This window comes from Dreissena polymorpha, chromosome 2 (genome assembly GCF_020536995.1).
Source record: "Dreissena polymorpha isolate Duluth1 chromosome 2, UMN_Dpol_1.0, whole genome shotgun sequence".
Taxonomy (NCBI): Eukaryota; Metazoa; Mollusca; class Bivalvia; order Myida; family Dreissenidae; genus Dreissena; species Dreissena polymorpha.
The window spans coordinates 37,883,923-38,172,280 of record NC_068356.1 but is presented as its reverse complement, the minus strand read 5'-3'; the positions used below and the strand labels follow the sequence as shown (position 1 = coordinate 38,172,280).

The 288,358-nt window shown below is 35.4% G+C and overlaps 6 protein-coding genes and 1 long non-coding RNA gene across 12 annotated transcripts; 3 read left to right on the top strand and 4 right to left on the bottom strand.

The window, feature by feature from the left end:
* Positions 1-60,302: 60,302 nt before the first annotated feature.
* Positions 60,303-64,337, bottom strand: LOC127866689 (E3 ubiquitin-protein ligase RNF181-like). 2 transcript variants are annotated; one of them, XM_052407435.1, is made up of 6 exons: positions 64,171-64,337; positions 62,899-62,949; positions 62,484-62,569; positions 61,756-61,871; positions 61,250-61,324; positions 60,303-60,665 (listed from the first exon to the last, which is right to left on the bottom strand). In XM_052407435.1, exons 1-6 carry the CDS (start codon positions 64,248-64,250, stop codon positions 60,606-60,608), a joined length of 468 nt encoding a protein of 155 aa, XP_052263395.1. In that variant the 5' UTR covers positions 64,251-64,337; the 3' UTR covers positions 60,303-60,605. The 2 variants fall into 2 exon arrangements, with proteins under 2 accessions (XP_052263395.1, XP_052263396.1); XM_052407436.1 differs by having other exon boundaries at positions 62,908-62,949.
* Positions 64,338-64,347: 10 nt separating this feature from the next.
* Positions 64,348-74,110, top strand: LOC127866690 (biogenesis of lysosome-related organelles complex 1 subunit 2-like). Its single transcript, XM_052407437.1, has 5 exons — positions 64,348-64,457; positions 66,479-66,589; positions 68,787-68,906; positions 69,277-69,381; positions 72,461-74,110. The coding sequence occupies exons 1-5, from the start codon at positions 64,412-64,414 to the stop codon at positions 72,490-72,492; spliced, it is 414 nt and encodes a 137-aa protein (XP_052263397.1). The 5' UTR covers positions 64,348-64,411; the 3' UTR covers positions 72,493-74,110.
* A 2,379-nt stretch (positions 74,111-76,489) lies between these two features.
* Positions 76,490-82,647, bottom strand: LOC127866683 (core histone macro-H2A.1-like). Its single transcript, XM_052407423.1, has 8 exons — positions 82,280-82,647; positions 80,383-80,489; positions 79,812-80,021; positions 79,574-79,678; positions 79,106-79,196; positions 78,910-78,999; positions 78,354-78,528; positions 76,490-76,803 (listed from the first exon to the last, which is right to left on the bottom strand). The coding sequence occupies exons 1-8, from the start codon at positions 82,449-82,451 to the stop codon at positions 76,641-76,643; spliced, it is 1,113 nt and encodes a 370-aa protein (XP_052263383.1). The 5' UTR covers positions 82,452-82,647; the 3' UTR covers positions 76,490-76,640.
* Positions 82,648-114,517: 31,870 nt separating this feature from the next.
* Positions 114,518-169,987, bottom strand: LOC127866658 (putative pyridoxal-dependent decarboxylase domain-containing protein 2). 3 transcript variants are annotated; one of them, XR_008043062.1, is made up of 28 exons: positions 169,683-169,987; positions 161,869-161,945; positions 161,336-161,410; positions 157,237-157,324; positions 156,915-157,033; positions 156,115-156,270; positions 155,227-155,416; positions 151,832-151,900; positions 147,832-147,855; positions 144,266-144,344; positions 143,343-143,427; positions 142,679-142,799; positions 140,579-140,734; positions 139,381-139,431; positions 138,949-139,026; positions 138,069-138,135; positions 137,461-137,567; positions 134,024-134,129; positions 133,212-133,270; positions 132,856-132,968; positions 132,157-132,281; positions 128,257-128,375; positions 125,188-125,280; positions 124,314-124,413; positions 122,833-122,937; positions 118,771-118,990; positions 116,335-116,957; positions 114,518-116,169 (listed from the first exon to the last, which is right to left on the bottom strand). XR_008043062.1 is itself a non-coding variant. In XM_052407372.1 (27 exons), the coding sequence occupies exons 1-27, from the start codon at positions 169,821-169,823 to the stop codon at positions 116,939-116,941; spliced, it is 2,742 nt and encodes a 913-aa protein (XP_052263332.1). In that variant the 5' UTR covers positions 169,824-169,987; the 3' UTR covers positions 114,518-116,938. The 3 variants fall into 3 exon arrangements, 2 of the variants coding, with proteins under 2 accessions (XP_052263332.1, XP_052263333.1); XM_052407372.1 differs by having other exon boundaries at positions 114,518-116,957; XM_052407373.1 differs by lacking the exon at positions 147,832-147,855 and having other exon boundaries at positions 114,518-116,957; positions 169,683-169,985.
* A 3,442-nt stretch (positions 169,988-173,429) lies between these two features.
* LOC127866656 (cytochrome b-c1 complex subunit 2, mitochondrial-like) lies at positions 173,430-204,656 on the bottom strand. Its single transcript, XM_052407370.1, has 14 exons — positions 204,526-204,656; positions 196,393-196,461; positions 194,862-195,014; positions 194,481-194,545; positions 194,045-194,101; positions 186,205-186,338; positions 182,851-182,948; positions 182,369-182,540; positions 177,243-177,309; positions 176,645-176,786; positions 176,274-176,354; positions 175,854-175,930; positions 174,610-174,763; positions 173,430-173,901 (listed from the first exon to the last, which is right to left on the bottom strand). The coding sequence occupies exons 1-14, from the start codon at positions 204,565-204,567 to the stop codon at positions 173,800-173,802; spliced, it is 1,413 nt and encodes a 470-aa protein (XP_052263330.1). The 5' UTR covers positions 204,568-204,656; the 3' UTR covers positions 173,430-173,799.
* On the top strand, positions 189,786-191,563 carry LOC127866657 (uncharacterized). The gene is made up of 3 exons (XR_008043061.1): positions 189,786-189,869; positions 190,603-190,718; positions 190,976-191,563. It is a non-coding gene; the product is annotated as an uncharacterized LOC127866657 (long non-coding RNA).
* Positions 204,657-205,613: 957 nt separating the features above from the next.
* On the top strand, positions 205,614-281,005 carry LOC127866655 (nuclear factor NF-kappa-B p105 subunit-like). Of its 3 annotated transcripts, none has more exons than XM_052407369.1 (21): positions 205,614-205,876; positions 206,090-206,227; positions 207,217-207,359; positions 207,655-207,800; positions 208,173-208,306; positions 226,444-226,596; positions 229,482-229,586; positions 239,095-239,189; positions 254,252-254,390; positions 257,922-258,095; positions 262,227-262,283; positions 262,670-263,917; positions 268,291-268,432; positions 270,180-270,297; positions 270,522-270,744; positions 271,268-271,437; positions 271,706-272,062; positions 272,933-273,080; positions 274,703-274,869; positions 275,397-275,502; positions 276,809-281,005. In XM_052407369.1, exons 2-21 carry the CDS (start codon positions 206,110-206,112, stop codon positions 276,907-276,909), a joined length of 4,044 nt encoding a protein of 1,347 aa, XP_052263329.1. In that variant the 5' UTR covers positions 205,614-205,876; positions 206,090-206,109; the 3' UTR covers positions 276,910-281,005. The 3 variants fall into 3 exon arrangements, with proteins under 3 accessions (XP_052263329.1, XP_052263327.1, XP_052263328.1); XM_052407367.1 differs by having other exon boundaries at positions 205,614-205,899; XM_052407368.1 differs by having other exon boundaries at positions 205,614-206,227.
* Positions 281,006-288,358: the final 7,353 nt, after the last annotated feature.

Sequence of the window (288,358 nt, the reverse complement as noted above, 5' to 3'; positions counted from 1 at the left end):
CAAAAGTGACGCCTAATATCAAAATTGCATGAATAAGTACATTGAATTTCCTGGAACGGGCAATGTGGATACGAGCTTTCTTACAGCGATATTTAGATACTTTATGACATAAAACATTCTTAAAGCGAGATCATACGATTTTGTCAAATATTTATTAATTTATATAAAATGTGTGAAAAAAACTTATTAAACATATATTTTAATATAAATTAAAATAAAATTTAAGATGAACATGTATCGAAAAATGCGAAATAAGAGAGATATTTAATTCTGAAATCGAAAAAAGCTGTACAGTCGAATTCGCCAGCATGTAAATCATGCATGTAAGATGTAAATCTAAATTTAGTTTAACGGTTCATTTTAAATTCCTGCAATGATATCTATTCATTCGACACACGAACACTCACTAAACAGACGAATGCTGCGGTTATTGTAGGAAAATATGTACGAAATATCTTCGTCACAATCGGCTCGGGGCGCTAGTTTGTCTTTGCTGTATTTATGAAATTCGTCTTCTATGTACAATTTTTCTTGCCTGTTTTCTGTTATTGTAACATATTTTATCAATATATTACAATTTAACACATATACAAAATCGTATAATATCGCTTTAAGCGTGTATTGTAGTATATCGACAGCGAAACATAACTATTTCTAATTTGTGTTTACCTCTTATTTTCTTATTTTGTGATACACGGCATGCTAATATTATAAAGTAACTGAACACCAATTAATAAATAGTAAATGTCGATAACATTATATTGCCATATAATAATATGACGAAAATTCGCATGTGTTCAAAACATTTAAAATATTAATCATATCGCAACGCTCATTGATTGAATACAAATTTCTCTAGACGTGTTTGTTTTTCATTGGATATCAAACGCATAAAAACAACATTAACCTGTTGCTGTATAAAAGGTTCCAGTTTTAAAAGGAAGTTGCCGTCAGTCACAGCGGAAAAATATATAAATATTAAATGTAGTTGATTTTAACATATGTGTTGCCGTGTTCCTTCCTTTTTGTATCAAATCCTTTCATTGTTGAAAAAGAAACTTTGTGTGTTATACTTCAACGCCATTAATGGACTAGAAGCTACTTTTCGACGAAAAAACATTTCTTTAAGTTAGTCGTTTACCATTATATCTCTGTCCATACGCAAGAAACATGTGACACTTAAACTCTGTAAATAATGAACGTTTCGGCGATAATCACATTAGGAATTGTGTTTTACTGTTGCAAACGTGATATTTAGACGTACACTACCAGAAACTACTGATGGACATTGAATTCGCTGGAGAAAAAAAACGTTATTGGTAATAAATACGTCAGAGAGGCGACGTAATTGCCAAAAGACGAGAATAAAATGAAAATCGTAGAAAGACCAAATAAACAGGATCAAAACGGTTAGCCTTTCTCATAGCCGTGATATGCTTTATTGGCAAAGACCAAAGGAAATACATGCGATAAACATATGATCAATTTAACAAATTAATTGCCTAATCGCGTTTGCATATTAATTATATTGGGGTCATTGTAGTACAAATTGGTAATACATGTATTGTCGTCAACGTGAATTGTTTGGATGGTTACAGTTTTCAGTAAGGCAATGGTCACATGCAGCAGTGCATGGCGTCTGCAGATGCATCGAGAGGTTTTACTTTCTACATAACCTTTACCATGGATGATTGGCAATTATTCTTCAGGTACAGCTGTGTTTGGGTCATAATTGGTCGTTTCTCTGTTTCCATCCCCATATAGTGGTTGTCATATTAAATATATTTGACGAATGCTTCGGCAGTACCAACTTTCTTTGTAATAATGTTACGGCGCATTGATTCTAAGGAATCATGGGACTTGCCACCTTAAAAAATTAGCCAAGATTTGATATGTCCTCTTGAAACTTGTTTGGAAGGGGGGAACGGACTAGAATGACTTTATGATAGTAATAGGGTTTACTAACTTCCGTATGACTGACTTTTTTTCCGATGCCGAAAATCCTTTAATTAAAATTACAGCCTCAGTAATCATGAACAAAGAGCAACTTATTGAAAATAACTTTATTTCAAAAATTAAATATTATACGCTGTAGGTCCCTCTGACTTTTTGTTTACGAAAAAAGATGGTCGTATTTTTCCTTTCGGAGTAATGCAGGAGCAAGATGAGCAAATCTCTATCCTCACCAAACAACGGTATGACGGGATCGTTCCACTGTTGCTTTTACAATATCAACGTTTTGATCTCCAGTTGAAGGAACGAATTAACATCCTCTTATAGTCAGAGCATTGTTTTTGCCAGGAAATATAAAGTTCTCCTTTATGCAGGAGCATATTGAAATCTTTGTCTGCATTTTCACGAAATAAGAAGCATTTCTTTCCATGCGCGCCACGAGTGAGTTTTTGTGTTGTGGGCTTTTGGTATAGGTAAGGTCTGTGAAATCCTGCATTGCACTGTTGTACTCAGATGTTACAGTTGCAGATAGGGTCCAAAGGTTTTGATTTCCTTGGTCATTTCATTGCCGCGAGTTAGACCATCTGTGTTCTTCAGATACCTTATCAATGTTTGCTAAATGACAACATTAATGCTAATGCCAGCCCAGCAGTGATGTATCATACGAACAACGTGAAAACCGTCAACAAATTTTCGAATCACGTCTGGGTGCGTTTCCTCTAGGTTGTTCATTTGCTGAAGATAGGAATAAGCAGATCTCAGGATATTGAAGTCCCGAGCTGCAGCAACGACGGATAGACAGTCGGGCACTGCTTGAAAATGCATCAACTTTCGTGCCATGGTAACCATAAGCTGATAATTTAGCCATAATTTACGGCTTGTATTTGAGATCTTGGCAAGTTAATGTTTCTTCTTCTCGAGTTTGATCAAAATAGTCCCCAGATATTATTGATCATATTGATATTATTGAACATATTGATCATATTCACGAATTTGACTTACAGGTGCCGAGAGTTCTGGCTTGTCTGATGCATAGATATGCATGAAATCTCTTCAAATTCATTGTTGCCTGTATTATGCTGAACAAAAAATCTCTCAAAATGTCAATGTTCTTTTCATAATCAAGAAACCGCGGTAGATACAAACTTTTTGACATAACACTCATCACGTTAAAGTGAAATTTGTGAATTGTGGTCGTTCATATTGTGGCCACTATTACACGCTATGTTGGATTTCTGTGTAAAACAACAACAACAACGTATACTATGTCTGATGATCTTAATGTGTTCTGTTTCCGAGACCTAGGTTTAGACAACAAAATCATCCATTTTGAATCGATAGTTACGCAGTTATAATCATCAATAGGTTTTTGCTGCCATCTTGGTGGCCATCTTGAAAAAAAAACACTCTTTTCGGAGGGTCGATTTTGTAATGTTTTGATATGCGATAAAGGAATTTCTACCCTACCGAAATCAGTTACAATATATTATGTAGCAATGTTTGTATTTGTCATTAAACGACCCGAATAATGAATAAAAATACAGTTTGAGTACATAATAATAATTGTCATGTAAAAAACGTTGAAAGACACACAATTAAACATTTGTATTATATTGTGATACATGCTGTAGTGTTTGATTGATTTGTTTCTCTTTTCCATATTTTAGTCATATTATATAGGTTTGTAATCTGATTCAAGACTTTACTTGGCAATTGCATATACTTATGCCAGTACATGCGGCAACATCACATATGGTGAGTCAAATATAAATTCTGTCAAATAACTTGTTGGGTATCTTAATGCGATACTCATATACATCAGTCAGATATGCATTGCTCAACCTCATCAATGATAATACAACCATCAGATATGACATAACGACTTTCCCGAAAAGTCTTTCAAAAATAAATCCTGGACTTTTTGGCTTTGTCAATGCCATATAAGTAATTCCAAATTTGCTTTCTATTTATGTTATATGTGAGTTTCATTTTTTGTACTGAATTTATAAATTTACTATAATACCTATAGAATATATTAGTCGCAAGAACAATATTTATCCTCTTAACAAATTAAACAGTGGATAGTAAGTCTTCTCGTTAAGATTCTGGTATTTCATCCTTAGAAAAAAAGAACAGTCCAGTATGCATGAACAATTAAGACCTGGATGAAGAAACAGTAACCATGTCAACAAACAATTCACATGGACTGCATTGTATTATATTCTCATGACTCAGAAAGGATCATTATCTTTAAGTTTTTGAAGTGTGTAAGTATTTTGATGAACTCATGTTTAATTGAACTCATTTTTGTGTTACAAAGAAAATAACAAAAGGAAAGGAATTGAACTGATAAATGCCTTTTAATATTGAGGCTAAGCCCTATGTTAAACCAATGATCGACCCCACCAACATGTGAACTGAGTTATTACTTACCTGCTTAGAAAATCGTCCATTGTCAAAAACTCTTATAATAAAAAGAAATTCAATCTTTAATTAACTCTATAAATGTTCAGGAGAATCGGCGCCATGCAAACTCTTGGGGAAGTACAATTTCTTCCACTTAAGAATACTAAACGCTAGCACGTAAATTGAAGTACTGTATACATAAAGAAGATCAATATACTTTAATACTTCTATACATTATCCTTATAGATGTTTACATGAACCATCTAAGTAGATATTAAATACCAACATATGTTGAGGATTATAAACACTTTAAAAAACACGAGGTTTATATTAAAGTACATTTATTGTAAAAATCATTTTAAGTAATTTATAACGTTCAGTTTTATTGATCATGCTCTGTTTTCGAAGCCGAGATATGAGTATTTGAAAAACCCAACGGAGATAAATTCAGAAGGCTTAAATGGAAGGATTGATAAAAACATACTTGTGGCTGAATAGAGTAAGGAAATTCATAACATGTTGGTACCAGAACAGCACAAGTTGATACTAAATAGCATGTCATTGACTCAATTAACTGTTTGAAAAAAACAACAGATGAAACTATTTCGATTTCTAGACATGCTAAGTTTCTTGCTATTGTAGGTATCACTGTTGCATCTGTGCCGAGAACTTAGTAAAATATGAACCATCTGGGTACACAACCATTCCGAAAAAAACAACAACACTAATTATTATTATTGATTTATTGCCCCCTTTACCAACCACATATTATTTTGTAAGTTCATCTGAGCTCTAAGTGCTCAAGATTAGCTTTAATTGTCTGTCTACATAAGGCGTTATTCCCCTTTCAGTTTGCAGTGTCTATACCTTAAGCCAATGTAAGATCGCATTTATCACGTGTATCAAAAAACTACGTCACCAGGTCGAATCTTAGAAGAAAATGTTTGACCAAATATTGATGAAATTTGACAAGAATTTCAATAATAACGTTATCTATGTATAATTCGAATAAGGTCGGGTGTGCCCGAAAACTAAGAAAACAGTTCAAATCTTAGAAAACCCTTGTTACTACTTCAGAAGCCACATTTACGAATCAATCTTGATGAAGCCTTGTCAGGATTCTTCCAAAACGTTCATTACCGCCTTTAAGTGCTCAAGAGAACAGCAACATTCGTGTAGCCACGTCCCACATGTATTTAACATAAAGATGTTAAGGTAGCGCACCTCTAATGATTTCCCGCGATTTCTTCGAAGGTTGAAGAGCCTACTATTAGGTGCCGTATCCTAGTGGTTAAGGCGATAGACTAGAAATCTTTTGGGATATTCCCGCGCAGGTTCGAATCCTGCCGACGACGTATACTTTTTTGCGACGCGTTTTATTTTTTTTCTAACGTAATTTGATTTAATATGGCATATAAGCTATATTTATTGTTAAATATGTTGCAATTTTTATGCACATTCTTCAATTATTAAAATTAAAACAACGTTATGGCGAAATTGGGTGATTTACTGTTGAAAATACGAACCATGCATGTTGCATTTTTATTTTTATTTCAAAAAGTAAACGGTAAATCTGTCTAGTTCTTGGTATTTTTGCTGTATATAGTGTTTCTATAAAAACTAAGTTTAAAATATGACTTAAATGATACTATTTTGAATTTTATGACACTTTGTTTTTAACCGACCCAATTTTTACTTGGCTGAAATCACTTACATTTCATGGCGCTCTTCCATAGATAAAAATTTGTAAAAAATAAATGTCTGTAAAAGAATACTTATTTCATCTTGTTTAAACTTTAAACACCTTTACAGCATCTGTACACACCAACTGCATGCCCATATTTGGAAATTTGAATGAATTATGGAACTTTTATATACCCCAGGGGTGAAAATAAACTGGACAAAAGCCGAGCGTGGGGGTGGTTTTGAAAAAATCGGTATATTTTTTTAAAAAGCATGGAAAGCCTACCTACAAATTTGCATGTAGTTCAGTGAAATTATGCTGATTACTAAAATAATTAATTAGATTATATTTGGATATGTGCCCATTAGAGATGCGCTACCTTAATATGAATATGCGCATATGCATATACTTTCAGTCTACGTAATGGAGCAAGATTTTCAGTCTAAGTTTATTGTTACAAAACAATCCAATATGGTGTCCAAAGTAGCCACCGACACAATACGATGGACCTAAATTCGATAACTTTTGACTCAAGCGTTATGATTGTTATGACAAACGCCATTGTTTAGAAGACACATTACACTTTAATTGATTTGTTGATATCATTAAACAGTTGAATAATCATGAAATCAGATTTTTGACATTCAGCTGTTCACTACCACCTGTTACGCAACATGTCAAAACAGTTATCGCAGAGCGTTAAATATTCGGTTTCGTGCTCCTCAGTACCAACCTGAATTTATACTATGAACTTTACTGGAATATGCGTTCAAATATGGTATATTTCGGTTGCTTGTTTGTAGTCATACATCAACGAACGCAAAAGTATGTTACTTGACATTATATTTAAGACCAGGCTTTCTTTGATTTGGATTGAGCGTTGCAAATTCTCATGATATGACCGGATGTTGTACTGAATAGATCCTCAAGTAACACTGGGGTTATAGAAAAGTTGAGTATGTCTTTGCAACGAAGGTGCCATATATGTGTATAATTAAAACGATAGATAACATTTACTACGCAGCGAATGATTCGCAAATTAACGTACTTTTTTACTTCCTGTTTATATCTGATGTTCGTTGTTACAAAACAGTGCTACGTTATATGAAATTGTATTATACGAAAATAACGTAATTCAAAAAAATCCAATACGGGTAGACTCTAATACGTGTTCCATGCAGGGTCTGCTTATGTTTCAAATATAAAAAAACCTGCGAGTATCTTTTTAATTAAAATTGTGCCACAACATCTAATCTCTGACAATGTTATCATTATTGCATTTAATTAATGTTTAAATGTGTAGAAACATTCACATAGATTTATATATATGAATAGGAACATAACTGTAAATGTTTGTTAGGAATTATATAAGAATATATTTGTGTTGAGCCCAAACTAGTTTTTGTAAAAGTGTGTGAAAGTACAGACATATTTTTCCAAATAGACTAGTTTTTCCAATACAGATAGTACTCTTATTGTCCACCATTAAAACTTAACACAAAGTTTCTCCCGCTTTTTACTTTTTCTGTTCTTGACATTTATAATTGTCGTAACATTCAAAGAAATATAAGGCGTCCCGTTCCAGAGAATGGCTTATTGAAATGGTACGATGATATTGATCCCCTGGAGATATACAGAGTAACATAAATTACAGCAATATTGGATTAATGTCGTTAACAGGTTTTCCACTATCTTGTTCACATAAAAATTTACCTTAAATTAATTATTTCTGTTTGAATATTTGTTTATACTTTGATTATAAATTATATTTATTTCGACGTTTATAAAATAATTTAATGAATCTTCAATGAAGTTAAATAACATATTTGGCTTTTCGCACATTAAGTTGTATAAATATACAAAAAAACGCATGTTTACAACAGCAACTTTGGTCGACAACCAATCAACGAAATTACAATGTTTTATTACAATCCCGTTTGTTTCATTTTACATTACATTTTAAACTTTAAGTGACTTACTCCTGAAAAAAAAAAATTTATTTTCAGGGCGCTTTGGGAGATATCAATGTTCACAAACGGCTAACATTGTTTTCCATAGCAATGATACGGAATACAAATGACATGTTTAACAGCAACTGAATTGTTCATACATTTTACAGGGCAAAGCCTTTATCGTTTATCACGAATGTCACGTTAGTACAAATATGTGATTCAGTAAAGATGACAGTGATTGAAATGATATAAGCCTTATTCAAAGTCTTCGATACAAAATAAAATTAAAACTTGCTTACTTTTAAAAAGTATATAATAAGTAGAGCGAGCGCATGCAGAAGACTATAACTACTTATACATTGTATGCAAATGTATTAATAATTGCTAAACAACTCCTCGCTGACTTTCTCTTATATTTCCTTGTGAAAGATTCGTCCCTATGGTATTTTCGGAATGCTGTTTCTTGGAAAACAATGCACAAACAAAAATGTGTCAATTTCATCACGTGCTATCAATTTGAAACACTGACTTACTAGGTAATTATCTTAAAGCAAGCAGACGTTGTGTTTTGTGATTTATGTTTAGGCATAGCAATGACCTGGTTTCTTGATACAAAAATAAACTTTTTCTTGCAAACAATTTTCTAAATGTCAATTTGATATTAATATGTGTAGTGTTCATTTTATCAATATAAAACTCAGTTGATTTTTTACATACAATTACTGACATATAAATAATAAAAACTAGAGAAAACATGATTATGTAATGAGTTATGTTTTTTAAGTCAATGCTGGCTGAGATAAATATGTAATGTTTAATAAAGGTATTGCTCGTTCTCGTCGTTATCACGCTTGTATTTAAACGATATAATTGTATTTCTAACAGCCATAGTTTACCATGAACCTTTGACAAAGCATGCTGTTGCCTTCGGTTAAAGTGCTGCCGTAAGTCCTATCTGAGTAAAACGTCGTAATACGTGAGGTCGATCCGTCTGTCAAGTTATTTATTTTCCAAACATGTTTGTTGTTTATTGTTATCCAAATAATTTTGTGTTATATGTATTATTTTATTGAACGCACAATTATATCGCTGTATTGCAATTCATAATAATAAGGAAATATGTTTCGTCGACATACACAATTTAATTAAGAAAAAACGCAAATAAGTGAGTATATTATTATGCTTTGATGTTGTTGTTGTTTTGGATATTATATCGGATGGTGCAGGTGCGTCACACTTTAGTGCCTGGATGCCAGGAAGCATCCGATAGTTATCAATCACAACAATATTGAAAAAGTGTACCTAATGAAGTGTGTTGGTTTATGTGGTAAACAATACTTACCAACCTGTCTTAGGAGATATACTGAAATTGGGCGGCTGCAAAGAATGCCTTTAATTTCGACGCAGGCGACATTTGTGTTGCCTGTTGTTAACTTCACTTGCTTCAGGGACAGGCAGCTGTTTCCAATTTCCTGTACCTACATTTGGCTGTTCATGCACAAATTTGCGAATCACTTCTGACAAGTGAACGTCTTACCAGGCTGGTTGCCAAATTCGTTCTGACAAATGTCCTTATAAATATGTCCATTTCAATTTCCAATCGTGATTGTTTTAAATCATATCTTAACTCGTTTTAACACGTTTTGAAAGGGATAGAAGAAATATATGTTTTCTAAATCATCTGCTTTTGTAAAATGTAAAAAGGTATTTGCGGTGAATCACCGGAAACATGTATTTCGCACATCCTGTAAATGTAGGTTAGGATTAAGTTGAATATGTGTTTTTAAAAATATACGTAGATGTTAGCAATGCAAGCATATTTTTATACTTATTTACAAACAAAAAGTCGGTGACGTCTGATATAGAAGTGTACAATACCTCTTTATGTACGTCTTATAATTCTGTTTTACATCTAGATATGTTGTCAATAGTTTTTTTCTAAATTGTCCACATTTAAATAAATACATGCATAATTTGTATTATCTAAGTTGTACTATTCCAACTAGATCAGTTCATAGCTAGTGTGATTAATGCACTATCCATGCATTTATTTTATATCAACTGTTATAGTAATTGCCAGGTGGTTTTACATCATGTGATGAATAGATTTCGTATACCACACAGATTTGTACGCAAAATTATTTGGGTAGAAACCAACACTATGGAAAAATGCAATTTAAAAAGAAATCATAATTGCCTCGTCCGTTTGTCTTCTTAATGTACACAAGGCAATACAAATATAGACACAGTGTATACACATGGTACTTCAGCAATCAGGATATTAGTTAAAATTGCTAACATATTATAATCCCAAAAGGTTACAGATTTTGGTATTTCGCTTTAATAAATATTGGTACATGTTTTACATTTGTTAAATGTTTTGAACATATATTGTACGCAAAACTTCTAATAATATGTTACTACTATACCTTTTAGTTACAGTTACAGGTTAGTGCCATATAATTGACGAAACTGTTACACAAACGAGTCGACCTTATTCGGCACTGACACAATAATACTAAAACATTAATAGCACCCCAGTTCGAATTATGAATATTGGTAGAAGCCATTAGCATTGATCTGCAAGGCAAAGTTTTGAAGTCTAAGGCATGAGTAATTGGAAGAATAATTTCTTCTGTCGTCAATGTGTAACCCTTTAAAAACGATAATACATGAAATCCTTTAGAGTAAACAGATTCTTACAAATATTTGTTTGGTATTCGTGTTTTGAGATTGGATTGTAAATTGTTTAAAAAAATGCGGGTTATATATTAACAACATGATCAATTAACACGTGGACATTGTTATTGTGGCCAAGTCGGTTGTCTCAATATTGTATTGTGTTTTGTAACATTTGTTACTTGTATAAGTATCTCATGTTTCGGTGTTTTACACCTGACTGATCTTTTGGATGGAACGAAAGATGCCATATCAGTTTATGAGCAATCTTGTAAGTGTTAAACATAAAAGAAACAGTACTTAAACAACGAATTAATCATCGCCTCAAAGTGTAAGCACATGTTTGTACATGAACGATTACGAATAAGTGTTATGTGGTTCAGTATAGACAAATACTTTGGTGTTCACAATGTGCTGTGGATTTGTCTTTTGTCATGTATTTTGAAAATTAGTTAATGATTTTTATCACAATTCGTGTGATTGCTTAAAATAAAAATACGTATTTATAAATATGGTATTGTTTTAGAATTTATTTGCAAGTAGGTTTTATTAATTATTTTTCGACTTCGTTAATGAATAGACATTTTGATCAGATTTATCCCTCAAAAGCCTTTTTTGTACTTTTTACAAATGGAAAATAAACATTAATGAAAAGTCTTTTTTTATTAATTAAATTACTAGCAAACAAATATAAAACGTAAATATGTTCACAAAATTAAAGGAAAAGACTGGTTACAAAAAGTTACAATAAACTTTTCGACAAACTTATTACGATTCTTTGACATTCACTTTTCTTGCAATCTCTGGTCACGGCCAAGTTTTCGATTAAATATCTCAAACACGTTTATGGAACATTTAAGTATAATCTCTCACAATATCGGTCATATTTTGTTTGTGGTTTTTATATGTAATCTAATTATATTTATAACGTCCGCCACTGAGCGTCCAATTCATCACGCGATTTTTCAGAGCTGATGCGAACACTACTAAAGCCACGTATCGTTATTTAATTAAGGCTGAATAATTTAAATTTCCTGGTTAGATCAATTTTTATATGGGCATCTTTATGGCTACATTCAAATACTTTATGAAATTCAAACATTATTTTGTGTATAGTTCTGTGTATGCATTATATTGGAAGAAGCAAATCGGCAGTGTAACACTATCAGTTCCAATTGGTTTTTACTTAGTATTCATCAACTTGGGGATAAAGGGTCTGATACAACTATACAGTAAATTAACACCAATTATGTATTATGCCTTTAACAGAGAAATTTTAAAGAGGACGATTTTCGACCAGTAAACAATTAAATCAATGTCGTGAAAACGTACTTCAGCTTTCTCTCCAATAAATCCGAATTCAAAATTACATATGTTGACTGTAGTGGATTAATATGATTCCCGCGATCCTAAAAGTCCTTCGGCATGTAGACTAAATATAAATGAAGCGTGTTGTTATTACCTGGGTTTCACAACGAATATGAACATAGAAAAGTTACACATGTTCCTATAGGTGAATATCATAGTTATATTAAACTTTTGATGCAGTGTTTAATAAGATACCATACACAACAACATGCAAATCGTGGAGGCGCAGGATACACTGGGAATTCCAATAACTTCGATGACCAAAAATATTTGCGGCATTTTACCAGTTGGATAAGCAATTACCAAATCGGCATGTAAATTGCTGACAGAATTCTCGTTTAATGACGCGAAAGGCACAATTGAAAAGTGGTAGAAGTTGCTAATGAAGATACTTAACAGACAACTGTATGGCTCATAAACGAAAAAGAACGGACATGTGTGGAATGGCCAATTTGAGAGCCATGGATTGTTCTTTCTCTTTATCGAGAATTGAACACTTGCAAATACCATTGAGTAGAAATGCAGTATGCATATGAGAGATTGATAAAACAAACGAGTTGCCAAACTGCGTTAGAAAATTGATAATACATTTGTGTCGATACAGTACAAGTTGATAATAAATGCCTTGTTAATCAAATGTTTGACAGATTTATTGCAACACTAAATAGAGGGATTGATAAAACAACTGTCCGAACAACGATCGAAAAATAATTAGATATTGATGTCAATACAGAACAAGTTGATAATAAATAACATGTTAATCAACTGTTCGACAAACTTATTACAACTAATCTGATTTATTGACATGATAAGTAGCATGCTATAGTATATCACTGTCATATCGTTCATTGATAAATGAAACATGTAATTAACACACTTCAGATCATCCCTTCACAATCTTGTTGAATTGTTTTGTCATCCAGTTTGCGGAAACGTTCATATACAATGCGGGCACTACGACCAAAAGTCGCACTAACAAACGTGCGGTATTAGAATAAGCAGTTAACACACAATTGCTTAGTCAGTGATAGTTTCTTGAATGTAAACCGTATATCATGGTTTATTTCGCTCTTCATTTTAACAACTGGACCAGCTTAGTTCTCTATGCATTTCCGTGTTGTCGATTCTTGTCGATTCCAGTTGGTTATGAACTGATTTGAGAAAACGATTGGATTATTCAAAACGTGTTTTTATTTATCACCGCATTATCACCTCCTATTGTTTAGACACCAATCTGCATTGTTTACTTCAACCCAGCCACCCAGCCACATAAACCCAAAAAAACAACTGTAGTGGTCGGTATAAATATTAACGTATAACGTTTTTAACTGATAATAATTGTGTATCGGTATTACGTAACTATTGGACATGTTGTTAAAGAAAGTCGCAAAGAGACCATCCAAAAAACATTGTCAGGGATTTAAAAAAACATGTACTTGCTCAATATCCCCCTCAGACGTTTTTCTTCCTGTTCACATGTAATCCATTAAAACAAGTGCCATAACCATAAAAATACAACAGAAACGTCTTAAATTTAAGAAGTTTCATTAAAAATATATATATTCCAACTAAAATATGTTTTATAATACAGAAAAACACTGGGTTGAAAACAAATGCTTTTGTTTAAAAATACTTTTCGAAACACACTTAACACATGGTCTTATATCGGTTTATACTGTTTTCTCCTGGTGACATTAATAGTTCTCGTTATCTTCAAAATAATGATTGGCATTACCGTTTCAGAGACGGCAATGGCCTAAAGAAATGGTACGATGATATTGATTTCTTGAGGATATAACATGTTTCATACGCAAATGAACAATTGAGGTAAAGTTGTGAACGCTGTTGCAAACGCTATAACGCAATCCACATCACTTTGTCAAAAATATACATCGGATACAAACTTTCGTTCATATGTCAATAAAGATAACAGTAAGAAGTCGTTAACAAGGAAATCTGTTTTATGTTTTATGGCAACACAAAACAAATATTGTTTAAATGTTTTGTTTAATATTTATTTGAACGCATCTACGAATCATGCAAAAGACTTTGTGCTTAAGTGTATCAAGACTTATACGTTTGGATAATATAAAGGCCATAACAGTTTGTTGTTCGTTATAAGTACGAAAGGGCTGTATTTTATAAGTTGAATGTGTTTGGCAGACATGTTCTAACAATATCTACACAATAAATTCTTATTTGTCCTATGTTCTCTGATCAAATCTACATGTGCTAAAGGGCGGTTGACATGGTATAATAAAGCGTATGCACAAACGTTCACCGTGCGTGTTATTCGTGCATAAAGACAAATCATGTCACAACCGTCATGTCATCGGCAATACTATAGATGAATACCATGTACAAGACATGTTCGTGTTTAGCAATATTTAAAAAAATTAGTCCATTGCATATTAAGCCGATTACAACTATATATTCTCGTTCTTGATGACTACTCACGAGTAACCATCACACAAAAATACAAATGGCATGTTAAAACGCACTTTCTTCAGATTAAACAGATCATAGCCTGTCTTTCAGAAACGGTAATACTGAACATATTCCATGCTCTAAAATATCCAATATATGCATCTTCTGACGATTTAAAAACCTGGAAGTTATAAAACGTGACAAACGCGAACTAATTTGGAGAGTTCTTTTGTTATCGTTATATGTATGTATAAGCACACTGTTTCAAGAGTTTGAAAGTAGTACAATATTAACGGTATAATTTTAAAACAGAACTTTTTGTAAAATGCAATACATTAAGCTTGTTTAGAAATAATTTCGTTCTTTCGATGACAATGGTGTTGTAGTCTTTTTTTGTAAAAGCACAGCTCTCAAGGTATTCTGACGAATAAACATATAGATCCGATGATGGCATTTACATCACATAGTCAAAAAAGGGCTTTAAGCTCAATTCCTGACAGGTCATCCATTGCAAAAGTTGAAATCTGTAGAACCATGCCTAATTAAGGCATTATATAAATAATAAATGCAAACAAGAACAACATAATGCGAGTTATTTTTTTAAATTTCAGGTTAAGTGTTCCATCAGTTTGCAAGATTGGATCATGTTCGCAAAAAAGAAAACTTAAATAAAATAAAAAAAAATGTTTCACAGAGATTCGAGAGCTTCCTGCCATTTAATATTCTAATTGAATCGGAAAATAACGTGTGTTTTGAAACAATGTAAACGATAAAGAAAAAAAACATTCAGCCGACTTATTTATATACACTCGTAGTGAAAACAAACAACATTATGTATACCCTTTATATTGTATGATATATATGATAAAATCAATTGTTTGCGAAGTTAATTGGACATGAATGTATAATGTTGTTAACATCAATATGAAATGGCGTATACCGTAATCGCACTGATGTATTCTAAATATACTGTTTGTATAAGACAAATAACGTTGGATATAAATAAAACATGGTGTACATATTTTATATAAAACATTCAACAGTTTTAATACTTGTCAAATGCGTGTGTCGGTTTGGAATAATAAATGCTAACCAACTTCTCTGTTGGTTTTAATTGTGAAATAGAAAAATGAAACAGTGGGCGTTGCATGAGCGCCTGTGTAGGGGAAAAAAATGAATTCATTATTGTGTCAATGCATGGAACTGTCACTTCGAGGAAATTATTTTCTTTTTTAACAACGGTTGCCTTTTCTATATTTATGATCAGGAATTACCGGAAGATCTGCGAGTTTTTGGAAATCATTATAAAATTTATAAAACAGATTTATATTTTGAAAAAGTGCAGGCTTCCTGAGCTAAGAATAAGTGTATATTTTTGCGATTTTTGCCTGTTACATTTTTCCGACATAATTATGATTATTTGCAATATCCTGGACTTTTTGCTCCGCTTGATACAGATCTTGGTATGAGTTCTGACTATTGTCGTATGTGTGCAATAATTCGGAACCCATTATGTCGATCAATGTGACCCAAACTTGTAAGATTTTTCGTTTATTAGTTTATTTAGATATCTGAGTGTGTTATATATTATGTATGTTTCATTTCATGCACGTGCTTGGTTAAGCAAGTGTCTCAACTGTTGAAAATCTATATGTCTGAAGTACATTCATTAGTTACTAGATCGAATTTATGTTCTTGTAAATTTCTATTAAATGCTTTTGCGATGAGTTTAATGTTGCGGACACATTTTTTGTTTTGTGATTCATTATTTGCTCAACGTAAAGTAAGGCTAACCATCCCAGCGGTTTAAACTTCCAACATTGACAGTTCTAAGGCAAAAAAAATCTCACTGTTTATGTATAATTGTAGATCATTATTAACATGAACAACACAAATATATGTGTATTGTGTATAGTAATGCGAAAATTTCATGGATACTAATATTATTTTGGGCAATATATTTATTTATGTATTCACCTGAAGATACTCTGAACAGAGGTCGGTATTTAAAGCTGCCCACTATTAACTGTGACATACACTATAGTGCACTGAAAGAGAGCAATTTATACTTTCTCTGCAAAAGAAGGTTTTACGTCTCTGAATTAACAACAATCCTCAATTAAATTGTATTGATAATAATTTTATGCACATGTAAATATCTTAAATTATTAATGTTTTTAAAATTATTAATAGATTAATAGAACACAGTCGGTGACAATTAATAGTTATCCTTACTTTCTTTGAAATTAATCTTTATCCACTATTTAACTAAAAAAATCGCAATTTATTTTGTTTCCAATATATTTGCGGAGGTGATCTTATAATTAATTGTATGTTTATTGATACATACGAGCTTATTCTTACTGCCTTTGATAGTTGTGTTCTACGTAAAGTCAATAAGGTTTTCGCCCAGTATTATGCTTCTAAACATTAAAAGAGCTCTGAACTTCCATTCATACCAAAAAAAACAACAAATGTAGTCATGGTTTGATTATTATTATACCATTGCATAAAAAAGGCCCTGAGGATGATGTAAATAATTATAGATGGACAACCTTTGTTAGTTGTTATTCTACGCTATTTACAACAATTTTAAACAAGCGCATCGAATCATTTTGTGAAAATAATGCTAAAATTTCCGATGCACAATTCGGATTTAGAAAAGGGTGTTCAACCGTTGATGCCATATATATTCTTATGTCAGTTGTACAACATTATTTAAATGAAAATAACCGTCTGTATGTTGTTTATGTTGATTTGCTTAAATGTTTTGATAGTATATATCGCAATGCATTATGGGCAAAAATGTACATATCCGGCATACAAGGCAAAATATTATGAATAATAAAAAATATATATGAAAGTTTCAAATCATGTGTGAAAGCATGTGCGACATACTCTGATTACTTTAGCTACGCCGTTAGGCTACGTCAAGGGGAGGTAATGTCTCCGATTCTTTTTTCATTGTTTGTTGAGGATTTGGAACTTTTTTTACAAGACAGCGTTCATTCTGGTTTAAATATAGAAGACATAATTTTAATTTCATTGTTATTTGCAGACGAAATGGCCATTTGGGTAAATCACCAGAAGAAACATAATTAGACAATATTTACCTTTATTATAACTCATGGAGACTTACTGTTAATACTAGCAAAACAAAAAGAATGGTTTTCCGCAAAGGGGTATAATTCTTCAAGATGAGAAATGGACATATAATGGAGAATCTATAGAAGTAGTCGAACATTTTTACTATCTGGGCACTATTATAATTATATTGGTAGTTTTATATTAAATCAGGAACATTTAGTAGGAAAAGCTCTTAAGGTTATGAATACTTTGCTTTTTAAATGCAAAGAGTACGATCTTAAACCTAGATTTTTTGTCAATTAATTGATGCCTTTGTTGGTTCGATTTCAAATTATTCATCAGGGATATGGGGTTTTAATAAATTTAAAGATATTGAACGCATTCACTTAAAATTTTGCAAAAAGTTGTTAAATGTTAAAAGCAGTACATGCAATGCACTGGTGTATGGTGAATTAGGTAGACACCCACTTTATGTAAATAGATATGTTCGTATTGTAAAATATTGGCTTAAAGTTGTAAATAGTGAAAATATTATTATACAAACTGTGTATAAACAAGCGATAAATGATTGTGATAAAGAGTATACAAATTGGGTATCGAATGTAAAAAAGTTGTTAAATTATTATGGATATTCATATTTATTTGAACATGCAAATATGATAAATACAAAGTCGTTTCTGTGTGAATTAAAATGTAGAATTATAGATACATTTAAACAAGAATGGTTTGGCAATATGAATAATGGTTCTGTTTAGATATGTACAGGATATTCAACAACTTTTGAATACGAAACGTATTTAGATTTACTGCAAAAAAGTTTTCGTACATACCTTGTAAAACTAAGGGCTTCTGTCCACCCTTTGAGAATTCAAACTGGAAGATACGCACGTAACCATATTCCTCGTAATGAACGATACTGTCAATATTGTGATCAAAGGGACATAGAAGATGAATTCCACTTTATATGTAATGTCCATGTTTCCGTCAAATAAGGCAAAAATATATAAAACCTGTTTACTATGTGAATCCATCAGTTTTTAAGTTCCATTCTTTATTGAACTCAACTTTTAAAATTGAAATTATAAATTTGTGTAAATATATGAAGGAAGCTCTTACCGTTAGATATTCTATCACAAATAATATTGTCAACGAAAACTAGTTTTTCCTTACTGCCCGTGAAATGATATTAAACTATGTAATATAAATTCGTATTACTTTGTTAATTATACTTTGTTTCAAACAGTAAGATTACATTTTGTTATAACCCATACGTTGTTATATAAATATATATAGACACATGACAATATTTTGTATTATATTTCATGTACTAAGACGATGTACATTTGTATAAGTCTTAATAAACTGTCTATTCTGTTCTGTTTGATTTGTATTTCATATGGCAATTCATTAAAATTGTGTGTTCGGCATATTTAAATTATTTTTATCGAAAACAGATTTTAATTGTACAAACATTTATACTGGAAAGCACATATTTGCCAAAAAATATCACGTTGTACATTATTCCCGCAAAAAATGTTTTTGGTCAAACAAAGAAAGTGGATGGAGTAATTAAAACTCGCTTTCAAACATAATTGTAGAATAAAATTATCTCTGCGCTATGTCATATTCACGACTATATATGTTATTTAAAGTAGCATCTCTGTAAACATGTAAGTCGCACAACGTCGTCTTAAAACAGTTACATGTAATTGTTAAACTTATTCATGGTTTTAACAAACATGCGTGGCTGTAATCAATGAATGCTTATATTTTTAATTTGTTATGATTGATTAGTTTAGATGCAATCGATTCGTTTTGAAAGCATAAGTACAAAATAAATTGGTAAAAGTTCATTCCATTATTTTGTCAAATTCTTGCATTATCGGAAATATTCCAAAAGGAGAAACCTTGCCTTGAATATAATAACTTAAAATTTGACATGAATGATGGACCGGATGATTTGCTTAGACAATAATGTTAGCTCCGAAAACATCGGAAGGAGATAGCAATGTAGAAAATAGTATTTTCGTGTTTTTGCAGGGATCAGTTTGCAAAAATAATTGTTTTCTTTACAAATTTGGATTCGTTGTAACGTATATATAATTGTAGCAAACATCAGAAAGGATGTTTTGAACACGGTCAGCACAAATAATTTTTTTTAAAATCATGGATCGTCATACACGTTATTGTATTATGTATAAGTGAGAAATATTACAGAGGACAGGCCTACTAGTATGTTATGCATTTTTTTCGCTTATGGGAGGAGAAGTTATTTTACGGATCGATGTATATATTTTTGTTTTAAGAATATCTTGCATAGTGGTGAGTTTTTGTGTAAATTAGTGTAAATAAGTACTGCATTTGTGCCTATTACATTTATTACAACATTTATTGCAAATAATACAAAGCTAATTGTTTTAATTAATAACTGATCCAAAACTGATCACAAGGGAAAAATCACAGGGACTGGGCAAATACGCGAAACTTTCTGGTTTTGTATAAAAACAAAAAATAATCAAAATATATTTATTTTGTGGTTTTTCTTATTTGCTTATTTAGTGGATAATCAATGTAGTACAATATTTGACGACCAATCGCGCAAGCAAGTTTATTGGAAGGCGTAGTGGTACGAAAACGTACAATGTTTTAGTTTATTAATAGATATATAATAACGATCGCTATACACAACTTTACCAAATAGCAGTACATAAATGATGTCAGCCGGAATAGCTCAGTAGGGAGAGCGTCAGACTGAAGTTGTTTACGCAACAATCATCTAAAGGCCCCCCGGTTCAAACCGCACGAACGGAACAGTTCGGCGGCTGACATTTTTTTTCAGTCAGGTTAATAAAAATAATAAAGCTTTATTTTATGTAGACATTTTAAAATCCATTTTACTACAATTGGACATTTTTATTAAAATTAATGTATGCCGCGTGGTGACCACGTTAATTAAAATTTCTTACATCACTTAAAAATCTTATAAAAAAAATACACGTGCTTTTATATTAACAAATAAATGCAAACAACACATCTATTATCCATGTATTTTTATGGTTGTCATTCATATGCCCTAAGTACTATCCCTACCACATATAGAGCGCGAAGTGCGACCCGTATTATTGATTGTAACAATGAGTTGCGATAAAGGAAGCAGCCGCTTATCAAGGAGGAGCTGTGTCCCTGCAACCCGTGTCCCTAGAGTAAAGCACTCCTCGGAGTTTTTTTTAATAACCACATATAGAGCGCTAAGCGCGACACGTATTACTATCCAGGTGGTATGGGCCCTTTAGCATTATCCGACCATAACGTCCATAGTTATCTTCCTTAGAATTTGAGAAATTTTGAAATCGTTGTTCGAAGTCCAAAATTTTCATCCGATTGTTCCCAAACTTGCACAGGTTTTTTTATCAATGAGGACCCAACCCAAACTCTCTATATGAGCAATATCCGACCATAAGTCCAGAATTATGTCTCTTTAAATTTAAAATTACAGTGAAAAACTGCTTGGTTAGGTGATTATGTCAACATTTTTCATCAGATTCTTTCCAAACTTACAGTGTCTTCATATCAATGAGCATTTTATTGTATCAGTACGAGTGCGTCAAGTGTCGACTGCAAAAATTTAGCTCTGATAAAACGTTGGATTTAAGTGATTATTTGGACTTATAGAATCTGGATTTTCGTCACACTGTTACATGAACACATAGCTTAGTACTTTTTGCTTATTTGTAGTTAGTTTTTCATTTTAATTAGTAAAATAAATAGATACATATAGTCTTATAAATATTGTGTATATAACTTTATACAAGATCCTGTCTCTCAACGATTGTATATCAACTAATGAGTTTGATCTTGTAGCCATAACAGAAACCTGGCTTGGCACATCGACAGATAAAACCTGCTTTACCGAGCTCTTATCTGAAGGCTACCAAATAAAACATGTACAACGTCCCAGTGGTCGCCGTGGGGGCGGAGTTGCTCTAATACACAAGACTAGTATTGAAATAAAAGTCTTGAATTCAACTAAAGACAAACAATTCACTACCTTTGAACACATAGACTGTAGTGAACAGATTAAAGACTACTCTCTACGATTGCCTGTAATCTACAGACCACTTCATCAAACGACAATGGCTTGAAATCAAGTACTTTCTTAGAGGAAGAATGGTCCCAGTTTTTATCAAAATATGCAACAACAGATAAAAACATCATTTTGACCGGCGATCTGAACTTCCACCTTGACGATCCGTCTGATAACGATACTCTAAAATTCAATAACATACTCCATTATTTTGGTATGATGCAGCATGTAAAAGAGCCTACACACGTACGAGGACACACTCTGGACGTTGTGATCACCAGGGACACTGTGGATACGGTATCCAACGTAGTTGTTACCGATCCTGGACTTTCAGTCGGCTCAGGAAACATTTCTAAAGACCATTATGCCGTCATCTTTAATGCAAGAGCATCAAAACCAGCTCCGGTAAGAAAAGCTGTAACCTTTCGGAAACTACGAGAGATCAATATTGAAACATTTAAACAGGATATCACAGAGTCAGAAATACAATTTGAAAATATGCATGACCCTGAACCCCTTGTCCAAACTTATGATACTAAACTTTTATCTTTGGTAGACAAACATGCTCCACTAAAAACAAAATCTATAACCCTGCGGCCGTGGTACACAGATGAGCTTCATGACGCTAAACATTTCAAACGAAATTGGAAAGAAAATGGCTAAAATCGAGACTCATTATTGATCATGAAATTTATAGAAACCACTGCACCAAAATGAACAAATGTTGAAAAAAGCACGCGTAGATTTTTATTCAGATAAAGTAACATCCTGTGGCCGTGATCAAAAGAGCATGCACAAAATCACAAAACACTTACTAGATGGCCCATCTGAAATAGCTCTCCCGTCTGGCAAAACATCCAATTAGTTTTCAATATTTTTTTCATAAATAAAGTTGAAGGTATCAGAAAAGATATTTCTGAACATGCCCTATCTCAAGCAAATTCAAAACAGAGTAATGATAAAAACCCAACTGCAGAAACATGCACTTTGACACATTTCCGTCCGATAACTGAGGAAGAAGTTGAAAAAATCATTATGCAATCCCCAAATAAATCTTGCGAGCTTGACCCTATTCCAACTTGGCTCCTGAAAGAATGCAAAACTGAACTGCTACCAATACTGACAAAAATAATCAATCTTTCGATGAAAACAGCAAGTGTGCCAAGATCCTTTAAAACATCACGTATAAGAACTTTATTAAAACAGCCCACCTTAGATAAAGAAACACTACAAAACTTTCGCCCGGTTTCGAATCTGCCATATGTTTCAAAATTATATGAGAAAGTTGTCAGCAAAAGAATAGATGAACATTTGACAGAAAACAATTTAAATGAAGAAAACCACTCTGCATACAGGAAGGTTCACTCAACAGAAACAGCTTTATTAAAAGTTCAAAACGATGTCATACAATCATTAGATAAGAAAAAGGTCACTGTCTTTGTTATGCTGGATCTCTCTGTCGCTTTCGACACCGTCGACCACATAACCCTTTTAAACCGCCTCGAACAACAGTTTGGCTTTGCTGAAAAACCACTACAATGGGTAGCTTCCTACCTATCTGACCGCTTCGAAACGGTGAGCATTGACGGCAAGGTATCAGAACCAGTGCTGCTGACCTTAAGCGTACCCCAGGGATCTGTGTTAGGCCCACAATTTTATACCGTGTATACTAAACCTGTTGTGGAAATTTGCAAAAAACATAAACTCGGGCATCACTTCTACGCCGATGACTCGCAGCTCTACCTTTCCTTTGAACCCACCGATGGAGCAGCCCAAGACGAAACACTTAATCGAGTTGAAAAGTGCCTCCACGATATCATCTCGTGGATGAATACAAATATGCTCAAATTTAACACCGTAAAAACCGAGGTCATAGTATTTTCAAGTCAAAACAACGCCAAGTACGTAGATGGGTTAACTATTAAAGTAGGGGACTTGACGATTAAACCGTCGCAATACGTTCGAAATATCGGTGCTTGGTTTGATTCAAGAATGAACATGGAAAACCATATTAATGCTATAAGTAGATCATGTTTCGGTCAGATTAGGCAAATAGGTCACATCAGGCAATATCTTACACCAAATGCTATAAATTCCTTGGTAAACTCACTTGTCACGTCTCGGATAGACTATTGCAATGCACTGCTGTATGGAACACAAAACATCAGCTATCAAGAAACTACAAAATGTTCAAAACACTGCGGCGCGTGTTATCACAAGAACATCCCGCTATAGTCACATAACATCGATCCTAAAAGAATTAAACTGGCTCCCAGTAGAAAAAAAGAATCCACTTCAAAACACTTACCAATGCGTTTAAAGCCTTAAATGGACAATCGCCTGTATATCTGAAAAACCTAATTGAAGTCTACGAACCAAGGCGAAACTTAAGATCAAAGAACGAAGCGACTTCATAAGTGATTCCAACGAAGATTAATCCGTATCATACGGGGAGCGAAGTTTCATGTACGCTGCTCCCAAACTCTGGAACTCACTTCCATCAAACATTCGAGGTTCTTTAACACTGAATTAATTCAAAAAGGCACTGAAAACTCACCTCTTCCTCCAATCTTATGCAATATAAGCAGTGGTGTATTCAATTCATTATATAAAATCTCAATCATTATGAACTAGAATTAACCCTTTTAAAGGAAGCATAACTATTCCTTTGAGGGTTTGTGGACTCGTGGTAATGGTATCCTGACGTTACCCTTGTCTCAATCAGCATGAACTTGAATTTACCCTTTTAAAGGAAGCATAATTATTCCTTTGGGGGCTTGTGGACTCGTGGTAATGGTATCCTGACGTTACCCTCGTCTCTGTCTCTGTTTTGTCTCTGGTTTGTCTTGCCGATCTTTCAAATCTATGTTTACTGTGCATGTTTTTTTTTTGTTTTACGTAGTACTTATTGTTTAAGTTTTAGATTTTATTGTTTCATTAATTGTCTTATAGCTATACACATAGGGTAGTTTTATAGTGTCTTGTTGATCTTTCTAATCTAGGGTTACTGTGCATGTTTTAACGTAGTACTTATAGTATAATAGAGTAGTTTTATAGTATAATTGATTAGTTTTGATCGATTTCTTTTAAAACAGTGTTGCAAAATGTACTCGTATCTGCGATACGTCAAATGTTCTTACGTAAAGCGCCTTTAAACGTGCACTCTTGCATGAAAAGTGCGCTATATAAATCCGGTATAATAATAATTATAATAATAATAATAATAACAATAATAATAATAATAACAATAATAATAATTAATAATAATAATAATAATAATAATAATAATAATAATAATAATAATAATAATAATAGTGATAATAATAATAATAATGTGTACCTCATTTAAAATGAGAAACATCGGGACAATAAGTCCAGAATTTTTTTCTATTAAATTTGACAAAATAAACAATTTCCACTTGTTTAAAAGATTTCACAACTTTCATCTGAATCTTTCCAAACTTGTTAAGTGTTTTTATTACAGTATTACCCTATTGATAATGATGAATATCGGAGCAATAATTCTATTATGATCTTTTACTGAATTTCAAAGTATTGTGAAATGCAGCTTCTTTATGCAATTTACAGTTTTCATTCAATTGTTTTCAAACTTTTACAGTGTTTTCATATCAATGAGTACTCAACCCCTATCGTAAATGAGCAACGTAAGAATAAGTTCAGAATCATCTCCCCTTGAAGTTGAGAAAAATATGAAATAACGCTTACAAGATGAAGCAGATTTTTTAAAACCTACACAGTTTTGTTCCATTAATGAAAACTGCGCACGGATGCCTGTAAAAAAAGGAAACCAATGTAAATAAAACAAACTATGAAATATTTGGGGGTTACAACACAAAATCATAGATAATGGTTATTTGGGGGTTATAACACAAGATCATAAATAATGGTTATTTGGGAGTTATAACACAAAATTATAGATAATGGTTATACCAGTATCTTTTTCTATTTTGTTTAAAATAATCGGCCAATATATTAATATTTACAGTAGAAAAAAAATCGTTCCATGTAACTTCTTTGAGTGCCTTTTACACTGAAATTCCCGACGCCCTTTGATGCTTTGCATCAATTCTTATCATGTACTCCTTTCATGCAGATAATGGTCACAAACAATAGTATCAAAAATGAAAGCAGACCTTGACATGTGCTTTGTTGTTTTTGAAAATTTGGACTATGGTTAAATATTACCATAAAGCTTTCAAAAATATACACCCGGAATACAATACTCACTAAATTTTGTTTAATAATTTATTGATTATATTTTTGTTTGGGCTTAATATTATATACATATATTATATATATATTAGTTATATATATTAGTTTTTTAATAACTTTTCGTGGTTCGGGAAATCAACATAGCTATATTTTTAACACTTGTTTAGTGGTCAAAGACTTATATTTCCGCCTCGATCTGAGGTACTCGGAGGCCACATTTGTAATATCACATGCTCGCGCATACTCGAATATCAAGAATCGCAGAAGCAATTATTTTTGTGAACGTGTCCGCTGTTCGATTAACGATTTGTGTTGATTATAAAAGTTAGAATTGATATCTTAGAGCATCTATCGACAACATTTAGAATCGGAGCATACAATGTATACCTTATACAATTCTCTTATCTTGGTAATTATACACACATTTGAAAAAAAAAATCAACTAATCACAAATGTTTCCAGCTAAACTATATTCTTATTTAAGATCAAACTATATTAGATAATTTGCTATTATAATAAAATTACTTTCCACTGATTGGCTTCTTGTAATCAAATGTTTTTATGTTGAAGCTATACATTGTTATTTCGTAAAAAAATAATTGTGGTATAACCTTCGTCTTTTAATTGCACAAACCTTCCGCAAATAAATATGGCGAACCTCTAGGCAAGGCAAAGAATATTCTACCACAAGCTATTAAAACGACGGCCAGCTGTTCATCATGTAATCGTAAAGATTTTGCAGTACGGTTATTGCGATTCAAGCCTTCAGCAACCGGGATACTGGTTTTTATTATTAAGAATATCCAATGCGCGTGTGTCTGACAAGTCAACTTACATGGATTTAATTTTCAAAATCGGGATTCTGAAGCGTATAGAGTATAAAACATCTGCATAGTAAAATGGTAGTCTCCATTATGCTTGCTTACGACACACTGTAACATATAACATTCTGCTATTTATTAATATGTATTTTTTAATATCTGGATTGTGAAACGTATAGAGTATAAAACGTCTGCATAGTAAAATGGTAGTCTCCATTATGCGTGCTACAACACACTGTGATACATGACATTCTGATATGTATTAATGTGTAGTATGTATATGCATTCATGTATTCTCTGTGTTCATGCATGTTATGTTTTAATAAATACACCATTGTCGAAATAAAAATTAAATAATAAAAATTTCCCGCATATAACGTTTTAAACGTATTATGGTTGATATAGGAAGCTTGACAAAATACTAGAACAAGGTCGTCGTCTAATGCGACTGACAAAATGACTTGCAAACACTCGGAGCGATTCGCACTTGTTGTGTTCATTGAGTTGTTAAGATTTGTACAGTATATAACCGAATGCAGTACAAGCGATGTTATGCTGCAAACATGCATGCATGCAAAGAATTACGTTTTTGCAGAAGGACATATACATAATGTTTTTATTAAATAAAATGCTGAAAATCAAAACATTTATTAACTCCAAATATATTCTAATAAATACCATTGACAAAAACATGTTATTATTGCAGCTGAAACCGCATGCCCGTGATGTACAAAACCAAATAAGCATTTATAACAAATCGTTTTTGTTCTTCTAGCAATCATTTTTATTCCGATAATAATTGCTATAAACTTACGTAAGCGAAAGACCTAACGAATTTTCAAATTATTGTTGTAACATGGCGCGTGCCATGTATCTAGCAATCAAATTGCTTGTTTCGCAAGTTGTGCTTTGTACTTTCCTTTTATTTGCTGAGTCCACACATACTAGCCTTATATATATTCTAACAACATATATAAACCACTTGGCAGATTTTTATGACACTTCACAGGAATTATCGTTGTGTGACCCTCTATCAAAATTGATAAAATCTTTCCTTCAGCTCTCTATTAAGTTTCCTATCAAAATTATAACTGAAGCCTAAACAATATACTAAAACATCGTAATAAGATCCCCTACACAGTTTGTTCAAATTATAACCATGGAGGCAAAACTTACCACGCGACGTGATTTTTATACACATATGTATCATGATAACTTTTAAGAGACCACATCTTAGTATGTTACATCAGATATAAGTCCTGTACAAAAGATTGTTCAAATAAAGCACTGGTGGTCAAAGTTTACCAAGCCACGGAGTTACATAATTTATACAAAATTATATAGAGAAATGATTTTAAATTAAGATGTACCTGAACTTAACGTGAGGTTGAGGTTTAATTTAAGTTTATGGGTCAGACAACGACATTTAACAAAAAGTACACGCTGGTCATCCGGAAACGGCCATTTACATATGTATATTCGATAACAGAGACAGACAAAAGCTGCGAGAGGTGTTTTCCTAAGAGTTGTTGAATTTATTTTCTTAATATAATTTTTTGAGACACCAAACACCCTGAGATGATAAATGGTATATCCGTTCGTATTGTAATGAGATAATTTCACGGAATAATGGAATATGTTTTCCCTAACATGAGAAGACTCCGTCGGAAAATAGCATGGACTGGATGATCAGCGCACATAATTCAAATAAACACCTAGAGATAGTTTTGCTGTGAACCTTAATGATTTCAACCGACCATATTGTGTTTTGGTATAACATAAATAACGGAACTAACCAGACATTGTAATTTAGCAAAAAAAAAATTCTCAGTACAATTATGGTTTATGGTTACAATGAAGATAATGCTATTAAAGATGCCTGATAAATGATAGGCAAGAAAGAAATTAGGAAACTTACAGAATGCACTAATTGAGGGTCTCAAACCTGTTAGTGTTTTTGATTGATGCGATATCTATATTTGCAAATCCAATCTAACAAAAATAAGATATGAAATTTTAGATTAATTAAATACAATTAAAGAAGTATAGCGTAAGTAAATACCATTATACATGCGTTCTTATATAGCACAAGCAGACAATAAATGTATTAACGGTTCAGCAACCTGCTTACACTTCTTTGGATTCTTGGGCAGACAATTTCGTGTAATCGCGTGTCAACTTCAGGTTGTCTATTGATATCTGGAACGCGTGAATCAAACACTTGAGATGTTTTTGCTCTGTTCGTTGCCTTATTGTATTTATCACGTCAGTAACTATCTTAATTAAGCGTCGCATTCATCGCGCGATATGTTAGAGACAGTATGTACGCTGGTGGAGAGGTCATGTATAATCATGCTATGAATGCAATTGAATATATAGTACAAAGTATTTCCTAAAATGCAATGCAAATATGGATATGAGATTGTAATTATTTGTGATTTGTTTTAATTTGTTAGAAGCAAATTGACAGTGAAACACATTTGTTCTTGGTTTGTTAATGAGTTTTAGTACTAAATAAACAAATTATTATGAAATAATGTGAAATATTGTACTTTTATGTTGTTAGTAGTAATCATTTCATAGAACACAATTCGTCCGATCCCTTCCTTGTTCAAAGTGAACTAAATAGTATGTCCTTTGCTTTTAAGGTTGCCCAAAGCTTTTACAGCAACATGAAAAATGCTTTATTATTATTAAAAAATATCTACCAATCGCAATGAAAAAGCATCTTGATTTGAAAAATAACTACCAATCGCAATGGTAAAGCATCTTGATTTGAAACATTGAGGTGCAAAACGTGATCGGAATGTGTTCGAACTTCGAGATCAACTTGACTGACTGTTTTCCCTACGTTCGCACTGCTGTAAACTTCAATAACAGTGACGTAGTTTTTTAACCATTTCATTTTTAAATGTTTATGAATTTACGTTTAATGAATGTTGTGCAAGTTTATACGTTAACCTGGTAATGTACAAAAATAAAACGAAAATTCAAAGAAAACACTTTTGCCTAAAAACTTAATTTGTACGCCATTATCAAATGTAAGATCTGTGATTTACATTTCCAATACTTGTATAAGTAAGCAAAATTCTTTGAAAATTGGCTTGAAAATGCATAATTTTTATTTGTTAACAACTAAAATTTTACGATATTTAAAAATACATCTAGCCATTGCCCTTCGTATTCCATACGTGATCGGAGTAACAATAATGTTGTTGTTTTTTTTCAATATAGTTTTAACAAGTAAAAGCTGTGGCATGAGTTAAATAATGACAATGACATTTTCAAACATTGGTATTCATTGGAAAAATGTTTCGCCTAACAGATTCATCGGCATCTCATTTCCGGATTGCGATCAGCAGAATACTGCATTCTTTTAAAAACGCATGTATGTCAAAATATCTGAGATATTGTAGCTACCGATCAGCATTGAAATGGGGAAATGTCAACCTTGAATGGACAGGCGAATCATGCTTTTTGGTCATGAATGTCAACAGATCAATGAAACGATTAATAAAACAAACCTGGTCTAATGCAAAATGTTGATTTTAAAATAATACACCAAGACTGGATAGAAGCTAGTAGAAGAATGTTAACAGATAGCTGATAACATTAATACTATTTACTCTCATAGTATTACTTTTGTACTTGTGTTACCGTATTATGTACACATTCTTGATCACACATTAGAACAGTAAAGTTAGAAGTATGGAAAAACATAAAATCGGTACGTCAACTGAAAGATCAAAACGTGTTTTCCTGTCGGTTATCAACAGTTAAAGCATGCAGCTGTTTACGACCCTTCCCGTAACATAAACAAGTGTTCCAGCGTGTCAAATAGTACACCCGTTTAAAGCTCTGGGTAACATTAGCATGTGAAGGATGAATTAATTTGTTGTAAATGTTATGACAAATAATATAATGGCGAAACAATAAACATTGCAATGCCATTAAACCTGATCTTTTCCGTTTATAACATCCTTTCAGTTTTTTTAATAATTGTGCAATCTACAGTAAGATCAGCAGGTGTGAAACCAAAACAAAAATGACAGCGTTATCCCTAAACCTAATAAATGTTTAAATATGTTTAAACATTTAAATAAATTCACTATATTTACCTATATAAACTTTATTTAATAATGAAATTTTAGGTCGGCCTTCCCACCAGTTTGGGCAAGGTAATCAGGTTGATCCTGATTAATTGACTAATGTACTTATAGTACCCTTTTTCTAATTTCAGCAACAATTACCTTGCCCTTTATCAGACTGTGCCATATGCATCCTCAAGCAATATTTCACGTGTTTTGACAGGTTTGCTTAACGAAATTTTCGCAGGACGGTTTAAATGTCATCATATGCCTAACTGTATTGAAACAAACAATAAACACAAAATTGTAAGTTTTGTTTAGATAACAAAATTGTGAAGTGAGTAGACTGCTTACAGACCTAATAATGAAGTTAAATCTATAACATCATTAACGATAAACAAATTAATATGTTATACATGGTTAGATTGAGTCACGTATAAACAGAGATAGGCTTGTCCTGTGCGGAAAACATAATAAAGTCAAACGTCGATTTTTAAATCACCATTAACGGTTTGTTTAAATATACACTATGACTGTTATTTCTACTAAACTTTGCTAAGTTAAAATTAACACACAAATAAATTAAGGGTCAATATTATTTCTTAACTCAACTTTAAGATTTACACTTTTGAGAACACATTTAATACGAGATCTTAAAACCTATCATGATGAAGTTCTTTGTTTTATGAATTTTGTGAAACTTTTTCTAGAGACAGTGGTGTTTTTGTTTCTTTGCTGATATTTATTATGACATTTTAAACTGAGCTTCTAACATTCACATTGAAAATAAGAGTAATAGTTGTACTGACGATTTAAAAACGAGTAACACGTACACTTGTATTTGAAGTAAACAACAAGAAATGTGTTTGTCGGAAACACGATGTCCCCTTCTGCGCCGCTTTGAATATATTTTTTTTACCTTTGACCTTGAAGGATGACCTTGACCTTGACCTTTCGCCACTCAAAATGTGCAGCTCCATGAGATAAACATGCATGCCAAATATGAAGTTGCTATCTGAAATATTGCAAAAGTTATGGCAAAATGTTAAAGTTGGAGCAAACAAATCAACAGACAGACAGGGCAAAAACAATATGTCCCCCACTATAGTGGTGGGGACATAAAAATCTCATTTATATGGAAAAGTGGTAACTTAAAACGATTGTAACATAAGCGATGTGATTATACAGGCTGTCTGACGAGGGCCATATATGGAATCACATCGTGTATTTCTGTTACTAACGCACAATCCAGTTGTGAAATATCATGTATTGCCAATTGACATTTAATTCGCTGAATTACCTTTGTTTAATGGCTCGAAATTCTTCAAGAAAACCCGGAAGATATTGCAAATAAATGTCAGAAAGACGTTATAATTGCACATAGGCGGGAAAGAAATTACACGTGTTGAGTGACCAAATTGAGAGCTTCGGAAATGTTTGCCTTTTTCGATAGATAGATAGATGATTTTTGCCAAGAACGATGGAACTAAATGCGATAGGCTTATTTCAAGATAAATAAACGGTTGATATTTCAATATTATATTGACGTCATAACAGAACAAGTCAGTGCTAAATGCATTGTCAATTAAAGGTTCGACAAACATGTTCGATAACTGGACATACCATGTTCTTGCTATCGTTGGTCACTGTAAAAAAGGCTACTTGTGACTTATAGACGGACATGAAAGGTAAAAATAAACTTTAAAGTAAATGTGTGTTCAAACTAAATTCTAAAACATTAACATCAGATGATTAAATATATTCATTTGAATATATGGCGTTATTTCCCGCGTCGCACTTGCATTATGCAGTTCCAACACATTCCGGCATCTATTACTAATGAGAAGCACTATGAGAAATAGTTAGATAGCAATATTGTAAACGGTTTTTCAAATAACAGTTAAAAAACATGCACCATATAACATTTCAATTACATTATGTTGAAAATAATCAGAGCACTGTGTGTGAATTTTACAGATTGAAGCGGACTTCGATCTATCGAACCGGGAACTTCCAGCAATTACCATAATGACATGGTCGATAAAAATCGGTGCGTGATGCTTCATGGAAACGTAGAAGAGATGCTTATTAACACGTTAGTGCAGTATCAGTCGGTAATAAACGCCATGTCAATCAAAATGTTATTACAACTTTGTCGATTTCTCAAATGATTCTTGCCATAGTGTGGCCCTGTCAAGACGTTCATCGGTAAATAGCACACGTAAATGAAGTATTTTAAATCATCTTTTCTCAATCTCTCTGATACATAATGGATCTAGATTGCGTGCGTCCTTCACACGTCATGGCCGTCACTTCATACAAACGTCGTTTTACAAACAAGCGGCATTAGTCAATCATACTTTGTTGCAGGCAATGTCAGAATGCCATGGGGTATTGTTTTATCGGAACAAATTTATTCGGAAATGCACGTATTATTGCGCTTTTTTCTAGCAAGGAGTGTTTCAGGCGATCTGCACATGAAGGCTTCAATCTAAATTATTTAAAACTATAACAGACCAACTTAGATCGCCCCGAATTCCTATGTTGTCCAAAGTAAGTTGCCAACATATTTTTGTTTAGTTTATTATTCAGTCAGAGCGTGTGTCTACTACTTTTCATCGACTGACATTTTTTCATAATTTGTCGATTAAATATTAAACGGAAAAGTAAATGTTGATAAGTTGGAACATTCGACTATAACACCGACAACAATCAGCATATTGTACAATGAATTACTGTACTAATCGGTTTAGAATGAATACCGTGAAAATAGGTTATTGATATCGACGATAAAACCCGGCAACCACTTTATGGACCTATGCCTGTATTATATGGTGGACGGTCTCGTTCTGTAGTATAGGGTACCATAACAAGGCGCCATAACGATCAATATGCGCGTTGATACGCACGTGTGTCGTTGTTTCGTGGTGTGAACAAATTTAATTGTCATATCGGCGCTCTAGTTTGTCGTTCTGGCGAATCAGCATGTTGACGCCCTTCAAACTCGTCATCACGAAGGAAGGAAATGTCATAATAGTCGTATCGGCGCGATTGTTTGTCGCTCTTGTGTGTTATCGTTTAGACGAACTTCAAATCCACCGACACGAATGAAGATACATGAACGAATTTTCGTAAGTGCGAGTAATTTTGTATCCTGACGTATTTAAAGGGCTCAAAATAAGATTTATTAGTCGTTTCGGCTGTAACAAACGTGTCGTAATCTGGTGTGTAGGCGGATGGGAAAATAGCGAACACGCGTTTCAACAGTTATATTTGTCGTGCCTCGGGGGCTTTCACACCCGCCAACACGCAAGATCAATAAGGTAGAAATCAGCAACCATAAAGTATTATATACCGCGATGCTCTCTTTGAAATAATTCATTGGATAGAACACGTACAGAAGTTCCCTTATTATATGATTTCATCTTAAATACTTGTAGATTTTGCACAGCTACTATGGCTTTAACCAATCGGATTCGCGGGTCCGAGACAAAGCTTTTGCAAACGATACCGGGTCGGGTCGTTAATTAATCTTTTGAAATTATTGATCTAGCTATGCCAAAAAGAGTTTTTACTACTGACAGTTTGTGTTCATTCGGATGGTGGGAGTTGAAATCTAGTTATTGGTCTGTATGTTTCAGTTTTCTGTAGATAGTGATTTTTAAACTGCCGTCCGGTTTTCTGATCGTATTGGTGTCAAGGAAAGCTAGTGAGCCGTTCTCTTCTTTTTCCATCCTGAACTTTATGTCAGGGTCAATGGAGTTGATGTGCTCTGTGAACTCCTCGACATTTTCAACCTTCTGTTTTGTGTGGGTGTTATCGACGTAGCGGAACCACCAGCCTGATGGGTGTGGGACTGTGCGGAGAGCTAACTATCCGGAATGGGCACTGAAGAAAGGAAGGGAACAGGCCAGCAAACCCAAGTCCGGTACGGAGAGCAAGAGAGTACCAGTTCAAGCCAAGTCTAAGGGCAACGTCGTCCTTCAATATGTCCAAGGTACCTTGGAACAGTTGAAGCGGGCCTTTCGTAAACACAACATCAGCGTATCCTTTAAGCAACAAATAAGACAACTGCTAGTTCACCCTAATGACAAACCAGACAAAAAAAACATCTTCGGACTTATCTACCATATCAAATGTAATTGTCACCCAAATGAACAGTGTTCAATGGACTCTATTGGTGATACTGAAAGAAATCTGAAAGCACGATTCATGGAACACAGGCGACCGAGTTCAACATCATTTGAGGTCTCAATGCATATAAATGACTGTAAACCGGACCACACAATCACAATGGAGAACGTTAGGATTCTGGACCTTGAGTCATCTTGGTTCGAGACTCGAGAGAGGGGTCAACGAGGCTATTTACATCCGTGCACTAAGACGTGCACTAAGACCGGCGTATGTATAGCTTTCAATACTTAGTGTGTGTAATTTGATAGTCTAAATCTTATTGGATAATAATGGAAACCACACAGGCAAACTTTCATCGAAGTATATTCTTATTTAAGATCAAACTATATTAGATAATTTGCTATTATAGTAAAATTACTTTCCACTTATTTGCTTCTTTTAATCAAGAATTTTTATGTTGAAGCTTTATATTGTTATTTCGTATTAAAGAAAATAATTGTGGTGTATAACTTTCGTCTTTTAATTGCACAAACCTTCCGCAAATAGATATGGCGAACTTCTAGGCATGGTAAATAATATTTTACCACAAGCTATTAAAAAGAGAGCAAAAACGCTGCCAGCCGTTCGTCATGTTATTGTAAGGATTCTGCAGTACGGTTATTGCGATTCATGTCTTCAGCAACCAGGACACTGGTTTTAATTATTAGGAATATCCAATGCGTTTGTGTCTGACAAGTCAACGTACATGGATGTAATTTTTAATATCGGGATTGTGAAGCGTATAGAGAATAAAACGTCTGCATACTTAAATTGTAGTCTCAATTATGCTTGCTTACAACACACTGTTACATATGACATTTTGCTATTTATTAATGTGTAGTATGTATATGCATTGATGTATAATCTTAGTTCATGCATGTTATGTTTTTATACATACACCATTGTCGAAATGAAAATTAAATAATAAAAATTCCCCACATATAACGTGTTTAAACGTATTATGATTGATATAGCAAGCTTAACAAAATACTAGAACAAGGTCGTCATAATGCGGCAGACAAAATGACTTGAAAGCAATCGGAGCGATTCGCATATTCATTGAGTTGTTTAGATTTGTACAGTATACAACCGAATACTGTACAAACGATGTTATTCTGCAAACATGCATCACGTATCACGTATTTGCAGAATGACATATACATAAGGTTTTATTAAATAAAACGCTAAAATTCAAAACATTTATTAACTCCAAATATATTTTCATAAATGCCATTGACACAAATAGGTTATTTTGCACTTGAAACAGCATGCCCGTGAAGTACAGAACCAAATCAGCATTTATAACAAATCGTTTATGTTCTTCTAACAATCATTTTTATTCCGATTATAATTGCTATAAACTTACATAAGTGAAAGACCTAATGAATTTTCATTTATTGTTGTAACATGGCGCGTGCAATGTATCTACCAATCGAATTGCTTGTTTCGCAAATTGTGCTTTGTATTTTCCTTTTATTTGCCGAATCCACACATACCAGCTTTATATATAACAGCATAAATGAAACCACTTGGCAGATTTTTATGAAACTTCACAGGAATTATCGTTGTGTTACCCTTTATCAAAATTGTTAAAATAGTTCCTTTAGCTGCCTATAAGTTTCCTATCAAAATCATCACTGAATCTAAACAATATACTAAAACATCGTATATTGGTCCCCTACACAGTTTGTTCAAATTATAACCCTGGACAGTAAACATACCACGCGACGTGATTTTTATACACATATGTATCATGATAACTTTTAAGAGGCCACATTCTAGTGTGTTTCATCAGAGGTAAGTCATGTACAAAGATTGTTTAAATAAACCACTGGTGGTCAAATTTTACCAAGCCACGGAGTCACATAATTTATACAAACTTATATAGACAAATATTTTTAATTTAAAATGTATATGAACTTAACGTGAGGCTGAGGTTTAATTTAAGTTTATTGGTCAAACAACGACATTTAACAAAACGTACACGCCGGAAACTTCCATTTACAGATGTAACTTCGATAACAGAGACAGACAAAAGCTGCGAGAGGCATTTTCCTACGAGTTGTTCAATTTATTTTCTAAACATAATTTTTGAGACACCAGACAACCTGGAATCACAAATGGTATATCCGTTCGTATTGTACTGAAATAATTTCACGGAATAATGGTCAATTTCTGCCCTTACATGAGAGACTCCATCGGAAAACAGCATGGACTGAATGATAAGCGCACATAATTAAAATAAACACCTAGAGACGTTTTTGTTGTGAACCTTAATGATTTCAACAGACCATCTTGTGTTTGGTTTAGCATAAATAACGGAACTAACCAGACATTGTAATTTAGAAAAAATATCTCAGTTAAATTATGGCTTATGGTTACAAAGAATATAATGCTATTAAAGATGTCCCATAAACGAATTCCTAATAGGCAAGAAGGAAATTAGGAAACTTACAGAATGCACTAATTGAGGGTCTCAAACCTGTGTTTCTCATTGATGCAATATCTATATTTGCAAACCCAATCTAACAAAAATACGATATGAAATTTAAGATAAATTAAATACAATTATAGCAGTATAAAGTAAGTAATTACCATTAAACATACGTTCTTATATAGCACAAGTAGACAATAAATAAATCAAAGGTACAAAAACCTGCCTACACTACTTTGGATTCTTGGGCAAACAATTTCGTGTGTAATCGCGTGTCAACTACAGGCTGTCTATTGATATCTGGAACGCGTGAATGAAACACTTGATATGTTTCTGCTCTGTTCGTTGCCTTATTGTATTTATCACGTCAGTAAGCATGTTAACCCATTTATGCCTAGCGTCTAGAAAAAAGGCCTGGCAAACAGCGTAGACCCAGATGAGACGCCGCATAATGCGGCGTCTCATTAGGGTCTGCGTTGTTTGCTTTAAGGAATTTCTGTAAAACATATTCTGAATATAGAAATAAGTATACAAGACATCCCTAATTTTAGAAATAAATTGATCCAATTTAGAAGCATGAGAGAGTCCACTAGGCATAAATGGGTAAAGCGTCGTATTCATCGCGCGATATGTTAGAGACAGCACGGACGATAAAGAGGTCATGAATAATCATGCAATGAATATATAGTACAAAGTATTTCCTAAAATGCTATGTAACTATGGATATGAGATTGTAATTATTTGTGATTTCTTTTAATTTGTTAGAAGCAAATTGACGGTGAAACACAGTTTTTCTTGGTTTGTTAATGAATTTTGAGTACAAAGTAAACAAATAATTAAGAAATTATTGTACTTGTATGTTGTTAACAAACATTTCATAAAACCACATTCGTCCAATTCCGTCCTTGTTCAAAGTGAACGTTACAAATTCAACAATACATGAGCAAGCATTATGTATCTTACGGTTGTAACACTGAAACGGTCTAATCTAAATATTATGTCCTATGCTTTTAAGGTTGTCCAAAGCTTTTACAACAACATGAAAAAATTCTTCATTATTATTAAAATATATCTACCAATCGCAATGGAAAAGCATCTTGATTTGAAAAATATCTACCAATCGCAATGGTAAAGCATCTCGATTTGAAACATTGCGGTGCAAAACGTGATCGGAATGCGTTCGAACTTCGAGATCAAGTTGACTCGGTGTTTTTTCCCACGTTCGCACTGCTGTAAAATCCGATAACAATGACGTAGGTTTTTAACCATGTCATTTTTAAATGTTTGAAAATAACGTTTAATGACTGTAGTGCACGTATGTACCTTAACATGATAATGTACAAAAAAAAAAAAATTCAAACAAAAATGTTTTGCCTGACAACTTAATTTGTACGCAATTATCAAATGTAAGATCTGTGATATATATTTTTAATACATTTGTACTTGTATAAGAAAGGACATTTCTTTGAAAATTGGCTTGAAAATGCATACTTTTTATTTGTTAGCACCTAAATTTTCATGATATTAAAAAATACCTCGAGCCGATTCCCATCGTATTCCATATGGGACCGGAGTAACAATAATTTTTTTTCAATATAGTTTTAAAAAGTAAATGCTGTGGCATGAGTTAAATAATGACATTGACATTTTCAAACAATGGTATTCATTGGGAAAATGTTTCGACAACAAATTCATCGGCATCTCATTTCCGGATGGCGATCAGCAGAATTCTGAATTCTTTTAAAAACGCATTTATGTCAGAATACATGTATCTGAGAGATTGTAGCTGCCGATCAGCATTTAAATGGGTAAATTTCAACCTTGAATGGACGGGTGAATAATGCGTTTTGGTCAGGAATGTCAACAGATCAATAAAAAGATCAATAAAACAAACCTTTTTTTTCTTATTTATTTTTCACATTTCTTTACAATGTAGTTTACATCCATAATTACTAGAAAACGGAAAACATAAGAAAGTGTATGAAAATAATGTACATTTTGAACTGTAACATATCAAATATTTAGCGTATGCGTGATTATATTTTAAAAATTGTTTACATTGCCAATGTTATATAAAGAGCTTTGTGATTTATAGCAAAAACATAAAACTAATAATTTATATTGACTAAATATAGAGGTTTTATATCTAGAAAATGTAAAGAAAATATTTTACAACAAAATTTGTTTCAATGGAATTGTTGTAAGTATTTGTTTTTGTTTTTATAAGGATTTTTTTCAATTGTTTTGCCATAAAATTTGTCTGGGTAGCATTATTGATGGTTTGTAGAATGTATGATTCACCTAAATTGAATCCATTTTTTTTGGTGTTGTTCATATTTATTTTTTACGAGGGCAATCTCAGATTCAATTTTTATTCTCGTATTTAGGTATTCAGTAAATTGAGGAAAGGTTAGTATGCATTTTTTTGTATTTCATTTTAAATATAAAAGATTTTAATAGTATCACAATAAAGTTAAATACATCAGAGTGTAGTTTTTTCTCAGTGCATCCAAAGAAAGCATGAGTTTTATTTATTTCAATTAATATGTTTTTACTGGCAAGAAACGTTTCCATCTTTTTCCTTATTATTTGAATGTGTTGGCACTCCCAAAATTAGTGGTCTATTGTTTCAATATGTGATTGACAGAAATCACATAATGTGCTGTTGCTAAGTTTGCATTTAAAAAGATATGTGTTCGGGGGACAATTCGCATGATAAATTTATATTGAAAGCTGCGTAAAGACATTTCGATGGTTGAAATGTGGGGAAAAATATGGATTTTTTTCCAAGTGGTTGAGTCTATATCGGTAAAATTCGTGTTTCATTTGTTTTCAAGAATGTCATTGTCCTCGTTTTGTAACTGAATATTGTATATGAATTTATTAGGGTATTTTGTTTTGAGTATTGCTTTTGTCAAAGTTTCGTCTGGTTGATTGATATCGAGGTCATGAATGCTTTCTTCAGTTTTATATTCTGTTGGGATAGATCTGATTAGGGTATTGAATTTCATTAAGTCGTTGTTATTGATGTCGTAGAGGTATTTAATATTTTCAAAATTAAACATCGTTTTATTTCTGAAGTCAAAAAGTTGATATATGTATTTTATCCCTCTGTCATACCAATCGCGATAAAATAATGTTTTTCCGTTGGCTGTTATTGACTTGTTATTCCATATTATTTCCTTTTTGATGCGTTTTTGTGAATGCTGTGACTTGTATATTGTAGTTACTGCAGACCACGATGTAATGACGTCGTGAAAAAAAGTTACCTCCGCTTATTTCTGTTATAGTTTTTTCACTAAGTTCGCTTTCAAAAATTAGTTCGTTTCTATAATTATTTAATATCACGTCCCATAAAAGTTTCCATTTACCACAGTTTTCTGAGTCTAAATATCTTTTTATCCAGCTACTTTTTATTGAAGTTAAGAATTTATTAATGTTTGTAAGGTTTAAACCACCACTTTCATACTTTTTATATAAAGTTTTTCTTTTAATTTTGTCCGGCTTGTTGTCCCATATAAAGTTAAATATACAGTTTGTTATACTATTCAGTATTAAGCTAGATGGGTTCGGTAAAACTGAAAATGGGTAGATTAATTTTGGCAACGCAAAAGTTTTAATGACAGTAATTGTGCCCGTTAAGATAAGTTTCCGCTGTTGCCATTGTTTTAAACATGTGTTAAACTCATTCAGCTTTGGGATTAGATTATTTTGTACATTCAACTCACTTTTGTTACAAAAAGTAATTCCTAAAGTTTTTGCTTCTTGAGATGTCCAAATAAAAGGTCTTTCATTGCAGAATTTGATGTTGGTTTTGTTCAAAGATCCAATTCGTAATATCGTTGATATCGCGGTATTAAGGTTTAGGCCTGATATCTTTTTGAATTCATTTAGGGTTTCCACTAATGCTCTAAATGATTGCTCGCATCCATTGATGAAAAAAATTGCGTCATCGGCGAAGAAGGTTTGTTTGATTTCTTTTCCCAATACATTTATGCCTTTAATTTTGCTATTTTGCTCAATATAGTTTGACAATAGTTGCAAGCATATAATAAATAATGTGGATGATAATGGGCAGCCTTGTCTGACTCCTTTTTTTATTTCAAAACTGTCTGAAAGATGCCCATTGTTTATGATTAGACTTTTTATGTAAGTGTAAAATACTTTGACCCAGTTAATCAGGCTTGACCCAAAATTCAATTGCTTAAGACATTTTAGTATAAATGTATGGTTAAGGCTATCAAAAGCTTTTTCAAAATCTGCAAAAAATAACAGTCCAGGTTTTTGTTTTACATTTAAGTGTTCTATTACATCAAATATCAAACGGACATTTTCTCCAATGTATCGATTTTTCATAAATCCGGTTTGGTCAAGGGATATAATTTCGGGTAAGCATTTTTTAATTCGGTTCGCGATGGTTTTTGTAGCAATTTTATAGTCTGTATTTAATAAACTTATAGGTCTTCAGTTTGCGAGATAATCTAAATCTTTTCCTGGTTTAGGTAGAAGTGTGATAATACTTTGTTTTTGCAACTCAGTAAGTTCGCCTTTACCAAACGAATAATTTATTGAATTTATATAAAAGGGCTTGAGCGTGTTCCAAAACATTTTATAAAACTCGACTGTTAGGCCATCTGAACCTGGGCTTTTGTTGTTACTCATTTCTAACAGTGCAATTCCGCATTCATATTCGTTAAGTTTTCCTTCACACAATTTTTTCCTTTCGTTGGTTAGTGTTTTGATTTCAGTGCTGAAAAAAATGTTGTTATCATCTATTTCTTCTGGTAAATCATTTTTGAACAGGTTTTTATAGTATCTTACTTCGGCTTCCATGATTTAATCTTTTGTTTTTAGTGTTTTACCATTTTCGAGAAGTGTATTAATTGCTTTTCTTTCGGCATTTCTCTTCTCTAGGTTTGCAAAATAGGCTGTATTATGTTCATTGTTTTCTATTTTGATAGCTTTAGCTTTAAGTATTGAACGATTTATTTTTGTTTCATAAATTTGTTCTAGTTTCAGTTGTTTTTGTTTGATTAATTCTGAAAGCTCGTCGTTATTGTTATTTATATTATTATTATAATTATTATTATTATTATTATTATTATTATTATTATTATTATTGTAAACCATTTGTTTTTCGATCAGGCGAATCTCCCCTTCCAATGTGTTTTCTTCTATTTGGGTTTGTTTCTTTTTGTAGGACGTGTATCTAATAGTTTCATTTCGTACGGTACCTTTTATAATTTCCCAAATTGTATTTGGATTTGAGTCTGGGTTAGCATTTACCACATCGTGTAGACTTAACTTAATCTTTTCTTGATATTCAATATTTAATAAAATAGAGTTGTTTAATTTGAAATAACCTGGACCTTTTCCTAAAAGAGATTCGTTGATTAATAAATATACTAGAGAATGGTCGGTTTTATATCCAGGTTTTATGCTACATATATTGATTAAGTAACATAAATTTTCAGATATCAGGAAATAATCTAGTCTACAATGTATTGGTGGTTTTGTATTTGAATGCCAGGTATATTGTAATTTTTCTGGGTGTTTTGTTCTCCAAATATCTGTTAGTTCTCATGTTGATATTATATTTAGAAGATTATTTCTGCATTTTGAGTGTGCTTTATTACTTCTTCTTATCTATATTTGTGTTCAAGACAGTATTTAAGTCTCCACCTACGATGTATGAGTTTTCATTATGCTTGAGCAGGTAATTTTGTAGTGTATTAGAAAGTGTTATGTCGTCAGAATTTGGTCCGTAAACGTTAATTAATGTGATGATTTTATTTTGAATTTTAATATCGGCAGAAAGTAATCGACCCACTATAATTTCTGTACTTTGGATAATTTCTATATTGCTTTTAGGATGAATAGAAATCCCAACCCCTTCGCTGTTTGTTTTATTTCCACTATAAACGAATTTCCCGGGCCAATCCTGTTTCCATCTTTCAAAATTATCTTTCGATAAGTGGGTCTCCTGTAGCATGTATATTGAGTGATTTAAAATTTTTAGCCATTCAAAAATGTGTAACTTTTGTTTTTATTGCTTAAACCGCGAACATTAACTGTTTATATTAAGGATTCCATCGATGTTTGTTTATATAGTGTGCATAGTTTTATGGCAAAACAATTGTTGTGTGAACGGATATTGCGTTTTTATATTGAGATAGAAAGAAATCATTTTGTATTGTGGTCGTAAAAACGTAGATCGTTTTATTGTGTAAATACATTATTTACTAGTGCAAAATGTCATGTTTAAAATTACACATGAACTGTTTGCAAATTATTTGAGGTAGTTCAATATTAATGTGAGATGGATGTAGAAATGTTTTGTATCAAAAAAATAAAAAAAATAAAAATAAATGATAACGTAGAAAAGGAACGTGAGTAAACAAAATAAACACGATAAATGTGAAAAATAGAACAACAATAGAAAACGACTATGCATATTCGTTTTAAGTATCCCTTTGTCCATGACAAAATGCGAAAAACAAAAGTGGACAAAGAGATCATAACGTGTTCTGCTAAAATGCATGCCTATCTTTACCTATTTTCACACCATTTTCTTGGTAGGGATTTTTGTAACAGTTGTTTGCTCCAATTGTATTTTATTCCAAGAAAAAAAATGTATAGGTAGTTAAAGTTTCATGATAGTTTATAATTAAGGCATGTAAATTTTATATTTTATAATGCTCATTTAACGCTATGCAATGTTTTAACTTACATAACGTAAATTACATATGTTGTTGCACTAATAATCATGTAAAAAGAAAGGTAGTTAATTTGAATGTTCGTATAAGTAAACAATTTATTTATATTTAAATCTAGATTTCAAATTAAATTTAAATAATATAAAAATATGAAAGTACTTTGAATATTTGCTGTTACAGACATATTATAAACATACAACATCAGGTTTTTTAACATCGTTGTTCTTGATAAATTTTATCATATATTATAGTGCATTTTATTACAATGGTATATTAGTGCGCACTTTTATAGAGCGCTTGATGTTTTTAATACATAACATAAGTTTCTAACAATAAATGTTACATTATGGCTACGCCGCATGTAAAGTATCACCTTATTTATAGAGATAAAATAGCTGTACCAGCTGTGTAATAATAATTTAGGCATGTACCTGTTATATTTTATAGTGCTCATTTTACTTTATGCTTTTGATTTAAATTAATTATTGTGTTGCATTAGTATCAATGTAATTGAAGGGTAGTTAATTTGAGTTTTTCGTAAAAGTAAACAATTTATTTATATTTAAGCCTAATTACATTTAAAATTAAAGTATACAAAATATTAAACATTTTTAGTTTCTTATTGTAGCATTTTGAATATTTACTGTTACAGAAATATTATAAAACATACAACAGCATGCATTTTTTTATATCCTTAAAAAATTACAACAAAAAACAACAACAACAGCAGTATATCTGTATCCTCTTACAAATTTCAAAAAAAGTAGATTCATTTACAATACTACGTGGATGTCGCAAACAAGTTGTAAAAATTCAAAACAACATCGAACGACAATTCTAAATATGCTTAAGAGTAAAACAATACAAAAACACAAAATAACAGATGCGCTGTGAAAAAAAGTGTTACCTTATCAAAGTGCCACATCATACTTTTATATCCTCGCTTCTTTTTTAAAACAATTAAGTGTATACAGCAAGCACTTTTTTAAAGCGTTTTTCGATAATTTTCAAGTAATTTCAAACTCTCAGTTCGTGTTATTTGTATTCGTATAATATACTTGCATGATCAATTTAAACATGTTCGATACAGCGTGCTTCAATTTGGATCAGACAATAACTTACAACCAGATTATAAACATTGATGATAGTTCTCACGTACTGTTAACTTTCTACGTGAGAGGTTTAGCCGATGACAGTTAAATATGTTTTACTACACAATATGTGTTTATATGGACCGAGTATATACACATTTGTATATAACTTTATCTACTCGTTTACAACTATACATTTATATATACCTTTACGCCCATACTACATGTAAATATATATAGTCTTACCTACTTTTTTTACAACTATTCATGTATATATATCTTAACACCCATACACATTTTACACGCATGCGTTTAAATTAATTTACAATAAAATGTTTCATATATTAATTTTAATTTATTAATAAAATTATAATTATTGGAACTAGAACTTAATATATAGCCATGCCCACTTGTTTTACACTAAGCATGTCTGTACACATTAACGCACATACACGTTTATACACGATTTTTGAGCTACATTTTATATTTGTTTCAATTTTGATTTTAATTTATCAATACCATTCTAATGCTATTGTTTACAATATTATTATAACGTTATGGGATATGTCATACTTTGAAAAAGTTTTATTATCGATTATATTCACTAATTTGTTAATGTATATACATGATTATGATATTTTTACAAACTGGCATTCGTTTGAACTGGGGTTACAAAAGATGTGTATGAGCTATATGCTGGATATAATCAGCCAAAGTGCAGCGGATATTTTCTACGCTTGACTTGTGTGTCTGTTCAACGCTCTGCAATGTCATCTCGGTTCATCTGTATACTTCAGCACAACGATAAGGTTATGTTTACATGTTCATATCTATGTGGTTTCTGTACTCGGCAAACTGGATCACTCGTATGTCCCCACTTGCACTTTTATGGTGTACTTTTCCGTCCCACGACCAGACTACTTCTTGGTCAGATTTGGTCCTCCTTATTGCCATGAGATCTTTCTGGTTGATTTGAGTCAAATCCTCATTTAAGAAGATGTCAGTCCCTTTAAATTCTCGTCTGTTTGACATGATGGTATTTCTTTTCAGCCTAGATACGAATTTTACTATATTAGGACGTGAATGACCGTCTTTGGGTTTTCTTTATCTGTGGGCGATATCAATGTCTGATTCTTGTAAGTTTATCTTTGGGAATTTTTCTTTCAATATATGTACAATCTTATTGGTGGTTGTTTCAGCAGATTCATTTGTGTTTTTCTCTAAACTTTCAGAGATACCAGAGATGCGTATGTTGTTTCTACGCCCGTATTGTTCAAGATTGTTTAACTGACCAGTTTTATCATGCAGGATTTTCTTTAAGTTTGTGATGTTTTGGGCTTTATCTTCATTAGTTGTCACTAATTGTTTTTCTAGCTGGTTTATTTTACTTTTGAGGTTGTCATTCTCTTTCTCCATATCGAAAAGTTTGCCTTCAAGAATATCAAGCTTGTGCTCTACAGATTTTAAAGTATCGTCTTTCATGAGGGTAATTGTATCCACAATGACTTGTTTAAGGGCTGAGTTTGTTCCTGAATAAAGGTTTGTAATCTTTTCGTTTATTGCTGCTTATTCCTTTTTATGTCTGTTTCTGCCATGGTCATTTAAATTTCTTCTGTAATGATTTCTTGTGTTTTACCTTTCTTTTTCTTTTGTTTAATTGTTTGTTTGTCTTTTTGTTGTTGTATACTGGTGTCTAATTCACTACCACTGGAATCACTATGCTTTCTTTTGGATATATCAGACATCTCTCTACATGTGTTTACATTTTAATTTTGCTCAGTATAGCTGAAAATTTATTGTGCGTGGATTGAGCGTCATAGAGTACTAGAGCATGAATATCTCGTGCACTTCGAGTTTTCACTGAGCAATGCTGTTTACAAAAATTACAAATGGCAATCCGTATACAACCTACGTTTTCCGACCATCGTTTGTTTATGCTGACTTTAATGTCATTTTCATGTTTTCTGTAATGTATAAGATGAGTAAAGTGTTGCCATTCTATAAATCACTAAATTTCGTAGATTTTATAAGCTTAAAAACGCGACTTATCACTTCCACGCATACGCCTGGTACTCCAATAAAACAAACCTAGTCTAATGCAAAATGTTGATTTTAAAATAATACACCAAGACTGGATAGATACTAATAGAAAAATATTAACTGATAGCTGATAACATTGATACGTGTTACAATTATAGTATTACTTTTGTACTGTTGTCACTGTATTATGTACAAATTATTGATCAAACATTAGAACAGTAAAGTTAAAAGTTTGGAAAAACATAAAATCGGTAAGTCAACTGAAAGATCAAAACGTGTTTTCCTGTCAATTATAAACAATTAAAGCATGCAGCTGTTTACGACCCTTCCCGTAACAAAAACAAGTGTTCTAGCGTATCAAATAGTACGCCCGTTTAAAGCTCTGGGTAAAATTGGCTTATAAAGGATGAATTAATTTGTTGTAAATAAGATGACAAATAAAATAATGGCGAAAACAATAAACATGACAATGCCATGAAACCTTATCTTTCCCGTTTATAACATCCTTTTAGTTGTTTTGTTTCAAAATTGTGCAATCTACAGTAAGATCTGCAGGTGTGAAACCAATACAAAAATGACAGCGTTATCTCTAAACCTAATAAATGTTTAAATATGTTTAAACATTTAAATAAATTTAATATATTTACTTATATAAACTTTATTTGATAATGTTATTTTAGGTCGACCTTCCCACCAGTTTGGGCGAGGTAATCAGGTTTATCCTGATTACTAGTCTAATGTAGTAATAGTACATACATATTTCAGGTATAAATACTCTGATATTATTTAGTACAGACCTAAAACATAAAATGAATGAGTTAAAACGACCGTTCGCATTTTATTGTTTATTACAACCTTCTTCAAGGTGAATAATAACGGAGCCCGGGCACGAAACGATCCTATCACATAAGCTTAAGATATTTAGCATAAACCCGTTTTTCTAATTTCAGCAACAATTACCTTGCCCTTTATCCGACTGTTCCATATGCATCCTCAAGCAATTAATACGTACATGTATGCGACCTATCCAATTTTTCAGTTCAATACCTACATCTAAACTCAAGTTAGTGGTTGAAACTGTTGTTTGAAACTGTTGTTTGAAACTGTTGTTTTGCTACTTTATAGTCCTCGTCTTGACCTGACTTGCCCAAATAAACTTTCAGAATCTAGGTCTGCAGAAAAGCTACATTAACACGTTACGTGTAATTCCAAACTCAAGTGATTGAGCTTTACCCGTTTTTCTAAATTTCACATGTTTTTTGACAGGATTTCTTTACAAAATTATCGCAGGACGGTTCAAATGCCATCATATTCCTAACTGTATTGAAACAAACAATAAACGCAAAATTGTACTTTCTGTTTAGATTACAATATTGTGCAGTGAGTAGACTGCTTACAAACCTAATAATGAAGTTAAATCAATAACAGTATTGCTCATTGACGATAAAGAAATTAATATGTTATACATGGTTAGATTGAGTAACGACGTTAAAAAAGAGAAAACATAATAACGTGTTGTTTAAATATACAATATAACTGTTATTTCTACTAAACTTTGCTAAGTTAAAATTAACACAAATAATGGTCAATATTATTTCTTAACTCTAGTTTAAGATTTACACTTTTTAGAACACATTTTATACGAGATCATAAAAACTATCACGATGAAGTACTTTGTTTTTTGTATTTTGTGAATGCTTTTATAGAGACAGTTGTTGCATTGTTTCTTCGCTGATATAAAATTTATTTTAAACTGAGCAACAAAAATTCACATGGAAAAAAAGACTTATAGTTGTGCTTACGGTTTAAAAACAAGTAAAACTTACACGTGTATTAGAACTTAACAAAAATCTCAATTATATGGAAAAATGGTAACTAAAAACGATCGTAACATAAGCGATGTGATTATTCAGGCTGTCTGACGAAGGCCATATATGGAATCACATTAGGCATCGTGTTTTTCTGTTACAAACGCACAATCCAGTTGTGGAATATCAGATTTTGCCAAGTGACATTTATTTAGCAGAATTATCTTTGTCTAATGCCTCGGAATGCTTCAAGAAAACCTGGAAGATATTGCAAAAAAAAGTCAGAAGAACGTTATAATTGCACATAGGCGGGAAAGAAATTTAAAAGTGTTCAGTGACCAATTTGAGAGCTTCGGAAATGTTTGCTTTTCTCGTCACATAGATATGTGTTTGCTAAAAACGATGGAAATAAATGCGATAGGCTTATTTCAAGATTTACAAGCAAATTCGTTGAATTGATATCCCCCGCCAATATGCTTCTGGACACAAAAGTGTTATATTTGACACTCAAAAAAGCATTTTTTCAAGATACAAAGGGCCATAAGTCCGTTATTAACAGATGGTGTACAATTGCGTGCATCATCCTCTTATCCATATATATACTCACACCAAGTTTCAATGAAATCCGCCAAAGAATTTTCAAGATATGGCTCCGGACGGACGGAAAGACGGACGGAAAGACGGACAGACAACGCCAAAACAATATCCCTCCGCCGATGGCGGGGGATAATAAACGATTGGTATTTCAATCTTATATTGATGTCATAACAGAACAAGTCGGTGCTAGATGCATTTTCAATTAAAGGTTCGACAAATATGTTCGATAACTGGACATGCCATTTTTTTGCTATCGTTTGTCGCTGTCAAAAAACTGTTTGTGACTAAACGACGGACCTGAAAGGTTAAAATAAACCTTTAAAAGCTCGTCTACAACTCTACATGTATAGTTTAGGTTTCGGTTTCATTCAAGTCGAATGAATGTTTGTTCAAACTCAATTTCAAACCATTAACATCAAATGATTTAATATATATTTATTTGAATATATGGCGTTATTTCCCGCTTCGCACTTGCATTATGCAGTTCCAACACATTCGGCATCTATCACTAATGAGAAGCTCTAGGAGAAGTAGTTAGATAGCAATATTGTACAACGCTTTTTAAAATAACAATTAAAAATCAGGCATAATATAACATTTCAATTACATAATGTTAAAAAATAGTCAGAGCACTGTGTGTGAATTTTACACATGGGAGCGGACTTTGATCTATCGAATCGGGTACTACCAGCAATTACTATAATGGCATGGTCAATAAAAATCGGCGCGTGATGCTTTATGGAAACGTAGAAGAGATTGCTTATAAACACGTCTATGCAGTATCAGTCGGTAGTAAACGCCATGTCGATCAAAAATATTTCCACGAAGTTATTACAACTCTGTCGATTTCTCGAATGGTTCTTGCCATCGTGTGTCACTGACAAGTTGTTCATCGGTAAAAAGGCCCACGTAATTGAAGCAATTTATATCATCCTTTCACAATCGCTTTGATACATCATAGATCTAGTTTGCGTGAGTCCTTCATACATCACGGCCGTCACTTCATACAAAAGTCGGTTTTTAAACAAGCGGCATTAGTCAATCATACTTGGTTGCAGGCCGTGTCAAAATGTCATGGGGTATTGTTTAATCGGTGTGTTAATAAGTTTATTCGGAAATGCACGTATGATTGCGCTTTTCTAGCAATGAGTCTTTCAGGCGATCCGCACATGAAGGCTTCAAACTATATTATTTTAAACTAAAACAGACCAACTTAGGTTGCCTTGAATTTCGTTGTCCAAAGTAAGTTGCCAACATATTTTTTCAAGTTTATTATTCAGTCTACCACTTCATCATCGACTGACTTTTTTTTCATAATTTGTCGATTAAATATTTAGCAGACAGGTAAATATTGTTGAGTTGGAACATACGACTACACCGACAATAATCAGCATATTGTACACGGAATTACTGTACTAGTCAATTTAAAATGAATACCGTCTAAACAAGTTATTGATATCGTCGGCAACCACCTCATGGACCTATGCCTGTATTATATGGTGGCTAGTCTTGTTCTGGAGTATAGGGTACTATAACAAGGCGCCATAACGATCAATATGCGCGTCGATAAGACAATACGCATGTATGTCGTTCTTTTGTAGTGTGATATTATCATATCGGCGCGCTAGTTTGTCGTTCTGGCGAATTCGCATGTTAAAACCCTTCGAACTCGCCATCACGAAGGAAGGAAATGTCATAATTGTCGTATCGGCGCGATCATGTGTCGCTCTGGTGTTGTCGTTTTGACGAACTTCAAACCGACCGACACGAATGAAGATCCATAACTGAATGTTCGTAACTGCGATAAATTTGACGCATTTAAAGGGCTAAAGAATTATAAGCTGAATTTGTCGTTTTGGCGGTTACTTTTCTGGTGTGTTGTCGGATGGCAAAATAGCGAACACGCAGATGCGAACAACCAACAAGTACATTAAACTGCCGTTTCAACGGGTGTATTTGTATTGCCTCGGGGGCCTATCCAATATATTTGCGTCATAGAGCTTTTAATTAATATTGTGTTTATTGAAATATCACAGATTATTCTTACTGCCTTGATATAAGATTACCACGTAAAATCAATAAGGTTTTCGGCCAGTATTATGCTTCTAACAATCTTCTTAACTTATGTCAGGTTTAAAAAATATATATTGCATTTTACAGTACAATACTAACGACTTAACATTAAACGAGCTCTTTACGTCCATTCATTCGCAAGAAAATGTAGGCATTATTCGATTTGTATTTCGAAGGGATGTGCATTAAGATGTGTGTTATGGATAATTACATTATTTTAATCGCAAAACGGATGTTAACTGTAAATTGTTTTACAAACATTTCTACTGAAAAGCACAGATTTGCCAAAACAAAATCAAAATACCACGTTGTGTTGTACATTATTTATCCGCAAAAAATAATAATGTTTGGCAAAACAAACAAAGTGGATGGAGTTATTAAAACTCGCTACAAAACATAATGTAGAATAAAATTCTCTCAGCGATATTTCATATACAAGACTTTATATGTTATTTAATGTAGAATCTCTGTAAACATATAATTCGAACAACGTCTTAAAATAGTTAATGATTAAACGTATTATTGTTATTAACAAACATGCGTGGTTGTAATCAATGAATGCGTATATTTTAAATTTATAATTATGTTTTAGTTTAGATGCAGTCGATCCGTTTTAAAAGGATAAATACAGTTGGTAAAAGTACATTCCAACCTTTTTGTCAAATGCTTGAATTATTGGAAAAATTCGATAAGGAGCAACATTGCCTTGAAATGTAATAACTTAAAATTTTAGACATGATTGATGCACCAGATGATTTGCTAAGACAATTATGCCAGCTCCGAGCAAATCAGAAGGAGAAAAGTCTTTCAATGTAGAAAACATTCTTTTAGTTTTTTCGCAGGGATCAGTTTGAAAAACTAATTGATTTCTTAACAGATTTGGATTCTTCGCAATCTATAAATAATTGTAGCAAACCTCAGAAACGACGTTTTGAACACGGTCAACACAATATGAATAAAAAAATTATGGATCGTCATACACGCTATTGTGTTATGTATAAGCTAGAAATCGTTCAGAGGACAGGCCTTCGAGATGATTTTTGTATTAAAAAACTCACATTATTAACTTGGTAAAATGCGTTTCTATTTGACTTGTACTCCTTTCATGCAGGTCATGATCACAAACATAAGTATCAAAAATGAAAGCAGACCTTGACATGTGCTTTGTTGTTTTTTGTAAAGATTTCAAAAATATACACCCGTAATACAATACTCACTAATTTTTGTTTAATAATTTATGTATTATATTTTTGTTAGATCTTACTATTATATATGTTTATATATGTTTAAACATTTACATAAATTTAATATATTTAATCACATAAACTTTATTTAATAATGTAATTTTAGGTCGGCCTTCCCACCTGTTTGGGCAAGGTAATCAGGCTGATTCTGATGACTAGTCTAATGTACTAATAGTACATACATATTTCAGTGATAAATACTCTGATATTATTTAGTACAGACATATGACATAAAATAAATGAGTTAAAACGATGAATAGTAACGGAGCCCGGGCACGAAACCATCCTATCACATAAGCTCAAGTTATTTAGCACAAACCCTTTTTTTCTAATTTCAGCATCAATTACTTTGCCCTTTATCCGACTGTTCCGTATGCATTCTCAAGCAATATTTCACGTGTTTTTGACAGGTTTCCTTTACAAAATTATCGCAGGACGGTTCAAATGCCATCATATTCCTAACAGTATTGAAACAAATAATAAACGCAAAATCGTACTTTCTGTTTAGATTACAATATTATGCAGTGAGTAGACTGCTTACAGACCTAAAACTGAAGTTACATCGATAGCATAATTGCTCATTAACGATAAAGAAATTAATATGTTATACATGGTTAGGTTGAGGCACGACGTTAAAACAAGAGGGCCATGATGGCCCTGTATCGCTCCACTGTTTTTTCTTTGCGAAAAAAACGTGTAATGCGCATGGGTTGAAATGTACTCAAGCATGTGACTTTCTCTTTCTATCCCTCGTCCCACTGGGCGCTTAAAGTTGGAAGGGTGAGCATTTTTATATATGGAAAAAGTTACTACCGTGTTAACTAAACAGACAAAAAAGCCTCGGAATTGTTGCACAGGTCCTTTGCTTATAACGTAGGTACATTTATCTCTCCAAAAGATATTGTCGTTCTTTCTATTTTACATATTTTTAGATGCTGAAGATCAAATCTACGCATTTGATTTGAAACAGATTCACAAGACCCATAGGAATCAAAATGCCTTAACCCTTTACCAAACAACACATTTTGGACTTTCCCAATTTGAAAGAGGTTGCAGACGTCAATTGAATTAAAATGGAATATGAAGGAAATGATCAGGTAGGGAAGAAATAATTGTGATAAAAGTAGAAATTGCTCATCAACCCACACATCCCTAAGACCAACAGGCCTGAGAATATTTTGATAAACTAAAGATTATTTCTTTATATTTATAAATGTATTTAATTAAGTAATACATTTGACTTCTAAGATCAATTCATAACTTATATTAAGAAAATTATAAAATGGTCAGAAATATATATGGATTGTTGAGCAATTGACAGTCATTTCAACAATTCATGATCAGTCACGATTCACAAATGGAACAATGAATCATTAGTTATTAAAAAGCAGCATATACGATAGTTAAGAACACTGCACTTCATTAATTTCAACACCTTCTCTTGGATACAAAGTTTGAGTTTACCGTGCAGTATCATATATTGACTTTCCTTGAAATAATTATATCATGTTCATGGAAGTTGTGTTTTTAAAATCAATAATATATTATTAAACTGGTTTTAACACTACAAAAAAGACATGAAATTAACAAGTCATCCAAAATATTTTCATCCGGATATATGGTCACTTTTGACATATTTAAATAAAACCCGACTTTTTTTAGTTTATAAGAAAAACATTCATAACACATGTTCTTACTTCAATGCCTTTGTAAGCAGTCACCATCTGACCTAAAATGGCACTAAATGACAGGGTTTTATCTCATGTTTACAAGATGTTGATGTTGTTGTTGGTCACAGCCAAACGGCCGCAGTAATCTCCACTGGTAAATGTCATATGTTCAGTTTTGTGACCCCCGGGGCCGGGTCAAATTTGAGCCCAGGGGAATAATTTGAACAAATTTGGTAGAGGACTATTAGATATCACTACATACCAAATTTAGTAGCCCTAGGCTCTATAATTAAGGACAAGAAGATTTTTAAAGTTTGCACAAAATAGGCCTTATTTAAGCATATGTTCATTTTTGTGACCCCTGGGGCAAGGTCAAATTTGTTCCTAGGGGCATAATTTGAACAAACTAAGTAGAGAACTATTAGATGTCACTACCTTACGAATTTGGTAGAAATAGGCCCAATGGTTATGGACAAGAAGATTTTTATAGTTTGCACAATATGGGCCCAATATAAGCATATGTTCAATTTTGTGACCCCTGGGGAACGGTCAAGTTTGATCCCAGGGGCTTAATTTGAACAAACTTGGTACAGGACTATAAGATGTCATTACATACCAAATTTGGTAGCCCTATGCCATACGGTTATGGACAAGAAGATTTTTAAAGTTTGCACAAAATAGGCCTTATATAAGCAAATTTTCGATTTTTTGACCCCCCAGGGCAGGGTCAAATTTGACCCCAGGGGCATAATTTGAACAAACTTGGTAGAGGACTATAAGATGTCACTACATAGCAAATTTGGTAGCCCTAGGCCCAATGGTTATGGACGAGAAGATTTTTTAAGTTTTCACAAATAGGCCTTATATTAGCAAATTTTCAATTTTTTGACCCCCCGGAGCAGGGTCAAATTTGACCCCAGGGGCATAATTTGAACAAACTTGGTAGAGGACAATAAGATGTCACTACATACCAAATTTGGTAGCCCTTGGCCCATTGGTTATGGACAAGAAGATTTTTAAAGTTTTCACAAAATAGGCCTAATATAAGCAAATTTTCAATTTTTTAACCCCCGGGGCAGGGTCAAATTTGACCCCAGGGGCTTAATTTGAACAAACTCAATAGAGGACTATAAGATGTCACTACATAGCAAATTTGGTAGCCCTAGGCCCAATGGTTATGGAAAAAAAGATTTTTAAAGTTTGCACAAAATAGGCCTTATATAAGCAACTTTTCAATTTTTTAACCCCCGGGGCAGGGTCAAATTTGACCCCAGGGGCATAATTTGAACAAACTTGGTAGAGGACTATAAGATGTCATTACATAGCAAATTTGGTAGCCCTAGGCCCAATGGTTATGGACAAGAAGATTTTTAAAGTTTGCACAAAATAGGCCTTATATAAGCAAATTTTCAATTTTTTAACCCCCCGGGGCAGGATCAAATTTGACCCCAGGGGCATAATTTGAACAAACTTGGTAGAGGACTATAAGATGTCACTACATAGCAAATTTGGTAGCCCTAGGCCCAATGGTTATGGACAAGAAGATTTTTAAAGTTTGCACAAAAGAGGCCTTATATAAGCAAATTTTCAATTTTTTAACCCCCCCCCCCTCCCCCGTGGCAGTGTCAAATTTGACCCCAGGGGCATAATGTGAACAAACTTGGTAGAGGACTATAAGATGTCACTACATGGCAAATTTGGTAGCCCTAGGCCCAATGGTTATGGACAAGAATATTTTTAAAGTTTGCACAAAATAAGCCTTATATAAGCAAATTTTCAATTTTTAACCTCCCGGGGCATGGTCAAATTTGACCCCAGGGGCATAATTTGAACAAACTTGGTAGAGGACAATAAGATGTCACTACATACCAAATTTGGTAGCCCTATGCCATACGGTTATGGACAAGAAGATTTTTAAAGTTTGCACAAATAGGCCTTATATAAGCAAATTTTCAATGTTTTGACCCCCCCCCCCCCCGGGGCAGGGTAAAATTTAACCCCAGGGGCATAATTTGAACAAACTTGGTAGAGGACTATAAGATGTCACTACATACCAAATTTGGTAGCCCTAGGCCCAATGGTTACGGACAAGAAGATTTTTAAAGTTTGCACAAAATAGGCCTTATATAAGCAAATTTTCAATTTTTTGACCCCCCGGGGCAGGGTCAAATTTGACCCCAGGGGCATAATTTGAACAAACTTGGTAGAGGACTATAAGATGTCAATACATACCAAATTTGGTAGCCCTAGGCCTTATGGTTATGGACAAGAAGATTGATAAAGTTTGCACAAAATAGGCCTTATATAAGCAAATTTTCAATTTTTTGACCCCCCGGGGCAGGGTCAAATTTGACCCCAGGGGCATAATTTGAACAAATTTGAAAGAGGTTCACCACAGATACATTCCTGAGAAATTTCATCAGATTTGGACCAGTAGTTTAGGAGAAGAAGATGTTTAAAGAAAAAGTTAACGCACGCACGCACGGACGCACGCACGCACGCACACACGACGGACACAGGACCATGACATAAGCCCCGCTGGCCTTTGGCCAGTGGAGCTAAAAAGAGATAGGCTTGTCCTGTGCGGAAAACATACTGAAGTCAAACGTTGATTTTTAAATCACCATTAACGGTTTGTTTAAATATACAATATGACTGTTATTTCTACTAAACTTTGCTAAGTTAAAATTAACACACAAATAATGGTCAATATTATTTCTTAACTCAAGCTTAAGATTTACACTTTTTAGAACACATTTTATACGAGATCATAAAATCTATCATGATGAAGTACTTTGTTATATGTATTTTGTGAAACTTTTTCTAGAGACAGTCGTGTATTTGTTTATTCGCTGATATTTATTTGGCATTTTAAACTTAGCAACTAAAATTCACATGGAAAAAAGAGTAATAGTTGTACTGACGATTTAAAAACGAGTAACACTTACACTTGTATTTTAAGTAAACAAAATCTCAGTTATATGGAAAAAATGGTAACTAAAAACGATCGTAACATAAGCGATGTGATTATTCAGGTTGTCTGACGAGGGCCAAATATGGAATCACATTAGACATCGTGTATTTCTGTAACAAACGCCCAATCTAGTTGTCGATCATATATTGCCAATTGACATTTAATTCGCTGAATTATCTTTGTCTAATGCCTCGGAATGCTTCAAGAAAACCTGGAAGATATTGCAAATAAATGTCACAGAGACGTTGTAATTGCGCATAAGCGGAAAAGAAATTAAAAGTGTTGAGTGACCAAATTGAGGGCTTCGGAAATGTTTGCCTTTTTCGTTAGATATATTTATTTATTATTATGTGTTTGCCAAGAACGATAGAAATAAATGCGATAGGCTTATTTTAAGATAAAGAAACGGTTGGTATTTCAATATTAAATTGACGACATAACAGAACAAGTCGGTACTATATGCATTGTCAATTGATGGTTCGACAAACATGTTCGATAACTGGACATACCATGTTCTTGCTATCGTTGGTCGCTGTAAAAAAAATCTGTGACTAAAAGACGGACATGAAAGGTTAAAATAAACCTTTAAGCAGCTCGTCTACAACTCTAAATGCATGTATAGTTTAGGTTTCGGTTTAATTTTAGTCGAGTAAATGTGTGTTTAAACTAAATTCTAAAACATTAACATCAAATGATCTACCGGTAATATATTCATTTGAATATATGACGTTATTTCCCGTGTCGCACTTGCATTATGCAGTAAAACAGTTTCAACACATTCGGCATATATTACTAATGAGAAGCTTTAGGAGAAATTGTTAGATATCAATAGTGTAAAACGCTTTTTCAAAAAACAATTAAAAAACATGCACCATATAACATTGCAATAACATAATGTTGAAAATAATCAGAGCACTTTGTGTAAATTTTACACATGGGAGCAGACTTTGATCTATCGAATCGGGTACTACCAGCAATTACCATAATGGCATGGTCGATAAAAATCAGTGCGTGCTGCTTCATGGAAACGTAGAAGAGATTGCTTATTAACACGTCAGTGCAGTATCAGTCGGTAATAAACGCCATGTCAATCAAAAATGTTTCCACGAAGTTATTACAACTGTGTCGATTTCTCGAATGGTTCGTGTGTCACTGTCAAGTTGTTCATCGGTAAAAACCCACGTAAATGAAGCAATTTATATCATCCTTTCACAATCGCTTTGATACATCATGGCTCTAGATTGCGTTAGTCCTTCATTCATCATGGCCGTCACTTCATACAAGTCGTTTTACAAACAAGCGGCATTAGTCAATCATACTTGGTTGCAGGCAATGTCAGAATTTAACGGGGTATTGTTTAATCGGTGTTTTAACAAGTTTATTCGGAAATGCACAAGTTTATTCGGAAATGCACGTATTATTGCGCTTTTCTAGCAATTAGTGTTTCAGGCGATCCGAACATGAAGGCTTCAATCTATATTATTTTAAACTAACAGACCAAGTTTGATCGCCCCGAATTTCTATGTTGTTCAAAGTAAGTTGCCAACATATTTTTGTTTAGTTTATTATTCAGTCAGAGCGTGTGCCTACCACTTCATCATCGACTGACATTTTTTCATAATGTGTCGATTATATATATAACGGAAAAGTAAATATTGATAAGTTGGAACATGCGACTATAAACACCGAAAACAATCAGCATATTGTACACGGAATTAATGTACTAGTCAGTTTAAAATTAATACCGCGTAAATAACTTATTGATATCGAAGATAAAACTCGGCATCCACCTCATGGACCTATGCCTGTATTATATGGTGGATAGTCTAGTTCTTAGTATAGGGTACCATAACATGGCGCCATAACGATGAATATGCGCGTCGATAAGACAATACGCACGTTCGTGTTGTGAACATTTTTAATTGTCATATCGGCGCGCTAGTTTGTCGTTCTGGCGAATGCGGCGCTCTTCAAACTCGCCATCACGAACAAAGGAAATGTCATAATTGTCGTATCGGCGTGATATGTCGCTCTTGTGTGTTGTCGTTTTGACGAACTTCAAACCCACACGAATGAAGATACATAACCGAATTTTCGTAACTGCGAGTAATTTTGCGTCCTGACGTATTCAAAGGGCTAAAAAAATAAAAGATTTATTAGTCGTTTCGGCTGTAACAAACGTGTCGTAATACGTACGTTTCTAATGTGTTAGCGGATGGGAAAATAGTGAACATGCGGATGCGAAAAACCAACAAGTACCTTAAACTGCCGTTTCAACGGGTGTATTTGTCGTGCCTCGGGGGCCTTCACACCCGCAAACACGCAAAATCAATATGGCAGAAATCAGCAACCATATAGTATATGGACCACGATGCTCTCTTTGAAATAGTTCAACAGATAAAACACGTACAAAAGTTCACTTATATGTTTTCAGCTAATACTTGTAGATTTAGCACGGCTACTATGGCTTTAACAGGTATACGAAACCAATCGGATTGGCAGGTCCGAGACCAAGCTTCTGCAAACGATACCGGGTCGGGCCGTTAATTAATCAAAGGGAAGATGCAGCTATTCTATAAATTCAACAAAAATGTAAGTGGATATTACATCCGAAGTGAGATTAATAATGGACCTGTACTACGAAAGGTATGAAATAAATCAATTTGATAATCAGTTTTAGTGACGATCGAACATATCAAATATCATATGATTATTTATTTTCTTTAAAACATATAGACATGTAAATGATTTGATATGGATACAAATAAACGCCCGTGAATTTCCTAGTTATCAACATCATAAAGATCAATGCGGCATCCACTATTAGAAACTGCAGCAAATAGGTGAATAAAACATATAAATATAAACTTAACATCATAAAAAGACGCTAACAATTGAAATGAAGAGACTTACATAAACAAAAGAATAAACGATATAAATTTATTGTGGAAATGTAGGCCTAAAATTTAGTAGTAAAACTCTGTAAATGGACCAGTGGGTGCGTTATCCAAACATTGAGTTGTGTAGATTCTCCAGTTCATATTCACGTTGCTTTGCTCTTGCCTGAAAAAAGGACAAATCACATGATTTACTCAAAATCTAATACCTAACCATTGAATTGTATGTATATATATCGACATGTTTCTTTAAGTTTACATAATGGACGCGACTCTTTCCTAGAGTGGCACATATAAAATTTAGAGGTCACAGTCCTGTGGCCGTACGTTTATTGACATTTAACAAAAGTAACCTTCATGTGGTAAGGTTTCTCATTTTCAATAATACACTTCAAAAAGTACAGCTGGCAAGAATTGTTTTTACATGTACACATAAGCATCTTATGATTGTAATACCGAATGCCGCAGAAGAAGACTAATGTCGAAAACAATGTAAAAACTTTTTTAATACATCAATATTTCAGCCTCATGCTATATGTGGGAAGACACTTATGCAGTTTTCTGACAACATAATTTCATAATCAAAGCTTAATGTAGGTCAACATTCATAGCAGGCAATATAATAATAGCGGCTGCTGAAAGAAGACATTAAATGCTTTGTTTCAATCTATTTAATAAACTTGCTGAATAGGCTTACTTTACACACATTTACACACAAGTTCAAGACAAATGTTTGTTATAAAAACATACTTTGTGTTTCTTGAAGTTTTCGTAATCCTCATCATCTGTGGGGAGCTCATATCTGCATAGAGGGCACGAGTTCACCTATGTTATAATATACAATATAATAGATGACAATTATAATTCACATATGTTGATTACATTTTAAAATTGTATACAGCAAGTTAAATTCATGTTAACTATAATGCAATTGATTCTTGATGATTTTGAGTGTCTATTCATTTTTTATTTTTCCACTATAGTGTGCTGGTTTTAGACCAAGGGACACTATCAACTGATAAATAAATCAAATGAGGATTTAAAAGTTATACTTATTTAGAGTTTATAAATGTGAATGGTCTATTCCATGCTTGCTAAATTGAGTTAACTGAGAGTTTACAATTATTGTTAATATACATATATATCCAGATGATATTCATTCTATTTGTTTTATTGACATGTACTTAGAAACAATGCTTGTATTTTCTTTATCAAATCTAAAATCACATGCATGTACTGTAATATATGGAAGGAACCTTTGCAAGCCATGGAAGTATACAGTCAGTGTGGAATTTGTGTTGACATGGCAACTGTTTTACTTCTTCATCCAGGTCGAAATTGGCTATGCATACTGGACACTTCCTTTCTAAGGCTAAAATTATAATATATGAACATGAAAACAATGATTTTAAACCAATTACAAACTTTGATGACAAACAATTTGATATTCTTTAAGCAGATAAACATATTGATTGTGACTACAAACAAGAGGCTCATATGGCCCTTAAGAGCTGACCTGACTAGGAATATAAGTTGTTGCGGTTTGGGACATGTTCAAGCTATTTAAACCAATTTAAATGCTGTGAATCATGATACATGGCAAGTTTTTTCCCTTTGGCTATAATATTATTATTTTTTGCAGAGGACCAGTCTACATTATTTCATGCCAAATGTAAAACCATTTGATTAGTTTTGGATGGGATATACAAAAACTCACATACCATGTAAGGAAATGTCTTGTGAAATTATATGAACCCTGTGTTCCACTAACTTTTACCACATGGGCAAACTTTAAAAATTCTTAATAGATCATAAACAATCATAAAAGGTTGCATACCAAATAAAAAACTGTGTAAAATGGTTAACAAAAAGGAGATATTTAATTTTTGTTATAGAGTATGTTTACAGCAACTATTTCTCCCCCCTGGCTATGGGAAATTTTCACCACATGATATGCATAATCAACTCCATAAAGAAAACAAACCTGCTTCTGAATTTGATATCACACTTGTGGGGAGATTTTCAACAACCTTCTTTGATGCTGGTGGTACATTATCTCTACCAAACACTCTGCAACATGGGCACAAAAACTATGTGAAGAAAAGCACATTATGGGTGTCAATAAATGTATCGGAAACCAGAAGCTTTTGGTTTGATTACAGAAATAAATTAATTACAAAAGCTATTCTATATGCTTGTTTAACATCGCTAATATACAAAGCTCTAACAATTTTCTCTAGACTAGTATGGTCAAATATACAATATCATTAAAATATCATTAAACTAAACAGGCCAACATAATTTAAAATAATTGTCATCACAAAGAATATGACATCACCAGTCATTTAGTCATGTTTGTACAATACAATACAAGAAGAAAACTATTAGAAGAGGGCTACCTTCCATACTCAATATCCCACTCTGCAGCCAGTCCACTGTCCAATAGCAGTCTGAATGTAAAAACAAGTCATAAGCCTACATGATCAAGCCCAAAGTATTTTTGTATTTGTTTATATATATATATATATATATATATATATATATATATATATATATATATATATATATATATATATATATATATATATATATATATATATATATATATATATATATTTATATGCTATAATAGCATATATAACAAAATAATGTTATGGGCATCTCTCCTGTGGTAATATGTGGGCTTGATAAATATCAGTAATACATAGAATTGGTTGTCAGTTGTGGTACAAATATGTGGGGAATGGGGATAAAACATCATCATAATTTGTAATATTATAAACAAGTACATTAACTGAATATTAAAGGGACCTTGTGAGTTGTCATGTTTTGGTAAATTGACAAAATTAAAAAATGTTTCAGATTTGCAAATTTTCGTTGTTGTTATGATATTTGTGAGAAAACAGTAATACTGAACATTTACCATTCACCAACATATCCATTATATCATTATGCATCTTTTGACGATTTAAAAATCTGAAAATTATAAAGCATTGCAACGCAAAACAATTGAATAATTTGGAGAGTTCTGTTGTTTTCGTAATATTTTGTGACACTACGAGGATTGCTTATATAAGTTATATTAAGTATAAAATACATTATTCATTGTATGAGCACGGATGGCCGAGTGGTCTAAGCGTTAGACTTTTACTCCAGGGGTCAGTGGTTCGAGCCCAGTTGAGGGTTTAACCGTTACTTTATTTCTGTCTGTAAGTTTATTCTTGTTGTTTTTTTACTGCAGGTTTTTAAAAAATTAAATCTAATGTGTACATTTATCAATATACAGCATTTAATGAAACTTAAACCAGGGTGGAAATAAGCATTAGCCGAGTAACCAATAATGTAGCCTTTTAACTTTGTGTAGGGCTTGAACCTTCTAGAATATCTGACGAAATTTTTGATACAAAGTACAAGAACTTGAAATTGAAAGATTACAGAAAATGACGGGACACCATTTATAACCCTACTAAAATTTAAAAGCTTACTGTTACCCAGTAAATCATTTATGATTTTAAATTAATGACTTTTAAGTTTAATGTCACTTAATTTCAATGTTGATCTAAGAAAAAACCTTTAATACTTCGGAGAGACATGTCCTGAGTATAAAACGACTATCCGAAATACTAGGTGAATTTTTATAAAAACAATTATTATATGTAATTTTTATTTACCTGGCCATATGCAACAAGTGGTTTGGCTGTTCCCCGTCATTCAGAGGTTCGCAGTCGTGTTCATCAAAATAAGAAGCCATTATTCAATAAAATATTATTGATAAATAAACAGGAAAGATGACAATTGTTTTTCTTTATTCGTGGCATGTCGGTTCCTCACGGAATAACTCGCCGAAACTTGTTCTGATAGGATCCGGATTTTTACGATCGCAAACGAGAATTCCCGATTTCAAATGTAAACATGGCAGATCAGGGAGGCGAAGTTGATACCAACCAAATTTTAGAACGTAAATTGGGTTTTGTTGCATAAATTAATTCACTTGTTTAGAAAAATAAATTCTTGTTTCTGGTATTGTGGAATACTAAGCACACAAAACTTTATAATATAGAAAGTTAAATTTGTTATACATTTTCGCGATCTGTCAAACATCAATTTTACTTTTTTCAGCAATAGGAAATGGAATTTATTATATTTACCAAATTACCTATACTTTTAGCTGTTATCATCAAAAACACTCAATGAATTTTGTATTGACATAAGTTAGATATGTTCAACTTGTGCAGAATATTGTTTCCGCTGTGGGGTAAAACCTACGACAGCCTTACCTGTAGCACAGCTCTACCATGGTTTACCAACTGGCTGTTGGCTTAATCGCCCCATGCTCTTTAAGCCCATTGACATGGGCCTTTTTTCCCAATAGCGGCTTCACGAATAACCTATTCGATCCCATTTTAACCCTTTTTCCCATAAGAAGTCAAGTAAAAATGGCTTTTGCAACCAGCATAAATCCAGAACAGCCTGAGAGTAACTTTATGCCAATAGTGGGGCCCTAACACATCACCATAGACAGCAATTTTTTCCCTTCTTTATAATGTACCCTTAAAGTTTGTAAACGGTACTTTCCCAATTAAAGAAGAATAACCAGATTCCCAATTGCTGTCTGAAAAATTCCCAAAAGTAAGCAAAGTTACTCCAATTTCGTTCCAAAAGCGCATTTTCTTCAGGTAAACAAATAAAATGAGCACTGAAATTGAACATTTAAAGCCAAAGAAAATTGTTAAACAACACTGTTCGCTTTTATGATATTTTCTGTTTAAAGAAAGTCTGTTCTTAGCAAAAATCTAGTTGAGGTGGAAAGTGTCGTTCCTGATTAGCCTGTACGGACTGCTCAGGCTAATCTGGGACAACACTTTACGCAAATGCATTAAACCCCTTTTTCACAGAGCACGCCTCCTGATGTGGGTTTGTGCAATTGAGTACCAAGCAATTGAAAAACCCATAATTCCCAATCTTAAGATTTTATCACGCAAATATCTGTGTTTTTCGCACCCATACCCAAATTTGCAGATTACAGTATGTTTTCCAATTGGGTAAAAAGAATCTCTGATAGGAATACTTGCATGACATTCTACCAACTGAGCTGATGTGACATTTGATTCTTACCTGCACACCACATTTCTGAATTGGGAAGTGTGCTGGTAGGAACAACGAATAATGTGTGCTGGTCATTACAATTTAAACGATATCACTTATTTATTATGCCCCCCTTCCAAGAAGAGGGGGTATATTGTTTTACACATGTCGGTTGGTCCTTCCACCAGATGGTTTACAGATGATAACTCAAGAACGCTTACGTCTAGGATCATGAAACTTCATAGGAACATTGATCAAGAACAGCAGATGACCCCTATTGATTTTCAGGTCACTAGGTCAAAGCTCAAGGTCACAGTAACTCGAAACAGTTAAATGGTTTCCGGATGATAACTCAAGAATGCTTACGCCTAGATTTCATGAAACTTCATAGGTTCATTGATCATGACAGGCAAATGACCCCTATTGATTTTCAGGTCACTATGTCAAAGGTCAAGGTCACAGTGACTGTCACTTGAAACAGTAAAATGGTTTCCGGATGATAACTCAAGAATGCATATGACCCCTATTTATTTTCAGGTCACTAGGTCAAAGGTCAAGTTCACAGTGACTTGAAACAGTAAAATGGTTTCCTGATGATAACTCAAGAATAATTAGGCCTAGGATCATGAAACTTCATAGGTACATTGATCATAACTGGCAGATGACCCCTATTGATTTTCAGATCACTAGGTCAAAGGTCAAGGTCACAGTGACAAAAAACGTATTCACACAATGGCTGCCTCTACAACTGACAGCCGTTATGGGGGGCATGCATGTTTTACAAACAGCCCTTGTTGTGTTTGAGTTTTTACGATAATGATAATGATATTGAGAACAAATTTGGTACATTTAATTACATAATATTTTTTAAATACAGCATGATATCTATTTTAGGACCACCACAAAAGCAGTCTGATGCAAAGAATGAACCTGCCTCAGATATAGTAGATTTGTGCTCAGAGGCATTTAAGAAAACTGCAGAGTACATAATGGAAGAACTTTCAGGTATTCCATATTAAACATATGACTGGTTTATGTCTTAAGCAACCCCAAATGGCTCAATCAGCCCCACATAATACAATCTTCATTTAAGCAATGTGACTTATTCAAAGAGAACTCAATCAACAAATAAACACATTAGTAGACATCATTTGTTTAATTTATGTATATCTTTACAGAGAAATTTGAGTACATTAAAAAATAAAGAAAAACAATCAATTGTCAATGGTTTATAAATGGTCTGTTGAAAACTCTTAAAATTGTTATTTGGAATATTTTGATAGCATGTTAATTCTCTAAATACATATTTAAATATTCACTAAATATCATTTTAAAAACATTAAAATAACATTAAAATATAGTATTGAAATTGATCCCTCTTCAAAATGTGTTAATACATGTCAGTATGTTAAAAGCATGCAATTACAAAAACACAGACAAAAGTACTGTGAGCCAAATGACACCAAAACCACAATGTCAAACATTTTATTTCCTCATTACAATTAATACATAGCCTTCATGAATGCACCTATTAAGCCCTCAATTCATCTTTAAACACAGATACAATATTTAATTTAATTAAATAAACAACACTTGCATTTTTTTATTTTAATTATGTACTAACATTTAATGACAAACAAAGTTTAAGAAATATTGTTGGGATTGTTTTGCACTGTATCTGGATTTGCCTGAAATGGGAGATGTTTTGTCTTTTTGAGGTCGCTTTCAATTAACCTGATCTGGTTTTCTTCTACAGGCCATTTTGCCCCTGATGCCTGTATAATTTAATATAAACTCATTTAACGTAAGTGCTAGTAAGCTGTTTAAAAATAGGTGATTACCACATTTAAATCAAACATTTTCTAAATAGTACTTTTTTTATAAATCGCCCTAAATTCTTACAGTTTTTAGCTTACCTGAGCACAATGTGCACATGGTGAGCTTTTGTGATCGCCTTTTGTCCGTCGTGCGTTCGTCAACATTTTGCCTTATGATCACTCCAGAGGCCACATTTATTGTCCGATCTTCATGAAACTTATTCAGAAGATTTGTCCAATTGATACCTCAACTGAGTTCGAAACTGGGTCATGCTGGGTAAAAAACTAGGTCATTAGGTCAAAAAAAAGAAAAAACTTGTGAACACTGTAGAAGTCACATTTGATGCCCAATCTTCATGTAACTTTGTTAAAATGTTTGTCTAAATGATATATTGGTTGAGTTCAAAAATGGTTCCGGTCCATTGAAAAACATGGCCGCCAGGGGGCGGGGCAGTATTCCTTATATGGCTATAGAGAAACCTTGTGAACACTCTTGAAGTCACAAATTTTGCCCAATCATCATGAAACTTGGTCAAAAGATTGGTTTCATTGATATCTCGGACAAGTTCGAAAATGGTCCAGATTGGTGAAAAAACATGGCCGCCAGGGGGCGGGGCAGTTTTCTCTAAATGTATATAGTGAAAACATGTGAACAGTCTAATGTTTAAGAAAGATAACCTGTTAGTAAAACCTTATTAGCACTCTAGAGGCCACATTTATTGTCCGATCATCATGACACTTGGTCAGAAAATTTGTCCCAATGATATCTTGAATGAGTTCTAAAATGGTTTTGTTTGGTGGAAAAATATGGCAGCCAAGGGGGCGTGGCATTTTTCCTTATATAGCTATAGTAAAACCCTGTTAATAATCTAGAAGCCATATTTATTGTACGGTAATCATGAAACTTTGTCAGAAGATTTGTCCCAATGATATCTTGGAAAATGGTTTCAATTGCTTGAAAAACATGGCCACCAATGGGCGGGGCATTTTTCCTTATATGGACTTATGAATCTTCATAAAACTTTTCAGTATATTTGTTTAAATGATATCTTGGATGTGTATGAAAATGGTTCTGGTCTGTTGAAAAACGTGGCTGCCAGGTTGTTCACTAGTCATGAAAGTTGGAAAGAACATTTTGTTCTAATGACATCTTGGGCTACACAGAACAGGTCAGTTTCTTTGAATCTCAGGTGAGCGACTTTGGGCTTTTCAGGCCCTCTTGTTTTTTAACTTTACTTTCGTAGAAATCAGAGAGCTTGTTTGCAGTTTTTAATCAATAGACTACATTTGGCATTGGCTGTTTTTGTAAATAATACAGGTAAATTTCCTTAACCTTTTTAAATATTTTTATTTCACATTTATTAACTTTTTTTGCCTCTGTACAGGTACTGTAGAAGACTATAAGCTATTGGAGACAATGAACAAAGTTACCGTGTCCAAGTACGCAGAGATGAAAGGTTCTGCTCATGATATTGGATGTGCTTTACAAGAATTAAATGAAAAATGTGAGTAGCATGTCAATTTTATTTGTAAATACCACTAAATGTTGACATTTTATAATCTTGTGTTTCTAGTGGGTTCCTTCATGGATGTGATACATTATGCAGTACTACACAAGAACAATAAATATAGTTGCCTTTTAGTTGTCATTGTAGTCAGACTTGGCATATTGAAGATGAATAATCTTAATGTGTGCTTGTTAAATGCTGAGTAATTCACAGTAGTTACTCTCTGTGCAATACATGTACACCTGACTATACTCTCTGACAGCTCACTTCTCATTCAATCACCCATCACAAATCTATTAATAATCAAATTTGTTGTGTTTAAGCAGTGCTATATACACACACTTGACTGTATAATTGCTAATTTCAGATACAAACCTTCAGCCATTCCTCGAACAAATAGATTCCATTGAAGAAAGTGTGAATACCTTAGAAAAGGCAGCCTACAGACTTGATGCATACTCTAAACGTCTCGGTAAGCCAATGTAACACTAAAAGCAGCAGGATTTTCATAAGCACACTCATTATTTTACACACACCCTTTCAGAAAATAATGATGTAGGGGGGTGCGGGGATTTATACTGGTTTCAGTTTGACTAAATATGTATCCTGAGCATATGAAGTTGTCCACATGTCATTTGTCCGGCTCCGGCCTTGTGATTATGTGTCTGGAGCATATCTTAAAAGCTGTTAGAGGTCATATTGTGAAAACTATTGGAGGTATCAACTTCAAATTTCACAATAAGAAATATCTCATTGAGGAAAAGTCTAATGCACATGAGACATACAGTTTTTAATTTTGTCTGAGGAATTTCTTAAAAACTAAAAGAGGCATTTACTTGAAACTTCATAATTTGATAGATCTGATTTAGGTGAAATGCAGAACACAAAACATAAATCTTGCTCCCCTATTTTTAGAACTATTATTATTGTTAAATTTTGAATTTTGTCAGAATCTAAGCTCTAAATTGAAAGAGGTTTCAACTTAAAACTTGATAGGAAGATAGATGTCATTGAGGGGATGTGAATTACACAAGAACCGCAACTCTTTCTCACCTAGTTACAGAGTTATTGACATTGATATTTTTAGTCCCCTACAGGTGTAACTGAAGGGGGCTATAATTTTACCTGTCTGTATCATGCAATAATTAAAAAAATATGCAAGCTAGATGGATGAAACTTGAAATTTGTAAAGAGAGCCATATGTGAAATATAAATGCTATTTGAATTTTAAATCTGACTAAAATAGTGGTTTATGCAGTTATGGAAATAATTTAAACTTAAATCTGTAGCCTGCAGTAACTTAAGAAGATTTCAAGATAAGTTGATGAAACTTGACATATGAAGAGAGGGCCATATGAGGATTATGCATATTACTTCAGTTTTTGTATGTGCGCAAAATTTTCTCTGGTTACAGATGCTATGGTTATAGAAATAATATTAAAATACAGTCTGGAGCCCGCAACAACTCAAAACATATCTAAGCTGATATGCATACCATTATGCATGTTTTTTTTTCAGTTTGTGTGTGCCCGACTGTTCCAGTGTCAGTCTTAAAACTGTTGATCCTGCCTTAATATTAAAAAGTACTTAAGCTAGATTAATGAAACTCAGTATGTGGATAGAGGGCCAAATGGGTAATTATGCATGTCATTTCAGTTTTCTGTTGTACAAAATGTGTGGTTGCTATTGTAACAGATATAATTGAAAACCTAATAGTGCCATAACTTCAAAACACTTGAGTTTAGTTAATGAAACTTCTGGAAATCCTGTTCTTATTCCAACATTAATTGCTGTAAGAGAAGACTGCTGTTTTTTTGCGACCAAGCTCTTGTTGTAAATGTACTAAAAGTTTATCTTCAAAATATTAAAACAAGTCAACTTAAAACTGTATATGTAGATAATTTAATTGAGAGCATGTGTTTTGCATAGAGCTACATATGTGTTACTATTGCTTCCATTTCTAAGAGTTACACCCCAATTGTAAAGAACTACAGGTCAAAAATGGGGTACCACCAACGCAAGTTTTATGTCAACACAATCATTTTATCCACACTTATCAGCCCCATGTGCTGAATTTTAATACATTGGCGTTCGTCCCCTGCTTCTGTTTTTTAGCTCACCTGAGCACAATGTGCTCATGGTGATTTTTTGTTATCGCTTTTTGTCCGTCATGCGGCATCAACATTTGCCTTGTTTACACTCTAGAGGCCACATTTATTGTCCGATCTTCATTAAACTTGGTCAAAAGATTTGTCCCAATGATATCTATAATGAGTTGGAAAATGGTTCCGTTAGGTTGAAAAAAAAGGCTGCCAGGGGGCGCTGCATTTTTCTTTATATGGCTATAGTGAAACTTTGTCAACACTCAAGAGCCCACATTTATTGTCCGATCTTCATCAAACTTGGTTAGAACATTTGTCCCAATGATATCTTGGATGAGTTTGAAAATTGTTCCAGTAGGTTGAAAATATGGCTAACAGGGGACAGGGCCTTTTTTCCTTACATGGCTACAGCAAAACCTTGATAACACTTAAGTCACATTTATGGTCCGATGTTCATGAAATTTGGTCAGAAGATTTGTCCCAATATCTTGAACGAGTTTGAAAATGGTTCTGGTTGGTCGAAAAACATGGCCACTAGGGGGGGGGGGGGCGGGGAATTTTTCCTTATAAGGCTATAGTAAAACCTTGTTAACACTCTAGTTTCATGAAAAAGCTCAAATTTTTTACATTTAGTTGTGTGTTGATATCTTGCAAATTATTCAAGGTATTAATTTGAAATTTCATTTGTAGATAAAATGTAGATTTTAATTAGTGGAAGTGGAGTGCACAAGAAACATAATGCCTGTTTTCATAATTTTACATGTATTGTCCTTGTGAATATGCATACAGAATCTGTTTTGGAGGACATAGCTGGACTTTATCATGAGGTATTATTAAGATGAAATTTTAAAGTAGGAAGCTTTCACTTTGGGGGAACCAGTGCTTAGGAGTTGACTGCTTATGCCCTCTGACATAGCAGTATGCAGGGGTATTTTAGGCATGACCTGACACTTCAAGTTGATAAAGAAATGTCCATTTAGCTACAACCCCACCAAACAGCTTAAATATGAAGAATTGTTCTACAGTAAATTTGGCTATAGAAAGTCTTGGGCAAAGGGGAGCCCTGCAGCCTCAGTCTTACTCAAGATTTGCTGGGACAGTCCGGTCATATGAATATTTTTGTAATGTTTAACCAGCAGTTAAAATGTTATAATCTCTTCTTAGCTAAATTAAAAATAGCTTATGTAATGTCGCAGCACAGTGTACTTATTGAGCTAGTTTTCTCGAACGAGTAGGCCGTGGGAATAAAACAATCTAAATCAAGTCGTCTAATTAGTAGTCTATGTTCAATTGGAAAATAAGTACGTCAATTCTCAATATTCTTTCTTCAGATATAAAGCTTTTTAATCTATTTATATTTCAAGTGATAAGTTTGTCAAGAAGTAACTTTGTACATATGCCAAATGTTTCCTTTTTTCCCATTCACATGTTCTCTTGCCTCTTTTTCAGAAGCCAAATTTAAATCTTTAGAGAAGAGATGAATGCAGTTGCTACAAGACAAGTGTGCGTGAACAATTGCTGTCTATAATCCAAGTAGCAAATGATGAGCCGCTATCTGATTGTTTGCTTTAAGTCAAGTGACAATTTAACTTTGTGCAATGCAAGAATATGTTGTTATACTTTGAACCTGCTTTATTCAAATGGGAAATTAATCTATTAATGAAATACTAATTCCATTATGTTCAATAGTTTATTTATGTTGCCTACATCCACTATGTTGTGTTATTGTTCATTTCTCATATTATTTGGTGTTCATTATTTCAACAACCTTTAAAATACACATGTGAAGACCTTTTATCCACAGCGTTCTTTCTTCCAATTCAAATAGTTTGTTATAAATTTATATATTTAAACTTATAAGTGTAAATGTGAATTTAAATATGCAAAATTCAGTGTACTTCTATTTACAATAAAAATGTAGAAAATTATATCTTCCGTTTACTCAGAATATAATCATTTTCAAAATACCTCATACCTGCCATGTTGAACATTATGACATGTTATGTTGTTCACAATTAATACCATTTACAGTACATGCTGACAAATATTTCAATTAAATGTGTACTATGATTATGAAATCTTCACAGGGTCCTACAGACACTCCTTTCAGAATAAATTACAAAATGTTAATCAAAATGTGGAAGTCAGCTAACCAGTTATTCTTGCAGTGAAAGCAAAACACCACAACTACAATCATTTGTGAACAGTTATTTTTATTTTGAGTTCAGTTCCTTATATAAATCAAGCAGTGAAACATTTTAAAAAGAAGGTAAAACAATGTAAATCTACACACATGAGATACAAAAAAATTACTTGTGATATAAAATTCAGTTAAACAGTCTACACAATAAAGTACTGATAACAATGACACAGTCAAACACAGTAAAATAATATCATTTGATATTAATTTTGTATAATTTTATTATGAATTAACAGCAACTTATTTGTCCTTCAAAGACATTTGTTTTACCACAACAGTTATCCATATGAATTCTAGATGAAAATATGAAAAGTATAAACTGTTCTGGCATTTGCGATATTTATGAAGAGTTTATTGGACAGAAATATACGCCTGTCATAAATAAATGGACCCCATTAATGGAAAGTTTATTGAAGTTTCTGTGAAAAGTGAACAAGTGAAGAGGGCTGAAACTGCATTTGGATTGTTTGTGACTGGTGTGAATTCTAACTAAGTCTCCATCTAAATTTTAAATAAGAGCTGTCTCCATAGGATGACATATGCCCCCGTTAAAAACGCTTTGATAGAAGTTATGAGCATTTCTCAAAACCTAAACACAGATTTCGAAACCTTAACGTGGACCCATAGGTCAAGGTCAAAGGGGTAAACATTTGTGTGCGTATGGAAAGGCCTTGTCCATATACACATACATACCAAATATGAAAGTTACATCTGAAGCGACATATAAGTTATGAGCATTTTTCGAAACCTAAAAGCAGATTTCGAAACCTAAACGCGGACCCTAAGGTGACAGTCAAAGGGGTCAATATTTGTGTGCATATGCAAAGGCTTTGTACATATACACATGCATACCAAACATGAATGTTACATGTACATCTGAAGCGACATAGAAGTTATGAGCATTTTCAAAAAAGTATAACAGACGGATGGACTGTGCGATCACTATGCCCTCCTTCGGGGGCATATAAAAATGCCAGAAAGTTTGGCAAAGATATAATGAAAACTGTAGAAGCGAGAGAGGAAACTGGGAATGTATAGCATTTTTGTAAAACTAAAAGGTAATTACACCAAAGTGTCTGGTGAGCATAGGCTGTTAATGAAACTTGGCCGCCATTTTATGTCAACAATTATAGTGAATATTTGATGGTAAGTGTACAAATTAGAGCGCGGAAAACAACGAAAACGGCCAATTATGCAAATGTATGTAGGGCAAATACTCTGAATTGCCTTGTGCAAATTAGTTGGGTATCAAACTTGCCCTCCATTTTACAACAACATTTTCAGACAGTTTGGTAAAGGTTCCATGAAAATTATGTGACTTGGATAGCCGCTGCATTCTTCCGCCAAAGATTTTCCAAAATACATCCAGTCATAAGACGGTTGTATAAAAAAATAATGGAATTCTTGGTTGCCTCAAATTTAGGAATTTGAATACATCTACTTATCTTTATTTGCACAAGTATTTACAAACTATAAATGGTGTAATGATGCTGAAGTTACCGGTACATCAAATGTTGAACTGTTCAATGAAGTTGTGAATACATGTATGTATTGATGTTGCTATCATGGATATGGGCTCATTTTACAATGCAAACCTAGATTATTATGACTTTATGTATATCAATGGCGATTTTAAATTATAATTTTGATAGCAAAATATGGTATGAACTTTGTGGTAGACAATGATACAAAACAAATCACTTTCAAAACGTCTCAAACCAGTGCTGAAGCAAATACACGAGCATAAAAACAACAAATTAAAAGGGAAGATATGTACATGTATTTAAGAAAGACTAAAAAAACAAGTGCTGACAGCCAGTAAATAATAACACTGCTAGTTGTTCCTATATGAGTGCTATAAACATACTATATAATTATTCCTGAACAAGAGCTAACACTGCTTCTACTGTTCAATATATTAGAACAATAAACTTTAAGGAAAATCACAAATAAAGATAACAGACTCATTAACAAGAAAAAAGAAGTATCTATAAAATAAAGAAAATATATTCATATTTAAATATTAATAAATGTAAAAACAGAAACATATGTTCAGGTATAAAAACATAACAAGCCAAAATATCACCAGTTTAGAACCTAACAATTAAATATGTAAAAACTATCAATATGCTAAAATATTCAACAGATACTTTATATCAGTACATAAAACACTTTGACAGAACATAAAAAGCAGAAGAGGTGCTATATTAATATTTTCACACTAGAAATGTGTCCAAAGAATACTTCTATATGCCACTGGACACAGAAATGCATGTTGTGTGCCACACATTATGTGAACAGTGCCACACATTATGTGAACAGTTAACAAAGTATGCGTGTACCAGTCCTTTTAGACTGTTTGTACACATTAAGCCTATTTTACAATAGTGACATTGACCTTTAAGTGGGCACAATTTTATCTTGAAATGATAAAACATTTTGCAAACTCGTTATAGAAAAAAAACTGACCGTAACATTTGTAATATGAAAATAACATGATTGAAATCATTCTAAATTTGATAACTAACATACTCAAATAAAATGGTAAATATTTAAATATTATACTTTACACACAAACTTCATAAAACTCTCATAACAAGATTGCCATTTTTAAGATGGTATAACGTTGCCATGTAAATGCATCATGTATGAAAAAATGCAAATGATGTCACAAAAACTGTGACAATGAATGGGAACATGCGTATTTTGTTCTTTGTGATCAAATGTTAGCAATGTTGATCAATGCTGGAGAGAACAGAATGGTCCAGAATACTTTACACCAAAGCAGTCAGCAACATTAGCAGTTAGGTAAGACATTCCTTAATTGTATTACTTGAGAGCAGTAAATTGCTGCTGTATAAAAATATATCTTAGCAAATGCTGTTTGAAATTTACCAGTGCTGGGCTTATCAGATATTCTACAAAAGACCCGTTGACAATTTACCAAATCAGGGCTTATGGGCTCATGTTTATTTTGATAACTGCACGAATCGTGGAAATAAAAGAGTTAGACTGTAAGAAAAACTGTGCAAGCACTTTTAAAAAATTAACAAATGCGGCTTATGTGATTGTACTAATTTCTATCACTGCCCCCAAAAATGATGAAAATATGAACCTTATTCTGAGAAAATTGTTCTTAGTACATGTGTGTAAAGTGTCATCCCACATCAGCCTGTTCAGTCTTGGTTAGTAGAACATGTGTGTAAAGTGTCATCCCACATTAGCCTGTTCAGTCTTGGTTAATAGTACATGTGTGTAAAGTGTCATCCCACATTAGCCTGTTCAGTCTTGGTTAGAAGATACTTCCTTTAATTGATTATCCATAAAAGTGCAGTGTCGCCCCTGATCTAATCAGGGACAACACTTTTCACACATGCACTTATTCCAGTTTTTGTCACGAATGAGGCTTATATATGAGTGGATGAGAGATCAAGCGTCGAGTCTCTGCAGTTCAGTGGTGTAGACAGTGACACTTTCAACATCGTACAGAACAAAGTACACCTGCTTGATGCTGCTGGTCGTGCTGCCTGAAAAGTAATCGCTGATTGCCCGGAGTATCAACTGAGCTGCCGTCTGTTTGGGGAAACCCGCACTGGAAAGCAAAAGTAATTAATACTCTCAGTCTGATTGTCCCCATTGTGTAACATTTTATTTCAGTTAAGAATACTTTGAAGATGGTCCAATTCTTCATGGCAAGCATTTAAGCAAGTACACTTCTTATAACCAATGTTCTCAAACTAAAAGTGGTAACCGTAAATGTTGAAACCTTTCAATCATTAATGTATTTTTTTCTGAAGGGAGCTTATCTCTTTTGGTAATAAACTTGGTACATGTATTACAAAATTTTACTTCCATAAAATGAAAATGTATATATTATAAAAGAAATACCAATTGTAAAACCAATTTGAATAAATATTTCCTCATGTGTCTAAAGATATGTAAAAATAAGCAGTGGTATAATGTAGTAAAATTTCATCATCATTCCCATTTGGTACCACATATTATATTTAACACAAAAGAGGCTGTGATAAAGTTTGTAATATTTTTGTAAAGCTCTCTTAATTGATCAATTAATTTACAATTACTTAAGAAGAGATTAAAAGATTGGCTTTTTAATCCCATGCCACAAAACGGTATGGGAAATATAGGCATTTCCTTTGTCAGCCTTTCCCTCCCACAGTCAGTCGGTCTGTAACACTTTGTTGCCAGAAACATATCTGCTATACCCTAAACCTGATTTGAATGAAAAATACTTCAAATACTGAGGGAAATGTGCAGAAGGCATAAGCCATAAGTCAGTCAGCTGGCTCAAGATCAAGGTTGTACTTTAAGGTCAAAGGTTTGAGCCTCTATTATACTGTCCACTCTATAGCCCCTCTATCATTTGTAGAATTTTTATGAAACTTGGCCAAAAACTTTTGAGGTCATTGAGACGATGTGCGTGCAAAAGGCATGAGTCAGTCATGCAAGCTCAAGATAAAGGTCATTTTTTTTAATGTTAAAAGTGTGAGCCTCAAAATTTGCTTCACATCTCTTATATCTTTCAAAAAAAAATTCAAGAAACCTGCCTGAAATGTTTTGGGCATTTAGGCAATGTGCTGAATGAGTCAAGCTGGCTCAAGGTAAAACTTAAAGGTCCGCTCCATATCTCTGTTACCAATGGAAGGATTTCATCAAACTTGGCAAAAAATGTTTTTTCATTAGGACTCTTGTATGGAAGACATGACTCGGTCGCACTTGCTCAAAATCAAGGTCAAACAATTTCTGCGGGCAATAAAGCTGTCTCTTGGGCAGTTTTATTAGCTCACCTGAGCACAATGTGCTCATGGTGAGCTTTTGTGATCACCTTTTGTCTGTCATGTGTCGTCCGTCGTGCCACGTAAACATTTGACTTGTTAACACACTAGAGGCCACATTTGTTGTCCGATCTTCATGAAATTTGGTCAGAAGATTTGTCTCCATGATATCTTGGACGAGTTCAAAAGTGGTCGGTTGCTGCCAAGGGGCGGGGCATTTTTCCTTATATGGCTATAGTAAAACCTTGTTAACACTCTAGTTAATAAATAAGCATATTTTCCATTCAGTCAATAAAACTACAACATGCAGAAAAACACTATAAAAATATTAGTATATAATTCTTACTTTCCACTGCTGATGTTGGGCAGTGCTATTGATTTGAGATTCTTCTCATCAGCCACTTTCAGCACATTCTTCACTGCTGTGTCGAGCATTTGCTGGCAGTTGGGGGAGTTCCAGCCAGGGCTGTTCACGTGAATCACGTACTTTGCTGGGAAGTTCTTACCAGGAGACACAGCCGCTAAAAGAATGCGAACAGATATATTAAATTTATAATCACAGAAACATTTATATAAACATTTATAGGGAGATAATCACTTTTTGAAACAGATTATAGATTTGAAAAAGATAAGTCAATAAGCTGTTTTGAAAATGTGTTTCCAATCTTTGTTCACCAAAAGATCTCAAGTTAAAATATAAATATATGAGTGTGCTTATTTTATTTACATTAACCAAGGTTATATAAAACACATGACATTCAATACTTGCCTAAAAATGCCTGTTAACAGCTTTTCATAAACAAATGTCTATATACATAAGTTAGACAATGAATGGACCGTATGTTTAATTAAGATATGCAATCAAATATTGAGTTGTAAATTGTAATGTTAAATAAGAATACCATTTGCCACATCCAAAGACCCGTGTGTTTTCTGGAGGGACTTAACTTCATCCACAAATTCATTGCCACCTGCTTTCTTGATTGCTGAACCTACATAAAACAAAGTATGAAAACATGACAACAACAATGTAGATAATGTACTGGTATCTTAAGTCTAACAAGTCATGCAAAACACTTGCTGTCAATGAAATCTTACCAACTTCACCACCCATATAGAAGTTGCTGCCAGTTGGATGAACAATAGCATCTGCTGTAACCTTGGTTATGTCTCCTTGTAGAACAGTCAACTGAAATTATTTGCAAAGTTAATTGGCATTTAATCCTGAATCACTGTACATAATTACACCATCACTTTTTATTGAAAATCTGAATTTTATGATACAAAAATTATCTTATATTGATATGCAGATATTGACTTTTTAAAGACAAAGAAAGAGATCTTACAGACATATGATAATACATTAGAAAGTCCATCTTAACAGCTACTACAAGTATCTCAAACTATGCCTGAATTATAATATTCAGCAACTGATACATAAAGAATACTTATCAAGGGTTAAGGATGTGTTGTTTTATCCTTGAACATTTCTGCATCAAATATTGCTGAAACAATAGTTTCAACCCTTTTAGGACATACAGCTTGCAATTCTCTATATCATATCACCTTCTGTCCAAGGAAGAGTTTTCTTTCAGAGAGAATTGTGAACCCTCCGGCAGTGGTTCCTTTTCCTGTCCCTGCTGGTGATGGGGCATCAGCAACATCAACTGTCTGTAGAAATGTATGTTGAATTGTAGCATTGAATCCAAATCAAAGATAAGTGATTACCAAATAAAAATCTGTTGATAGCTTTGTCGCTGGAAAAAATTAATCCTTATACCATAGAATACTAAAGAACACTTACAGCTTTTGCTTGTGGACCTTTCCTTCCACCTGTTTTTGTAGTAGCTTTTTTAGCAGCTGATGCTGCTTTTGCCTTATGTGCCGGTGATGAGGCTGCTGTTACAGGGGGCTTGATTAGAGGTATCACCTTCCCACCTTTCTTTCTGACTAGAAGCTCGGGGTGAATCCTTGGGATAACACCACCAGAAGCTATAGTTACATGCTTTAGTAACTGAAACAAGAAAAATTAACCCATTTAAACATGTTTCTAATCCTTTACATAAAATGCAAATGAAATAAAGGTTTATTTTTGTTAATACACTTCCTAAAACAACACGGTCATTACCAAAAATTACTTATCTGGTGCATGGGCTCCAAATTCCTCATCCCCCACCTCTCATCAAAGTATATTAATATCACAATTTAAGCTCAAAAAGGCCAGATTCATTAGTAAGAACAAATACTTTGCAAAGATCTTCCAGAGAGGGTATTGAAATCAAAAATCTACAAAACACTGTGTGCTCAATAAGCATTTACTAGTGTGAATTTGCTTGGTACCTTTATATAATGGTTTATGAATGCAAGTTTTTTACCTGATGCAGTTCTTCGTCATTTGCTACTGCCAAAAGAATGTGTCTAGGTGTTACTCTCCCTTTCTTGTTATCACGGGCTGCATTTCCGGCTAGTTCAAGAATTTCAGCTGAAAGTGAAATAATTGATTTTATCACAAGTCAATTGTTAATGTTGATAAATTTAGTACTTTATTGACCCTTAAAGTCATGTTTGAAAATAACAATTTTTATCTTTTAATGGTCAACAAAGATACAAATGGAACTAAGACATGCTGCCAACAAGTTAACATACCGTCAATACTAAAAGAGAAAACACATGTTAAATAATATGGTTGTTGTAAAATAGATGACACATTGTGTTTTTTTATTTAATTAATGCTGACACAGCAATCACATAAATAAGGGACCATATGGACATTGGACTATACGGCCCAAATTAGCGGACTATACAGTCCAGATTTGTGGACTATACGGCCCAGATTTGCGGACCATACAGATTGAGAACATTATTGAATTAATATTCATTTTGAGTTCCACTCCTTCAATATTGTATTAATATATTAATAAAATATTAAAGTTGATGTAATGACATTAATGACAACATACTTGTTTAAATTTGAACAGTTGCAGACCATACGGCCCGGATTTGCAGACCATGTCTAAATTAATATTCATTTCGTGTTCCACTTCCTTCAATATTGTATCAATAAATTAATTAAAATATTAAATTTAAAAGTTGCTGTAATAACATTTATGACAACATACTTGTTTAAATTCTTTAAATTAAATTTCTTGTTCCACTTCTTTCAATATTGTATCAATTATTAATTAAAATATTAAAGTGGCTGTAATGACATTAATGACAACATATATGTTTAACTTTGAACATTTGCGGACCGTACGGATTCATGTTCATTAAAGATTGTGAGAAAATATTACAGGGCTTTTCATCAGGAAATTGGGAAGAGGCCCTAGCCTTTCAAATTGGGAATTTCATGCGCGATAACTGCTCATTTTGGGAAGACCGTGTTTTTAAAAGTTTTTGAAACAGGGTCTTTTTCATTGTGCAGAAGTATTAAAAGACACATCGTGGTGCATACTTAATCATATTAGAGCTCATTGCTTTCAATTTGTGAGATGCCCAATATGTCTAAGTAAAATAAATATCTATATATTTATTTTTTTACAATTTGGGAAATTCCTCTATCAATTTTGGGGAAAAAATGACCTTATTTTCGATTGGGAAGTGTTATATAAGGTGAAAAGCCCTGTATTAAATATAAAAATGAAGTTGCAAGGACGTTATCCATGAAAGTTCATGTTTGCGTGAAACCTTTTGTTTAAATGAATAATTAATGACACAATTAAAATGAGTTACAAATCTGAGAAAATGAATACTTTTTATTGATATGTACTTTTGAAATAATCATGAACACAAACGTTTCATTACCAGTTTATTATTTTTAACAGATGCATAGTATTATAGTATGCAAAGCATACCAAGTATTTAGTTCTTCTTGAATGCTCTGAACTTTTATGAGCACATACCATACGTCCCAGCGACCAGAAGGGTCAATAGCTGGGAGTTAGATTATTGCAACTAAGTATTGTAGTATTTCGTGTATTAAAATAATCTACATGGCGTAAAGACATGTGGTCCGTATGGTTCGCAAATCTGGGTCATATAGTAAGCAAACCTGGGCCGTATAGTCTGCAAATCTGGGCAGTATAACGGTAGTCTGAGCTGTATCATATGGTCCATGGTCCATATTGTCTCTATACCCTTTGACTCTAGTCACCAGTACATTTGTACGAAAAAGATTAATCTGCAAATGAACAAATTTAGTAGATCTTCTTTTCACTGTTCAATTGATATACGCTTTTTTCTTGGTGGTCATAACATCATTAGAAAGCTTACCAGTGAGGTACTCGATGACTGCTGCCATGTACACTGGCGCACCTCCCCCTATTCGGAAATGATGTGTATCCCTTTTCAGATATCTTTGCATTCTAGCAACCGGGAAAAGCACACCTGACCGGGCAGATTTTGACAAAACCTTTGCCTTTCTCTTGCCACCTCTCGCTGACATTTTGTTTCACCGGTTGCTGCACAGGAACATATATCAACAAACTTGCACTCCACAATCCAGTCAGGATTTGACAAGTAGGAGGAAGTGACGTAAAAGTTTACATGCTACCTTTTTATAGGCTACATTCCATCAAGGTGCCTGTACCACGTGACTTTTTCGGCTATGTCATTGATTCTACGATAAATGCACTAATTAGGTGGTCACAAATGGTAAAAAATCAAAAAATGATTTTATTCATGTGTTTGTCATTATTGAATAGCATGAAGTATTGGTTTCAAGATTCAAACACCAGGGAACCCAAACCTACCTCGATTTTTCCAAAAACCGACATGCTGTAGTATCACTTAAAATTTATACGTCAGAAACGTTAAATACGACTGCCTGTTGTAAAAAGCAGTAAGCAGCCTTTTTCGTGGTATAAGAACCTTGCGATGGACGTATTTCTAACATGTGAACCTTCCCCAAAGAAATAAACAAAGTGTAAAACAAATTAAGGGTGAACAATAACAAATGCGCAATTCTTACATAACACTAATATGATAATAGGTGCTACCTAATTTACGGGCAAAAGCTTATTTGATGTTTGTTAAAGATAACACGGGTAATATATGTCTGCACATTATCATGCAACAAAACATTCAATTTCTTTACAAAACAATATGTAATTTAGCAAAGCAATAAAATAAAAAATAAAAAATCTTAAACAAGTTTATGAAGTTATGCTTTTTGTATAGTAACCCCTTGTTCTGTTTTCAAACTCTTAAACATTTATTTCATTTTTTGTTTCCATTTTTCAAAACAATGTTAGAATTTTAAAAAAAATCTCGCGAAACTGTGTTTTATTGATGTTTTCCATATGCAGGGATGCCATTTATGTTTTAGGGCGAGATTATTTCTAAAACGATTTTATTTAACTTAAGAATAAAAAAGAAAGGTGCCGTACTTCATTATTTTGGTCCCATGTCTAAATCATCGACATCGTAAATGTATCCCCTGCATATGTAAATGAAAAACTTTTTGTACTTAATTAATGTTAAAAAACATATAAATGCAACAATGCTTGCGGGAGTGTTTGTGTCTATCTTGAAATAAGTGCATAGACCTCATTCACTGCGCAAAATTACACAGACCAGAAATATCACCTTTGGCTTTGGACACAATACTCTTTGCATATCTTCCGCACTGTTAGAGCTTATGTCATGAAATGTGGTAAACTTATTGTATTTTTCTGAATCCTCAGGAATTAACAGTTGGTAAAAACTATCGCCTATGGCATACACAGATTGAACATTACTAGGTTGGTGCTAAGGAGAAAATACTTGTAGCAAAAATTTAGGTTTATGATGAAGACCCACATCATAAGCTTAACGCTAAATATATGAGTGTACCTGTCACTTTATGTGTGAGACAAAAAATAAACAACAACATACTTATTATCACGAATTACTGTTATCAACAAGAATTGTTTTACCAGTAAATAATTTACCAAACCATAAATAAATATAACACATACATGTAGTATTAGACACACTGTTATGAGTTTGCATATTATATATTCGGTAAGTTCCTACCACGCGTTTGTTAGTTAAAAAACACGCTCAGTCATGGCACTAAATGTCAATGAGTTGACTTCATCAAAGATGTAGAACCAAAAAAAAAATACTCCACTCATCCAGTATGCCTTCTATGAAGAAATAATAACAAGCAGTCATCAAATAAAATGAATACCGTATCCTACACTTTCGCTTCTTATATGGTCTTCAAAAAATTAATCAGAGACAGTTGACAAGACTAAACTTCTGCTTTTCGCTTATTTGCAATTTTTCAAAGTGTCAGCATATAAATGTGCAAAATAATAATGGTAATACACAACATGGTTTCAGGTGTGTCAAATGAATTTTTAGGCAAGGATTATTAATTATAGGTATAAGTTCAAGTGTACAACACACTCTTTTGTAATAAAAATATTGCAAAGTGTGCTACTGGCACTGCATTATGCACATTTATATTTAAATAAAAATTAACATTCATTTATATAATAAACAAGAAATCTGATACTTAAAAACAACTTAGTAGATATTGTTTATTGTACAATGTATTACTCAAAGTCATCATCACACAATGAGACAACACAATGGTCTCTAAACAGAGTGTGCTTTTTATTTGTGGCATACATTTTATGAATTAATACTAATAATAGAAATACAGAAAAAAATGTCTAGAGCTGCCTGGGAACTATCATTTTTAATATCAACAATTCATTTGACATGCCTGATTGCAAATTGTTAATTTCACTATTCTTTCACATTGTTTTCACACCTGATATTTGTTATGCTGTATATTCTTTTTGCTTACAGACATACAGAGTCTCTTCACAATAATTGCAGTTTCTTTACAGTCCACTAACGTTGAACATTACAGAGTCACAATTGCTAATGTTTCAGTCCCGGTCAAGCTTTATAGGTCCAGAATTGCTTCGTTGTTGAGAACAAAGCACGCAGTCAGTTTTTCTCAGCAGAATGCTGTATGGAATGTGTGAAGACCAGCATTTGACAGAGCAGCTTCTAAAAGAAAATCAAAAAGAATCCATAAAATGTACATATAAATTAGTCTATTTCCAATGTGTATGTAAGCACAGTTTGATTTTTTACAGTTTGAAACAGTTTGGTACGAAAATGATCGAGTATGAGTCGGAGATGCAATATTGTTTACAATCGCAGCGTTACTTAATACATCACAAAAGAAAGGGTCTTTAGAATAATCACGTAGAATATACTCAAGAAATAACTCCAAAACCACAAAAGAAAGGGTCTTTAGAATAATCACGTAGAATATACTCAAGAAATAACTCCAAAACTTAATAAAATGATAACTTTTATGTTCCATTAGTTTGACTGAAAAATAATGACCTTAAATTTAAAATCGGCGAAATTTTGTATGTGCCGAAAACAGTTCCCATGTTATCAAAGGTAATCTTTAGCAATATTATATAGATTGATGTTTTATGTAACCAAACGCAATATTTTAATTGAATAATGACTTACCAATCGAGTGCATTCCATTAATTTATTAAATTTCAACAATGTAAACATCCACCAGAGTATGTCAGTTTCAATTTTTACTTCTTAATGACGTATTGACGAAAGCAGTGACGTCACACAGACAAGTAAAGTAGTCGACGAAAGAAACGCGGCCGTTCATGTTGTGAACAAATTAAACTTTTAAACAATTGTTTATTTATGTAAAGGGATAATATTAACTATAGAACATTGGGTTGATTGAAGAAGTTAATTCGCAACTAATCTTATTCGGTATTGTAAACCGGAAGTACGCAAATAATTTAGACGGGTTATCTTTTTTAAGATTTTGTTAACAACGTCTAGAGCAATTTTCAATTTCCAATGCATTATGGGAAACAGGAAGTATCACACAGGGAGGCAAACAGACGTATTTTGATCGTAGAAAATCATAATACAATAACATAGAGTACGATACGCTACTTAATAATTACTGCCATGCCGTATTATTTCACGAGGAATGCATCTACGTGTCATATAGCGTTTGTCGAAGTGTCTATGTGCTCCAGCGCTCTATGATTTTCCATCGCGAAAATAGGTGACGGCAGAAATTATTTAACTTCTATCCCTATAAGGTAATGTCTCTTTGTATTTCAGAAAAGTGATACAAATAAACGGTCAACGCCCGCTTCGCGGGCTTTTGCCCGTATAACTGCCGTATTTTATTTTGTAAACTAAACACACTTTGTTTTTAAGGTTAACACTGTTATTGGTTCAAACATTTGTTTGTGAAAACGTTTGTAGAATAGTTCAGTGTTTTCACGTTTTCGCAAATTAGTGTTTGTGCATATGCTTGAACAAAGGTATTATTATACGAGACAGTGTTTATCATTTAACGTAACGTAACTTTAATTTTTATTGAAAATGGTAATCGTTTATAAATGCAACATTTGCCTAAAGAAACGGTATACTTTCGATAAAGTATAAACTTAATTAACTTTGAACGGTTATATGAACGTGGAACATGGATTTTAACAACGCGACACTTTTAACGTATCTGATGCCGTTAAGTTATTTCATCTGAAATATCTGGCAAATTAGTTCGTGATCGTCTTCTCCTAATTTGAATTCTCTTCCGGACTTTCCAATAGGCTCTGGTTCATTGACGTTACAAAGAATCTGGTTGAATTTGATCCATATCTTATCTTGAGGCTGCGGCCATTTGAATTTTTCAACGGATGTGCTTCCACGGGTTTTTTTCATAAAGGAGATTTTAGCATCGCCATCCGATTCGTCAACCTTAAGAACTTTTCCAACGTACCAGACCCCTTCATAGACGGCAGCCACAAAGTCACCTTTCTCGGGGACCACGTCTAGTTCTGCAGGTACAGCCATTGGTATAGCTGCAGGGGTGGGTTCCATTTCATGATTAACATCATCTATTAATTCGGCTACCTTCCTTGCCATACCATGCCATATCCAGCCATTGCATAGAGTGTCACCAATGATACAAGGTTGGCAATAGCAGGATACCTCTCTGCAGGACCCAGTTGTTCGTAAACTAGGTTATTTTAACCCCTTGGTTAGCGCTAACCGCGAGTTAAAGTTATCCAAGCTGGGTAACTAACCAGGCTGGATAAATGCGTTGCTGGAAATATTTACCCAGGCTGGATAACTATCCATGTTGGGTAAATTTATCCACTGGTTAACTTTTACACATATCCCATAATCCATTGTAAAAGCAAAATGGCCGACATGTCGTCAAGCTATAAATAGGACAGCATATTCTGGGAAAAAGATTTAAGGTAGCGCACCTCTAATGGGCACATATCCAAATATAATCTAAGTAATTATTTTCTTAATCAGCATCATTTCACTGAACTACATGCAAATTTGTAGGTAGGCTTTCCATGCTTTAAAAAAAAATATACCGATTTTTTCAAAACCACCCCCACGCTCGGCTTTTGTCCAGTTTATTTTCACCCCTGGGGTATATAAAAGTTCCATAATTCATTCAAATTTCCAAATATGGGCATGCAGTTGGTGTGTAGAGAGGCTGTAAAGGTGTTTAAAGTTTAAACAAGATGAAATAAGTATTCTTTTACAGACATTTATTTTATACAAATTTTTATCTATGTAAGAGCGCCATGAAATGTAAGTGATTTCAGCCAAGTAAAAATTGGGTCGGTTAAAAACAAAGTGTCATAAAATTCAAAATAGTATCATTGAAGTCATATTTTAAACTTAGTTTTTATAGAAACACTATATACAGCAAAAATACCAAGAAATAGACAGATTAACCGTTTACTTTTTGAAATAAAAATAAAAATGCAACATGCATGGTTCGTATTTTCAACAGTAAATCACCCAATTTCGCCATATAAACGTTGTTTTAATTTTAATAATTGAAGAATGTGCATAAAAATTGCAACATATTTAACAATAAATATAGCTTATATGCCATATTATTTCAAATTACATTAGAAAATAAATAAAACGCGTCGCAAAAAAGTATACGTCGTCGGCAGGATTCGAACATGCGCGGGAATATCCCAAAAGATTTCTAGTCTATCGCCTTAACCACTAGGCTACGGCACCTTATAGTAGGCTCTTCAACCTTCGAAGAAATCGCGGGAAATCATTAGAGGTGCGCTACCTTAATAACATTATAACATCGTAAATTTTAAATCAGTTATATTCAATCCATTAAATGTTTAAAGATCATTGAAACAAGTATGTATTTTATGTATTGTATTTGGCATTTTCGTGATTCTGTAAATAAATTGCGAATGAAAACGTGTATAATTAACCTTTAACGCGATCATGAGTGTAAAGAAAGCGAATTATTTTGAACCTGCCATTTGTTAACGTTATAGAAATGGTATATAAGCATGGAATGTTTTGTTAATGTTTCGATATTTTCGCCATTTAAATTACAAATTCTTTTAACATTTTCATTTGAACCGATATCGATTCCGTATTTCATCGTCATATAACACAACATTCAAAGAATTTTGGCGATTCTTACGTGAATTACGATACAAATAAAATTCGGCTATTTTGTTTGTTTACGTGGATATTTTAACCAACCTTTAGACCAGGGTTAAATTTATCCAGACAAAACGCTGGATAAATTTAACCAACATGATGCAACAACACTTAACCAAAAAATTAACCCTTGGTTAAATTCATCCGACATTTATCCCAGGGTTAAACTTTACCCAGGTTTCGAACAACTGGGTCCAGCTGGAGAACAAGCCACCGTCTTTAGGAAACACAGCGTGTGCTTTTATTGTACCTTGCATTGGAAGCGGATTCGTGTTCTGGATTTCAGCAGCAGTTGTGTCAACGTCATCTGTGGTGTAGAAACGGTACTTGATGTTAACAGAACTTCCCTTTGCCCAATTGAAAAAGTCAAAAGCATCCTGGATACAGGCTTTTCCCTGCTTTATAGCATCACTTGCCTTTCTCTTAGCAACCCCACCGATGCCGTCACAAGGGCCCTTACCATGGCCGGATTCAAAGTAATTCCAACGTGCCGAAAATCCACTGAATCGTTCGGCAAAGTGCATGATAGCATCAAACACGAATCGATTACGATACTGGGAGGAAGGGCTGTCCGTCCAGTAATGATTTTTCGAGCGTCAGGGAATATCTCTCTTAATTCTTTGCATAGCTTTTTCATTATCGTAATCACGGCTGAAGAGTTGTGTTGCAGAGCATACGACACAAAGACAAAGTTCAAGTGCTCTAGACTATTATCCGTGCCTCTGAAATATACAACCACCGGATGTAATGTGACTGAACTGGCATTCCAATATGCGCTCTGGATTTCGTCAGATGTCCCACACGTAAAGTTTTCAGCAAAGTCCATTTGCACTACCATGTCATTGCTCGGTAGGTTTTCTTTTAACGATTTCAGTGCTGTATTTTGGGCTGTAACTCTGCTCACGTGATTCAGGAATGCTTCATATTCTTTCTTCATCAGGATTATGAAGTCGTCTTTACTACACTTAACCGATACTATTTTCATCTTTCTCTTACCATCTACTTCTACCCGGCGCCATGTTTCATATTCTACTTCCGCGTTAGAAATGCCACCAAGAAGCATTTCATTTGCTCTTGCGTCGTGTTCTTACAAACAGTCTTTGGTTTTTTGGAAATGTCAACGCCCTGTAAACGAATACAGTTCAGTTTCATCGCAAAACTCTGATGTCTTGAACATAGACAGATATTTCTTGACATTGAAGAAGTAAGTTTGATCTACGCAGGGCGTAGTTTACAAAAAAGAGCCAGCGAAATTTTCTTCTGAGTTTCTGCTTGAAATCTTTGGTGAATGTTAGACATGTAGTCTGTAAGTATGCGAATCTGCCGTTTTTCTCCTTCATATAATTTTGCGTCTGCTTTCCCTGGCATCATTACGCTTTCATTATCTTGTTCTATGAACTCCACGACATGAGCCTTCAATTGATCCCTCTCTGCTTTCATCCTTGATCGCTTTCTAAACTCTATTACTTTGTCCTGATGTCTTCTCAGTTCTGTCATACTTATGCCGGTTTTCTTGCTCACCATAGACACACGTTTGTACTTTTTTAATATTTTCCCGCTTAATACACGCGTTGCAATGTTTCGTCGCTGCTGTTGTGGGTTGGCACGACGGCTCGATTTGATTTCGTCTAATATTGCATTGGACAGCACTTGTTTCTTTACAACAGATGTCGGTAGCTTTCTCGGACTTACTTCATCTCGTCTCAATTCTACTATTGTCTTGCTTTTTTGGTGTCAATGATTATTCATTGTTGTCAGCTGTAGTGATGCCGTCAGCTTCAGCCGAGAGTATAATCTTTTTAGAAATCTTCTGGCATCGTTTCGCCCACTTGTTTTTGTTTCTTGTAAGGGAAGATATCTGTCCATTGAGCCTTTGGATTTTGCTGTGAGCCCTTTTGAGTGCATCTGATTTCCGTTTGTTTCTTCGTTTCTGAGGAAATGATAGTTTAACCAAAAGTGTTGATCGGCCCCGCTTTTCCCTTGCAACAGGTTCACTGGATGTACTTGAAACAACATTGGAGTGCTCGTCCTCTTCGGATTTCTCTTCAGCCTCAGTCGTGTTTGTGGTACTACTAACTTGGGTTTGCTTTAAGGTCTTTTGTCTATCACGGTACTTCTGGCTATACTGTTTATTTCTTTCTCTTATCAAGACTTGGTCTTTCTTTGTTTTGGCGTGTATCGGCTTTCTATATCCTTTTGCTCTGGCTCTTTCCTTCTCTAAAAAGGTTTCATCTCTTGCCTTTTTGCGTTCTCTGTACGCTTTCTGGTATTCTGCTGCTGTTTTGACCATCTTTCTGAAAGAACAAAAATGACATCAGATACGTTATATTGAAAAGCGAGAAGGTTATTGTTTCGTATATATTTGACAATCCTACATATAATGGTGGTTAATGCTTCTGTATTTGCGCGATGATTATCTGAGATATTAACTCTATGATTCTACATTCTCAAATCTTTTCTATAAAGAAGGAATGTAGTTGACAATTGTTAATAGTTTTATTTGATCGTTCGTCAAAAAGTTGTAATTCTGTTACTCTTGTATCTTCAATGCAATTGAGTAATTAAATAGTAATTAAATTGAATGCGTTTTAATTCCCTTTTATTATTGTTTAATTTGAGTTACATTGCTATGACGTTAAATTTTATTTACACTTAAATGTATTATGAATATTGCTGGGCCAAGTGTGAGGTTGAGCGCTCTATAACCAGGTTTAAACCCCCAATGCTTTGCATTGACCGTTCCAAGGCGGTGACCCCAGCTTTATTCATATTTTGTGTTTATGTTGGTTTGTATTGTGCTGTATTGTGCTGTTTTGTACTGTTTGGGCAATCGGTCACTTGCCTTAAATAAAGGACCAACTAATTGTTTTTAATGAAAATTCAATACTGCTCCAGCAGCTGGAGTTTCACTTCTTTATATTGCAATATGTACCCCATTTGGTAAAAACCATTGAGGAAATTGTGAAAACTCGATTAAAACATTAAAATCCGTCAATATTTATTAGAATCAGATACGTTAAAGTTGTTCATCAGATACGTTTAATACATCGAATCGTTTATATTTGGGTTTATATTTCTATTGCCGCACGCAAATTGCCTTTGCGTTGCATACTTTTCTTCCAAAAGTTGGTAATCAAAGTAAATCGAAGCATAAATCACAACCTACCTATGCTTATATCAAACACCATCCACAGTTAATATTTTCCGCCATATGCACGCGCAGTAAACATACGATTCGAGCGATGGCGTGGCTCTAAATGCTTTGTAGAACAGTGACGAAACACAATAACGTCATAGTGTGACGAAATCTTAAATTCAGAAGCACCAAACGGTTGGAAAATGTATTGTTATTAGATCTCTAATCGATTTAACGTATTTGATGTACATTTGCTAAAAAGCTTCCCAGAGAGAAGTGGTAAACACATTTTGTGTAGTTTTAATGTTTTCCTTCGAAAAGGATGATACCATGATATGAATTTCGTGTATGTGTGCCTTGCATATCAAGTCTAAGTTACAAGACACATACAAACAAGTTAACGTATCTGACGAGTTCTGTGTATATTTTTAAAAAATCGGATTTTAGGCAAAACTTTAAAAAAAAACGTGTTGATGGTAAGAAATGTGATTGTTTTATTAAACGATATTACATGTACAGCCCTCATTTAGTGTAATATTTAGTTCTTATCTATGTATTTAACATACTTTACAATGATCTGTTTTTGTTTAACGTATCTTACTTTTATAACGAGGACAACTTTATATTGCATGTTTTGAATTTTTGTTTCCTCAAATCAAGAGAAAAATTGTGTTATTCTGATAAACAATATTTCTTACTTCTGAGAAGAGCCGAAAATAGACATGTTCTGTTTAAACACATTTCTCAGTTTGGCTTCATAAACAAGTATGTCGTACTAGGACAAAGAAACTTTTGGCTAGATCTTAATATGACCTTTTTATGAGATATGGAAGGTTTTATTTTCATTTAATTCCAACTATTCCGAGTGCAACAGTCAGCCATGATACCAGAGTCATACCAAAATTATATGGAGCCTGTTTTCACGGCTGTAGATCTACATTACTACACTTACACAAAGACAGACATATCATAGAAAGTGCTAGTTTAGCGAAGAATTAATGTAGTGTGGGACAATCGGATGTCAACAAACCATCACTTCAGGTAACGTTTTTGATAATTTCTTCATTAATTCAAAACCATTTTCAAAAAAAAACAAAGACGAGAGCCCGGTCATTGTCAAAATACACAACTGTGTTAAGTTTGCGCAAAATTAATTTAGTATTTTTTCCAAAAAGTGCAACCGTGCGTTTGAAAAGACACGAATTGAAATGCTATGTGTGGTATATTTTTTATTCAATCAACAAAAACGTTCATTATAATATTGTCAAAGGTTTAAAAAAAAAATAGGGCGGACATTGTAATTCTTCATAGAGAAACTACATACATTGTATGTTTGCACAAATACTTCTGATTCTGAGTGTGTGCTTAAAAATGCAATAATGCTATGTGTGGGACACGTTTTCGAAATGCTATGTGTGGTATACAAACTAAAACACATGGATCTTTAAGAAAAACCTACATACTATATAACAGTAAACAAGGGATACAACTGTCAAATTTCCTGCACAACACCATGATCTGAACAAAAGCAAAAAATCTGTTCCAAAAGCATAAATTACACAAAATAAACGGTATACCAACAGCAGAGACATTTATTTTTCAGAAAATAATAAACTTGGCAATAAACTACGATCATTCATTAAATTAAAACGAAACCTTTCATGCAAAAAAAGCTCAAAAATCCTAACTGCGACAAGTGTGCACAACTGAAAACAGATAATTCTAGTTGTAATTTCCATATTCCTTTAAAACTAACCCCTGTTGAACGTACATATTCATTTGCTACTTTCTGTTTATAGTTTAATATAACATAATTACAATTAATTGTGATATTTTGCTCGAAATTCGTATAAAAACACTTCTATGTCACAATAACAATAGTCTACTTTCATTTATAGATAATACACTTAATGTATTTCAAACATGCGATTTGATTGGTTAATTCTCCACTGCAGGAAACAGCTAACCAATCACGTTGCGTGTTACATTACTTAACAACTTGCATGTACACATGCTTGAAGATTGTGGATAAAGTAAACAATTTAAGATTTACGGTGTTTTTACACATATGCAGTTACATGCCATCATAAAAGTTGTCTACTTTGATTCATAAATTATATTTGGATTATAAAACAATGTAAAATTTGCTGAACTGCTCAGTATTATTAAATAATGGAACAAAATATGTCAAATTCTTTGTGCACACTTTTGTCGGAGTTCGAAAATTTTACAGTTTTTCATGAAACTTCCGTTTCAAAGAAAACTATTTACGCATTGACTGCTAGAAAGATAGTTATATTCTGAAAGATAAATGTCTTGGCTATTTTGATATTGTTTATTTGGTGCAACTATTGCTGTTGGAAGCAATTATTTTGCTTTTGTTCAGATCCTGGTGTGCTGGAAATTTTACAGTTGTATCCCTTGTATATATTTGTAGTATGTAGAGAATTTTTATTAAATGTCCCTGTGAACTAAACAAGAGAATCGAAAGATTGACATAAGCATCAATAATATTTTAAGTCTGACTAAATAACAAAAGTTGGTCAATAAAACATTGTTGGTATTGGTTTGCGTGTTTAAAATATGATAATCATGACGATCATGTTACTCAAAATTATCATGATTAATTGTCGATAATTTATATTCATATTTAGTAAAGACTGTGGAAGGGTATACCCGGACAAAATTGGAACAGATCTTTGAAACTTATATTTTCTGAAAGGTCATAGCTTGTAGATTCTGAAATCACATAGTTCCCGGAAATTCCCATCCGGGAAACCGCAGAATCCAAGATGGCGTCCAAGATGGCGTCTATTTTGATACTATGAGCACTTATAAGATTATTTCTTTAAAAGTATAACTTTTTGTGCCTAAATCTTTTGAAATAAGGATATAATACCAAACTTTTACAAATCGCTTGTTTTCATACTAAAATAACCAATATGGCGTCCAAAATGGCGTCCAAAATGACGTGCATTTACCTTAAAATTGCTTTTTTTCTTAATTATTTAAACAATTTAAAGTATTTTATTGTGGAAATTGTTGCCTACATTCACGTAATGTTACAACAATAACATGTTTGCACTTATCGTTTGTTTTATCAACTTGAAAATCCAATATGGCGTCCATTACAATATACATAATGTCAAAATTAAAGTTTCAACTTTAATATATTTGACTGAATTCAGGTATGTACAACGTTGCAGGTATGTTATTATAGAAGTGGGTGGGGTACCGTTATTTTTTACGACATACAATTAAACAATCTTTAATTGCTTGAAATTTATCGTTTTATATATATTTCATGTGCATTTTAATTGAAAATACACTTACTTATACTTGCATCAAATAGAGTCAAGATATAAACAACATTAGTCTATCAGAGATCATTACCCTTTTAAACATATCATAGAATTAAGTTTACTTTCTTAGCACATACTCCTTTAGAGTTTCAAAAGCAATAATGTTCAACTTCACAATTTGAAATAGTCTATACATATTTGAAAAAGAAGAAAATTTGGTATTACATACTTCATACTTAAAAATAATTCATTCTAAACGAAGATTATTGCAAGATGTCCAAACCATGGAACCCTTATAAAATTTGAAATTGAGGCATAAAGTCATGAATCCGAGTTTCAGTTCCAACACATGAACCATGTAACCTTTCTTTGAATTAACGCCTCTGTCTGAATCCAACTATAATGTACTTATATAGACACTATTTAGCCCACTGATATCTCAGATTTGTTTGCACATGATCCATCACAATGTTAACAGACAATACTGCATTTGAGTCCAAGTTTTCTGCCGGAACATATTGGACTGGCAGTCCAGGTTCATCATTTGTTGGCTCAATGCATTTGGTTGAAAGTCTAGTGTTCTGTAGCACGTACATATAAGGAGGGTCTGAAATTTGAATCAAGTGCAGCTGTCGTGCAAGGAACAACTTTACGAGCACAAAATAATGAATTTGTCCAATACATACCTGACAATGTACACTATAATATATGTACGCTGAATGGGTCAAACACTTTCCATCGAATGGGAATAATTGCAACCACAACACCAAAAGTTGAAACAAGTCAAATCAGTCCGCGCATCAAGGTAACACGTGAAGATTTTAGACGTTGGAAAATAAAAATTGATTTCTACCAACAAAAAAACAACAATATGGAAGAGATGATATTCAGAGAGCTGGCAGATTTGAATGATATTGAGGCACCTGATGCAGAGTTTGAATTTCTCTTAAAAACCACTCGGCCACTGAAACTGCAGTTCCCAGAATGGTCTGGAATAATGCAAATGGTACAGAATGGAACACACTCAGGAGAGTCATCTATCATGTATATGCCTATGATTGATATAAGTGCAAGTGACATGTCTTTTTAACCTTACTAGTAGGTACATTGATGACATACTTAATTTAGAAAATCCATTATTTGAACAATATATTCACAAAATCTACCCAAAAGAACTAGTCTTAAATAGATCGTGTATATCCAATACAGACGCTGCGTATTTAGACTTACATTTAACTATTAATAATAATTTGATCAAAACTAGTTTATACGACAAACGGGACGATTTTGACTTTGAAATTGTAAATTTTCCGTTTCTAGATGCCAACATCCCTAAAGGACCTTCCTATGGTATTTACATTTCGCAGTTGGTACGTTATGCCAGAGCATGTTCGTGTATTAAAGATTTTAATGATCGTAATCTAATATTAACTAAAAAATTGCTAAAACAAGGCTTTTTGTATCAGAACCTCAGAAATAAATTTGCTAGATTTTACTCTAAGTATGGTGATTTAATTTCAAAATATAATGTTTCTTTAAAATGGCATTTAAATAATGGAATCTCCCATCCATCATTTTACGGAGATGTTTTGAAGCGTGTCCGCAAATTAAAATATGTTAAACCAAATGTTCATATTAAACTTTTCAATTTAATTAACTTGTTTTTATCAAAAGGATACGATGCTTATGTACTTAAAAACACGTGTTTGATGGTTTTCGATTCACTATATCTTTCTTCCCTTAAAATTTGGAATCATTAGTGATATTATAGGCATTTTTCACTGTTGAATAAAATTGTGTCATTGTGTCGTATGAACAAATCTGCATGAATACTACATTATAGGCATTTTTCACTGTTGAATAAAATTGTGTCATTGTGTCGTATGAACAAATCTGCATGTAAACTACATTTGGACTCAAATCGTACATCAAATCATTTCTGTCTTCAGTTGTCAAAACACCTATATACTGTTTGATTCCAATAATGTCGCTTTAATGGAATTACCATTTTTATTCATTTGCTTCTTAATATTAAATCACCTAAACTTGTTTTATTAGTAGCACAGCCCCATTAATATTTTTATTTAGTACTACCCTTGGAATTTGTTCACGTCATTATGTCATTATGGATTTTGTGACGTCATACGACCGACTTTCCCAGTTGTAATCTACATGCATAGGTCATTGGGTTTATAACGTTCCATTTTATTTATATTTTTTCGCTGATAGGCGTTTCTTGTTTGATTTAATTATTTTTAATTTGTTTAGCAGTCACATAAACAACCAAGCTATGTAATATGGAATTTTTACACCCATTATTGCTGCTTCTTCCTGTATTTGCGCGATGATTATCTGAGATATTAACTATATGATTCTCAAATCTTTTCTATAAAGAAGGAATGTAGTTGACAATTGTTAATAGTTTTATTTGATCGTTCGTCAAAAAGTTGTAATTCTGTTACTCTTGTATCTTCAATGCAATTGAGTAATTAAATAGTAATTAAATTGAATGCGTTTTAATTCCCTTTTATTATTGTTTAATTTGAGTTACAATGCTATGACGTTAAATTTTATTTACACTTAAATGTATTATGAATAATGCTGGGCCAAGTGTGAGGTTGAGCGCTCTATAACAAGGTTTAAACCCCCAATGCTTTGCATTGACCGTTCCAAGGCGGTGACCCCAGCTTTATTCATATTTTGTGTTTATGTTGGTTTGTATTGTGCTGTTTTGTACTGTTTGGGCAATCGGTCACTTGCCTTAAATAAAGGACCAACTAACTGTTTTTTATGAAAATTCAATACTGCTCCAGCAGCTGGAGTTTCACTTCTTTATATTGTATCTACTCAACGTTGCACTTTGTAGCACTGCAATGCAAATCATTGGATACAATACCAGTTCTTACTTTTGACCAACCTTTGTACCGGAAAGCTCTTAGCATAGTTACAAATGAGCCAGGTGAAAGTAAAAATCAAATCTGTTGTTTTATGGTTAGGCGGGTTCCACACTAAGGTGAGCTTCCAAGGCTGCATCGGGGGAGAATAGAAAACTCAGGTCTGAAAAAACTTTGGGAGACTATATATGCAGAGAATACAGTAGGTCATATGCTTAGTTAAAAAGCTGTTTATTAGCAGTAAGAAGCCATTTCCTTGTAGACGATGCACTGCAATCTGTATTGTTTGCAAACATGAAAGGACCACAGACTTATCCCCAATACTTAAACAATAACCCTTCGATTGAGACTGATCCCGGTAATGAGAACGAGGGAAAAATAACCGTTGAAGATGACATATACAAGGTGAAAGACATGATGCAAACAGTTCTGAATGAAAAACAAATTCCTGACGCACTTAGTAATAACAGTACAATATAAGACTTTATATGGAAAGATATGAAAATGTTAAGGCAAACCTCACAAAATTTAAAACGGTTAGACTTTGGTTGCATTATATGGAGATGGTAAATATACTGAAAGTGTTTCTTAAGGCAGAACAAATTGTAAACTGGAGTCTACACCTAAAAGCTATCCAGAAAATGTTGCCCTTTTTCGCGTCGGCTGTTCACAATCTTTATCTAAAGTCAGCATATGTATATCTTCAGCAGATGTTAGATTTACCAAACAACAATCCCAAAGTCCATGAATCATTTTGTGATGGATATCATGTGGTTCGAAGATGTAATCGCTATTGGAGAGGTCTTTCGACAGATCTGGTGATTGAGCAGGTGTTAGTGCGAAGCATATAATCAGTGGGGGGTCTAACGCGAGGACGGGATATGACGGAAGCTCAGAAAGCACATTGGTTACTATCTGTTCCTGCAACAGCTGGAATAAATCGTGCAATGCAAGACTTTACAGATCGGAAAGTGGAGACAAGTGAAAGAAGCGAGAATTGAATTGAACGAGACGAAAAAGACAGAAACACGCTTGAAGAATTTCTAAGAATCTCATTTGAGAAACATTGAAACAGGTGTTATAGCAAATAAAAACGTAAATGCAGGTATTGCAAAAGAAGTGGGACAAAATATAGTAAAAGCCATGAAGGATAAGAAAATATCAGACCTCAATTTTAGGAGAAAAAATCAAGTTATAACAATGGGTACAAAAGACAGTTTAAACGTTAATAGTGAAGAGTCAAACGTTGGTCCACAACTTTAATTCCAAAGGCTGTTTCACTTCTTTATATTATAACTGTAGCTGACAGCTCTCAAGATGATATATAAGGTATGTTTAAATACGAACTTTCAGGGAATCCATCATCTTTATTCGAATCATCGGGCTTATTACGCGAAGCAGAGAAACCATTACTGACAAATTCCATATGGGAACAAGGGGTATGTGGTGTAGATGAAATTTTAGATGACAATTTACAATACGTGTTGGATGGTGGCTCATTAATACAAAAGATTCCTTGGATCTGTGGAGAGATATTTTACACAATGTTTTTGCACTATACAGACTATGTATTAAGGCATTATGGTATGGCATGTGTTGTATTTAATGGATATGGTGGCGGTGCATCAACAAAAGATGTGACACACAAGAGGAGAACTAAAGGTATTATAGGAGCAGAAATAAAATTTGATGACAAAACTCCGTTCAAGACTAAGAAAATGTCTGTTTTGTCAAATGTTGAAAACAAACAGAGATTCATTTATCTACTATGTAAACACATGGAGGAGAAAGAAATATGTATTGTAAATGCCAAAAGTGATGCAGACGTACTGATAGTTGAAACCGCCGTAAAGTATGCCTTAAATGTGCCAACAGTTGTAGTAGGTGAGATCACAGATTTATTGATTTTATTATGTTATCATACTGACCAAAATGGAAATAACATGTATTTCACATTAGACCCGAATAATTGCTTGAAAATGAAAAAGATATGGGATATAAAAAGGACCCAAAATGTATAAGCCATAGACAGTTGCAGACTCTTGCCATTTGTTCATGCTTTCAGTGGATGCGATACAACATCACGCATATTCAGTATTGGTAAAGGGGTAGTTTTCAAAAAAAATGACGGATACTCAATTTAAATCGCAGGCAAATGTTTTTATCAGTCAGAATTCTTATCATGATGAAATAGAAAATGCTGGGGAACAATCATTTAAGTGCGTGTAATATGGTAAAAAGAATGAACAAGAGCGCCGCATGACGGAGCAATATACGCCCGATTCGTGTGCCATTGGAGATGATACACTGATGATTGATGTATTTGTTTTGGAAATAAGCAAAAAAAAATTTCAAAAATCGCGAAAAAAATAAACCCGATGAAAATATCGCAAAATAAAACTGGATAAAAATATTGCATAAAAATATTGCATGTGTTAATCGGTTGCATGTCTCCAATCAGACCTGACTGATATATAATCTATATACTACCTCTGACCAAGTTTGGTGAATTCAACTTGAACTAGAGCTTTGTCACTGAATGTGACTTACACCCCCATACCACTTTGACGCAGGATAAAAAGTTGTTTAAAAGTTTCGGATGAATACAATTTGAATTAGAGTCCGGACAAAGTGGCGCCGTTGAAAATGCACTAATTGACCCTATGACCTAGTTCTTGACCCGACATGACCCATATTCGAACTTGACCTAGATATCAACTAGATGCAACTACTGACCAAGTTTGGTAAAGATCGGATGAATACAATTTGAATAAGAGTCCGGACAAAGTGGCGCTGTTGAAAATGGACTAATTGACCCTATGACCTAGTTTTTTACCTGGCATGACCCATATTCGAACTTGGCCTAGATATCAACTAGATGCAACTACTGACCAAGTTTGGTGAAGATAAGATTTATACAATTTGAATTAGAGTCCGGACAAAGTAAAATGCACTAATTGACCCTTTGACCTAGTTTTTGACCCAGCATGACCCATATTCGGACTTGACCTAGATATCAACTAGATGCAACTACTGACCAAGTTTGGTGAAGATCGGATGAATACAATTTGAATTAGAGTCCGGACAAAGTGGCGCCGTTGAAAATGCACTAATTGACCCTATGACCTAGTTTTTGACCCGGCATGACCCATATTCGAACTTGGCCTATATATCAACTAGATGCAACTGCTGACCAAGTTTGGTGAAGATCGGATGAATACAATTTGAAATAGAGTCCGGACAAAGTGGCCCCTTTGAAAATGCACTTATTGACCCTATGACCTAGTTTTTGACCCGGCATGACCCATATTCGAACTTGGCCTAGATATCAACTAGATGCAACTGCTGACCAAGTTTGGTGAAGATCGGATGAATACAATTTGAATTAGAGTCCGGACAAAGTGATGCCTTCCGCCCGCCGCCCGCCGCCCGCCCGCCGCCCGCCCGCCCGCCAAGGGGTTTCACATAATACGTCCCGTATTTTATACGGGCGTATAAAAATTAGATAGCTTAAGGTACAGAAAATTCATTACTATTAAAACAGGAACATGTACATTTGTTGTACAAGTCAAAACTTTACCCCCAACGCAAGATGCTGGAAAATACCACAGCTTTAGAGTGTTTTATCACGTAAAAACTTGGATTGGACATGAAACAAACCCTCTAGAGTGGGGTTGGTGTAAAGTTAGTGACACATTTGTTCTTATAAAGACTGATCTACCTGCTTCACCTGAAAGGTTGTTGAAAATAATTAAATGTAATTGTAAAACAAACTGTGATACAAAGAGATGCTTCTGCAGAAAGCATGGACGTGTGTGTTCTTCTGCTTGTGGAGACTGAAAAGGCACGAGCTGCTCCAATAGTGTACAGGTTGAAACTGAAGAACTTGAAGAAACATAATATTGTATGAACATATAGATTTGATGTCATTTTATTTGGTACTCAGTGTTGTTATTAGAACATAAATTCAGAACAACAGAAAAGAACTTATCTATTTTCCTTAGAAATGCATGTGTTTCGAAAATTTTGATGTTTGTATAATGAAACATATGTTAGGTGTAATTATGTAACGTATATTATGTATGAAATTGATTATAAAGATTTGAAACTTAACCTTCATATAAACTGTATATAAGATATTAATTTATCTATAACTGCATGGTCTCCACTACACGTTTTATGGGTTAAAAGCTGAAAGCAGGACAGATTGTATTTTGACTTTGTTTATATATTTTGTCTTTTGAAATGCAACCAATGATTTTTGACAAGATATAAAGATATTATATATAAGTTTTTTTCTGATAAAGATGAGATCAAGATATAAAAGTTATTAAAATGAAGTCTTTTACTGATCATGTATCACATTGTTTTGAGAGAAATTCTCAGAAAAAAAGAAGTCTTGATTTTTATGTAAGTGGGTGGGGTATTGTTATATTTAACGGCAGATTTTTTAAAACAAAAGTACCTGTTGTATTTTTAAGTTAGTTGTTTAATGCAGATATGTTGTCTGAATATATCACATGTGTCAAAATAAAGGAGACATACTTTTTTCAATGTGTAGTCATTTTATACTAGTTTATATTCTGATAAAAGGATTCCGAAGATATTTTCTGTTGAAAACCGGTGCCCTTAAACATGACCCGTTTTCATAAAGTTCCAAGCGGCTGCTGTCTTTGATAACCAGATATTAACCTATCAGAAAAAAAAGTTTTACTTGTTCTCTACTACAGTATTAATATGATATGTTCATCAGAATGCACACCATACTCTTTAAAACGCAACTTCTTTGTTAAAACAGGCAATTGCCTTCCAAAATTGATATTGTGACCTTCAATTTGATTTTGACCTAGGCCTTGACCTCAAGTATGACAATTAAAAATGATTAAATGTGTTGATCTAATGTCAATTAGTTACAGGAGTATTTATGTTTCCATTCTTTATCATAGTTTTCGAAGAGTCAAATTTACGATTTTCCTCTAATTCTACATAGTTGATGGCGGCCATCTTGGAAGCCATTCTGGCTGTTACCTTGGTAACCAGATATTCCTTTACTTTCAGCAGAGAAACACGTTTTACTTGTACTCTACTACCGTTAAGATTATAATATCAGAATGCACCATTTACTCTTGCAAACGGAACTTCTTTGTGGTAAAATGGGTAATTTTCTTCAAAATTTGACCTTTTACCTTTAATATGACCTTGACCTTGACCTCAAGTATGTTAAAGACAGGTGATAAAATTTGCTAATCTAATGCCAATTAGTTACAAGGGTATTTATAATACTATTATCAATCATACCTTTCAAAAAGTGATATTTCTGATTTAACGCCTGATCTTAACTTACGGCGGCCATTTTGGACGCCATATTGGATTCTATGGTTTCCCGGATGGGAATTTTCGGGAACTTTGTGAATTCAGAATCTACAAGATATAACCTATCAGAAAATCTATGTTTCAAATCTGTTCTAATTTTGTCCGGGTTAAGACTGATTTTGGGTTCTACAGCCTCTACTAATTTTTTACTTGTAGAATGCCATTTGTTTGGGAACAGTGTGGTAGAGAGGTCAAATCAAAGTACTGACAGTACTGGTGTGACGATGCTTTTGAGAGGATGGATATAAAAGCATTAAATTAAGTTTAGCTACATCACCACAATCACCCCAATTGTGTATGTTGGTACGAAAAAAGAATTTGGTACAAAAATTTTGCGAAAAAAAATTTGGTATGAAAACAAATTTGGGTACGAAAAAATATTTGGGAAGAACAAAATTGGGACCGAAAAAAATTTGGGTACGAACAAAAAATTGGGGATGAAAAAAAAATTGGGTACGAAAAACAATTGGGTACGAAAAAAAATTGGGTACGAAAAATTTAAGGTACGGAACAAAAATTGGGGGAACGGGAAAGTAGTACCTGTGGGGAACTTGACCTACACTCGCACATTTTCGGCCCTTTCCGTCAAACATCAGATAAGTTCCTCGAAGGCTATAGTATGAATACACATTTCGGAAGCGGTAATGCGGTCCTACCTACGCGCGTCAAAATGTAAGCGAAATATGTACACAAGTCTGTCAGGAATGATTGAATTAACAAAGAAAATCGTGTATTGATGTAAGTTTTTTTAAGAAATGTGCAGAAAATATATTAAACAAGAGCTGTGTTTGTGAAACACAATGCCCCCTGCTGCGCAGCTTTGAATCCATATATTTTATCTTTGATCTTGAAGGATGACCTTGACCTTTCACTACTCAAAATGTGCAGCTCCATTACATACACCTGCATGCCGAATACGGAGTTGCTATCTTCAATATTGCAAAATTTGATCTTTGACATTGACCTTGAAGGATGTCCTTGACCTTTCACCAATCAATGTGTGCAGCTCTATGAGATACGCATGCACGCCAATATTGAAAAAGTTATGGCCAATGTTAAAGTTTTCGGACAGACAGACAAACGCTTTATATTTGACATTTGACCTTGAAGGATGACCTTCACCTTTCACATCTGAAAATGTGCAGCTCCATGAGATGCACATGTATGCCAAATATCAAGTTGCTATGTTCAATATTAAAAAAGTTATGGCCATTAAAGTTTTCGGACAGACTGACACACTGACTGACTGACTGACAGTTCAACTGATATAGGCCGGCCCACCCTACCGGGGGCATAAAAAGAAATGGCGATATTTTTCTCAGCCACATAATTGTTAATACTAGTAGTTTGATATCACAAAATGAAAGTGAAAGTAGAACTGTCAAAAATGACAACCTGTCAACGTGTTGTTTTTGCTGGCACGAGAGGGCGATTACACTCAATGTGTTCACATTTTGACCATAGGCTTTGTCAATGACCTTTATAGTATGGGTAGCTTTGATATTATTTATTGCTATCATGTAACTGCATGATTGTGTATATGTTTACAATACACAAAGCATAAATAATTATATAAATATACTGATTGAGCTTATAATAATCTGAGAACTATGGCCAGGTCAATTAAGGACTTAAAATACAATTTTGTGTCCTGATTTTATTAAGAAATGACCATGCATGTCCTAGATTTCAAATTCGAGGCCCTGGTGTGACACATTGGTAGCATTACTGTTAAACTGTTACCAGGCTTATGAAATTAGTTTTTATTGAACTATCTAAGGAAATCTAAATCAGGCACTGATTTTTCTTGTTTTAATACAGTCATAGATCAGTTGTGGCCTCTGGGTAATGACCAATTTTTGCTTACTTGTCACACCCTTAAAACTTTCCACACATCTATAATAGCAAATCTGGATTTAGGTGATCTTCAATGGTACATTTAAACTTTAGCTCTGTTACAAGAGTGCTGGTAAAGTCCAGTCACATATTTAAATCTAGGCCATGTCAAAATCAAAGTGTCAAAGACAAATGAAAGATGCGTTCATTAATTATTGTCCAGTTGTTTACTACTGCTGTAAGTTTTTATATAATATGACTGATGAACATCATGTGAGAGAAAATTCACATTATCATTGTATATCAGGTTTAGCAGCCTTTTTGATAACAAAGTATGCTAGTTTTCAATGTCGCTTCTGGGGATCAAACCCGTAGGGCTTTTAGGAAGATTCTGAAATTTTCGATCCCTCGAGAGCAACCAAACCAAAAATTAAGTCAAATATTGCCAATTCGGTTTTTTGAGTCGGTTTATGAGGGATGATGGAGCTTGATTGGTCATTGTCGGCTCTGGTACTATTTACATGTACCCCAGGTACTCTTAAGTATTCTTACATGTACCCTGGGTACTCTAAGTATACTTACATGTACCCCAGGTACGGTAAATAAACGTAATTGTACTCGGTCCATATTAGACTGTACCCGAGTTGTATTCGCGTCCAAAATCCGATGTCGTAAAACGCGCAACCGATTATCTTAAGGTCACTAAATAGTTTCCCTATATAATTCAATCTAAAAGCGACATCTTTAAGCGAAAATAAATGCAACATTTTGCACATAGAGACCCCCATACCCATACCTTTTCTTAAAGGCCATTCTAAGCGGAGTCGATTTGTGCAATAAAAAAGATATGTCATGTACGAACCAAGAATGAACTTGTCAAAAGTCAAAATCGACTGTTTTTGCAACTTTTTTCCGGACGTTGTATAGTGGAATGTAACCTTTTTCAGTGCAATGTTTTACTAAAGTCTCTAAGTTTATCACATTTCAGGGATTTAGTAGTGAGCACATATTCATGCCCTACTACTTTCTCCAAAAGATAAAGCCAGAACAATAGTTTAAATTGTACAACATGCCTTCGAATCAACTATGATATTTTTTAGAGCGTACAGTACTACATGAAACGGTTATTTAGTATATTGTAACCTTAAACACACTTCTCTTCAAAAAACACTGCATCAACATGCTTTTTGAGTATGTGTTCCGATAATATAGAGGCCATTCTACAGAAAATTGACATAAATGTGTATATATAATTATTACAAAAAATAGTCGACAACGACTGATTTAGGGTTAAATTTCCCGGGTACATTTTAGTATATTTACCGTACCCGGGATACATGTAAGTATACTTAAGAGTACCCGGGGTACATGTACGTAGTACCCGAGCCGACAATGAACAATCGAGCGATACTGGAAGGTGCAACATCTCTCACGCCCCCTAGCATTGCCTTTAGCAGTATTCAATTCTCAACAGGAAAGTGCTGGAGTCATTGATCCCGAGGGACACGAAAAAGGGTCCATACAATCACCGAAAAGCACCGAATAGCACCGAAAAGCACTCAATTTCTCTCTATATATGCAATACTAGTATATCGTTTCTAGTGTGTGTTAACGAGTTTAATTAGTAATAAATGGTTATATGATTGTATGTTTATACTACATTTTGCCCAAAATGGTAAATATCGGCAATATACCGACCGAAAAGCACTTCATGTGAAGACCGAAAAGCACTCAATTTCTCGCTATATATATGAAAAATTGCGTTTCTATTGTGTGTAAACGGATTAAATTAGTTATAAATGGTTATATTTCATGCATATTTATACTACCTTGTGTTTATTATGAGGTATTAATGCCAAAAATTGGATGAATATCGGCAATATACCGACCGAAAAGCACTTCATGTGAAGACCGAAAAGCACTCAATTTCTCGCTATATATATATATAATATTTGCGTTCCTATTGTGTGTAAACGGTTTAAATTAGTTATAAATGGTTATATTTCATGCGTAGTTATACTACCTTGTGTTTATTATGAGGTATTAATGCCCAAAATTGGATAAATATCGGCAATATACCGACCGAATGCACTTCATGTGAAGACCGAAAAGCACTCAATTTCTCGCTATATATATGAATATTTGCGTTTCTATTGTGTGTAAACGGTTTAAATTAGTTATAAATGGTTATATTTCATGCATATTTATACTACCTTGTGTTTATTATGAGGTATTAATGCCCGAAATTGGATAGATATCGGCAATATACCGACCGAATGCACTTCATGTGAAGACCGAAAAGCACTCAATTTCTCGCTATATATATGAATATTTGCGTTTCTATTGTGTGTAAACGGTTTAAATTAGTTATAAATGGTTATATTTCATGCATATTTATACTACCTTGTGTTTATTATGAGGTATTAATGCCCAAAATTGGATAAATATCGGCAATATACCGACCGAAAAGCACTTCATGTGAAGACCGAAAAGCACTCCCGCGACAGCAAAGAATCACCGAAAAGCACTCAAGTTCTCTATATATACATGAAAGTTAACTATAAGGGCCGATTTTAATGGATTGAAAAGATGTACATATTTATTTAGTCAATAATGACTTCATTAAATAATGATTTAAGTTTAAATATAAGCTCGTTACTATTTTGTGGCCACCGAAAAGCACTCCCGCGACAGCACAGAATCACCGAAAAGCACTCAATTTCTCTATATATACACGAAACTAAGCTATAAGTGCCGTTTATAATGGATTGAAAAGATGTACATATTTATTTAGTCAATTATGACTTCGTTAAATATTGATTTAAGTTTAAAGATAAAGCACAAGCACTCAATTTCTCTCTATATTTAATATAGTCAATGATGACTTCGTTAAGTATTGATTCAAGTTTGAAAATAAAGCACTATATATATATAAGGCGCGTTCTGAGAAAAATGGGCTTAATGCATGTGCCTGTGCAGTCCGCACTGCTAATCAGGGACGACACTTTTCGCCCAAACTTGATTTTCGGTGAGGAGTGACTTCCTTGAAACTAAAAATACCATAAAAGCGGACAGTGTCGTCCCTGATAAGCCTGTGCGGACTGCGTAGACTAATCTGGGATGACATTTTACGAACATGCATTAAGCCCCTTTTTCTTCCCAGAACACGACTCATATATACATGAGGTAGTGTGCCAACATAATGAATATGTTGCCCAGCTCTTGCCACGTGGAGGCCACCTCTTGTAAGAGCCAAATTTTGAAAAAAGGGCCGAAATAATCCCAAATATTTAAGCAAGAAATAAAAAAAATAACCGGAAATAGTCCCATTTGTATAAACAAGAAATTAAATATTTGCAGCTGTTTGTAATGAAATAAAACTGCACAGCTTAAGATAAGCTTGTCTGTCAATGATTATGTTACCCTCAATTTCAAATCAGATTATAGAAAGTAATGATGTGTTAAAAAATATCCAGGACATACACCGGCATATGGAACGCAATGTGTATATAAATATATGTTACATAATAACTAATAAGTGGTACATAATATAAAAACATAGAATAAAAAATTGATAAACTATATATACAACTATGTTACATATACATATGCAAAGAAGGTAGTAAAGTTAGAATAAAAGATAGATTAAACAAAATAAAAAAAGATACAACTATGTTACATAGACATATGCAAAGAAGGTAGTAAAATTAAAGGTTGATTTATAAATCATGTTTCATCGCGACAATATGTTCATTGTTTCATATTTTTTTTGTTTATTTCCGTTATCAGTTTAAAAATGATGGTATTAAGGTGTTACTAAACAGTAAAATACTCAACAGCGGTCGGGATTAATGCACTTGGCCGCTAGATGAATAATTTTATACAACTATTCTGGGCAAATTTATAATTTCAAAACATTTTTAGTTGGTGTTGTTATTCACTTTCAATAAATACATCAGTTCTTTTTATCAACCTAATTCCTGTTGTGTGCTACTGTTCCTTATCAGAATTATATATATTACAATACACCATCAGCGGCCGAGCGCACTTGGCCGCTTTAAAAATGTGGAATGCATCAAATTGAATGTCAATTACGATTGTGTTAGAAAAAACTGTTATTTTATATAAATAAATCAAGCACGTACACTTAACAAAAAAAAAGATATTTCTTTATTTAATGTAGAATTTTGCAAAATTAACGAGCTTTATATATAACAATGTTATATTACTTCTTTCTGGTTGAGTAAAAAAACACAAAAAAACATGTATAACATATAATATTTGTACATAATTTATAAAAAAGAAAAATAATGATGCACATGATATTTTATAATTTTGTTAAGTGCGCGTGCCATTGAACGTTGAGTTAAGGGGGAGATGCGTATTAAATTACACATAATTAAAGCTGATACTATTCTGTCAGCTTGATTTATAAATCATGTTCCATCACGCCAATATATCCATTGTTTCATGAAATTGTAACGCCATCAGACCCGAATGAATACACCATTTATTCCAAGCAGGTAAATAACAATTACTATAATAAAACAGGGGAAGTCTACACTGTGTATTAGCAACCTGCTGTGGGGATCTTATCAGTTCAATACACAGGAACATGGCTACTGTACTGGAATTGGATTTGCTGCCAAAATAACTGTTTTCATTTCGGTCCACACTGTGTATTAGCAACCTGCTGTGGTGATCTTATCTTATCAGCTCAATACACAGGAACATGGCTACTGTACTGGAAATATCGGATTTACAGCCAAAATATCTGATTTCATTTATTGCTGAAGTGGTGTGTACTTTAATAATTAACAACGCGAATTGATCCACCTCACCGTTGCACATTTTTTATTAAATTAATTAATTTACTGAGTTAATTAAAGACGGCGTTAATAAAGTGTGAAGGTGGAAATTAAGAAATAAGATCTATTTTCGCATGGCACTGAATACACATGATACATGAATAAAATATAAATAAGACACATTTAAATCTTTCATTTCTCCAAAAAATTAGCACGTAGCCACATATATATAAGATAGATTAAAGACCAGAAAACAATATAAGTAAGACACATTTGCATCTTTCAGTATTTTAGGGAGGGGAAATATACGGGTTTCACGTTGACACGTTGTTTTTTCTGCACTTATTGGGGGAGCTATTGAATTTCAAGTGTACATGTTGATTTTTTGTATCTTCAATAATCCATTGTTATTGATTTAACGCACAAGCGCCTTTTTAAATTTGTGTTTGAGCTGTAAATTAATAGTCATAATAAAATGCGTGTTAAGTTACCAGCGTACACTCGATACTTGCGCAATGAATGGTTTTAATGGAACGATTAAAATCGCTATTATTAATACAAAGCACATTAACTAAAAGTCATGCTGCAATTTCTATTTAAGAGTTTCACGTCAATTAGAAATACTTAAAACATATACATCAATTTACGTATAAGATGATAAACACCATGAAGTGCTTTTCGGTTGGTACATTGCCGATATATTTATAACTTGCTACCTGTTGTTTATAAAAAATATATATTATATTCGATATTTAACATGACTGTCTCAGTCCTCTAAACCGAAATGATCCGTAAAATAAAATAGTGTCTTTGTGTCGTATGAACGAATCTGCACTAAAACTAAAATTAGATTCACATCGTACACCGAATAATTAATTGAGCAAATGTAATTCAACAAAACTGTACATTAACCATTTATAACTAATTTAATCTGTTTACACACAATAGAAACGCAATTTTTCATATATAGAGAGAGAAGTTGAGTGCTTTTCGGTCTTCACATGAAGTGCCTTTCGGTCGGTATATTGCCGATATTTATCAAATTTTGGGCATAAATACCTCATAATAAACACAAGGTAGTATAAATATGCATGAAATATAACCATTTATAACTTATTTAAACCGTTTACACACAATAGAAACGCAAATATTCATATATATAGCGAGAAATTGAGTGTTTTTCGGTCTTACCATGAAGTGCTTTGCGGTCGGTATATTGCCGATATTTATCAAATTTTGGGCATTAATACCTCATAATAAACACAAGGTAGTATAAATATGCATGACATATAACCATCTATAACTTATTTAAACCATTTACACACAATAGGAACGCAAATATTATATATATAATGAGAAATTGAGTGCTTTTCGGTATTCACATGAAGTGCTTTTCGGTCGGTATATTGCCGATATTTATCCAATTTTGGGCATTAATACTTCATAATAAACACAAGGTAGTATAAATATGCATGAAATATAACCATTTATAACTAATTTAAACCGTTTACACACAATAGAAACGCAAATATTCATATATATAGCGAGAAATTGAGTGCTTTTCGGTCTTCACATGAAGTGCATTCGGTCGATATATTGGCGATATTTATCAAATTTTGGGCATTAATACCTCATAATAAACACACGGTAGTATAAATATGCATGAAATATAACCATTTATAACTTATTTAAACCGTTTACACACAATAGAAACGCAAATATTCATATATATAGCGAGAAATTGAGTGCTTTTCGGTCTTCACATGAAGTGCATTCGGTCGGTATATTGCCGATATTTATCCAATTTTGGGCATTAATACCTCATAATAAACACAAGGTAGTATAACTATGCATGAAATATAACCATTTATAACTAATTTAAACCGTTTACACACAATAGGAACGCAAATATTCATATATATAGCGAGAAATTGCGTGCTTTTCGGTCTTCACATGAAGTGCTTTTCGGTCGGTATATTGCCGATATTTATCCAATTTTGGGCATTAATACCTCGTAATAAACACAAGGTAGTATAAATATGCATGAAATATAACCATTTATAACTAATTTAAACCGTTTACACACAATAGAAACGCAAATATTCATATATATAGCAAGAAATTGAGTGCTTTTCGGTCTTCACATGAAGTGCTTTTCGGTCGGTATATTGCCGATATTTATCCAATTTTGGGCATTAATACCTCATAATAAACACAAGGTAGTATAAATATGCATGAAATATAACCATTTATAACTAATTTAATCTGTTTACACACAATAGAAACGCAATTTTTCATATATAGAGAGAGAAGTTGAGAGCTTTTCGGTCTTCACATGAAGTGCTTTTCGGTCGGTATATTGCCGATATTTACCATTTTGGGCATAATGTAGTATAGACATACACTCATATAACCATTTATAACTAATTAAACCCGTTAACACACACTAGAAACAATATATTGCATATATAGAGAGAGAAATTGAGTGCTTTTAGGTGCTTTTCGGTGCTATTCGGTGCTTTTCGGTGATTGTATGGACCGCAAGAAAAACAATTGATTAATGTTCGAAATAAATAATTTGATTAAAGACAATTCTATTATTTGAGCCAGGTCACAGGAAAAGCGCAGTCAAATCAGTATCCAATTAAATTATTTGTTATTGTCAGAAAAACGCTTTTAAGCAAACAGCTGTCAAGCGACTGCAGCTGATCTAGATCCAAACTGGCCACAATCGCCTCTCTTTTACTGTGACACAGTTCATTTAACTTTAAAATGATAATAAAAGTACTTACACTAAGAAAGAGTACAAACCAGTAAAGAATTTGAAATCAATGTTGAATTTCAGGACAGCTTGATCTGCAAATCCCCGATGAAATGTTGATATCGGGTATCATAGTCATTCAATAAGTCGCAAAATGCTCGAATAAAGCACAATGTGACTTATATTGATAACTAAAATTACCAGTATGCCAGTTTTGCCGTGTCAAGCTGTTACGATCCAGAAAGTCCTTCATTCACATCGAGTATATATCCTTCGAATTCCAACTATTGTTGTCATAAGCGGAGATTTAGTGAATAAATAATTCATATATCCTAAATGACAGCTTCTAAATAGCGAAACAAGCCAATTTATGCAGTAAGAAAGTTTTGAATCAAGACTCTCATGGGGGCGGTGAATAAACGCTGTGTCATAGTTGTATGCAATATTAAACCTGCAATTTTGGATTCCTATAAGAACCGTAACCGTGCCGCAAAGAAGATTTTATTTTTAAAATACATGTAATTAATTTATTTTAATTTATATAACTTTACATCCCATGCAAGGTCAGGATATAAACTACCACCACGCAAATTTAAATGCAAAAGCTCAATCAAAACTCTAGTTAACAAGGGGGAACACTTGTCCAAAAATTTAGTAACAGTGACCAAAGTCTTCATATGACTAGCCCCAATTACAACCCCCAAACTAAGTCGGCGTGTGTTCTAGGTACACACTCAATTTCAGTACAATAACTAAAAGCAAAGTCAATTATAAAGTGGATTGTTTTCTTTATTTGGTAACAGTGACCTTGACATGACATGCTTCAAATGTTATTCCCATCTAGGTTTACATGTAAGCTACCTTCAGCAAATTTCAAAATTCATTCATATTGAACGGAATTTGTTTTTCAATTTTTAGTAACAGCGACCTTGAATTGATTTTCCTAAAATGCGACCCCATGCTAAATCAGCATGTAAGCTACTTGAACGCAAATTTTATACAAAAAAATATATAATATACTGACTGGAGTGATTTACTCGGTAAAAGAAACTATCTATATTTAGCAGCAATGACCTTGACCCAACAGACACTAAATGTTGAGTCTCCATGTAAAGTTGCTAGGTCAATGCAAACTTAAGTTAAGCAAAAACAAATCTGAACCTAAATTGTTTACAGATAAGTACATATGGGACATTATTTGCAGCTAAAGTGCATGTCTGAGTTGTGGCTCTTAGTCAGTGTCCATATTTAACGACCACTAAGACAAAAGTTGATATTTAATTAAATATCAGATTCGGTGCAAGATAGAGATTTTGAGTTGTTGCATGCAATCATTTACCGAAGTACAAAAAGGGGCATAATTCTGGTTAATTGCAGTTCAGAGTTGTAAGCCTTTTCCAGTTACCATGTGAGATGATCAGAAGGGAGGCGGAAAACTACAACGGGCGAGGCATGGTATGGTATTGCGCAAGGGGGGGTTAGAGGGTTAGGGTTAGGGTTTTGGTTAGTGTTAGGGGTCGGGTTAGGGTTTGGGTTAGCCTAAACCCAACCCTAACCCTAACCCGACACCTAACCCTAACCCTAACCCTTACCCTAACCCTTTTTTGGGGTTATCACCCCTGACCATGCCTCGCCCGTTGTAGTTTTCCGCCTCCCTGATCAGAAGGTTTCAAATGAATACCTGTCATAGTAACACTGACATGAACAAATGAGTGAGTACTTTAATTTGGTCTATTCTGTGAAATGTCCAGCCCAAAACAAACATAGTTTATTTGTAATAAAGACAAAGCAGACAATCATGTATTCTGTGAAAAATAACTGTGGTGTGTACATGTACAAGGTGCAACTTTTGTGATATATTGCATGTACAGATATATTACCAAAACACAAGTGTAGTTTTATATTTATTAAGAGTTTGCCCATAATAGAAAAAGACATAAATAAATGAATATATATTAAAACAAATGTAGCAGTGAATAAAATATTGATTCTGCAACTATCAACTCACAAATAAATCTGATTTTGTGTCAGTTCCAACAGTTTCAATATAATAATTATAAATATATCTATATGCAAAACAATTCTAAACATCAAACATAATATTCACTGTCAATATTACAAAATAGTATCACAGCAATATTGGAATGGATTTTTGAAGGTTTTGATAATAAATGATCTACAAGGTACTTTTGGATAGTAGAAATGCAAACAAAAGAAACAAATAATCCAATTATTTGTAATATTAAATGACATTTTGCAACCATTTACAAACATGTTTTTTTCTGAATCCTTTTTGCACAACTTACACAAATAAAGTAAAATAAATAAATAAATTATATGGATACTTGTGTGTTTTAAAGCAAAAACACTGTGTGTCTTACTTAAAAATTAATGTAATGGTAACGGTAACTGTTTTTTTCAATATCCACATACATTATATGGAAGCCATGGGATGGTAAAAGACTTATCCAAAAATGTATTAATAGATTAGAACAAGAGCTGTCACCATAGGATGACTTATGCCCCCTATAAACGCTTGATAGAAGTTATGAGCTTTTTTCGAAACCTAAACACAGATTTCGAAACCTAAACGCGGACCCTAAGTTCAAGGTCACAGGGGTCAAAATTTGTGTGCGTATGGAAAAGCCTTGTCCGTATACACATGCATACCAAATATGAAGGTTATATCTTAAGGGACATAGAAGTTATGAGCATTTTTCAAAACCTTAACGCAGATTTCAAAACCTAAACGCGGACCCTAACTTCAAGGTCAAGGTCACAGGGGTAAAAAAATTTGTGCGTATGGAAAGGCCTTGTCCATATACACATGCATACCAAATATGAAGGTTATATCTCAAGGGAAATAGAAATTATGAGCATTTTTCAAAACCTAAACGCGGACCCCGAGGTCAAGGTCACAGGGGTAAAAAAATGTGTGCGTATGGAAAGGCTTTGTCCATATACACATGCATACCAAATATGAAGGTTATATCTCAAGGGACATAGAAGTTATGAGCATTTTTCCAAACCTAAACGCAGATTTCGAAACCTAAACGCGGACCCTAAGTTCAAGGTCAAGGTAACAGGGGTAAAAATTTGTATGCGTATGGAAAGGCCTTGTCTAAATACACATGTATACCAAATATGAAGGTTATATCTCAAGGGACATAAAAGTAATGAGCATTTTTTGAGACCTAAACGCGGATTTCAAACCTAAACACGGACCCTAAGTTCAAGGTCAAGGTCACAGGGGTAAAATTTTGTCTGCTTATGGAAAGGCCTTGTCCATATACACATGCATACCAAATATTAAGGTTATATCTCAAGGGACCTAGAAGTTATGAGCATTTTTCAAAACCTAAACGCAGATTTCGAAACCTAAACGCGGACCCTAAGTTCAAGGTCAAGGTCACAGGGGTAAAAAATTGTGTGCGTATGGAAAGGCCTTGTCCATCTACACATGCGTACCAAATATGAAGGTTATTTCTCAAGGGACATAGAAGTTATGAGCATTTTTCAAAACCTAAACGCAGATTTCGAAACCTAAACGCGGACCCTAAGTTCAAGATCAAGGTCACAGGGGTAAAATTTTGTGTGCATATGAAAAGGCCTTGTCCATATACACATGAAAACCAAATATGAAGATTATATCTTAAGGGACATAGAAGTTATGAGCATTTTTCGAAACCTAAACGCAGATTTCGAAACCTAAACGCGGACCCTAAGTTCAAGGTCAAGGTCACAGGGGTAAAAATTTGTGTGCATATGGAAAGGCTTTGTCCATATATACATGCATACCAAATATAAAGGTTATATCTCATGGGACATAGAAGTTATGAGCATTTTTCGAAACCTTAACGCAAAGTGTGACGGAAAGACAGACAGACGGACAGTCCGATCACTATATGCCACCTTTCCTTCGAAAAGGGAGCATAAAAAACAAGAATTTAACACAAAATGCTAGAACACAATATAATTACAGAGCAAACAATATTTTGATGATAACTGTACTTCTATAACAAAAACCAACAACATGTCAATTTCATTAATTTTCAGTGTTTAAATTTTCATATTAACAATGAAAAACAAGGATAAAATTGCACTACAAAAACCTCTTGCAAATGCACTTAAAACCAGATACATACCTCCATAAATATACCTCTTTAAACATCAATATGTCAACCTTGTACACAATTCCCATAATACATGTAGTGATGCACATAATATCCCACAAAAACTCTTGGAATCCATAAGTTGTATGCACTGTTTTGATATGAACTGTCACACATCTCTATTAAGCTGTCCTTGTGTCTCAGTTCTCCAGATTAAGCCTGAAAGAACAATACATAATATACATGTATATACATGGGTTACTTTGTTGTAGCATACTGTGCATTGTGCATGAGGTTAACACATATCATAGTGTATGTACCTTGAATACATTTAACAATGTCTGTTGTTCTGACGGTAATGTGTTTCAACATACAATGTCAATATTTTCACATATTCATATCTGAATATATGTTCTATAATGTATATGTTCTATACAGTCCAACCCCTACTTCCGGTCACCCCTCATCGCCGGTCACCCCGTGTAGGCGGCCGGTCTGTGCCGCGACCGTCAATAAACACTATATAATGCACCCCTCTTAAGCGGTAACCCCGTTTCTCCGGCCAGCGGCCAGCAATTTTGCATCCCAAATGTTAAATTCCCCCCATGAGTGGTCACGCGCAAGTAAGTCAGTCATGTACATTGGCAAAATTACACAGACGCAGCGGCAAAAAAATCGATACGTACTTCCAGTCTGCGGTTTAGGCTCTGTAGTACTGAAGCGTGATGTGTGATAAACATTTTGACAGTCAGTTTGCAAATTGCAATTAATTAGCGGCGGATTATCGGGTTATCGGGTTAAAAGCAATATGCGACCGTTTGATCTTTTTGTTTCCGCACGTGCGAATATCACCTATTATTACTGGAAAGGAGATTCTTAATTTATAATTTATTATTTGTAGCTCATACTATTTCAAGCACACATTTATGACAATTATCGGCTAATTAAAAGTTAAAAAGAACAACAAAACTTTTAACCGAAATCAACTGATCAACATGTTCTCTGTGCTACAAAGTTTTTATCCAATAATCAATACACGCATGCTTTCGAACCATGGGTATGGCGTGACATTGTACATTGGTGCATAATTTTCGCGCGCTTTTGTCAGGACAAAGAAAATACACGATGCTAGAATTTGTAAACATCTCGTTAACATTAAACAACCGGGGGTGTGTTTCGGATTACAAATTATTATTCTCATTTGGGAATAAAACAAAACATTTATATTTGTTTTATATTAACAATGATTTCAATATTAATTCTGTTTAGTACATGTACACATATTTACCATTTTGTTTATACAAAAATTGAACAGTTGGCCATGCACTCATCAACTCCAGACTCCCTATGACCCAACCCCCTCTTAAGAGGCCACCCCGCTTAAGCAGCCAATTTAGCTAATTCCCTTGACTGGCTGCTTAAGAGGGGTTGGACTGTATATAATTCTCTGTAGATTCTGTGCACAATAAGAGAATGGCTTTGATCAATAAAACCTATAAGCATCTACATATTGAAAACAAGAAATGTGTTTGTCAGAAACACAATGCCCCCTATTGCGCCGCTTTGAAGCCATATATTTGACCTTTGACCTTGAAGGATGACCTTGACCATTCACCACTCAAAATGTGCAGCTCCATGAGATACACATGCACGCCAAATATCAAGTTGCTATCTTCAATATTGCAAAAGTTAACGCAAAACTTTAACCAAGGTTAAAGTTTTGGACAGACAGACAGGCCAAAAACAATATACCCCCGATCATTCAATCCGGGGGCATAAAAATCCCACTTTTTGTGATAAAAAAAATTGGTCTTTTGAAAACCAAATAAACCTCACAGAAAGCAGCTGCAGCAACATTACAAGCCTAATGTATACCAGCTGTTTCCATTTCAGTTACAAATTGTACCTGAAGGTATGTGTAGATATACATATGAGCACTGTAACAAATAATTATGAATATCATTTTCCTGTGTTCCATTTAGACAATACTGTATAACATTCAACCCTCGCATTTGCCACATAAAACACTGACCTCAGATTCCCATTTAGCGCTGGTTGAGATTCATGCCCTTCAGAAAGGTCACCCTCATTAATGGAGTTCACAAGGTCAGCCTTCACACTTGCTGCAGACTTGGTCCCTGCAGAACCAGGGGTTACAAGCTGGGTTGCCGGGGAAACGGGGCTTGCACGTTGGGGTCCTGGGGAGGGCTTTGTGGGAGTCTTTTCCAGGCTTGTCTGGCTGGATATTGACCCTGGAACAAAAAGTGGAAGAAACTTAGTACAGGGCCTTTTTATGAGACGTATTCCGGGAATACTGGGCTAAATGCATGTCCGTAAAGAGTCATTCCAACTAATCTAGGACAACACTTTCCAAGTACATCGGATTTTCATTAAAAAGAGAACCCCTTAAAAACAAATTCCATAACAGTGGTTTTATCTATCGGCACACATACACACACACCAAACATATAAAATATTCTCTATTAATAATATATTATTAACAAATATATGGGCCATGCTCTGTGAAAAGGGGGTTAAATGCATGTGCCTAAAGTGTTGTTCCAGATTAGCCTGTGCTAAGAAAAGACTTTCTATAAACAGAAAATATCATGAAAGCGAAATGTTTCGTCCCTGATTAGCCTGTGGGACCACACTTCACGCACATGCATTTAACCCCCTTTTTACAGAGCACGGCCCATATTAAACAAGAGGGCCTGAAAGGCCCAAAGTTGCTCACCTGAGATAACCAGATATTATTGGGACAAATCTTCTGACCAAGCTTCATGAAGATCAGAAAATAAATGTGGCCTCTAGAGTGTTAACAAGGTTTTTACAATAGCCAAATAAGGAAAAATGCCCCACCCCTGGCAGCCATGTTTTTTAAACAACCGGCATCATTTTTCAACTCTTCCAAGATATTATCGGGATTAATTTTCTGACCAAGTTTCATGAAGATCGGACAGTAAATGTGGCCTCTAGAGAGTTAACAAGATTTTACTATAGCCATGAAAAATGCCCCGCCCCTTGGAAGCCATGTTTTTCAAGCAAACATAATTATTTTCGAATTTATCTAAAATATCATTGAGACCAATCATCTGACAAAATTTCATGAATATTGGACAATAAATGTGGCCTCTAGAGTGTTAACAAGGTTTTACTAAAGCCATATATAGCCATATAAGGAAAAATGCCCTGCCCATGGTGGCCATATTTTTAAAGCAACCAAAACTATTTTCAAGCTCATCCAAGATATCATTGGGACAAATCTTCTGACCAAGTTTCATGATGATCGGAAAATAATTGTGACCTGTAGAGTGTTAACTTTACTATAGCCATATAAGGAAAAATGTCCCACCCCGTAATGGGCATGTTTTTCAACCAACCGGCATCATTTTAAAACTTGTTTAAGATATTATTGGGATGAATCTTCTGACCGAGTTTCATGAAGATCGGACTATAAATGTGGCCTCTACAGTGTTAACAAGATTTTACTATAGCCATATAAGCCATATAAGGATAAATGCCCCGCTCCTTGGCACCCACGTTTTTCAACCATTTTCGAACTCATCCAAGAAATCAATAAGACAAATCTTCTGACCATATTTCATGAAGATTGGAAATAAATGTGGCCTCTAGAGTGTTAACAAGGTTTTACTATAGCCATATAAGGAAAAAAATGCCCCGCCCCCTGGCGGCCATGTTTTTCAACCAAAGGGCATCATTTTTTTAACTTGTCCAAGCTTTTATTGGGATGAATCTTCTGACCAAGTTTCATGAAGATTGGACAATAAATATGGCCTCTAGAGTGTTAACAAGATTTTACTATAGCCATATATAGCTATATAATGAAAAATGCTCCGCCCCTGGTGGCCATGTTTTTCAAGCCAAGGTTACCATTTTTGAACTCATCCAAGATATCATTGGGACAAATCTTCTGACCAAGTTTCATGAAGATCGGAAAATAAATGTTGTCTCTAGAGTGTTAACAAGGTTTTACTATAGCCATATTAGGAAAAATGCCCCGCCCCCTGGCGGCCATGTTTTTCAACCAACCGGCATCATTGTCAAACTCTTCTAAGATATTTTTGGGATGAATCTTCTGACCAAGTTTCATGAAGATTGGACAATAAATGTGGCCTCTAGAGTGTTAACAAGATTTTACTATAGCCATAAGATTGAACAAGGGACAAAATTGTCACAAAGCCAGGTTTTCAATAAAAAAAAAGTCTGATAAAGGGAAACAAATACAACTCAAAATGTGCATTGCTACTGATTGTTCATCACTGAGTTCGAACTTGGCCTTAAGATCATCTAGATAAAACTTGTGACAAAGTTTGGTGAAGATCGGATGAAAAGTATTTAAATGTGAGAGCGAAAACCATTCTCAATGTTTAAAACCCACTAAGCGACCCCGTGACCTAGTTTTTGACCCGGCAAGGCCCATGTTTAAACTCGGCCTTAAGATCATCCAGATAAAACTTCTGACCAAGTTTGGTGAAGAACAGAACTACTTGAATTAGAGCGGACACCATGCTGAATGTTTAACAATAGGGCCATGATGGCCCTGAATCGCTCACCTGACTAACCAAATACAATCTCAACCCAGTTTTCATCAAGATAAACATTCTGACCAAATTTCATAAAGATTGGATGAAAACTGTGACCTCTATTGTCTACACAAGGTTTTTCTAATATTTGACATATTGACCTAGTTTTTGACCCCAGGTGACCCAAATACAATCCCAACCCAGATTTCATCAAGACAAACATTCTGACCAAATTTCATGAAGATTGGATGAAAACTGTGACCTCTATTGTCTACACAAGGTTTTTCTATTATTTGACCTAGTGACCTAGTTTTTGACCCAAGATGACCCAAATACAATCCCAACCCAGATTTTATCAAGATAAACATTCTGACTAAATTTCATAAAGATTGGATGAAAACTGCGACCTCTATTGTCTATACAAGGTTTTTCTATTATTTCACCTAGTGACCTAGTTTTTGACCTAGAGACCTAGTTTTTGACCCCAGATGACCCAAATATATTCCCAACCCAGATTTCATCAAGATAAACATTCTGACCAAATTTCATAAAGATTAGATGAAAACTGTGACCTCTACTGTCTACACAAACAAATTGTTGACAGACGCACGCACACACGCACGCACACACAACGGAAGCCGGACATCACTCGGTCACATAAGCTCACCATGTCACTTCGTGACAGGTGAGCTAAAAACGCACTAAGTGACCCCATGACCTAATTTTTGAGCCGGCATGATCCATATTCAAACTTGACCTAGACATCATGTAGATACAACTTCTGACCAAGTTTGGTGAAGATCGGATGAAAAAACTTGAAAAAGAGAGCGGACACAAGCTTGTTCCGCCAGCCAGCCAGCCAGCCCTCCTGCATTTGCCAATCTTATAACCAGTTTTTTCCTTCGGAAAACCTGGTTAAAAATGCTCCGCCCCTTGGCAGCCATGTTTTTGAAGCAAAGGTTACCATTTTTGAACTCGTCCAAGATATCATTGGGACAAATCTTCTGAGCAAGTTTCATGAAGATCAGAAAATGAATGTGGCCTCTAGAGTGTTAACAAGGTTTTAAAATAGCCATATAAGGGAAAATGCCCAGCCCCCTGGCGGCCATGTTTTTCAACCAACCGGCATCATTTTCGAACTTGTCCAAGATAGCGTATTATTGGGATGAATCTTCTGAAAAAGTTTCATGAAGATCAGACAATAAATGTGGCCTCTAGAGTGTTAACAAGATTTTACTATAGCCATATATAGCCATATAAGGAAAAATGCCCTGCCCCTTGGCAGCCATGTTTTTCAAGCAAACGTAACCATTTTCAAAGTCATCCGAGATATCATTGAGACCAATATTCTTACCAAATTTCATGAAGATTGGACAATAAATGTGGCCTCTAGAGAGTTAACAAGGCAAATGTTGACGGCTCACGACGCACAACACACGATGCACGACGGACAAAAAGCGATCACAACAGCTCACAATGAGCACGTTGTGCTCAGGTGAGCTAAAAACTGTACTGTGCTTGGTCAATGTTGTCTAGCTATATCTAACCTGAGTTTGAAGACGTTCTGGAGCGCTGAACACTGGAGGGTGAGGGAACTTCCTTTTGCAGCTGCATCTTGTACTTGTATGTCTCCTCAGTGGAGGCAATCACACCTGGCAAAAACACAATACCCGCTCTTGTAAAAGATCGCAAGTGTATGTTATGGCTGATTTCATTATGGTTAAAAGATGAACATAATACTCTTAATAGAGATCACATTAGATCTGGAATCATTATCATGGATTTTGAATGGAATAGTAAAGGACAATTTCAGGTGGCAGAAAGATCACAAATACCGTTATTACTCTAAGTTTTCGGACACACTAATCTTTCAGACACCTTCCTTTTTATCCAAATAATTATTTTTCGTGACTTTATTTTCTGACATACAGGTTTTTTCGCCATAATTAACGACTCCAATTTTTCGAACAGCATATTTTACAGCGCTTTTTTAATTTATTATACTTCACTTTTATTCACAATAGTTTTTTTCTGTATAATAAAATTAATATTACATGTCTGACAGGGTGACAGTAAATTTGTCAACTTTCAGAAAAATACTGTCAACCTCAACTTTGCCTCAGTTGAGAGTATTTCCTCAAGTTGACAAATTTACTGTCACTCTGTCAGATATGTAATATTTATATAATATTTCTGTCCTGTTTTCGCTTATCTGGGACCCTTCAATCAACCGGATTAAGGTAATAAAACCTGGCACAGAATGCCCTGAGGGCATTGGACCATAACAATTGCCTTATTGGGTAGATTACCATGTATACCGGTCATTACCAATGGTTTCACCCAACAGCATTTGAAATGATATTGTCTTCAGGAAGCAGTATGTTGTTTTTTTTATAATGTTTTATATTTACCATTTCAGGTAAGGGATTGCAAATAAGTGAAGTTGTATTTTGTTTAAAGCAGAGATTGAGAGTAAAACACAATACAATTATTGAACATTTATTAATTGGTTTTATTTCTACATAATAATTGAAAAAACAACAACATATATGTCTCTAAATTTTCGGACAATTAAATTTTACAATATTTTTCGTATCTTAATTTTTGGACACAAACATTTTTTATTATTTTTAAGTGTACAAAAACTTAAAGTAATTACGATAGATTTGATAATACTGAACAAGGTTAGATTCAATTAATTTAATACATTGTTGGTACTGTTATTAACAACTAATGCAATATTTTGTGAGTCAAATAAAAAAAAGATATGGTAGGATAAGTAGAGTATTAACTGTTTGCAGATTAATAGACTAGTACATGTTACATAAGTGTCTTTTAATTTATTGTACTAATCTAAAAAACCTCAATGGCTAGCCTCTGACTGTATACTTTAACAAGTTGGGAATATTTCAACTACACAAAGACACTAATCTAATACTTGCTATTAATACACACACATGATGCAACAACATCACAAAAAGTCACAAATATCAGCAGAGGCGCTGGCTTGCGCGATGATATTTCTCACCTGACAACAGGTTAAAAGTGCGTCCTCTCTCCACGTCTTTGGGCGGAGGTGACCACCAGTTGAGGACAGAGCTGATCATGGGCAGCTGCCTCAGGAAACCCTGCCACACACAAAAACAACATTTACAGTAAACATGAAGTCATCCGGATGTCAGTCGTCTCCTGTAAATAACTTACAAGACTATTTTTCAGTTATGCCCTTCTAGGGTTTAAAGCCACCTTGCTATGAAGTAAAACATGATTAAAGACCATACAGTAACTTTAGAGTTCAAACACAATTGGGTACAATCTTAAACTTGGCTGAAAATTTAAGCTGCATTTTCATAATGTTTTGCAAACTGCTCAACTAAAAGAAAGGAAAAATCTACACAGGCAATTTTAGGTGGTATAAGGACATTAACTGAAACTTTCGACCTATTAAGCTGGTTATGGCTTTAAACTAAACTAAGATATTTTTACAGACATTTTCATGAAATTTGGTAAATACCTAAATGGACAGACAAACGAACCAACAGACTCCAACTAAAGTACTCTGTAATCTTTAGTGAATGTTGACGAGGCACAATATTCAATTGTAACTGAAGAAAGCAGAACAAAATTATGGGAATAAATTGACAGCTGATATTGAATACAAATAAAGTAACACAACATTGAGTCATTTCAGTGCATGCCTCCTATCTCCTGCTGTAGTTTGTGCTGCTTGCAATGCACAATAGAGCCTCACTCTAGGAAAATGAGGCTGAATGCATGTGCGCAAAGAGTTTTACCAGATTAGCCTGTGCAGTATGTACAGGCTAATCATGGACAACACTTTCCGCCAAGATTTATGATAAGAGAAAATCATGGAAATGAATTTCCAGCTGTGTGTCTTGTACCTCCTGCTGCAGTTTATGCTGCTTCTCATACTCCAGGTCCTTGTTTGCCTCCTCTATGCCCTTCATCACCAGCTCAGACATTGACTCCAGGTACTGGAACATATCACAGGGGCGATTCAGTTATGAAAGTGTGCAAATTGTAATCTTGACCTTTACCACTTATATATGTATTTTTACGCATTTGTAGTCCCTTAGAGAAATAAATTTAATTAAAGGCCTTTCTTACTAAAGTCAAGTTTTTAAGGCTTCATTTCCAACCCTTAAATACTGATGAGCAGCAAACAGCATAAAACCTGAACAGACTGCCAGTTACTCGCAGGCTGTTCTGGTTTTATGCTGTTTGCATATAGCTATTTTCACTTGCTTCTTTTGGGGGAATGAGTTAAATGGCAATACATGCAGGCCTGTGCACATATTAAAATTATTCACTGGTCCACAGCAAGTAGGTTACAAAATTCTACTTGTCTGCAAGACAATATTACTCAAAATGTGGTGGTTGTATGTTTCGACTTATTTTGCCAATAATTTGATACCAGATATATCAAGATAATAAAGACATCTAAAACCAATGTTCAAACTCATCCAGATATCATTAGAACAAAAGTTCTGACCCAGTTTCATGAAGATCGGACTATAAATGTGAGTAACAAGGTTTTTACTATAGCAATACAGTAAATCTTGTGGATGCAACCACTTGAATAACAAAGGAAAGCTGCTTCCTGTAAAGAAGCCATAAAACAACACTTATTGTCGATAAAATTGGTTTCCTTTGTCTTACTTAACATGCCGAACCAACTGCTTAATAGCATGTGCATAGCTCAGCCTTTTGAATGTTTTACTGAGAACAAAGGTTAAGTTAACGGTTAAGAGCTCTAAGTTACCGGTGCATTGATATTAAACACATGATTCACGCATGTTCAGTCCCAATTATTTGCAATTGTAATTCATCTTTGAAAGAATGAATAAATTTCGGCTTTTTGGGAAAGGCTGAGTAGTTCTGATATACCAACTTCCTGTATATTTCTAAAAAATGGTGAACGTTTGTTTTAACAAAATTCTTAAAACACATTTATCGTCAAAAACTGCAAGTGTTGGATTATTAATAGTTATAACAAGGGCTGTTTGTAAAACACACATGCCCCCCAAATAGGCTGTCAGTTGTAGTAAATACGTTAGAGTATGATTGTCCCTATGAACTTTCCTGATCCTAGTCCTAAGCATTCGTGAGTTATCATCCGGAAACCATTTTACTGTTTCAAGTCACTGTGACCTTGACCATTGTGTCCAGAAAATCAATAGGGGTCATCTGTCGGTCATGACCAATGTCCCCATAAACTTTCCTGATCCCAGGCTTAAGCGTTCTTGAGTTATTATCCAGAAACCAATTGTACTGTTTTGAATCACTGTGACCCCATTTTACTGTTTTGATTCCCTGTGACCTTGACCTAGTGGCCTGAAAATAACAAGATGTGTTTGTGAAACACTATGTCCCCCTATATGATGTTTGACATTGTAGGATGACCTTGACCTTGTGAAGGATGACCTTGACCTTTCACCTCTCAAAATGTGCAGCTCCATGAGATACACATGCATGCCAAATATCAAGTTGCTATCTTCAATATTGCAAAAGTATTCATAAAATAAGTGATTTGGGCCACATATATTTGACCTCTGACCTTGAAGGATGACCTTGACCTTGACCTTTCACCACTCAAAATGTGCAGCTCCGTGAGATCCACATGCATGCCAAATATCAAGTTGCTATCTTCAATATTGCAAAAGTATTTATAAAATGAGCGATTTTGGCCAAATATATTTGACCTCTGACCTTGAAGGATGACCTTGACCTTGACCTTTCACCACTCAAAATGTGCAGCTCCATGAGATACACATGCATGCCAAATATCAAGTTGCTAACTTCAATATTGCAAAAGTATTCATAAAATGAGCAATTTTGGCCACATATATTTGACCTCTGACCTTGAAGGATGACCTTGACCTTGACCTTTCACCACTCAAAATGTGCAGCTTCATGAGATACACATGCATGCCAAATATGAAGTTGCTTTCTTCAATATAGCAAAAGTTATTGCAAAATGTTAAAGTTGGCGCAAACAGACCAACAGACCAACAGACAGACCAACAGACCAACAGACAGACAGACAGGGCAAAAACAATATGTCCCCCACTACTATAGTGGGGGACATAAAAAGGGGTCATCTGCCAGTCATGATCAATGTACCTATGAACTTTCCTGATCCCAGGCCTAAGCCTTCTTGAGTTATCATCCGGAAACCATTTGGTGGACGGACCGACCGACGGACCGACCGATGGACCAACATGTGCAAAACAATATACCCCCTCTTCTTCGAAGGGGGGCATAAAAATTGCAAGGTGATGATATATTTAAATACACTTATATCTGGATTATTTCATATAATCCACACGACGGACAAAAGGCGATCTCAAAAGCTCACCATGAGCACAATGTGCTCAGGTGAGCTGAAAAACCAATAATTGTTCATCTAAGATGTTCTTATGCCAATTTAACCTGTTTAACTTATGATTGTATAATAATCCCTGCTAGGGGCTTGATTATTTGTTCTGAGAAAATTGGGCTATATGAATGTGCAAAAAATGTTGTCCTGGGGAGGTATTCCAGAAACATCTTAAGTCATTTCTTAAGTAATTTCACTTAAGTTCAAAATTGCAATGTTTTGTTTTTCTTTAATAAATAAAGAAACACATATTTTTTGGTAATCCTAAAATAACAGTGGCATAATGATGTTATTTAAATGAATACGTTGATGCCAATCTATTGCAATATGAAATGAAACACTTAAGAAAATTTCCCAATTTAAGGATAAGAATAAAATTTAACTTAAGATGCTTCTGGAATACAATCCCCTGATTAGCCTGTGCATAGGCTTATCAGAGACGTTTTCAAATAAAGCAAGTTTATTATAAAAGCAGAACCAGTGCAGACTGCACAGGCTAATCTGGGCTGACACTTTACGCACATGTTTAAAGCCCAGTTATCCCAGAATGCTGCTCACATGTAGTACGTACCCTGGCTGACTCTTCCACCTCCTTGCCAGTGGTCTGGACCAGCGATATCAGCTCAGTGACGTCAGTGTCCTCCGTGATGAGGCCAAACTTCACACACGCCAGGTCCTCGGATGTGAACCCTGCAAAGGGTAGGAGAACTCTCCTCATTTATAGGCCTAATAGGCTTAAACAAATGTTTAGGCTTTTCACTCTATTTGTCAGAAAAATATAAAAGAACAGTGTATTTGTGTATATACTTTTTTTATAATATGAAAGCAATATTAGGTAGTTTTGTACTTAAACATTGTAAGCAAAGCCTATTAATGATACAAGTACTAGGTCAACCAGAGCTTTTTCTGATTTGAATTTCCTTTAGCCTTGTCCGATTTACAGATGCTTTTCAATTCAGGATTGATTTAACCCATCATGTGTTTTCTGTAAATCTCCTGACAAACAAGCAAGGACAAAACAAAAAGGCAAAACAATCTTTGATTGTCAACTGGTTTATTAAGATCCCATTTAAAAATTCGACCTATCTATTAACTGAGTTTAAATGAATTTAAACTAACAGCCCAATGGAAATGACTTTTAAAATTTTGTTGTTCTTGGCTTATTTTTCAAATGGCTAATTTGTAAAGTAAGCACCATGTAATAGAGCTGACACTTAACAGAATGAAACATAACTTGATGAAACGGATCTTGATAATATTGCAACTGGACAAAGGGAGCACTTAATCTAGAGAATAATTAACAAGACTATTGCCAAGCAATAAAATACCCCTACCGGCTCCACCATTGTCAGAAATTCCACCATTGTCAGAATATTTTTTTATTTGTTGCCGTAGCAACCAGAATTTTTGACATAGGAACAAAATGAAATGACGTGCATAATGTCCATATTGCCATCTATCCATGTTCCAAGTTTCATGAAAAAATATTAAGAACTTTTAAAGTTATCGCAGGATCCAGAAAAACACCATTTTCAGCAGTATTTCTAGTCTATTTGTTGCCATAGCAACCAGAATTTTAGACGTAGGAACAAAATGAAATGACGTGCATAATGTCCATATTGCCATCTATCCATGTTCCAAGTCTCATGAAAAAAAAGAACTTTTAAAGTTATCGCAGGATCCAGAAAACCACCATTTTCAGCATTATTTGTAGTATATTTGTTGCCATAGCAACCAGAATTTTTTACGTAGAAACAAAATTAAATGACGTGCAAAATGTCCATATTGCCATCTATCCATGTTTCAAGTTTCATGAAAAAAAAATTAAGAACTTTGAAAGTTATCGCAGGATCCAGAAAAAACACCATTTTCAGCAGTATTTCTAGTCTATTTGTTGCCATAGCAACCAGAATTTTTGACGTAGGAACAAAATGAAATGACGTGCATAATGTCCATATTGCCATCTATCCATATTCCAAGTTTCATGAAAAAATATTAAGAACTTTTAGAGTTATCGCAGGATCCAGAAAAAAAACACCATTTTCAGCAGTATTTCTATTATATTTGTTGCCATAGCAACCACAATTTTTGACGTAGGAACAAAATGAAATGACGTGCATAATGTCCATATTGCCATCTATCCATATTCCAAGTTTCCTGAAAAAATATTAAGAACTTTTAGAGTTATTGTAGGATCCAGAAAAGTGTGACGGACGGACGGATACAAAACAATAAGTCCCCTCCGATGAAACCGGTAGGGGACTAATTAAATAATCATTTGACATACAGATATGAGCCTTTATCTGGGAAAATGAGGCTTAATGAATGTAGGTACAGGGAATAATCTAGAATTTACTATCTATGGGTCCCTGAACTCGCAGATTTTAGACCAATGAGTCCCAGGCCAAATTTAATGAGTCCACCTTAAAAAAGAATGGGTCCCAAATTTTGAAAGATACCAAGTAGTGAAGAAAATATGTCTAAATCACACTAGCTCAATAACTATACTTGCATTAAACATTTAATAATCTCAAAAACTTATTGAAACCAAAAAAAAAAACAAATTCAGAGTTATCACTATCTTGTTTTCCTTTACATAGGCTATAACATTATGTTACATGAATGTAACCTGTTATAACATTTCAACTTGATATAAATCGATGATAATATTATTGTTAACATCCGAATTGCGAGCTTGATAATATTATTGTTTACGTCTAAATTGCGAGCCGTTGACCTACCATTATTAAAGTTTAGATTTGTTTTGGATTAAGCTTCAACACCTTATTTCGGAGGCATTTTTTCTGTATTATTTATGACTAAGTTACACAAAGTTAAAGCAGGTTTTCATCCGGGGACTCGAGAAAATATCATAACACATTCTATTTTAAAGGTCGATTCTAATAGGTTCGTATTATACATCAGCGGCTCGACAAGAGCCAATCAAAAGACTTGCTGGAGTCTTCAAGCCTCATTCAGTTAAACTCAGCGTTCATTGCTACACTTTTGACTCATTCACAAGATGGTTCGTACTTATCGTGATTCGCGTTTGCGTTAACGGATACAGTTCAGCAATGCGTCCGAGTGGACGCACATATTTCCAAACGATGGTCTATTTCGATATTTGTGCGTCAAAGACGCGGGACGCACATGTAGATTATTCCCTGTAGGTAAAGTGTAGTCTCAGATTAGATTTAACTAGAAATGGCGCTACAGAGGCCGACACGTATCCCCACGCTGCATGTTTGACCCAGGGGCGCCCCAGGGTGGTAATGGGGCCATGCATAGTTGAGATTGACCGTATTGTCATAAGAGAAGTTCAGTATCAATTAGAAGTGAATCTGTGTAGAAATGAAGAAGTTAAGTAAAAGGCAATTTTGGGTGGGTGTGGCCTATGTGGGGGGGGCGCCACAGGGTTGGTAATGGGGCTATGCATAGTTGAGATTGACCGTATTGTCATAAGAATAGTTCAGTATCAATTAGAAGTTAATCGGTGTAGAAATGAAGAAATTATAGTAAAAGGCAATTTTGTGTGGGTGTGGCCTATTTGGGCGGGGCACCCCAGGGTTGGTAATTGGGCCATGCATAGTTGAGATTGACGGTATTGTCATAAGAGAAGTAAAGTATCAATTAGAAGTGAATCGGTGTAGAAATGAAGAAGTTATAGTAAAAGGCAATTTTGGGTGGGAGTGGCTATGTGGGTGGGGCGCCTCAGGGTTGGTAATGGGGCCATGCATAGTTGAGATTGACCGTATTGTCATGCATAGTTAAGATTGACCGTATTTTCATAAGAGAATTTCAGTATCAATTTGAAGTGAATCGGTGTAGAAATTAAGAAATTATAGTAAAAGGCAATTTTGGGTGGGTGTGGTCTATGTGGGCGGGGCGCCCCAGGATTGGTAATGGGGCCATGCATAGTTGAGATTGACCGTATTGTCATAAGAGAGGTTCAGTATCAATTTGAAGTAAATCTGTGCAGAAATGAAGAAGTTAATGTAAAATAACATAAAAAATGAGTGAAAATCTCTGACCCGGCCCCTCCCCAACCCCCATAACTTTTGACCCAGGGGTCAGATAAAAATTCCAAATAGTGCAGGGTCGCACATATGCTCAAAGCTACCATGTGTGTAAGTTTCAAGGTTCTAGTGCTTATAGTGTAGGAGGAGATAGTGGCCAGGACTTACAGACAGATGGACAGACAGACGGACTGACGGCAGAGATAACCACAATATCCCCAAAAAGCAAAAAGCGTGGGGATAACAATCTGCACAAACTTATCTGGTACAGCACTTTCCACCTCAATTGGATTGTTGCTAAAAAGTGACTTCTTTTAAATGAAAAATACCATAAAAGTGAAAAGTTTTGTCATTGACAAAACTCATTGGACATGCATTAAAGCCCATTTTCCCAGAGCGCGGCTCATATCAAGACACTTATCATGCCTCAGCTGATTACATAACTGGGTACTTGCCTAGAGAGAAGGCGCTGTCAGTGGCCTTCAACTTCTGAATGAGCTCAATGTTCAGATGGTTGATCTCTGCACAGGCCTGCTCTGACAGACTGTCCAAACTATCCAGGTAGTCGTTCGGAATATACCTGCAATACAACAATGGCCATGTGATTTCTCATCATTTTAACTCTTTGCTGCTCAGATACACATTTTGACCCATTTGTAGTCCAATATAAAATCTAATGAAATTAAGGACATTTCTTACTAGCTTGAAGTTTTAAAGGCTTTTCCAACCCTAAGATACTTGTGAGCAGCAAACAGCATAAAACCTGAACAGTCTGCAGGTTACTCGCAGTCTGTTTTGGTTTTATGTTGATTGCATAAAGCAATTTTCACTTTGCAAGTGAGAAAGGGTTAATTATCATTTTTTATTACAAAATATAATGGCAATGCTTTAAAAAAACTATTAAACTTCTTTGTTTTATACAAATCCTCCTACTCAGTGATATGCTCAGTTTCAACAAGCAAGCTTGACCATTCAACAAAGAACCCAAGTTTGTACTGGCAAAGATCATTTATAAATTATTAAAGAGTGAGACTTAATAATATTTAGGCAGTTTGTTATCATGAAGCAAATGCCATATCGACAGACAACACATTATATTACTAATATGATTATTTTCTACTATTCAACCGCCATTACAAACGAGCACAACTTACTGCACAGCCCCCAGTCCCGCCCAGTTTTGAATGTCCACCAATCGCAAGTTCTCCTGATCAGATGTCACATGGCGGAACCTTTCATAGTTCAGCACAGTTGCATCCAATATACTCTGAATAGAAGAACAAACATGCTTCAATAAACTTTTTTATCAAGCAGACATCAGAATCCAATACATGAAGATTGTTTAAGAATATTTTTTTCAGAGAAATAGGATTTACAGACATTTAACCAATACTGGGTATGTAAGATTTTGAAGTTATCTGTCTTGTTTCTAATTGCGTTGTTAGGATTTACAGAAATGCATTTTCATACAAATTATAATTCTGTCTAATAAGACAGAATCAATACTTACAATTTGTGATTTTAAGGACTTAACAAAGTCTACCACATCTTCTCTTGTAGTTCCAATAACTGAAAAGTTAATCAACAGAAACATAGATGTTCATTTGAAAAGTTGTATCAATGAGAACTAAACTAAAACATGAAAAAACCTTTCATGTAGGCCTTTACTGCTCAATTCTTTAGCATGCAAACTCCTAATTTTAATGCATGTTCATTTTAAAAATCATTGACAATCAAGTATGATAAAGGTTGCAAAATGAATTCAAGTTCCAAACAGAAACTTGGTAAACAGAGGCTTGCAGGTTGGATTCTTTGCCCAGCCACATAATTTGTGTGTGATGTTTTGGTCATGAAATAATTTGAGTAGCGTTCTGAGAAAACTGGGCATAATGCTTGTGCGTGAAGTGTCGTCCCAGATTAGTCTGTGCAGTCTGCACAGGCTAATCAGGGACGACACTTTCCGCTTTCATGAGATTTTTTTGTTTACATGAAGTCTCTTCTTAGCAAAAATCCAATTTAGGCGGAAAGTGTCATCCCTGATTAGCCTGTGCTGACTGCACAGGCTAATCTGGACAACACTTTACGCACATGCATTAAGCCCAGTTTTCTCAGAACATGACTCATTTGTATAGCCATTCGTAACCTCCCTCTGATTCAAGCAAAGCAGATTCAAGTTACTATGCACTTATTACTGGAAAAACTGCTAGACCAGGAAAAGTATGATTTGACTGAGTTTAACTGACCTATTTTAAATAATGTTGAAAATGGTGCAAAATGCAAATAAAAGAACAAACAAAAGCAATTTAGCAAACACTTGCTTACTTTGAGCAGATTGCAGGGGAGCAAACTTCATGCAAGTTCCCTCCCTTTCCAGATCCACAAGAGTTATCTCCACACAGGGATTATCTGCCTGAAGACTCTCTGCAAGCTGTTAAGAAACCAGACTTTCAAAAACTGAATTGCAAAGACACATGTGGCATTTATTTATGTAGTTGACCGTAAAAGAAGCAAAGACCAACACTATTATATCCATAGGCCTCCACTGTTGCTATAGCCAAATATTCATTTAGTTGTAGAAGCGTTGCTTTACACAAATAATGCCAAGCACTTAAGAGTCATTGCCTTTTGATTATACAAAAATAATAATTATAGACCTATAGAAGCTTGTCTCAAAATTTACTGTACCCAGATATTAAGTGAATTGTAGTAGTGCTGTCATACCCAGAAATTGACTGAGTTGTAGTCATACCCTGATACATGTATTGAGTGAAATATAGCCATACCTAAATATTGAGAGTTTTAGCCATACCAAGTTATTAAGTGAGTTGTAGCCAACCCAGATATTGAGTGAGTTGTAGCCATACCCAGATATTGAGTGGGTTGTAGCCATACCCAGATATTGAGTGAGTTGTAGCCATACCTAGATATTGAGTGAGTTGTAGCCATACCCAGATATTGAGTGAATTGTAGCCATACCCAGATATTGACTGAGTTTTAGCCATACCCAGATATTGAGTGAGTTGTAGCCATACCCAGATATTGAGTGAGTTGTAGCCATACCCAGATATTGAGTGAATAGTAGCCATACCCAGATATTGAGTGAGTTTCCATACCCAGATGCTGAGTAAGTTGTAAACATAACCAGATATTAAACGAGTTGTTGCAATACCTCGATATTGAGTGAGTTGTAGCCATAACACGTTATTGAGTGAATTGTAGCTTTACCCGGATATTGAGTGAGTTGTAGCCATACCCAGATATTGAGTGAGTTGTAGCCATACCCAGATGTTGAGTAAGTTGTAAACATAACCAGATATTGACCGAGTTGTTGTTATACCCTGATATTGAGAGAGTTGTAGCCATACCAAGATATTGACTGAGTGGTTGTTTAAGCCTGATATTGAGTGAGTTGTAGCCATACCTAGATATTGAGAGTGGTAGCTATACCCAGATATTGACTGAGTTGATGTTATGCCCTGATATTGAGAGAGTTGTAGCCATACCCAGATATTGAGTGAGTTGTTGCAATACCCAGATATTGAGAGTTGTAGCCATTACCAGATATTAAGTGAGTTGTAGCCATACCCAGATATTGAGAGTTGTAGCTATTACCAGATATTGAGAGTTGTAGCCATTACCAGATATTGCGTGAGTTGTTGCCATACCCAGATATTGAGAGTTGTAGCCATTACCAGATATTGAGAGTTGTTGCCATACCCAGATATTGCATGAGTTGTTGCCAAACCCAGATATTGAATGAGTTGTTGCCATACCCAGATATGGAGTGAGTTGCAGCCATACTTACATATTGAATGAGTTGTAGCCATACCCAGATATTGAGTTAGTTTCCATAACCAGATATTAAGTGAGCTGTAGCCACGCCAAGATATTGAGTGAGTTGTAGCCATACCCAGATATTGAGTGAGTTTGCATACCCAGATATTGAGTTAGTTGTAGCCATACCCAGATGTTGAGTGAGTTGTAGCCATTTCCAGATAATGAGTGAGTTGTAGCCATATCCAGATATTCAGTGAATTGTATCCATACCCAGATATTGAGTGAGTTGCAGCCATACCCAGATGTTCAGTGAGTTGTAGCTATACCCAGATATTGAGTGAGTTGTAGCCATACCCAGATATTGAGTGAATTGTATCCATACCCAGATGTAGAGTGAGTTTCCATACCCAGATATTGAGTGAGTTGTAGCCATACCCAGATATTTAGTGAATTGTATCCATACTCAGATATTGAGTGAGTTGTAGCCATACACAGATATTAAGTGAGTTGAAGCCATACCAAGATATTGAGTGAGTTGTAGTCATACCAAGATATTGAGTGAGTTGTAGCCATACCCAGATATTGAGTGAGTTGTAGCCATACCCAGATATTGAGTGAGTTCCATACCCAGATATGGAGTGCGTTGTAGCCATACCCAGATATTTAGTGAGTTGTAGCCATACCCAGATGCTGAGTGAGTTGTAGCCATACCCAGATGTTGAGTGAGTTGTAGCCATACCCAGATATTGAGTGAGTTGTAGCCATACACAGATATTAAGTGACTTCAAGCCATACCAAGATATTGAGTGAGTTGTAGCCATACCAAGATATTGAGTGAGTTGTAGCCATACCTAGATATTGATAAAGCTTCCATACCCAGATATTGAGTGAGTTGTAGCCATGCCCAGATGTTGAGTGAGTTGTAGCCATACCCAGATGTTGAGTGAGTTGTATTCATACCCATATGTTGAGTTGTAGCCATACCAAGATGTTGAGTGAGTTTCCATACCCAGATATCTAGTGAGTTTCCATACCCAGGTGTTGAGCGAGTTTTCATACCCAGATGTTGAGTGAGTTTCCATACCCAAATATTGAGTGAGTTTCCATACCGAGATATTGAGTGAGTTTCCATACCCAGATATTGAGTGAGTTTCCATACCCAGATGTTGAGCGAGTTGTAGTCATATCCAGATGTTGAGCGAGTTGTAGCCATACCCAGATGTTGAGTGAGTTGTAGCTATACCCAGATATTGAGCAAGTTTCCACACCCAGATAAAGAGTGAGTTTCCATACCAAGATGTAGTGAGTTTCCATACCCAAATGTTGAGTGAGTTGTAGCCATACCCAGATATTGAGTGAGTTGTAGCCATAGATAGATATTGAGCGAGTTTCCACACCCAGATATAGAGTGAGTTTCCATACCCAGATATAGAGTGAGTTTTCATACCCAGATGTTGAGTGAGTTTTCATACCCAGATGTTGAGTGGGTTGTAGTCATACATAGATATTGAGCGAGTTTCCACACCCAGATATAGAGTGAGTTTTCACACCCAGATATAGAGTGAGTTTCCATACCCAGAATTAGAGTGAGTTGTAGTAGTGTGGCCATATTTACCCAAATATTGAATGAGTTGTTGGAGTGTTGCCATAGTTACTAATATATTGAGTTAGTTGTAATAGTGTTATCATAGTTACCCAAATATTGAGTGAGTGGTAGTAGTGTTGCCATATTTACCCAGATATTGATATTAAGTGAGTTGTAGTAGTGTTTCCATAGTTACCCAGATATTAAATGAGTTGTTGGGAGTGTTGCCATAGTTTCTAATATATTGAGTTAGTTGTAATAGTATTAACATAGTTACCCAGATATTGAGTGAGTTGAAGCAGTGTTGCCATATTTATGAATATATTGAGTTAGTGGTAGTGTGATTATCATAGTTACCCAGATATTGAGAGAGATGTAGCAGTGTTGCCATAGTTACCCAGATATTGAGTGAGTTATAGTAGTTGTGCTTTCTCTGCCTGTCCTCCTCTGTCTCCTCCTCCTCCTCCACACCAGCCCCCATGGCATATGGGGCCACCGCAATAGCTACAACAATATGGCATACATTAAATGTAGTACACTAAATAATTATCCACACAGGTACCAACATCACTCGACTGGGTGCAAAATCGAATGAACAGACAAGTCTGCCAAGTTAGTAAACATATTTTTAATGTTCCATCAGCTATGCCAAAAGCTCAATAAAAAATGCTAAAAGTATGAATTAGCAATATACGACACTTTATTAGCTGTCATATTGCCCCTTGATGGATACCTGCATACATCAGATTGATGAATACATAAAAATCATAACAAACATTACATTCAAGACTGCAATAAGTTTAAAAACATAGTGCCTTTTATGATTATGGTCAGCTACAAATTATATTCAATTTTAGCTAACGCTAGATTTAAATTTATAAAACCCAAACCAAAATGGTTACAGATCTACAATTTGTTTCAGGGTTATCAACACGTAAAAAAAAAAAAAATGAACAGAAATCAGCTACATTGGACAGTGGCTACATGGGCAAAAGTGGTACGTACTGGATGATTCAGATTTGTCTTCTGCGTACCGGAACACAACGGTTGTAGAAGGAACATCTGATGCCATCTGAAATTCATCAAAAAATAGAGCTGTGTCCTGCTAAACTGGCGTAAAGTAGCATCCCAGATTAGTTTGTGCAGTCCACACTTTCTGCTTTTATGGATTTTTTGTTTGAAGTCAATCTCTTCTGAACGAAAATTAAATCATGGCCAAAAAAGTCGTCCCTGATTAGCCTTTGAGCAATGCACAGGCTTTCCTGGGACAATAATTTAGGCACATGCATTAAGACAGGCTTGCACAGAGACCAGCTCAATATTAAGCTTAAAAAACATAAATCCCATCAAGCATTCATGTTTTTAATCCAAGTAAACAGCAAATTCTGTTGTATAACATTATTAAATTAATGAAGACAAATTTACACAATAAATTAATATCATTATCATTCACTATCTCTTAAATAATTGTAATGTATTTTCAAAATAAGCAGTACTGTAATATGCTGTATCAAGAGCACCGCATAACAGGTGCCAACACTTGGCTGCAGGTGCAGTTTTGAATAAATGAAAGATTGTCAAGAATTTTTTATTATTTTTTAGAGGTCACAGTGACCTTGACCTTTGACCTAGTGACCCAAAAATGGGTGTGGCATGTAGAACTCATCAAGGTGCATCTACATATGAAGTTTCAAAGTTGTAGGTGGAAGCTTTTTGATTTTAAGAGCCAATGTTAAGGTTTTTAGCACGGCGGACGGCAGACGTAGGACAGCAAACGCCGGACGACGAGCTGGCTATGACAATACCTCGGGTTTTCTCCGAAAACAGCCGAGCTAAAAATGTGAAGAGGTCAAGAACCAACCACAATATTATATGTTTTACATACCAGTGATGATATGGCCTTTGAAATGAGTTCAGTAATGGAACGCACTACTCTCTCCTTATTCTTTGAAGTGTCTCGGCTCTAGAACAGAGTTTAAATAATTGAGAAATAAAGCCAATCATATTTAATCATTTTGGCAAATGTGACTTTTTAAATCTGTTTGTATAAAAAACAATAGACAAGAAAAAGCAAATTTTAAATTTACAAATTCACAAGAAAATCATGCAAGGTATTTTAGCATAAGTTTCAATCATATTGGTTTAAACCCCAGTATCATAAGTGTTATGCAACTGGCTTCAACAGGTTTAAATTCTTTTTTTTTCACTATATAAAGCATATTACAAAATGCTGCATTGAATATTGGCATACAAAGATATATAAATCTAACAAACTAGTATAGTGACAATGATTGTAATAAAATATGCCTGTACTTACAAACTGTACAATGGTTTTAATCTTGGACAGCTCTTCAAACATGGCATCAGCCTACAAAAAAGTTTCCAGTAATAATATTCCATATACAACAAGATACACCTCTTGTCTTCTATAACTAAATTTAATTTAAACGGAACAGTTGTTGCGGTGTATTTAGATTATGTCTCTACGCCGCGCCTAGCGTAGCAACGCTCCACCCCCCAAGTTCTATATAACTGCATGTTGACCTCTGATCTTGGTTAGTTAGTTGTTAGGCATTGATCGCTTCTATCGTTGAAAACAGTAGCCACTGAAATTATATGCATAACACTTCGTTTGTTTACCCAAACACAACAGTTGTAACCCAAAAACTATTCCTCTTTTAGTTAAGTGCAAGTTTTCTTATTGATTTTTTAACTCAATTTAAAATCGATATACATAGCCATGCCACAAGGGAGGAAATAAAATGATGCTTTACTTGAGCCCATGGTGTAGGAACTGGTGAGTTTTGTAAATGATTTTTAACAGACCATTCAGGAATCTATCATCATTGCCCCATGGCATGGTCAAGCCAATGGACTTTGGACAATGTGAAGTGTAACACCACAGGTTATACATGTATTACCATTCATTGTAGTTTACGGTTTATCACATGCTCTTCATAAATTTCAAATAATATTGTATGAATCAATAATTTGATAGATTGGTCTTTCATTGACAATATGATTTGCATTATAAAACTACCACTAACAACTTATTTAAAGGCATGTCTTTGGCCTACAAGACTGAAAGTGTAGTCCCACAGTGGACAGCTGGGTGTGGGGGGAATATCTTGCAAAATATCTTGCAACAGAAAATACCAGAAAATACCATAATTCGTAAAGGCAGAAAGAGAAAGCCCTACTATACTTTAACATGAGACCTGGTCTAAGAAAATGGGGCTTAATGCATGTGCGCAAAATGTCATCCCAGATTAGCCTGTGCAGTTCCCACAGGTTACTTAGGGATATCATTTTCTTATATGGAATTTTTCATTTAAAGACATTCACATAAAAAAATCGAGTCTATGCAAAGTGTCATTACTGATTAGCCTGTGAAGACTGCACAGGCTACTCTTAGATGACACTTCTAGCATGCATTAAGACCCATTTTCCAAAAGCAAGGCTCATATGCATAAAGCCATGTCTCCCATGATGCACCCCATGCAATTTTCACCTACCAGTTCACACGACTGACTGATCCTCTCCTCAATGTTCTCTATACCCAGACTCTGAAGGACCACCCACAAGGGCAGACAGGTCAGCCTCTGTCTGGGGTCAAACGAGGTCAAGTTGGCAGAGTGAACAAGGTTGGGGTCAGCCAGCTTAAACATTGTCTAGGTTAAGAGGTTAAGGTCGCAGTTATTTGTATAGTTTTGTTCCACTATTTTAAAAAGAATTACAAGCATATATGCATAGCAGGATAACAATTACAAAGGACACATACTTAAACAAGCAGCTGACAACTGTGCAATAATATGTGGTATTTGTGGTATGCAATAACTGTAAATGGAATTTTGTTCTTGATTCAAATTTTGACAATTGTATTTTCATAACATTTCATTTCATATTAAATGTAATGAAAACTGTTATTTGCAACAAATAACATTTAGAACATTTATAAAAACATATAATTGATATGTACCAGTAGACGTCCTCCAAATTACAATATTGTCATATTATCAATTCATCCAAACACAAATTATTTCTGGTGCAAATACTTACTAACAAGATGATTATGGGGAAAAAACACAAACTGATAACTGAAGTAACCAAAGGTGTTATTTTCAAACCAAATGTGTAACAGTTCAACCAGATGTAAAACTCTAATTCATTAAAAAAATTAATATTATTCAATTTCCTCTTTCAATTGTTCCATTTTCCTATCATTTTGACTTATCACAATTGATAAAATATACAGAAGGATAAACACTGTTTATAAATCACATGTGTTTCAGTGCAGAAATTGTAGTTTCTTATTAATTCTGTCGTTACTATCAATTAAGTGGCTATTGAATAATAACTTATTATTGATATCAACAATTTAACGTTGTTGCATCACCAGACCAAATCAAACTCCCTATGAAATGTGAAAATACGACACTGACATTGATGAATTTAAAGGGATCTTTTCACGCTTTGGTAAATTGACAAAATTGAAAAAAGTTGTTTCAGATTCGCAAATTTTCGTTTTAGTTATGATATTTGTGAGGAAACAGTAATACTGAACATTTACCATGGTCTAATAGAGCCATTATATGCATCTTTTGACGATTTTAAAACCTAAAAATTATAAAGCGTTGCAACGCGAAACGATTGAATAATTTGGAGAGTTCTGTTTTTGTCGTTAAATTTTGTGAAACTACGAAGATTGCTTATATAAGGTATAAAATACGTTCAGCATGTGTACTCGGCGGAATAGCTCAGTAGGCTAAAGCGTTTTTACTTCAGGACTCTGGCAGGACTCCAGGGGTCACTAGTTCGAAACCTGGTCCGGGCATTGTTCTTTTCCTTTTTTTAATTTTATTCTTGATTTTTTACTGGAGCTTTTACGATCCAATGTTTACATTTATCGATATAAAGCATTTAATGAATAAGTTAAAAAATGCCACAATCTGTGAAAAGGCCCCTTTAATATGTCGCCCAAATTCTGTTATGACAGTTATGCAAATGGAGTCAAATCACTGAAAAAAAAAATAATCAAAATGCATCAGAAGATTCCGATGTTTGTTTATTTTTTCCTTTTCTAATTATCTGACGGATGAAAACACCCACATGTAGTTCAGCCGACACCCCCACTCATGCCTCCAGATATGGATTTGTCTTTCGGAAGCCATTATTAGAACAGCTAATCATTAGCCAAGAAATCATTAGAAAAGCATCCAGACAATTTTGATAATTGAGTGTCACCATGTTAAAGGTCAGGTTATGGTAAATAATTTGATTTGTGGGTGTTTCAGTTAATAATGTTTTTCAAATTATATTGTTTGGAACTTGATGAAAAAAATTGTTATTATTGAATAACAAGTGCATATGTGAATAGTTGGTAGATAATACAAGAAAATGGCATATATAAGCCTCTTTTGGAGAAAACTGGGCTTAGCATCAGCGACACTTTCCTTTTATGGAGTTTTCGTATTAAATAGGTCTCTTCTAAAAGAAAATCCAGCTTAGGCCAAAAATGCGGACAGCCCGGGCTTATCTTGAACAACATTTAATGCACATGCATTTAGCCCAGTTTTCCCAGCTCATATGCTGATGTTTTCAAGACTGAAGGATACTGCCACAGGGAGAGCTGGAATACCCAGCCATGTTCCAATGGTAACCGTGATACTGTCTCCCAGACGGGCCTGATACACGTTGCCTGGGGGATGTATGAGGGCCAGAAGAGCTACACTGTCTCTGAAAATGATAGGAAGGTAAATATATCAATATGGTAACAAATCAGAGAATATGGTTTAAATGTTTAACAAGAGGAATGAAGTTTGTGACACTAGAATGTTTGTTAGAAATTACAACAGATAGAAAACCAAAAACGTATACATGTTTGGACAGTCCCATGATATACTTTTGTGCATTGAAAACAAATTTGAATTTCTCCATTTTTATAACCACAGGCAAACAATTTCTATTCTATGAGCCATTTGTTGATGCCCTCTTGTATACATATTTGTGCTTCCTCTAAATTTACAAGATTTATTAGAATTCAATGTTTCCTGGTACCTGCAGGACATCCAGACAGTGATTACAAGCGTGAAGAATTAAACTTGCCAAGTAAAATACCCTCATTATAGTAAGAAAGTATTTGAAATTTGAAAACTATGCAAACATGTAGACATACACAGCATTATTAACTACTTCTTTCACACTGGGTTAAAAGCAAACAGGTGAACAGCAGCAAAGCTACCAGCTGAAAACCTCTGAATTGATGGATGGAGTCCCTACCCTGTCACATGCATCCAGATGTTTCTGTTCTTGCAGATTCCCTGCAGTTCTTCTATGTCATCAACATGTCCAATATTCGGAGTACCTGACAATCACATTAAGTTTCTTGTATCATTCAAAAGAATCAAAGGATAGAGGGACTTTTTCACACATTAAGTTTGTTTTTTTAATGTCCTTAACCCTTTCCCACTCAGAAGCAAAGTGAAAATGGCTATGTGAAAACAGCATAATACCAGAACAACCAAGTAACTCGCAGTCTGTTCAGGTTTTATGCTGTTTGCTGCTCACCAGTATCTAAGGGTTGGAAATGAAGCCTTTTAAACTTGAATCCAGTAAGAAAGGTCTTAAATTAAATTTAACTTTCTAAAGGACTACAGCTGTGTCTAAATAGTTATCTAAGTGGTAAAGGATTAAATAATTTAACTTAAAAAACTGAAATATTTGGAATATTTTTTAATAATTGTAATAACTACAAAAAATATATCATAAAATATAAAGCCTGCTCTGGTGATCAAACCCAGTACCTCTAGAGGCAAAAGCTAACTCATACCATAATACCATGCAGGCTGTCAATATTTGTAGTGTAATCTAAGCCTGTAATACACATTAGTGCTTAATTATTGCTGAAAAGAATTGCATTTTAAGGATTATCAATAAACACACATATATTTTCAACATGTGTATTGGTCAGGAGTGCAATGTTTTCTTGTTTGAATATATTACATCCATTCTTTTTTTACCTATTACACCAAACTGTGAGTCCCTTTCATGCAACTGTAGAAAAGTATTGCTTAAGGATTCTGCATAATTATACCTCATTAAATAAAGGTATCAAGTGTGAAAATGGAAATACTAATTAAGTCCTTGAAGCATACAAACTGTTTCCAGGTTAAAAGATAATAAAGGCCAAATCTACTACACACCAGCATACGCCATCACTGCCACAGGTGTCTTAGCTGCAGCAATATCATCCATGATCAGCTTGTCCAATATATCTGTGTCCTGAAATACACATGATTAACTGCACAGTTATTGAATTTCATTTTGTTTAGGCTTGAATACTTTTGGATAAATATGCAGTTATCTATGCAACTGCAACTTTAATTATTTATTATTTACAATCTGTTCTTTTTTTTTATAAACAATCAGTTGGTAAACTAATTATAAACTGTTCATAGCTTATGTTAAGTGGGTAATATTCATTGTCAATGACCTATGCATTTTTTTAACATGCACAAAACATTCCAAATAAAATGTAATTTAATTACAGCACAATCCCATAAATGCTCACAAATACATGGTGTCAGTTGCATGCTACTAGCTACTGCTTATAATTATGCCATAATGAATGGTTAAAAAGCTTCATTAATAAATTATTGAAAATAACAGTGAAAATATTTTGACTGCAAAAAGCTATTACAGCTTCAATATTTACTAAATACTAGACCTTGCATATGTCTGGACTATCAACAAACACAATTTATTATTTAAGCCTGATTTTGGTAAAAGTAGGCTTATAATGCTTCTGACTGCACAGCTCTAGGATTTCAAGGATAAAGGCAGACATTCAACCAACACCATGCTCCAATCAATAACATAAATAGGACATAAACATTCCCAATAATATGAATTCCAAAACAATTAAAAACAAGAATATCAGTGCAACTGATGGATGCTCCCCGATGATGCGCTTTGTCAATGTATGTGTTAATAAACACCTAAAAAATCTATTATTAGCCTCGGTGACCTTGACCCAGTGACCTCAAACCTCATCAAAAGGTAGAGGTCCATGCAAGGTACCTACATGCCAAATATGAAAGCGATTGGTAAAGTATTGAAGGCGCTATGAGAAACAGTAGCAAAAGTGTGACTGAAGGAAGTCTATTTTTAGCCTCAGTGACCTTGACCCCAGTGACCTTAAACCTCATCAAAAGGTAGAGGTCCATGCAAGGTACCTACATGCCAAATATGAAAGCGATTGGTAAAGTATTGAAGGCGCTATGAAAAACGGTAGCAAAAGTGTGACGGAAGGAAGTCTATTATTAGCCTCAGTGACCTTGACCCCAGTGACCTCAAACCTCATCAAAAGGTAGAGGTCCATGCAAGGTACCTACATGCCAAGTATGAAAGCGATTGGTAAAGTATTGAAGGCGCTAGCAAAAGTGTGACGGAAGGAAGTCTATTATTAGCATCGGTGACCTTGACCCCAGTGACCTCAAACCTCATCAAAAGGTAGAGGTCCATGCAAGGTACCTACATGCCAAATATGAAAGCGATTGGTAAAATATTGAAGGCGCTGTGAGAATCGGTAGCAAAAGTGTGACGGAAGGAAGTCTATTATTAGCCTAGGTGACCTTGACCCCAGTGACCTCAAACCTCATCAAAAGGTAGAGGTCCATGCAAGGTACCTACATGTCAAGTATGAAAGAGATCGGTTTAGTATTGAAGGTACTATGAGAAACTGTAACAAAAGTGTGACAGAATAATCTATTATTAGCCTCAGTGACCTTGACCTTGACCCCAGTGACCTCAAACCTCATAAAAAGGTAGAGGTCCATGCAAGGTACCTACATGCCAAATATGAAAGAGATCGGTTAAGTATTGAAGGTGCTATGAGAAACTGTAACAAAAGTGTGACGGAAGTAAGGAAGTAAGGAAGGAAGGAAGGACAAACTGGCAACTATATGCTCCGCCGAAATTTTATTTCGGGGAGCATAAAAAACAAAATTAGAGCAAAAATTAAAATCACGAACAAAGTCCATATATCTAAAAAAAAGATATATTTATCTACAATATTTGTTATTAAATACTTATTCAACTGACTTAAAAGAAAAAAAATATCCATAAAGTAAAATGTGAAACGCACACGATTGGTAAAAGGTTAATCTTTTAATTAATATATTATCCATGGGCAACATCTAATATTTTCAAATATATATATATAGAATAAACACATTCATGTATAAATGTCAGCCAAAAAGCCATTCTACAAGTTTTAAGAAACTAGATATTCCATCATTTGTCAATACCGCAGGCAAACTGGGCTTTATGAATGTGTGTGAAGTGTAGTCCAAGATTAGCCTGTGCAGTCTGCACAGGCTTATCAGGAACAACATTTTCTGCCTAGAATGGATTTTTGCTAAGAAGACACTACCTTTAAACAAAACAAAAAATGTGTTTGTCAGAAACACTATGTCCCCTTCTGCGCCGCTTTGACTTTTTTTTTTTTTTTTTTTTTTACCTTTGACCTTGAAAGATGACCTTCACCTTCCACCACTCAAAATGTGCAGCTCCATGAGATACACATGCATGCCAAATATGAAGTTGCTATCTTCAATATTGCAAAAGTTATGGCAAATGTTAAAGTTTGACCAAACCAACAGACAGCCCGACGTACAGACCAACAGACAGGGCAAAAACAATATGTTCCCCACTTTAGTGGTGGGGGACATAAAAATCCATAAAAGCAAAGACTGTTGAACAGCATTTGCATTAAGCCTTATTTTTCCAGACTAAACTAAAAGTTGCTCTAAGACAGACATGCTCAAGTTATCAAAGGTGTCTGTATTGTGAAGGAAAAATATTTACTTATTTTAAATCATTCACCCTGTCTTAACACATTATCAATAGTAACAAAAATCAAGTTAATCAATTAGTTCTTCTTGAATGCTTTGAGCTTTTAGGAGTACATACATACAGCTCAAAGTTCTTCCAGATAACAGCTTTTTTCATGTAAAAAAATTATGTCTTGCATATGTCTATAAAATTGAGTTCAATCAACCTATTACATAATAACAAACACAATAACTGTAAGAATGGACGTCAATTTGCATGTCATTTGTGGAGAAATAATCCACACACAAAAACTTATTAAAAAATCATGTTATCAAACTGAAAGCCAAAGTTTTGAATTGACGATTCGATCTATGTTGCGGAGGATCTGAATATAGTCAGTGTATTACAATAGTTGATTAGACACAAGATCTATCTCGGAGATTCCAGAGATAGTCAATCACGTATTTTCAAATTTGGAATACTCAGCTTTGTCCATTGAAAAAAACGAACACATTTTCATGAACCCTTGACATGTTTGCCATTTTTATGTGAGCACACCATATTACGTCAGTTGTTTTAATTTGCACATCAGTGATATGTTTATGAACTGTTTGTGATTATATATGCAAGAAAAAAGTTTATGTTGCAAATATTACCAATTATAGTGCCACCTGGATTCAAGGTTCCAACTTTCCATGAAAAAGCGATTATCGGCTGTAACTGCCAGCGACCAAGAGGGTCAATACCTGGGAGTTGGATTATTGCAACTAGTTAACCATTTTAACATAATTTTGCAATTTGACTGATTAACCAAAATTATAATGTAGCATGATGTTATATGATGCATAAACTCAACTAAGCAGAATAGCCAATCCCGAGCCAGCATAAAGCAGGTATTTATTGGAGTAGGGACATGCGTATTATATCACCTTACCATTTGCTCATGTTTGTTTGGCCTCTTAAAATGAACAATCAAACAAAAATGTTAACTAACAGAAAACTGTTATAAAAGTGGAAAAAAACAATTATGATGCATGGAGATTCATGTTACATACCTAAATGTGAGTGATATACTACTCACTTATATGTTAAAAGTATACTGTGAAAGCACTTACATTTTCAGGGTTTAAATTTTGCGCAAATTAAATTCCTGACATATTTGCATGGTAGTCAATTTGTACAATTTAAATTTCATTTTTAAAGCAAAATCTCATCTGTATATCAATGTCATGCCCAATCTGTCAAGACACAGTTGGAATGCCTTATTATGAAAGCTTGTTTATTGCAATAAAAACATGCACCGCACAGTATCAGATAAAGCCCATACATAACTCAACATATAGTAGGAATATTTGACTGGACATATGTTTGTAACATACAGCTTTTTATTTATTTAATATTGTTTTAAAGCAGGTATATGATTTTGTCAAATATTTATGAATTTATATAAAATGTGTAAAAAAACTTATTATATATATATTTCAATATAAATTAAAATAAATGTTAAGAAGAACATGTGTCGAAAAATGCAAAAAAAGCCAGATATTTAATTCTGAAATTGAAAACGGCTGTACAGCCGAATTCGCCAGCATGTATATCATACATGTACGATGTGAACCTAAACTTAGTTTAACGGTTTATCTGAATTCCTGCAACGATATCTATTCATACGACACACGAACACTAACTCCAATCCAAATACAAAGACGAATGCTTCGGTTATTGTAGGACAATATGTTCGTCACAATCGGCTCAGGCCACTAATTTGTCTTTGCTGCATTTTATGAAATTCAGCTTTAATGTATAATTTTTCTTGTCTATTTTGTGTAATTGTAACATATTTTATCAATATATTACAATTAAACGCATATAAAAAATCGTATATACCCGCTTTAAAATTGTAATCCATAATGAAAGCAATCAATATGGCAAGTTGTGAAAAAAAACTGTCAACATGTACAAAATCAGTATATTATGTAAATTAAAATAATGTAAATTACAAGAGCACCGCATAACGGGTGCCACGCTTGGCTGCTTGTCAGAATTTTTTTTTTTTTTTTTAAGAGGTCACAGTGACCTTGACCTTTGACCTAGTGACCCAAAAATGGGTGTGGCGTGTAGAACTCATCAAGGTGCATCTACATATGAAGTTTCAAAGTTGTAGGTGGAAGGACTTTGAATTTAGAGCCAATGTTAAAAACCTTTACAAACCTTGACACGGACGGCGGACACGACGAGCTGGCTATGACATTACCTCGGGTTTTCTCCGAAAACAGCCGAGCTAAAAATTATGTTTGAAATATTTCTTTCTTTTGTTTGCGGTCTTGCAAAGCATAAGCTACCAGAATACTAGCACCAGTTCTACTTATTATACAATGTATAACACATTTTACAATCATACTAGTACTTGTAACAATAAAAATGGCTATTTATAGGACCAATAAAAACAAAAAAAGCTTGCATGTATTTAAACGGATAACATGTGGGCTGCATCCTGAAATTAATGTTATCTACTACAAAACAGTTGTACAGACAAAAAGATCTCTCTGTTCTATGCACTACAAATTTGTTTCATTGAATTTAAAACACCCACACTTTACATGCTGAGAACAGGACAGTATAAATGTCAGCAATCGTTTGCTTGCTATTTAACAGAACAAAAAATTACTATCAAAAATATAGGCAAACAAGAGGGCCTGAAAGGCCCAAAGTTGCTCACCTGAGATAACAAGATATTATTAGGACAAATCATCTGACCAAGTTTCATGAAGATTGGACAATAAATGTGGCCTCTAGAGTGTAAACAAGGTTTTACTATAGCCATATATAGCCATATAAGTAAAAATGCCCCGCCCCTGGTGGCCATGTTTTTAAAGCTACCAAAACCATTTTCAAACTCATCCAAGATATCATTGGGACAAATCTTCTGACCAACTTTCATGATGATCGGAAAATAAATGTGACATCTAGAGTATTAACAAGGTTATACTATAGCCATATAAGGAAAAATGCCCCGCCCCTGTGGTGGCCATGTTTTTCAACCAACTGGCATCATTTTTGAACTTGTCCAAGATATTATTGGGATGAATTGTCTGACCGAGTTTCATGATGATCGGACTATAAATGTGGTCTCTAGAGTGTTAACAAGATTTTACGATAGCCATATATAGCCATGTAAGGAAAAAATGCCCCGCCCCTTGGCAGCCATGTTTTTCAAGCAAAGGTTACCATTTTTGAACTCATCCAAGATATCATTGGGACAAATCATCTGACCATATTACATAAAGATTGGACGATAAATGTGGCCTCTTGAGTGTTAACAAGGTTTTACAAAAGCCATATATAGCCATATAAGGAAAAATAATGCCCCGACCCCTGGTGGCCATGTTTTTATAGAAACCAAAACCATTTTCGAACTCATACAAGATATCATTGGGACAAATCTTCTGACCAAGTTTCATGAAGATCGGAAAATAAATGTGGCCTCTAGAGTGTTAACAAGGTTTAACTATATCCATATAAGGAAAAATCCCCCCCCCCCCCCCCCCCCCCCCCCGACGGCCATGTTTTTCACCCAACTGGCATCATTTTCTAACTCATCCAAGATATCATCGGGATGAATGTTCTGACCAAATTTCATGAAGATTAGACAATAAATGTGGCCTCTAGAGTGTTAACAACATTTTACTATAGCCATATATTGCCATATAAGGAAAAATGCCCCACCCCTTGGCATCCATGTTTTTCAAGCAAAGGTAACCATTTTCAAACTCATCCAAGATATCATTGGGACAAATCATCAGATCAAGTTTCATGAAGATCGGAAAATAAATGTGGCCTCTAGAGTGTTAACAAGATTTTACTATAGCCATTTAAGGAAAAATGCCCCGCCCCCTGGCGGCCATGTTTTTCAACCAATCGGCATCATTTTCAGACTCGTCCAAGATATCATTGGGATGAATGTTAAATTCTGACCAAGTTTCATAAAGATCAGACAATAAATGTGGCCTCTAGAGTGTTTACAAGATTTTACTATAGCCATATATAGCCATATAAGGAAAAATGCTCCGCCCCTTGGCAGCCATATTTTTCAAGCAAAGGTTACCATTTTTGAACTCATCTAAGATATCATTGGGACAAATCATCTGAGCAAGTTTCATGAAGATCTGAAAATAAATGTGGCCTCTAAAGTGTTAACAAGGTTTTACTATAGCCATATAAGGAAAAATGCCCCGCCCCCTGGCGGCCATGTTTTTCAACCAACTGGCATCATTTTCGAACTCGTCCAAGATATTATTGGGATAAATCTTCTGACCAAGTTTCATGAAGAATGGGCAATAAATGTAATCTCTAGAGTGTTAACAAGATTTTTCTATAGCCATATAAGGAAAAATGCCCCGCCCCTTGGCAGCCATGTTTTTCAAGCAAACGTGACCATTTTCAAACTCATCCAAGATTTCATTGAGAGCAATCTTCTGACCAAATTTCATGAAGATTGAACAATAAATGTGGCCTCTAGAGAGTTAACAAGGCAAATGTTGACGCCGCACTGGTATTTGGGTGCACATTTCAAGTTTTTAATTTTATGTGATTTAAACTTAACTACAGTTAATATTGGTTTTGACATAACAACTTCAATAGAGTATTGAAATACGAAGACTTTATCAATTTTCACATAAGAAAAGAGGGACATTGAATAACTAAGAACTCCTTTAGATAGATAGATGAAGTGAACCCTGACAATCTCACTAATGGTAAAATTGGTTAAAATATGTTAATATTCATAGTGGTCAAAAATTTAAGCAATGCAGGGAACGTATAAAGCGCAACAATTAGAACTCCGCAAAACTTCATGATCTCACACTAAGATGGTAAAAAAGTCTGTTACCTGAGACATGAGTAAAGTGACAAAAATATATATATAATTGACATACCATTTTTGAAGAGGATCCCAAGACTGTTTTGCATGGCACTGTACAAATTGAAGATTTTGGTAGGCCCAGCTAAAACAAATGAAACCATCATAAAACATGTTTTCCAGATTTACAAGCATGAGCGAAAAACATATGGGCCATGCTCTGTGAAAAGGAGGTTTAATGCATGTGCTTAAAGTGACATCCCAGATTAGCCTGTACAGTCTGCGCAGGCTAATCAGGGACCACACTTTCCCCTTCTATGATATTTTTCTTTAAAAAAAAGTCTCTTCATAGCAAAAATCTAGTTGAGGCAGAAATTGTCCTCCCTGATTAGCCTGTGCGGAATGCCTGTGGCTAATCTGGGTCGACACTTTACGCACATGCATTTAACCCCCTTTTTCACAGAGCGCGGCTCATATTTAAGTCATAAAAGAGACCAACAAATACTGCATTTATATTTTGAACAATAGTACCTACAATTTTAAAGTACAGGTTTATTCAAGCGAGTATATTGCAAAACAAAAGATGTGTTTGTCAGAAACACAATTCCCCACTATTGCGCCACTTTGAAGCCATATATTTTACCTTTGACCTTGAAGGATGACCTTGACATTTCACCACTCAAAATGTGCAGCTCCATGAGATACACATGCATGCCAAATATCAAGTTGCTATCTTCAATAATGCAAAAGTTATTGCAAAACTTTAACCAAGGTTAAAGTTTTGGGACACACACAATGAATGAATGAATGAATGACAGACAGACAGGCCAAAAACAATATGCCCCCGATCTTTCGATCTGGGGGCATAAAAAGCCTTTTTAAAGTGTTGGTACAAACAATTTGTTATTACATTTATTTAAAATCACAGAAGGAGAAAAACTCACACTTTGAGTAAATTCAAATCATAAAGGCGTATAACTCCACAGAGTAATCTTACATTTTTAACAAGGACTAAAAATCTACCCCAAATAAATTTATTAAAATTGTGAAAATAATTTAATTTCACCAAAATCAATTAATCTTTGAAATGGTTTACCCATTCTCAGTTTGGTTGATGAATCATTCGCCTCATTAGAAAGCTAACCCCATTTCCAAATCAGAAACAAGAATATCCGTGAAACTGATTGATATTCCTAATGATAAGCTTTGTCGATGTATATGCCTTAATTGGTTGGAACAGAATCACATTCAAGGGGAAACAATAGAGAGGAAACTCACTGGACAAGAACAACACAACAATTTTCTCCTCTCTACATCGTAAGGATACTCTATAAAGATTCAACTGTTTTGGTTCATTAGATTTTGCTTTCTGACAAAGTAACAACAAATGTATTCAAATATTATTTATCAAAGGGCAACAACTGCATGAGAAATGATAGGAGTGGAACAACGTGAAACAAAAGTCCACCCAGAAGAGATGCTGCATATAATGTGTTATAAAATTCTATCAATAGAGTCCAAGATCTTATGCGAAATTTGAACTAATTTTCAAAAGGCAATGGCTCCATAAACAAGAGCTGTCAGAGGACAGCGCGCTCGACTATTCGAGTGCTTGACAGTATAACGTAAGCCATCATATGGAAATTGTTTATATTCAATAATTTATTAGACAATCTTTCAAAAATAAAAAAAGGAAAAAAATAAATATTTTTTTTGGGGGGGGGGGTAGGGGGGTGAGAGGGGGCTATAATGTGGGGTGTGGTAATTTATTAGATGATGTTAAAACAAAAAAACAAAAAAAATGGGGGGGGAGGGTAGGGGGGGGTAGGGGGGGTGGGGTGGGTGAGAGTGGGGTATAATGTGGGGTGTGGTAATTTATTAGATGATGTTTAAAAAAAAATCAATTCTTTTTTTTTTGGGGGGGTGGGGGGGTAGGGGGGGTGGGGGGGTAGGGGGGGGGGGGTGAGAGGGGGGTATAATGTGTGTGTGGTGGTATTTATTAGGGGGGGTGGTGGGGGGGAGGGGGGTGGGGGGGGGTGTAGGAGGGTGGGGGAGTAGGGGGGTGGGGGTGAGAGGGGGGTATAATGTGGGGTGTGGTTATTGATTAGATGATGTTTTAAAAAAAATTGGGGGGGTGAGGTTGGGGGGGGAAGGGATTCTGGTAGGGGCGTGGGGCATTGTTTGGGTGGAATCCATTGTGGTATTCAGGTAAGTGTTGTTTTGTCAAAGTAATCATAAAATGTGATCATAAAAAAAAAAAGTTATGGCAATTTAAGCAAAATGTTCAATTATCAAAGTGTGAAAGGGGCCATAATCATGTCAAAATGCTTGATACAGTGGTCTGCTCTTGTTTATAGGTTGGGGTCATGTTGGTAAACAAGTATGCAACATATAAAAGCAATATGTCAAAGGATATAGGAAATATTTGTGGTAGTACGCAAACTTTAACATAGATTTATCAATAATATGCATATTCTAAGTATAAAAGGGGCAATAATTATGACAAAATGCTTGATAGAGTTGTCTGCTTTTTTTATAGGTTGGGGTGATGTTGGTAAACAAGTATGCAAAATATCAAAGCAATATGTCAAGTGACAATGAAAATAAATGGGGTAGTACGAAAGCTTAAACATTTGCTGCATATTCTAAGTGGAAAAGGAGCCATAATTATGACAAAATGCTTGATAGAGTTGTCTGCTCTTGTTTATAGGTTGGGGTCATGTTAGTAAACAAGTATGCAAAATATGAAAGCAATATGTCAAGGGACAAAGAAAATATTTGGGGTAGTACGAAAACTTTAACATTTGCTCGCAGACGCTAACGCCGATGCCGGGGTGAGTAGGATAGCTCCACTATATATATTTCATATATAATAGTCAAGCTAAAAATTAAAGGACCGGAATGATCTGGCAATGATGCACATGACCAAGGTATAGTGATGCTGCGTATCAATTTTAATTACATTAAGATCCATTAGTGTCAGAGATCTCAAGCCAAAACTTAAAAGACATATCCATGGTAAATAACTCCCTGAAAGCATTGGACCGGAAAGATGTACATGTCTTCCTTATAGGGGTCCAATATATCAAGGTGTTAGATCTGGAGAGAAAACAAAGAGACAAAATATTGATCAAAGGGCAATAACTCTCTTGAAAATGACGGAAAGACCTGACAAACATGCACATCCATCCTAGGGATCCTGCATATCAAGTTTCATCAAAATCGGATAATTAGTGTCTGAGACATAGACTGAGATATCGCACGGAAAGAACGAGTGTTTGGGACAAAAGGACTGACTGAGGACATTGAATAGGACAGAAATCATTAGCCGGACATTCATTTCAGAACTACACAAACTCAATTCCATCACAATTTGAATTCAGGCCGACAAACAAAGCAACCACTATATTCTTCATGGTATAAAAATCCAAAGCCAAAGATGCCCAGTTCATAACAGTGTCCAGTCCTTACCTCCCTACACAGGTGATCCCCGATATGTGGATCAGCAGAGGAGTTGAGGTAGATGACAGGAGGTCGCGAATACAGCGCCTCAAACCCATCCTTCACATAGCTAGGGTACTTCTGGTACATTGCCAGGCGGCACACACGCACCAGGCCGTCCAACTCGTGGTCCGAATAAAAAATATTGCCTTCATCAAACCTGTAAGTTTAGTAGTTATATTTGGCTATTGGTCCATTGCTAGTAAATGTAGGAAGCATATGAAGAAAACAAAATTTAAGAAGGATGCATTCGTTCTAATGAAAAAGATTATTACCAGTCATATTTTGTATTCATCATTTTATCAGAAACTGAAATCTATGATGCACATGTAATGTCTCTCCCAAAATGTTACAACTTATGCCTAAGTTTGCTTCAGAGTAAAGAACCAAGCTTCATCCCTGTTATATACTGTTACGTTCCCTCTCTGGATGCTTGTATATTTATTTGTATTACACTGTAACAGCCGTCTATGCTGCACTTCTTTACCATGTAAGGAATGCAGTCAATTATGTATGAAAAATTCTTAACTTTTATTGTTGCACGTTGAATGAAATAAACAACTCAAACTTCATTAAAGTAGTAAATACATTCTTATAAAGGCAGTTGTAATATTTTCGCCTGCGCATTAGATATCATTACAGTCCATTATTTAAAGTGTTAAAAGTTTACTTGTTTAATTCATTCCTTATTTCCTATAATTAATGATAAAGTGAGTAAAAAGGAAGTATACAGATGCACAACAGATCAAACGGTAACAATTAATTAAAAGTTCATGTTAAAGGTCAATGTTCTGTTTTAAAGTTCATTGTCCTTGTCCTGATATGCAGTGCATATCAATACTTCACATGTACACGTACCTGAACATTTTTGAGAGCCATAGCTGGCAATCTGTCATGATTTTCTTGGCGACTTTCTTGTGGTGATCAAGAGGAAGACAGTTCAACATGGCAGCCAGACTATGGGAAGTTACAGCTGCCCGACCAAAATCATCAAGCTTCTGCATAGGCACCGCTCTACAATGAAATACCATGCATTAAAGTGTGCGTCTCTCTGGGAAAACTGGGTTTAATTTATGTGCTTCAAGTGTCGTCCAACATAAGGCTATGCAGTAGGCACAAGCTTATCAGGGACGACACTTTCCTCCTAAACTGGATTTTGGCTAAGAATAGACTTCATTTAAACGAAAAATGCCCTAAAAGCTGAAAGTGTTTTCACTGATAAGCTTGTGTAGAGTGCACAGGCTAATTTTAAATGAAACTTTACAAACATGCATTAAGCATGTTTTCCCATATTGATCCTCAATTGTAAAATAACACAGTTTTTTAGTTGGAATATCTTCACAAATATGCATATTCTGTCATAAAGTATGGAATTTAAATTTGCCAGAATTCACTTTGATTTTGTCATTAAGAACAAAAGGAAACAGCATGATTTAGGAATGAACATTTAATTACATGTATTGATATGGTAAGAAAAGAAATGTGTTTTTGTGTCATTTCTGTACTTAAAATTTTCCATTTGCTCTTGACATGGTCTATTGCCATTATGGTTACTTTGCATCACACATGATGAATGGTATAAAAAGTTTGCTTTAAGCTAAGATTACTGCTATTAACTTTCATTAAAAACATAAAGAATATGTTACAATCCAGCCTACACTTTTTGAGCCTCTTCCTCTGGGGCCTCTAAGTCCTCATGTGTCTCAGGATTGCGCAATTTCCGAGCTTCAGCAATTATCTCCATGAAACTCATTTCCTTCTTGGCCTCTTCCTCTTTCTGTAATATGCATAGGAGGAACATTGGATTATGGATAATAGCTTTATAAATCTTTAATACAATACCAACCCGTGCAATGTATATGTGCACACAATTTGTTACTCGATACAATATAATAATCAAATTCTTGTTTTCAATCAACCAAAACAATATTTATTCTCTTTTCAATCATAGGAAAATGTGAAAGTCCACTTTCAGGTTACCTTCTTCTTTGCTTCTATTTCTTCGTCATTAATTTCAAAGGCTATCATATTCTCCACTCTCTTCATCACATCCCCGATTGGAAGACCTCTGGGGAGAAGACATGATTTGTTCATTGTAAGAATTAAATGAGCATAACATTAAAATTACAGTACATGTGATTTGTAATAAATGGATATGTTATCAGCAACTTCCATAGTTATATATTAATTAAACAAGAGGGCCTGAAAGGCCCAAAGTCACTCACCTGGGATGCAAAGGAACTGACCTGTTCTGTGCAGCCCAAGATGTCATTAGAACAAAATGTTCTTACCATCTTTCATGACTAGTAAACACCCTGGCAGCCATGTTTTTGAACAGACCAGAACCATTTTCATACACATCCTATATATTATTTAAACAAATATTCTGACAAAATTTCATGAAGATTCATGAAGCCATATAAGGAAAAATGCCCCGACCCCTGGTGACCATTTTTTTCAAGCAGCTGGAACCATTTTTGAACTTGTCCAAGATATCATTGGGACAAATCATCTGACAAAGTTTCATGATGATTGGACAATAAATATGGCTTCTAGAGTGTTAACAAGGTTTTACTACAGATATATAAGGTAAAATGCCATGCCCCCTTGGTGGCCATGTTTTTCCACCAACCTGAACCATTTTCTAACTCATCCAAGATATCATTGGTACAAATCTTGTGACCAAGTTTCATGATAATCGGACAATAAATGTGGCCTCTAGAGTGTTAATATAGAGATAATACATGTTTTCGAGGGCATGATCATCTGCGGGCGCTCGAAAAATCCGTTCCTGCCCGAGTGCGCAGCACAAGGGCAGGAACGGATTTTGAGAGCGCCCGCAGATGATCATGTCCGAGAAAATGTGTATTTTTGCTATTATTGCATAAACAAATCACACATAACAAAATAAATTAAAATAACATTGGAAACAATGTTTTGTTCATTCGACATCTACAAAATAATTCGATTATTTCAATACAGTTCAAGGTTGTGTTTTACATATGCCTCACTCGGTCATCATCCGAAATGACGAGGCTTTACCTTCGGATAGGCAGTTTACGATTTAAAATGTGTTTAAACGGTGGATTAATGCAAAGTTGAAATGCAGCCGTGCAAATTAAGAAATGAGCAATTATTTTGGAATTTACAGCAGGATCCTTGAAGGTACATAATCACTTAAATTTACAGCATAGTCTTTTGAAAGTGTTGAGTAAATAACCTTAACTTTATTGACGTTGCCAATACAATAAAGCTGTTGTCAAGAGAGTGCAAATTGTATAAGTTGAAAAGTGGATTGAAATAGGCATTGCCATTATCCCTGCATGCATGAGGAAACTGGTGCTTATTCAGTTTCCCATTTATGCTTGGAAAGTCGTCGAAGGCTGGAGAAGGGAAGTAACTGCGTGTGGACCAGATTATGGATATGAAAAACACATAACAGGGCTTGAATGGCACGTGAATCGCCTTGTTAATGCACAATTTCTTACGTTCAAGCCCTTATTTTGCCAAGTTTCTGCACCCCACCAGAGGGCATTATAGATAGAGTTTATGCAATAATAAGGTTTTAGTAAAGCAATATATAGCCACATTAGGAAAAATGCCCCGCCCCCTAGTGGCCATGTTTTTAAAGCAACCCAAACCATTTCGAACTCATCCAAGATATCATTGTGACAAATCTTCTGACCAAGTTTCATGAAGATCGGAAAATAAATGTGGCCTCTAGCGTGTTAACAAGGTTTTACTATAGCCATATTAGGAAAAATGCCCCGCCCCCTGGCGGCCATATTTTTCAACCAACCGGCATCATTTTTGAACTTGTCAAAGATATTATTGGTATAAATCTTCTTACCAAGTTTCATGAAGATCGGATAATAAATGTGGCTTCTAGAGTGTTAACAAGATTTCACTATAGCCATTTAAGGAAAAATGCCCCGCCCCTTTGCAGCCATGTTTTTCAAGCAAACGTAACTATTTTCGAACTCATCCAAGATATCATTGAGACCAATCTTCTGACCAAATTTCATGAAGATTGGACAATAAATGTGGCCTCTAGAGTGTTAACAAGGTTTCACTAAAGCCATATACATGTATAGCCATATAAGGAAAAATGCCCCGCCCCCTGGTGGCCATGTTTTTAAAGCAACCAAAACCATTTTCGAACTCATCCAAGATATAATTGGGACAAATCTTCTGACCAAGTTTCATGAAGATCAGAAAATAAATGTGGCCTCTAGAATGTTAACAATGTTTTACAATAGCCATATAAGGAAAAATGCCCCGCCCCCTGGCGGCCATGTTTTTTAACCAACTGGCATCATTTTTTAACTCGTCCAAGATATAATTAGAATGAATCTTCTGACCAAGTTTCATGAATATAAGACAATAAATGTGGCCTCTAGAGTGTTAACAAGATTTTTCTATAGCCATATATAGCCATATAAGGAAAAATGCCCCGCCCCTTGGCAGCCATGTTTTTCAAGCAACCGGAACCATTTTAAAACTTGTCCAAGATATCATTGGACAACCCTTCTGACCAAGTTTCATGAAGATCGGAAAATAAATGTGGCATCTAGAGTGTTAACAAGGTTTACTATAGCCATATAAGGAAATATGCCCCGCCCCCTTGCGGCCATGTTTTTCAACCAACTGGCATCATTTTCGAACTCTTCCAAGATATTATTGGGATGAATCTTCTGACCAGGTTTCATGAAGATCTGACAATAAATGTGGCCTCTAGAGTGTAAACAAGGTTTTACTATAGCCATATATAGCCATACACTGCAACTCCAATATATCACGGTCCGTTATATCGCGTTGTCCAATATATCGCGAATCGGCTTTGGCTCCCAAAAATCTGACGAGCATAATCCTTAAATAAAATGTTTTTATCTGAGAATTTGATGCATTAAAATCCGTTTCAAGCAAGTATTTTTCCCTTTTTTTCACCAACTTTAATCCAACAGTCATAATCCAGTTTTGACCAGATTGTTTGCTTACATTGTACATTACATTAACACCTGTGTACTGCGATAAACAAAAGACCCATTTGTCAAACATGACAGGTCATTTCGGGTGTTACAATTCTCTATTGAATTTGCTTTGAACTGCCGAAACGCACCAGTGCACACATGAAGGTGTACACAATTATAACAGTAAATGTCACAAGTCAATACTGACCTATCTCAACAATCTGTGTGCGTTAGATACAGTATACAATATAGATCAGTTAGTCACAACGCTCTACTATTAAACCCCATGCTGTGCATGCTTTTCATGAGAAATGAATGACGTCATTTTGTACATGGGTCTAATTTGTGCATGCTTTCTTGAACAATAAAACTCGGCAATGTTTTTCGGATTAAAAATTTAATTATACGCATTTGAAAATACTCACATGGAATAATGTTTTGTGTTATACCAATTAATGACATATGGATATAACACAAACTTGAATAGATTGGTAAATAGCGTGTTTTGAGATTGCATAATGATGCTAATGTATACATATACATGCATACATAAACTGACAATTTATATCGCGCGCCGGATATATCACGGTCGCGATCTTTGGACCCCTTCAACCGCGATATATTGGAGTTGCAGTGTATAAGGAAAAATGCCCCGCCCCTTGGCAGCCATGTTTTTCAAGCAAAGGTAACCATTTTCGAACTCATCCAAGATATCATTGAGACCAATCTTCTGACCAAATTTCATGAAGATTGGACAATAAATGTGGCCACTAGAGTATTAACAAGGCAAATGTTGACGGTGCATGACGGACGACGCACAACGGACAAAAGGCAATCACAAAAGCTCATCATAAGCATGTTGTGCTCAGGTGAGCTAAAAATAGAAAAGCCCACTGAGGGCCTTGTATCATTTTAGTGACCAGCCAGGAAGCCACAAAGCGTGTATATACCAAAGCCATAGGCTGAAGTATATATTCAGTTTGGGGTTGCCTGACCAGTCATTATTATGGGCCCAAATTGTTTTTTTATTCTGCTACACATTTTAGATTTTCTAGGAATTTACTAAATTTCACATTAAGGAGCTTTGTGAAACTGAACCAGGGTCTTACCGTCCTCTAAGGGGCTCAGGGAGATGGGCCTGCAGCTTTTCTTTCCGTGTTCTCTCACTTTCCATCCTCATATCACTAGCAAACACAAAGTACACAAGTAAGGTAAGTAATTGACAGCACTACTTGTATAGGACAACACTTCATTTCATGTGTAAGATGCCTTTCTGAATACCACATAGGGGAAAAGCATTTGAAACATATTAACTATAAACTTGATTTAAGTTACAAACGTGTGTTCAATCAATTTAATTATCCATAATAATAATCTATATGGTCAAGTCTAACAACAATATTATTTATATAATAATCTTCATTTTTCTTAATATTGTAGACATTATTTTAAGCATAAAAATCCTTTACCGTTAGTGTTTACACTTTATAAATATATACTTAACAGCAATTTTAGTCATACTTTTTAAGGGGTGTTTAAATAACTTATACCTTACACAATCTTTATATTAGAGAAATGTAAGAACAATTAAAAGTAGATTCATTTTCTGACTTATGGATGCAAAGGCCCCTGGTGCACATACTCATTTATCTTGTCCAGAATGGCATTCTGCTCCTCAATCTGCTTTTCAATCTGGACAAACATTGGGTCCATAAACATCTAAAAATGAACATAGAAATATCTTAGTAAAAATTATTCCTAAATAAAGTAAATTAACTCAAATTAATAAGACATTTGCTTGGACACAGACAGCTGCCTTGTGGCCAAAATTGACATCAAATGCTAAACATTGATTTGTTTGTTTGTTCATTTGGAATTTTGTTTGCTGTTTTAGTATTTCAGTTATATCACAGTGGTCTGTTAACCTACTCTCAACAGCGGTAGGCCTAGGATCAAATTTCAGGGAGAAGTAACTACGCTTAAACTATTTAGGAGGTCAGGCAAAATAAAGAAGTCATGTTTTGAATAAACAAGAGGGCCAAGATGGCCCTAGTTCGCTCACCTGAGAGGAGTCGGTTCATTCAATCTTTACCTAATGTCAAACATGACCTAGATATTGACCAGACAAACATCCTGGTCAAGTTTCATCATTATTGAACCAAAACTCTGGCGTAGGGAGTGTTTTTGTTTTTGTAAGATTTGAAATGGTGACCTATATTTTGAGTTGACCCCCCAAACATCAAACTTTGCTTACAAGGATTTTGTATACTGTGAAACCATTATTAATCGTCAGGCATTAATTTTCATAAATTTCGTCAGTCGACCGATCGGCGAATTTAAGATCCTAACGAACAATCATGCTCTATGTTTGAACAAAAACAAACACTGAGTTGAACAATATATTAAAACTTTACCGTAGACATGAGGCATTAAATTCCAACATAATCCATGCACACATTCACTGCTGTTTCGTAATCAAGATTAATCCGGTTTTGACACAAAGGGATGTAGATTACACAAGGTACTTAACTGACACGTTACACTTCTTTAAAACGCGTGTGCAGTACAGCTGTATCGAATGCGTTGCCTTCGTTTATGTAGAATGGTAATGAATAAGCGCTAATTGTTTATAACTTTATTACCCATTAGGTGCATTGTGTTTTTCAGGGGTGTTGCATATTAGCCATCACGCAGCGAATGCCGATGAAAGACAATAAACCAAATGAAAAGATGACGATGTGTGATCAACATGCGTATTTATCACAAATTAATCAAGAATATTTTAATTGCTGTTTGTTGTTTGATTGTTTGCGTTTAACCACACTTATTACTATTTTAAATGTATCAATTTATTTATTTTTAAATTATTGACATTATTGATTTATATACCGGTAGTTTACTTTTTAAGAACAAACACACACATAGAGTTTATAATTTTAATGTTGATATCAGAATAAAAAAGCATTTTATTTGAAAAAAAACAACACTTAACAAACTGGAACCTCTTTCGTATAACACAAACAGTTTTAAAACGGTATTGACAGCATTTTAATAAACATCATACCAACTAGAATTACGATTGTTATTAGTATGGCAATTATAATAATAGAAAAAGACTAATGGGCAATTGGCTTCGTTGTTACAAACACTCGTTAACGGATATTCGATCCCACTTGTCCGCTAATCATAACAATGAACGTGTAAATGGCATACATTGAAGAGGGTCCATTACTGTCCCTTGATAACAAAAGACTAGTTAATTGGCATGTGACAAACAGGCCCCACCTCCTGCAGTGATTCTCAAGTGTGTTCCCGCATTCGTACGATTTTTCGCAACTGCGATTGATCGCGAATATGTATTACACACAAATCGGATATTGACTGACGCATTTTTTTTTAAATTCAAAATCAGAAATCGGCGAATTTAAGTGCTGACGAAATCGTCATTTTTATAAAAATGACGAAATTTTGTGCTGTCGAAAATAAATGGTTTCACAGTAATATAATGAAAATTTGGACAATCTAAGGGCAATAATTATGGCATTAATTATGTGATTTTGCTCATCATCAAACTTGACTGAGATCTTTCAGCAACTTTGATAAAGAATGCTTGAGAAATGTGAATGCTAGAGTATTTACAAACCAAATGTGGAAGGACGGACAGCCGACAAAGACCAATCCTAAAACCTCACCTGAGCAGTCAGGTGAGCTAAGAAGTGTGTTTCACCGATCTGAGCCATTTTCCAACTCTAAGAAATCAATAAAACCAATGTATTGACTAAGTTTCACGATGATTAGGCAAAAAATGTGACTTCTATAGTGTTCGATCACAAGGTTTTTCTCTATATAGTCACATAAGGAAAACTGCCCCACCCCCCTGGCGGCCATGTTTATTGACCCATCGGGACCATTTGAAAACTCATGATGATTGGGCAAAAAATGTGACTTCTAGAGTGTTCACAAGCTTTTTTTTACTATATAAATATAAGAAAACTGCCCCCCCCCCCCCGGCAGCCATGTTATTCAACTGACCGGAACCATTTTCCAATTCAACTCTCGTATCAAGGAAACAATTGTTCTGACCAAATTTCATGAAAATTGGGCAAAAAATGTGACTTCTAGAGTGTTCACATGTTTTCACTATATACATATAGAGAAAAATGCCCCGCCCACTGGCGACCATGTTTTTTCACCGATCTGGACCATTTTCGAACTCGTCCCACATATCAATAAAACCAATGTTTTGATTAACTTTCATGATGATTGGGCAAAAATTGCGACTTCTAGAGTGTTTACAAGGTTTCTCTATAGCCATATAAGGAAAACTGCCCAGCCCACTGGCTGCCATGTTTTTCAATGGACCGGAACCACTTTTGAACTCAACCAACATATCATTAACACAGACATATAGACAAAGTTACATGAAGATTGGGCATTAAATGTGACTTCTACAGTGTTTACAAGCTTTTTCTTTTTTTCGACCTAGTGACCTAGTTTTTGACCCAGCATGGCCCAGTTTCAAACTCGATCGTGATTTCATTGGGACAAATCTTCTGACCAAGTTTCATGAAGATAGGACAATAAATGTGGCCCCTAGAGTGTTTACGAACAAATGTGGACGGACGACGGACAAAGACCAGTCACAAAAGCTCACCTGATTGCTCAAAACAAGAGCTGTCACCATAGGATGACATATGCACCCTATAAACGCTTTGATAGAAGTTATAGCTTTTTTAGAAACCTAAACGCAGATTTGGAAACCTAAACGCTGACCCCAAGTTCAAGGTCAAGGTCACAGGGGTTAAAATTTGTGTGCATATGAAAAGGCCTTGTCCATATACACATGCATACCAAATATGAAGGTTATATCTCAAGTGACATAGAAGTTATTAGCATTTTTCGAAACCTAAACGCAGATTTCGAAACCTAAACGCAGACCCTAACTTCAAGGTAAAGGTCACAGGGGTAAAAAATTGTGTGGGTATGGAAAGGCCTTGTCCAAATACACATGCATACCAAAAGTGAAGGTTATATCTCAAGGGACATAGAAGTTATGAGCATTTTTCGAAACCTAAATGCGGACCCTAAGTTCAAGGTCAAGGTCACTGGGGTAAAAAATTGTGTGCGTAAGGAAAGGCCTTGTCCATATACACATGCATACCAAATATGAAGGTTATATCTCAAGGGACATAGAAGTTATGCGCATTTTTCAAAACCTAAACGCAGATTTTGAAACCTAAACGAGGACCCTATTTCAAGGTCAAGGTCACAGGAGTAAAAAATTGTGTGAGTATGAAAAGGCCTTGTCCATATACACATGCATACCAAATATGAAGGTTATATCTCAAGGGACATAGAAGTTATGAGCATTTTTCGAAACCTAAACGCAGATTTAGATGGAAAGGCCTTGTCCATATACACATGCATACCAAATATGAAGGTCATATCTCAAGGGACATAGAAGTTATGAGCATTTTTTGAAACCTAAACGCAGATGTCGAAACCTAAATGCGGACCCTAAGTTCAAGGTTAAGGTCACAGGAGTTAAAAATTGTGTGCGTATGGAAAGGCCTTGTTCATATACACATGCATACCAAATATGAAGGTTATATCTCAAGGGACATAGAAGTAATGAGCATTTTTCGAAACCTAAATGCTAAGTGTGACGGAAAGACGGACAGACGGACAGACAGACGGACAGTCCGATCACTGTATGCTCCCTTTTCTTCGAAAGGGGGCATAAAAAACATCCAACCTCGAATAACAATTAACACATAAATGAAACACAACTACACTGTATTATTATGAAAACATTAATAATCAAAGAAGAGTAAATACTGTATTATTAAATGCAATATTTAGAAGAGTTGTCTCACATGTTACATGACCTTAATTCATGGTTGTTTGCAAGCCTTTTTACTATATACATATAAGGAAAACTGCCACGTCGCCCTGGCAACCATGTTTTTCAACAGACCGGAACCTTTTTCAAACTTAACTCACGTATCTAGGAAACAAAAGTTCTGACAAAATTTCATGAAAATTGGGCCAAAAATGAGACTTCTAGAGTGTTGACATGTTTTCGCTATATACATATAGAGAAAAATGCCCCGCCCACTGGCGGCCATGTTTTTTCACCGATCTGGACCATTTTCGAACTCGTACGAGAAATCAATAAAACCAATGTTTGACCAACTTTCATGATGATTGGGCAAAAATTGTGACTTCCAGAGTGTTTACAAGGTTTCTCTATAGCCAAATAAGGAAAACTGCCCCGCCCACTGGCGGCCATGTTTTTCAACGGACCGGAACCACATTTGAACTCAACCAACATATCATTGAGACAAACATTTTGACAAAGTTACATGAAGATTGGGCATATAATATGACTTCTACAGTGTTTACAAGTTTTTTCTTTTTTTTGACCTAGTGACCTAGTTTTGACCCAGCACGACCCAGTTTTGAACTCGACCAAGATTTTATTGGGACGAAGCTTCTGACCAAGTTTCATGACGATCGGACAATAAATGTGGCCTCTAGAGTGTTTACGAACAAATGTTAACGGACGGACCACGGACAAAGACCGGTCACAAAAGCTCAACTGAGCAACCAGGTGAGCTAAAAATTATATACCTTAAATCTAGTTGCAATACTTCACCATTTGTGTTGAATACAAAATGTTAATTGTGAATTCTTCCCATTGAATTATATCAATTATTTATTAAAAAGTACAAATAAATGAAAAGAAAACTATAAAAAATGCTTATCATTTCTGGATCATAAACTTTATATTTAATACCAAGTTATTTTTCTTAACAAAACATGTAACATTATAAATAACTTGTAAACATATTTCCATTTGAAACAACAATAAACTGTTCAAAACACAAGTTGTTGATAACCACACTAGTTATATAGACAGTGAGAGGCGTGACATAAAAGGTCTGTGATGTGATCGCCTGTTGGAACTTATTTCTAGGGCATTGGACCTGTACGAGTGTAAAGTGATAATCACATGGCCATTCCCGATACTATACATAATTCAATAAATGAATTAGCTTGATAGAGGATAAGATGAATTAAAAAATTCAGACATTACAGCATTGGATTAATTAGATTTTTAAATGGGTGTGAAGAAATAACTTATATTTGCTGGAAAGTAAATGGGATGTTGCTTTACTAGTATTGTTTGTGTAACAGGGTATTCACTCTGACACTAATCTTTTTAACAATACTAACCCAATCAAGACTGAGAGAAGTTCAGTGTGAGAGATACTTTGTGATGTATGAGTGAGTTTAATTACTAACAGTGCATGCTTTTATTGTGAGATGATTTCATAGTCATATATATAATTTTAAATCATAACTCAATATTTGGTCACTTGTTTGTAAAACCTTGTGAGAGGTAGTAGGCTTTTTCCAATTGCCACTTTCTACAATAAGTCTTGAGGTCACTGGTGAGTGCATTATTCTATGTTTATATAATTGTTTTTTCTTGAATTACATTGTATTGCATATTATTTTATATAATTGTAATTTCTTGAATTGTAATTGTATGGTATTGCATATTATTATGTATTACAATGAATTATTTAAATTGTTATTATAATTGTCACTTGTTAATTATAACATGATTTTTATTCATGTTTCAGGCCATCATTTATACTTTATAGTATTAAAAGCTTGGAACGTAAAACCCAGGTTGCGTTATAAACTCAAACCCCGGCTACATTTGTTAACATAGTAACTTTAAAATTAGGGTGAAATGAGTTTATCAAAGCATTTTTTTAAAGCAAATTTAGCTAACTGTAGGTAATATTTTTGACCAAATCATCTGCTTAGCCGCCCCCTATACTTTTTTTCAGTTTAACCTGGTTCCTCATAATATTCCAGTAAGTGATCACTGCCCTACTTATATCAGGAGTAGGGAGAGAATGGCAGAAGAAACGATTTTATGACCAATCAAAATTTACACAGTTTATGTGCGAGGCCAGGAATTAATCCAGCCATCCTTGGATTTGTATTCCAGCACTTTACCAACTTAGCTTCCTGGTCCAATTTGCAAGTTTCTGCGTGTAACTTACTTTCATTTTCAGTCCCCTGTTGTTCTTAAATGTCAATGTTTTTTTTACTAAATAAAATGATTTGAATAACCAGTATTTATATCATGAAAATTTCATTAGTACCATTAAGTGCTGTGTTGAACCGCATTTAAATAGCACATACCCTAAATCTGATTTCAAAGTGATTTCTCCCAGTAGAAAAACATTGTTGAAAAACAAATTGAGAAACTATACTAAAGATTTATTTTCGTGTAAAATTCTAATAAACATTGATGATTCTCTATAGAACACTAGCAAGACTTATGCTATGCTCTCGTACATTCGTGCCCCTTAACTATGTATTTCGCGCATGCGCATACGATGACAAGTATTTTTAGCATTGTTTAACTTTTATATCCTCAATAAAATACTATTTCAGTATTAAACCATCTGAAAATCGTCTTTGTTTACATATTTACTATTTTTTTCAACTCGTGAAGGTGAAGGCCAATGATCTGCATCATCCAGAAGATTATTCTCATTGGATTCATGCTCCTCGCTTGACCGCGTTTTCAATGGGGCTCCCAGTGATGAAGTTATTTTTTACGTAACGGATTGCAATGTCCTTTTTCTAAGACACAATTGAATGTGTATTTAATGATGGAATCGATTTTTTTCAAATATAAAATTCCAAATAAGAGCAGGGATGTAAATATTTTTAACCATGGTTACTTTCAACAAAACAATGCAAACATGTTAATTGAAATAGAATTGTCTCGCGCGTCTTGCATATTGAGTTACAGTACCCTGTCGGGTACCTTTCAGTGCTCCAAATTAAATAGAGTGTGGCCTTCCTTAGAAATGCTTCTGCCACTTGATGCTTCTGCCACTTGCACAGAATTTCTAAACTTTTTGTTTTAAGTGCTGGCGATTTATAATGCAATAATACTCTGCAATGGTATTTTTTACCACCATTTAAGCAATATCTATGTCTGTGTGGAACATTTTTTGTTTAAAAGTCATTTTCTCGGCAAAATAGTTAGCAGTTGTAAACGCTCCATCTACTTGAATAGAATCCTGACACGCTAAGTATTTGGCGAGAGCGAAAATGACGTATTAAATTGAGCACGAATCCAATGAGAAGACATGAAAGTATGAGAACGAGGCATACACATATTGTGGTTTACAATATTATGCATCAATCGACCGTTCAAGCGATGGAGGAAACACAGAATTGTTAAAAAAATTGTTTGCTACCCATAATTTTTTTCTATTAAGCTTGGATAAGAGATTGACATGATGACATTATCATATTTTACCATGAGAAAGTCATACGATACATATTAAACCGTTCTTGTGCCTCTTAAGTTCGTTCTAGAAATAAGAAACTTTCTTTTTAAAGTGACATTCTTACATTGAACTGAGCTTCTGGTGCAGCATGCGCAGGTTTGCGCGCTGGGACATTTAAATTCTGCTTTGGCAAAGTTTCTTCAGCGTCGTCCATGACTTCTTGTTCATCCATTACTGAACTTTTTGTATCATCGTCACCTGACATTTTGTTTATTGACGCGTTTGTCGAAACTTGTGTTGTTGTGATCCTACACGCTGGCAGCAGTCGTTTTTTGTTTGTCGTTAAACTTAAAGCAACAGTATTTCAAAATATACTTTTCGAAATATTTTAAGCGCACTTCATAAAAACATATGAAAATGTTTAATACAAAATGTTGGAATTTTGTTCCAAAGAAATACCACAGTTACATACTTTTGTCAAAGTAATATTTTACGACATTAAACTAATTATTCAATCACCTGACCAATATTTACGTTCGTGCTATTTAAGTACGTACCAAAAACGTTCGTACCTGTTTTTATCGAACTATTTATTCTTCTGTGCCAGAATTGCTTTGAGTCTAGTTACTGAATATACAGACCATATGTCACTTTGTATTTCAATATCTCTATTTTGGATTTAGAGATGTTACAGGCTTTTGGAAATACAAAAGTGGGCATATTCTTCTAAATAGCTCATTAGCTGGTCAAAAGTCAGGCTCGTACCCAGGCCATGGGCCCAGGGGCCCGGCCCCCCCCCCCCAGCTGGCTGTCGAACTATGATTTTTTAATAATCGGCCAACTGAAATTTTTTCTCTCGTGCATGGGCCAACAGTTCACTTTCCCTCAAAACAAAAGAGCAGCTATGTTTTATTGTCCCTGATAAACAAGGCAATTAGCGCTCACCAATCGAGATAAGCCCCTAGGCAATGTTTTCTTATCGCCTTGTACACACATCCCCGATCAGTCCCCCATTGTGATCATGAATGCTTCATCTATCGATGTTTGATGTGACATGTATTTTGATTAGTGCAGCGAATGGAAGCAACTGCTACAGGAGGTCGTAGACTATGGTCTGATAATTGCTGACGCAGGTTTTTTCCCTTCTTTGAGAAGGCCCTTTCCCCTAGACGTATTTTCGCCCTCTAAAAGTTTAATTGTTTTTTATTTGGAAACCTTTTATTGGGAATTTTTAGGTCCCGATATACACTTTTTACATTAAGAATAGGGCCCTGAATTTGAACCGGAACAAAAACACTGACAAAGGAATTAAAACTGAGTATTTATAATTTTTGAAAGGAAATCACTGAAAAAGACTACGATGAGATAGTTAAAAGGTTTGTTGAAAAGAAAAACAAATTCATAAATTTGCCGAGCAACAGATAAGAATTTGGCAGAATTCAGTATTTAAAATAATTGAGTACCGAGAATTGAGTAATGTCAACCTATTAATGGCTCATTGGTAAAAAAAGGAAAATTGAAACAACAAATCGATCTAATTATATAAGTTAACCTGATCGAGTGTATAAAAATATTGTATAATTAAATTATCTGTTGTCTTGAATTTGTTTGAAAACAGTAAAATATGTTAAATTGATTATTTAAGACATTCATTATTTCCCCCCAAAATTAGGCGTTTCGCGCAATTTTTTTCCTTAAAAAAGGCAAGGTCTTTTCCAAAAAATCAGATAAAAAAACCTGTGACGTTATTGATTTGTGAAAAAAAATGGTAGAAGCAATACGAGAGTTGATGTGGATAATCATCAGTTTAAACCTGTAAGTTTCGGAAATCTAAAGCTTTTAATATTGTTGTGAATTCACACCAATGTTTAAAGATTCAGACTTCCGAAATGTGCTGATTTACTTGTTATATTCCATTAATTCATATAACAAAATACGGTTTTTATAAGCATTAAAATTCACCTTGCAAAGTGCCAAATTAAAAAAGTATACATATAGGGAGGGGGGACCCCTCCCAAACCCTCCCCGCTTGGGCCCCCCCAGTCAAAAAATCCTAGGTACGGCCCTGAAAGTTATACTATAGGTCTTGGTCATTGAATAATCATAAAGACCCTCAACACACTGTGACATATGTCAGGTTTTATTCAAATATATGTAGTACTAGAATATATACAGATATGGAAAAGTTGAACACAAACTTTCACCTGAATTTTTTAGTACAAAAGGGGTGTAATTCTGCTACTTTGCAGACCATATCTATTGAACTTGGTTAGTCACCTCACACAATGTGTGTTTCAATTGGAGATCTGTAGAAGAAATAGATATGATGTTGCAATTTACCATAAACAAATCATTTCACAAACATCAAACCCCATGAATTGGTGAGCGTGCACTATGAATAGTCTAGCTAAAGATGACTGAAAGCTTTAGGGTGTGGCACCAAAAATTAGAATCTATAGGGTAAGTGGAAAAAAAAATTCATTAGGCCTTATGATTAATAATTAAATTATTTAAATAAAGTATAAGTAAAAACCGATAATGTAATGTAAGGAATAAGAATAATTGTTATGATTTGTATGAACTATTGCGGAGTTATTTCAAATTTTAAACAACTTACTGACTGTAAATCGTATGTGGTATGCCTTAATATTACCAAAGTGTATTTTAGGACCAGAATGGCTTTACTCTACAAATATGTAAACATATTGCTAAGAAGTCATTTATTTACTTGGCTGCTATATAAGTTGAGAATTCCAAACTGTATCAAAGGTTGAGAAATTATTGTCAAACTTTGCCTGGTGCTGCACGATATAACCATGTTATGTCTTATATAACTGGAAAAGAGGTAACAATTTTAATGTTTACTTTAATTAGGCTCTGCCATGGCAGCTCATACTAGATAAAAGTACGGTAAAAATATACTGGAGTTTGCCAATATTATTAAAATAAAATATTAGGAACCGACATACAGTAATTTTGATGCACAGAAAATGATGCACAGGTTCTGCATTTTATCATGCAACATTGTTGACAAATAAAGCAAACAGCTTTTCGAGTCCTATTGGATATATTATACATCTTACAACACATCACAAAAGCTTTTCTGTTTGTGCCTTTGCACATATGTTAACAGAGAATGGTTACACTCCTATCTCCAGATATTTTCAATGAAACTAGAGCTATCACATTCAATACTTACTCCCTGTGCTGCTTTGTCAGCTATGTTCAAGTGTAAATAACTCTGGTATATTTGGCTCATTAAGTTAAAAAAAGTGTCTTGCACATATACACATATTTTAAGTTTCAAGCAGAAAGAAATGAGGGACGATCGCACAGAGATCCTACGCCAGAAAGTTATGGTGTGGGCTGCTAAGATTAACTCATGCATGGGAATGGATGTCCATTTGTTCACATTGCCCATCCAGCTTTTCTTATTATAGCATCGATGGTGACCTCCCCCTAGCCCTGGAGTTAAGTCTTGCACAGAGTCATGCCTGGTGACATGTCCATACCAAGCCAGATTTCTTCATTTGGTGGTCTCTTGTAGGGGCTCTTGGGGGCTAAATAGTGTTATTGTCATTGTGGGCTAAGAAGTTTTGTGGTCATTGTGGGCTAAAAAGTGTTGTCGTCATGTTCCGGACGTACTCGTTGATCCTGTGATATTTGTAGGAGATGCAGAACATTTTTCAGAGACACTTGTGTTCAAAGGCTTGAATCAAGACACACTAAAGAGATGGCCAATTTACTAAAAATGATAGACTTAAAGCATACAAGATCTTAATGCTTGTTTTATTCAGTAGCTTTACATGTGTACTGTTCTTTTTCAAACAAGACCAGTAACTTGTAATTTAGCAACAAAACAGGAAAACAATTCAAACAATAAATTATTTATTAAAAACTCCTTTTTTCCATGTCTTCACTTCATACATAAAATGTTTAACACATTAGCATGAAATCAATACTAGATAAGATTGTGACTTATTGTCTAACAAAAATGAAAAACCTTCGAATATACATTTCAAATAACTTCTGGTGTGTCCTAAATATGGCATATGCACTTGAGTTGATGCCTGGTAGTAAAGAACAATCACGAGCAAGATAAATTTAACATTTGTAATTAATAATATATAATTTTTCAAATCTATTATAACCGGTACACAATAACACTTTATTTTTGTCAAAACTAAGCACAATGTCACAAACGGCACATAATGAAATCCTGGCAGTGTTCAGTGTTCTGTCTATCGTGTACACAGCTCCCCGATGTTTTCCAAGTAAGGAACCTGCGTCAGATCTCCTACAGATGACATGGAGTACCATTTTTCACCAAGCTTCTTGGCGACCTGTAAATCAATGCAGATCACAGATAAAGTTAATGTTGCTTTCACACAATATTCATAAAAAATAATAACAGTATGCATGTGAATAAACATACTAGAAAAATAAATTTGCCTGTACCAGTCAAAATTTTGCTTAAGTAATTCAAAATGCAGCTCAAATTGATTTGTTACTTAAAATGTTCCAAAGAAATTTTCAAACGATGTGCTGTCACCTAATTCTATTTTCAGTACATTTGTGAGAGGCTGGCATTGCACACACAAAAACATCAACTAGTAAATTAACAAAAGGAGACAGATGCACCCCCCACCCCCATTCAAACAGGGCCTTGACACCCATCACTCAATCCTTTGATGACGTATTAAACGAAAACCACTTTAACACTTAATGTCATAATGACATTGACATTTGACCTAGTGACCCTAATTTCAATAGGGGTAATATACTGTCCATGGCCAATGCACAGGTTAAGTATCAAGTCAATCAGTCAATTTATTGACTAGATATTGATCGGAAACAAACTGGTCTACCAACAGAAAGACAAACCTACCAACTGACATCCGGCAAAATAATATACCCGCTTTTCTTTGAAGGGGGCATAAAAATAAAAATATAGTAACCAATGGGCATGATTAAATTGAAGTCTGCGGCACTGATGGCTCGTTTTCATGTAGCCTACTTACTACAAGGCTGATAAAAACTGCTATACTCACAGCGTTGACCTCTGCTGCGGTGAGGCTGGTAATCTGCTTGATCATCTGATCAGGGGAGGCCACCGTGAGTCCGGCCAATGTCTGCTCCGCCTGGCTTATCATCAGCGCCTCTTTGGACTCAAACTTCATAGACAGACCAGTGATCAATCGCTTCCTGCAATACATCAACATGTGAGTTGGCTGATAATAAATTATACTTTTAGTATACTTGTATCAGTATTCAGGGATTTTTTTTCTAAAAGTAGATTGGTCCTAAAAAACACAGATCACACATTTGTTTACCTTGTCAACAGCAATTCTGACAAATGGATAAAAAGTATAGCTCAAACACTTCAATAAATTATTGAGCTAAAAATAATGTAAAATAAATAAATAAGGTTTCAAAATTGCACAATTAGCAATTTAAATGTAGGATAATGAGAATTTCTTAAACACAACACCATAGCATAAGGAACAATGCAGGGTAGGATATATATAACTTGTTCATTGTACATGATATCACAAAAATGGGCTTTAGAGCCCTATTTCTTTGTTATTATCCCCACGCTTTTTGAAAAGCGTGGGGATATTGTGATTATCTCCGCCGTCCGTCTGTCTGTCTGTCCGTCCTGGCCACTATCTCCTCCGACGCAATAACCACTAGAACCTTGAAACTCACACACATGGTAGCTATGAGCATATGTGCAACCCTGCACTATTTGGAATGGGGCCGGGTGAGAGATTTCTATGCCCCCGGTATGGTGCATGGGCCATAACTTTTGCAATATTGAAGATAGCAACTTGATATTTGGCATGCATGTGTATCTCATGGAGCTGCACATTTTTAGTGGTAAAAGGTCAAGGTCATCCTTCAAGGTCAAAGGTTAAAAAACACATCCAAGGGAAGTAATAAGCTTTAAAGGGAGGTAAGTAATGAACCGGCCTATTGATTTTTTTTTTAATAAATCAAAGCGGCACAATAGGGGGTATTGTGTTTCTGACAAACACATCTCTTGTTTTATGTTATTTCACATAAACTTCTTCATTTCTACACCGATTCACTTCCAATTGATACTGAACATCTCTTATGACAATACAGTCAATCTCAACTATGCATGACCCCATTACCAACCCTGAGGTTCCCCCTGGGTCAAACATGCGGCGTGGGGATACGCGTCGGCCAATGCCGCACCATTTCTAGTTATTATAGTAATTATTTCTGCAACTTTGTTGTATCAAACTCCATTATACAGAAAACAACTTACTTTCCAGTCTCCAGTTCTTGGTCAGTGATTCCGTTCTTGGTTACTGAGCTCAGTTCCTTACAGGCTGCCCTTAGAGCCTGCAGAAAGAGAAGAGAACAAATGCATGTCATAATTACAAAGAAGATACAGTCAGATGATTCTATTTAGATCACACGTATGTGTGGTTTGCAATGTTTAACACAATTTGTGATATGTAATATGTAGGAGCTACACAGAATTGATAACCCATTATCTTTAATTAAGGTCCTTATGCAAAGGCACCTATAATGCAATTTGAGGAAATGAACTTTTTAATAATAACTAATATCACATTAAATTATCATTACATTAATATCTTATGTATTTGCAATTCTTGTTAAATACCATATATATACCAGTTGTATACAGAAATGGCTAGCAAACAAGTACCACATTACTTACTGCATCGATACTGTTGGATGGCGCTGCTACAACGAAGCCAAACAGTCCGGAGTCAGAGTAGTTGGCATTTAGTGCACTCACCTGACCGGCAAAATACAAAATATTAATGCTACTTGAATAGTGAATTCAGAGTTGTTGTTCTCATTGAATTATATATTTTAGATCAGCTTACAATAGTTATGATGCTTTTTTAGCAATGCTGTTACACATAAAGAGGTCAAGCTGCAAGGCCCCGAATGCCCCATAAGACAAAACAACATCTCCCTTGTATGAGTGACAGAGCTTAATTTATTGTTTACAAACATCATTATCACATAATGAGGGAAAAAAAATGAAATGTTTGCATTAACGATTCTAAAAACATTACTTACAGAGAATGCTGCATCCCCGACAGCCTTGGCTACTGCAGAGCTGAGACGTGGTCCGGTGCTATTGAGGCTATACTTGATCCGACTGCCCTGTCCCAGCACACTCTGCAGCACACCCACTGCCAACAGGTCCTTGCTCTTCAAGCTGCAGCAGCGAGAAACAGCGTGAGAAAATAGATCAAAACTCTCTTCTTCCTTGAACATACATGGTTTAAAAAACAAACAATATTTAAGATAGGTTTTATAAATTAAACAAAGTAAGACTTTAGTAAATGAAAAAAGCAACAGCAGTATAAATTTTTTTATAAGCTCTCAGAATCAAACACACAGTTCAATTTTCTTTCGTTTAACTTCCTTATAATCATGCATTTATTTTTATAAATTTATAGGCTAGTTAACAATTTTAGCACCATATATTTCAGAATGCATTTAATTTAATAATATCAAAATTATAATGTGGCACAACTGCAAAGGTAAGATCATATTGCAACTATCTAACAAAAGTTTATTATATAAAGTAAGTATGACTTTCAGTATTTAGTATATATTAATGATAAATTTGATGGGAGGGTTTCAGAAAGAAAATGACAAAGAACTGCACCTGGCTCCTTCAACAGCCACTGCAACATATGTGGCATCTAGGCCAGGCATGTGCTCCCTTCTCTCACCTGCAGGTCACAAAACAATACAGGTCAGTTACACACAATTTATGAAAGAGAGGAATTGGGAGAAGACTTTTTCCCAGACTGAAGCTGGTTTTTGCAACATTTTGTATTAAGAAACATATCATTTGAAAAAAAAGTAATCATACAATTCAAGGTGGCATTACAAAGAGGCAGAGTGTAGAGCACTTGAAAGTACTTTAGATGAAGTTTAAATCTGGGGTAAAAAGAAGACAAAAGCCTTCTGAGGACTTTCCTCAGGAATTAAACCAAAGCTTTATTATTCTTAAGCTAAAATTTCAAGAGTTTTATTTATTTACTTTGTTGTGTCCCTACCACCATTACATAACAAAGGACAAAATTGTCACAAAACCAGGTTTTCAATTTGAAAAAAAAGCCTGATAAAGGGAGACAATTCAAAATGTGCATTGTTATTGATTGTTCCTAGTTACCCCCCTAGTGTCAAATTCAATCTATTTTTAGTTGTGGCGACCTTGACCTTGGAGATATCGACATAATTCTTTTGCATGACACACTGTCCAATGATTGTGAACAAATGTACCGAGTAATTTTATAATCTCACAATGAATGACATAGTTATGGCCTGGACAAGATCATTTATGGCCATTTTTTACCTTTGAACTCAAAGTGTGACCTTGACATTGCAGATATTAACAATTCTTTCTCATGACACACCGTCCAATGATGGTGAACAAATGTGCCAAATTATTTTTAAATCTCACAATGAACGACATAGTAATGGCCCGAACAAGCTTGTTCCGCCCACCCGCCTGCCTTCCGACATTCGCCAATCTAATAACCAGTTTTTTCCTTCAGAAAACTTGGTTAAAAACCTAGTTAAAAAATGTTTTTTTACTGTTAACTTAAAGTTAACATGCAAGAAACAAATATGTTAATAATTTTAATAATCTCTAACCTTTAACTGACTTGAAAAGAATAATTAACTATATAAAATACAATCTTTTGTTTCTAATATAAAAGTCCTTTTAGGATTATAATATATATAATCAACCCAGATGTATTTGACTTTGTCATTCTATAAATAACAAGAATATCAGTGAAACTGATGGATGCTCCCCGATGATGCGCTTTGTCAATCTATGTGTTAATAACCACCTAAAAAAACTATTATTAGCCTTGGTGACCTTGACCTTGACCCCAGTGACCTCAAACCTCATCAAAAGGTAGAGGTCCATGCAAGGTACCTACATGCCAAATATGAAAGCCATTGGTAAAGTATTGAAGGCGCTATGAGAAACGGTAGCAAAAGTGTGAGTGAAGTAAGGAAGTAAGTAAGTAAGGAAGGACAAACTGGCAACTATATGCTCCGCCGAAATTTATTTCGGGGAGCATAAAAATAAAACAAGGGCTGTTTGTAAAACATGCATGCCCCCCATATGGGCTGTCAATTGTGTGATTGTGTGAATACGTTTTTTGGCACTGTGACCTTGATCTTTGACCTAGTGACCTGAAAATCTATAGGGGTCATCTGCAAGTCATGATCAATGTACCTATGAAGTTTCATGATCCTAGGCGTAAGCATTCTTGAGTTATCATCCGGAAACCAATTTACTGTGTCAAGTCACCGTGACCTTGACATTTGACCTAGTGACCTGAAAGTCGCTAGGGGTCATCTGCGAGTCATGATCAATGTACCTATGAAGTTTCATGATCCTAGGCATAAGCGTTCTTGAGTTATCATCCGGAAACCATTTTTCTAAGTTGAGTCACCTTGACCTTGACCTAGTGACCTGAAAATCAATAGGGGTCATCTGGGAGTCATGATCAATGTACCTATGAAGTTTCAAGATCCTAGGCATAAGCGTTCTTGAGTTATCATCCAGAAATCATTTTACTATTTTGGGTCACCGTGACCTTGACCTTTTACCTAGTGACCTGAAAATCAATAGAGGTCATCTGCGAGTCATGATCAATGTACCTATGAAGTTTCAAGATCCTAGGCATATGCGTTCTTGAGTTATCATCCAGAAATCATTTTACTATTTTGGGTCACCGTGACCTTGACCTTTTACCTAGTGACCTGAAAATCAATAGAGGTCATCTGCGAGTCATGATCAATGTACCTATGAAGTTTCATGATCCTAGGCATAAGCGTTCTTGAGTTATCATCCGGAAACCATTTTACTATTTCGGGTCACTGTGACCTTGACCTTTGACCTAGTAACCTGAAAATCAATAGGGGTCATCTGCGAGTCATGATCAATGTACCTATGAAGTTTCATGATCCTAGGCATAAGCGTTCTTGAGTTAACATCCAGAAACCATTTTACTATTTCTGGTCACCGTGACTTTGGACCTAGTGACCTGAAAATCAATAGGGGTCATCTGCAAGTCATGATCAATGTACCTATGAAGTTTCATGATCCTAGGCATAAGCGTTCTTGAGTTATCATCCGGAAACCATTTTAACTATTTCGGGTCACCGTGACCTTGACCTTTGACCTAGTGACCTGAAAATCAATCAAAATCAAATCTGCGAGTCATGATTAATGTACCTATGAAGTTTCATGATCCTAGGTTCTTGAGTTATCATCTGGAAACCATCTGGTGGACGGAAGGACATACAGACGGACATGCCGACGGACGGACCGACATGTGCAAAACAATATACCCCGTCTTCTTCGAAAGTGGGCATAATAAACTACTTTCTCTTTTATAGCATTTTGTCCTTTGAGTATAGTACCACTTCACAGTTTTTCTTCTTTTACTTGCTGCATAATTTAGTTAAGTCATTATGAGAAAAATTTCTTAGAATTAGCATTATGCAAAAAAAAATATTCCCCAAATCCTTCTTTTCTTAATTTCTCAACAATTAGAAAACAGCACAACATGCACAAAATTTACTAAATGACTGATGACAAAGTTGTACCCGTAAGTGATTAAGTTTTTGACAATTTTGCACATAATTATCCTATTGTATTCTCCTCTAGACTCAGTAAGTGTTCTGTGTGAAAAACACAATGATTTGACCCTAAACTCATCCGCACTATACCTATTTTGGTGCAACTAACCTATTTTGGTGCAATTAATCAATCAGTTTATTAGCATGTTATTATGTAATTAGACCATATCAGTCTTCGAATAAGCCTATAAGCCCGAAGCCCGAGTCGATTCTTGGGCCGGTCGGTCGATCCTAAATGCTCATAAAATGACCTGATTTATACGCGTTTTTAAGAGTAAATATGCTATTTAAATGCCTAAAATGACGTTATACGTTTAAAAGCCTGCGGGCGCCATTTTTCTAAACTGTCGTGTTAACACCCGTGTATGTTGCTATTTAAAGTAATGATGCAATTGACACCCAATCAAGATGAGGTTATGCAAACTGAACATGCGTAGATCCCGTTCCGGGATGTTCGCGCATCGGGCACTTCGTAATGTTTTAAAATAATGACCAATCTAGAAGCGTATTTAATTTTAGAAGCGTTTTCCGAAAATGTATTTATAATTCATGAAAAATGGACAAAGTCATTTTTCAATAAGAATAAAAGAGTCTGTAAGGGATATTGTACGCATTGGGTTAAAACAAATTGATCCTTATTACTGTTAGGTTTCCATGTGTTTTAATCAATTATTCTTGCGTATAAGAAGACAATTTTTCAGCGTATTATTAATAATTGTAGTACTTTCGTTTATTCTGTAATCTCGTTCCGCTACGTGACCTATTTTGCTACTTATAATCTGTTTACGAATATACAATACTTTTCACGGTTGACACATGCTTATCAAAACATCGGGAGTAAATTAAAGAAGCTGACATTGTCACTTGGCAGACTGGGCAATTAACACACCCAGTGACCTTTTGTTCTGAAGCCACATGCCGACAATTCAAAAATTCACCGGCGATTGTCCTAGTAATAATACGATAATAATCTGTTATTTTAATAGGCTGATGTATTTTTTAAGTTCTTCGGATATTTTTTAAACCTGATCATAATTCGATTTGCTTTAAAATAAAACCAAACACCGGTCAAACTGATTAATGAAATCATTGAATGAGAACATGTGTAATAATAAAGTTACAATAAACAGCATAATTATCTGGTGCATTTTGTATAAAATGCATTTCAAAAGGAAACATAATACCCTTTATTACTGTAATCACATTCATCTGTTTTTACTTATGGAAGTAGATTTTCTGATTGTTAATAACTATTTTGGTGTTCCTGGCCAAAAAAGTCATAAAATTTAAATTGACCTCGGGCTATAGAACATGTCTTCGGGCTATTCAAAATTCCATCTTATTAGCCCGAAGGGCTATTTGGCTAAAATATTTAGCGTGAAGACTGGACCATATAATCTTTGTTTGAATAACCACACTCTTGATGTAAACAGAGCTATAGCTCAGACCCATTAATTGGCGATTTGAGTACAAGCTGACAGTTAAACCATATCCAAATATTTATAGGTCACAAAGTTAATTTGCATCTATGTCACAATTTTGTATGAGTGAAAATGATGCATGCATGTCAATTAGGATGCTAAGATATCATTAGGGCACATGTTCTGAAGTTTCATGAACATTGGAAAATATGTGGTCTCTAGAGAGTTAACAAGTTAAATGTTGACGACGCACAACAGATGACGCATGGCGGACAAAAAATGATCACAAAAGCTCACCATGATCACGTTGTGCTTAGATGAGCTAAAAAAAGCAAACTTACACTCCAACTATGAAGAACATTAAAACTAATGGTTTGTTAATTCATTGATGCAATTGGTAAAATAATTATGTTTTGTTACCCATTTGATCTTTAATTTAGAACATTTCTAGCAAAGCATTTAATATTTATATTTAACTTCTAAACCCAGGTCCAGTGGAAGTGGGTTAGATTTTGCTTCAACAGTTCTGGGTTTGAATCCTTGAAAAAGCAATGTTTTCCATTCATCTTTTCATCTGAAGCCTATTCTAACTGATTTTTTTTCTGCACATATGTTTATTTACGTTGTTTACAAATATGGATATAAGTGACATCCCTTCAAGTCTTGCAATCCCAGGACATGCCTTATACAAGAAACCAACCTCCCCAGTATTTAGCCGGCGTGTCTTTGCGAGCCTGCTTGGTAGTGCTGGTTGCGTAGACAGGCAGGCCGTCCAAGGCTCGCACCAGCTGCTGGTATCGTTCCTCATTCACCCCTGATGTGATGATGGCTGCGTGGGCATTGGAGTAGTGGCTCTCAATAAAGCTACTTAACTGGGACAATCAAAACGGGTGGTTAAAACATGAACATGAGCTATTTGAAAGACAGTTATGCTTCATGTAGGTCAAATTCTCAATGGAATAAATTCAAATTTTGATCTTGAAATTAAAAAAAATAATTTCTGGCAAAAATCTTTTTTTCCATTGATCTTTGGTCTTTCAACATGGCCTGGCAAGATAATCAAAATACTTGTTTTCAAGTGAGCAAATACTTTTAAATCAAATATGTAAAAAGATGATAAGTAGATCATTATTTGTATATTTTTTTAATTGCTTTACATTTTACAGATACATTCACACACACCTGGTTCCTAGAGTGTGAACCCACAAAGAACGCTGGGCAGTAGACTGAATTCCCAAGTGTATCCCTGTAGGCAACAGCATGGAGGTTTTCCAACAGCTCTGCAAAATAACTAGATAATTATAACAAACTAGAAGAAACATGTTCAGACTTATAGCTATATATTTCATCCTGGGTTTTATACATTTAGTAACATGACAAGAGATGTGTTTGTCAGAAACACAATGCCCCCTACTGCGCCGCTTTGAAGCCATGTACTGTAAACGTATAGAATTTCGTTGGTATGAAATTTCGTGGTTTAATAAAAAACAACTAATTCGTTGACACGTAATTTCGTGGATTTCATATAAAAAACAACCAATTTGTTGATACGTAATTAAGTGGATTTCAAATTTTCGGGGAAGACTTACCGTCATAATTATTAAAATTTTATTAAAACAACCAGGGTAATAACGAAGCATAATCTGCTTATCTGTGTTGACAACAAGACTCGAGGTTAATGTGCACTGAATCATGAAAGTGTTGCCGATAATTGTCGATAAGAGCGATAAAGTGGCGCACTTGTGGGTCCCCACTCGCTAATTGCCATCAATGTTGTTTTAACAATATTTGTAAATCATAGCGCAATTGGTCCCCTAGTAGTAACAATTGAGTAATAAGGTCCCCAAAATACATGTGTGAAAACCGTAATGTCTCTTTTAAGTTTAATTGGCACTAATTGACATATGTGATAAATCTGCCAACTGTTAATTTGACGACGTCCCTTAAAAGAGGACAGTCGTTGATGTACAGTTTATATACCGTGCTTGATTATAAAAGCATTATTAATCAAACAATGTCTCTTTCAAAATGGTTGAAAACGGGAACAGTACAGACACGTTCTCCTACTATAGCAGGATTGCCCGACCCTGCAAAGGCTCTGTCTAGGACTGAAGCTTTATTAAGACAGGCCGCTTACGATGCAGTAGAAGACATGGTCAATGGGCGTAACCGGAAGCATGGGGAGTACGGTTCTTACTGTGACGAAACCAGGGCAAAAATTGCGCATTACGCAATTGACAATGGGGTTGCCAAGGCTTCGAGACACTTCACAGCCAACATGGGGAAGAAAGTGAGCAAGACAACGGTCAGAAGCATGAGAGACCAGTATGTCAAAAGAAAAAAAAGAATTTGGAGAGGACATGAAATCGCTTTCCAAGTCCCCCAGAGGCGCCCCCACCATGTTAGGCGAATGTGATAAGGCGGTCCAAACCTACATCAAGAACGTTCGTCTCCAAGGTGGCGTTGTCATCGTACGAACCATGAAAGCTGCTGCGGAAGCCATCGTCACGAAAGCGGCACGTCACCGACTGCAGAAGTATGGGGGTCATCTGACAATTGAAGACCCGTTGGCACGCTCCATATAACGATGAATGGGCTTCATAAAACGGAAAGTGACCAAGGCGATAAAAACCCTCCCGCAAGACTTCGAAGTCATTTGCAACGAATTTCTGGCAAAGGTCAATAGTGTGATCAAGGAACACAACGTGCCGGATTCTCTCGTCATCAACTGGGATCAGACCGGATGTCAGATGGTGCCAGGAGGCGAGTGGTACATGGAATCGAAAGGTTCAACACAAGTCACCATCGCCGGACTTGGAGACAAGCGACAGATCACCGTGCTCCTCGCTGTGGACGGTACGATGCTTGCTCCGCAGGTCATCTACGCCGGGAAATTGGACCGCTGTTTACCGCGTGGTGTCAGGTTTCCAGATGACTGGGACATCGCCTTCACTGAAAACCACTGGAGCAACGAGCAGAGTATGCTTAGGTACGTGAAGAATGTGATCATCCCGTATGTCAACGGAATCCGAGAATCGTTGCCTTTTCACAAGTGTGAGCAGCAAGCCATAGCCATCTTTGACGTGTTCAAGGCACACCAGGGACAGGAAGTGATGCATTTGCTGAAGGCGAATGGAATCACGCCACTGTTTGTACCAGCTGCATGTACCGATCGACTTCAGCCTCTGCACTTGTCCGTCAACTATGAGTACAAGCAACAGCTGAAGCAGTGCTTCCATGACTGGTACTGTGAGCAGGTTGTGTGCCATCTGGAAAAGAAGGACGGCGATCCATCTTCTGGTGCAAACGTGGACCTGAGAACATCCACATTAAAGCCCATTCACGCTTAGTGGCTCATCTTCACCCATGACAAGATGTCCGAGCGTCGGGACTTGATACAGGCGGGTTTCCGAAAAGCTGGACTGACCATTAGTGCTTAAATACTATTAATCTGCACGTGTATGTGGGTATAATGGTGATTGAGAAGTACTATTCTGGGATAAATTTTATAATATATTTAACTGTAAGTACCAATATGACTTGTTATTTGTGTTTAATGCTATGCATTATATTTATTAACCATGATGAATAAAACGTATATTTACGATGATGAATAAAAAAAGAAAAACTCACACGACTTTAGTGTTTTATTAATGCACTGGATGGCGAACAAATTGATATTTTATATAAACACACTACTTGTTATTCATACTGAGTAATCATAAACATCGTAGTTCTTATCATACTAATTAATCATAAACATCTTAGTTCAAACATATATAATTTACGTCAAATTAGTGGATAATAACAACAACATTTTAGATACGGAAATATTTTAATTAGTCAAGATAAAGTGTAATGTGACCTACTGAAGTGAAGTTACTATTACAAAAAACAATGTCTCGGACAACTGACAACAAAAGAAAATGTCGGAAATGACATTCGAAAAAAAATCGATTTCGGATTAAAATGTATCAATAATCGTTGGTACTTGAATTCGTGGTTCGGCGGACCACCAAAATCCACGAAAATTCGTACCACACGAACATTAATGATTTTACAGTATTTGACCTTTGACTTTGAAGGATGACCTTGACCTTTCACCACTCAAAATGTGCAGCTCAATGAGATACACATGCACGCCAAATGTCAAGTTGCAAAAGTTATGGGCAATGTTAATGTTTTCGGACTGACGCACAGACTGACGGACATTTCAACTGCTATATGCCACTCTACCGGGGCATAAAAAGTGGTTGCACATTTTAAATTTTGAACCTGGCACAATTGCATGGTGTGTGTTTTTTTTCAAAATGGTATTTCAAAATGCTGTCCCACTGCATCAGCATATAAATATGATACTTGCCTTGGGAATTTCAACTCATATCCTTTAATACTAGACTGCATGTTCTTGTTTTATCTAAATGAGCCTGAAGTTTTTTTTAATAATCTGGCTATCGGTAAAACAACTGCATTTAAACAAGTTTTAATGAAAAAGCAATAAGGTCTTCATATGTAAACACGTTCAGCATTACTTACTGACAGTGGGCTGTGTGTTCAGCACAGCTAGATCGTATCCCACTTTAGAGGAGAACTTGCCATAACGTTCCCAGTCAATCTCCGAGACCCCGTTGCGGAACACAACTCGCATTAATGGTTCAATAATTTCTAACCTGAAAAGCAATTAAATCGATAAGATCTTAAATGTGAACATTTGAAAAGCATAACAATCACTTTAATACAAAAGATGGTTTTAGTGTTAAAATCATCGTCTCGGGGTAAAAGTATTTGGAAGTCTACAATAATGAAACAAGACTTTTAAAAAGAAGTGATATCAAAAGATGCATTTATAAATGATATTTAAGAAAACAACAGAAGACAATAAAAGATCTATGCACGACATTGAACAAAATGAGTCGTGTTCTGAGAAATCTGGGCATAATGCAATTGCGTAAAGTGTCATCCCAGATAAGCCTGTGCAGTCCGCACAGGCTAATCAGGGACGACACTTTCCGCCTAAATTGGACTTTTGCTAAGAAGAGACTTCATTTAAACAAAAAATGTCATAACAGCGGAAAGTGTCGTCCCTGATTAGCCTGAGCAGACTGCACAGGCTAATCTGGGACGGCACTTTTACGCACTTGCATTAAGCCTAGTTTTCTCAAAACGCGACTCAAATGTTCATACAAATGAGCCTTATTCTGGGAAAACTGGGCTTCAGTGAGGTGCGTAAATTGCTGCCCCAGATTAGCCTGATCACGGACAACACTTTCCGTCTATGCAGGATTGTTGCTAAAAAGAGAATGCCTTTATATAAACAAGAGGGCCATGATGGCCCTGTATCACTCCACTGCTGAAAAAAAGGCTGAAACAAATATTCTCGGCATGAGCAAATACTTAAAAATAGGCCCTATTTAAGCACATGTACACTTTTGTGACCCCATGGGCTGGGTCAAATTTAACCCCAGGGGCATAATTTGAGCAAACTTTGAAGAAGACTACTATATCTCACTACATACAAAATGTGGTAGCCCTAGGTCCTAGAGTTAAGGACAAGAATATTTTACGTTTAAGTTTTCACAAAATAAGCAAGATATAATCGTATATAATGTTCAATTTTGTAACCCACGGGTCAGGGTCAAATTTGACCCAAAGGGCATAATTTGAACAAACTTGGTAGAGGACTATAAGATATTACTGCATACCAAATTTGGTAGCCATAGTCCGAATGGTTTTCGACAAGAAGATTTCTAAAGATTTCACAAAATAGGCGCTTTATAAGCGTTTATTCAATTTTGTGACCCCCCGGGGCAGGTCAAAGTTGACCCCAGAGGCATTAGTTGAACAAATTTGGTAGAGGTTTATTAGATGTCACTACATACCAAATTTGGTAGCCCTAGGCCCAATGGTTATGGACAGGAGATTTTCAAAATAGGCCTCATATAAGCCTATGTTCAGTTTTGTGACTCCCCGGGCAGGGTCAAATTTGACCCAAGGGGCATAATATGAACAAACTTGGAAGAGAACTATTAGATGTCACTACATACTAAATTTGATAGCCCTATGCCTTATGGTTAAGGACAAGAAGAGTTTTAAAGTTTTCACAAAATAGGCACTATATAAGCATATACTCGATTTTGTGGCCCCCAGGGCAGGGTCAAATTTGACCCCTGGGGCATAATTTGAACAAACTAGTAGAGGACTATACAATGTCACTACATACCAAATTGTGTAGCCCTAGGCCCGATGGTTATGGACAAGAAATTTTTTAATGTTTTCACAAAATAGGCATTATATAAGCATATGTTCAATAGTTTGACCCCCGGGGCAGGGTCAAATTTGACCCCAGGGGCATAATTTGAACAAATTTGGAAGAGGACTATTAGATGTCACTACATACCAAATTTGATAGCCCTAGGCCGGATGGTTATGGACAAGAAGATTTTTGAAGTTTTCACAAAATAGGCCTTATATAAGCATATGTTCAATTTTGTGACCCCCCGGGCAGGGTCAAATTTGACCCCAGGGATAAAATTTGAACAAATTTGGTAGAGGACTATTAGATGTCACTACATACCAAATTTGATAGCCCTAGGCCCGATGGTTATGGACAGGAAGATTTTTAAAGTTTTCACAAAAAAGGCCTTATATAAGCATATGTTCAATTATGTGACCCCCGGGGCAGGGTCAAATTTGACCCCAGGGGCATAATTTGAACACACTTGGTAGAGAACTATAAGATGTCACTACATACCAAATTTGGTAGCCCTAGGCCCAATGGTTATGGACAGAAAGATTTTTAAAGTTTTCACAAAATAAGCCCTTTATAAGCATATTTTCAATTTTGTGACCCCCGGGGCAGTTTCAAATTTGACCCCAGGGGCATAATTTGAACAAACTAAGAAGAGAACTATTACATGTCACTACACACCAAATTTGGTAGCCCCTATGCCATACGGTTATGGACAAGAAGATTTTTGAAGTTTTCCCACAATGGGCCTTATATAAGCATATGTTCAATTTTGTGACCCTCGGGGCAGGGTCAAACTTGACCCCAGGGGCATAATTTGAACAAACTTGGTAGAGGACTATAAGATGTCACTACATACCAAATATGGTAGCCCTAGGCCCAATGGTTATGGACAAAAGAATTTTTGAAGTTTTCACAAAATAAGCCCTTTATAAGCATATATTCAATGTTGTGACCCCAGGGGCATAATTTGAACAAACTAAGAGAACTATTACATGTCACTACATACCAAATTTGGCAGCCCTATGCCATACAGTTATGGACAGAAAGATTTTTAAAGTTTTCACAAAATAGGCCTTATATAAGCATATGTTCAATTTTGTGACCCTCGGGGCAGGATCAAACTTGACCCCAGGGGCATAATTTGAACAAACTTGGTAGAGGACTATAAGATGTCACTACATACTAAATTTGGTAGCCCTATTCCCAATGGATATGAACAGAAAGATTTTTTTAAGTTTTCACAAAATAAGCACATTATAAGCATATATTTAATTTTGTGACCCCCGGGGCAGTTTCAAATTTGACCACAGGGGCATAATTTGAACAAACTAAGAAGAAAACTATTACATGTCACTACATACCAAATTTGGTAGCCCTATGCCATAGGGTTATGGACAAATAGATTTTTAAAGTGTTCACAAAAAAGGCCTTATATAAGCATATCGTCGCTGTCGTTCTCAAACCTCGTAGCTACAAAATGACAACTTTTCAGGAGAGTATAAACTGTCTCATTTTTTTATAACGATGTTTTAGAAATTGAAATTCTGTAAAAATACCAAACAAATGAAGCTGCAAAATACGGTATAAGCCGTAGACGCGTAAGTCATACTGATAAGTCATACTGACAGTCAGACATGGTAGCTACGATATTTTGTCACCACAATTTTGTCATTTTTATGAGGTACTACAATTTGTCCTGATAGGAAACCTCGTAGTGGCAAATATTTATTTTTTTTAAACGTTTTTGTCAAATTTGTCCAAACGAAACGACGTACCTATAGGTGAAATGGCGTTGCTACGACTTTTCACCGGGAAAAAGCCAACAATCATTCTACAACATTTCGTCACGTGGCTTTTTCAAGGGCTCTGATTGGCGTAGACACGGTGCCTATACCACGTGACTTTTTAAGATCTGTGTGGGGAGTAAAATATCAACAAAAGCGCGACGAAGGTAAGATTTTTAAGAATAACTTTTTTAATATGTCACCATTTTTAATGGGATAAAGTGGAGAGCCCGCTCATTTATGAGAGTTTTCTATAGGTATCATGACTTTACAAAACAAATAAGTATTTTTTCAGTAAAGTGCAACCGCGCGTTTGAACGGTTAGAAAAGGGTAGGATCAGTGTGGGGACATTATTTTTTTTACACAAAAACATCACCTCTGGTGAAATTAAGAAATAAATTTTATGGGCGGAGCTTACACTATATCATTTTGCATCCATTTTCAGGTTTCTGTTATTTATTTACGAAACAAAATTCAAGAAAACTATTCTTACAGTTATATGATCTGTGTGGTATACGTTTTTCAACGGATCTGTGTGGTATACTGTTTTTAAGTTTTTCAGTTCTATTTAGTTGTTTAAAAAATGCTTGTCAACAATGTATTTGAAACGGGATTTTTAAATGCGATAGCATGTAAAACACAGTATGGCTATACACTACGCTTGCACCGCTTGTTGAACTAATACATAATTATGATTTACAGGCATTCTGTACAATCCCCATTATAATATTAAAATCTTACGCTGGAGCATCTTAAATCGATGACAAGTACATGCTTACCTTAAATAAGTGTACACTTTATGTTATTGTATCAAATTCCATTTTTATTTTGGCGCCAAACACTACTGTCAGGTGAAGTAATGTATCGTATATTATTTTTGATATTATATTTGCTTTAAGGTATGGCTCAATGCTCCGAATGCGGAAAAATGTCGAAGACCAGAGCTGGATTATTGCGCCACATTAGGGGACACGCTAACTCTGGAAACTATAACTGCTGTGGGAAAGCATTTCAGGTAAGATTAAATACCTTAAAAATAGTTACATTTTTATACAGTTATTCTAACCAGATGGACGGATTTTCTTGAAACAACACAAATATACAATATATCTCATCTCTCAGGTTATCATATATTTTGAAATACCTCAATAATCGTCAAATCGTTTGTAATTTAAAACTAACGAACGCGTGTCCTCAGATACTAACATTTTTTAAATAGCGTGTTTACGCATTGAAATGTCTCGTGAATAAATTATGTTGTTTTTTTCTCAGGATGCCTACAATCTTAGAAGGCTTCAACGAACAAAGGACCCCAATGTCACGTGTGTGTACAGTGCGGCAGGAGCTTTGCGGACAAGTACCTACTCGTGGCTAGAGAGAAAAGTGCAAAAAAAGAGGGATTGGTGAAATGTTACCAGTGTGGGTTGGCAGTTAGGAGTGAGAATGACCTCAGAGAGCACGTCAATACCCACATGCATGACAAGTGTTACAGTAGTGAGGAGTGTTTCAAAACGTACAAACGCAAAACAAACCTTTCTCGATACGTGAGGACTTCACATAAATCCGTGAATAATGATTAAAAATCATAATTGTTTACAGTTTGTCTGTGTAACTTCATTATCGTTTTACGTTATTTTATTCGTTGTTTTACTTTTACTTTACTTTTCAAAATGATTCTAAAGTTATCCGAATTTGATTAATTTTTAGGTTTCGTTTAGTTTGTTTGTGAGTTTGAAATCATTCTCAAATAATTGTTCAATAATTTGGATTTACGTTATTCATTAATATATCGCATCTGTGATTTGTATAATCGAATCTGTGATTCTTTTTTAATTATAACTTGATTAAAGTTTTGCGATGTTTTTTCGTTGGTTTCAATTTTAAATACCGCTGTCACGAGCTAGTTCGATAATCATAAGCAGCCAGGGTTTCTAATACTAGGGTTTTACACGATTGCTTTACATAATAAACTGCCTGCTTATAATAACTCTAGGCCGTGGTAATTGACAGTAAACAATGTATGCAATGTGGTTGTGTATACAATACAATACTCCTTAATTCGAAATACGTCTTGACATTCTTCAGAGCTGCATCCATCCACAACACAGAATCGTACATATATAATCATATAATATAATATTTATTCATTTACTTTTTATATTCTCTTCAAAATAATTAACGCTAAAGATAAACATACACTTGTTACACTGAATACAACGACATAATTTATGACATGACATTATCACCAACACATGGCGAATGATTGTCAATATGTATACTATGTAATAAACTAATGCAACAATATGAAATCATATATGAAATAAAACACACAGACACACACATATATATATATATATGTTTCTACTATGACCAGTATTTTGTTTTTAATAAACATACCGTTTACCTTAAACTTTAAATAACAACAAAATGACAAGCCAATACGTCTGGTGGATTCTGTTTTATCAGTTTGCATTCCAAATTTGATTTTAAAACATACGTATTACTCAGGAAAGAACATGCCTTTGCTTTTTGTCAACCTGTGTAATATTTGACACAATTTTTATTGCAGAATTTGTGTCAGAATTAAAATGTCCATTGTGTTCGTCTATCCGCATTCTTATTGTTGGCAACAGTTTGCTATCGTTTCGTCTCGCCCGCTCCCACCTTACTCCTAGTGTCCCCTTCTGTATAGCATTCCTGTCTCGTGAAACTGTTTCCTCTATTTTTTCTTCCCTTAACCCTTGTCCGCTCACTAGTGCCAAATAGGTGATTACTGAAATGAATGAATTTTTAAATAATAATAATAGATCTACTACTACTACTATTACTACTACTACAAGTAGTAATAATAGTTGTAGTAGTAGAAGTAGTAGTAGTAGTAGTAGTAGTAGTAGTAGTAGTAGCAGCAGTATTAGTAGTAGTAGTAGCAGAAATAGTAGTAATAGTAGTAGTAGTAGTAGTAGTAGTAGTAATTGTTGTATTGAAATAATTGAAATTAATTTAAAAAAATATATATTGTCGTTATTATCTCAATTTATCCGTAAATTGTAGAAACACGGATACCACATAGATCCCTCTAAACACGTATACCACACAGATTATATTACTGTTAGAATATTTTTCTTGATTTTGTTTTCATAAATATATGAAAGAAACCTGAAAAAAGAATGCAAAATGATATAGTGTAAGCTCCGCCCATAAAGTTTATTGCTTTATTTCACGAGAGATGATGTTTCTGTGTCATAATAAAATAATGTCCCCACACTGATCCTACCTTTTTCTAACCGTTCAAACGCGCGGTTGCACTTTACTGAAAAAATATTCATTTGTTTTACAAAATCATGATACCTATAGAAAACTCTCATGAATGAGCGGGCTCTCCACTTTATCCCATTGAAAATGATGACATAATAAAAAAGTTATCCTTAAAAATCTTACCTTCGTCGTGCTTTTGTTGACATTTAGCTCCCCACACAGATCTTAAAAAGTCACGTGGTATAGGCACCGTGGTAGAGCTACGAGATATAGCACAAAACACGCGCCAGACTTCATATATTCGGAAAAGACAAAAAAAATATTTCGAAAATTTTGGAGCTACGAGGTTTGAGAACGACAGCGACGATATGTGTCATTTTGTGACCCTCGGGGCAGGGTCAAACTTGTCCCCAGGGGCATAATTTGAACAAACTTGGTAGAGGACTATAAGATGCCACTACATACCAAATTTGGTAGCTCTAGGCCCAATGGTTATGGACGATAAGATTTGTAAAGTTTTCACAAAATAGACCCTATATAAGCATATGTTCAATTTTGTGACCCTCGGGGCAGGGTCAAATTTGACCCCAGGGGCATAATTTGAACAAAATTTGGTAGAGGACTATTAGATGTCTCTACATACCAAATATGATAGCCCTAGGCCCAATGGTTATGGACGAGAAGATTTTGAAAGTTTTCACAAAATAGGCCTTATATAAGCAAATTTTCTATTTTGTGACCCCCGGGGCAGGGTAAAATTTGACCCCAGGGGCATAATTTGAACAAATTTGAAAGAGGTTCATCCCAGGAACATTCCTGAGAAATTTCATCAGAATTGGACCAGTAGTTTAGGAGATGTTTAAAGGAAAAGTTAATGCAAGTACGCATGGACGGACGCACACACGACGGACACAGGACCATGACATAAGCCCCGCTGGCCTTTGGTCAGTGGAGCTAAAAATACAATGAAATTGGCAAGTGTCGTCACAGATTAGCCAGTGCAAACTGCAAGGCTTATCTGCGCGACACTATATGCACATGGATTAAGTCCTATTTTCCCAGTGTGAAGCTCATACAAATGCTTACCCATACTGATTTGAGGCATTGAAAGAAACAAATGCTAGGTCCCTGCCTGTGTTAACACTGAAAATAAAAACGCATTATCATGACAAAACAAACAAGGTAAATTAAATACCGGCAATAAAATGAATAATCTATTTTAAATTTAAATACAGATGACAAAAATAACTATATGCAAAATGTAATATTGACCATATGCACACTTATTAAATCATCAGATTTTCATAATGTGTACTTAACTTAGTAATGATTATGGTTATATCACTTGTATTTCAAGCATATGCTCAACTATTATATAAACAAATTGTGAATTTGCTTGAAAAGTACCTTATCCCAAATTGCAATTAAATTTTACCCTCACCCCCTTAGTTTGTGTTTAGCAACTCAGTATTTTTTCACAAACATTCTACTAATAGAGTACAGTAGTGTGTGCATTACTTACTTCAAAACGCTGCCTACAATCTCCAATGAGTTATAAATACCAAGGTCATTTCCACCTTCACTTCCCTAAAAATTTCAAACAAACAAGGCGATAAATATAATGTCTTGCGTAAATAAGTTGAGTTTAATCGAATATGTACAGCCTTGTATTTACAATTAATTTACTTGACCTGAAAAGAAACAAATAATTCCATTCTGAGGTGCTGTAAAAATGTCATTTAAAACAATACATAATTGATAGCAATTTCATGCAATACAAGGCCACATATTAAACACACATCTCTCTTTCAATAAGATAGTGATCATTTAATTGAAAAAAATACAATACTTTTGTTTTACTTATTCCAGTTAACCAATTATTGAAGAGCAGAAGGACACTTACAGCCTGTATAGCATGTCTTATGAGATGTGTGATCCCTAGATTTGAACTAGTCTCGTATCTGGACCCAGCTTTCACAGCAATTATGACACGGGACAGTGGGGAGTTGTCAACGTTCTGGATAATCTTCCAGTTCTTTTCTTTAGTTTCTGCAACCTAAATCAAGATCTGTACGGCTTCAAAAGTGACCAATATAAGCATCAGTAAAGCATGTGCACATATTTAGATCGGCTGGTGTTTCAGTTTGCATGAGCCACATGCAGTTAGCATAGCTACAGACAAGACTTTGCAGTGGCGCAGTCTGGTCAAGGCTACCTTGATCTCTATAAATTCATGTAAGGTTTCGTTGTCTCATAGACAGCTTCATAAACGTACCAGACTAAGCGGATAAGCAGGCTGGTCTGAAGCTACACTGAATGCATATAGAAGCATAAGACCCATTTTCGCATTACCTGAGCCATTGAGTACATTGTGTGACATTCATTTTAGCCGTCCTCAGTGAAAAGGGGGTCTATTGCATGTGCGTAAAGTGTAGTCTAAGATTAGCCTGTGCAGTCCGCACAGGCAAATCAGGGATGACACTTTCTGCCTAAACTCGATTTTTACTAAAAAGAGACTTTCTTGAAACGAAATATATCATAAATGTGCAAAGTGTCATCCCTGATTAGCCTGTGCAGACATAAAACTTTCTTATCTTTGTGTGTGGTCTAATTCTACATTTTTGCACTTTATTTTTTAAGAACACTTTAACCATACATGCCATACGTCCCGGATTGTCCGGGACAGTCCCGGAAATGAAGAACTTGTCCCGCTGTCCCGGAAATCTGTCAAATGTCCCGGAATTTACAAAATCCATATATACATGTACCTTTTCTTAGGCTTAACTGCACCTCGAATCTGTGTATATCTGCAGCGTCTCCATGACAATGCCTACCCGAATAGGCAGACTACGCTACGTGTCAAAATCGATCAATTAACAGGGGTCCTGTTATCATTTCGATTGTCTCACGTTCGCGGTCAAACCGAAAAGGCGGCATTGTTTAATGTGGTTGTTAATTGACTTTAATCTACTACGTCATTATTTCCCGCTGCGCAAGGGCAAAGGATAGTTGTTCACACATATGAAGTCCAACATCGCTGAGTGAATAAAGGCTTATCAACAACTACGCGTTACACACCAGTCTTAATAACAATAACGCAGTGACGTCACCATCTATGTTTAGAACGCTTACACTGAAAACACGTGGCTTGTATCTAGTAACGGAAGTAGTAATGTTTAATTTGACGTTAATAGATCAAGTGTATTTCGGATAGGCTTTCGAACTATTGCAATTAACGATGCGAAACAAAAAAAACGTATCAAAATGCATATGTCTATAAATATTGCTACATTTTATACATGTCCCGGAAAATCGGCAAAAGTCCCGGACAATTTAACTCAATGTCCCGGAATTGGTCTGAAAAATTATGGCATGTATGCTTTAACATCAAAGTAGACTACAGTATTTAATTATCTAAATTTTGTATAAATTACCTTGCTGTTGGCAGTTGCATGACTAACTGCTCCAAGGCATCTAGCGGGTTGTGCCACACCTATTTGGTTCTGATACAAAACATAGTAAAGAAAGAAATTATTTTACTAAAATGTACAGTTTAATATTATGTCTATTTTTGAACACGCTTTGAGTAAAAAATATGTTTGGACATGTTCGTTGTTTATAAACTCAATACTCAAAACTCAATACTGCTACTATAAAAATTTACTTAAGCTCTAATATATAAAACACGTATTAGTTTCTTCCCAATTTTATTTTTTATTTTATGTGTATCAGATATTTCCCATTCAGAACTTCTTCCTGGAAAAGATTCAACTATGACTCTGCTAAAAACTGAACTTTTCTTAATACCAATTGAAATGTTGCTCTGCCAAAGATACCATCTGAGTGCCGTAATTTTGTTTATAGCTCTTATATCTGTATATATGTAATTCCAATTGCCTTAACAAATAAAGATTTGTGTTTCACAAGATCTTTGCACTTAATTTGAAAGCTCTTTTTTGGTTTATATTAACTAAATTTAGATTATACAATATTAATACACAAGTGTTTAAAAAGGAAATTTACTGGTAATGCAGTGTTGGTGTTTTGCAGCAGATTTTACTGGCATTAGTTGATTTTATCATGACTATTGTTGTAAATGTTAGTAACACATATATTAACGGTGCTAAGTTTTATGACACAAGTTGTTTTTCAATCATCTACAAAAAATCTCCATTTCTATCACACTATCAACTATGAATATTATCAATTAATAACAAACAATGCGGTTATTAAAACTTCGTTATAAGAGTGAACATGTACATATGCATATATGCATTTATATGTGGTACAAAGTATCAGATACTGGTTGGATTGCATCCTAGTTACTTTGGCACCTGGACAGTTTGGACTATAGTCACCTCGGCACTAAGAAGTTATTTTGGCATTTGAAATAAGTTATTTCGGTACTTCTAGTCAGATGCTTCAGCACTTATTCTTTTTTAAGTGCCGAAGTTTTTAATAAATTTAATGCATGTATTGTTAAATTAATATATTTAAACATACATTGCATTGTCATCCCAATGCCTGCCAGAGTTTTGATCTTTTAAAGTCTTTGTAAACAAGGGCTGTTTGTAAAACATGCATGCCCCCCATATGGGCTGTCCGTTGTAGTGGCAGCCATTGTGTGAATACAATTTTTGTCACTGTTACCTTGACCTTTGACCTAGTGACCTGAAAATCAATAGGGGTCATCTGTGAGTCATGATCAATGTACCTATGAAGTGTCATGATCCTAGGCAAAAGCGTTCTTGAGTTATCATCCGAAAATCATTTACTATTTCGGGTCACCTTGACCTTGACCTTGTGACCTCAAAACCAATAGGGGTCATCTGCGAGTCATGATCAATTTACATATGAAGTTTCATGATCCTAGGCGTATGCGTTCTTGAGTTATCATCCGAAAACCATTTTACTATTTCGGGTCACCGTGACCTTGACCTTTGACCTAGTGACCTCAAAATCAATAGGGGTCATCTGCAAGTCATGATAAATCTACCCATGAAGTTTCATGATCCTAGGCGTATGCGTTCTTGAGTTATCATCTGGAAACCATTTTACTATATCGGGTCACTGTGACCTTGACCTTTGACCTAGTGACCTCAAAATCAATAGGGGTCATCTGCAAGTCATGATCAATCTACCCATGAAGTTTCATGATCCTAGGCGTATGCGTTCTTGAGTTATCATCCGGAAACCATTTTACTATTTTGGGTCACCGTGACCTTGACCTTTTACCTAGTGACTTCAAAATCAATAGGGGTCATCTGCAAGTCATGATCAATGTACCTATGAAGTTTCATGATCCTAGCCCCAAGGGTTCTTGAGTTATCATCCGGAAACCACCTGGTGAACGGACCGACCAACAGACCGACCGACAGACCGACATGTGCAAAGCAATATCTTCCCTCTTCTTCGAAGGGGGGGCATAATTAATTACTATGAAACTTTGATCTGGCCAACTGAGTAAACATCCGTTTAAAAGTCTTCATTTGTAAACACTTACTTTAAGTGGCAAACGGGGTTTGTGCATTAACTTTGTAAACTGATTGAACATCAATTAAATATGTGATATCCTCCCGGGCCCTAACATCATCACCCTAAGAATTAGGTCAAGTAATATCTTGTATAAATAAAGACAATTTGTACAAAACTACACTTAACTGGGTGAAAATCCCTTCTTAGAATGTATATCCCAAGTTTATTTCATCGAAATTCATGCACACATGTCCTTAATCTGTCTCCACACACACTTATATAAATCAAAATGTCCGCCATTTGCAAAGTCCAAACATCGTCACATGACTTGAACACGTTGAACAGGCCTATCAAATTTCAAAGGAGCTTACCACAAGTATTTCAAGCCAACCTATAAAATGTTAAGTATTTATTGGTTTCAAATGTCAAAAAAATTTGACTTTAAACCTAACATTAAAAACACGTAACAAAAAACCCAAACATATGGGTCAATGATATATTCTTCCTTACAGTTGTATGGGTGCCATATTCTTGGGCAGCCCGACGGATCGATCGTTGTTTACTCTACCTCAACCTCTGGCAAATAATACTTGTATTTGGAATGGAATTTCCTTGAAGGGCATTATTATTAACAAGGGCTGTTAGTAAAACATGCATGCCCCCCATATGGGCTGTCCGTTGTAGTGGCAGCCATTGTGTGAATACGTTTTTTGTCACTGTGACCTTGACCTTTGACCTAGTGACCTGAAAATCAATAGGGGTCATCTGCGAGTCATGATCAATGTACCTATGAAGTGTCATGATCCTAGGCAAAAGCGTTCTTGAGTTATCATCCGGAAACAATTTTACTGTTTTTGGGTCACCGTGACCTTGACCTTTGACCTAGTGACCTGAAAATCAATATGGGTCATCTGCGAGTCATAATCAATGTACCTATGAAGTTTCAGGATCCTAGGCGTAAGCGTTCTCGAGTTATCATCCGGAAACCATTAAACTATTTCGGGTCACCGTGACCTTGACCTTTGACCTAGTGACCTCAAAATCAATAGGGCTCATCTGCGAGTCATGATCAATCTACCCATGAAGTTTCATGATCCTAGGCGTATGCGTTCTTGAGTTATCATCCGGAAACCATTTTACTATTCCAGGTCACCGTGACCTTGACCTTTGACCTAGTGACCTCAAAATCAATAGGGGTCATCTGCGAGTCATGATCAATCTACCAATGAAGTTTCATGATCCTAGGCCCAAGCGTTCTTGAGTTATCATCCGGAAACCACCTGGTGGACCGACAGACCGACCGACATGTGCAAAGCAATATACCCCCTCTTCTTCGAAGGGGGGCATAAAAATAAACAAGAGTGCAAAACTGTCACAAGATACGCCCGTTTAAAGGTTTTTGACAACTTGTTAACTTTACCATGACCCATATTTGAATTTGACCTACATATCATCTAGACACAACTTCTGATCAAATTTGGTAAAGATCAGATGAAGACTACTTCAATTAGAGAGCAGACACCATGCTAAATGCTTGAAATGAACTAAGTGACCTCGTGATCTAGTTTTTGACCCAGCATGACCCATATTTGAACTTGACCTAGATATTGTCTAGACACAACTTCTGACCACATTTGGTGAAGATTGGACGAGACTACTTCAGTTAGAGAGCAGACACCATGCTTAATGCTTGAAATGCACTAAGTGACCCTGTGACCTAGTTTTGACTCTGCATGACCCATATTTGAACTTGACCTAGATATTGTCTAGATACAACTTCTGACCAAGCAAGGTGATTATTGGACTAAATCTACTTCTATTACAGAGATGACACCATGCTAAATGCTTGAAATGGACTAAGTGACCCCATGACCTAGTTTTTAATCTGGCATGACCCATATTCGAACTTGACCTAGATATTGTCCAGATACAACTTCTGACCAAGTTTGGTGAAGATCAGATAAAACCTACTTCAATTAGAGAGCAGACACCATGCTAAATGCTTGAAATGCACTAAGTGACCCTGTGACCTAGTTTTTGACCCGGCATAACCCATATTCAAACTTGACCAAGATATTGTCTAGATAAAACTTCTGACCAAGTTTGGTGAAGATCGGATGAAAACTATTTGAATTAGAGAGCGGACACTGCTATGGACGCCAACCAAGGTGACACTATAATACGTCCCGTTTTTTTAAAACGGGCGTATCAAAAGGAATTCAAATAAGATTCTAAGATGAAATGAATTGATGCTGTCTTAGCGCTTAAACTGGATTTTAATTAACTGTGTTGCTGTCAAAGGCAATGCACACAATACAAATACCCCGTGTGGGGCCCCAAATTAGTCATGAGCTTTTGCATCAACTTGATCATGTGACTTACAAAACCAGTCGACACGAATGTGGGTTAAAAAATGTAAACATTTGATTTTAAAGCATGATACTATGCTATATGTTGGTTGAGTCGTGGGTAATTTTTATGAAGTGATTACATCAGAAATATTTTATAAATTTATGACTATGAATCATTATAAACATAATTATTAACCTTTGATCTTTATATTTGTTGCTTTTTTTTTCAAATGTTTATCGTCAGTAATAATAATAAATAATCGATTGTCTTGACAGTGTCAAACTGCAGTCTTGAACATGTTTTCTTGTTGAGCCGTGTATTCTGTTTGGCTATTCCAATTTTAAGATTTGCATATCTATAAAAAGCCTTAAAACTTGCATTGCAGATAAGATCAACTTCCTGTGAAAAAATGTCAACAGACGATTTAGTATGGAAAATAATCAAAAATAAACGATTTTGTGTTACTTAGGAACACTATATGAACAATTTATAAAAGAGGAAATATTTAATAAGAGCTCTGATGAATTACAATACACTGAGGGACTTTAAAAACGCTCCACTTAATAAAAACATTTTTTCACGATTAAAAAATAAGTTAGATTTTTAAAATTTTAAAATATATGTTATTTACAAGTAAAACAATTTATACCCGCTAAAATCCGCAAGGAAATTGAATGTCGTAAAAAGCTGGCTACACATAAGCTATTTACTTGTTTTTTTGCACGTGCTTCACGATTATATCCACGAAATAAAATCTAAACCTGTTGTATGTGTATGTAATCGTATAGCACACAAGAAAAACACAAAATATAGTTTTAAAAGGTGTTCGCTAGCATGCCACGCTTACTATAACATGAGCATTCAGAGGCTGTTGGTATGCTGAGAGCCGGAAGTGGCGTAACCGACATCGCGCGTCAGTTTAATTGCGCGAGACCCACGGTTAATCGCCTTTGGGAAAGATACAACGTCACTGGAAGTATTAAAGAGCGTCCACGCCCGGGTCAGCCCAAGATAACAAATCCTAGACAGGACGCCAACCTTCGACGCGTTCACAGATGTTACCGCTCCCGGTCTGCCACCCAGACAAACAATTGGTATCCTTGGGTAAGTTATGCACCATATTTTATCATTTTATGATGCTTGTACAATATTTAACAATCCTGTTGTTGCTCCATTTATGCAGCGTAATCTCAGAGGAGGATTATTCCAACAAGACAATGCACCTGCACACTCGGCTCGACTTACAAGAGCTTTCCTTGCCACGAATGGAATTGCTGCGTTAAACTGGCCATCGCTATCGTCTGACATGTCTCACATGGAGCATGTCTGGGACGAGTTAGGAAGACGCTTTAGAGCCCATCGTCCAGCCACTAGAAATCTCAACCAGTTACGTCAAGCCTTAATACGCGAGTGGAATAACATTCCCCAACAACAAATTACAAACATTGTGTTGTCGAGGAGACGTAGATGCACTGCCTGCATTGCTTCTAATGGAAGTTACACAAGTTATTGATTTTTGTAAAATTGCGAATTTCAATGTTAAGGTTGTTACCCCTAGATTTGTGTTATTTTCTTTAATTGTTATAATTTTTCAATAAAAATTTCGGAAGTTGCTTGTAACATACCTTTGCTTATTATTGCCAAATATCATACAAATTGAAGAATGTATACTTTACTATTTCGTTACTTTTACAACTGGAGTGTTTTTAAAGTCTCTCAGTGTATAGACCTGTTTTATCACATTTTTGATCGGTAAAACGATGGTGACCAGGTCAAAACTTTTTTCTGCATAAAACTGCATAATGTGGGAACGTTCTATCACGTAATTTCACGTGATCTCTATGACCACGACTCTAAAGAACCCACGACTCAACAAGAAACTACCATATTGCTTGAACTATGTACCAAAAAAGGTACTTACTGAGTTTTTAATGGGCTTAATACATGTATTACCTGTTTTTACGCATTTTTTCGTTTTTGCATTTGTGTTTCACCACATGTCAACAAACCGTAGTGTGTTTGATGTCTCTGCACAAAATCACTTAATTAAATCGCGAAATCTTCACCAAATGTGGTTAGAAGGACGCAGTCCATATTAACGGACTCCCTGAGCCTTTGATAATTTTTGCTATGGCGGCTCTGGCAGTCCATATGCACCACTTCATAAACATGGGTGCAGTTCAGCGCAGCGAATCCGTGCGCTTCACTTAAAAGACGCGTTCGAGAAAAATTGAGGAAAATAATGAAAAAACTTCATAAACATGTTAAATTTACCTGAATGGCAACCTACGGATGTTATCCTTTGCATGCACCCTAAAAAAACACGACTATGTCTCAACACACTTTTCTTGCTGACATGTTTATGTTTAAATTTGAAACAGTGTATTCTCAGTGATTTTTTTTGCTTTAATTTGTTACAGCCTGTGCCTTTTGAATTGGGAAAATTAGCGCGATAAACCGTGAAATTGGGAAAAATAGCGCGATAAACCATGAAATTGGGAAAAATGAAGCATTAATAATAGGATTATAAGTAACAGAAGTGATATTGTTTTTAAGTGCATGTTCAGGGAGTTTTCTAGAAAAGTAGTCTGGTCAAATTGTTGTTTTTTTTAATCAATAAAAGTGGCAAGTTTGGGAATGAATTATGGACAAAAATGACTAAATTCAAGTTATATATTTTGTAAGATGTTTAAAAAATAAAGTTGAGACCTAGATTTAAGAAATCATAATTAAGTTATATGAGACTTCTTTCTTAAAAAAAAAAAAAAAAAATTGTTTTTTTTTTTTTTTTTTTTGAAGTTGGGCTTTTTTTTGGTAAATTTTGGTCAGAATTTTGGGAAAAAACGTGTATTTTTGCGATTGGGAAGCAGCCGAAATTCGGCTGTAAATTTGAGCAAAAAAAATCACTGATTCTGTATCGAATACCACATTGTTATCGACTTAATAGGCTGGAGCACATAACCCGACGTGCAAAATATTGGTGTACTGCAACCTAACCAATATGGGGACAATTTTCCAATATGGCGGATACAGCGTACTTAACTAAACCTAAGTCAATAAAATCAATTATTTCTTGCTTTAAAGGTACCATTTAGATAAGTTTGTGGTTTAGATAGGTGAACTTTAATAAGTTCTTGCAGTTTCAGTGTTCATTAACCCTTGCATTGTTGATAACATTTTGCACCCATGGACAAGAGAGAGCGCATTGCAACTCGAAGCAACCCATTGGGCTATAAACCTTAGAGTTGAATTATTGCAACTAAGAAGGACGTTGTTCTGACACCGACGATGTTCGGGCCTTGGAGGATACTATAATAATACCAGTGCAGATGACTGTGAATGCAAAACATGTCAAACCTGAATGTCTTAGTGGCACTTTTTTTTAAGGATGTAGAAGTAACCAGGTGACAATGTAACTAGATACCATTGGATTTTTTAGTGACATGAGGTTGCAATGTTACTGAGTTTCCATCATCTGTTTATTGAATGATGAATTCACTTTTTACTTTATATTCAAAATTAATTATTTGGCAGCATTAACGATAACAATTCACTCAATATATTAAATTACTTAGTTATGTACGTACAGGGCATTACATTTGTATTAACTTTTAAAAATATCAGTTGACACCTTCTCCACCCATTATCTGAAGTGACATTTCGAAAACTCGTTGAACTTGTAATGATTTATATATATCTTGATGAAATAAAGGTGATTGGAAAAATTCATGATCGTCAACCTTGATGGGTTGGCAAAATGCTCTTGCAATAGCCGATGCCATTGTGGACAAATTCAGCCGAAACAGCTGAAGGTGAGCGTCAAAAGACACAAATTCGGCGACCGCACGTCTCCGAAGAATAAAGCGTTTGTATTAATTGCAAAAAAGGCTAAAGCACACTAAAAAGTTATGCGAACAATGTGTTTATCAAGGAGTACTTTTGTTGCATGCCATATTTAACATGGATATATTTTATAATATTTTACATATACATTAGAAATATAATGTAACACTTTTACAAAAATTAACTTAACCTTCATGTTAAGTATGGTAACTTCTTAATTCAAAGTAATATGACAACTCAATATACAAATTGTAGATTCGATACATTTGCCACAATTTGTTACGATATATTACAACAAGATATTCTATAATTGCCAGGAACCGACACAAAAGTACAAAAAAATTCTACATATACTTTTAACATCACACAGGGGCATATAGGTCCCTGCATCACATGGCCGTCTGAATATTATTATAAACCGTTAATTGCGTGTGTCGTGCATTTCCAGATAGATAAATATTCATAAACATAATTATCAGCATTTGCATTTCGCTTTTAGCTAAAAAGGTATATTTGCTAAGGTGATAAATATTCATAAACATATTTATCAACATTTGAATTGATAAAAATAGGTTATTTGGCATATGTTCTGCAATTTTATGTGAGATGTAGCAAAAAACACAATTCTTTACTCGTTTAGCGTGAACGGATGACTGATCTCAGGATAAATCATCACGAAAGTATTTATCTTCATGTCCATAAGGGGCGTGTCCCATAACCACACAATTCATTATCAGATGATTTTTTTTCAAAGCTTTAAAAAGGAAGTCCTAAATAACGTTGTTACAGTATGCGGTATTTTTTATGACATTGAATATAGTGCCAAACAGTGAGACACAAAAGAAATGTAGAGGACAAGGCAAACAAACACACAAGATCGAGAACATTTAAAAGGTATTTGACAATGTGTGCAACTTTTTTTTAAATACCGCTTCATGATAACTTTACTGCAGTGTGACCTTTTATGTAAGAGTTATCTCCCTAATCTGAAAAATAGTTGGGTTTCTGGGGATTTCCCAACATTTTGTTGACAGATTAAAATTTTCAGATTGAGTTGTTTGGAGGACATTTTGGCACCCTCAAATGTTGCTCTAGTAGATGTATTAAATGACGATCCTTTTTCGTCCGTTGACAATAATTGTATATGTGTGTATTGAATACAGATTGTCACGGTGACTATAGTCTGCACATTATTTTGTTACTAAAAATAGACATATTGACATATCAGTGTGTAAGCGGGGAGTAGAGGTAATTCCCCGTATTCAATCTTAGTGAGTTAAATATATTGCGCTGGAAGTATTATTTTGAAAACCATCAAGGATGTTAAGTTAAATTTCAATATTATTTTTCTTTACTAAGATCTATAAATATTTGTATTGGTCTTTAACACTATTGTCTTCAATGTCTGTTGTTTTTAATTACACTGGAAATTAATTCCTTAAACTATTTTAACTCTGTCAGTGCTTAAAATCCAAACAATAATGGATAACAGCAATGGTAGCAACAGTCGGAGCTCTACCGACTCTGTGGACCTTACCACCATGGATGGAAGTCCGGAGTATAATGGTCATATGGACACAGAACAATTCAGCGATGAAGGTGAGTTACCGGGACTTCACAGTTGAGGACCATGAAATTAAATGGCAATTGGAGAAATGTTTTGGTTGTCTTCGTAATTAAATATATTGAACACAATTGAGACTTTTTATTTTAGACAATAAACTTTTTTAATTTATGGTGCCATATCATAATGGTTTTGATAACATGTTATGTTTGATAAACATTTATTTTTCACAACTCTGTAAGTCATTTGCATGATTACTGGTAGAAGAGTCAGAACCATAGATCAATGGATATTACCATATAAATTGATCTGATGTATTGTTAATACATATTTTTATGGAAAATGAAAAAAACAACTGATATAGGTTTGTATTCTTTGAATTTAAATAACTTCTCAGATTTAATGAAGTGATTACATTTTAAATGGTCAGCCCTGATTTTGGCGAACATAATTACAATAATTATCATGCTAATTGCTTATAGTGGATCAATGAATTCAATTATACTGGTTCCTGTGTGTCCCAAATAATTCATATAATAAACTTACTATATTTGTTGATGATTTTGCAAATTATTTCAATAACGGCAAGTAAAATATTGAAACACATATTTGCAAATTTATTAAATCATAATAACTGAAAATTCAACGGAGTAAATATGCTTTTGCTTTGTCGGTTTTATTGATAAATAGGAAATGCTCAATCTCTAACTGGTAGAATGTTTGCACTTGTCCATTTGAACATGGAATTTCAGAAAGTTTGACATAACATGTGTAAAAAAAACATTAGAATTTCTAAAAAAGTTTTAAATGCAGTATATTCATTCATTGTTTGAAAAACGCATCTTTAAATGTGATTCAAAGTGAAACAAATAGGGAAGAATCATTGTTTTCTAACACACCAATATAAACAGCTTATGTGCTTCACTTTTTTGATAGAGCTGAAAAACTGTTGCTGTCTAAGCATATGCATGTTTGAGAACATGTTCCAGTTTTTCTTTACTGCAAATGTTGTCTTTAATTAAAGAAAATGGTCAGCCTCGTCTGGAAATAGTTGAGCAGCCACAACAGCGAGGTTTTCGATTTCGATATGAATGTGAGGGTCCTTCACACGGGGGTTTGCAAGGGGCATCAAGTGAACGCTTCAAAAAAACAGTACCCACAATCAGGGTAAGCTCTCCTTATAAGCATCATTCATTAGGATGCATAAAGATACAATTGCAAACAGTGGAGACGAGTTCGTTATAGACATCTGTGCATGAAAATCTAATCTGGTATCCTTACTTCACATGGAATTGTTGTTTATTAAAACATTAATTGTATAAAATATACTGTGATGGAGCTTCTGGTCATATTCCAGTTGTTTGTGCTCTGGTACAGTGTTAAGACAATGATAAACATTGAAGATATCTTTGTTTCCATGACGAAATTCACAGAACATTTTTGATTGCAACATGTTTTGTAGATCAAGAATTATCGTGGCCTAGCACGAGTTCAAGTAAGTCTTGTGGCAGAGGACAGCACCAAGCCTCATGCTCACAAACTTGTCGGTAAAAACTGCTCCAATGGCCTGTGCACAATTGAGACCAAGCCTGGGACAACACAAATTCCGTATGCATAGCTATAAATAATACTGGAACATTTTAAAATGAAATTGAAATCAAATGCTAATATTTTTGTGCAACTTATACAGGGTAAGCATGTTTGTTGAAATTGTTCTGTTTTGTTGAATAAATAATATTTTTTAAATAATATATATAATATTAATATAAAAATCATAATAGGTAACACTGTAATACAGTTACATGAATGATTCTTAAATCTAACATGAATTTTAATTAGTTAATACCTATATTTACTCATCTAGCGTAAAATTTTATCTTAAATGTTAATGACTATTTATTACAGACAACATCAATTGTTATGCACTCATGTTAATTCAACCATTAAAACAATTACTAAACATCTCTCATTTCCTTGTAGGTTCCCTAACTTGTGTATCCAACATGTGACTCGTAGAAAGGCAGCCGAGGTCCTAGAGCAACGTCTCAGAGAAAGCTGCATTCTGCATAAGAAGATTCAGCATAATGACTTCAACTTTAATGCTACATTGACAGGTATGGTCAACTTTATTTTATGCTTTCCGGTGGTTTATAGAGAAATATCAGTGAATTAAAACTGATAATTTCACTGTTTCAAACAATGAAAATTATCAGTGAAAATTATCGATAATTTTCACTGTTTATGTTAAATGACGTCATTTTTTTTGACGAAATGAAGTCATTTTCCCAGCGAAATTCTTTAGTTAAACTCTTTAACAATGCATATAAATTATGAAAAAAATCATTAAATAAAAAGAAAATTTGTTGGGTTCGGTGGATTATCGATTTTAATTCACTCGTGATCATATAAAATATATATTTTCACTTGTGGCTGCGCCACTCGTGAAAATATTATTTTCTATGATCACTCGTGAATTAAAATCGATAATGCACCGAATCCAGCAAATATACTCTATATAATGGCCTTTAGTCAAATATGTTATTACATTGATGGGTATAGTCATCTTAAATGCTACATTGACTTATATCGTCAACCATTATATAATGCTTCATTGACAGGTATATTCAACTGTTATGCTACATTTACATGTATAGTCAACTATAATGCTACATTGTTAAGTTTTTTATTGCTGAATAAAAGCTTCGTAGCACAGAGTACCACGAGAACTTTACTTTTGGTAAAAAACTTGGTAGTGCATTTTTACAAAAGTGGAAACTTTTTTTCTGAATTGAAAACAAGTTGGTTATGCTGTACCTACAGCCAATGGTCATTGAGTTAGGACAGTACGTTAGGACAGTACTAATCTGTGACATTTACAGTTATTGCATACACCTTCATGTGGGTTGGCATGTATTTGCCTGCCTTAGCGCTGATTGGCTGATACAATTTACTAAAAGAATGTGATTGACAGCTGTCATCATGTCAGTTCAAAGCAAATTCCAAAGGGAATAGTCAAAAATGACACGTGAAATAACCTTGGATGTTGGACAAGTGGGGTTATTGTTTGTTAAACTAAACAAATATTATGTACAGTGAAGGCAAACAATCTGGACCAAACTAGATTTATTGATAATTGTTGGATAATGCAGAAATTTAAAGTGTGAAAAAAAAGGGTCAACAACCTACATGCAATACCGGTATATTGGGCATCACTAAATAACAGATTGTAATACAGTGGATCTCTAGTGTATATGGGAGAATCCCTTGCAATACTTGTTCACTCACCCCTGTGCTGGGAATTTTTGTTTGCACGTGTTAAATGACACAATAATACAAGTATGTTATCCATTAATTGTTTAGACAGAAGTTTTTTAGGCTTAAACTCTCTAAACATATGATATGTTCAGAGCACTTTAAATGAGACCTGTTACAGAACACATTTCATTTAGCATACAATTCTATGTAACACGAATAAATGTAATATCTTTAATGGTATCAGTTTAACACATCTCACCCTGGTAAATCACAGATCTTAATAACCAGGTGTACAATTTCAATACGGGAGTTTTGTAATGGTGATCAGTTGAATCTGGGGAATATCATTCAGCAAGTAGGTAGTCCCATCTCAGTGTAATGTAATGTATACTGACTTTGCAATCCTCACAGGTGCATATGTGGTTATTTTCTGCTACATTACGTGTGAAACAACACTCTTCAAAGGGGTATATCTTACTTGTAAATTTTCAAAAGAGCGATTAACAACATAAACTTCCTAAATTTAGATACAAAAAAGGTTTTCAGAAATGAAGAGTATAAAATATTTCATTGACGATCGTATACAGGAAAGCAGCATGTATAGCCTGAATTGTTTTAACGAATAATATCACCATCTTCTGAAATACCATGTTTTATAATATAGATTACTGTGTGTGTATTTAGAAGTTTATGAGGTCCTTCCTAGCCAGAGGCTTCATTATGTTTGGACCCGTAATGTTCCCCCAGCACTACTAATTAAGGTTTTAGACTAAAGGGGGAAGAATTATGAATTTTATCTGCAATTTCCAGCTATTTCCTTTTTTTTTGAAAGATTTTCTATTTTGGTTATTTATTATGGACAAAAACCCATGAGTATGAGTCACACACAAAAATATTTTGGCTAAAACAGGGTCGTCCGACTATTGAGAGTGTAAAAAAATGAATAATTACGGTATATCTTAATAATGCTGGTAGTTTTTTGTTCATGTCAAGTACGGTAAAGCGATGACTCTAACATAACAATCCAAGTAAATGGATAAAAACACCAAAACTAACTATAATAAAGTCTTAATTTATTGTCTATATTTTCTGAATTGCTGAGATTTTCATAACAAAGCAATTTTCAATCAGACTCAACCAGGTTAGATTTTTTTTGTAGAGCGCAAATCTGTTGATCCTGTGTTTGAATGTCAAGTTGCCCACATAACCTGTGTCGGGGATGGGTCATAAGAAGGCCATTCTCCTCCTATTTCTGATTCAAGTCAATTTCGACTGTTGTAAGTTTAAGGTTTCTAGCATGTGCACCTAGTACATGTTTGCTTACATATTCTCAGATTTTTCAGTAAAAGTGTTGGTAGATATTATACTGACTGTTGTGATATTAATATAATACTGTTGCAGACTGTTCAAATAGAACAATGAACAAATAAAGACCTATTTAAAGTAAATATAATAATCACTTTTTTGTTAAAATTAAGATTTATATTAAGGTTGAATAAACAAACCCACAATTTGTTTAACTTCCTTGTTGTTTAAACTTTTTGAGATTATTATTTTTAATTGAAGTACAGCATACAATTGAAATAGTGTGACTCTCAATCTTATTATAATAATTTTAGTAATAATTTATGAGTAATAACTGCTGTTTATTGTATCAATAGCCCTATCTCACATGGATTCCAATTGCATATACTTCCTTATCCAAAACAGATCTTTTGCCAAACTAGGTTGGTTAACATTACAATGGCATGTACATGTATTCCTATCATTAATAAAACTACAGCATTGTGCACCAGTTTATAGTGTCTTAGAAGCAGTTATATACTCCTAATAATATTGTGCAAATATTTTACAGTACATCTTAATACATGAATTAATGAAATAATAAAACCTTGTTGTTTAAGACTCAATTGTAATGTTATTTAATGTTACAAATTATGATATTTCATCATTTAAATTATTTTATCACTACTACATGTACATGTTTTTCACAACAAAATATGTAAGGAATGTTAAAACACAGCAACACATCTTCGTAGGAGTCATGTTTCCGTGGTTTATACTAGCATCTTGCCATTTAATAGGGCAGTTTCAGAATATTTTTATTAAGTTAATTTTTTGTGCATTTATTATAGTTATTAAGGGCACATGTCTTGCACACATGTGCATTTAAAAGGTAAATAGGTTAATTTATGTTCAATTTTTAGCTCACCTGAGCACAACGTGCTCAGTCGTCCGTCGTGCAGCGTCAACATTTTGCCTTGTGAACACTAGAGGCCACATTTATTGTCCGATCTTCATGAAACTTAGTCAAAACATTTGTCCCATTCATACCTCGACTGAGTTCGAAACTGGGTCATGCTGGGTCAAAAACTAGGTCACTGGCTCAAAACAAAGAAAATCCTTGTGAACACTGTAGAAGTCACATTTGATGCCCAATCTTCATGTAACTTTGTCAAAATGTTTGTCTAAATGATATGTTGGTTGAGTTCAAAATTGGTTCCGGTCCGTTGAAAAACATGGCCGCCAGGGGGCGGGGCAGTATTCCTTATATGGCTATAGAGAAACCTTGTGAACACTCTAGACAGGCTTCCTGAAAAGGCCGGACCGCTGGTCTTGTCCGGCAAAATTCTTTACAGTCCGGCGAAATTTCTAATATTGCCAGTCTTTGTGACAGCCCAAAAAAATTATGACTAAATGCCGAAAAGTCTTATACTTGCCAAAAGAATGAAAACACCCCATTAGAATCCCTCTTTTTGTGAATTTTGAGCCTTTTTGTCATTAAGAACACTAATGCATCACTAGTTTAAAAGAGTGCTCTCCCTTTGTTTTTGTTTTTCAAAAACATCAATTTTATTGGTCTGACCTATTACCACCTATCCAATCACAAACGTTGTAACAAAAACTACTCATGAAAAAATGTCGTTGCTAAAGTTTCAATGGCGCTAGACAAGGCCAGAAAAGAAAGCTAAGCGATGAGGAAAAAAAAAATCGAAAGAATATGAAACAAAACAAGTAAAAAGAACTTTTCAAAGTAAGTGGAAGTCTGACAGAAGTTGGCTGCATTATGACGAGTCACAATCAAGATCTATTGTGACGTATGTTGAAACGATCCAATACGGTGCAATCTACTAATCAATGCGTAGTCATGTTATGTTATTTTGTTTTGAGTCTGACTATAATTTAAAGCTGTTGCCCATCATACACTCTAATCACTAGAACAGGCAAACGTTTTGTTTTACTTTATCGAGTGTACTTATACACAGGCTGCACATTGCAATCAATATGAGTTAAACTTTACTTAATTCTTCAGTTATAAACTCACTCTGTTTGGTCAGGTGAATTTTTGTCTGGACAGGCAAACTTTTCCATCAGCCTGTCCGGTCGACAGGCACTTTTTGGGATTTTTCAGGAAGCCTGCTCTAGAGGTCGCAATTTTTGCCCAATCATCATGAAACTTGGTCAAAACATTGGTTTCATTGATATCTCGAATCAGTTCGAAAATGGTCCACATCGGTGAAAAAACATGGCTGCCAGGGGGCGGGGCAGTTTTCTCTATATGTATATAGTGAAAACATGTGAACATTCTAGAAGTCACATTTTTGGTCCAATCTTCATGAAATTTGGTCAGAACATGTGTTTTCTGGATATGACGGTTGAGTTTGAAAATGGTTCGGATCGGTAAAAACGCATGGCCACCAGGGGGGGTTATTTTCCTTATATTGATATTGTAAAAAAAGCTTGTGAACATTCTAGAAGTCACATTTTTTATCATCATAAACAAAAATTCTAAACAGCGATTTTATAGATATCTCGGACGAGTTCGAAAATGGTCATGATGGGTCGAAAAACATGGCCGCCAGGGGGTGGGGCAGTTTTCTCTATATGTATATAGTGAAAACATATGAACAGTCTGTTAAAAAAAGATAACCTGTTCATGCATACTTTCTGATAGTTAACTATCTTGTTAAAATCTTGTTAACACTCTAGAGGCCACATTTATTGTCCAATCTTCATGAAATTTGGTCAGAAGATTGGTCTCAATGATATCTTGGATGAGTTCGAAAATGGTTACGTTTGCTTGAAAAACATGGCTGTCAAGGGGCGGGGCATTTTTCCTTAATTGCTATATATGGCTTTAGTAAAATCTTGTTAACACTCTAGAGGCCACATTATTGTCCTATCTTCATGAAACTTGGTCAGAAGATTCATCACAATAATATCTTGGAAGAGTTCAAAAAAAGATGCTGGTTGGTTAAAAAACATGGCCGCCAGGGGGCGGGGCATTTTTCCTAATATGGCTATAGTAAAACCTTGTTAACACTCTAGAGGCCACATTTATTTTCCGATCTTCATGAAACTTGGTAAGAAGATTTGTCCCAATGATATCTTGGATGATTTCGTAAATAGTTTCGGTTGCTTAAAAAACATGGCCACCAGGGGGCGGGGCATTTTTCCTTATATGGCTATATATGGCTTTAATAAAACCTTGTTAACACTCTAGAGGCCACATTTATTGTCCAATCTTCATGAAATTTGGTCAGAAGATTGGTCTCAATGATATCTTGGATGAGTTTGAAAATGGTTACGTTTGCTTGAAAAACATGGCTGCCAAGGGGTGGGGCATTTTTCCTTATATGGCTATATAATGGCTATAGTAAAATCTTGTTAACACTCTAGAGGCCACATTTATTGTCCGATCTTCATGAAACTTGGTCAGAAGATTTATCCCAATAATATCTTAGAAGAGTTCAAAAATGATGCCGGTTGGTTGAAAAACATGGCCACCAGGGGGCGGGGCATTTTTCCTTATATGGCTATAGTAAAACCTTATTAACACTCTAGAGGCCACATTTATTTTCCTATCTTTATGAAACTTGGTCAGAAGATTTGTCCCTATGATATCTTGGATGAGTTCCAAAATGGTTTCAGTGTCTTTAAAAACATGGCCACAGGGGGCGGGGCATTTTTCCAAATATGGCTATATATTGCTTTAGTAAAACCTTATTAACACTCTAGAGGCCACATTTATTGTCCGATCATCATGAAACTTGGTCAGAAGATTGGTCACAATGATATCGTGGATGAGTTCGAAAATGGTTCTGGTTGGTGGAAAAACATTTCCGCCAAGGGGGCGTGGCATTTTTCCTTATATGGCTATAGTAAAATCCTGTTAACACTCTAGAAGCCATATTTATTATACGATCATCATGAAAATTTGTCAGAAGATTTGTCCCAATGATATCTTGGACAAGTTTGAAATGGTTCCAGTTGCTTGAAAAACATGGCCACCAGTGGGCGGGGCTTTTTTCCTTATATGGACTTATGAATCTTCATGAAACTTTGTCAGTATATTTGTTTAAATGATATCTTGGATGTGTATGAAAATAGTTCTGGTCTGTTGAAAGACGTGGCTGCCAGGGTGTTCACTAGTCATGAAAGTTGGTAAGAACATTTTATTCTAATGACATCTTGGGCTGCACAGAACAGGTCAGTTTCTTTGAATCTCAGGTGAGCGACTTTGGCCCTTTCAGGCCCTCTTGTTTAATAAGGTGATACTAGTTCAGTCTTAGAAGGTTTTCTGCTATTTAAAAAAAGCAGTAATGGAACCCAATCCCAAATCAAACGGACCCGATCCCAAACTGAAATTGTAAAAAAATAACCCCAATTTTTTATATATTTTTTAGAAAGAAATATGTAATGATTATAATGTCTTAATTTTATTTCATCAACATCAAACATCTAACAAAGTATATAATTATAACTTCACGCGTGATTTGCAATTTTTCCCAAAATGGCCAGGAAAAGGCCTGGTGTGTAAAAATTTGTTGATAAAACAGAATCCAATTTTGGTCCATTTGGTCATTTTTATACGCCCGTTTTGAAAAAACGGGACGTATTATAGTTTCACCCTTGGTGGGCGGGCGGCGTCCACAGCAGTGTCCGCTCTCTAATTCAAATAGTTTTCATCGGATCTTCACCAAAATTGGTCAGAAGTCGTATCTAGACAATATCTTGATCAAGTTAGAATTTGGGTCATGCCGGGTCAAAAACTAGGTCACAGGGTCACTAAGTGCATTTCAAGGATTTAGCATGGTGTCCGCTCTCTAATTGAAGAAGTTTTCATCCGATCTTCACCAAATCTGGTCAGAAGTTGGGTCTAAATTATATCAAGGTCAAGTTCAAAAATATGGGTCATGCCAGGTCAAAAATTAGGTCACTAGGTCAGTTAGTGCATTTCAAGCATTTAGCATGGTGTCCAAAACCTTCAAACGGGCGTATCTTGTGACAGTTTGGCACTCTTGTTTTATTTTTAAAAATCCAAAATTTGACGTTTTATTGATTTTAAAAAATTCCAATTTGACCAGACTCCTTTTCCCAAAATGGTTCGAAAAACCCATGAGTCTTCTTGCATAATTTATGATACATGTACTTTTGGGTAATATTTCGAATCTTGACATTGTCATAAAGGCTGCTTAGTTAGAGACAAGGATTTCACAGTTGTAAATTCAATGAATGTAAGTTGGAGCAGTATGTTCAAGTATGTGTGCTACTTTCAGCTCATTGTTTTCAATGGTGCAGTATTAGATACAAAGATAACCACACATTTGCTGTTCTTGCAACATTGATAAGTGATGATTGTCATTACATATTTTATGTTCAACTGGATAGCCTTTGTTATTTGTAAATACATAGGAAACTGAATAATAATGAAGATATAACAATTCAGTAAAACCATGAATCATCAGGATGAAATTTTGAAGTAAAAAAAGGCTATTTCATGAAAGTGTGTGGTAAAAAGACTATTTCATGTAGATGATTGTCTTCTTCTTTTAAGAAATTTTGTTGTATATGATGGTGCACTGCTTGTCACACATAATAGTCAAAATTGGTGCCACGCCGCAAATGTGTTATGATCCCTTATTGTCCTGTCAGTTAAGGTTAAAAGACTTGTTATTCAAACAAGGCGCATTACTGTGGTGTTACTATAAAGTCAGGCCTTTTGTGACCATTTTCAATAAAAAAACACAAGTTAAATTGAAAAATTCATGCTGTAAAAATATCAAAATTTGGAAAAATTCTTATTGCTGAACATTAATGTGAGGATGATGATTTGAGTTTAATTCAATAAATGTCACATTCAGAGCAAACATTAATTTATTTTTATTCCAGATTGTGATAAATAGATACCTCAAGTATGCAAGTCATCAATGCTGTAGTTATATTCCATCTCATGTTGATTGTTATTACAATTTTATGTCTAGAATTTATATCAAGACATTTAAGTTATTACTCAATCTGGCAATCTTTAATAAACTTTCAATTGGGAAACTTTCATTGTTTTTAACTCATTTTAGGTCTCAATAGTTTTTGTTTATAAATACTGTGAGTGTGTTGTGATTTGATAGTGTTGATTGTTCAGTGTTGTGTTTTAAATTTCTATTTCTTTTTTCCAATTACCATTAGCTCAATAAATTTGAAACAGTGATGTGATGTTTTGTACCTATGAATCCCAGTTCGGTCCTGCAAGTTTTTAAAGTCCACAGAACAGAATGTCCTGTGGATTTTAAATACTTTTGGGTATGTCTGGTTAAGTAGTAAATTTATGTATATATCTTTTGTATTTTATTTAAAAATGCAAAATGCTTGCAAATCATATGAGATGTGAAACACCATTCAGTGAAAAGATAAACCATTATTTTTTGTATTTTAATTACATATTTAAATAAAAGTAAAGCCTTCATCTTTAGTTCTAAAGGGATAGTTATGTTGCTCACTGAAAGCATCCTTATGTTTTACGCAGCAAAGCATGTTTGCTGCAAGACTGGAAATAATTTGGATATGAGCCTCGTTCTGTGAAAGGGGGTTTAATGCATGTGCTAAAATAGTGTCTGTGAAAGGGGGTTTAATGCATGTGCTTAAAAGTGTCTGTGAAAGGGGGTTTAATGCATGTGCTTAAAAGTGTCTGTGGAAGGGGGTTTAATGCATGTGCTTAAAAGTGTCTGTGAAAGGGGGTTTAATGCATGTGCTTAAAAGTGTCTGTGAAAGAGGGTTTAATGCATGTGCTTAAAAGCGTCTGTGAAAGGGGGTTTAATGCATGTGCTTAAAAGCGTCTGTGGAAGGGGGTTTAATGCATGTGCTTAAAAGTGTCTGTGAAAGGGGGTTTAATGCATGTGCTTAAAAGTGTCTGTGAAAGGGGGTTTAATGCATGTGCTTAAAAGTGTCTGTGAAAGGGGGTTTAATGCATGTGCTTAAAAGTGTCTGTGAAAGGGGGTTTAATGCATGTGCTTAAAAGTGTCTGTGAAAGGGGGTTTAATGCATGTGCTTAAAATGGTCTGTGAAAGGGGGTTTAATGCATGTGCTTAAAAGTGTCTGTGAAAGGGGGTTTAATGCATGTGCGTAAAGTGTCTGTGAAAGGTGGTTTAATGCATGTGCTTAAAAGTGTCTGAGAAAAGGGGGTTTAATGCATGTGTGTAGTGTCTATGAAAGGGGGTTTAATGCATGGGCGTAAAGTGTTTGCGAAAAGAGGGTTTAATGCATGTGCGTAAAGGGTCGTCCCAGATTAGCAATGCAATCTGCACAGGCAAATCAGGGATGACGCTTTCAGCTTTAACAGGATTTTTGCTAAAAAGAGATTTTCGTGAAACAAAAAATATCTTAATAGCGAAAAGTGTCCTCCCTGAGGCTGATATGGTTTATTGCATTATACATGTGTGATATCAGATTTTAAAGTCTTCCCAATATCAAGTCCCTTAACCAGACAGAATGAGGAAGAAAATAATTATATGCCCATAAAGAGATTATGAATGCATTATAAATAACCTTAAAGCACTCATGTAACACAGATTAAATTTCCTATTTTTTATGCTGTTAATGATGATGTTTCAATTGTAAATTTTTCCCCACCCATTAATGTCTCTGCTTTCGTTTTTTGGGGTGAAAAGTGAAAACCCTCCGAATGACTGCAGGTGCTTTAACATGTGCAATTTAATCTTTGCTTGCTGTTTGTTTACTCACATGTTTTTTTTCACACAAAATACACACGCACAAAATGAAGGGTAGTTTCAATTGTATGGCCCCACCTAGTGGATGGTGACTATGAATACACTTGTTTGCAACTTGATCTGTAATAGTATGCAAAGAATCACTTCACTTTTTAAAAGTTTGAATTAATGATTTAACTCATCTAGCACACACAAACTTACTGATTATAGTGAGGTATTTTAAACTTATGTAGCATGTGTGAATAAGTTAATGCTCAATTTGTATCAATATGTATGAGTTCTAAACAAAATCTTAAATTGAAGTGTGGGACATATTGTTTGTTGCTTTGTTTGTTTGTGCAAACTTTAACATTTGCCATAACTTTTGCAATATTGAAGATAGCAACTTCATATTTTGCATGCATGTGTTTCTCATGGAGCTGCACATTTTGAGTGGAGAAAGGTCAAGGTCATCCTTCAAGGTCAAAGGTCAAATATATGGGTAAAATCGCTCATTTAATATACTCTTTTGCAATATTGAATATAGCAACTTGATAGTTGGCATGCATGTGTATCTCATAGAGCTGCACATTTTGAGTGGTGAAAGGTCAAGGTCATCCTTCAAGGTCAAAGGTCAAATATATGGCTTCAAAGCGGCACAGTAGGGGACATGGTGTTTTTGACAAACACATCTCTTGTTTTCAATAAAACAAAATGTATGTGATAGAAATTTTTAATACAGTCTAATAAATTCTTCATCAGAAATTTGACTCCAAAATAAGGCGGCTGAATCTATAGCAATTGTTAAAACCATAAGGAACAAGGATATATTAATTGAATGAACTTTTAGTGGAGGTTTTAAAGACACAATCAAATGTTGATATGCTTCTTTGTTTGCTTGCTTAAAATGGTATTGCCTTGTTCAATTTGTAAATACAGATTGTGTATAATAAATGGCCTGACAGAATTGTTTTAACTGAATTGCAATCTTTGAAGATAATATTTCACCCAAATTCAGTCTAAAAAAGTGCGGTGCATACTAATAATAATTCTCCTCATGCCTCTTTTTACACATTCCATTCAGATTTGTGCGATATGCATTGGGGTAGGATTATATATAAATAAATGAAAAAAGAAACATATTGTATTAAGCTCGACTATATTGCAAATACTTAAAGTAAGTGTGCAATATCTCAATATCACTGTTCTTACTACAGTTTTATTTGAAATTCACGCAAGTTGCTTAAGTTCCATAACTCAGACCTGCAATTTAGCACAATTATTTTCCCTTTTTGTTATTACACAATTCTGGTTTGGGAACAACTACCGTAATAACTCTACGTTTTCGGACACTCTAAGTTTTCGGACACCTTTTTTTTAGCAAAAATAATTATTTTTCGTGACTCTTAATTTTCGGACACACGAGTTTTCGTCCATAATTAATGTCTCTAAGGTTTCGGACAGTATATTTTACTGCGCTTTTAAATTTTGGTCCAGTTTTCGATATCGAATGACACTGCGATCATGGGGTTTTACAACCAGATTAACATCATAAAACATTGCAGGTGCATGCCTGAGGAAAACGGACCATTCATTTGCGTTGTTTGGTAAATAACCTTGTAAACCGGTATTAAACAATGATTTCGCCCGATAGCATAAGCGTTATGACAATTACCAGGGGAAGTGCCAAATAACAGTTCAATTATCTACCGCAATGGTACTACCCCTTCTCAGTGAAATAACTGTGACAAATACTAAACCCTTCAAAGTTCGATGCACCCTATTGCAAGTTTAACGAACAGTGGAAGGTGTTAGACAACAAATATCGGAAATGAACAAACAAAGAATTCAAAGTTTGCTTTTTGTATTGCGTTAATTACAGGTTTATACTAGCGAGTATCGGTACATCACATGCTCATCTTTGAACTCGTTGGTCAAAGTACACCTTGTAGTAACTTTCTGTCAAATAAATTAAGCATTTAAAATTATTTAAAATGCAGTGTAAACATATATAGCAGTAATTTTTACTATACGGCATGGTATTTTACAAGCGCGTGCTAGTAGTCGTTGATACAATTGACGCTATTTTCGGACACTTAAATTTTCGATTCTAAGTTTTCGGACACCTATACTTTGTGAATATTTTTCGTATCTAAGTTTTCGGACACGAAAAAAAATAATTATTTTTAAGTGTCCGAAAACATAGAGTAATTACGGTACTCCATATCTATATATAAAGACCCTGAACACATTATTATGTGAATTTTTATTTGTATTATTTGTATTATACAATACAAATACAAATACATTTATAAAGCAAAATTTTTTTTAACATATTTTTTGCACTTCACAATTACCTATAAGGCATTAAGACAAAAACTTATCATCAATATACATTTCTGTTTAAGAACTTTAAAACAATCAGAATTTTTGGTGATTAAAAATGCAGACTTCGTATTAATCTGACAAGTACACTCATTATTTGTAAAATTTTCCATACAGATGTGTTTTCAGCCTTGATCTAAAACTGGTCTCTGATTTACAATCCACAGATGTGTTTTCAGCCTTGATCTAAAACTGGCCTCTGATTTACAATCCACAGATGTGTTTTCAGCCTTGATCTAAAACTGGCCTCTGATTTACATTCCACAGATGTGTTTTTAGCCTTGATCTAAAACTGGCCTCTGATTGACAATCCTTAAGATACTCAGATAGATTGTTCCTCCATTTTGGACCAACAACAGCAAGAGATCTATGAGCATTTTTTTGTTTGTTGTCTAGGAATGTATAACTTTGTGTTTTTGTGTGACTTTAATTTGAACTGTACTGGAATTGGAGCTGTACCATTTATTTCACGAAATACAACAACTAAGACTTTAAACATTACCCTGGCATTTACTGGAAGCCAGTGTAACTTTATAGCTCACCTGTCACGAAGTGACATGGTGAGCTTATGTGACCGTGTGATGTCCGGCGTCTGTTGTGTGTGCGTGCGTGTGTGCGTGCGTGCGTCCGTCAACAATTTGTTTGTGTAGACAGAAGAGGTCACAGTTTTCATCCAATCTTTATGAAATTTGGTCAGAATGTTTATTTTGATGAAATCTGGGTTGGGATTGTATTTGGGTGATCTGGGGTCAAAAACTAGGTCACTAGGTCAAAAACTAGGTCAAATAATAAAAAAGCCTTGTGTAGACAGTATAAGTCACAGTTTTCATCCAATCTTTATGAAATTTAGTCAGAATGTTTATCTTGATGATATCAGGTATTTGGGTCATCTGGGGTCAAAAACTAGGTCACTAGGTCAAAAACTAGGTCAAATAATAGAAAAACCTTGTGTAGACAGTAGAGGTCACAGTTTTCATCCAATCTTTATGACATTTGGTCAGAATGTTTATCTTGATGGAATCTTGGTTGGGATTGTATTTGGGTCATCTGGGGTCAAAAACTAGGTTACTAGGTCAAAAACTAGGTCAAATAATAGAAAAACCTTGTGTAGACAACAGAGGTCACAGTTTTCATCCAATCTTTATGAAATTTGGTCAGAATGTTTATCTTGATGAAATCTGGGATGGGATTGTACTTGGGTCATCTGGGGTCAAAAACTAGGTCACTAGGTTGAAAATTAGGTCACTAGGTCAAATAATAGAAAAACGTTGTATAGACAATAGAGGTCACAGTTTTTATCCAATCTTTATGAAATTTGGTCAGAATGTGTTTCTTGATGAAATCTGGGTTGGGATTGTATTTGGGTCATATGGGGTCAAAAACAAGGTCACTAGGTCAAATAATAGAAAAACGTTGTGTAGACAATAGAGGTCACAGTTTTCATCCAATCTTTATAAAAATTTGATCAGAATGTGTATCTTGATGAAATCTGGGTTGGGATTGTATTTGGGTCACTTGGGGTCAAAAACTAGGTCACTAGGTCAAATAATAGAAAAACCTTGTGTAGACAATAGAGGTCACAGTTTTCATCCAATCTTTTTGAAATTTGGTCAGAATGTGTATCTTGATGAAATCTGGGTTGGGATTGTATTTGGGTCACTTGGGGTCAAAAACTAGGTCACTAGGTAAAATAATAGAAAAACCTTGTGTAGACAATAGAGGTCACAGTTTTCATCCAATCTTTATGAAATTTGGTCAGAATGTTTATCTTGATGAAATCTGTGTTGAAATTGTATTTGGTTAGTCAGGTTAGCGATTCAGGGCCATCATGACCCTCTTGTTTAGGAGATCAGTCATTGGTTCTTCAAAAGGAGAATTTATGAAGAAATATTAGACATAGTGATATAGTTTGGTTGGTTAAGAATGGGCATGAAGCGTTTTTATGAAATACATTTATATAAGAATCTTGTCAAAAGTGTCAACAATCTTACATCATAAAGATGTTTATAATATTTGAAAAATGTATCTGATAAAAATGAGGAGAACATATTGGTATACAGCGATTTTTTTTTGTCCAATTGGGAAAAGTACCAGTACCGGTCCAATTGGGAAAATTGAGTCGTGAAAACATGAAAATTAGGAAAAATCGAGTCGTGAAACCCTCAAATTGGGAAATTGGTGTATTTGATTTTATGCTCCTAAATACTTTAAAATTGATTCTCAGTGTTTTCAAGCTGTCAATATTATATTTACCTAGGTTCAAACCATAGAGCTGCACAGGGAAACTAACAAAAAATCAAAAAAAATAAAAAAATAAAAATTGTATTTTTTATTTTTTACCTTAAATTGGGAATTTTTTGCCAGAATTGGGAAATTTGTAGTTTTTTCGTAATTGGGAAAGTGCCGTTTACCGGTACTTTATAAAGAAGGAAAAAAATCACTGGGTATAGGAGCATTTATGTTACAAAATGTGCAATCTGTTTTTTGTCAAGTTGATTAATGCTGATAAGGTACTTAAAAATGACATTTTATAAGCTAAGGGACAAATCCATATGACACTATCAGACCAGCAATACTTCTGCTTGCGTCATTGTTTCAAGTGTGACACCATAAATGTCATTATGGTATTAATTTTTCAAACTGTCAATCCAAACTGTTTTATTTTTATGCCCCTTTTCGAAGAAGAAGAGGTATATTGTTTTGCTGGATGTTGGTCCAGAGCAGTCTGTCAGAAGAGCAGTCTGTATGAAAAAAAATTCCGATCAATAATTCATCAACGAATTGACCGGTTTGCTTGATACTTCACATGTGTATTGGCCTTCGGCAGTAGATGGCCCCTTTTAAAATTGGGGTCACTAGGTCAAAGGTAAAGGTCTCTATCACACAAAGTGTGAACATAGTATCCAATCAATAACTTGTCAACCAATTGACAGATTGGCTTGATACTTCACATGTGCATTGGCCTTGGACAGTAGATGACCCCTATTGAAATTGGGGTCACTAGGTCAAAGGTCAAGGTCACTATCACACTTAGCATGAAAATCATTTCCCTTTAATAACTCGTCATCGAATTGACCGATCGGCTTGATACATCACATGTGCATTAGCCTTGGACAGTAGATTACTCATATTGTAATTGAGGTCACTAGGTCAAAGGTCAAGGTCACTATCACACTTAGTGGTTTCCAATCAATAACTTGTCAACGAATTGACTGATTGGCTTGATACTTCACATGTGCATTTGCCTTGGAAAGTAGATGACCCCTATTGAAATTGAGGTCACTGGGTCAAAGGGCAAGGTCACTATCACACCAAGTGTGAAAATCATTTCCGATCAATAACTCATCAACAAATTGACCGATTGGCTTGATACTTTGCATATGCATTGGCCTTGGACAGTAGATGACCCCTATTGAAATTGGGGTCACTAGGTCAAAGGTCAAGGTCACTATCACACTGAGTGTGAAAATTGTTTCCAATCAATAACTCATCAACGAATTGACCAATTGGCTTGATACTTCACATGTTCATTGGCCTTAAATAGTAGATGACCCCTATTGAAATTGGGTTCATTAGGTCAAAGGTCAAGGTCACTGTAACACACTAAGTGTGAAATTGTTTCCCATCAATAACTCGTTATCTGATTCACCGATTGACTTTATACTTAAGATGTGTATTGACCTTGGACAGTAGATGACCCCTATTGAAATTGGGGTCACTAGGTTTAAGAGCAAGGTCACTGTTTCACACTAAGTGTGAAATTGTTTCCGATCAATAACTCGTCAACGAACTGATCTATCGGCTTGATACATCACATGTGCATAGGCCTTGAACAGTAGATTACTCATATTGTAATTGAGGTCACTAGGTCAAAGGTCAAGGTCACTATCACACTTAGTGGTTTCTGATCAATAACTCTTCAATGAATTGACTGATTGGCTTGATACTTCACATGTGCATTTGCCTTGGACAGTAGATGACCCCTATTGAAATTGAGGTAACTAGGTCAAAGGGCAAGGTCACTATCAAACCAAGTGTGAAAATAATTTCCGATCAATAACTCATCAACAAATTGACTGATTGGCTTGATACTTCACATGTGCATTGGCCTTGGACCGTGGATGACCCTTATTGAAATTGGGGTCATTAGGATTAAGGTCAAGGTCACTGTTACACACTTAGTGTGAAATCGTTTCCCATCAATAACTAGTTATCTGATTCACCGATTGGCTTGATACTTAAGATGTGCCTTGGACAGTAGATGACCCCTATTGAAATTGGGGTAACTAGTTCAAAGGGCAAGGTCACTGTTACACACTAAGTGTGAAATTGTTTTAGATCAATAATGCGTCAACTGATTCACCAATTGGCTTGATACTTCTCATGTGCATTGGCCTTGGACAGTAGATGACCCCTATTGAAATTGGGGTCACTTGGTCAAAAGTAATTGTCACTGGAACAATAATTGGTTAAAGCGTTTCTGATAAATGACTTGTCAACGAATCGACCGGTTGGCTTGATACTTTCCATGCCCATTGGCCTTTGATAGTAGATGACCCCTATCAAAATTGGGGTCACTAGGTCAAAGAACAAGGTCACTGTCAATAAGTGTGAAAATGATTCATCAACGAATTGTCTTATTGGCTTGATACTTCACATGAGCATGGGCCTTGGACAGTAGATGACCCCTTTTGAAATTGAGGTCACTAGTTCAAAGCCCTGTTCAAAGACCGTGGAACACTTATTATAATAGAAAATAGATGTAGATACAATACATAACCAATGTTCTCTTCCAAATTTGCATTAAGTCTGTATCATATAACATGTATATTAATTTGTTCAGTCATGCAGTCATATACATATTTAAGCAATATTTAAAATAATATTTATTTTTTCTTTCTTTAAGCAGTTTATTAGTGAGGCTGTTTTCGGAGAAAACCGGAGGTATTGTCATAGCCTGCTCATCGTCCGACGTCCACCGTTCGCCGGCGTCGTGCTAAAACCTTTACATTGGCTCCAAAATCAAAGTGCTTCCACCTACAACTTTGAAACTTCATATGTAGATGCACCTTGATGAGGTCTACACGCCACACCCATTTTGGGTCACTAGGTCAAATGTCAAGGTTACCGTGAACTCTAAAAAAAAAACGTTATGCGGTGCTCTTGTTCAGCCTCCCATTGGCTTTTACTTGTAAATGTAACATTCAAGGAAAATGTTCATGATCACCCACTACGTTGATCTCATTTCGTTGATTCTGTATATTAATTTTTTTCTCCTGTAGCCTTGGGAAATCGGTCTCTAGAATTGTTTCCTGCTCATTCAAAACTTACAATGTGGAATCTCTCATTTTAGCTCGCCTACAAACATAGTGCAGAGTTTGAAAATGGTTGAAGTCTGTTGACAAACATGGTCACCAGGGTAGCAAGTTTCTTTATAAGACTGATGTGAACACAATAGAAGTTGCAATGTTTGTCCAATCTTCATGAAACTTGCTCAAAACAGCACCTATTGTTCATATCATAGGTTAAGTACAGTACAATGTGTGCATCTAAAATTCTAAATGTTATTTTATGATCTATTCATGCATTTGAACATACTGACAGTTTAAGCTGATTGTTATGTCCAGCTGAAGAATGCGAGAGGGCCAAGAAGGAAGCCGTGGCCTCTGCCAAGAACATGCAGCTCAACATGGTCAGACTCTGCTTCCAGGCATTTCTCTTTGAACCCTCAGGGCTACGGGAACTGCCAGCCGTCGTCTCGGAGCCAATCTTTGACAGCAGTAAGTGATCTGGGACATCTGCTGCTGACTTTTTGAGCCACTCTCTGGGAAAACTGGGCTTTGGGCTTCATGCATATGCATAAAGTGTTGTCTCAGATCAGCCTGTGCAGAATGCACAGTCTAACCAGGGATGACACTTAACACCTACACTGGATTTTTGCAAAGAAGAGACTTACTTTAAACAAAAAATACCATAAAAGCCAAAGGTGTTGTCCCTGATTAGCCTGTGCATACTGCATATTCTACATTCTAATCTGGGACAACACTTAGCGTACTGCACATTTTACATTCTAATCTGGGACAACACTTAGCATACTGCACATTCTACATTCTAATCTGGGACAACACTAAGCGTACTGCACATTCTACATTCTTATCTGGGACAACACTTAGCATACTGCACATTCTACATTCTAATCTGGGACAACACTTAGCATACTGCACATTCTACATTCTAATCTGGGACAACACTTAGCATACTGCACATTCTACATTCTAGTCTGGGACAACACTTAGCATACTGCACATTCTACATTCTAATATGGGACAACACTTAGCAAACTGCACATTCTACATTCTAATCTGGGACAACACTTAGCATACTGCACATTCTATATTCTAATCTGGGACAACACTTAGCATACTGCACATTCTACATTCTAATCTGGGACAACACTTGGCATACTGCACATTCTACATTCTAATCTGGGACAACACTTAGCATACTGCACATTCTACATTATAATCTGGGACAACACTTAGCATACTGCACATTCTACATTATAATCTGGGACAACACTTAGCATACTGCACATTCTACATTATAATCTGGGACAACACTTAGCATACTGCACATTCTACATTCTTATCTGGGACAACACTTAGCATACTGCACATTCTACATTCTAATCCGGGACAACACTTAGCATACTGCACATTCTACATTCTAATCTGGGACAACACTTTGCGTGAAACCCAGTTTTTCCAGAATGAGGCTCAAATATTTTCAACACAATTTCATGACCAGATCAGAGGCAATTACCTGACATTAACAATTGAATTAAATAATGCCGGTATATTATATTTACAAGTGGTTACATGAAACCGATTTTTTTTTCATTGCCAAAAATTTTACATATTTTTGTAATGTGTTTAAAGTCCTCTTGACAATAGTGATGGAATCTTATGATATTGACCCACAGATATTGGTTTAATTTAACCAGTTTGTTTCTTTAAATAAAGTTGCATTTGTAATTACATTTTGGAGATACAGTGTGTTTACTGTATAATGTGTTTATAGCCCTTCTACATGGTTGTAACATCAAAAGTGCTTCCAAATTCTATTATTTATTATTATTATTATGCCCCCAGAACATAGGTTCTGGGGGCATATTAAAATCGCACCGTCCGTTAGTTAGTCAGTCAGTCAGTCCCTTAGTCCGTCCGGATTAGTTTCCGCTCAATAACTCAAGCAAGTGTCATCAGATCTTCACCAAACTTCATGAAAATGTGTAAGGCAATAACTTCTAGGTCAAGTTAGATAATCGGCCAAATTGACCCAGACACTCTTGATTTACGGCCCTTGAATCATCGTAAAATTCTATTTTTTCTTGTTTCCGCTCAATAACTCGAGTATTTGTCATCAGAACTTCACCAAACTTCATGAAAATGTGTAAGGCAATAACATCTAATTCAATTGTGATAATCTGCCGAATTCACCCAGACACTGCTGAGTTACAGCCCTTGAATCATCATAAAATTGGGTTTTATCTGGTTTCCGCTCAATAACTCTAGCAAATGTCATAGGATCTTTGCCACACTTCATGAAAATATGTTAGACAATAACATCAAGGTCATGTTTGATAATCGGCCAAATCGACCCAGGCACTCCTGAGTTACGGCCCTTGAATCATCGAAAAATTGTTTTTTCTCGTTTCCGCTCAATAACTCGAGCAATTGTCATAGGATCTTCGCCACACTTCATAAAAATGTGTAAGGCAATAACATCTAGGTCAAGTTCGATAATCGGCCAAATTGACCCAGACACTCCTGAGTTACAGCCCTTGAATAACCGAAACATTGCGTTTTTTCTCGTTTCCACTCAATAACTCGAGCAAATTTCATAGAATCTCCGCCACACTTCATGAAAATGTGTAAGGTCATAAGATCTAGGTCAAGTTCGATAATCAGCCAAATTGATTGGGACACTCCTGAGTTATGGCCCTTGAAGCATCGAAAAAATGAGGGTTTTTTCTTATGTTATGAAGTTGTGCATGTCGGATTGTTATTGTCCTATATCAAAACTGAACTTTTGTTATGCCCCCGGAAGGGTGGCATAATTATAGCAGTTGCACTGTCCGCCTGTCCGTCGCACTTTTGCGTTTAGGTTTCGAAAAATGCTTATAACTTCTATGTCGCTTCAGATGTAACCTTCATATTTGGTATGCATGTGTATATGGACAACGCCTTTCCATACACACACAAATTTTGACCCCTTTGACCTTGAACTTGAACTTAGGGTCCATGTTTAGGTTTTGAAATCTGCATTAAGGTTTCGAAAAAGCTTTTTTGGGGGGCATATGTCTTCCGATGGTGACAGCTCTTGTTTTATTATCTTCATTTGTATATGGTAATTAGCAACACAAGAGACTTTTTTATGAACAAGTGAAGCGTTTTAATTGAAGAGTGAATAATGTTCTCTTTACTTTTTGATTACTCAAGAGCTTTTAGACCTGATTAACTGATTAGATTTATTCTTAGCACCAGTCTTTAAGGTTTATACATGGAATGCTTTAATTTTGATTTCCATGCTTTAACCATTTACTGACCGGTAGCTAAACACAGAATCTGAATGCTTTGGTAACTGACCTACTTGCACCTTGCAGAGGCCCCTGGAGCCAATGCCCTGAAGATCTGCAGGATGGACAAGTACAGCGGCTGTTGTACAGGCGGAGATGAGGTGTTCCTGCTCTGTGAAAAAGTGCAGAGAGGTAGGGGAGGGCACTGTTTATTTAGCACAATAAGAAATTTGAAATGATTGTACCTATGTGAAAAATAGAGGTCACACATTACGAATCTTATCAATGTAGAGAGACGTGAGAAGCTTTTTTACACTTCTCAATAGGAAACTTTATATTGTATGTGAAGAAGTGAAGAGTATTTAGGGAATTCACTGTTTACACCTCTAATTAAAAACTTAAGTGTGAGAGATGGGGTAAGTCATGTGTATGTCTCACTTTAGTAGCAAACTTGATTGTGTGTGAACAAGTGGCGAAAGATATGGGAAGTTACTGTATATTTCTCAATAAGAATTGGCCAGGCTAGCTCAGTTGGTAGAGTGCTTGACTACCCCTTTCCCCCATAAGAAGCAAAGTGAAAATAGCTTTGCAACCAGCATAAAACCAGAACAGCCTGCGAGTAACTCGCAGTCTGTTCAGGCTTTATGCTGTTTGCTGCTCATCAGTAACTAAGGGTTGGAAATGAAGCCTTAAAACCTTGAATTTAGTAAGAAATGTAACTTTAATAATGGACTACAAATGCGTCAAGATATGTATCTAAGTGGTAAAGGGCTACTAATCCGAGAATTGCACATTCTAAACCCAGTCTGGTCATGTAACCTAGGAGAGATTGGTCTTGAAAATCTTGAGATATGCCTTTCATATTTTGGTATGCATGTGTATATGGACAAGGCCTTTCCATACGCACACAAATTTTTACCCCTGTGACCTTGACCTTGAACTTAGGGTCCGCGTTTAGGTTTCGAAATCTGCGTTAAGGTTTCAAAAAATGCTCATAACTTCTATGTCCCTTGAGATATAACCTTCATATTTGGTATGCATGTGTATATGGACAAGGCCTTTCCATACGCACAAAATTTTTTACCCCTGTGACCTTGACCTTGAAGTTAGGGTCAGCGTTTAGGTTTCGAAATCTGCATTTAGGTTTTGAAAAATGCTCATATCTTCTATGTCCCTTGAGATATCACCTTCATATTTGGTATGCATGTTTATACGGACAAGGCCTTTCCATACGCACACAAATTTTGACCCCTGTGACCTTGAACTTAGGGTCTGCGTTACGGTTTCGAAATCTGCGTTTAGGTTTCGAAAAAAGCTCATAACTTCTATCAAGCGTTTATAGGGGGCATAAGTCATCCTATGGTGACATCTCTTGTTTTCCAATTGTTTTTTGTACTTTAAGATTAAATTAAAACAAAATAGATGTCTAAGATTCAATGCTTAAAAAACTATATACATGTACTTTGTACAAAGACTATATATAAAATGGACTTGTTTTAAAATCAATTTACACTTCTGACATGTCAAAATGAATTTATAAATACAGTTCAATCTGCTTACCTGAAGTTTGTTATTTGCAATGTAACATCATATTGTAGTGTATGCAACTACCAAGTTTTTCATATCATTTCAGTGGGGTCAAGATTGTACCCGCTTTTGAAGAATCTTGTTTTTCTTTTATGTTTTTTGTGAAAATTAAAAAATCTGTGAAATCACAAGGTCAAGAGTTTTGGAGTTCTTATATAAAATCATATGGTGGTCCTCAGCCAATTTTTTTCAAATCAAACTCCTGTGGACAAAATTGGCTTGCCCTCTGTGTTCCTTGTTTATGTATACTTATTTGCGAAATGACTTCAAAAATGTTCTTCTGTACAAGAAAAAGGCCCAGATATGTGTTACTTAGGTATGTTATATGAGATAGTTGTCCTTTATTAAGTTGAATTGTCTGCCAGCCTAAAGGCCAATCGGCTACTGTGTTTATCTAGAATCAGGAGCTCAATAGACTTGAATTAGAGTCTTGGTTTGATAGAATCTTACAGCAGTCACATGGCTTCAGGTCACTAATAACAAGAAAATAATTTGGAATTAAACATATGAAATTTTGATTGATATTAATATTGTGTGTAAAGTGTGAAAACAGTTGCATTTAAGCCTTTGTCATATTTTGACAAGCTCAGACATAACACGAAACAAGTACTGTCACTGTAAAGGGGAATGCTCTCGAAACATCATTTAACTGCAAAGTGTTATCTTGACCTTCAAAGTGGATGACAACAAACACTTTTTTTTATATGCGCCCATTAAGCATTTCACTTTCCTGTCTGAACATCCAGAAGCTTGTGTTTTGAACTTCTCTTTAACAACTGGGTTGATCTCACTCAAACGTTCACAGTTAAATAACATTTATGTGTAGATGAAGAAACTTAAATAAAGAAACTTTAGCTGCAATAAGTTTTGGCAGAATCTCCTTATCCCCTTTGTCTGTTTTTCAGAAATATTATGTTATGTCCCAAAATTGTGTGTTTTCAACTCCTCTTTTACTACGGTTGGATCTTGATCAAACTTGTACAACTTAACGACCTAAGTGTGTGGATGATTGTTAAGAAAGGACCTATGGCTTCAATGATTAATGGCAGAATTATGGCAATATTAATTAGAATACTCTGAATTGTTTTTACTTTTTAGCTCACCTGAGCACAACGTGCTCATGGTGAGCTTTTGTGATTGCCTTTTGTCTGTCGTCCGTCATGCGTTGTAGGTTGTGCGTCAAGCGGCGTCAACATTTGACTTGTTAACTCTCTAGAGGCCACATTTATTGTCCAATGTTCATGAAATTTGGTCAGAAGATTGGTCTCAATGATATCTTGGATGAGTTTGAAAATGTTTACGTTTGCTTGAATTACATGGCTGCCAAGGGGCGGGGCATTTTTCCTTATATGGTTATATATGGCTATATTAAAATCTTGTTGACACTTTAGAGGCTACATTTATTGTCTGATCTTCATAAAACTTGGTCAGAAGATTTATCCAAATAATATCTTGGATGAGTTCGAAAATGATGCCGGTTGGTTGAAAAACATGGCCGCCAGGGGGCGGAGCATTTTTATGCCCCCCTTCGAAGAAGAGAGGGTATATTGCTTTGCTCATGTCGGTCTGTCGGTCGGTCTGTCGGTCGGTCCGTCCACCAGGTGGTTGTCAGACGATAACTCAAGAACGCTTGGGCCTAGGATCATGAAACTTCATAGGTACATTGATCATGACTCGCAGATGACCCCTATTGATTTTAAGGTCACTAGGTCAAAGGTCAAGGTCACGGTGACCAGAAATAGTAAAATGGTTTTTTAATGATAACTCAAGAACACATACGCCTAGGATCATGAAACTTCATGGGTAGATTGATCATGACTTGCAGATGACCCCTATTGATTTTGAGGTCACTAGGTCAAAGGTCAAGGTCACGGTGACCCGAAATAGTAAAATGGTTTCCGGATAATAACTCAAGAACGCATGCGCCTAGGATCATGAAACTTCATGGGTAGATTGATCATGACTCGCAGATGACCCCTATTGATTTTGAGGTCACTAGGTCAAAGGTCAAGGTCACGGTGACCGGAAATAGTAAAATGGTTTTCGGATGATAACTCAAGAACGCATACGCCTAGGATCATGAAACTTCATAGGTAGATTGATCATGACTTGCAGATGACCCCTATTGATTTTGAGGTCACAAGGTCAAAGGTCAAGGTCACAGTGACCCGAAATAGTAAAATGATTTTCGGATGATAACTCAAGAACGCTTTTGCCTAGGATCATGACACTTCATAGGTACATTGATCGTGACTCGCAGATGACCACTATTGATTTTCAGGTCACCAGGTCAAAGGTCAAGGTCACAGTGACAAAAATCGTATTCACACAATGGCTGCCACTACAACAGACAGCCCATATGGGGGGCATGCATGTCTTACAAACAGCCCTTGTTCCTTATATGGCTTTAGTAAAACCTTGTTAACACTGTAGAGGTCACATTTTTTTTCTGATCTTCATGAAACTTGCTCAGAAGATTTGTCCCAATGATATCTTGTATGAGTTAAAAAATGGTAACCTTTGCTTTAAAAACATGGCTGCCAAGGGGCGGGGCATTTTTCCTTATATGGCTCTATATGGCTATAGTAAAATCTTGTTAACACTCTCAGAGCTCCAGATAAGGGTCGTATTTTCGTAATTACGAATTATTTTCAAGTCTGTTACGTATTTATTTTAAAATCTTGTCGTACCATTAAGAATTACAAAATCAAGTTACGAATATTATTTTAACATCGGTTCGTATCGATTTTTATTGAGTTCTTTGCGCGTATTAAAGATCTTTGCGGTGCTTATATAGAATGGTTATCGGGTTTGTTTAACAAAGCGATTTTTTTTTCCAATAAAAGCAGCGTATACAGTCTATCTGTCAAAAAACAATGGCGGCGCCCAGAGAGCGTCCTAAAAAACTGCAAAGCGTCCAAAAACACGCTTTTAACATATTGTACGCAAAGTGAGCAGAAGTTAAATGTTTAGAAAGACATTATAGAAAAGATCTTATAAGATGTTGTATGTTCAGTTGCCGACACAGTTGGAAAAGCTAAACAAAAACGCGACACGATGGGTCCAAACTTAAACAAAAAAAAAACATTCAACGAGTGGAAGGGACAAGTCCCGTAACTAATCGTTGAAAAGATTGAAGGGGAGACCCGTTTTAAATGTGAAATATGTAAAAAAAACATCTAAGGCATGCAATCTAAGCACAGTTTGGGCATATGAAGGTATTGGAAAAATATAATTGTATAATACTGAAAAGACACTGTTGAACTCGTATAAATAAAGTTGCTAGTATCCTTCAATTACCGTAAGTCGACCGGTTAAGGAAACAAGTAAAAGAATTTCTGAATTTACGCAACAAAATGCAGCAATATACTATTTACCTTCAGAGATTTATTTAATTTCCGTTAAATCAATGTAATAATGATTATTTACAGCATGTTTTACTACGCAAAGCCGATAGTTCCATAACATGACAAGAACAATAACTCCGCGCGTTGTTTACCTTAAGTGAGACATCACATCCGGGAAAGGGACAGCACTCTAGTGGTAATGGATTAGGCCAACTAAACTTAAAACTTCACTTCTCTGAACAATTTTAACACGAACTAAAACAGTAAATATATATGAAATATGTTTTCAATATTTTATAAATACAATTGAACAAGTTTCTTTCACTTTTCTGAAGAACAATTTTCACTCTTCTTTAGCACAGCATGGGCACATAAATGTTGCACCTCTTCTGATGACTTTAATTTCTGTACAAAATGACAGGTGTACCCAGTGGTTGCAGGCTCTATTGTCACACTGTGCCCATTTTACAAAAGTCGTTTTGGATAAGCTTTAAAAGAAAACAAGTAAAAAAAATCACCATTATGAAGAGGTCTGAAAACCAATTTAGTAAAACAAGCTTTGCCTTAAATTTTCTACAATAACTACTATTTCCGATATGAAGCGCTGTCAATGAAAGTGTTATGTTAAGATCGTCTGCTTTACATTTCAATTTTTGTGGGAATTTAATAAATAGGACCAATAAAATGTATGGGATATAGATAAATTTGTGTAATTTTAGTTAAATTTTTATTTTGAAATGCAATCTTACCTGTTTTTTCCTCATTTTGTTTTTATTTGTTTTTGTTTATAAGCGTAGTTATGTCACTTCATCAAAATACTCGGAGCGCTTGCGTTTGACGTCATCCAAATGGCCGCGTTCTTAATGTAAACAAAGTGATTGAAATTAGGTCATGGTCGACTTACGGTAATCTTACGATATATTTATTTTGATTTTTTTTTGCATGAAAATAACCATTATTTATTTTAGGTCATTTAGAAAAAATAAGAATTATTTTCCAAAACTTAGTAGTAACGTTAAGAATAAAATTTCAGAGTTTAGAATTCTTTTTGAAAATCTGGTAGTAATTTAAGAATTTCACAAAACCTTATCTGGAGCTCTGCACTCTAGAGGCCACATTTTTTTGTCCAATCTTTATGAAACTTGGTCAGAAGATTCATCCCATTAATATCTTGGACGAGTTGGAAAATGATGCAGGTTGGTTGAAAAACATGGCTTCTAGGGGGCGGGGCATTTTTCCTTATATGGCTATAGTAAAACCTTGTTAACACTCTAGAGGCCACATTTATTGTCCAATCTTCATGAAATTTGGTCAGAAAATTTGTCTGATTGATATTTTGGATGAGTTCGAAAATGGTTACGTTTGATTGAAAAACATGGCTGCCAAGGGGCGGGGCATTTTTCCTTATTTGGCTATATATGGCTATAGTAAAATCTTGTTAACACTCTAGAGGCCTTATTTATAGTCCAATCTTCATGAAACTTGGTCAGAAGATTCATCTCAATAATATCCTGGACAAGTTCAAAAATGATGCTGGTTGGTTGAAAAACATGGCCACCACGGGGACGGGGCATTTTTCCTTATATGGCTATAGTAAAACCTTGTTAACACTCTAGAGGTCACATTTATTGTCCGATCATCATGAAGCTTGGTCAGGAGATTTGTCCCAATGATATCTTGGATGAGTTCGAAAATGGTTTTGGTTGCTTTAAAAACATGGCCACCAGGGGGCGGGGCATTTTTCCTTATATGGCTATATATATGGCTATAGAAAAACCTTGTTAACACTCTAGAGGCCACATTTTTTGTCCAGTCTTCAGGACATTTGGTCAGAAGAATGGTCTCAGTGATTTCTTGGATTAGTGTGAAAATAATTATGTTTGCTTGAAAAACATGGCTTCCAAGGGCCGGGGCAATTTTCCTGATATGGCTATAGTAAAATCTTATTAACACTCTAGAGGCCACATTTACTGTCTGATCTTCATGAAACTTGGTCAGAAGATTCATCCTGATAATATCTTGGATGAGTTCAAAAATGATGCAGGTTGGTTGAAAAACATGGCTGCCAGGGGGCGGGGCATTTTTCCTTATATGGCTATAGTAAAACCTTGTTAACACTCTAGAGGCCACATTTATTTTCTGATCTTCATGAAACTTGGTCAGAAGATTTGTCCCAATAATATCTTGTTATCTCAGGTGAGCGACTTTGGGCCTTTCAGGCCCTCTTGTTTAAACTTTCATTTGTTTACTACTGGTTAATTCTTGCTCAAACTTCTACAGTGAAATTTGACTTGAGTTTTGGCTGATTTTGTCCCCAATTATTTTTGTGCCCTGTATTATATATAGTGGATTTGTCACAACATATGTTGTGGGGGCATCAATGTCTGTTACACAATTCTTGTTAAAACTATTTTGTGATTATTTGTTAAATGTACAATTTTATTACTGGTTCTCAAACTAGGAATTGTTAAATTGTTTGTTTTCAACATTATACTACCACAGATTGAAATAGCGTTCAAAATAGGAAATAATCTACCTTAAATAGAACTATAGATGTTAAACATTAGAAGTAAGTTCCCTTTCTAACTAATTTTTAATTTGAAGTTTCCTCCCTTTAGTTGGATTGCTGAAGCAGGAAGTTATTTTAAGTAAATCGCGAAAGTGATATGAAAGGATGAACTATAAAAGTAATTTAGTTATCTCCGTTTGATCAATCCTCTCTCACAAATTGAATGTCTATTAGACATCTGTTATCTCTGATAAATGAAGTCAGAATACCAATGCAAATATGTCATTAGATTGAACAATTTTTAAAAATGTATAAAAAGCTCTCCTGCAAATACATATTAGGCACACAATGAAAGATTATAGATAATATTGACATGTATACTGAAATAGCTGTAAAGAAAGTCTTTACATTTTGGGTGTGCATTATAATATTTTAAAGATTTATTGGCATTTCTCTAAGTAAACAGTTCTTCTGACACATTGATTCTGATTCATCAATTTTGTGTCTTTAAGAAATTTTCAACAAAAGACTTAAATAATTCTTTTCCTAAAAGGCTCAAATACATAATCATATCGCATGCTTTAATTTGTTTTTCTTATGTAATATTATATTCAACATAAATGACATCACATAAGCAAACATTTTTTAGGAATAATTAGCCAGATCAAGTAAGACGGGTTTCTTTTATTTAAAATCATTTGATTGTAACAATCTCATACTCCATGTCATCTCATTCCCTATGGGCCTGTAACAATCTCATACTCCATGTCATCTCATTCCCTATGGGCCTGTAACAATCTCATACTCCATGTCATCTCATTCCCTATGGGCCTGTAACAATCTCATACTCCATGTCATCTCATTCCCTATGGGCCTGTAACAATCTCATACTCCATGTCATCTCAATACCTATGGGCATGTAACAATCTCATACTCCATGTCATCTCATTCCCTATGGGCCTGTAACAATCTCATACTCCATGTCATCTCATTCCCTATGGGCCTGTAACAATCTCATACTCCATGTCATCTCATTCCCTATGGGCCTGTAACAATCTCATACTCCATGTCATCTCATTCCCTATGGGCCTGTAACAATCTCATACTCCATGTCATCTCATTCCCTATGGGCCTGTAACAATCTCATACTCCATGTCATCTCAATACCTATGGGCCTGTAACAATCTCATACTCCATGTCATCTCATTCCCTATGGGCCTGTAACAATCTCATACTCCATGTCATCTCATTCCCTATGGGCCTGTAACAATCTCATACTCCATGTCATCTCATTCCCTATGGGCCTGTAACAATCTCATACTCCATGTCATCTCATTTCCTATGGGCCTGTAACAATCTCATACTCCATGTCATCTCAATACCTATGGGCCTGTAACAATCTCATACTCCATGTCATCTCAATACCTATGGGCCTGTAACAATCTCATACTCCATGTCATCTCATTCCCTATGGGCCTGTAACAATCTCATACTCCATGTCATCTCATTCCCTATGGGCCTGTAACAATCTCATACTCCATGTCATCTCAATACCTATGGGCCTGTAACAATCTCATACTCCATGTCATCTCATTCCCTATGGGCCTGTAACAATCTCATACTCCATGTCATCTCATTTCCTATGGGCCTGTAACAATCTCATACTCCATGTCATCTCATTCCCTATGTGCCTCACTCTGGGAACACTGGTTTAATTGAGTACGTTAAGTGCAGTTCCCACTGGCTAATCAGGGATAACATTCTCCGCCTTCACTTGATTTTTCATTAAAAGAGACTTCCCTTTAAATGAAAATACAATAAAAGCAGAAACTGTAAACCCTGATAGGCCTGTGAAGACTGCAACACAGGCTAATCTGAGACAACACTTTACCCACAGGCTAATCTGAGACAACACTTTACCCACAGGCTAATCTGAGACAACACTTTACCCACAGGCTAATCTGAGACAACACTTTACCCACAGGCTAATCTGAGACAACACTTTACCCACAGGCTAATCTGAGACAACACTTTACCCACAGGCTAATCTGAGACAACACTTTACCCACAGGCATTAAGCCCTATTTTCCCAGAGCAATGCTCATTTATGTGAATAGAAAACTCACCAAGATTTCCATACTGATATGATTATAAGCTTGTTAAATTCACTGTTGAATAAAATGATGATTCTCATCAGACCCTATATTTCTCATTCAGTGTATTGTTTGTTTGACCTGAGCTGTATTGTTTCCACCAGATGACATCAAGGTCAAGTTCATGGAGCAGGATTTCCAGGGCAACATTCTCTGGCAGGCAGACGGCCTCTTCAGTCCACTAGATGTGCATAGGCAGGTAGGGCATCTTTTGAACATCATTCTGGATTAACTGGGCTTAATGCAGGTGCGTAAAGTGTCATCCAAGATTAACCTGTGTCTAGACTGAATTTCCATTTAGAAGATACTTTTTTAAACGAAAACAATACCATTAACAATTGACAAGTGTCATCCCTGATTTAGCCTGTGTCGTCTACACAAGCTTATTTGGGAGGACACTACTAGATGCATTAGCCCAGTGTCGTCTACACAAGCTTATTTGGGAGGACACTACTAGATGCATTAGCCCAGTGTCGTCTACACAAGCTTATTTGGGAGGACATGACGCAGATGCATTAAGCCCAGTGTCGTCCACAAAAGCTTATTTGGGAGGACACTACGCAGATGCATTAAGCCCAGTGTCGTCCACACAAGCTTATTTGGGAGGACACTTACGCAGATGCATTAAGCCCAGTGTCGTCCACAAAAGCTTATTTGGGAGGACACTACGCAGATGCATTAAGCCCAGTGTCGTCCACACAAGCTTATTTGGGAGGACACTACGCAGATGCATTAAGCCCAGTGTCGTCCACACAAGCTTATTTGGGAGGACACTACTAGATGCATTAAGCCCAGTGTCGTCCACACAAGCTTATTTGGGAGGACACTTACGCAGATGCATTAAGCCCAGTGTCGTCCACACAAGCTTATTTGGGAGGACACTTACGCAGATGCATTAAGCCCAGTGTCGTCCACACAAGCTTATTTGGGAGGACACTACGCAGATGCATTAAGCCCAGTGTCGTCCACAAAAGCTTATCTGGGAGGACACTACGCAGATGCATTAAGCCCAGTGTCGTCCACACAAGCTTATTTGGGAGGACACTACGCAGATGCATTAAGCCCAGTGTCGTCCACACAAGCTTATTTGGGAGGACACTTACGCAGATGCATTAAGCCCAGTGTCGTCCACACAAGCTTATTTGGGAGGACACTACGCAGATGCATTAAGCCCAGTGTCGTCCACACAAGCTTATTTGGGAGGACACTACGCAGATGCATTAAGCCCAGTGTCGTCCACACAAGCTTATTTGGGAGGACATGACGCAGATGCATTAAGCCCAGTGTCGTCCACACAAGCTTATTTGGGAGGACACTACTAGATGCATTAAGCCCAGTGTCGTCCACACAAGCTTATTTGGGAGGACATGACGCAGATGCATTAAGCCCAGTGTCGTCCACAAAAGCTTATCTGGGAGGACACTACGCAGATGCATTAAGCCCAGTGTCGTCCACACAAGCTTATTTGGGAGGACACTTACGCAGATGCATTAAGCCCAGTGTCGTCCACACAAGCTTATTTGGGAGGACACTTACGCAGATGCATTAAGCCCAGTGTCGTCCACAAAAGCTTATTTGGGAGGACACTACGCAGATGCATTAAGCCCAGTGTCGTCCACACAAGCTTATTTGGGAGGACACTTACGCAGATGCATTAAGCCCAGTGTCGTCCACAAAAGCTTATTTGGGAGGACACTACGCAGATGCATTAAGCCCAGTGTCGTCCACACAAGCTTATTTGGGAGGACATGACGCAGATGCATTAAGCCCAGTGTCGTCCACACAAGCTTATTTGGGAGGACACTACGCAGATGCATTAAGCCCAGTTTTCCCAGAAGTCTGCTCTCTTGATCTTAACCTTGACCCCTTGTTACCTTGACCCCTTGTTACCTTGACCCCTTGTTACCTTGACCCCTTGTTACCTTGACCCCTTGTAACCTTGACCCCTTGTTACCTTGACCCCTTGTTACCTTGACCCCTTGTAACCTTGACCCCTTGTAACCTTGACCCCTTGTAACCTTGACCCCTTGTAACCTTGACCCCTTGTAACCTGCACACTTGATATACAGTATAATCTTTCTTTTAAGTTTTAACCCTTTACCCCTTATTTTGATCGTTTTTAGTCCCGTAGGAAATCATATTAAATTTAAAATCTTCTTTACTAGAATCAAGTTAAACGGCTTTATTTCCAATCTTAAGATACTGAACAGCATGAAACCTGAACAGACTGCGAGTTACTTGAAGGCTGTTCTGGTTTAATGCTGGTTGCAAAATACCATTTTCACTTTGCTTCTAAAGGGGAATGGGTTAATAAACGCTGATGGTTGATCTTAAAAGTAGTCTCTTAACTAACACATGTTGTCAGTCTCTTATTGCAGTGTGAGTTGTTAAGTCGACAAGTTTCTTACTTTATTTATGTGTGAGTTATTTTTTTAAAGGTGATGTTTTAAGTTATATTACGTAATGCTTTCAATACAATTTCTTTTCTAGAAATAAAACAAAGGAGGAATAAATAAGTTGTGCAGTTGTTGTCCCCTACCGGTTTCACCGGAGGGGTCTTATGGTTTGCGCTCTGTTTGTCAGTGAGTCTGTCAGTCTGTCACACTTGCGATAACTTTTAAAGTTCTTCATATTTTTTCATGAAACTTGAAACATGGATAGATGGCAATATGGACATTTTGCACACCATTTAAATTTCTTCCTACGTCAAAAATTCTGGTTGCTATGACAACAAATATATATTTAAAAAACATCTGACAATGGTGGAGCCGGTAGGGGACATACTTTGCTTGACAATAGTATTGTTGTTATTGTTTTTATGGTCATTTAATAATTCTGTCAGGGCTTTCCCCAAACTCCAAATTTTTCTCTAGCCAAATTCAAGGACTCACTTTGGAAAGATCCTCCTCATTTTGTTATTGAATGGGTATTTATAAGTGAAAATATTTAGCAAAATATCATTTTCCATAGCTATATTGGTTAATTTGTAGCCATTGCCTTACTGGTATTTGGGATATTGCATGATGAGCCCTGCCTTTCTCAACTACAAGTATTTTTTAACATTACTGATGATGTGCTAAATACTAACTCTTTTTGTTGTTTTTTGCCTACACATTATGGCAAACGTAAGAATCAAAATGTATAAGTTACACAAAAATAGTAGTGTGAAATAAGGTCACTTCCATCAGCCTTTTTGTTGGGCTAGCTCTTTAGCGACGCCGTTAGAGTGTCTGACTACCACTCTGGAGACTTGGGTTCAATCCCCCGTTGGAGCTCAGAATTTTCACTATAATGGCGACAAGTAAACACAAACTGTGAATCAGTAAGTGGGTCTGAGTTATGGTTGCAAGGAGGGCCATGTGGTTCTCGCTTGTGTAGCGGATGGCGCTTGTGTACCAAATGGCGCCTTAAAACATTCAGAGGGGAAGGATAGTCGTGAAATAAGGTCACTTCCAGCAGCCTTTTTTGTTTGGCTAGCTCTTTAGCGACAAGTGTCTGATAACCACTCTGGAGACCTGGCTTCAGTTGATGCCCCGTTGGAGCTCAGGATTTTTCACTTTAGTATTTTGTGGTCAATAGTGTAATGTTTACCAATTAAGTGTCTTCTTAACATTCCCAGCTTGCCAATTTTCAAACAATGTTTACTAACAGTTTAATTATCATCCTGTTGCTTGCTATTAAAATATGCTACCCTGCTAGGTCAAAAACTAGGTCACGGGGTCACTTAGTGTGTTTTAAACCTCACCATGTTGTCCGCTTTCTAATTCAAGTAGTTTTTATTAAATCTTCACCAAAATTGGTCAGAAGTTGTATCTTGATAATGTCTAGGGCAAGTTTGAATATGGGTCATGCCAGGTCAAAAACAAGGTCACGGGTCACTTAGTGCGTTTTAAACATCACAATGTTGTCCGCTCTCTAATTCAAGTAGTTTTCATCCAATCTTCACCAAACTTGGTCAGAAGTTGTATCTAGATAATGTCTAGGTCAAGTTTGAATATGGGTCATGCCGGGTCAAAAACTAGGTCATGGGGTATCTTAGTGCGTTTTAAACCTCACCATGTTGTCCGCTCTCTAATTCAAGTAGTTTTCATCCAATCCTCACCAAACTTGGTCACAAGTTTTATCTAAATGATCTCAAGTACAAGTTTGAACATGGGCCATTTCGGGCCTAAAACTAGGTCACTAGGTTACCAGTGCGTTTTTTAACATTCAGCATGGTGTCCGCTCTCTAATTCAAGTAGTTTACATCCGATCTTCACCAAACTTGGTCAGAAGTTTTATGGAGATGATCTTAAGGCCAAGTTAGAACATAGGCCTTTCTGGGTCAAAAACTAGGTCAAGGGGTCACTTAGTGCATTTTAAAAATTGAGCATGGTGTCCGCTGTTTTTTGTGAAGACGACATGAAAAATATTATGTGTCAATGCGGCATATGGGGGTATTGGTCAGGTCTGTGACAAAGCTCTAGTTATCAACGGATTTTAATGAAACTTTCACAAAATAATTGTCACCAAGTGCGCTGGCGCATATTGTCAGGATTTTATGATTTGGTTGAAATCAAGGGCGCCACGACTACAAATGGATTGAATTTGACACAAGGGGGTTAACTAGAAACAATCGGTAACAATTCACATTTTGAATTGTCTCCCTTTTATCAGACTTTTTTTTTTCAAATTGAAAACCTGGTTTTGTGATAATTTTGTCCCTTTTTTTCTAAAATGCTTTCAGATATGAACCTAAAGTTTCATGTGTGAGTCTACCTTCATGACTAACATTTCCAGTACGAGTTTCGTTCCAGTTTAAGGCAAAGTTACGGGACTTGGACTTACAGTTTTCCTCACTTTTTCCCAAAACGCATGGAGATATTTACCTGATTTGTTTGTGTGAGTCTACCTTCATGACTTACAGGTCAAGTTCGAATTCCTTTCCATTCCATTTTTTTTTACAAACTTATGGGCTTTCATCTGGGTCTACGCTGTTTGCCAAGGCCTTTTTTTCGAGACGCTTGGCATAAATGGGTAAATTGTTGTAAGATACTTTCCAGAATAAATGTTATATGCGTAAATAAAATTCTATTTCCTAATGTCCTTAATATTATAAATTTGTATTAAGTATGCATTCATACGTGTTATGACATGTTTATTTTTCTCTTATGCTTGATCAAAGTGGCTTGTTCAAAGTAATAGTTCCTCAATACTTGTTTACATTTGCCATACAACAATGGAAAATTATCCATCATTCAATGAACATTTAAGTTTATTATTGCAAGATTTATCGTTATCTTATATGTCTGTTATATATACTGCATTTATTTATGCAGGAATCTAATGTACATTACATGAATTTTACGGCAGTTCTAAAATGAGATTGTAGTAAGATATATTCCGTATATGGTGGAAATTACATATAGTTATTCTTGTTAGAAAAACATTTAATAAAGCTTAAAAATGTGTTGTACTTCTTTTTATCCATATCTTTTCATTCATTGAAGGTTTCCTCTAAATAAATTCTTTTGCAGTACATTGTACTTGGGATTACTATTTTAAAATATAAATATTTCCAGGAGCATGTGTTTGTAAATTAAGTTGCTTTTATAAGTTGTATTATAGCATATATCGTCATTTTGCAGTCAGATATACCAACAAACCTACTCACTGTAAGTGGTCGGTTATTGATAAAAAAGAGTTTTTTCCAGTCAATCAAAAACTTTCTTTTTTTTATTTCTTTAACAAAAAAGGTTTGATTCTACATCATACCTGGTTCTGTACAAATATTCAAACTAATCATAATTATATACACATGTTCCACACATTACGTTTATCTATACATGTATACGGAAGTTTTTGTGAAAATTATGGACTAATTTATCGGCAAATGACAGAAGATTTCATAATATAATGACGGGGTTTACCATATATAACACTTGCTGTGTGAATTTTATGTTGGGATTTCAGCTAATTAGCAAGCAAAATACATTGTCCTGCTATAAAGCTATTTGCAAATTAAACAAATCTTTGTTCTGGGATAAACTAGGTTTAATGCATGCTAGTCCAAATAGGCTAATGAGGGGCATGTTAGTTCGCACAAGCTAATCAGGGACATCTTTTTCTGCTTTTATGATAATTTTTGTTTAAAGGAAGTATATTGTTTGCAAAAATACAGTTTACACGGAAATTGTTGTCCCTGAGTACGCTGTGCAGACTGCACAGGCTAATATGAGACACCTTATGCATATGCATTAAGCCTGGTTTTCCAAGAGCAAGGCTTACACAGTCCTGATAATAGCTATTATGTTGTGATCACCACATTTGGCACTTGCTATCATTTGTACCTGATATTCAAGTTGAAGGTGATTTCCCTCTCATTGTTTGATCTATTAAACCACCTGCAACCTGTGTCAATGACATCTTCCTCTGGTAAACTTGGGGTGGTTCAATCATGAATGTTGAATGTGAAGGGATCAATTAATGACTTCCCTGTTGTTCAGTCACATCCAAGTGGCATTGTACATACAATATTAAATAAATTGTTATGTTATAATTCAAAATAATCATGTTTATTGCTGATTGTTTCCATACATGTTTGTATAGAAATAAAACAACATATTTCTTTGTTCAATTTTCTGTCTCAATTCTAAATTATGTCAGTGATTTTTCAATTGAAATAGTCTTGGATTTCTTCCTCAATTCTTTTAGAAATTATTCATAAATTAACAATCATGACTTGATAAATGCTACCTTGTTGTAACATGATAGTCTAAATTTCAACAGTTACTATAGCAGAGGGGGTAATCACGTGACAAACAAGATGGCGACGTCCATTCCGATGCAGGTATTTTTCGTCGTTTTATACCTGTTATTACGTGTATTATTATTTTTTATTCCGCCACTTTCCAGCCATATTAGAAAGAAAGATACTGACTTTTCTATATCTCGACTTTACTTGGTGCAAAATTTCTTAGCGGGATGACCTATTATATTAGGGCTCCTCCACTAAGAAAATTTGCACCGAGTAAAGTCGAGATGTAAAGTGAATTTAAATACGAAATAAACGCTTATCACCTTTTTACTGATATTGCTGGAAAGTGAGCGTCATTTAAAAAATAAACAAGTAATGAAGGGTATAAAACAGTGAAAAATAACTGTCTCGGTATTGATGTCGCCATCTTGACTATCACATGATTACCCCCTCTGTATTGTATGAACACAACTCTGTTTTATTTTCAAAGTAGACCTGTAACATGATTGTCTTAATTAGTCCCCTACCGGTTTCACCGGAGGGTACTTATGGTTTGCGCTCCGTTTGTCAGTCAGTCCGTCCGTCCGTCACACTTTTCTGGATCCTGCGATTACTTTTATAGTTCTTAATATTTTTTCATGAAACTTGAAACATGGATAGATGGCAATATGGATATTATGCACGTCATTTCATTTCGTTCCTACGTCAAAAATTATGGTTGCTATGGCAACAAATAGACTAGAAATACTGCTGAAAATGGTGGTTTTCTGGACTTATATTGCTGGGCAATAGTCTTATTTCAACAGTTACTATTGTATGTACACAATTCTGTTTTATTTTCAAAGTAGACCACCTTGGGGAAAAAACTTAGGCTGAAGAGTCTATAATTCACAGATCATCAACAGGCTGTCTAATATGCATTGTCAATAAGATAATGAGTTGGTACAATTTTACAAACTCAGAAAAATGACTTTTTGTTTGGAGCTTAAAATACATTGCAAAAAAAGAGAAGTCTCATTCGAACAGTTTTTTTGACTGAGCGTAAATGCATTACCAAGTTTCTGAGCATGCTTTTTTGCTTGTGGCATTTGTATAATAATTCTATTTCATTGTGTTTTTAACTAACCTATAATTTATTTTTATGCAATCATATGTAAATAATCCTAAATAAAACAATTCTTTTATTTTCGTGCAATTATGCATCACAAGCAAGAAAGGCCCATGTTCAGCCAAATGTAGCCTGTGGTATATATGTAGAACAATACAGTGTCAGACAGATCATCAAATGATATTTTAATCTTTATTATTTGCGTGAGGATTCTGTGAAGAAGTGGTACAATTTATAAATTTAATATTAAACAAATTTTAGAATGGCACTTAATATAATGGCCTAACCTAATGACTGCACAAATGTAAAGTACTGTATTATGGCAAGCTTCAATTGATTCATTGATGTCTCAATGAGCCTTGAATACAATAGACTGGTTATTGTACTGTAGGACAATTTGTATGTGATTGTCCTAAATAGTCAAAAGCACAATGAAACTGCCCACTCTTCTTAAGTTTCAACATTGTTAATTCATAAAAATGAGAAATGAGAACATGAAACCAAAACATGGTCATATAATTGCTAGTGGTGGATTTTTGTGACCAATGTCTTAATAATGCTTGAAAAATTCATTATTTTAGGATGCTGGGAAATAGAAACACAAATCTGATATACCTTAGTACATTTATTGGAGCATAATGCTCCTTTAAAACATTAACATTGAAAGTGGAGAAATCCGGACACAAGCAGTTTCAGGCAACCAGGTGGACGGCACGGATGTTTGTTTTCCCCCCAGTAATGAGAATGCGCTATCCAGTTGCTCCAATACAACTTTTACAAGCTAATTCCTCCAATCCAGTCCTCCAAGCTAATTCCTCCAATCCAGTCCTCCAAGCTAATTCCTCCAATCCAGTCCTCTAAGCTAATTCCTCCAATCCAGTCCAATTCCTCCATTATAACAATATATTTATTTAGCAACCATTTCATAACAAATCCGAAACATACCAAAAGGCCTAAAAATGGGTTCCGCGAGTGATACACTTATAGACATTTCTAGTCTGTTCTGGACATCACTCTCCCCTATGCCAATTATTTTAAAAATCAGATAGAATTGTTATCTTGTGAAAAGTGGGTTATTCGGATTTTGTAAGATGACCCAGAGAAACCACCTGTCCCTGTTTAATTGTGTTTGACCCTCCGGGCCAGTGGTCCCTATAAGATCTTAGTTCTAGTTCAACTCGATGCCTAGTTCCCAGCTTAAACAGTTACTGGCAACGTGTCAAACGATAGAGGCCTAGAATATCAATAACAAAGTCAACACTTGAATTATACACAAAGCAGTAATACCACCATGGTCATTGCCATAATCCCGATTATTTATTAGATGTTAATTAAAACTAATTATGTATTGAAGCATCTATTTGAAAATCAAGTTTTAACGAATCCAGCCGTCAACTGTTGTAAAATGTTGGAAAAAACCTACTTTTTCAGAACATGAGGAAGTGATTGATTTGCTCTCATAACATCCCAATAAATACCCAGTTTTAGATACCTATATCATGACCATATGAAGGCATTCAATAGTTGAGTGATAGATATTCTGCACCTATACAGGAGCACATTTGGCTACACAATATATATTCAGGATGATAACTAACAAATTGCTGGACATAATTTTTACTTAATTTTACCAGAGTTATTGCCCTGGTCAACTTTAAAGATACCTGTGCCAAATTGCATAAAGAAAGTCTTAAGATATTCTTGCAAGCTTTGATTCTTATGATGTGATTAGGTGTGCATGTGTACCTTATATCTACCTACTATTGAAAATTGCAAAACTTTTGCATCATTTTCATTTCTTATACATTTTTCCACTTTTATTATTCAAACTGCATGCATTATGGTATTACTTTATTAATATTCACGGGATAGTTGTCACTACTGTAACAAGATTTAGTTCCTTTTTGCATTTTTTCTATGATGGCATGATTTTTTTAAATCTCTTTCACCAGCATGTCCCTTTAAGAATATTTAGTTGTCTTTTTTATCAAAGATATTGATATGTAAGGTTGCTCTTAACCCTTTCCGCCTTAAGAAGCACATAAAAAAATGGCTTTTGCAACCAGCATAAAACCAGAACAGCCTGCGAGTAACTCGCAGTCTGTTCAGGTTTTGTGTTGTTTGCTGCTCATCAGTAACTAAAGGTTGGAAATGAATCCTTTAAAACTTGAATTTAGTAAGAAAAGTATTTAATTAAATGTAACTTTCTAAGGGACTACAAGTGCCTTAAAATACATATCTAATTGGTAAAGGGTTAAATGGTGGTCATGGACCAGAAGTAGGCCCTAGTTCCCTGGATGGAGAGGGAATGCTAAAGGTTAACTTAGACAAATATTTATAATAGATTTGAATTTATTGGTGAAGAAAGAAGGCAATAGGTGTTTTTTGAGGAAATGGGATTACTACAACAGAGCCATTGAGCCATTGTTCTAGATAATTTACCCCACTCAGTGTTGCTTGGTCATATAGAATATTGTGGTTTTGTTGACACATGATATCAGGTCAAACATGCAAGGGGAATTTTGCATTGTATGTAAAAATGCATAAACTAGATTGTCTGTACACATTCTTGTGTCAGTCGTATACTGTAACTAGTGATATCAATCAATACTACACTTTGTACAGTGACAGCTTGTTTAAAATACAATTAAAATTTAAATTGATTGCATCATATCATATGTGAAACGGGTGTTAAATGCGTGTGCGTAAAGTGACACTTTCCATCTAAACTGTCTTATTTTTTTGCTAAGAATAGATTTTCTTTAAACGAAAAATACCATAAACGCGGAAAGTTTAATCTGGTACATCACTGTATGCACATGCATTAAACCACCTTTTCACAGAGCACGGCCAATATTTTAAGTGGTATAGTCAGTGTATAGATTTAAGAATATAAAACTGTCCCACCATGCGTATGAGCCGTGATTTAAAACTTGGCTTTATCCATGTGCGTAAAGTGTCATACAAGATAGCCTGTGCTGTCACATAAATAATCAGGGACGACACTTTCCGCTTAAAATTGATTTTCGGTAAGAAGGGACTTCCTTCAAACTAAAAATACCATTAAAGCGGAAAGTGTCGTCCCTGATTAGCCTGTGCGGACTGCACAGGCTAATCTGGGACGACACTTTACGCACATGAATTAAGCCCAGTTTTATCAGAACACGACATATTTCATTAATCAATAATTTCTAAATCAGACCTTAAGTCACCATACATATCTAGGTTTTCCCAATAGATTAATCATCATACACAAACCATAATTATACAACTACAATGTTCAATCATGTAAACCACATTATTTTAATATTTTAATAATGCACTTGATCACTAACTCAATTATACATTCTGCTCTTTGTCACTCTTATCATTATGCTGAGGACATGCCTATCTTGGTGTTTACGAATACAAAAGTGAGCGATATAAATAGTTCTTTGACACTCAGGGGTAATACCCCAGTATTGTTTACAAAGACAGCTTTTCTGAAGATTCAGAAACTGCAAGTCACAAGGTTGAAAAGTTGGTGTTATTCTGTGTCAGTTATACTGTGGAGTAAAAGTTGACTGTATTAAGAGGTAATACAGTTTTAAGTCATTCTTTTGCAATGTAACAATCATGTATAGTTCATAATTATTTGCATATTGTATAATCTTTATTTGTTTACTTTGATTAACTGACAATAATAGCATTGGTATATTTTTTGAATTTGGAAACAAAAACATTTTATACTTTCAATCTTTTCAAAATCAATGCAAAACAATTAGGTACTCACCGGCATTTATGCATGGTCATATTACAGAATTAATTAAATTAAGTAGTTCAATATATGTTTTATATTGCAATCATGCTGATTAAAGAAGCTGCCACATGCAATACAGTTATGGTCTTCATGTAATACATTGTAACAAATGCACTGTTAAACACTGATGTAAAATTTAAGACTCTCCCTGGGAAAATGGGGCTTAATGCATGGGTGTCAAGTGTTGTCCCAGACCAGAGATTGCACTCTCTGATTTTATGGATTTTTTTGTTTTAAGGAAGACTCTTTTAAACAAAAATCAAGTCAAAGCAGAATGTTTCATCCCTGATAAGCCTGTGTGTGCTACACTGGCTCATCTGGGACTACACTGTGCGCACATGCATGAAGCCCCGTGTTGTCAGAGCAAGCCTCAATTATTCAACAGTCAATAAATAGTATCCAACTTGCCGTAATGCACTTGGTTTGCAATCCAAGTGTCGCAGGCACCATTTCCAGCTAAACCTGACATACTGGTACTGACTGTTTGACGCATAAGACATTTAATGAACATGATAACATTTAATAGGAGTCGGGTTGTCATGCCAAATCAATATAATGGTCGTGCTCTGTGAAAAAGGGGTTTAATGCATGTGCGTAAAGTGTCATCCTAGATAAGCCAGTGCAGTCTGCAAATGCTAATCAGGGACGACACTTTCCGATTTCATGATATTTATCTTTTCAAGAAAGTCTCTTCTTAGCAAAAATCAAGTTTAGGCGGAAAGAGTTGTCCCTGATTAGCCTGTGCGGACTGCATAGGCTAATCTGCGACAACACTTTACGCACATGCATTTAACCCCCTTTTAACAGAGCACGGCTCATATGGTCGGATTAATCACTGTGATGTTGGACTGCACAGTGTTGGACATATTTTGCATTAATTCAACACCCACAATGTATTATAAGACTTGTATGCAAATGCCTTGAAAGAGATGAATCCATTACTCTTATATATACAACGATATCTTCAATTGTTACAGATTTGTGATGGAAGTGTCAATTAACCTGTAAAGTATACATGTTGTGAATGATTTTAATTATGCTTATGATGATTGATTAATTGATTGATTGATTGTTGTGTAATTGAGCGAGGGAGTGAGTGAGTGATTTAGTAAGAAAGGGAGGAAATGTAAAAGTGACCAAATGAGCGAAACTCCAAATACTGGTATGATCCTAATCAATACCCAATGAACCTTGATTTAAATCTATTTTTCAGCTAGACAGTGTATGTTTATCTATACAGGGTCATACCTGCATGACGATGAGTAGTTTCCAAACCAGGAAGAACTGCTGTAGAATATCTGGTAGCTCTAAATTAAAGATTGCTAGGATCTTATAGCTATGTTTAAATCCTCTATATGGGTTTAAATGAAATCTACTTGTACATACCCGGTATCGTGCACAATAACTACAGTCTGACTTACTTGTTTTCACATAACATATGTTATACAAATGAAGTACATTAATATGTTTTTACCAGTTGAATATTACTATTTACATGTGCTTAGTTAAACTAAGCACATGTAAATAGTAATATTCAACTGGTAAAAAGTTATGTATAACAGATTGCTATTAAATAAGTGGTCATGGTACTACATATATGTCATACATCATCATATGGGTCTTCTTATGACCGTATCCCATGCTTACTTAAATGGACTAAGGCAAGGAACAACTGGATTCCTACTACAATGAAAGTTATTTATTGTTTTACATAACATAATTTTCATTAAGTTAATCAAATGCAATATAATACGAAATGAGAAATTTGATAGAAAAAACAAACTGAAAAATGATATTCACAAGTAGAAATTACTATAATAAACATTTCTTTAACCAATTGTGCTATGGTGCTTTGTAAGTTACCTTGGACAACCTTTAGATGTTAAGAATACTCAAAACATCAAAAGGGCCAAACAAACGGGTCCAATATTATAAAATAATTTTTACCTCAGGATGCAGATAGTATTTTCTTATCATATATAGCTAATTGTATCCATTATAAAATGCCTTTATTAATTTTTGTTAAATCAAAATTTAAAAAAAATGAAAAAAAAGAAGCCCTGTTGTATCCCATTTAAGTGAGTAGAACCTTTAAAACTAGGTGTGGAGAATGTGTACTCTTCATGGCAGTTGTTCTTGCAAATGATGTGAGATTGCTTTGAACTGCTAGTAGTCTTCCTTTGTGTGTTTTTTATGTTCAATGAGCTGATTATTATTATCCCCCGCCAGAGGCGGAGGATATTGTTTTGGCGTTGTCTGTCCGGCTGTCCGTCCGCCCGGCTGTCCTTCCGTCCGTCCGGCACTTTTGTGTCCGGAGCCATATCTTGGAAGTGCTTTGGCGGATTTCATTGAAACTTGGTATGAGTATATATATGCATAAGAGGATGATGCACGCCAAATGACATTGTACACCATCTGTTAAAAACAGAGTTATGGCCCTTTGTATCTTGAAAAAATGCTTTTTACTATAGGCACTTTTGTGTCCGGAGCCATATCTTGGAAGTGCTTTGGCGGATTTCATTGAAACTTGGTATGAGTATATATATGCATAAGAGGATGATGCACGCCAAATGGCATTGTACACCATCTGTTAAAAACAGAGTTATGGCCCTTTGTATCTTGAAAAAATGCTTTTTACTATAGGCACTTTTGTGTCTGGAGCCATATCTTGAAAGTGCTTTGGCGGATTTCATTGAAACTTGGTATGAGTATATATATGCATAAGAGGATGATGCACGCCAAATGACATTGTACACCATCTGTTAAAAACAGAGTTATGGCCCTTTGTATCTTGAAAAAATGCTTTTTACTATAGGCACTTTTGTGTCCGGAGCCATATCTTTTTTAACATAACAGATGTTGTGTTCACTCTGCAACACTCTGAAAATTGAGTGTATGTAAACATTAAATGTTTTTGTGGAAAACGCATGACTTATTAATTCACCTAAATAAATTTTGAAGGCTCAAGAACCTTCCTCTGTCTTAGTTTTGAGTTATTGTCCTCCGTCCGTCCGTCCATCTGTCAGTATGTTCATCCGTCCGATTTGCACCCATCCTCAAACAAAGCATACGTTGCCGGGGATATCAATTCTACGAATTTGCTTGTTAGCAAACACATTGTCGTTCGATTTTTGAAAGTTTCAGTTTCTATTTTAAGAAAATTGCAATACGGATTAGTTTTTTGCAAAAATGATGAATTACATTGATAATGCACTCAGCCATCACAATTTGTTTGTGAACACACACTATTATGTGAAGTTGGAAAATGTTGTTAGAGCTGGAATGCTGTTGTAGGTTGTGTGACAGGCATACAGAACCCTTTCCCACTTAGAACCAAAGTGAAAATGTGCAAACTGCAAACAGCATAAAACCAGAACAGCCTGTGAGTAATTCGCAGTCTGTTCAGGTTTTATGCTGTTTGCTGCTCATCAGTATCTAAGGGTTGAAAATCAAGCCTTTAAACTTGATTTTAGTAATAAAGGTCCTTATTTAAATTGAACTTTCTATGAAACTACAAATGCGTCAAAATACATATCTAAGTGGTAAAGTGATCATTCATTCATCATCCATACTGCATACAGCTCTCTAAATTTGCACAATAACTTTGATCCATTCCAGTTTGCCATAGTGTTCAAGACGCCCGAGTACAAAGACACAAACATCAAGAGCCCAGTGAACGTGCTGGTGTTGTTACAGAGGATATCTGACCAGGAATCCAGCGATCCCAAGTCCTTTACGTACTACCCACGCTCACACGGTATGAGACCCAGTTGTAGACTTTCAAGATGCATCCAGATAAGCAGTTTGAATCTTATAGTCCATATCTGTGGACCTTCCTTCTATTATGTTCCCCCCCAAAAAATTGGGGGGTAGCATATAGCCGCCGCTTTGTCTGTCCGTGTTTCCGTGTGTCCGTCCGTCAGTGCACAATTTTTGTACGGGCTATTTCTCAGCAACAAATGACCGGAATTCAATGAAACTTTATGGGAAGCTTCACTACCAAGAAGAGATGTGCATATTATCAGCAGGTTCTTGTCGGATGATTTTTCACAGAGTTATGGCCCTTTGAAATTTTCCATTAACTGTACATATAGTGCAATTCTTGTCCGGGCTATTTCTCAGCAACTAATGACGGGAATTCAATGAAACTTTATGGGAAGCTTCACTACCAAGAGGAGATGTGCATATTATCAGCGGGTTCTGGTTGGATGATTTTTCACAGAGTTATGGCCCTTTGAAATTTTCCATTGTACATATAGTGCAATTCTTGTCAGAGCTATTTCTCAGCAACTAATGACCGGAATTCAATGAAACTTTATGGGAAGCTTCACTACCAATAGGAGATGTGCTTATTATCAGCGGGTTCTGGTCGGATGATTTGTCACAGAGTTATTGCCCTTTGAAGTTTTCCATTGTACATATCGTGCAATTCTTGTCCGAGCTATTTCGCAGCAACTTATTACGGGAGTTCAATGAAACTTTATGGGAAGCTTCACTACCAACAGGAGATGTGCATATTATCAGCCGGTAATGGTCGGATGATTTTTCACAGAGTTATGGCTCTTTGAAATTTTCTATAAACTGTACATACAGTGCAATTCTTGTCGGGGCTATTTCTCCCCAACTACTGAATGGAATTCAATGAAGCTTTATGGGAAGCTTAACTACCTTGAGGAGATGCACATGTTATTTGTGGGTTCTGGTTAGATGATTTATTTAGAGAGTTATGGCCCTTTGAAATTTTAAAGTTGCTAAACCATCCATCATATTATTTTGTCCAAAGTTATGCCCCTCAAGACGTTTCTTTTTCTCTGAATATGTAGTGCAATATTGTGACAAAAAAACCTTTGGGGAGCATCACCCGTCTCCGAAGGTTTCTTGTCATTATCAGGAAGTATTTTCTTAATGAAAAATCTATTTTAGGGGGAATTTTTTTTTCTGATAAGCCTGCACAGTCTTATCTGGGATGACACTTTACGCGTATGCATTTAGCCCAGTTTTTCCAGAACAAGGCCTGTTGTGTCATATGGGACATGTGTAGATTTTAAGGTTTGTTTAGCACCAGTTTTTGCTAATGACTTTTTTCTTATGGCCCAGTTTTGTATTGCACTCTCTTATCTGATCTTGACCTTGTCTAATAATAGGCTTTGTAGCATCATTTGGATGCATGTGTGTTTATGAAATGAACATTCTTGTTCAAACCAATTTTTGTTCAGCAAATTTTCACAAAAGTTGTGTAGATTTTGTTTTGCAGTGGTGCATTTATCCCTTGGTATTGTAAAAGCATTCATTATCAGGTATTTAAGACCATTATGCCCCCACCAAAATGGGGAATTTCTGTTTCAAATCATGACTTTTGATAGTAGGAGGAAGTACATATGTTTATACATGTAAGCCCTTGATCAAGGTTTAATGATCTGCAACCAAGGGCATTGACACATGAGAACATGGTGTGGAAAAATGGTTCAATGTGCAGGATGTTCCACTGCATTCCATCACATTTATTCTGATTAATATCATTGTCAATACCATTTTCAAACATTTGAACTGCATGTCATTGTCATATTTTCACAAGTGTGGGTTTTGAAGCAGTCCATTTGTCAGGTCACCTGTTTAATAATTGGATCTTAAAAATTGTGACCATGAATAGTGCTTATTTCTAAAGCTGTATATGATTTGTTAAAATATGTCACAAGGAAGACACCAAAATAGCTTAATACCAAACTGTTAGTTTATGCGGGATAATAATATGTCTTCAAAATAGATGGTGTTTGAATGTCAAGGGGGTTAGCGCCATCAATTTGACAAAAAATCCCCTTTTATTTGGTCTCTTTAAAATGAAAAAGATTATATTTTCAAATCGGTAAAACTACAAACAGGAAGATTAACAAGCTGTTAGGTTTGCTCTTAATATAATACAATTCGCAAGCAGACAATATTGGTTATCTGATTTCATGGACTGAATGTAAATTTCATAAGAATTCATGTAAAGCTTTCAAGAAATTGTAATGAAAGCTAGCTGCACGTGTAAAACGTGCAATTCATTTACATTTACATTTTGGACTGATTTTTGTTAAGCACGCTTGCAGAAAACTCGATATAGCGGTTATCATGGTTGAGTGAATGTGCATGGATGTATCAGTGATTGTGTGTGTCGTTGTGTCCGAGCTTGTCAGGACTGTTACTTTGTCGTTTATCATGCAACGGGTAGTGTTTGTAAGCGCAATATACGTGCAAAACCATTTTTAGGGCCTCGGGTATCAAGCCCTTAAAATGACTGCAGCAGAGTGACAATACTGCTGTGAAATCTTATCTCTAACATCACAATTTCTGTTTAAATTGCAAATATGGAACACCCACTAAAGTTGTTTTACAAATGATCAAAGCAGAAGTTGCTTTTCTGAAAACCCTGACAATTTACAGAAAGAACTAAACCGCGATTAATCACCACTGTGTAGGCGGAGTTCACAGAGTATAATCAATATAAGCAAATAGTAATTCTCAGTAAACATTCACCAGCAAATAATGCAACGAATATCCATCAGACATGCTGCCATTTACTATTTATATGATGCACACATCAATTTGTTATTACAACCAGACAAAGAAAGATTATTTTAATTTTAAACCTCGTGTGTAACTTTTTATCCGAATTAAATGATATTCACAACTGTTTATACCAAAATTATTTAATTCCAGCACATTTGTATATTATGCCCATTGAAAGTGATACCCTTGTGAGAATCCTGGTACACGCTTACATCTACAAGTCTCTTTGTTCTCATCTAAACTTTTCACTGTTATTTATACATGCATGCCATTCAAAAAAACGATATTTTTGTTGTTGTCTGGTGTCACAATCCAGTCATGGAAAGTGTGCATGTTACAAAAGACCATGTTCTATAGCTTAATGTAAACGTGCGCACTCGGTACACGTTGTCTCTGCAACTAAAAAATCATTAAATTTAATGCAAGTTGTGATGGAATAAATGCATGTATGAAACTTGTACTCATAAAAAACCTAGAATAAAATGTTTAAATAATTTTGCAGACAAGGAAACTGCAAATCCTGTATATTTTAAGAAGCCGAAACACACCTGTTTATGTCATTTTGCATGTGCAATGTAATGAATTAAATGTCTTGGTGATGATGATCGGGTGCGCATGGTTACTCATCCCAAGATCCAATCCACAAAGGACAGGGGTGCCTAAAAAACCTTGGGAAGGAACTCGCGTTAAATATCAATAAATATTGACATTATTTAAAAAAATTACCATTTGCCTGTAGATTCTGAGGACATTGCTCGTAAGCGCCAAAAGATTTTACCGCGCTATCACGGATCCAGTCCGCCAAGCCGCAGCCCCTACGACTACAACCCTCCCTCTGCTGGTAGTGGAGGCGACAGCAACAGCAGTGGAGGCAGTGGTGGTGGTGTCAACGGGGGATTGCCCAATGGGGGATGTAAGTGAAGGGGAGGGGGAAGGCAGTGGTGTTGGTGTCAATGGGGGATTGCCCAATGGGGGATGTAAGTCTAGGCTAGGTAGAGGGAGTGGTGGTGGTGTCAACGGGGGATTGCCCTATGGGGGATGTAAGTCTAGGCTAGGTAGAGGGAGTGGTGGTGGTGTCAATGGGGGATTGCCCTATGGGGGATGTAAGTCTAGGCTTGGTGGAGGGAGTGGTGGGGGTGTCAACGGGGGATTGCCCAATTGGGGATGTAAGTCTAGGCTAGGTGGAAGGAGTGGTGGTGGTGTCAACGGGGGATTGCCCAATGGGGGATGTAATTCTAGGCTAGGTAGAGGGAGTGGTGGTGGTGTCAACGGGGGATTGCCCAATGGGGGATGTAAGTCTAGGCTAGGTAGAGGGAGTGGTGGTGGTGTCAATGGGGGATTGCCCTATGGGGGATGTAAGTCTAGGCTAGGTAGAGGGAGTGGTGGTGGTGTCAATGGGGGATTGCCCTATGGGGGATGTAAGTCTAGGCTAGGTAGAAGGAATGGTGGTGGTGTCAATGGGGGATTGCCCTATGGGGGATGTAAGTCTAGGCTAGGTGGAGGGAGTGGTGGGGGTGTCAACGGGGGATTGCCCAATGGGGGATGTAAGTCTAGGCTAGGTGGAGGGAGTGGTGGGGACGTCAACGGGGGATTGCCCTATGGGGGATGTAAGTCTAGGCTAGGTAGAAGGAGTGGTGGTGGTGTCAACGGGGGATTGCCCTATGGATGATGTAAGTCTAGGCTAGGTAGAAGGAGTGGTGGTGGTGTCAACGGGGGATTGCCCTATGGGGGATGTAAGTCTAGGCTAGGTAGAAGGAGTGGTGGTGGTGTCAACGGGGGATTGCCCTATGGGGGATGTAAGTCTAGGCTAGGTAGAGGGAGTGGTGGGGGTGTCAACGGGGGATTGCCCAATTGGGGATGTAAGTCTAGGCTAGGTAGAAGGAGTGGTGGTGGTGTCAACGGGGTATTGCCCTTTGGGGGATGTAAGTCTAGGCTAGGTAGAGGGAGTGGTGGTGGTGTCAATGGGGGATTGCCCTATGGGGGATGTAAGTCTAGGCTAGGTAGAGGGAGTGGTGGTGGTGTCAACGGGGGATTGCCCAATGGGGTATGTAAGGCTAGGTAGAGGGAGTGGTGGCGGTGTCAATGGGGGATTGCCCTATGGGGGATGTAAGTCTAGGCTAGGTAGAGGGAGTGGTGGTGGTGTCAATGGGGGATTGCCCTATGGGGGATGTAAGTCTAGGCTAGGTAGAGGGAGTGGTGGTGGTGTCAACGGGGGATTGCCCTATAGGGGATGTAAGTCTAGGCTAGGTAGAGGGAATGGTGGTGGTGTCAACAGGGGATTGCCCTATGGGGGATGAAAGTCAAGGCTAGGTAGAGGGAGTGGTGGTGGTGTCAACGGGGGATTGCCCTTTGGGGGATGTAAGTCTAGGCTAGGTAGAGGGAGTGGTGGTGGTGTCAACGGGGGATTGCCCAATGGGGTATGTATATCTAGGCTAGGTGGAGGGAGTGGTGGTGGTGTCAACGGGGGATTGCCCTTTGGGGGATGTAAGTCTAGGCTAGGTAGAGGGAGTGGTGGTGGTGTCAACGGGGGATTGCCCTATGGGGGATGTAAGTCTAGGCTAGGTAGAGGGAGTGGTGGTGGTGTCAACGGGGGATTGCCCTTTGGGGGATGTAAGTCTAGGCTAGGTAGAGGGAGTGGTGGTGGTGTCAACGGGGGATTGCCCAATGGGGGATGTAAGTCTAGGCTAGGTAGAGGGAGTGGTGGTGGTGTCAACCGGGGATTGCCCTATAGGGGATGTAAGTCTAGGCTAGGTAGAGGGAATGGTGGTGGTGTCAACGGGGGATTGCCCTATGGGGGATGTAAGTCAAGGCTAGGTAGAGGGAGTGGTGGTGGTGTCAACGGGGGATTGCCCTTTGGGGGATGTAAGTCTAGGCTAGGTAGAGGGAGTGGTGGTGGTGTCAACAGGGGATTGCCCAATGGGGGATGTAAGTCTAGGCTAGGTAGAGGGAATGGTGGTGGTGTCAACGGGGGATTGCCCTATGGGGGATGTAAGTCTAGGCTAGGTAGAGGGAGTGGTGGTGGTGTCAACGGGGGATTGCCCAATGGGGTATGTAAGTCTAGGCTAGGTAGAGGGAGTGGTGGTGGTGTCAACGGGGGATTGCCCTATGGGGGATGTAAGTCTAGGCTAGGTAGAGGGAGTGGTGGTGGTGTCAACGGGGGATTGCCCAATGGGGGATGTAAGTCTAGGCTAGGTAGAGGGAATGGTGGTGGTGTCAACGGGGGATTGCCCTATGGGGGATGTAAGTCTAGGCTAGGTAGAAGGAGTGGTGGTGGTGTCAACGGGGGATTGCCCTTTGGGGGATGTAAGTCTAGGCTAGGTAGAGGGAGTGGTGGTGGTGTCAACGGGGGATTGCCCAATGGGGGATGTAAGTCTAGGCTAGGTAGAGGGAGTGGTGGTGGTGTCAACGGGGGATTGCCCTATAGGGGATGTAAGTCTAGGCTAGGTAGAGGGAATGGTGGTGGTGTCATCGGGGGATTGCCCTATGGGGGATGTAAGTCAAGGCTAGGTAGAGGGAGTGGTTGTGGTGTCAACGGGGGATTGCCCTTTGGGGGATGTTAGTCTAGGCTAGGTAGAGGGAGTGGTGGTGGTGTCAACGGGGGATTGCCCAATGGGGTATGTATATCTAGGCTAGGTGGAGGGAGTGGTGGTGGTGTCAACGGGGGATTGCCCTTTGGGGGATGTAAGTCTAGGCTAGGTAGAGGGAGTGGTGGTGGTGTCAATGGGGGATTGCCCTATGGGGGATGTAAGTCTAGGCTAGGTAGAGGGAGTGGTGGTGGTGTCAATGGGGGATGTAAGTCTAGGCTAGGTAGAAGGAGTGGTGGTTGTGTCAACGGGGGATTGCCCTTTGGGGGATGTAAGTCTAGGCTAGGTAGAGGGAGTGTTGGTGGTTTCAACAGGGGATTGCCCTATGGGGGATGTAAGTCTAGGCTAGGTAGAGGGAGTGGTGGTGGTGTCAACAGGGGATTGCCCTTTGGGGGATATAAGTCTAGGCTAGGTGGAGGGAGTGGTGGTGGTGTCAATGGGGGATTGCCCTATGGGGGATGTAAGTCTAGGCTAGGTGGAGGGATTGGTGGGGGTGTCAACGGGGGATTGCCCAATGGGGGATGTAAGTCTAGGCTAGGTGGAGGGAGTGGTGGGGGTGTCAACAGGGGATTGCCAAATGGGGGATGTAATTCAAGGCGAGGGGGCAGGCTTTCTATGAAGAGCATTTGAGCATTGCTGTGGGAAAAATGGGGTTTAATGCCTGTGCATAAATTGTTGTCCCAGATAAGCCTGTGTAGTCCACACAGGAGAATCAGGGACATCACTTTCTGCCTCAGCTGGATTCTGCTAAGAATTGACTTCCTTTGAATAAAAAATCTAGAAAAGCAAAAAGTGTTTTTCCTGATTTTAATTTAAGAAGACCCTTGACGCACATGCATTAAGCCACGTTTGTTTGAGAGGGGGCTCATTTATTTGGAAATGTCAGATATGGATACAGGAAGGATTTTGTATTAGAAGAAGAGTGATGTCGGATGAGGTAGTGGTTGGAAGGCAGTAATGCATGAATGGTTCAAACAAGCAGGCTGGGGGGATGCATTTTGCATTATGATTTCATTTATTACAAATATTCAATCTTGCAGTAAAGTAAAACTTCTAGGTTTGGTTGCAATTGAATACAGGTAACAATTTGTTATTTCTTGAATTATTGTTTGTGTTGTTAATGGTACAAACACAAAACAAGCTGTAAGGAACAGTTGTTTAATGTCACTACAAAACATGCATGTTATATGAAATATAGTATAATGTAAGGAACATACTTTTAGTAATGGTGTTACTGTAATGTTTAAAAATATTTGAATGTTTTAGGGGTTTTAACATTTCCCATTTCACTTCTTGTCAAGATGCTTATGCCTGTGTAAATTCTCTATAAAGTATACCATAAATCAGGCTTTGATAAATATATAATTCTTCATATTCCTTCTAATATATGTACTTTTATGAAGGAAGTATTATGATTTGGGTCATTTTTACAGTTGCTTACCTGTCAATGTGTTTTTCAGCAATTCCTCACTTCAATGACCTGAAATACAGTGCACAGCAGTTCAAATTTCCAAGTGGTGAGTTGCTATGGAAACGGTTTTTTTTGCTAAAGAAATTAAAAACTTATGATGCAAATGATAGATGAATAAGAAACTGTAATTAACGTCTATACACATTTGTGTTGTAAGCATTTCATATCAGTACATTTTCGCTTGGAAGAGATTCAAGACATTGTACCTGGTTCCTTGTATTAAAAAAACTAATTTGTATGGCTTTAGTACATTAAGAAATTTATAGTAAACTTTGTAAATTGTTCAATATCTTATATATATTCTTGGGTAATGTTGACTACAAAGATCCTTCAGCCCTGCTTCACCAACATTGATATAATCTCTGTTGTATACACATGTTTAAGTAAGATATATTGCATTTGTAAACCTTTAGCCTTCAATGCATGCTGTAGGTCGTGATCGTCGGTACGCGCGTACACCTCAAATTCTGAACCAGTACAGTCAGCAATCGCAGGTGCCTCTATTTCCAATGGCAGACCTCCTTAGCAACCCCACAGACTTTGTGTACGAAGAAGTCTCCAAAATGTCCCCTCCTAACCAGCCCATCAACTCGATGTCTCCACCTTTGCGGTACCCGCATGGGTCAGGTATGAACGTCATGGGGTCTCATTCACCGTACAACCAGATGATGTCGCCCCAGTCGGTGAGCCAGGGCACTCCAGGGTCCATGATCAATGGGGGGATGTCCCCCGAGCACATGCAGCCCTCTCCTCAGAGCATTTCGGCCATGTCTCCCCAAGGGAATCTCACATCGCCTGGCAACCTGGCGGACGCATCGCAGGCAGGTATGCAGTATGGAAATGGAATGATCGACGTGTCCTCTGAACTTGCCATGCAGCATATGAATCAGTCGCTGATGTCCAGTGGACAATCAGAGGCAATGATGACCACCATGTCCATGGCAACCATGCACCAGATTCAGCAGCCCATACAGTCCTCCGGAATAGAGAACATGTTAATGAACCCAGGCATGTTCTGTGAAAATTTTGATATTCAACCGCAAACACAGGGTTATGATCACCAGTCATACATGAGCAGCCAAACAATAAAAGAAATGGAACAGCAGATGCCGCATCAGTACATGCCCTGTAGTTTCGTGGCCCGAGGGGGCGAGGATGAAGATCTTGATGATGTTATGGCCATAATTGACGGTGGCTATGACGAAACAGATGCAAGTCTTATCAAACCGCCACATGGATCATCATCACAGAAGCCTGGATCTTTTGTTGAGAAGCTGATGGTGACGCATGGCGAGGCCAGAGATGAGGAGCTGTATGAGAGGGGATCAGCTCCAGTAACACCAAGCAGCCCATTGAAACTGATGGAGCCCAGTGTGGAAACTAAACTGAAAAACATGGGTATGGTTTCGCCACATTCCCCAGGCGGCTCTGTCAAGATGATAGAGCCGAGAAGTGAAATGAAAGTAAGCCAGAAAAGTGAACCTTCTAAGCCTGCTTCAAGCGGCATTGGAAAAATGGCAGAGCCGAGCCCTGTTCAAAAGTTGGAACCCAGAAGTGAGAAGCAACAGCTAGGCCTAGGTGAGCCACTGAAGAAGCCAGCCACTGCTGGCCCAGTCCCTGTGGTTACTGGAACCACTGCACCTTCCAAGAACAGGAAGCTTGTGACTAAGGAGCGAGCTGGTGAGTATAAGTACTTAGTTTTTAAAGTGGCTATTAATGGGCCTCGTTCAAGGAAAATGTCGCTCAATGCATGTGTGTTAAGTGTTGTCCCAGATAAACAAGTGCATTCTGTACTAAAACATTTTGTTAAGAAGCAATTTCCTTTAAACTAAAAATTCCATAAAGACAGAAAGTGTTGTCCCTGATTAGTCTGTGTGGACTTTAAGCACATGCATTATGCACAGTTTTCCTAGAAGGCAGCTCCATTAGTAATCTACTGTGTGCTTGCTGACTACTTGTGATTGTTTACATGTGGTGTCGCGGGAAAATGCATTGTCAGTATTCACAATTGTGTAAGCAACTTTTGATTCTGATTCTAAAAATAGGTCATTGATCTCAATACCTCTTGTGATAATGTAATAAATTCCAGAATTGTGTGACTAATATTTTAAAATAGGATGAATTGAAATATGTTTTAATTGTAGTTGCCAAAGAGCTTAATTACATAATGTGAGATAATTGCTGACTTGATGTGGTTTATAACAAACATTTTGACAATTCTTTATTGTGAATATGTTTTAATGTTTGTGTCATTCTCATCTGCACTAGTATTGTGATATTTTTGTTTTTGGGTCTGAAAAATGTGGGTTCCCAACAAAAGCTGACATTATTTGCTTAGGTTTTGATTTTTGTGGTGAATTTTAATGGATATACTCAAACCACATCTTGGGGGAAATGAAAGGGAAGGGGAATCTCTTTAATGCAATCTGTTTGTCTTGGTTATTGACTAAGCATAGGATGGAACATCTATAATAATGCCCTTGTTGTTAAAGCTTATACCACGTCAGTTTTAAATACCCAGGCCTAGTTCCTGTATTTGCACGTTTTAACAGCAGGAGGTTTTCCGTATTCTTATCAAATTCAGGTTTGATTAGCAGTTTAACATAGGTATGGCATGTCAAAAATGAGAAGCACCATGCTACAAACCTTAAATTGAAGAAGCCCTTGTGTGGCATAGCTTCTTTGAACATTTAAATGCAATAATTGTTTTCTGATTGTAATTTGTTTGCAAAACAAAGATATCTTGAGGTCATCATCATAAGTGTTTTTGAACATACACAGGTTACAATTTAACTGTACATAGTATCAACATCTCAAGTTTGAGTAAACCATTTTAGCATCGTTCTGTGAAAACTAGTCTTCATGCATGTGTGTAATGTGTTATCCTAGATTAGCCTGTGCAATTTGCACAGGCTCATCAGGTACACATTTTTTAAAACTGCATTTCCTTTTAGAAGAGACTCTTTAAACAAAATTTTATAAAAGGTGGAAAATTTATACCAGTCTGCACAGGCTAATCTGGGACAAAACTTTACATGGCTGAAGTCTTTTTTTTTCAAAAAAGGCGCCTCATTTGTACAAAACTCTGCACTGAACCACATTTCAATGTGGACTATTTCACTAATCAGTTTGGGTAAGTCCCTTGTTAATCCCAAACCACTTATATCTTTGTAAATACATGTAACTTATTTATTTCATAGTGCTGAATGATAGCTTACATAGTTTAATATTTACAGAAATATATTCTTGGCCTCAGGTTAATCTGGTCTTGTTTAAATAATGATTAATAAGTTTATATAGGTGAAATTAAATTGGCGGGACTTTTGTGAATATTTCTTCATCTATAATCAGTGCTTTATCATAATTTTTTTCTGAATGACTGTCATGAGAGTAAGATGCATGGAAGGGTATTGTCGTATATGTTGGTATGTTTTTAAAAATTATACTACATGTATTAAACACCTCATTTACCAAAGTGTTTTCGCAGTTGTTTTTTGTTGTTGATTTTATCCAACATCATAGCCATAATTGACTCATTATACAACTAAAGACAGTACATAGTTTCAACTTAAACCTATTTGTGATATACAATTCTTGTATAACATATCTATCAGCATTTCATCAATTGAACAATTGCTAGTGTCACATGAGGTGTGCTTTAAGCATATGGTTTACTGCTTGTCATACTTCCTGAAATTGATGTGGTACATTATGGCAAATGTTATGGGACTTTTTTGATACTTGTAATGAAAAATATATCATCATAGTACAACCAGTAGGAAATCTGTCATTGTCAACAAGAGCTTTGTTCTGAAAGGATTTACTTACCTCAAGTGTGTTATGTTGGACTTACTTGGAGGTCTGTTTTGTTTTTATGTTGCAGCACTTCATTTGATTTATTATGTTTGACCACTAACGCTATTTAATTATTGAATAATTTCTTATTTAGGTTTTGACTTAAAAAGACCTTCTAGATCTGATTTTTATCACATACATGTTTATTGAATTTTAATAAGTTTTTTATCACATACATGTTTTTAAATTTTAAGAAGTTTCTTTGCTGGTATTTTGTTCCACATAAACCTATTCATAATACCGTAATTACTCTATGTTTTAGGACACTCCGTTTTTTAGCAAAAATAATTATTTTTCGTGACTCTTAATTTTCGGACACACGAGTTTTCGTCCATAAATAATGTCTCTAAGTTTTCGGACAGTATATTTTACAGCGCTATTTTACCAAATTTCGGTCCTGTTTTCGATATCTAATGACACTTCGATCATGGGGTTTTACAACCAGATTAACATCATAAAACATGACAGGTGCATGCCTGAGGGCAACGGACCATTACATTTGCGTTATTGGGTAAATAACCTTGTAAACCAGTATGAATCAATGGTTTCGCCCGATAGCATAAGCGTTATGACAATTACCAGGGGTAGTGCCAATTAACATGAGTGAATCCACATGAGTGAATCCTTTGTCTGTGGTTAAACCACGTGACCTATGTATCCGTCAGCTTAGCAATTAGTGACGTCACAGCAGAACTGTGCTATTATCTACCGCAATTTTACTTCCCCTTCTCAGTAAAATAACTGTGACAAATACTAAACGCTTCAAAGTGTGATGCTCCCAATTGCAAGTTTTACGAACAATGGAAGGTGTAAGACAACAACTATCGGAAATGAACATACAAAGAATTCATTGTTTGCTTTTTTTGCGTTAATTACAGGTTCATACTAGCGAGTATCGGTACATCACATGCTCATTTTTGAACTCGTTGGTCAATGTACAACCTTGTAGTAACAATCTGTCAAATAAATTAAGCATTTAAAATTATTTAAAATGCAGTGCAAACACATATAACTGTAATTTATACTATACGGCATGGTATTTTACAAGCGCGTGCTATTACCCGTAGTCATTGATACAATTGACGCTATTTCGGACACTTCAATTTTCGACTCTAAGTTTTCGGACACCTGTATTTTATGAATATTTTTCGTATCTAAGTTTTCGGACATGAAACAAAATTATTATTTTTAAGTGTCCGAAAACATAGAGTAATTACGGTAACCAAATTCAGTGAATAATTGTAAACAATTATTGTAACCTCTTTTAACATTAGTGTGTTTCACTTCAATTAGTACTGAACATTATCCAACTCATTGAACAATTTAAATTAACCATTGTTGTTGTTGTCTTAGTAAATTGGCTAAGTGATAGAAGACGATGCATTTTACAATTATATCACTTTGTACTGGTAAAGCAATAACTTCTATCAGTTCATGAACATTAAGTGTATAATTATGCATTCTGACAGATTAGGGTTTGATATAAAGGACTTTATTACGTAATCACTTTGTTTTAAATGAGAAAGCAACATTTATTATACTTTACTTTTTTTGTAAGTAATGGGCAATTTTAAGTAACATGATTAAGAATAAAGAAAATGGTACTAATTTATTTTACATGGCTGTATTAAAACCTTGTTAACACTCTAGAAGTTCTTATGATTGCTAGGCTGATTTCAAAAAAGGTTATGCTTCGTCGAAAAAACATGGCTGCCTGGGGGTGGGACATTTTTTCCTTGTATGGCTATGGTGAAATCTTGTTAACACTCTAGAAATCATATTTTTAGTGCAATCTAAATGTATTTTAGTTAGAACACTGTCTTCTTCTAATGACTTCTAGGTTGAGTTAAATAATTCTTCTGTTGTTTTTTTAAACATTGCGGCTGGATAATGGGGCAGTTTTCATTATATGGCTATATTGAAAACTTGTTGACACTATATTAGCCACATTTTACAGCTAATCTCCATGAAACTTAGTCAGACCGATTGTATGAAATCTCGGCTGAGATTGAAACTGGGTCATGAGAGCTCAAAACCTAGGTCACTTGGTCAAATTAAAAAAATTATGTTAAAACTGTAGAAGTCACTTTTTTGGTTTAATCTTCATGAATTAGTTCACACTTTTTGAGAATAGTCTAGTTTCTTTGGGTCTCAGTTTAAGAATCAGTTTTTCACATTTTTTCTTCGCACTCTTTCAGCCCAAACAGACATGGATCCCATGGTGAAGATGGCAATGAAGACATCGGAGGCGCTGCAGTACTACGCAGCGTCGGGGGACATCAGATCGCTGCTCATGGTCCAGCGATTTCTCATGGCAGTGCAAGACCAAGATGGGGACCTGTAAGAATGCGTTTTGTTATATCTTATTGTTGATTGTGTGTAGGAGCATGGTTTGATAATTATATTAGCCTCGTTTGGAACAAACTTGAACTGAAATGTTGCTTAATGCATGTGCGTAAATTGATGCCCTAGATCAGCCTGTGCAGTTTGCACAGGCTAATCAGAGATGACGCTTTCTGCATGAACTAAATTTTGTTTAAGAAGGGTCCTCCTTTATACAAAAAATACTACTAAAGCAAAAAGTGTTGTCCCTGATCTTAGACAACACTTGATGCACTGTTTTTTTCGCCGTAGCATGCATCTGTAATTGTTTTCTATAAAAGGGTGCTAATTATCTTGTATAGTAGATGTGTTGAAAATTCTGTTATTACTTTGTGCTTTTTTGTTGAGGTGTGGTTTATGTTGACATTTATGCTGTGACTTGAGTTGATAATAATACCCACCGATACGAAGTTAAGAAATCACCATGGTAATTTGTCCATCTGTCTCTCATCCAAGAGTCTGTAACTTTTTCTGTCTGTTTGTCGGGAGAAGTTCTCATACCTAAGTACAACATTCAATCTTGCTTGGGTTGTTCTGTATGATATGAAGTAATATACATGGGATTTTTATTGATCTGTATTGAAAATTTTACAAGTTATTCCTTTTTGTCAAATTCCTGTTACATACTTTTAACTATACACATTTACTCTAAAACCACACGGCCAAAAGGTTAATATTTGGTTTGCAGTATTGTATTTCTCTCTACAATTTTTGTTCAAATAATGCCAGGGATTTCTTTACTTCTTAGTAACGGCCTAATAACGGCCCCTTTCCCAAAGAGAATTACTTTAACATTTCATGCAATTTTTCCCAAAATGCAAAGCTTACCTTGGGAAAAAAAAATTCCCCTTTTTCAGTTTTGTTTATATGTTTTTCCCCAAAATGTAAGGCCCCTTTCTCAGTTTTGTCAATATTTCTCACCTCAAAATGGAGGGCCAGGCCCTTTCCCCAAATAAAGTAGAAAAGCCCTGAATGCCCCTGGGTAAAACTGGCCCTGCCCATGAATTGTCAGGGGTATTACTGGCCTTGCCCAGGCAGTGTCAGGGGGTAAAACTGGCCCTGCCCATGCATCGTCAGGGGGTATTACTGGCCCTGCCCATGCATTGTCAGGGGGTATTACTGGCCCTGCCCATGCAGTGTCAGGGGGTATTACTGGCCCTGCCCATGCATTGTCAGGGGGTATTACTGGCCCTGCCCATGCAGTGTCAAGGGGTATTACTGGCCCAGCCCATGCATTGTCAGGGGGTAAAACTGGCCCTGCCCATGCATTGTCAGGGGGTATTACTAGCCCTGCCCATGCATTGTCAGGGGGTATTACTGGCCCTGCCCATGCAGTGTCAAGGGGTATTACTGGCCCAGCCCATGCATTGTCAGGGGGTAAAACTGGCCCTGCCCATAAATTGTCAGGGGTATTACTGGCCCCTGCCCATGCATTGTCAAGGGGGTATCACTGGCCCTGCCCATGCAGTGTCAAGGGGTATTACTAGCTCTGCCCATGCAGTGTCAGGGGGTATTAGTCACTACTGTCACAATATCTATAGGTGTCTGTCATCATTATTATAATAAATGTGCCAACAGTGTTGTATATATGAAAAAGACTTGAACAGAATACATTGCAGTTTTATAATGATAATCGGACAAACAACCAATATTTGGCATCGTTAAAGGCTTCAGGAATAAAGAAAATAACTTTTATGTTTTCCAGGCCACTGCACACATCTCTGATCAACCTGCAGTATGAAGTGTTCCAGAACATCCTGGATGTCATGGTTACCCTCCCAGATGCCTACGCTCGCATCAATGCTTACAATTTCCATCATCAGGTCAGTCACCTATTCAAATTTTAATTATCTTGGTATTCTAGCGCCGAAATGTGTGTATTATTTAGTCCCCTACCGATTTCACGGTAAGTGATATCTGCTTCCACCATAGTTATTAAAAAAAAACTTATTTTCACAAAAAACTTTCATCTAGGAAGAAAAGTTCTTTAGCCTAATGTTTCAACTATGGCCATTTACTTATTTGGCAATCTGCACCTTTCTTCTAGACTCCATTACACCTGGCAGTGATCACCAACCAGCCCAATGCAGTTGACCTGCTGATACGTGCAGGGGCTGACACCACCTTAGTGGACCGGCTGGGTTACACTCCAGCGCACCTTGCTGTGTTGTACAACAGAATTGACTGCCTCAAGAACCTTCTGAAGTACCTGAGGCCTAACATGAAACCCACAGAGGCCTTTCCAGAATTGAATGTCCGCTGCTATAATGGTAAGTTTTCAATTGTTGGGTTTAATCTATCTCTAACATCAAAGAGTTGGTTTTAAAGAAAACTTACATTTTCAGCAAATTTGTAATGAACAATAATTGAACAATGTTTTGTTGTTGTTATTCTTTCATCATATTGACTCTCTCGATATCATTGTAAAGGTCATACTTATCTGTGGCTACATATTCAAACTAAAGGCAATCCTAAAGGCAATTTCTGAAATTAGAAAAGAATTATTATATCAGTGTCTGTTTAACAAAATACAAGGTATTTATACTTGAACTCGTTATCCCCTGCCAAAGGCAGATGAATATAGAATTGGGGGGTTTTCATCCGACTGTCAGTCCGACCATCCGTCCGTCAGTATGTCACAAAGTTTATTTTTGGCGGGTGATATCAATTCAAAGTTTGTTTTATATTGTTTTTAAATAGTAAATTTTAAGTAGAATGTAATGAATAGCTATGTGAATACCAGCCCTGTCTGTTACTATGGATTCAGCTTCATGTATACCTCATTTACTCCAGGTTACACCCCCACCCACTTGGCTGCAAGGTCAGAGAACTTGGCAGCCATGAAGCTTCTGGTGCATGGCAAGGCTGATGTAAACATGGCTGACGGTAAGAGTGGACAGACACCCCTGCACCATGCTGTGGAGAACGACGGGCTCTCATTGGCTGCCTACCTCATACTGCAGGTGTGTGTGCCATACTGGTCATGTCAGTGTGCTATACTGGCCATGTAGTAGCCTGGATTGTGGCAATCTTTTATATAATGTCATCCAGCTAAATTGAATGTTTCGCAAATTCATTTGTGAAATATTTGCTGTCTTCATTTACTTTAATGTTCTTATGACCAAGATATATTATTATTAAATTGGGAACCACAACATTGTAGTTATTTTTGAGACACATATGTAAAGTCTTCTCTTTTAGATAATTATTTTAATTGACTTTCCTTGACAGGCTGGAGCTAATGTGAACACACCTCGATTTGACGGTAACACAGCTCTGCACATTGCCTGCGGCCGTGGTAATGTTGGAATGGTGGCGTTACTAATGGCAGGCGGTGCAAACCCAGATATTGAGAACGATGATGTCCTTGAAGTCAGTGATACAGATCTGGAGGAGGGAACAGGTGTGTCCACAGAAGGGGCAGAGGAAAAGGGAGATATAGAAGCTGGTGAAGTAGATGAGGAAAAAGATGAAGACACAACCCAAAGCACACAAGAATCTGTAGAGAGGCCATTACGATCATTGAAAAGTATGGTAGAAGAGAGAAGGGGACTGCTTCCAGCTGATTATGCTGAAAAGAATGAAAAGGTAGGGTGAAACCAGTGCAGCTCTCTTAGTACAGAAGTTTGTTGTATTTTCCCACTCAGAAGGAAAGTGAAAATGGCTATGTGCAAACAGCATAAAACCAGAACAGCCTGCGAGTTACTTGCAAGCCTTCGAGTAACTCGCATTCTGTTCAAGTTTTATGCTGTTTGCTGCTCCTCAGTATCTTAGTGTTGGAAATGAAGGCTTTAAAATTTGAATCTAGTAAGAAAGGTCTTTATTTAAACTTAACTTTCTAAGGGACTACAAATGCATCAAAATACGTATCTAAGTGGTAAAGGGTTAAGTGTTTTAATATGTTCACATATATATAGGGTGATGTGCTTTGTATAAAGTACTCAATTACTTATGATAGGTTTTTAATATTTAGGTCAGAGTAAGTGGCAATGAATCTTGCATCATTGTATTTATTACAAGATAATGGGGATTCTTAAGCTTTAAAACTACTATACAAATTATTCACTTAATTAGTTAATGTTGTGTTGCAATTTAAATTCAATTAAAATTAAATAAATAGCTTACAGTTTAATACTATTCAGTTGTGAGATAAAATGCCAGAGATATGTCACTGCCAATACTAAAGATGTATGATTAACATGCAAGTTTATAAATATTCAGTTGCAAAAAGATTTTAGTTGTGGCTTGGGAAAACTTAGCTTAATGCATGTTTATGTAGTATCATCCCAGTTTAGCCTGTGCAGTCTGCATAGGGCAGTCAGCAATGAATATTTCCTTTTTTATGGTTTTTTTTTGGTTTAAATTAAGTCTTTTCTTAGCCAAAATCCAGTTTTTGTGGAAAGTGTTGTCAATTATTAGCCTATGCAGCTCATTTGATGCCAGTGATATGTTATGCAGATACTGCGGGTGTTAAATGGAGAGCCGTATGCAGGTGTGAAGTCTGATACGGAACATGACAGGGCCATTCAGCAGTCCACAGACCGCCTCCAGTCCTTACATCTTTCCTCCAATCTCAGCAGTGGCATCGGCAGCTTGCATTCTGCAGGTAGGCAGACTGATTACACGGTTTTAAATGGCAGTTTTGGTCAAATTTCTGCGCCAGTCCCTGATCAAAAAGTAAATATATTTTTATGCCCCCCTTCGGAGAAGAGGTGGTATATTGTTTTGCACATGTCGGTCGGTCCGTCCACCAGATGGTTTTTGGATGATAACTCAAGAACGCTTACGCCTAGGATCATGAAACTTCATAGGTACATTGATCATGACTGGCAGATGACCTCTATTTATTTTGAGGTCACTAGGTCAAAGGTCAAGGTCACAGTGACTCGTTCTTGGATGCAGTTTAGGACCACATTTGCAGATTATATTATGTACTGTTGTGGTGGGGTCTCCGTCCGTCCACCAGATGGTTTCCGGATGATAACTCGAGCGCTTACGCCTAGGATCATGAAACTTCCTAGGTACATTGATCATGACTGGCAGATGACCCCTATTGATTTTGAGGTCACTAGGTCAAAGGTCAAGGTCACAGTGACTGGTTCTTGGATGCTGTTTAGGACCACATTTGCAGATTATATTATGAACTGGTGTCGTGGGGTCTATCTACCAGGGCTGGCGCTGTCCCAAAATTTCTATGAGCCAACCAGTTTTTTGTTTTTCTGTGCGCGAAAACTGGTTTGGAAATAATTATACATACATGCACTAAGGTCCCAGTGACAAAAAACGTATTCACACAATGGCTGCCACTACAACTGACAGCCCATATGGGGGGCATGCATGTTTTACAAACAGCCCTTGTTTCTACCATATTTACTAAAAACTTCCCCTAAAATTTTTATGTGAAACAATTATCCTATCAAAATCTGTCAAAATGCATGAATAACCAGTTGAGAATGAGTGTCATTTGACTTCAAATTCAGTAATTTTAGTAAAACACCAGGAAATTAATGTAAAAGTGTGCGGTGAACTTTATGCTTTCCTCTTATAAAACATAGACACATGTTATTTATATGAGATATGTACAGTCGGGAAAAGTGGGAAAAAGTACCCATTAGTCCCATTATTCAGGAGGAGTTATCATCAATGGTTCTGATAACTTGAAGCTGATGTAAAACTTCCCTGCACTAGATTGTTTCATTTTTGCTTGTTTTTCAATTTTACAATAACATGCAGAGTGTTTGCCTGCACATCCAAGGTTTTAGGGGTTGCTTCAGTGCCTGGCCAGGTGACTTGTGGGTCTTAACCCTTTGCATGCTGGGAAATTTGTCGTCTGCTAAAATGTCGTTTTCTAAATTTCTAAACTTAGCATTTTCTTCGATTTTTTTTCAAAGAATACTATCAGAATAGCAAACAGTTTGGATTCTGATGAGACAGCATTCTGTGGCGTCTCATCTGGATCCAAACTGTTTGCAAAGGCCTTTAAAATTCGGTTCCAGCGCTGAAAGGGTTAAATAATAATTTCTACAGCAAATTTCACGCCATCTGTGATTTAAATAGGTCAGTTGTTACTTACTGGCATGAGTATGTGCACTAAGTGCTGGTAAACCGCTTAATTACAAGAAGTGTGAGTAGGTTAACAAACCACAATGCTATCACAGAAAGCTTGTTGAAAGTAGCAAACAATCAAAAGAAACCAATAAGCAATAAATGTTCTCATCCCCTCCCTAGGTGGAGACATGAGCAAAGTAGAATACACAGAGCGCATTCGTCTGTCAGACATTCTGGACAGGGACGAGGGATGGAGGTTACTGGCACAGAAGCTCGGCTACCAGAAACTGTTTGACAGTAACATAGGAAATATAAGCCCCACAAGACTGCTCTTAAATACTTTCGAGGTTGGTATCAATAAAAAACTAAGTCATGTTTGAAATGGCTTCATAGTGAAAACATGATTAGTACCATGTTCATACTCATCATTGATGCAGTTTTTTGTGTGCAGACTTAAGGAAAAGTTGGTGATTATTTCAAAGTATTAAAAGTGACTTTTGTAATATGCCAATTTATGTCATGTTTGAATAGTCATTTACTGTAATTATCAATGTGTTTTTTTTATTTTATTGTTTAATCACACCTGAGCAAAATTTGCTTACCATAAGCATTTAACACCCTATGTCATCTGTCATTTACTGTCATTAATTATCTTTTGAACACTATAGAACACATTTATTGCCAATCCTACATGAAAGGTTTGCATCACATATGTACCTATATATTTTCAAAACTTGGTTTCAAAAACCAGATCTTTAGGTAAAATTGAAGATACAGTGTGTTTGCAGCCATGTAAACAACCTTGGACTTTAAGATCATCTTGTTTGACAACTTTTCCTACAGAAGCTTCATCTGGAGAGATCTTTGTTTTCAGACTGCTGGAGGAACTGTCGACAGACTGGTTCAAGCCTTGATGGAGATTAACAGAGCAGACTGTGTACACATACTGAAAACACCAGATGTACAGTCAGTCTCACAAGGTACAGGTCTTAAATGAGTTGGGATTTGTTTTAACCCTTTTATTTCAATTTCGTTGTATCAAAAGCCTAGGAATTTAGAATCTGTCTCTGGATGGAACCAGTACCTGGCGTCTTTGGTGTCAAATGAGTTAAGTATAATTTCAGATTAGCTGGTGCGTATGTTAATTGTATGCTTAACACTTACGGCCATAACTAGATTTTTGTTTAGAAGAGACATCCTTTCTTAGAAAAATCCCGTAAAAGTGCCGTGCCTAATTAGCCTGTGCACAGCTATTAAGCCTGATTTTTCAAGTCCACTACCCACTGCTATTACACTACAGTGACCCATGAGGAATTGAGATTACATCTTGTACATCATTGGTACACACATGTATTTTACAAAGTACCTCAATCAAATATTATTTTTAAACAGTTATACTAAACTGGACATAAATATAACCAGAGTGATCAATAAAATAGTAACATGAATCAAGCATATAAGGAATTTTATCAATTTTAGATTGTACATATATTTTTCTAAGGGAGCTTTATGACGTTGGAGCCAGTCTTAAACTGGATTTTATACAAACAAAATTGATATTTTATAGTTGTATTTTACAAATACTTACCTTATCATAAGAAAAGCAATTTCAAAGGCCATTAACACTCAAAATCACAGAATATTTTGTACAGTATTTCGAAAAATAAAGTAAACACATAAAAAATCAATGTTTCTTATAGCAATAGCCAAAATGTCAATGCTAGATGTGGTCTGGTAACATAGTTTTAACAAGATGCATAATGCTCTTTTTTGTTTTTTGTTGGAAAATCTATTCAACACAAGTCATGTTCATGTACCATATTAGTGTTTTTGTGTCATATGAATAGATAATTAAAATGGAATATATTGTGCCACAAAAAAATATAAACGATCATTTTGTATCTCATTAAATCTATGTTACCAGACCACATCTAGCGTTTAAATGTTGGCTATTGCTATAAGGAACATTGATTCTTTATAGGTTAACTTTATTTTACAAAATATTTTGCGAAATATTTGATGATTTTGAGTATATATGTTATTTTAAATAAAAGTGTTTTTTTGTACTTCAAATATGTACAAGCACATTGCATGTATACCAACAGAAATAAAATCAGTTTTAAACATTGATTTGTCTTCATTAATTATTACAGATTGCTATTTTAATTTTTGCCTTGCCTGTTGACAATGGTATTCTGATTCAAAAACAGCGATACATGTGATTGTGAATGTTATTTAACAGTCAGAAATAAAGTGATTTCAAACTCCACATATCTCGAATTTCAGTTTCGGCTGACAAGAGGCATAGCAAGGATCCTGTGTATGATTCTGGGGTAGAAGAAAGTATCAGCAAATCTTCATCACCAGAACACAAAACTGCGACATAATATAAATGATTTGAAGTTTGTGTATATAACCACTTGTTCACATAAAACTTTGACAATATATACCAATCTAAAATGTTGGAACATGTAAAGGATTATTTGCATGCATTGCAGAAAATGTTTGTGCCTATAACACAACTGGAACACTTTAAACTGTGAATGAATGTATTTGGATGAGTTTTTGTGACACTGGCTCTAGCAATTGAAACTGTACGTGTCTGCATATAACACTGGAACACAAAATAGTTTCATGAAATATCTGCACCAGCTTAAATGGGGGCTACTGAAGCTTTAGCAGTGTGGATTTATACCCTCATCACAGGAATATATAACTTTGAATAACCATATTCTGGCATATGCTGCAGAAGTCAAAGTGTATATAACCACCAGAACACAAATCGAACTACAAAAGCACATGCATCACTGATCCTAATAAGAAACTGGAGTCATATTGTTAACATCTTGTTGCAATGAACATATTATTGGCAATGAGAGAATGGTGTCAAAGACAAACATTCAAACAGTGCTGATACAATTTAACAGTGTTTTAATGACAACCCGGTTGGTTTTAGTTGGAAGATTGACACTAGAGGACTGAAGGTATTCTGAAAATGCCGTGGTTCAATCCATAGTACTGTTTCAGAGTCATCCTTTTGTATCCATTATAAACACTTTCATTGTCGTTAATGTCATTAAATGTTATTTACTCATAGATTAACTACAATCTCATTTATTTCTTTATCCAAACTATTTATTTTTGTTCAGATTAATTGACAAAAGATAAAAGCTTATTGATCATTTTCTTCCACTGGGTATGTTCAGCTTCTTACAAAATGTTTTTTCTCATATGTCTTTTGTGTAATGCTTTTCTTGTTTTGGTTTTGTAAATGCTAGTTGTGATTACCGTAATTACTCTATGTTTTCGGACACTCTAAGTTTTCGGACACCCCATTTTTAGCAAAAATAATTATTGTTCGTGACTCTTAATTTTCGGACACACGAGTTTTCGTCCATAATTAATGTCTCTAAGTTTTTGGACAGTATATTTTACAGCGCTATTTTACCAAATTTCGGTCCTGTTTTCGATATCTAATGACACTTCGATCATGGGGTTTTACAACCAGATTAACATCATTAAACATGACAGGTGCATGCCTGAGGGCAACGGACCATTACATTTGCGTTATAGGGTAAATACATGTAACCTTGTAAACCGGTATGAATCAATGGTTTCGCCCGATAGCATAAGCGTAATGACAATTACCAGGGGTAGTGCCGAGTAGCGGATCCGTGGTCTAGTGGTTACACACTGGCTTCACAATTCAGAGATCGCTGGTTTGATCCCCCGCTGCACCTAACCTACTAACTCGTCTTTCGCATGAGACGTTAAACCGAGGTGCAGTGTACTAGGTGCTATACACCGGGCACTAAAAGACCCAGGGTCACCTCTGGAACGGGGTGTCTCCTGTATCTTGCACTATCCCCCGTAACCAACTAACACGTCTTTCTGGGGGCGATGGCCATATGGGAGACAATCCCGGTGCACTCGATAAAAAAAAAACAACAACAACAGGGGTAGTGCCAATTAACATGAGTGAATCCACATGAGTGAATCCTTTGTCTGTGGTTAAACCACGTGATCTATGTATTGGTCAGATTAGCAATTAGTGACGTCACAGCAGAACTGTGCTATTATCTACCGCAATGGTACATGTACTTCCCCTTCTCAGTAAAATAACTGACAAATACTAAGCGCTTCAAAGTGTGATGCTCCCTATTGCAAGTTTTACGAACAATGGAAGGTGTAAGACAACAACTATCGGAAATGAACAAACAAAGAATTCATTGTTTGCTTTTTTGCGTTAATTACAGGTTCATACTAGCGAGTATCGGTACATCACATGCTCATCTTTTAACTCGTTGGTCAAAGTACAACCTTGTAGTAACGATCTGTCAAATAAATTAAGCATTTAAAATTATTTAAAATGCAATGCAAACACATATAACTGTAATTTATACTATATGGCATGGCATTTTACAAGCGCGTGCTATTACCCGTAGTCGTTGATACAATTGACGCTATTTCGGACACTTCAATTTTCGACTCTAAGTTTTCGGACACCTGTATTTTGTGAATATTTTTCGTATCTAAGTTTTCGGACACGAAAAAAATTAATTATTTTTAAGTGTCCGATAACATAGAGTAATTACGGTACATGTATCCCTTAGAAATGCAATGTCATTGAATGTTTATTGTCATGTTCACTGCTATTCAAAGCTTAATCTATGAATATAATTTGTATCAATGCCTATTTGATCACAAGTATTCACATTCACGCTGTGTAAAAAATGTTGTAAATCAATAATATACTTAAGTAATTATTAAGTCCATCCTAATTCTGATTGCTATTTCTCATGTGATAAAGTGAATATGTTTTGGTTTTGTTATGCTTGCTGTTTTAGTGGTGTTTTTATATTCAAATACATCTTGTTTTATCTGTTAAATGTATTACAGAGTCACGGCTCATTCATTTGATGTGCATGTATGTAGAAATGTATGCACAAATAAATTTCATTTTCTCCCGGTGTGATATTGTTGCATGAGTGGAGCCAGACAATTGACATTACAAATTACACTACAGTTTTAAACCAGTGAACAACTCCTAACTACCGTAGATGCTGTCACTCCCAAATTGAAGGAAAATTGGACAGTGTTCTTAAAATAATTCCGATTTTTGTTATTGTGTTTTTGAAAAAGAGGCAAGTCTGAAAGTGTGTGAAGGAAGCCCTTGTGTCTGCTGTTTGTCATGTGTTGAGACTCATCAACACTTGCCTTGTGAACAGTAGAAGCTTTGAAGCTTGCCTTGTGAACACTAGAAGCTTTGAAGCTTGCCTTGTGAACACTAGAAGCTTTGAAGCTTGCCTTGTGAACACTAGAAGCTTTGAAGCTTGCCTTGTGAACACTAGAAGCTTTGAAGCTTGCCTTGTGAACACTAGGAGCTTTGAAGCTTGCCTTGTGAACACTAGAAGCTTTGAAGCTTGCCTTGTGAACACTAGAAGCTGTGAAGCTTAGTTTGAAACTGGGTCTCATAGGGTAAACAACTAGGTCAAATTTAAAGAAAGAGCTTGTAAACACTGTAGAGGCCACATTTTTAGAAAAATTTTCATCAAAGTTTGTCATAAAATTGTCCCAATCATACTTCTGCCAACTAAAAAACTTGTCATGTGGAGTCAAAAACTAGGTTTGTAGGTCAGAAACAAGTACACTATGGATCGCATTTATTGCATAATCAACTTGCAACTTATGGAGAACATAAATCTAGATGAGTTCAAAACAAGGTCACATTAGATAAAATGATCAGGTCAATATGGCCAAATTAAAGAAAATACTTTTGAAAACTGGAAGTCATATTAGTTTGCACAATCTTTATAAAACTTCTGGTGAACATAAGTTATAATGATATCTAACAGTGAGATATCATCCTTGTCAATTGATAAACATAGCTGCCTTGAGGCTTTCTTATGGGGCTACAGTAAAACCATTTGAACACTATAGACCTCATGTTTGACCCCACTCATCATGAAACTGGCTGAGAACTTTGCATAAAATGAGTTAATATTATATATGTTCGAAAATACAGTTAAATCATGCTCTTATAGTACACACAGATCTTGTGTAAGCAAGATCTATATAATGATTATATAGCAAGACTTTGTCAGGGTTTCTGTTATCTGTGGAGTGCATATTATTTCAGCATCCTTACTGTGCATGCATACTCATTTGAGAGAATAATAGGTTACTGCCCTATTGTTTTTTAATGAATCAGGTTATGATTAAAATAAAATAATGGCGAGGCTTGCTGAGCCGTTTTTTATTCGTGCCGAGCCTGATACATAATCATTCTGTAGTATGCTTAGGGATTTGAGCAAGTGGTTTTGTACTCAATGGTGCTGTACTCAGCTTGCGGATTTTGAGCAAGTGCTTATATGTCAGCGCCCTTAATGGGTAATCATCAATTTTTATGTTGATTTAAACGTTGGTGATGTGTAGCAACATACTTTAAGCTGTACATTTCCTGTCAATAAATGTAACAATTAACTATTTGGCGTCAGTTCTTACCACTTCTAATATTAATATAGGATGCCATGTATAGATGTTCTGGTTCTGTTTAACTATAGTCTATTCGTGTGAGTTCTTACCAGCTGGCCATCACCTACTGTTCATTTAATAACTTGCATGCTGTTAAGTAGTCTGTCAATCTGCCTAATGTAAAGTATTAAATTACATGTAATTCTCCAGAACTTTTAAATACATTGTACCTATTAAGCGTCATAATAAAGTGCATATGCTTCAGAAGATTCATCATAGTTTGCACTAGCTGGTGGGTGACTTTTTGAACGAGCTGTAATTATATTGCCTAGATTTGATGAACATTTGTTTGTCCTTCATAACACAACTTACGTCACTGCATGAACCTGTCAGTTATTCAAACAACGTGTAAATGTCTGCAAAATGAGCAAGTTATTGAAACCTGTCTTTCACATTCACACGTCAAAACCATTAAAATTTGATAGAAACTAGGATTGGAGCTACATATTGGGTAATTAGAAGCGATTCGTGTTGACGTACTATATACTGGTAATTAGTATCACAGGTGGTTATCGTGTGGCTATAATAATAATTAGTAAAAACATCATTTTGAATGAAAAATTATCAAATTATAACGAAAAAACCACTTCTCTGAAAAAAATCACTATCAAATATGTTATATATATATATATTTGATAGTGAATTTTTTTGTCAGAAGTTTATAATTCTTTATAATTTGATTATTTTTCATGAAAAATTATGTTTTTACTAATTATTATCATACCCACACGCTAACCACCTGTGATGAGTATCTGCTAAGTGAAATGACGACAATAGCTTTGCTTATTATTATCCCCCACCATAGGCAGAGGGATATTTTTTTGACGTTGTCCGTCTTTCCGTCCGTCCGGCACTTTTGTGTCCGGAGCCATATCTTGGAAGTGCTTTGGCGGATTTCATTGAAAATTGGTATGAGTATATATATGGCTAAGAGCATGATGCACGCCAAATGGCATTGTACACTATCTGTTAAAAACAGAGTGATGGCCCCTTTGTATCTTGAAAAAATGCTTTTTAATATAAGCTTAGAGCTTTAACTCCATTAACACATGAGCCAGAGCCATGAAACTTGCCATAGTTGTTCTTAATCAATCATAGGGACTTAGGTCAATGACACACATTGAGGTCAAAGGTCACAAATTTAATGAATTATTCATTATATAGTCGTTCTTTTACTATGCATCAAGGGATTCTGTAATAACTGTCCACAATTGTTCTCCCTTATCTAGCTGAGTGTTAAATATATAAGATCCAAGTTGCTAGAGTCATGGTCAAAGTCACACAAAGGTCAAAATCACACATTTTGATTAAATATGCCTTATTTGAAAAGGATTCTACCATACTAAAATGGATTATTAAAATGTCCTGATATAATTGTTCTCAATGAATTATCAGGCAGTGCACGACCTATGTGTTTTTGACCAAAGTCAAGGTCACACATCAAAGTTCACACGTCTGTAGGAATATTTATTATTTAGCTATTATTTTACTATGCATAAGTGGATTCTGTAATAACCTTCCATGACTCTTCTCCATCTTTTTCCTTGCTGTGTGTCATTTGTAAGATTCATGTCTAGGGTTAAGGTCAAGGTTCATGTCTTTAGAAGTTATCGAAGTCCTCCCGCGCCGGAGGCTGAATTGTGAATAATAGCTGAAATTTGCAGCGATTATATTTGTACTGAAAGTTTTTAGATGGTCGCTAAAGCGACCGTCTAAAGTGCTTAGTGTAAAATTCAGGTCGGTATGGCCTAGGTATGATTAACCCAATTCCCGCTTATTACGCGCAAGAAAGAGTTGTATAATTTATGCAAGAGGTTTGAGTTCTCCAAATATGTTTATTCACAAATGGAAACATTATATTAATATCGTGTTGAATGCAATAGTTTTAATGGTGTTTTATAGAAAAGAATTTTAAAAAAACAATGATCGTTTTGTACGTGTCGCGGAGGAGATTGTTTATGAATGATTAAAATAGTCCTCTTTCTGCTTCGTCGGCGTGACGTAGTATTTTCGCTCATCTCATTCATAACTCTGAGGCTGGCGATAAACAAAGGGGAGTCCGGGTGAGAATAACGCACTAGTATAAGGTTACGCTTGTTTATATTCACATGTCTCAATTAATAATACGTTGACCACGAGTTCAACAATTATTACAGGGATACGATAGACAACATAAAAAATGTTTCATTATCGCTGAAACTGTTAAAAAAACATTTAAATACAAGAATATTCTCTAAAAAATGTAGTCTTGCTGTTTTGAAATAAGGTTTAGAATTTTGGTTTCTAAATAACTTAATTCAAAACAAAAGTTTAATTATAGTGTTTTTTACATTTTAGTCGCATATTTACCGCATTATAATGTGTGCTATAATAGGCAAACCATACATTAGTTATGCTGTCTACGAAAAGACGCCAGTTACCAAGTCCAAACATTCCGTGTTATTCTTTTATTTTACAGATGTTAAGACAGTCGTGTATGTGGTAAATTACTGAAACATACAAAGAAAAAGTTAACTTAATCTTAGCAATACAACAACGATTGCCAGTATGTACAAAATACCTCATAAACAAGTAATGAAGTAAACTAACTCTTTCTACGAAAGACCAAAATATCGATGCAAAATACATCATTAAATTCAACATTCTTTAGGAAATAAGATTTAAATCTAAAACAATTTTAATACAAAATGTTATAATATGTAAAATACTCACGCCATGGGCTTTAGCATCAAGATGATGAGATATAATTAAACCAAAATGTGTTTACGTAACATGCCAAAAGTATTAGCCGGACGCGGAAATCATTTTCCTATTTACACCCAAAAAAAATTAAGCTCAAGAAAAATAACCAACAAGAAACTTGATTTTCGAAATCGCCTGGTTCCCAGCTTGAGGCTGGGGGCATCACACTCCCCGCCTGATATAACAAATATCACCAAAAAATTATGAATCATTAAGTATCACAAAGAAAAATTAATACTTAAGTCTCAAATTAAACAAACATACCTTAATACAATAGAAAACAAATGACCCACATACATTGTGTCATCATAATACAATTCAATTCAATATTGTAGTTAACAATATGTACACTATGCTGGAATTTATTTTCCTATACAAGAGTCTTACGCATTGCATAACAAAATCATGTGTACAAGTTTTCTAAACTATGTTCATGTCAATCAACAACACAGGTTATTCGGTTCTGTTAGACAATGAAAAGTTACTGTTACTAATTACAGAAGTTTAAACCAATTTTATCATATTGACAATAGGCCGAGTATAAAAGGATTTCTTTCCATTTTTTGACACTACAACCTCCACTGTACGAATCCGATCGTCAGTACTTGGAAAAACCCTAGTTATGCGAGCTAATGGCCATCTATTTCGAACCAATTCCTGATCCTTCAAAAGAACAATGTCCCCAACATTTACAGGATTTTCTTCAATATTCCACTTAATTCTCTTCTGTAAAGTGTGCAAATAATCACGGCTCCAGCGAACCCAGAATTGATCAGCCAAAAACTGGACTTTCTTCCATTGATCCCTGTACAAATCCTTGCTTCAGTAAATAGTGTATTTGATCCACTAGGCTTTTTGGCACCATTTGTTTTGCTTGGAAAGGTCATTCTGAGACAATTGGTGATTTCTGGTAAATCTTGGGACGATCCCATTGACCCTGACATTGAATTAAGATTTTTAACTTGGAGGAACTCGCTGGATGACCTTAGTGTAATAACAATATCCAGACCCTATTTCAAGGTTTCCATGAACTGTTTGAAACACTTAGAGTTACATGTTTTTTCAGATGCATCGGAGACAGCTGTTTCCGCAGTAGCATAATTAGTAGGAGTAAGATTAACAAGAAACTTGATTTTCGAAATCGCCTGGTTCCCAGCTTGAGGCTGGGGGCATCACATTAGTAAAATTCAATCTGCCTTCGCACATAGAAGGAATGGGTCAATAAGGTGCTGCTTTTCCTTTGCTTACTTCAGTTAGAGGTCAATTCTTTACGTTATAGCAATCACAAGGCTCCGGCTTCAAAGGAATTGTGGAGCGTTCTTACATAATAAAAGTCGTAGTCGCATGGTATTTGCGTTTTGCGTCCTATTTGGTCACGTGGTTGTTTTTCGCGGGTGTTTTGGCATTCATGATATGAGGCTATTAATAGATGCGCCTGTCGATAAACAAAGAAAAGTGTACGGGTTATAACAACGCAATAGGTTACGCTCTCGCATACAACTCAAAGACGTAGTACAGGTCGTAAATTGAGTGATTCGGGAAAAAGTTGACGCTTATTTATATTCTCAATTATAAAACGTTGAACATAAGTTCAACAATAACTTCAGCGATACGATAGACAAAAAAAAGTTTCATAATCGCTAAACCCGAATATAACAAACAATTTATAATAATAATACGAATGCAATAGTAGAAGGTTAGTAGAAGGTTAAGCTTGTTTATATTCACAGTTCTCAATACATAGACATTTGGATATGCGTTCATCAATTACTACAGGCATACTATAGGCAACCTCGAAAATGCTTTTTAATCGCTAAAACCGAAAACAACTTAATATATTATATTAAATATATTTATAACAATAAATGTCTTTTAAAAATGTAGTCGGCGTATACGCTGACTTTGAAATAAAGTTAGCAATTTACTTTTCTAAATAATTAAATACAATTAAACAAAAGTTAAACTATTGTGTTGTGTTTTTCACTTGTAAGCTGCATATTCACCGCATGAAATGTGTGTTAGCATTGTCAAACCACACATTAGTGTGAGTAAATAAAAAATATACTACGGGAGAGCACTTCATATGTGTCCTCATATGCCTTGTTATGAGTATCTTTCTTCACTATCGAAATATATCGTATGTTTATATTTGATTTAAACGCAGTTTTCTTTCGACACATTTAAATCACACGCCAATAGCGCCGTCATGCGAAAATGGGTCTTATGCGTTTCGGCAAGCGTTTGTTAAACCCAACATGTGCTTTTGCGCAGTCAGGCCATAGGCGATGCTGTTCGCTTTAAAATCACTCAATATGTTATGTTTCTCCTTACCAGAAGGAGGGATAGCTGAGTGGGCTATTTATATGATGGGCGCATATGGGAAAAGACCCATTTTCGCATGACGAGGGTCATTACAAATCTCATTGCGAATTGAAAATGCCACATTTAAGAACAATGCTTTTTGATACAAAATTGAATTCAAAATAGCAAACTTGTTAATAATGGCAGCCTATCCACACATTAAGAAATGATTTCCAGACGTGCTGACCAAGTACGGCAAACATTGTGGTATGATAATTAAACGATTTTCTCTTATCGTGACACTATACTATTTCGCTAATAATTGTTTTCTCATCTTGGAGGCGAAAGTGAAAGTCTGCGAGATGGATTGTAACGCGTAATTGTAACAGGGCCACAATTTGTGTCGTTTGAGCATACAGAGAGTAGTCCGGAATTCCTTACACTGAACAGTGCTACATCCTTTGAATTGAGCACATACGCAGTGATGAAGCAAAAATTCAGAGGTTGTATCTCGAATCAGCTTATTAAATATTCGAAAATATTCATGCGTGTCTGTTGGCGTTATGTAAAAGTCACTAAGATGGAAACTGAAACAGCTACGCCTAAAAGCGCATTAGTGCTCTAAACCTATGTTTATGTTAGCGTTGTTGACACCGTGTGAACTGCTCGGGTAACAAGTAAAGCATAAACAGCAATGTTTACATCAGAGTACCCTGAGGAAACTCCACATGTCCGGTATGGTGACCTCAAACCAAGCTCGCCGTGGTGTAATGGATATGGTGTCCACCTAGCGACCGGGAGGTAATGAGTTCGATCCCCACCGTTGGAGCGTTCTTTAGATCCCCTTCAAAGAGACCAAGAACTGGTCCTAGGCCCAGGAAACGGACTCGAGAGCGTTTATATAAGCCGGTTTGCCTAGGTGAGAAGCGCGCTTGTACCAACCGATGCGCTAAGCGGAAAGCCTCTCTTATTTTTAGTTGTTCGCTAGATATATTAATACACAAAGATTGGAAAAATCCATTCGGACAAATAGTTTGTATCGAAAATTCTCTCCGCGAATACGAGATCTGCATCCCGTGACATCAATCGGGCAGTCGCTGATCTCCCTCGATCTTTTATCAGGGTGCAGAATCAACGCGTTTTCCCGGCTTTTAAACACGGGTTGGACAGAACGTCAACACACCTTTAAAAACTTTATTTTGCAAATATCTTAAGTTATTTAAATACATTTGTAAAATCTTTAGGGCATAAAGACAGTTTTTCTTGCAGTTTGTGCCGATATCTTGAGGTATAAGAATAAATCATTGAATACGTCTGAGATCGTTGACAAAATTTCACGTTACGTGCAGCATAACCATGTACAATCAATGCTGCAGATACCGAAGTTTTTAACAAGAACACAGGCGTATTAAATATAGAAATTCCGATGTATTTCACATTGTAATAAGCAGCATTAAAAATTCTGTCTTGTATGAGCTAGTTGAAATTCTTAAAAAAAAATAATTTTAAAAAAGATATTTGAAATAAACCACCACTTACCGTCGTGTATACTTCCATTAAAGTTACAAAAGGGAACCCCACAACGTCACGTGATACTGGCGAAATCATTCAATATGGCAGTGTGTGCGTCCGCTTGATTTTAATATACAAAACTTCATGACTTCGCATTAGAGAACTGAAAACATGTGAAACATAAAAAAGTTCATATATTTATAATAGCGTCGATATATTAAAAGTGATTTAAAAACAAAACATAATAGATGTGGAAAAAAATATTCATATCTGAACCAATACTAATCAACAAAACGTAATAATATAGTACACCTTTAAATTCCCCATTCCATTAGACTTGATTATTTTATTTATGAAATAATGAATAAATTATTAGTATATCGGTGATGCCAACATCTATAGTTTATTACTTTGTGCTTTTAGCTTCACTATTTTCGCGGGTATTAAATGACAAAACGTCAGGGCGAGTTAGTCTATTTAAAAGTATGTGATTAACGTATCATTTTAAGGTTATATAAAAATGTACACGGCTACGAAAACTTTTTGATTTTAACGTTAGTAGTCTCAGAGATAATCATGAGCGAATCATTCTAACATTTTAGGGGAATGCATATTTTGTTACAATATTGAAAAATACATATCTACCATTGCCTTCAACTATACTATTTCGTAATTAAGATTTCATGTTTGAATATTTAGATGTCATATAAATAGCTGTATCCGAAAATATCCAGTGGAGACACTTTG

Bases quoted from the DNA above. Each gene is read 5' to 3' on its own strand.
- LOC127866689 (XM_052407435.1), bottom strand. From the start codon at position 64,250: ATGGCTTCTTATTTTGATGAACACGACTGCGAACCTCTGAATGACGGG. The intron at 62,950-64,170 runs GTAAATAAAAAT...TTTTACATTCAG, and splicing joins CACTTGTTGCATATGGCCAG to ACTGCTATTGGACAGTGGAC. The intron at 61,325-61,755 runs GTTCCTTCCATA...ATTATAACATAG, and splicing joins TACTTCCATGGCTTGCAAAG to GTGAACTCGTGCCCTCTATG.
- LOC127866690 (XM_052407437.1), top strand. From the start codon at position 64,412: ATGGCAGATCAGGGAGGCGAAGTTGATACCAACCAAATTTTAGAAC. The intron at 68,907-69,276 runs GTGAGTAGCATG...TGCTAATTTCAG, and splicing joins ACAAGAATTAAATGAAAAAT to ATACAAACCTTCAGCCATTC. The intron at 69,382-72,460 runs GTAAGCCAATGT...CCTCTTTTTCAG, and splicing joins TGCATACTCTAAACGTCTCG to AAGCCAAATTTAAATCTTTA.
- LOC127866683 (XM_052407423.1), bottom strand. From the start codon at position 82,451: ATGTCAGCGAGAGGTGGCAAGAGAAAGGCAAAGGTTTTGTCAAAATCT. The intron at 79,679-79,811 runs GTAAGTGTTCTT...ACATTTCTACAG, and splicing joins AAGGTCCACAAGCAAAAGCT to ACAGTTGATGTTGCTGATGC. The intron at 76,804-78,353 runs GTAAGAATTATA...TTTGCTTTCCAG, and splicing joins CCCAACATCAGCAGTGGAAA to TGCGGGTTTCCCCAAACAGA.
- LOC127866658 (XM_052407372.1), bottom strand. From the start codon at position 169,823: ATGTCAGGTGACGATGATACAAAAAGTTCAGTAATGGATGAACAAGAA. The intron at 161,946-169,682 runs GTAAGAATGTCA...GTTCATTTTTAG, and splicing joins CACCAGAAGCTCAGTTCAAT to ATGTTTATGGACCCAATGTT. The intron at 124,414-125,187 runs GTACAAGACACA...TGTGTGTGGCAG, and splicing joins AGCATAAACTGCAGCAGGAG to GGTTTCCTGAGGCAGCTGCC.
- LOC127866656 (XM_052407370.1), bottom strand. From the start codon at position 204,567: ATGGCATCGGCTATTGCAAGAGCATTTTGCCAACCCATCAAG. The intron at 196,462-204,525 runs GTTGACGATCAT...GTTTTGTATCAG, and splicing joins CATTTTGCCAACCCATCAAG to AACCAAATAGGTGTGGCACA. The intron at 174,764-175,853 runs GTAAGTTGTTTT...GATGTATTGCAG, and splicing joins CAAGAACTGGAGACTGGAAA to GAAGCGATTGATCACTGGTC.
- LOC127866655 (XM_052407367.1), top strand. The intron at 207,801-208,172 runs GTATGCATAGCT...ATTTCCTTGTAG, and splicing joins CCTGGGACAACACAAATTCC to GTTCCCTAACTTGTGTATCC. The intron at 258,096-262,226 runs GTAAGTGAAGGG...TGTGTTTTTCAG, and splicing joins GGGATTGCCCAATGGGGGAT to CAATTCCTCACTTCAATGAC.